The following is a 288,358-nucleotide window of genomic DNA, read 5'->3' on the forward strand; positions in this document are numbered from 1 at the left end:
TTCAAATAAAACAGGTGAGTTAAGAAAATACTTACTTTTTATATATAAACTTATTAACTGTGCAACTAACTATTCCTAAAAGGTATACTTAAAATCACATTGTAAAACAAAAAAGGATTACTCCAAATTATTTTGCTATCATAGCGTAACTATACATAATGAAAGATAAAAAAACTTCACGTAAATAGAAAAATTAAAAGGTGACAATTTATGATTTAACTTATAGCCTTTCTTATTCTCACTGCACCTTGATTTAACAAAATATTTAATTTGACATAAGAAATGTAAGAGAAGTTTAAATATTATGTAGATAACATGAAATTCTAAAATAATTTGTCAATTCTAAACATATACATCCAAATTATCACAACTTGTTTGGACATCTTGTAGTCCAATAACTGAATTGCAAAATAATTTTACTATTAATAGACAACATTAAATACAAGGCTTCTTACATAAAATATCAAATTTTATAGTAGAAAGTTATTACATAAAGGCTTAATACCTGTTTTTGTCCCTCTTTTTAAGGGAAATGTTCACTTTCGTCCCACCTTTTTCAAAAAGTTCAATGTGGTCCCACATTGTGAAAAAAGTGTCCAAGTTAATCCTTTTTGGTCACGGCGTTAAATATTTAACGATCCTGTTGCCAGCTAGGACTGATGTGTGTAAAGTGGCTTTTTACCTGCGTAACGTGGCAGTTGATGTGGCAGTGGCAGTTGATGTGTATTCCTTCCAAAATACTCTTGGGCCGGTTCTTTATTCCTGTATATTTGAACTCTGTACAGGTTTATAATCTTGGATTCTTGCCCTCTGTGTTGTGGCTATTATCTCTGAGAACACTGCAATCATTAAGAGAAATAAAAGGCATCCGAGAGCAATAATTTATTACAATAAGATGCTATGCTTATCTCTATAATTTGGTGTCAAAACATCTGCGAACTCTTAGACTGTGGTAATATTTGAAGCTCTCATTGGGGCACTGCATAAAAAGTTTTCTAATAAAAGTAATAGATTGTTCAATTGCTTGGGTCCATCCTTCGAGGTTTGGGTATAGTGGGTCCATTCAATTGCATTTTTTACTTATAGTTGGGTATAGTTGGATATTTTGGAGTGTGGTGAATTGGGTATTTTGAAATCGCGATTTGGGGATAAACATTTTGGAGTGCCTGCAAATCAAATTTGGGTGAACCAGAACAGAGAGGATGAGGATCTCCTGCAACGTCAAGCTCGAATAGAGAAAATGGGGAGAACAAAGAGAACCCGAAAACATATATGGGGAAGAATAAAGTTGCTCCCCTAGCAATCCTTTTGCGCGAGCTCCAAGACTCCCAAGCCGCCTTAAGTTGGGGTTTCCGCGAAGAAGAGGAAGGCAAACAAAATTGGGGAAAAAATTCTTCAGATTAGGGTATTGAGATGAATCAGCATTAACAGGAAGCTCCACACTACTCTATTCTACATTTAATTGTCAAGTTCTTGTAATTCTTACACCTAACAACAATATACCTGTTTTCAGTGTTTAAAAAGGAAAAACAGAGCCAGCAAAAAAAGGTCGTGGGAGGATTCTCCATTGATGCTTCTTCAACCAGGGGCTTCGACGGCAAAATTACACTCTCCGTTCTCATCACTTGCTCTTCAAACCCTAACTCAGAATTTTTTAATCACTGCCACTGCCACATCAACTGTCACGTTACGCAGGTAAAAAGCCACGTTGCACACATCAGTCCTAACTGGCAACACTGGCAACAGGATCGTTAAATATTTAACGCCGTGACCAAAAAGGATTAATTTGGACACTTTTTTCACAATGTGGGACCATATTGAACTTTTTGAAAAAGGTGGGATAAAAGTGAACATTTCCCTTAAAAAGAGGGACAAAAACAGGTATTAAGCCTTACATAAAATATCAAAATTTTATAAGATTTCGAGTTTTTGTACTTTTTTTTAGCTGCTATGTAAAATACCTATGAAAAATTCCCTATCAAACTATAATATCATTACGTTTTCAAATTATAACAATTTTTTAATTATTATAAATATATATTTTAATATATAACTTAACAATTATATTTATTATATTATGCTTTTCAAATTGATACTTTTTTTTATCATTCATCCAAACAGAGTTAAAACATGAAATTACTTTAAAATGGTTGATAATAGGCATGAACTTTGATTTTAGTTTTTATGAAAAATAGTTTTTTATTTTTCAAAAATTTAAATTACTATATTGATTTAAACATGATTTTTTTTTAACTCAATAACTAGTGTGATGTGATATTAAGAAAAACATAATAAATTTTAATTTTAGAGTAATTAAAAATATTTTTTTACGGAAACCAAAATAAAAAATATCAGTATTAAAAGTATATTTAAGCTTAATTTAAAATATATTTAGATAAAATTATAAGTACATAAAATTAAATACTATTTTATAAATGAAAATGGTCAATTGCTATTTACAAATATAAAAAATGCAGAAAGTGGTTCCACTGCACATCACCCTAAACTTGAGTAAATGTGTTTTCTCTGGTGTGCTGTGTGACTCCATTTCTTTTGTTTATCATTGAGAACTCTGAAGAATTGAGCAAGTTTTGATCTGGATTCCTAATGCTGTGGTCGTTTTGTTAAAAATTTCAGAATCTCAATGGAAAACTCAGACCACGACGAACCCGAGAAGAAGAGGCCTCATCTCACCTCTATTTCTTCTCGCACATCTAGAAACTCCATCAACTCTCCTACCACCAACAAAACTGTAAGCCCTTTTTCTCTCGCTATATGTTTTTGTTGTTCATCCATGTGTTCATATATATGTTGCTTTTTACCTCTTTCATTACACTATTGTGCTCTGTTGATGATCCGGTTCTGAATTTTTGTAGAGTTTGCTTTGAATTTGGTGTATAATTGCATTCTTTGAACTGCTTGGTATTGTGGACACAGAATGAATTGTTTCTTTTAATCTGGGTGGATGGAATTTTGGATAAAGTTTTGATTTTTATGACAAGGGGGTAACAGTGAGATTGTGGTTATTGTTAACTTAGTAAAGTCCATTAACGAACTTAGCTTCTTAAGATAATTATTGGTGATACTTTTTTACTAGTTATAGGAAAAGTACATGATGTATGCTGTAAACAAAAAAGAGAAAGGTAGTGAGAAAGAGAATCAAAATATCTGTAGTAAGTTTTAAACTAATCTCGTGACAGTTGAGAATTCTTATTTATGCATATATCATTCTAAAAGAGAATTACAAACGAACAAAATTGGTGTGGTTACTAAGGGGTTTAGCTCACTTCATTGAGCAGTGTGTGTGGGCTGCCAAGAGGGGAGTAATTAGCAAAGGTGACTTTGATGTCTTGTGATTGTTGATGTTTTCATGACACTGAGAGCCTTTCATGTAGAAGAGTCAGGCAAGGGTTTTTATGAGCATTGAGATGCTTAACTAGATTCAGGTAAAAAAAATGTTTGGTTTCTTTTTTATCATGCAATTACTCTTTCTGTGTGGCATCAAGATTCTTTTTCCATGTTAGTTGTTCAATAGTTTTACTTGTGTAACGTGGGATGGTATGCTCCCCCAGGCTGATGCAGGAGTCTTACAGTTTCAGAATCAGCAGCTTGTTCAACAGATTGACGTCCAGAAACATGCTTTGCATGGCCTTGAAGAAAAAATTAGAGAATTAAAAGGAAAGCAAAGTTCTTATGATGACTTGTTAATTGCTTTGAACCAACTCTGGACTCAGGTTATTCTTTATCATCATGCTCTGGTTTCTTTCACCCTCCGTTGAGTTTAGTGTCCTCCTCTCTTGAAAATAGCACTACCATATATAGAGTATGCCCGGGATGTCATTGGATGGCAGGCAATGCACTTTTTCTCATATTCCTGTAGGATAATATGCTATCTGGCTTAATTTTCTTATGTCTTTCTAGTTGGTTGACGATATGATTCTTCTTGGAATACAAGCTGGGAGAGGCAAAGGCAAAGACAAGTTGCGGTATTTGACTGACATTGAAAATCCTGAAGGTATATACACACCTACAAGTACTCTTTTCTTAGTGTAAAGTTAATTCAATAGACTGACTTGACTTACTCTCTAGGTTCACTTCCTTTGTGTCCTGCTGAGGATATATTTCTATGTAGATTAATCCAGAAAGATTCCATTAAAGGAATCAGTGATGATGAGATCACTGGTTATGTTGATGAGGCCCTTGGTTTGCGTCAATCATCTACAATGGAGTTGTTGAAACTCCTAAAAGATATTATTGATGATCAGATGGAAAGATCAGGCGGTATAGCTCAGCTTTTGGACGGAGATATATCACCAGAAGGTAAAAAATATGATATGCTATCCTGTTGTTGAAGCATATAGTTTTTTTTAAAAATATTTTTATATCATATATCAGTGTTGTAGAATAGTTAGAAAGTATTTATACAAATGACCTGTTGTTACTCATTCTGGTTTGCAGATGCTATAACCCTAATGACTAAGATTGATGATATGATGAAAGAGGAGGCAAATAATTTGCAAGAAGTGATTGATACTCTCCATGCAAAGCATAAAGAGTATACTGTTGGTATTCAAAATTTTATCAATGAGTGCTTACAAGAAAAATCTGATATTAAACATCTAGCAGGTCTGTAAAATGTTCTTTTTTTTCTTTTTCTTTTAAATTAGTTATTGTGAACTTTAGAAATAAAAAAATGTGAAATTTAATGAACTTGATTATCATATGCTATGGTTTAAATGGATTGCAACATGGTTTAATAGAAGAAGATTTCCTCGTATTTAATAGTCCTTTTTTTTTTCTGTTAAAGTGGTAATATTATATGTTGTATGAATAAATCTCCCATTTGATCCCCAAATATGTATCATTCATTTAGACTGAATTTATGTAATAATCCTTCTAGAAATGAATTGAATGTTTTGAAAAAATTTCAAGGACCAAATGGGGCCTTGCTCCAAAATTTTTGGAGCTTCTCTTACTGGAAAATTGTTTTTGAATGTCTTGCACACATTATTCTTCTCTTATTGCTTTGGTAATTGATTAGCTTTTTTGTTTGAAAATTATTTTCGTTTTGTAACTCTTTCTTTATAGATGAACGTGCTTAAAAGGTTAAGCTAAAGTTAAATTAGGAAATCTTTTATTCAGACTATATGATGCTATGTAAAAGAATGCATAGTACTTTGATTAGACCAGCAATCTGCCTAAGCGATAGTCATTAAAAGTTGAAAAGTCAATCAAGCTTCGTAGTTTGGAATGAGCTGATCTTGTTTTATCCAATTGAAAAATGGAAGAAAATTTGTTAGTGCGGAATGAAACATTTTTAAGAAATTAATATGATTTATAGTTGGATTATTTTATTGGAAAATTATAATATTGAAATTTCTTGTTTTGCAAAATTATAAAATAGGTATTGATTTGATTTTGAAATCCTATTGATTTTAGATTTGTATAAATCCTCCATCCAATTTGGTTGATTTGGGTGGATATGTTTTTATTTTAGTTTTAATTGTTGGATATACCAATTCATGTGCACGTTTTAAGGTTGGTGAATAGAAGAACAACTACTTAAAAAAGTTGACTTAGGTCATGACGCTCCCACCAATTGAGGCTTGGGGGGTTGATGTACTTAGCCCTTGCCCTACTAGTGGATAGGCTAGTTGGAGGGTTTGAACCTATGGCTGATCACAAGGCAGCAACCTTACCATTATGCCAAGGCTTGCTTGTAAGCTTTTCTGAAATTCAAATATAATTTAGAAATAACAACATCCTCAGAAGAGGACGATGGTTCTTTTGTCCTGTGCTTAGGAGGGAGAGAATTTTAGTTATGCAGTTGCATAATTCAATAATGTTGGAAAATTTTAAAGAGTTAAATTACAGTGTTTTAATGGGTCTGGTTAAAATTAATCAGGAATCGATATGACCAGAATTAATGTCCTTAGATTTATGCAGAGATTTTATGCTTACTTTTAGAAATCATAGAAGGAGAACTGTGATTGCTTTTATTTTTTGGCTGATTGCTTTTCATAATCATCACTAGAGTATTTTCTTGTCTTATGTAAAGGTGAGCTTGATGAGATTGTGGCTGAACTTGAAGAGAGTAGAAGAAAACTAGTCAATTTGGAAATGCAAAAGGATACGTCAATAGGGATGAATTCTCCCAATGCAGATGCAGTAAATGGAAATCTGTCTCCTGAAAACATTGCAGACAGGACCATGGGTTTGCGTGAGTTGAAGGATTCAATTGAAGAAGCAAAGGTTTTGCTCACGTGATTTTCTTTCCCTGAATCTGTAATTCCTTTGTCCTTGTTCTTTATCTAAAGAAGATATATGATTGCATAATGTCATAGATTGTGGATGCTGATCGTATCTCTGAGCTCCAAGAGGCACAGGAAGACAATCAGACCTTGACAAAGCAATTCCAAGATCTTCAGGTTTGTAAGTTTGGATTATCTAGTATGATCATATTTTCTCGAATTGTTGAGATCAGTTCGTTATAGAATCCCATGTAAAAGTTAGTTTCATCTATATTTATTTCCAGAATGAACTGAAAGATGATAAGTACATACGCAGTTCACGAATATACTCTTTAGCTAATGATCAACTTCAACATTGGACATCTGAATTGGCGCGGTATAAAACATTGGTAGAATCTCTGCAGGTTAACAGTGCTTTCCTTTTTTTTTTTTTTCCTTTAGTTGTATTACAGTTTGGTTTTAATTTCATATTTGCGGTTTCCTCTTTTACAATTTCTTTTAAATGTTATTTTAGGCTGGCAGTGTTCATATTGCAAAATGGGAGAATGAACTAAATTTGAAATTGGAGTCTGCTGATTCTGCAAGGCAGCTCCTTGACAATTCTGATCATAGGATTGATGACCTAGAGCACCAGTTGCAGAAGTGTATTATTGAAAAGAATGATCTTGAAATTAAAATGGAAGAAGCTAAACAGGATTCTGGTCAGCCTTTAACTTGTTTTGTGTTAGAATTGTGTTGGATGTGATTTGATCGCTCAGTTTCTTACAGTGTTATATATTTCAGGGAGAAAAGATATCAAATCTGAGTTTCGTGTCATGGCTTCAGCTTTATCTAAAGAAATGGGAATGATGGAAGCTCAATTAAAGCGATGGAAAGATGCAGCTCACGAGGCTGTATCATTACGGGAGAAAGCACATTCACTAAGAGAAGTATTGAACGTGAAGGTTGTTGCACAAACTCATTTGATATTAATATAATTTGCCATTTCATTTTCTTTCCCACCCACTTTGTGACAAGTCTTCCAAATAAATTTATCTACTTAGATTGAATATACAATGTTCTCTGCTTTGTCACGTACAAGGAATTTGGGTTTCGCAAGAGCATGTCTTTTAGCTGACTTAATTTTTGTTGTTAAATGTAAAGAAATGATTCAATCAAATGCTAACCTGGCCTGTTTTTGAAATATTACTCTAGCATACCGGAACAAGTAAAAGGACTTTTAATTCAGTATAAAGTGACATTATTGAATGCAATAAATATATCCTTCAAAATTGTTAATTGTTCCTATAGACATTGAATTCCAAGTGTCCATTTCTTTGTTTAATGAAGATGATGCAGTTCTGTATGCATGTTAAATTATAGCAAGTCAATGAAAGACTTCTAAATTGATGCAAGTTAACAAAAACAAAACACTTCCATTGCAATAAATCATGGTTACTGGATAAAACACTATGGTTAGTATATGATAGTTTGTGGTTATAAATAAAACTGGATTTTTTTTTTGTTGACTAACCACCTTGAATTTAATGACATAAAATTGTTAGTTGGAAAAATGAAGGAAGAGCCTATGGGTGGAAGGTTTTGCCACTTACCACTAGTAGTGTATAGAGTAGTTTACAGTTTTAATCAGTTTAGTACTTAACTAACTAACTAACTACAGTCAGTTAGGGCGAGCTGTAGTCTAGTCAAAATAGGCTGCACAAGAACTTATTTATTATATTTAAATACCTGAATTTTTAGTTTACCTAAACCTCTCTCTCCTTTGGCTTAGTTCTACTTTCTTCAAATACAAACAGTATCCACTGTAAATAACTAACTGCAGTCAGTTATGCTGAGCTGTCAGTTAGCTATGCTGAGATGAAGACTAGTCAGCATAGCCTCCATAGCAAGTTACTGGTTCTACATAGATACCTGTATTTTTAGTTTACATGAATCACTCTCTTTCAGCTTAGTTTTACTTTCTTCAACCACATACAAGATATACCTTATTAGCATTAAGGATGGCTAATTACTTTGTTGTGATGCAGACAAGTGAACTAAAGAGCCTTGCAAACAAATGTGCTGAGCAGGTTTTGGAAATCAGGTCTTTAAAAATGCTGGTAAGTCTGCCTTGGCCTTTAACTTTGTGTCACTCTTGATCTATAGGCATTTTCTTCTTTAATGGCTTTGCTGTATAGCAGTGACTCTTCTCAGTTTTCTTGTTGGGGTTTAAGTTGATTGATGCCACTTACATATTACTTTCTGAATCTAGAGTATGTCTGTGACTGAATCAGATATGATTGCAAATCTTTTCTGTTGTCTTTGATTTGTATCTTGCATGTGCACGGTCATCATTTCTTCCAAAGGTTACATAAAGATATTTTAGTTGTGATTTTAGGGGGATTCTTGATTCTCTAAACTTATTTTCAAATAAATTGATTGTGATATTTTGGTGCAGACTGAAAAGTTACAGAAAGAGAATCAGGAGTTAGAATTTGTTTTGGATATGTATGGCCAGGAGAATTATGATAAAAGGTATGCTGATTTGAATTATTAAAATGGTGGCGTGAGTTTCTTGAGGTTAATTTATGAGGTAGCATTTCTTATAAAGTATATGCTGAGTTTCTGATACATCACAAATGTAGCGATCTTTTTGCACATATTGTTTGCAAATAATATTTGTTAATGCACCTAAGAACCAGTATGTTCATGTATTGCTTAATAGAACACAATTAGTGTTCATGGGTATTAGTGTGTGATGGTTTGCACTCAATATTATCCCATTAACTAAGTCTCCAATTATATCATACCAAGTTATGTGCTGATTGAGCACAGAGACTACCAATGGACTCTTTTATGGTAGTTCCTTGAATCTCCTTGTAAGTTCAATATTTGTCTTACACTACATGTGATATTTGGAAGAAGGCTCTAAGTGTGTATTTTAATGATTTCCAACAACTGTATGATATTATTTTTTTGGTTTAGCACCCTCTAGAATCCAAACTATATTCCCATACTTCTGGCGTGGGACCCCATACCTTGTAATTGGATTTTAACATACTGGATCCCAAATAAGCTCAGAATCTTCTGTGTTTCTCTATCTCTATATTCATTATTCATGTATCCTTTGTACAGTTTAATCAACGGAGGAAATATCCCAAATAAGTCCGTAATTTTCCTTTGGTCCTAAGTGTTTCCATTCATAGTGTGCAACTTGTTAAGCTTTTACTGATACTTGAGATTGAAAAGAAATAATTCTTGAGGGCTTGATTGATCCCTCTCATAATCTTGTATTTATAAAAATAAATTGATACAAGAGTACATGATAATTAGGGTAACCTTAGACACAATATAATCATGATAGCGTAACCTAGACACAATATAATCATGATAAATAGGGTAACCTAGACACAATATAATCATGATAAATAGGGTAACCCTAGACATAATATAATCATGATAAATAGGGTAAATATTCTAACACTCCTCCTCAAGCTAGAGCATACAAATTGTATGTGCCAAGCTTGGAATAAATAAACTCAGTCCAACAAAATCAACTTGTCTAAAATGTTGAGGCAATAGACGTGGTAACTCTGACTTCGAATAAGATGTAGACCATCAAGAGAGAATGTCTATAAACCAAATTTGACTCACAAACCAGTGTAACCAAAGAGACTCCTCATAAGCTTATGGAGAATAATATTGGACAATCACGAAACTTCATGTAGGACCATGAACCTTCAAGTAGGATGACTTTGACAAAGTTGATTTCCATCAATAGTGAATGATGAGTGGTAGACAACGACAAACTGCAGAGATTGGATTTCCATCAAGTAAGGATGGGCCTGCATGGCTAAAAGCGACAAAAATGCAGTGACTGCTATCTCTGACTAGTTGGGGCCTACAGTGGCTGAAAGCGAAAAAAATGCAGGGACTGCTATCTCTGACTAGTTGGAGCCTGCAGCGGCTGAAAGCGACAAAACTGCAGGAAGTGTCATCTCTGACTAATTGGGGCCTGCAGTGGCTGAAAGTAGGGACTGTCATCTCTGACTAGTTGGGGCCTCTGACTAGTGGCTAGAAACATACTCCCCCTCATTGCAGGGACTAAATTGCCATAACTGACTAATGGGGCCTGCAGGGACTAAATTGCCCTCACTAACTGATGGAGCCTGTAGGAACTAAATTGTCATCACTGACTGATGGGGCCTGTAGTGGCTGGAAACATATTCCCCCTCACTGCAGGGACTAAATTGCACAGATGGGGCTTGCAGGGACTAAATTGCCATCACTGACTGAAAGAGCCTGCAGGGACTAAATTGCCATCACTGACTGAAAGAGCCTGCAGGGACTAAATTGTCATCACTGACTGATGGGGCCAGTAGTGGCTGGAAGCGACAAAACTACAAGCACTGCCATCACTGACTGACAAGGTGATGGGGGCCTGCAGTGGTTGAAAGGACAAAACTGCAGGGACTGTCATCATTGACTGATGGGGTATGCAGTGGCTGGAAACATATTGCAGTGGTTGGAAACATACTGCCCCTCACGACAAACGACGAAAATGACGATGCCGTCGATGACAAATCGTGAAGGTGGAAGATCATAATGGTCTCCTTTATTCATCAAAGCATCCAAAAACATATCTGACAAGGGACTGGTGAAATTGTTTGACTTAGATTCTGAATCTTGCTAGAAATAAACTCCCCTCATGCCATGAGGAACCTTCAACCTATGACTTTGGTGTTGAAATTCCTTGGTGTTAACCAACTAATAGCACTGACAGTTGCGGACAACAACTAAGGTTTGAAGACTAAACAGAAATCAGAACGGGACTACTCATTGAAGTATTTCAGAAAGGATGAAATTTTTAAGACCGTCGGTGGCCACAGAGTAGGAAGAGACTCAGACAACCTGCTCTGATACCAACTTGAGATTGAAAAGAAATAATTCTTGAGGGCTTGATTGATCCCTCTCATAATCTTCTATTTATAAAAATAAATTGATACAAGAGTACATGATAATTAGGGTAGCCTTAGACACAATATAATCATGATAGGGTAACCTAGACACAATATAATCATGATAAATAGGGTAACCTAGACACAATATAATCATGATAAATAGGGTAACCTAGACACAATATAATCATGATAAATAGGGTAACCCTATACATAATATAATCATGATAAATAGGATAAATATTCTAACACGGTTAAATTTAACTTGTAAGTATTTAGTTGTTCGTGGTAACTTGCTACAGAATTTATTTTGCATTGAAATCAAAATTATGTATACTGGGATGATTCGATCTTGATTTTCTGTAAAACTTGGCTATCAGTTATTCAGAGGTTAGAGAATCTGAAAGTAAGGCTCACTCTCAAGCTGAAATACTAAAAAATGCTTTGGATGAGCATAGCCTAGAGTTGAGAGTAAAAGCTGCTAATGAAGCTGAAGCTGCTTGTGAACAAAGGCTTTCTGCCGCTGAAGCTGAAATAGAGGACTTGAGGGCCAAGCTGGATACGTCTGAGAGGTTGGTCTTTCGGTGTACTTCTGTATTGAGTATGGCTTTGCTTAATCGACAAACTTGTCTATCGTTTTTACTTCCCTCACAAACCCATATTTGTGCCTGTTTATTTTGGGAGAGAAATTTGTTGTTATGAAGAGTGGTTCTGATACCTTGTCATTAACCAATTAACCTAAAAGCTCAGGCTGTTAAGATACAACATCCCTTTTATGCTTTATATCTTTGGCATGTACAGTTTTATTGAAATAAAAAATCTATTTTGAAATTTGTTTAACTCAAGAATGTCTTGACAGTTTATTTTTTATTGGTTTTTTTCAGTTGTTTGTTAGAATGTTCTTTATCAGATAGAAGTCCAATGTGTCCTCTTAGTATTTTCAATTTTTTATATTGACTGTTGTCATATGAATGGAATAAACATTTACAAACTAGCTTGTCTGTTAATATGCTGATACATACCATTTCCATGTTTTATCTGTCCATGTTCAGGGGTATTTTGGAGCTAACTGAGGCTATTAAAGTTAAAGAAGCTGAGGCAGAGGCATATATATCTGAAATTGAGGTTTGCTATCTGACTTTTTCTCCCCCTTCATACTAGATGAACAGAAATAAGTGGATTTGTTTACACTAACTCTCATTTCTTGTGATATAATTATTTGATTGCTATCATGAAGACTATTGGTCAAGCATATGAAGATATGCAGACACAGAACCAAAATCTGTTGGACCAGGTGATTGAGAGGGATGACTATAATATTAAGGTATATCTTATTTTCATCTTCAGTAAACACTATCTCATTATGATCTTCACCGTTTTTCCATGAACAACAGCAATGCATAGGTTATTTTCCTGGCTTTTGCTGTTCTGGTTGATGAAAAATATCTGGTTCGACTTTGTAGCTAATATATTAACTTCTGCTGTTTTGTGTAGAAATATATGTCAATATTTTGAAGAACTGATTATTCATGAATCCACATGTAAAAGTTAGCATCTGGTTAATTTATAGAAAAATCATTTTAAAAGGGTGGACTACTTAAGTGGATTTTATAGATCATGGATATAAGATGGAATCATTATTTGGAAGTTTTTTTTTTTGGAGAACGTGTGAGCAGCATATTCTAGAATCAGCTCTGGATCAACCTAGAAATTTGGGATAATCAATTTTGGAAAAAATCTTAGACAATAATCAATTTTCTCAAACATCGTGAAATTTTGCTGTATGAGAATTGATTTTGGCAGGGATAAAATCTCACTCAAACAAGAACTTTTTACCCAGAAAGTTGTGCAATTTGCTAAATCCTAGTGATATTTGCTCAAATAATTCGACTTTTGGTTAGTGAGATTATGTTTTTATAATATTCTGATTCTAATGCAGCTTGTATCAGATAGCGTGAAGACAAAACAGGCCTACAACACTCTATTGACCCAGAAACAGGCCTTAGCTAAACAACTTCAACAACTAAATACTTCAATAGAAAATTCAAAAGCGAGGATTGCACATAGTGAAGAACAGGTCCAACTTCCCCCGCTGCCAGACCCCTCCCCCCTCCACTGGTCCCTTTTTTTTTTCTAATATATTGGGAAATTATGCTGAACAAGTTTGCTACAGCAGCAGTTGCTTACTGTTTTGTTAAACAATATTTTGAATCCTGCAGATGAAAACCATTCTATCTGAAGCCATTAAGTGTAATCAAGAAGAAAAACACCTTGCGGTCACCCTGGAATTTGCAAGGTGGGAATTGGCAGATGCCGAGAAGGAATTAAAGCTGCTCAAGTCTTCTGTTTCCTCTTCAGAGAAAGAGTACGATCAAATTCAGAAAGACACGGAAGCTATTGAAATGGAATTGGAGAGTGAAAGGTATTTTTTCTTTTCAAGGAGGTTGGTCATACATCAAGTCCTGATCAGGGATAGATTTTCAAAGAAAGATTTTACATTGCCACAACTTGCAGATACAATTTCAATTCTAATAATGATCCTCTAGACTCAATAAATTGAGGGATTAGTAAGGTTGGTTAGGGGTTGAATAAACAATGAGTCGCAAAAGTAGTCTTGGAACTTAGGAATCTTGGGATATGTCGTGCAGGAGTTCAAGGAAGAAGCTAGAGGAAGAATTAAGGGAATTGAACAGCCAAATTGCTGAGCTGACTTCTGAAACTGGAGAAACCACAATACAAAAACTTGAAAAAGAAATAAGGATATGCAAGAACATGATCAAGTGTACTGTCTGCACTGATCGTCCTAAGGAGGTAACAACATGCCGACTTATCCAATTTCATTCACTTCTTGTTTTCATTGTATGTCTAAAAGAAGTGTAATGATTTTTATGAAATAGGGATAATAGCCCAAGTTGATTTGACATATTTTCTTGGACTTACAACTGCACATATGTAGTATCTAAGTTATAATTTACAACAGCAACAAGTAAAAGTTGATGTGTGTATTTGGCAGGTTGTGATTGTCAAATGCTATCATTTGTTCTGCAATCCATGCATTCAGAGAAATCTAGAGCTTCGACACCGCAAATGTCCTGCATGTGGAACAGCATTTGGACAGAGTGATGTCCGTTTTGTAAAGATATGAGACAGATGTTTAGATAACTTGTAGATAGGAGTTGATTTTATTGTTTTGGTTCCTTGGTTCCTACTGTTTGTCATTGTTACCTTCATTATATAGGTTCAAACAAGCATTCCTACCTCGAGCAATTAATATATGCATTAGAGAATTCACTTTTTGTTGCACTTTTTTGTGTCACATACTCCTTCCTTTCTCAAATTCCGACATTTTTTTACTGAATTTATACGATTCCAAACCCAGAATACGTTTGACAGAAAATTAGTTCATTGCAGTCTGACTGAAGAGTTGTTGACCAGCTTTATTTAACCACTTGAAGTATTTTTCTGAGCTACTTTTTACAGAACAAAGCCCTTTTTTCTTTGTTTATACAGGAAGAAGTGTTGACATGTTTTACTACAGTCTAACATATTTTTAATATGCTCTGGCTTAGGAATTAGAACTAGAATTGCTTTTATAATATGCATTGTTGCGTTTCGGAAATAATTACGATTTTTATTCAGAAATGTTTGTTTTGCCAACGTAAAAATTCAAAATTTCCAGGATGTTATATCCGGATACTTTTTTCTGTAAAACGTGTCTTGTCGAAAATAATTTGTTTAAAATACTTTTATAACGTGTAATCAGCGAGCTTTTTAATAAATTCTAGATTTGTATCTATTCACATAAGTATTTTGTATAATATCTAACAAAGTCAGTTTATAACAATTCTCTATTACAAAACACAACTTATTTGTTTTACCATAATAGAATATCTTAACAACTTAATTACATTTATTTTTGTTCATATTTATACAGGGATAGCTTCTTCCTATGTAATATATCATTTAATAGCATACAACTATTTACAATCAATATTTAAGAATAAATATATATATATATATATATATATATATATATATATATATATATATATATATATAAACGGTTTTATATAGTTAAGATAATGTTACATTGATCACAAATATAATAAATATTTAAAAAAAAACATACAAAATAAGATCACCTTAGATTTATACTACAAAACCATCATCATTTAGAATTGTATCCACCACTACGTCATCATCTGCTTACACTATTAAGGTAATCATTGTAAACAAAGAGGACACAAACAAAAACAACACAGAATAAAATGTTAAACTAATGTGCAAAAAAAACATTCATAAAATAGGTATAAAGATGTTACCATACATAACTCATTCATAACAACAATCATATCACATATAAAGACTCATACTAGACTCAATGATCTGGATACATGTTTTGATATCAGACTTATAGCGAATTATGCACTTGTGGTGACTTCTACTGCTTTGTAGAGCCATTGCTAATGGTTTCACCCTACCATATACAAGGATAGTATGTTAACATCTTTAGCCAAAATAAAGCTCCTAGATTAAGACTTTATGTTCCTCTCTCCAAATACCTTACCCTTTTCTATCCCATTCGCAAAATAGGACTTTCAACATCACCCTAATGCCGTTGAACGCTATACTAGATATCAAATCTATATTTTGTACTTTTTAAGAAAACTTATACATGTTCAATTGATTAAAGGAATACTTTTTTCTAAGTGAATTAGTTCAAAACAATTTTAAATATTGAAACTTGTACTACTTGACCAATTACTCAGATTATAACTCTTTTAAACACACAAAAATCAAATCCAAACTAATAGGTTCACAAACCAAACATTCCAACAAAAATTATCAATTCATCAAAGTTCACCATACAACATAGTCATACAATTTTTGAGCCTACCCACAAATCAACGAGACTCAACACACAATTCAATCAATTAACCATACAATTATACAATTTTATATTTCAAGGTATACATATCTTAAAATAAAGCAATTAGCTTCCCTTACATGAGAGACAAACCAAACTGTTCAACAACCCTTAAAACACTTTCAGATACATAAGAAGTCCAACTGCCCCTAAGAACAACACAAACATGTAATCAACAAACATGTAATCAACAGAGACTCTCATAGAAGACTAAAATACTACATGTGATCTAAGGTGAGTCACATACATAGAGAAAATATATAGACCAAAAAAAGTGGCAAAAGAATCAATTTACTCTATTGAAGAAATTGATCAGACAAAAGTGGAGAGTTTGTCTCAAGAATCAGTCTAACAATTTTCAATCTTAAATAACATGAAGAGAAATTAAGAAAACCTAGAGGAAATGGAGATAACTCATGATGAAAGGTTTTTAAAAATATGATGTTTTTAAATAATAAAACTCAATTATAAAAATTCTATTTATACTTTAAACATTTAATTTTTAAATAATTGAATATCACTATTTTAAATATATTATCAATTCTAAAACACCCATCTCCACAAATTTCTCCTTTATTTCCTTATATATAAAAAAATCTAGTTTTGTCCAATTTAAACATTGTAATTTGAAAGTAAAAAATATTTAGAAACTAGATGACTTTTAAATTGTGTAATTTGAAAGATAAACATGATTTGCAAATTATGTAATTCGAAAGTAAAAAATAAATAAAAAATAATTTTCAAATTACACAAGTTTTGAAAGTTATTTTATTTCTGAATTATATAATTTGAAAATTATTTTTAACTTTTGGATTGTTTAATTTAGAAATCATTTTGGAAGGAAAAAATTGGCTTCCAAATTGTAAAATCCAAAAATTTAGGTTACATAATTTATATAGGTGCACTAAGAAACTACCATATATAGGTAAAGGAAAGTTTATTAACATTTTGGGTCAAAGCCCAAAGGTGTAGATGAAGCGAATGAGAAAGGTGAATACTGGCTTGAGGAAGAAGTAGAAGAAAACGTTTTTCCCTGGCAGTTTGAGAAAGCGAGCACTGGTTTTCGTGATTTGGCGTGGGAAGAACGCTTCTTCTCATAGAATCGCACATGCAGCGATTAAGGAGTTCTGTGTTTTCGGCACCCAACCTTAAGAAAAAGTATCTCAATTCACGGGCTGCGATTCAAGACACTTTTTTTTCCACAAAGGTTTTCTCTTTCTTTCTCTATCTCCATTCCCTTTTCTCATCTCAACTCACATCTCTCTGTGTTTTAGGATACGTTTGAGAGACATCGCGTGGTCTTCACTGTTGGAACTTCCATTGCTTCCGTTGCCACTGCTTGGTTCGGTCTGTCTTCTCTCTTCTCTTCTACTCTTTGCCCATTAACCACAATCACTCACTCACTTTTTTTTTTTAATTTCATAGGTTACACCTTGCGCCATTTACATGACACCAAAGTGGATCAAAGGCTTCAATCCATTGAAAATGCTGTATACATATAAATCACTTTGCTTCTATTATTGCCTTTTCCTTTATCTTGTTTGAAATTTATATCATGTGCTCTGTTGTTGTCTCTGTCAGATGCAAAACAATTCCAATCTCCATCATACCGAAATCAAAGACATTGTCGCAGGTTCGGGAGGTTGTAGCATTCCTGCTTGTATTGCTACCGCGGGAACTTCCTTGGTTATCGGGTTAGTCTCTCCTCCCTCACAAACAACAACATGCTCCTTAACATTACTGCATCAATTTTGAAAAATTTGCGTGGTTAATTTACCAAACATAATTATTATAGCATGCTATGATGGTTGTTATTCATTACGAAATGACCGAAAATTGCCGACCTCATTCTATTGGAAAAGGGCTGTGGTCGCTGTATAATGGTAATGCTTTGATTATAAAAAGCAGAGATTAACAAGAAAATAATAATTACTTAATTATGTAGCTGTAATGTTCTGCTAGAAATTCCCAACCTTTCATGACTCTTGATCTGTTATTCAGAACCTTGTGAATCTTTTTGTTTCTCGCAGTTTGCATGGATTAAATTAGGTTACTTGATGCTGAAGGTTGAACAGTTCTTAATTTTCCTAATAATCCAGTGATGTGGTTCAGTTTTCCAACTAGTTTTACATCGACTGAGAAGGGACTAGTGGTGATACAACTCTCTTGTTTTAGCTGGGCCTGGGACCGGCTATTCTATAAGACTAGGCACAGTAAATTTCCCGACTAGCACCTGAGAAAAAAATTGCAAAAGGAAAAGAGAGATAGATGAAAAAGAATTTAAAAGGATAGTTGGAACCAATAAAATTATAATGCAAAACTCAACATGTTAGCAAACTAAATTTTAGATTTTTTAAGAGGATGAATTTACCATTCTGATTTTGGCATAGCATAGCACATATTAATTTATTGGCTCTAGCCCTATTATTGTTTGGGTTCCTCATTCACGCCTACAGTTAAATCTATCGCCCCAACATTCTGCAAGTTTACTTTACATACCGTGCTACTACCCTTGTCTAGGGATGGCAAATGAACCCATCTATGAGGATGTCTAAAGTCATCCTAATTTTAATGGGGAATCCCCGTATTGACTGGGCGTGGATATGAATAATACTTAAGTTTTTAAATTGGGTATGAGGATGGGATGATAACATGCATATGACCCCTTTATATCCATTCCCATGCCCATTCCTGTCCCCGTACTCATTCTCATTTTAAATTACTAAAATCCTTTAATTTATTAAGTAATCTCACAAACTTGAATTAACTTGTCTTTGTTTTTTAGTTTCCTAACTTATTTCTTAGGCACACATTGATCAATTTTATTTTTTTTAACTCTTACCCACACCTGCCCCACCTCTTTGCCATTAATTACAAACCTCATCAATTTATCTATTTTAGATATTTCTTGAATTTCTTTTTTATGTACTGGGGAAACATGGGACAGGATATTGATTTTTGCTTAGAGATAGCGACACTGTGATCAAGGTAAATACACTGCGAGGAGGAATGTGGATGACAATACTAAAATGTTACATGAATGATTTCGTGAATTACAATTTTAAACCCCACATACCAACATCTCTTTACACATAAATTTGATGCTTCTTAGCTTCAAGATCTCAAGCTTCTAAAATTTGGGGATGACAAAAAAATAATTAGGTGTTGTTTTGCAAATGGGAAGGACTTTGGGTGTGGGAGGAAAACAGGGAGGGGGGAGGTGTCATTCCATTTCTTATGTCTGGGTTTTGTTTTCTCAAACTCAAATCATTCTTCCAGTGGATCTGCTTTTGAATTTGGAATATTGTTCCAGTATGATGTCAAGTTTATTCGTTATATGGACAAGATGCCTCAGTTAAAATCACTTAAAAATGTATTAATCTGTGAAAGGAAATACTGCCATGCATTTGACCTGTTGATTGATTCTAGGTGTTGGCGTACATGTTTGACGTGAACATGTCTCCTCTGTTGATTTGTTGTTGCTTGTTTCATAAGCCATTCATATTGACTTTTATTTTCTTTGATACTTTGCTATAAGTGGATTTAAACATTCTGATTTTCATTTTGCTATGAGTTCTCACTTTAGCTGATATACAGGTATGCCTTAGGATGGAGGGGTGGAAGCTGGTATGCAACTAAGAAGTTCAGAAAGGAGCAAATGAAAATGCTAGGACAGATTACACCTAGAAGATGGCAATTGCTTGGGAAGATAAAACCTAAAGGGTTGCAATTCCAATTCCTTAGAAGGAACCTTACAAAACTCAAATTATCTGATAGTGCCATGAAAACATCTGAGTCAAGTATAAAGGATGCAGCTACTACACATGTTACTGGAAAATCCAATTAGTATACTACTATAAAATGGTTCTTTAAGCAACAATATTTATTCAGATGGCTGTAGATACCAGATTAGGCATTCAATTAGATAAAAATATTAGCAACTTGGTATAACCAATTATCATCAAATTTTGCACTGATAATTTATTTTGGCCTGCAGCTGCTCACCCTTAGCTTCATAATTCTTCATCCTTCATGATAAGTTCTTTAGAAACTTGTGTTGTATTTGATTGTTAAATTTATAATCGAGTAAATACACATACTTTGATTTTGGTGGGTGGCAAATAGAACTCTCTTTATTAGAGGAAATACACATTAGATTTGTGTTGTGTAGGGAATGAACAAGTTCTCAATGGTCTAATTTTACTAACAAAATTTTCGACCAAGATAATATAATTCAAGAATGACAGTCTAAGAAAAATGGAACAGAAAAGAGAGAATAACGACGAATGAATCTGTGTATAGCAGCTCTCAAATACTTTAATACCTATATAGATATCAAATCAAATAAGTAAACATATTACTATTATCACAATTGAATACATTTATTTTGAATTAATTTAAGATACATGTACGAACTCTATAACCATTTGTAATTAAAAATACTTAAATGTTTATAAAGATATAGAAAAGGTGAACTTATCTTATTTTTAATTCTGATAAGTAAATACATAAAATTCTTTATTATAACACTATTAGCTGTTTCTAGTTATAAGACAAATGGAATTAAAAACTTATAGAGGAGGTAGGAGATGTTTTAAAAATAGTTTTAGAAAAATAAATTATTTTTATAAAATAAAATTCAATTATCATTTTTTTATAAATTAACCTTTTAAGAATAAAATAATAGAATACTATTTTTTAAAAACTATTACTACTAATCTTTACTCATTTTCTAGCTGCTTAAATAAATAAATCTCAAAGATTTAATTAAAAATATTTTTATAAGATGTTGAAGTATATGAATGGATGAACTAAAAATATATTTAAATTATTGATTAGTTAGCAAAACCTCATTCTCGTATCTCTATAAATTTAAGGTTAATGAACAAAAATTAACAAATATTTAATAGAAAAAATATTAATATATTTTTGTTGCTTAGCATAACCTCCTTACTTAATGCATTGAATTTTATGTCTATATTATTTGTTGTGCACAATAAGTAAAGACTTATTTAGAAAAATATTAACTAAGTTGTTAGAAATTCTAAAATATCAATTGTACAAAAAAAATGTAATACATATAAAAGACATGGGAATTAGGTAGGATATGTATTATTATAACTTCAGCTGTTCAGTCTTCATTATTACTCAAAAGGAATGAGTAATAATGATTCAGTTCTCACCATCCCTTGTTATCTTATTACTAATTGTACATATGGGTGTGAAAGTAGATTATGTAAACAGAGCAGATCTGTCTTGTTTAATATGTCAAATTGATGAGTTAAAAACAGATAAGTTTATTTCTAATGCGTTAGTGCGTTTTGTTTTAATTTTTATATTTTTTTAATTTAAAAATTAAAATTAAATTAATTAAAAGATTAAATTATTCTATTATATTTTTTGTAAAAATATAAATGTGTAATATTATTATAATTTAAATCATTTACATTTATTAATTAAGTTTTAATTATTAATGTAATTGAATAATTGAATATATAAATGTAATAATTATTATTTAATTAAAAATATTAATTAATTAATTAAAATTTTTGAAAATATTCATATTACTAAATATGTTTTAAATATTTATTTATAAATATGTATACAAATAAATTAAAAAAATTTAAAGAAAAAGTGGCTGGCTAACTTTTCAGTCTGTCAGCTGTTATGTGGTAGAGCGAGTTGCAAGATCATTTGTTGGTGATTCAATTTGATCCGATTCATTTTGTCTGTTTTGTTTTGTCATTTTTAACTAAAAGTTTGTGTAACATATTTATTTGTTTATATTTCAATTAAAATTTTAAATATTTTTCTTCTAACTTGAAAAATATTGGATTCTTATTAATTAAGTTTAATATGTTGATTCAGGCCTAAGTATGAACGCATATGTTAATTCCATGGTAGTTTGGTAACTGGTTTTTGCTTTGTGGTACAAAACATTAGTAAGAATTACATAATATTTTGTTCTAAGCACATGTTTTGGCTTTTTGTATGCGACACATTGGTCTGGTCAGGAGTGGCCTCTGCAGTGAAAAACCATCCACAAATTTCTTGCATAGTAAAAGAAGCGTGGCAACAAAGTCCAAAAATTCATATAATTTAATAGTGGGTCCTTGGTAGACCCCACATATGCTTTTGTTTAAACCACTGTTGACAAAAAAGGTGGTTTAAAACCCTTCATGTGAATACCTTACAACTATTATTTTTTCCTGTTTTCTGCGTGTATAAATAATGTCTGGATTGGGAAGATTAATGTACCAGGAAACAGAACATGGCCAACACATCACTCTCACCAATCCTTGTGATTCTCTTCTGGGGTTTAACTCTTGCAACTGGAAGAAAACTCTCACCATTCACCACCACTACTGCAACATTGTCATCATCCCCCACTGATGGTATTTGCTCATCTATGGTGAAAACACAAGCCTACACTTGCGAAGAACACTTGGTATGTACTGTGCTTGCATCTGTTTCTGCTCAGAAATCAACAAGATTTAGAACACCTACTAGCTACTAACTCGCTTATTGTGTAATATTTTAGGTGACAACACAAGATGGTTATATTCTTAACATGCCAAGAATTAAAGTGGGAGAATTAAGGGGGCCACCTGTTCTTCTACAGCATGGGCTTTTCATGGTTATTAAGAGTTTTATAAGCAACTATATGTCATAGATTTTGTTGTTGATGTTGGCAATTAATGTGGTGCTTTGGTTGCAGGATGGCATAACATGGTTATTACTACCTTCAAAGCAGTCTCTTGCATTTCTTTTGGCGGATAATGGGTTTGATGTTTGGGTTGCTAACACTCGTGGAACCAAATATAGCCGGCAACATATAACTTTACCTACTAATAGCTCGGTTAGTTTTGTCTACTAAAATGTTGATGCATTTCTGTGGTCGGCAATTTGTTTGGTTCTATTGATCATATCAGTTTTATTCTTTAGGATTACTGGAATTGGTCATGGGATGAATTAGTTGCATATGATCTTCCAGCCACAGTCAAGTATGTGCATGATCTAACTGGACAAAAACTGCACTATGTTGGTCACTCACAGGTGAATTTCACATTCTACTCTTCAAAAACTGCACCGTTCTTGTCTTTGACCTCTTCATGTGATGCTGAGTGTAGAGTGTTGAATTCCTCTGTAGGGAACTTTGATTGCATTGGCTGCTTTTTCCCAAGACCAGTTACTGAACATATTGAGATCTGCTGCCTTGCTTAGCCCAATTGCTTATGTTGGTCAGATGACTTCACCCCTTGCTAAAAATGCAGCTGAAAACTTCATTGCAGAGGTATTAGTCATAAGAATTATTTTATTGTCTGTCAAAAGAAAAAATTCCTTTTACAATTCAAATAATTGACAATGAAAATCTGTGTTTTCCTCTTTACAGTCACTGTACAACTTTGGAGTCTTTGAATTTAATATGAGAGGGTATGCAATTCTTATTGTCTATTATTCATTATCATTCATTTCTTTGCACTGTAGTTATAAGAATAAGAAGGCTGCAATGTTGGTTCCTCATAGTTCTAACTTTAATGTTGTAAGAATGTAATATGCAGACATTTCTCAAATTCTTAGTGGGTAGAATAAGATCGGATCCAGAAGTCATCCTGATGTTAAACTGTGTTTTCCATTGAATGAAAAGTTTAACTATAATTTAAGAAACCACGAATTTGATCCTCCAAAGTTATATGCATCCTCACATTAGTCTTTCTGTCACCACTTTAGCCCTTCAAAGATTTTGACTCCGAAACATTCTTTCAAATGCTTAATATATCACCAAGTTTGACCATAAAGAGTGTTCTTTCACCACTTTGTTTATTCAAAAGGACCAATATGCTGATATTTTAAGTCTCTGATAGATTGATTTGGTGACAGATTAAATCTTTAGAGAATTAAATCTTTGCAGGACTAATTCAGCAATGTTTTAAATGGAGGAACTAATTTGTTACCAAAAATTTGGTAAGACATGGTAATGAATGTAACATTGGAGAATGAAATTGGGAAGTAAGCTAGTTTATGACTAATGTTATGACTCCAATCGTATGAAGGCTTATATCACTTCATTTTTCTCATGTCTGAATAGGGTCTCTGTTATAAAGTTTCTAAAGGACTTGTGCAATAACACAGGCATTGATTGCACCAACTTGTTGACCTCTTTCACAGGTGGCATTCATGTTCTTATTCAGCTATTATTCAACCTCCAAAACTAACACTTGTTTTCCTTAATTGACAACACTGATATGCTTTCAGGCCCAAATTGCTGCCTCAACCCTTCCATTGTAAATGTTTTTTTGGATCACGAGCCTCAGTCAACAGCAACAAAGAACATGATCCATCTATCTCAGAGTAAGTGGTTCGTTCTATTTTCCTGATTTAAATACCATTATATCCTATACTTCATGATAAAAAAGTAAGCTTTAGTTTTAGCAGAGATTTTGAAAATTTGACTGGAATCAGCTGTTAGTAAGAGTACTTTTTTCTTTCATGAGTGGTGATGAATCTTAATCATATATGAATATCAGTGATCAGAGAAGGAACCACTTCAATGTTTGATTACCAGAATCAAGATGAGAACATAAAACACTATGGACAACCCACTCCCCCTGCATACGACATGACAAGAATTCCAAATGAGCTTCCTCTCTTCCTGAGTTATGGAGGCGCTGATGCTCTTTCTGATGTTAAGGATGTGCAACGTCTGCTGGAAATTCTTAAAGATCATCATCCAGATAAGCTTGTAGTGCAGTACAGAAATGATTATGCACATGCAGATTATGTTATGGGTGAAAATGCTTATCGAGATGTCTATGAACCTCTTATATCTTTCTTTAGGCTCCAGTGATATCTAGTGAATAATACATCCTATAGAATTTTATCATTACCTGTCTCTACATCATAGAATTGAATAGCACAGAAATGTCACATGTAATTTTACAGAATATGGTATTATTAAAGGAAAGTCCTATAATATTACTTTAGTATGTTATAACAAAGGATGATTATATATGTATATTTACATAGTAAGCTCAGAAAAAGAAGATGGTGTGAGCTTGGGACACCTGGTTATTAGAGGTTGAGAATGTTGCAACCTGTTAACACTTTTTATATCAATTAAAAGTATTAATTTTTATATAACTTATATACTTAAATGTTGTGTAGTTCAATATACACATATCCATAGATCTACCCATGTGTATTTCATATTTTACCCGATGTGGAACTAACTTTGTTTGTATCCAACATCATCATTGGTAAGATATTCACCACTTTGGACTAAGCTCTTATAGTTTTTGCTTTTGATACCACTTCAAAAAGCCTCTTACTAAGGGATGTATATGTGTATATAAACCCATGTGTATTTCATATTTTATCATCCAACACTGAAAAATATTGAGTTAAAAAGGTTATACATATTTATTCAATATAAGTGTTTATTATTTAAATATGTATAAAAATATATTACATTGAGACATTATTTTTGGCATAATTCTCAAAGGATGAAGCTAAATTCATGGACGAAACTAAATTTATTAATTGTTTGTTATACAAATTTAAATACAACATAATACATTAAAATTAGTGTGGTTTTTAATATTAAATAGTCTTTTTAAATTTTTTATTGAATACTATTTATTTTTTTTGCTATTTTAAAAACTTATAGTCTTGAAGAAGTGCTTTTTAAGGATTTTTTCAATGACCAAAAATCTTGATGGAATAGCATCACATTGTTTTTTTTTTAATTTGTTAAAATATGTTAAAATTCAAATTGAATTCACTTCCTTTGAAGATTGTTTTATTTTATATTATAATTATATACCAATCTTCTGTCTAAAAGTAATTTACTTTTATCATAAAAAAGAGAATATTTCTGAACATTAATCAAATTCGTTATTTGGACTTTGAAACGAAGAAATAAAATTGATTTGCCAACACGAGTGTCTGACGTGTAAGTATATAATTGGCGGACACACGTAGCAATAGAAAGTACTCGAACAGACAAAACAAACTAAGAAGGGTTCTTTCTTCCTTGCGTAGATTCAGAGTGCAAAGAGTGAGAGAAAGACAGTACCAATGTCTCAATTTCGAACACCATTTTTCGTTTCATTTCCTCTTTTGCTAATCATCTTCAACCTTGCCCCTTCTTCCTACGCACTCTATGGAGCATCCTCGCCCGTGCTTCAACTCACACCCTCCAACTTCAAGTCCAAGGTGAATCATGTTTAAATCTCGAACTCTTTCCCAGTGCCCCATTTCGTGATCTCACCGTATTTGCCATTTTCCCAAATTGGTATTTTGTAGAAACGTTAAATTTTGTATCTTTGTTCTTGAAATCTATCTGGGCATGTACATGGATAATTGTGGCGTTGCGATGTGGTTGTAGTTTTGATGGCTGAAATCAAGGTTCATGGCAGGTTCTGAATTCAAATGGAGTTGTTCTCGTTGAATTCTTTGCTCCATGGTGTGGACACTGTCAGGCTCTGACTCCGATATGGGAGAAGGCAGCTACTGTGTTGAAGGGTGTGGTTACTGTGGCAGCACTTGATGCTGATGCTCACTCGTCTCTGGCTCAGGTTGTGTATTGTTCATTTGTTTATTAATGATGCTATTTTTAGATGTAATGAAATATTGAAATCTGTTAAATGAAGACTATGATGCATTTGTTCTTTGGTTCTTGCAATCAGCCTTTCTGAAATATGAAGGTGCTGTATTATATGCTTGACTTTTATGTTAATGTACACTGGAATTGCCTTTATGTGGATCAGGCAGGATGCGAAACAATGGGTTGTTATGCATACTTATTTGAGCTCTTGGAACTGTCTGTTTTGAACAATTGAATGTTATTAATTGAATTGGACCTAATCATTTGGACCATTTTAGATTACTTGTTTGTTTTGTGGAATATCAACATTCAAGAACTATTGTATATGTAAAGTTTTTCCTTGCTGTTGGATCTAGCACCAAACTCTTTTTTTTTGTGCAAAGCAACCAAAGAATATAGTACCTGTACAAGATAGAATATCTCCTTTTTTGATTCTTTCTTTGCCTCTTGCTTCATAACATCAGCTATCTACGCATGAGATTTTTACTCGTAGATTTTGAATTATGGTTTACACGTTTGCCTGTTTCTTAGTTTGTTGTTATAACTTTATGTTGGAACTTTATTTACATTTGCGCACGTGTGTGTGCATGGTTTTTTCTTGATTCCCCACAGGAATATGGAATCAGAGGATTTCCAACTATAAAAGTGTTTGCTCCAGGAAAGCCACCGGTTGATTACCAAGGAGCCAGAGATGTCAAACCAATTGCTGAATTTGCACTTCAACAGGTTCGTTGGAATTTGCATCGGTTATTTTCACCCCCCCCCAAAGGAACCAGTTAAAAGTTGAGCAAAGTTAACTAAAATTACGTGTACACACCACTTTTCTAGTGTAAAAAACCTAAGCAGAGAAAGGTTTGAATGTATTATTAGGTGAGCGTTATGTGACTACTTGTAAGTACAGGTCTATAAAAAAACAACTCATTCATTTTTGTTTTAATTCATGATTTGCATGATTTATTGACTGATGTTTGATAAATAAACAAAGTCATACTTCGCAGACTATCACAAGCAAACTCACTAATTAATTTTTGTACTAGTTACTTAATGCTAAATAATTTTGTCGTGTCCAAATATGCAGTATTTATTTTAGAAAAAGAAATCAGTAAATAGTATACCTTTACTCTGAAGTATTGCCTCCTTATTTTATATCTCATGTACAGGTAAAGGCTCTTTTGAAGGAGCGGTTAAGTGGAAAAGCAACAGGGGGTTCAAATGAAAAGACAGAAACCAGTTCTTCAGTAGAATTGAACTCTGGAAACTTTGATGAATTGGTCCTCAAGAGCAAAGAACTCTGGATTGTGGAATTTTTTGCACCTTGGTAACTGCTGTTTGTGTTCTGAAATCTAAAGTATTCCCATGTTGACATTTCAGACGTGTAGCTCTAATAACATTTATCCTCTTTTATTTCCCAAAGGTGTGGACATTGTAAAAAGTTGGCTCCTGAGTGGAAGAAAGCATCCAATAATTTGAAAGGAAAGGTTAAACTGGGCCATGTTGACTGTGATGCCGAAAAGGTACTGTTATACTTTTAAATAGATTGTAAGAACTTGTCAAAACTACTGTGCCTGTGATCAAGATGGTCATTGCATAGTTTTTTTATTTATTTTTTATTTTTTTATGTATTCTTGTTAAGGGTAAGACTCCAATCGCTGTCTTATTTTATAATGTTTTATTACGCACTTTAGTTTATATAGTTCTGACAGGAAATTTTTTTACCAGTCACTAATGAGCAGGTTCAAAGTCCAAGGATTCCCAACAATCTTGGTATTTGGTGCTGATAAAGATAGTCCTATTCCTTATGAAGGTGCAAGAACCGCCGCAGCTATTGAATCATTTGCATTAGAGCAGCTGGAAACAAATGTTGCTCCTCCAGAAGTGACAGAGATACACAGTCCAGTAAGCATTTTCTCTCCTGCCTAATTAGTGTGCATTGGTTTGAAAAAGAGGATAATAAGATAATCGATCTTGCTAAGGAAGAGTGCCCTAAGGGCACTGATTGTGGAACATTTAATTTAATGTGTGTGTGTGTATTCTGTTAAATGATTTCAATTATTCACAAAAGCATGTGTTAAATGATAATTAACATGAACCTTCTCTGTAGGATGTTTTGGAAGAGAAATGTGGTACTGCCGCAATCTGTTTTGTTGCCTTCCTTCCTGACATTTTGGATTCCAAGGCTGAGGGAAGGAACAGATATCTTCAGCAATTATTATCAGTTGCAGAAAAGTTTAAAAGAAGTCCATACAGGCAAGTTAAAAAAACATTTTGCTTTGCTTCCATCCTAAAATATCACTTTACGCGTTAATCTCTTCATTGTAAAATTGTTTGATTCTGTCTGTTGCAAATGCTTTATTTATGTGTATTTTTAATAAATCTTTGTTGGCGAATTCTTTTTAATTGAATTTTTGTGTCTTTGAGCACAGCTATGTCTGGGTAGCTGCAGGGAAGCAGCTGGATCTTGAGAAGCAAGTGGGTGTTGGTGGATATGGTTATCCAGCTTTAGTAGCCCTTAACCTTAAGAAAGCTGTTTATGCTCCTCTCAAGAGTGCTTTTGAACTTGACCAAATTATGTAAGTTTATTCCTTCTAACTTTATGCTAAATACTAAACAAACTATTGAGATGAACAAGCTCTTGAACATTAGTTATCTATTTTCTGCAGACAATTTGTGAAAGATGCTGGACGTGGAGGCAAAGGGAATTTGCCCCTGCAAAGCACTCCGACCATTGTAAAGACAGAACCATGGGATGGAAAAGATGGAGAAATAATTGAGGAGGATGAATTTTCACTTGAAGAATTAATGGGGGAAGATGCTTCAAACAAGGACGAGCTATGATCAATTGAGAAGGAAATTATGGCAAATTAAAATTTTCAACCACTGAATTTTACGTTACAGGCAATATGTTTCTCATGATGATTGTGATCACTGTTCTGTTTTACCATGTTACAAGTTAAAGACCAGTCTAGTGATGTGTGATCTTATGAGGATTTTGAAATGTTCAGTGGTACTGATATTTATCCAGGGAAAATGTCATCGATGTTTTTATTTTACCTATCAATAAGCATTGAGCTAACAGGTACAACGTTTATAACAAATGATCTTTGATGATTTATATACTACTCTGTTGGTTATGTTTAGAAAATGTATTCTAGAAGAAGAGATTTATTATAAGGAGAAGTTTAAACAATTTTTTTAAGACTCTCTCTCTTTATATATATAAAGAAAAAATGTAATAAAAAATAACATACAAAGGGTCTCTCTCTTTATATATATAAAGAAAAAATGTAATAAAAAATAACATACAAAGGCTCTCAATGTTAACTTCCGAAATACCTAATATATTTCTCTCAATTTAGGTAGTATTTTAAAAATTGAAACAAAAAAACTCTTAAAACTAACTAATTTAAATTAAAGTATAAATATTTAGACATAAACTCTAATCAAAATCATTAGCTATTGAAAGAGTGATGTCATTGAGATATATAAATCTTAGGTGTAGTGGATCATTGAGATATAATTACAAATCTTTAAAAACAGGTATCCAAATATATATCAATTAAATATAATAACAAATAAAACAAAAATGTAGAACAGTTACACGGGATTGAATCTCGTTGACAATTTGAGATATGTATAAAAATTACAATTAAATATTATGTTGAAAACATGTGTTACATACTGTTGAGAGTTTGTGTCTACTTAAGTTTTATTGATCAAGGTGCATGTGTTGTGACTGAGCAATATATAGTGTTGCTGTAAATTTCTTGACGTGTTGAATTTGTTTGAATAATATAAAAATTTAGAGTTTAAATGGATCTTTGACTATATTTGTATGTGGAAATTAGCGGTTAATGTACAGTTAGTACTAGTTAGAGCTGTTACTTTCACTCTTACCTCTATATCTCTATTTGACAGCAGTATTGTATAGTTAGGTTAGATTTCACTCTTACATCTTCAGATTTCAGTACTAAAATTTTCCTTAGTTTCATTTCTCTCTGATTTCCCTGAAACAGTCCCGGATACGATTTCCCCACTTGCATCCCCAGTGAAATCTATTAATATTTCACATAATTCAATGACTAGGTTTTAACTTATAATGAAAAGTTGTCTTCTCATTGACCAAATATTAAGCTCGACCAAAAGACTCTCTGAAAACCTCAATCATGTCTTATTTCCTAAATGGGAGAATGAGAAATAACGTATCAAGTATCAAAAGTATATTTTTTCTTCCTAAATCTCAACATGAGCATTGATATAAAAAAAAAACTAGCCCAATTCAACTTGCCAGTAATGCTTTGGATTGAATTTAAATATAAAATCAAATAATTTCTATTACATTTGAGGTCGATACAATCCAATAGTTGCATGACCGCCATGTAGGTAACTATTTATGACGTAATAATGCGAATCACAACACCTGAAAAATAATTCTATTTCCAACATCTGAGCGATAATCGTTTACTCTATGTGCATCTAAAAATGGTCTCACTGAATCTATCTTGAAGTAGTAGCATTACATGCAGGTATCTACCATTGGATTCATTCCAGTGATTCCTATTGATACCAATTAGGATTCTCTACAAGAGAAACGAGGCACAAGTCTGCACAACCCCCTCCCTACATTGCTTTAAACGAAAAAGGAATAAAAATGTAAAAAGAAAGACTATCACTCATACAGCGTACACTTTTGTCAACAAAATCTTTATCGGGAAGCCTCCTCATCAGAATTTATCAGCACGAATCTGCTTCAAATGCACTTTCTGCTACCCGTAGTATTTGGAGTGGCAGCTCAAACTCCAGCATGCCTTTGCCAAGGTGTTCGATCATTCATCTCTAAATCTCAAACTCCAGTGTGTTCTTCGTGATTTATAGATTCAGCACGAAGTTAGATGAATCCTAAAAGCTCGCATTTTGTATCCTCCATAAACATGCTTTTCTTAAAGGCGAGTCTGTAAATATAGCTTTTATGAAATCTTCCACCTACCAAAAAGGTCAACAATCAACATAAGAAACCTTCCAGGCTCTCATCAAATACGGTTATTATACATAGTTCCAAAATTTCAAAACATGAACAAGACAAAGGAAAAGATATCAGATCAGGCCATTTAACATAATTTTTTATGGAACAAAACATACAAGTCAGTCATATGAAACAACCCACTCAAACATGTTCTTATTTCCTGTAGTAGCAATATGATCCACAATTTTTTCTCTTTGAAAAAAAGTGTTTTTGATATGGATAGAGGAGGAACTAAAATTCAACCACAGGAAAATAAAGAAAAAATTGGTAAAATAACGAGACTCATCAAATTCATATACACAGTGATCTCTGGGTGACAAATGGGATAAAGCTTATAAAAAATGAGAATGTATTTAAAGTAAGCAAGGTTGCATTCGTCCATTAATTTTAGTAAGTCAACATCGTGATTCACTTTTAATTAGATGAATATTAGAATTTCAGAGGCGCTTCGTCCAATAAAAAGGAGGTTTGAAGTTTAATTTTTGGAACCAAAAACTTCTTTCAGCATCTACATTTTGATTGAAGCATTGACATAAAATCACAATCCAAGATCAGTTTTAAAATAATTAAAAGAAATGGAGGAAATAAAATATATTGTCCCAAGAAGACCAAAAAATAAAGACATCAATAATCAAATAATACCTCAGTTACTGTAAAGCCACAAGAGAGTAATTCTTTATTCTCCCAAGATGATGTAATGGATTTTAAAGGCATATCTAATAATTCTGAGGTAAAATGAAAGATGAGGAGATTAGCTGTTAACAGATAGTGAGTTGATGACAATTCAATTTGTGTTTTAAGGAAATAATTGAGAAGATTCTACATCATACCTGATAGTTTCCGGATTTTACGCAAGGATGGGATTAAATCTTCAGGAGACTGTGCAGGGAACTCTTGTAAAGTCTGCCCCCCAGGGGACAAAGACTCCAATAATGAGGATAGGTTTTCCAGCATTAGATGAACAAGTCTTTGAAGCTGAAAATATGAGTGAAATAATGCTTAAGACCAACTAATGAATTAGAATAGTGCTACTACAAGCATTAATTAGTTGACTTATGGTATAAATTCTACCTGTAAAGTCTCCTCTGCAGCTATGTCGTCTAACAGAAGTATATCTCTAGCAATTCTTGAGAAAACTGACTCTAAGACAGTACACATGCTTTTCCTGTAGGTTGAAGGCAGCAAAAGTGGCTCCCATATGATATGTATTTTTTCCAGAATGAAAACAACCTAATCAAGTACATGCAGTTTCATGTCATTTGTGAAACTAAAAAGACATCAACTAATACTAGAAATCCATGGTAACAAATCCACCACATGTTCTGGATACAGGGGAGGAAAAAGGGGAATAAAAGATATAAGGTATAACAAATTGTAAAGTGTTCTAGACAGACACATTATGAATACAAGGAAATTACCTGCTCTATACTAAATTTAGCTGACTCAAATTGTTGCATCTGGTGAGTATTTTGAAACCCATCAGCACCATCTATAGCCTATAAACAGGCAAATATGGGGAAGCACCAGGTCAGTAAGGCAAGTGTCAATTATATCACTGCATGCTTCAAGCATTTTAATTACAATAGTACCTCCTTCAAATTATAAATAACAAGGTGAACTTGTCTCTGCAGTATTTCTTCTGCCAACAGCTGAAATCTTGGAGCCAAATCAACAAACACAGCATGCTCCTTAATGGAACTAGGAAAGTCTGTCCGATACTGAGAAAAGCAAACAAATGCATGAGGTGCAAAGAAAAAACAATAAACGTATAAAATTGAGAAGGTTTACATGGTATGATTGTCTTGAATTTTTCATTTGAGGAGTCACAGTTACGTTTTAAGCAAATACTACAAACTAAAGTTAAAATAAAAGCTGATTTTTTGGTTAAACAATAGTAAATTACTTAAATCTTACGAATTTACTTCATCCTTAGCTATTAAAGGTGTTTACCTCAAATGCAAACCCAAGTATCTCCTGGGAGAGATAAAGACAGTCATTATGCAACAAAACAGCTACTTGATTAATGCAATTGAGCTGCCTCTCTAGCTTCACAAAATTAAAAACAGAAGTTATTACTGTAAGATGAAAGTATACACAGACAAGTAACACCCGGTGGTAACTTTGACAAGGACAACAACTGCATAAAGAAGATAAATTCTCCACATAAGTATAGGATGCCAATTATAGGTTATCTCAGCCAAAGATCAGGAAAGGTATACACATTAGTACAAAAGGGCGTTACTCTAGAATTAATAGTGCTATTGACAATAAACTGCCAATCATTCATTAGATTCACTCATAAGTTTACTCCATGAAAGAAATACTAAAATGTGCTGCGCTGCTATAAATGGACTAACCTTTACAGGGACAACTACTTCATAAAGGAGTATGGCATCTCTAGCTGTCTGATAAAATTCCAAAGCAACTCTTGTAGATGATAGACAAACATCCTGAACAATTTTTGTTGCAAAGATCAGCTTCACTACTAATATAAAAATTCTTGTAAGTAAATAAACTGAAAAAATTTAAGAGAATGTTAACTAAATTAAGGGTATTGGTTCAGTTCAATAATCAAACAATTGTCACCACATTATTAGTAACATGAAAGAAGAAGAAAAAAAATGCACTCCGATCACCATGTTCAAAACTAAAATCAATTTTAGCCAGGACAGAGTAACTTCAATGCTATAGACAACATCAACAATAGCTTTATCTCAAAAGGTGAGTTTGGCTTATAGATTAAACTGTGCCATTTGGGTTGGTTAAAAACTAAATTCTCAAAAATGTTATTCATCCATTGCATTTAATAACTTTTCCCAAAGTCTTTTTTGGTTTCCCCCTCCCTATTTCACAGGACTAAGATCCATGCTATCTATTCTCTTAATTGGTGCCTCCACTGCCCTTCTTTCCATGTGTCTAACTACTTTAACCATTTTTCTGCCATCTTTCAGTCGGAAGTCACCAATATCACGTTATATAATCATTTTGTCTCCTTTCCTTTTCTGTGATCAAATATTCATCTTGACATTCTTATTTTTGTTACTCCCACTTTTTGTAGTTTATCTCTTTAAAGCTAAACACTCAGAATATAGTTGGTCAGCAGTATAACAAAACTTCCCTTGAGCTTGATAGGTATTTCCACCAATAAACCCACCCTTGACGTCTTTCAGTCAGAACTCACACCATTATCTCCTTATATATAACCATTCTATATCCTATGTGATCATACATCCATCTTAAAATTTTAATATTTTTACACCCTAGTTCCCTTTAAAGCCAAACACTCATACAATATAGTTGTTCAGCAGTATGACGCAAACTTCCCTTTGAGCTTGATAGGTATTTTCACCAATAAAACCACCCATGACATGTTTCTTCATTTTAACCACTCAATTTGAATCTTGTATGTGACATCTCTTAGTAATTTTCCCATCATTTCATTATACATAATTAATCTCACAAACCTGTGGTATAACATCTTCAATTAATATATCCAAGTTATTTCCTCTCTATCGTCAAAAATTAAACACCCCCCTACCACCTAGCCATTATAGTGTGACATCTTCAGCGATATCTGCACCATTTTGTAATATTGCTCCCATATACTTCAATTTAGAAACTGCTAAACTATAGCAAAGAGAGGCATTGATCTATACCCATGTGCTTCTGGAACAACATGGAAGGTTTATTTATACTGAGAAAACTGAATCAATACAATAAGCAGAGTTTTGATATCCTCTAGTAATAAAGATAAGATACGGGAATAGACAAAAAAACGTTGCTTTTGCTATATAGGACCTCTAGTGATCGAAATGATATATATATATATAACAGAAGTCCAGAGTTTATATTTCAAACAAAATATGCTGCATAGAGTCATCGTTATACTTGAAGAACTTGAATGAAGTAAAACAGTATGTACTTCTTACACTGTTAAAATTTTACTACTGTCTTTATAGAGTACAAAGGAGCATACATACAAAAGGTCAAGGCACTGCCTTAAAGCCTAACCCTAAAGTTGGGTTCCCATACATAAATAATAATAAAAATGAAACATTACACTTCAACAATTAGATACTTCTATTTTTATGGATGGTATACCTGCAGTGTCTGATGAATTAGCCCCATCAATTCTTTGGCTGCTTTGGATACTAGACACCTCTCTGATAAGAAAAGTAAATTTACAACATGGCTGGATGACTGAACAGACGTTTCATCATTCTTCCAAATAGAACCATCCCTTGTATACTCCTGCAGCAACCTTCTTCATAAATAATTACAAATCAAAATAGAAAAAGAAGAATTTTCCCAGTCTGGAAACTCACTTGAGGAATTGAAAAGTCACATTCTAGAAGCAGATTTCTAGTTTTAGCCAAGATCTCTGTCTTTTTCTTAAATGCAAAGTGAACCTCAACATTTTCAGCAAAATTGCTCAGCCTGTTATCATTGTCAGATGAAATGTACATAAGCTCTTTCAAAGCTGCCTCAAATTCAGATGTACGGATGATAATCTTCTGAAAGTCAGGAAGTTTTGATGCATCAGTTGGGACAACCTGAAATCAGAGATCTCGAGTCACACTATCTGCAAATTATTAAAGACACACTTCCTCACCTGGCTTTCAGACACTACAACTAACCACCACGTAATCATTATAGATCAGAAGATAGACAGGGATAGGAATAACCTCATTTTTGTTCTTAGGGATGACATAGATCATGTGCACTAGCATATTACAAGGCAATAGCAGCATTCATTTCAATTTCATTTGAAATCAATAAAATGGTATTTATCACATCCTTAGACTCGTTTCAAAGCACACAATGCTTAGATAAGGTCTTCGGTTCTAACAGCATAGGGATGAAGGGCAAACCTTTGAGAGAAAACTAGATATTATTAGCTCTGATATCCTTGGCCATGTCAACCGTCCAAAACATTGCATCCAAGAACTCTTCTGGAGGCAAATACTTCTGTAAATAAATTTGATAAATAGCAGAATCCCCGAATAGAGAAACTCTCCATCTAAATATTCACACTGAAAAATGAAAATAAGATTAATATCAGTTAAATGAAAATGCTTCCTGATCTAATCAATATAAGTTCAACTTAAAAATTGTGAATGCTGTCCATGAATAAACCAATAACAAATGCAACTAAGTAACAATATTCCATGACCCTAGCACATCACACTCACCTTAATATCTGGTGATGCAACTATCTTCAGGACAGCTGATTCTTGATGCAATTCCTCTAAAAATGAAAGAGGTTGTCCATGATTTATAAATGGAGTAATAACATATTTGATCATCAAATCAGCAACTTTAGCAAGCCCATACTCTAGAATACTAACAACCTAAAAATGAAATAAATAAGAGGAAGAACAAATAGTACAATCGGAACACAATAGAAGATCGCAAATAGAGAGTTAAAATTATGACGAATTAACTTACTTCCATTGCCTCCAGTACTGTTTGAAACTGAATCCTGTTCACATTCTCAACTTCTAACTGATACTTGACCTCAACTTGATTCAACTCCGCATCAAATCGTACAGCTTTTTCCATATATTTCACAAGGACCTCTTGAATCTACAAACCCAAATCGAATTCCTCTAAAAACAATCACAAACTCAATAAAAATCACAAACGACCCAAACATCATTACTATGGCACAAATCACACAATTGATTCTATTGTGGAATATATCAATGAAAATAAAACTCAGCTATCATCTTCAAAGCAAATATGAGGTAGTCATCCAGGGAAAATGCATTAACCATTACCATCATTGTGTTTAGTTGAAGACTTCCGACTGAAATGTACTTGGCATAACTTATAACTTCTTACTGCATGTTGTTTCCATATAACTGAGTACTTAGCCTTTATTTGGGAGGCAATATGAAGAGCAAATAATGTATAAATCCAGGAATCTAGTTTTTGTTTATTGCACATTCCCCCCCGAGACCACCCTGATTTCCATTGTTTCCACACTAGATTGTCAATGCAACTCAAATCATCACTTACAAAAACCTCTTTCATTTTCCACATACTGAAAGGCTTCACCTCAATTGGCACACGAAAAATACACTCAAAGCACGACGTATTAACACATAACCATCAACCTAATGCACCAAATCAAGCCATAAAAAATTGCAAGGAAGCAGAGCAGTACCTCTTCAAAGCACTGAGACCACTCCTTCCTCAACAAACCATACACCAAAGGCTCCCTATCATCCTTCTCGTCAATCCTCAACGCCACTTTCAACTCCTTCAACCCTTGTGCTGCAAATTCGAACCTTCCACTCCTCAACGCTTCCTTCACACTTTCTAACCTCTTGTTCAACCCCACAACGGTTCCAACCAGCCCTAGGAGCTCCTTCTTCACCTTTAGCTCCTCTTTCTTCACCTTCATTTCCGACACAACCTCGCGCACCTCGGCATCGATCGGTCGGTCGGAGAGGAGTCGGATAATGGCGGCGACGTCGTCGGAGACCTCGCGAGTCTGCGAAACGGCATCGTTGCAGAGAGAGAAGAGGCGCGCGAAGTCTTCACGGTGTGAGACGAGGTAGGACTGGACCTGAGAGCGGATCTGGAGGGACTGCGACTCGAGGCGCTGGATCAGGAGGTGCAGATCGGGCGCTGATAGAGGGGAGGTTGGGTCCGAGAGGTCCTGCGCCGAGAGAAGGTCGCGGACGTTGATATTGTCGAAGAGAGACTCCATCGACGGCGCTAGCGCGGTGGCGAAGATGGCGGAGACTGCTAACGTGCGCTTGAAGTGTGTGTTTGTGTGGAGGGTGTTAGCGTGATGGGTGCATTTGGACTTGATGGACTTTTGGTTTCAGCTCTGCGTGACTCGCTGTGACCCAACCACGACCGGCCCAGTTCATGGAGCAAAAATTCTATACAAGCCCAAAGTTTGCATTTGTAGAACATCAGTTTAAATTCCTCGATTTTTTTCAAAATTAGATTAAAATATTTAAGAAAATGTTGACACTTTATATGTGTTGGGGAAGAAATTTTTTTAATATTTATTTAATATAAATAAATTTATATATTTTATTTAAATACAGTAACTAATTTTTGTACGTGCTAGATTTTTTTTTTTAAAATATTTAAAACTGCCTTTTATAAAATATGTATTAGTCAAAATTTAAATATTTAATAGTTTTAAAATCTATTTTTTATATTAATATCAGATAATAGAAAGAAGAGAGTAGAGAAAAACAGAAAGAAAGAACTAACAAAATGCTACAAGAGAGAGCATAAAGTGCGACTAGAGAAAAAAGATATACAGAATTATAAAAAAAAAAAAGCAGGGAAAAGATAGAGAAGAAACGACTGAAAAAATATATGAAAATTTTAAAATTTATTGTTTTTGGGAAATTTAAAATGCTTCTATTTTAAACAATTAAATCAATTTTTATAAATTTATGGAATTATACTATTTCCCTAAATTTCTTATCAAAATATTATATTTTTAACACAAAATAATTCAGATTCTTTGTAAAATACTCTCTTATAAGTTATTGTCCAGAAGTTAATGTTATGTTAAATAATTAATTATGAGTGTAAGTTTAACTTTTAATTGAAGAAATTTAAATAATTTTTGGGACGGAGAAAAAAATTGTAACAATTTTTACTATTGACTTGTTTCTATATCAAAAACATTTAAACATAATTCAGTTCACTTCAAAATTAATTTTAATCAAATTCAAGTCTATTTTAATTTAAAAATAATTTAATAAGCACTCATTGAAATATTTTAATTCACATTTATTTAGTCTGAAAGTCCAAAACAAGAAATATTGTAAGCAAAAGTAATAATAATAATAATTAAAATTATAGTCACAATCCATTGCTTCATGTTCTTCCCTCTTTAGTGTTTCAACTCATAACTTAGTTCTTTCAAATGATTTCCCTGCTGATTTCAAATGGCTTCTTTCCTTCCCACCGGGCCATGCCTCCAAAACCCCTTCCACGAAAAACCCCATTTTTCATTTCCCTCAAAGTTCGATGCTTTCGTGCTTCAGAGTCAAATCCAGTTCCCGATTTTCCTCCACCGAGTTCGGTTCTCTTGCCACGTTCCATCAAACGGGTCTCTCGCCTCTTGAGGACTGAACTTCAACGCGCTCTAATGGATTACCTGCATTTCACGCGCGGCTACACCTTCTCCGACGCGGAGTACATCAGCAAGAACTCGCCTCGTTTTGTTGAATCATTGGTGTCCATGATTGACGAGAAAGATGACGCTCCCCGATCGTTACGGAAGTTCTTCAGGTACAACCCCATCAACGAGTTTGAACCGTTTTTCGAGAGTTTGGGAATTGGCCTTTCCGAGTTGCATTTGTTTCTCCCCCATGACATGATTTTCTTGGCTGATGATCACGTGTTGCTTCATAATTTTCATGTTTTGTGTAACTACGGGGTGCCAAGGAATAGAATGGGGAGGTTCTATAAAGAGGCAAAAGAAATTTTTGGGTATGCCGGTGGGTTGTTGGAGTCAAAGTTGCAAGGCTATGAGAATTTGGGTTTGAGTAGATCAAATGTTGTGAAGCTTGTTGTTTGCTGTCCTTTGCTTTTGGTTGGTGATGCCAATTATGAATTAGTTGCTGTGCTTGAGTGGATGAAGAGAATAGGGATTGAAAGTGATTTGATGGTGAATTACTTGTCTTGTTCAAGGACATATAGTTGGAAAAGAATGCTTGATACATTGCAGTTTCTTCATAAAGTGGGTTATTCTGAGGAACGGATCCACAATTTGTTTAGGGGAAACCCGAAACTGTTTTTGGAAGGTATTGGGAAGAAGGTGTACTTATTTTTTGGTCGATTGGTTAAAATTGGTGTTGAGATAAATGTGATTTATTCTTATTTTGTGGAGTATCCCAATATCTTGTCATATAAGTGTGCGAAAAATATGTTGAAAGTGATTGGCTTTTTGTGTGCTATTGGAATGGGAAAAGATGACATTTCTCACATTTTCTCTAAGCACGTGCATCTCTTGAGTACATGTTCCTTGAAAGGTCATAAAACTGTCTGTCAGGAGTTAAAAGTTGGAAAAGCTGATTTGTATCAAATCATAAAGGATGATCCATTGAAGCTAATTAGCTTTTCATCAAAGCAGCAACAGAAGAGCGATGGAAAGGTAGATAGTCATGACCCACGAAACTATTTGGAAAAAAGAACTTTCTTGCTGAAATTGGGATATACTGAAAACTCTGAAGAGATGGCAAGAGCATTAAGAATGTTCAGAGGTAGAGGTGATCAATTACAAGAGAGGTTTGATTGCCTGGTAGAAGCTGGTTTGGACTATAATAGTGCGATCGAAATGATAAAACGAGCTCCTATGATTCTAAGCCAGAACAAAACTGTAATTAAAAGGAAAATTGATTTCTTAAAAGATGTTTTAGATTACCCACTAGAATGTCTCGTGGGATTTCCAACATACTTTTGCCATGATTTGGACAAAATTGTTGAAAGACTTTCAATGTATGCATGGCTGAAGGAGAGGAATGCCATAAATCCTACGTTAACCTTGAGTACCATAGTTGCATCCAATGATAAACGCTTTGAAAAGTACTTTGTGAACGTGCATCCTCAAGGTCCAGCCGTCTGGAAGGGTTTAAAAAGGTTATCTAAAAAAGATAAGAACTAATAGCTCCTTGCAATGTATCCAAGTTTTGTTTTGATAAGTTGTCTCTTGATTTTAATGCATGCTTTGCTTGCTATTTGTTCCTAAAATCCCTTGCATTTTTTTTTTAAATATAGAGGGCTGTCTATTTTCTGCGTGTTAAGATTTCTTTTGTTGATAATATTGCTATCTATCGTTATGTTGTCTTGATGCTATTTGGAAGCAATTGCTTATGTACATAACATTAACCGGGGGCATACACTTGCCATTTGTCTTTATCTTCTTTTTGCCTTCTTGTTCAATTTACTTCTTCTTGCACCATTTTCTACTCAAATCATCCCATGTTTTCCCACATTGTATTGTCCTATTTTGTTCTCATCCCTCTCTTTTTTATTGTTTCTTAACTTTAATCAATGGAATCTTTCAAGCAATGAACACTTTTACCGCTTGAAAGTGAGTTATCTTCTGCTAAAATTTGCATAATTGTATTCACTGTTTTGACCATGATTTCGTTCAAAACATTAGTATCTTGAAAAGAGTTGGCTTATGTGCTATCATGTTCTGTTCATATTGTTGAGTGAGATAGATACTACGTTTTATTTTACTTTTATTGCCAATTTGCCATGTTCTATGTTGTAATTTTGATTTTTTTTTATATAAATAGTTTACTTGTTCTTAAAAATTCTACTCTAAACTTAATTTAACCTTACAAAATCAGTTTGTAACTTAAGATTTTCTCTAACTTATATATTATAATTTAGTCATTTCTTTAGTTAATATAGGATCTTCAAAACACATTTTCTCATAATGAGGACTCAATATCTTAAATGAATAGATAGCATAACAAACCCTTCAAACATTGGTAGATAATCTTATAAAGTAAATTTTAAGTTTAACTCAACCTTACAAAATTGTAAGATGAAGTTTGTCTCTACTTATATATTATAATTTAACTATCTTTAGTGAATGTGGGATCTCCACCACTTATAATCTCTTACAATTATTTTGATTGTTTTATATAATATGCTATGCTTTAAGCCTCAGGGCCTTTCAAAATGTTATTTTTGCTATTTTATGGAATTTTCTTTTCATTTTTTTTCTAAACCAGATTGTAAAATATTACATATCATCTGTATGTGCAAGCATAACTCTACACTTTCATATATTCTAACTGGATTTCTAGCATGAGGATTCCCTTGAACTCAACTTTCATTCAACTGTTTTAAGGCTTGTTGATAATTTTGATGGCTTATTGGATCCAAAACACTAATATTTATGCTGGAAGACATAATTCCTTTTTTCTACGAGGAAGAAAACAAGAGTATATGAAGAGGGTTAGCAATTGCAATCCCAAGTGACCTTTTCGGAACTTGAACATAGTCTTTGCTTACTATATCTGACGGTGAAAACAGTTTGTATGACTCTCTAAACTAGTTTCTATCACCACCTTACGTGGAATCAGTTGTTGAATGTGATGAAACCTTTGCAGAATTTTGTCTGAGACATTGTGTTTATCTGAGAATTTTGCATACACACACCTCTTGTCCTTGATGATAAAAGGGCAGCTGAAGTTGTAATAATGCCGAAGAATCTAAATCTGAATGTACACTTGGAGATGATGCGAGTGTTACAGTTGCTTGTATTTCTGGAGTTGGAATTTTCAAGTCTGAGAACACGTTTCTGCTGGTCGAGGAAGCCTTGCCTGGCACCAAAGTTAAATCAAAATTGTTGAGAAAGTCTCTATCTGATGAAGAAAAGCATGATATGTTCAGGTAATAGTCACAGCAGCTGAATGAAATGGTTCAAAGGTATTATTAACAAGTGCTCAGGTAGCATGTCTCCCTCAAATTTGTCAAGGCTACTAGAAGCAGTTTTGAATATTACGAATGAAAACTGCCCAACAAGAGGTAAAACTGCTAATGCTCTCAGGTTTGAACCATCAAGAATATTCGAACAAAAACAGCCAATATCGACATTGAAGTTCAATGAACCATAAGAAGGATATCATAAATAAAATTATCTTTAGTAGTTGTGAAACTTAGGTTTTCCCTAATAGTTTTGGCAGTCTGCTCAAGCATGAGTGTGGCTCATATGTACATGGCTTTCTTGTTCGATGTCTAGTCACTTCTAAAACTAGCTTGGATGAAAAAAAAAAAATCAGAAAAATGGAATTAAAGTTGTATGGATGCTCAAAGACTGATCAATGAACAAGCAAGTACTTTCACCTCTTTGCAAATACAATTTCAGATTTTCAGCATTGGTAGTATAAGAATTGGGACGTCTCTGGCTCACATTCTGTATGAAGCTAATATTGTACTGACTAATTGGCAAAGGAAGGCTCGTGGAGATGATGATATGCTGGCGTTTTGGAGGCCGCAGCTTTTGTTTATATATAGTGTTATAAATTACACAAATTGTACTTTCACCTCCTGTATGAAATTATATCATATCAGTCTATCCTTTCTCAAGTCAAGGTATGCTAATGGACATGAAATACAATGTTATGTTATACAAATTAAAAGCTTGAGCAGCAGCCTCTTAAAATAAGGAAAAGCAAACTCCACTTTATTACAATTAAAAAAAAAACATCTTTTAAAATTGTAAAAGTAATTATAAAATATTCTACACTAAGTACTTAACAAGAAAACACACTAAAAAATTATTTGTTTTCGTCTATTTATCATTAATAATTATGGTAAGAATTTAAATAAGTCTAAGTCTTAAATTAAATAAGTCTTAAATTAAATAAAAATTAGAAAGTTGAACATATCTTAAATATTATGTGTCATGAATGTAATATCTATCAGCTAATTTTTGTTAAAAGAACTTATTAGTGATATCAAAATCACAAATTAATGGTAAGGTTTTGAATTAAAAATAGTATAATTTACTATACATTGATTCTCCTGCACTTCCTTTTTTCCTTTTGTATCTCCAAAATTACATATATAAACTTTAATTTTTTATTAAATTAATTTTCTTTTTACTTTTCTCTGGTTTAATTGTACTTCTTTTATTTCTTAATCGGGATTAAGATTCTAAATACAAAAGTCAGTTAAGTTTCAAACACTTTTCGTTTTTAACAAACTTTCGAAAATCAACAACCTCTTGAGTATCTTTCGAAAGTTGGTTTCTTGTAATACGTAAATACATTTATTTTTTAAACATATTTTGAAATATACTTTAAAATAACAAATAACCAAAAAAAATTAAAATGAAAAATAATAAATTTTAAAAATTCAAAAAAAAAATCAAAACAGAAAAAAAAATTAACAAATTTTTTTTAAAAAATAACAAAAATTTAACGTTTCATTTTTTGTTATTTTTATTTAAAATTTTGTTAATTTTGTTTTGTTTGTTTTATTTTGAATTTTCAAAATCTATTATTTATTATTTTAATTATTTTTGTTATTTTAAATTTAATACGTTTTTTCCTTAAACTCGAAATATGTTTAAGGAATAAACATAATTTGAATCACGGTTCATGTCTTTTTACCTTTCTTCCTTTCTTGAACCGCTTTCGAAAATCCGTTAAAAAAATGTATTTGGAACTTTTGAAGAAAAAAAAGAAGAAAAAAAGTAAAAAAATTAATTTAATAAAATTTAAAAATATATATATATATATATATATATATATATATATAATTTTGGAGGTGCAGAAAAGAAGAAAATGTGCAGGAATAATCACTTCAGAAACTAGTCATATTTATATTTAGATTTAATCATTTTATCTGTGAAAAGTGTGTTTTTTAAATGGAAAACCTAACATTATTATTTTCATAAAAAATATAATTTCAAAATTAAGAAAAATATATATTTTAGAGGACATTGTTGCCGTTAACACAGTGAATTTAATCACTAACATAAAGACTTCTTTTATTTGATTGTTCAATAATAAACATAAAACTAATGACAAATGATAATTATTAAAGATCGTATGAATGAACCTCTTAAAATATTTGCTAGAGGTAAAGTAAAATAAACTTTAACATCAACAAAAATAAGGTCATTTATATCGTTCTTCTTCGCCCATTTCAGTTGCATTGACCTTAGCCATAGCTGCCACTTTAACTGAAAATGTACCATGTTGCATTTTGATGCCTCAAACAAGCGCCCTTTGTAAATGCACGCATCCCTGTCGCGAAGGGTTATTTCTTCCCGATGATTTCCCACCACAATGGAAACCATCCCTTTCTTTTCTTCCATGGTTCATATAAAAAACCCCTAACAACACGAAACCCGTTTCCCCTTTCTCCCAAAGTTCCAAGCTTTCCTAGTTCTACGGCTACCCTTGTTCTTCAAGTCTCAAGGGTGCATTTCATTCACTCACACTTTTCTGTGAAACGATTATCTCGGCAGGTAAAGGGGAAAGTGCAGGATGTGCTGTTAGATTACTTGCATTCGAGCCGGGGATACAGCTTCTTGGATGCTGAGTTCATTAGCAAAAATTCACCATCTTTTGTTCAAGGTTTGGTGTCAGAGTTTCGTGGACAAGATGATGATGTTGCCACTTGTTTGAGGAAGTGGCTGTGGTACAACCCCATTAATGAGTTTGAACCATTCTTTGAGAGTTTGGGGATTAGCCCTCGTGAGTTGCCTTTGTTTCTCCCACGTGGTATGATGTATTTGTCTGATGATCATGTTATGCTTTCCAATTTCCACGTTTTTAGTAATTATGGAGTTCCAAGGAATAGGGTAGGGAAGATTTATCGAGAGGCAAAGGAGGTTTTCGGGTATTCTAATGGATTGCTGTTGTCGAAATTTCGAGGTTATGAAAAGTTAGGTTTGAGTAGATCCATGGTCATCAAGCTTGTTGTTTGTTGCCCTTCACTTTTGGTTGGTGAAACAAGTGTTGAATTGGCCATGGTTCTGGATTGGTTGAAGAAAATTGGTATTGGACATGATTGGATTGGGAATTACATGTCTTGTTTGAAAACATATGACCCAAGAAAAATGCTTGATGCTATACAATTTTTTCATAAAGTTGGTTATTCTGAAGAACAGATGCACAATTTCTTCAAGGAAAACCCCGCATTATTACTGGAAGGTCTTGAGAAGAAGGTGTATGTGTTTTTGGGTCTAGCATTTAAGTTAGATCTCAATAGGAATGCAATTTATTCTTGTTTTGTTGAATATCCTCATATCTTGACTAAGAAGTGTGGAAAAAATCTTTTGGGAGTGATTGGCTTTTTGCATTATGTTGGAATGGATATAGATGACATTTCGCGTATCTTGTCTAACCACATGCATCTCCTGAGCTCACATCCCTTGAAAGGCCCTAAAGCTGTTTGTTCGCAGTTAAAACTTAGAAAAGCTGATCTATGCCAAATCATAAAGGATGATCCACTGAAGCTAGTTAGTTTGGCTTCAAAACTGAAACAGAATTCTAATTTACAGTTATTACGTGACGACCCAAGTAAACATTTGGAGAAAACAACATTCTTGCTGAAGTTGGGATATGCTGAGAACTCTGAGGAGATGGCAAAAGCAATAAAAAGATTCCGAGGGAGAGGTGATCAATTACAGGAGAGGTTTGATTGCCTTGTTGAAGCTGGTTTGGACTATAACATTGCACTCAAAATGATAAAATGTGCTCCTATGATTCTAAACCAGAACAAAGTTGTGATTCAAAAGAAGATTGATTTCTTAAGAAACATTTTAGGTTACCCATTGGAGTGCGTCGTGGCATTTCCGGCATACTTGTGTTATGATTTAGAGAGAATCATGCTCAGATTTTCAATGTATGCTTGGGTGGCAGAAAGGAAAGCAGCAAAACCTATGATGGCCTTGAGCACTATCCTCGCATCCTCTGATGAAAAGTTTGTAAAATACATTGTGAATGCACATCCTGAAGGTCCAATCATCTGGGATGGTCTAAAGAAGTTATTGCAAGATAAGAGCCAGCTCTTCCCTTAAGTTTTGTGAAGTGTCTATTTATGTTAATATATGCATTACTAAATCATTTTAGCCAAAATAATTTTTTCTTTTGATATAGGAGATGTCTTTGCAAAGGAATAGGTTGTTTTTCTTTTATGCACGATAAAATTCTATTTCAATAAAGAAAAAGAATTATTTTTTTCTTTTTATTCTTTGATGTCTGGGTAGACTGAGGTTATATAAGTACTACGCAGGCGTGCCAGCTTAATTTTCCCCCCACTTGACTTGGTTTTAGCTATTTCCTTTATTTTGGACAATTAAGAAACATTAAATGAATGATAGTGAAGAAGGAAATTATTTATAGTAGATGTCTGATAAATCTGGTCAGGACAACAGAAACTGTTATATTAACTATAATATTTTCATGGTAATTGAGGTGATCTGCTTCAAATAAGGCTTCTTTGCCATTTCTTTATGTAGTGTTTCTACAGGGTGTTTTATCACAGCTGGGACTGTGGTTTACGAATAGAAGTTTCCCGTGTTTAGTAGAATAGAACAGAATTAACATATATTACTTTATGCGTATCAGTCAAAAGTACCAAATTTCAGGATAATCTATTAGTACTAATCAATGGAAAACAATCTTCATATATGATGATATCAATAACCAAAAGAAGAAACAAAATACATATAGTGAAAGAGGACAAGCTTTAACATCTCTTACGTGAGAATATGTTAGTACTAAGATGTTAATAGACGATTTCTTCTTATGATAATGCAACTTTCTTATTTATATATTGATCTATGATATTCAAAATTGAGTAATTAACAGAATCTTTTAATCATCAAAGTCTGTTTCTTGCACTGTATACAATATAGCATGGCATGATTTCTTCTTACATAAGCATTTCCTCTGGTCTACAGTGTGACTTAGCAAGTTAACTGCCAAAAATTGAATTGACTTATTATTAGTCATTATTCTCTTCATTGTCCTTTTAGTTTATTTGCTTGTTTTGTATTGTGCGCTCTGCCTTCTGCCTGTCGGTATGTCATTTTTGTGTTTTGTCCTCCTCTAGGCCTAATATTATGTTTGTTCCTTGTAATACTTGAAGTATTTTGGTGTAGTTTAGCAGGTGAAACTATAAATCGTAGGCATATATACTTTTGTTTCCTGCCATTGATAGACGAAGGTACTGAGACTATTCCCTTTGTATCAGTCATAGACTTCTGAATTATATAGAAACTTACAAGACATTGATACTGTTAACTGAGGCAATGAGAAATAGAAATCGTATGAAACATAACTTGGTTGGGTTAATGTACATATTAATACATATATGAAATACACTTGGATGTCTAATCATGACATTCTTTTTCTTTTGCATCAAAGAGAGAGAGAGAGAGAGGATGGTTAGCCCAGTCCAAGGGTTAAACACACCAAAATATTCCATGATTCAAATTATGAGCCAAATTTGTTAGTCATGGGGTGAGCAACTAGGTGAGTTTTTTCGTCATGTATATGATCCCTCACAATTTTAGCAACTTAACTTGATGCGGCATATTGACTCCTAGGACATCTTTGTACTTGCTTGCTGGCAGTTTCCTATTTAGTTTTGTTATTAAAGCCCCAAAATTGGTTTTATTAGTTGCATGATTTGGTATTGGTTGTACTAATGTACTTTCTTAAAAGTCAAAAGTTGTGTGATATCATGATAAATTTGACAATCACAAGTGACTGACTTTCAGGAAATGTTCATGCACCGTTCATAAGCGATACGATAGATGTCCTAGAAAGGATGTCAAATTAAGATGCTGATAATTAATAAAGAGTTGATATCATGTTGTCCACCAAGAGTTAATTTGATAAGCATGTGTGAAACCAAGTTTGGATGAATTTCTTTAGATTTAGAGGCTTTCTCAAAAGTGAATTTGGCAATGTGGTAAGTATTTGATTTTTCCTATAAATAATTCCAACTAAAGAAATAACAGGAAATTCTCTACTTGGGAGGATTAACGTTTTCCAAACCATGTATTGTAAATTGATATTACAAACTATAGACCCAATAACATAATAGGGCCAAGATATATATGTGAAGGAAAACATACATAGGGGACGCCAAAGTAAAGTACCTGAGAAGTATAAATACTATATATTGTCGAAAACAAAAGGACTTATTTCTAATTATCAGCACATTATATGGTGAATGTGCTGTGTTGACATACTTGTATATGTACACATCGACATGCAGTCACTCATAGAAAGGCCAAATGGAAGTTTATGGCGAATGTGCAAACATGAAGAGGTAGCAGTACTTAAATAAAACTCCAGTAGAAGTTATTTATTGTAAAAATTGATATAAAACACGCAGCACCATGTACTTTGCAACAATACTATTTGTCTTCTCAGTTGGATGGAAAGAGTCCCAAAACACATATTTGGAAGCATCTGTGCAGCTGAACATCTGTCCCCTGCTGCATGCGTAACCCATCTCGAACATTCCAGTGGCACAACATGCCACTGAGGTTGACTCAAATCCTGTAGAGAAAAAAATTGAATTATAATGATTGTGCATCATAGGTATTTTATATAACATATTGTGATAGGTATGACTTTTAAGATGCATGATTCTGGGGTGACAACATACCGTAAAGTTCAGGCTTTCTTATGATGTTCAACATAATGTAATACGGATTTGAAAACACCAATTTAATTCCAGGAAGCTCTTGGTTGAGCTTAACGGTCAAATTCTTCAGCCTATCGTTGAACTCCAATGCTATGTTATTGAATCTGGCAACACAATCATTCCCACCAGCAATATTTGTGGTTCTTTCCAGTGGCAAGCATCCCATGGGAGGTAACCCTCCTAGGGATATCTTCCTAGCACCAAGTTCATAGAGGCTCCTTATGAAGTTCTCAGCTATTCCAGCAAGAAAAATTTGGTACTGTTGGGGTGTGAATTGGGATGCTCTACCAGGCATGGTGTAGTAGTTCTCAAGAAAGTCATTTGTGCCAAGACTGGTAAGGTGTAATGCATCAGTTATGGTCTCTTTTGCCTTGCTTTCACCAAGATAGGCACTCAAATTCTTTTGGTATCCCTTGTAATACTCTAATTGCTTCCATAATGGTATCACAGACTGCAACCAATATTCATTTCTTTCATATCAAACTAAACATGCATATATGGATAAATTGATTATTCAAACATAATAGCTACCTAATAAAACGGAATTAAAGGACAGACATGATATAAAAAAAAAATACCAAAAACAACATAAAGGAAAATGGGGCGACCTAAAATCATTATAGAAAACTTCAGAAAACCAAAACGGCCTAGAAAGAAAGAAAAAGGAAAGAGTTTGTTGAAGAGTAAAGAAAGCATTTGCACTATAAATAGTTTGAAAGAGACATGAATTACCAGAACATCTGAAGTTGCATTATCATAACCAGTTGCTGCAGAAGCAAAAGTGACCCCATTTGCAAAATCTGAAATATTATACTTAGGATCCAAGTACGCTGGCACACAAGTTTTGAGGCCAAAAGCCTCAGAAATAAAATCCGTTGGTATTTTTCCGTTGGAAAACCTCCCAGTGGCTTTTCCACCTTCAAAGTCACGCCCATATGGTTGGAAATTGCTCCTTGCAATGGTGGGGATGAAGTTGTTGTTACCGGCGTCAACGGAAGAGTCGCCAAAGACTATCACCGCCGGCACCCTGGCAACAGTCTCTCCCACTAGGGAGAGTAAATGAAGGAGCACAATGTGGAAGCATAGTAGTGATGTTATTCTTCTTCCATGCCCTTCCATTATGTGTCTGTGTTGCGTAGGGTGACTTTGGAGAATGGTAGGAAGTGAACTTGTGATAAAATAAATATTGGTTAGGATTATTAATGGAAGTTTGATCTTTTGGTGTTTGGGTGAAGAAGTTGGTGGCAACCATTATTGCTTAGACAAGAACACAGTTCTCTGGATGGGACGAGCATTCATGGATTTCTAGAGGGGTAAATTATACACGCTCTTTAAATTTGAATTTCTTTTTTTGAAAAAAAAAATACGTAGTTAATGTGTTTATGTGAATAATTATAAAAAGAATCACTTCATTTTGCTTCCATAAAGAAAAATGTGAAAATAAAGTTTTGTTATTTTCATTTTTCATTAGTGAATTCCTACCAGAAAGATAAAGAAAAAGTAGGAAAGTAGGAAACGGATGAAAATCATTTTATTTTCCATAGTAAACATTAATAAAAGTATATTTTATGAAGAGAAGAGAAGTTAAAAGCATGAACATTATTAAGTAGACATTAAAATAAGTGTTGTTATTAATAAGTTAACATATTGATAATTTTTTTATTGTTGCTATTAATAAATTTTATCGTCTTTTGGACGAGACATTTTGTATGTTTTTTTTAACATACGACACTTTTATATGTTTCTTTGAACTCCCAAACATGAGCATTAGAAAATAATGTATTTCGAATTTGTTAAAAGGGTGAGAAGTTGAAGGGAAAAGACCAGTTCAATAAAAAATATTCAAAAATAAATTACTTGAATTTTTGTTTGAAGAGGAAAAGAAATAAATTATCCACTACAGTAAATAAAATATTTATTGGAAAGGAGGAGGAATGGCATTACTTTTAGAATAAAATATTGTAAAAATATTTATAAATTAAAAAATAAATGAAAGCTAATATTACTATATATATATATATATATATATATATATATATATAATCAAATACCTCAAATAAAAATAACTATATCAATATCAGAATAACATATATTATACATCACATTATATCTAGATTATATTTAAAAAAAAATAGCGACAACATCACATTATATCTAGATTATATTTAAAAAAAAAATAGCGACAACGTTCAATCTCCTGCCTCAATCCCCGTGCTGGGGTATGTTAAGTTGTTGGAAATCGTAATTGCTTAGACAACAGCATTCAACATATTCTGGTTGAGTCAACGCTGGTTTACATTTAAAAAAATTATTAATGTATATTTTTTTAATATTATAAATCCATTATTTATTTTAGAAATAAGTATGTTTTTAGTTTTTTAATTTTTAGTGAAAATTAAAGTTAGTTTTTTTTCAAAATTTTAGACTAATTTAATTTTTTTTAAATTGCGTGAATTTAATTTATTTAATTAAATTTTATTAAATTTATTTAATTTTTCAAATGCGTTTTTCATTTAATATTGAAGTAGAAATGTATCAAATTGTACAAATAATTATTATGAAACACATTTAAAACGTTAAATAAATCTAATAAAATTTAGTTAAAATGACTAAATTCACACATTTTAAAAGTTTTTAGACTAAATTAGACCAAAGTTTTGAAGATGAACTATTTCCAATCTTCACTCAAAGTTAAGAAACCAAAAACATATATAATCCTTTATTTTATTTGTATTTCAAGAATTTATATAAAAAATTCTAAAAGTTAAATTTGATTATATTGAATTAATAAATTAAAAAAAAAGCAAGTGGAAATAGATAGTGTTTTATAAACATTAAAAAAAATTCAAAAACTAACTTATTTCCACTCCTTTAAGACAACATCATTAAATTAATTATTACATTTTAAGTATTGTTTCTTTTGAAATTCAAATCAATCCTAATTTTGTTTTTAAAAAATGTTTCAGAGAAATTAAAAGAATTTATATTTAAGTTTTCTCCACGAGTTATAAGAAATTATTGAATATACTTTAACAAACTCCTCTAATTAAGATATAAGAAATAAGAGTATCCCTCTCTAGTAAAAAATTAAGTAAACAAGAACTTCAATTATGTTGTAGAACGAAGATTTGTGTTTAGAACATAATTTTTGTCTTCATATATAGTGTCTCATTGAAAAACTTTTATTAACTTAGTTATTATATGTCAATGGGTTTGGTATTAAAATATCACCAATCAATCTTAAACATGACACATGGGAATGATTCATATATAAAATAAACTTGTAAAATGTATATAATAAATTATATGTTTATATAAAAAATTTAACATAAGTGAAAAATTAAATACTAAATAAACCAAATTTAGACATATTTTAATATATTAAATCATATCATTTTCTCTTTTCTATTTAATTTATTTAGACATTATAGTAAGTATAGGTAAAGAGAAGATATGTAAAAGCCTATTGTTCACAAATTTCATAGGGAAAATATCCATGTGAAACAAAAAACTATTATCCTCCACAAGAATATTAGTACTATAAAACTAGGTATTGACCTTCTTACCATTGTTTTTTCTATCATTTTCCAAGATATCAAAAAGTGACATGAAGAATATAAATTAACTTTTTATCAAAGGTGGTGAAGAAGAAAGTAAAAACCATCGAATGAGGCAGGATAGGATAAAAGTGTTAAAGAATACTTGGATATGTGGCCAGCTCACCAGCTTGCCAAAATAGGATAAGTTGAGTTGGAATTTTTAACCTTCTGATCCATTTTGACTCGCCCCCACCTAGTTTAGTTACTGACTTGCTAATTTGTTTTGTTTTACCTTTTATTTTTAATTTAATTTTTTTAATAAAAATAATTAAAAAGATTAAACTTTTTATATTATATTTTTGTAAAATTATAAATGTGTAATATTATTATAATTTAAATCATTAACACTTACCAATTAAGTTATAATTATTAATATAATAGAATAATTTAACATATAAATATAATAATTATTTTAATTTATTCCATTAAAAATATTAATTAATAAAAAATAGATAATTAAATAATCTTTAAATATTTTTTTATGGGTATATATACAAACAAATTTTAAAAATAAAGTTTAAAAAAGATTATAAAAAAAAGTAACGGGTCAGTTTGCCAATCGTATAACTCGTTTATGATAAAACGAATTGAAATTTATGACCTATTTTTTGGTGGTAGGTCAACTTGATCCGAGTCGTGTTTAATAAATCAAAGGTAGGACAATCAAAATGGACTGAACTAACCCGTTTTTCCATTCTTAAAATAGGTTGTAGTATAAGGTTTAAAAACATAATTTTTTAGTCAAATATTTTTGAGAAAATAGGGATATTTGGCTTTAAAAATTTAATCATACATTTGTTGAAGAACTTGAAAAGAGTGTGAAGATTTAGAGCCTAATTTTAAAGTAGCTGACATAATCTTATGTTATGTTAGACTTCATCAAATTTCAGAACAAAATTAACAAAAGATTACGTAAACATGATAATAGAGGTTTACACGGAGAACAAATTTATTTAAGTAGAAACATAATTTACACGGAGAAACATAATCACTTACGTTGGGTTATACCGTTAATTATGTGATACTTATAGTTGTTCCTAAAGTAACTTGATGTGAAAAACTAATTTTTAAAAATATAACTTAAAATTAAAAGAAATTTCAAATTAAAATGAAATAAATAATTATAAAATCTTAGCAGAAATAAACAGTATAGCGCAGAACAACAAATAAAAATACTTTTTTTTTGTAAGGTACCAAACTTTAAATTAATTGATTTTATCTTGAATACTTAAATGATAAAATAAACTTAAATTCATGTAATTATAACATTTGATTTAATTACGTAAAAGTAATTTTCCATATAAGAATTTATGTATATTATAAATTAACATTTCCAAATAGGAATTACAATTATGCTGAGAAAAAAGTTTGTAGTACATTAGAGTTATTCAAGGACAAAAATGAAGATAGCAAACATAATTTAAATTAAAATTATTAAAATTCAAAATAAGAAAAAAGAGAGTCATATTTATTAAAATAAATTATTATAATTCATCAAAGTTTTGTTCAAACTCATTAATTTATTAGAAAACTCTTTCCAAACCTTCGCAGACATTTTAAATTTAAACTGCTTATTGAAAGTCACTCTAAATTTGATTACACATATCGTATTTGGGAAAGTTTATCTTGTAGTCTCATATCTCATTATCGTTCAGAAGATGTTCACGATGGTATTAATGATTTTGATTTATTCTAGGCATGTAGATAGATATTATTAACATTGTCGATACCAGTAGAAAATAAATTAATTATGTAACATGATATACGTTTGACTAATAATGAATCAAATGTTTAAAAAGTGATAATTTTGTAAAAAAGATAAACTTTTTATGTTTGACTCTTTATGTTAGATGTAAAATATAAGAATTTTAAGATTTTAACAACTTTTTTTAACAACTTTTTATTACTGTTTTATTAGTTCGTATATTTGAATCACAAGCTACTATATAAATGGTTATAAAAAGGTTGTCAAAAAAAAGTTATTAAAAGAGTATTTTCCTATAATTTATGTTAAATTCCATGTGATAGACATAAATTTATGTTGTGTGTAATTTTTCTTTTTCGTTTATTTTTAAAAAAAATCTAAGTGCACGACTTATCTTCTTCAATAACAATCTCAAGTGTGGTAGAGGTTTTATTGGTGAGTATAATAACTCTTTTCTTTATTGAAAGGAATAGTTATATTTGATTGTATTGATGTTTTGCATCAAGGTTAATTATTTAAATATCTACTTTGTTTATGTTGAAATTGTAATTATTTTTTATAACTCAGTATTATCTCCATTATTATTAGTGAGTGTTATGTGGTGAATATGGGTGTTTGATGACTATTACTCTAATTCTATTGCAGTTTTTGCTGTTTAAGTGCATGATTGAGTGCCTCCTCTATATTTTTGTAATTATTTTTAAAATATTAATTAATGAATAAATGTGTTCATTATGATTCCCTCTTTCTCTATTGTCATTTGTGCTCAATGTATGGGAACAAGTTATATGATTTTTTTTGTATTTTAGGTCTAATTTTTAAGTTAAAACTAATTTAAAAAAATGCAAAAAGTTTTTATCAGATATTGAAAGATGCCATGTAAATATATGTTAGATATTATAAGATACAGAATTTACTTTGAATATTATAAAGTTCGACATAAATTTATATTATTCACATATTAGATTATTAATAAATGTAAAAGTTAAAAGAGAAACTTTTTATATATATATAATATTGTCAGGTTTAAGTCATGATGCTCCAAAATGTTTGTAATGAGAATATCATAAGAGAATTCCATTAATATTATATTTTATCATATGTTGTATTATATGATGTGATTAAATAATCAGAATGTTACTATTATAACATAAAAATATCTTCCTAGAATAAGTAAGCATAGTTGCTACCTACATTGAAGATTGAATACAGAAGCATAGACATATTGCATACGTATATAATCAATAGTCAAGCTACCTACATTGTAGGCATTCTAATCCTGGAATTCTAGTTGAATCATAAAACTCAAAGTTCTATCCTTATTGTGGTTCAACTTCTCCAAAATGCCATAAGCTGAAGCTTTGCCCCTCATAATTTATATTATCCAAAACTAATCAATCTTAAAATTTGATTATGATATTCCTTAAGTCAAAGCACAGGTGATAAAAATCTAAGATATTCATAGTAAAACCATTTCGAGAAAAAAACTAATTATAAGTTTTCTCGTTCAAGATAATTTAATTTCTTTTTATAAAATAAAATAATATTATTAGAAAGTAATTTTTAAGTCTAATTTAATTATAAAATTAGATTGTATAATTAGATTTATATTCTATTTATATATTATAATTTCATCTTAAACGTAGACTTTAAAAAATATCCACATAGTAGGTGTATTTGTCATCTTAGACACTAATAATTGAGACATTCTCAGATACGTTCTCCATCCGTTTGATTCATTTGCTTTAAATCTGACTTTAATTTAAAAAAAATTCGATTTTAAGTTTCCCACTTCCATTGCATGAATTGGTGGATTATATTAAACCAAATTCGTACAACAATAAATAGCATTGGATGCAGATCCCAACAAAATCAGTTAAAGCACTTCCTTTCGTATATCTGAACAACGTATCTACCAGCTACCTCCACTAGATCCCGTTTTCACATTCTTCTAACTAAACTACTGTTCCTTGTTTACATCAAAATTTTCAGCTCACAAAACCTCTTTTCTTGTTAATTTAAAGGTCGATCCAAAAATTTCATCACTTTAAGTTGATGTGAAAAATAATTTATTTTTTTTTATTTTTCAAAACATCTTTTAAATGTAAAATTATATTAAGAAATTAAGTTTCAAAAGTAAATAATATTTTAAATATAAATATTTTTATACGTAACACTATGACGAGTCTATTTCGTTCAAAAAAATTCAACACTAATAAAATTTTGAGTTTAATTTATAAAAATTTGATACTATTTTTAATTTAAAAATTTTAAACATTAATCATAATATAATAATTCTTTTGATATTGATTTATTTGTATATAAACTTATATTTATTTTTTTGTAACTTATAGTTTGTTTAAGCTCGGTTATCATATTTGAATCATGAACTCTGATACTAATAGTAGGGAAGTTCAACACATATATATTTTTATAATAGTAAGATATTATTCATTTTAAGTCAAATCTTTACGAATTCATTTTTAATACTATCTTAAAATGTTTTTTATCTGTGAAGATATCTTATGTATATATAAATTTATGTTTACCTCTTTAGTTTTACCATTGTTATACCATAATTGAGACATACTATACTATCCATAAATTCTGATAAATCTTTAAAAAAAAACTTTAATGAAAAGACTCAAAACCTTCATATATTTTACTTATTTTTTTTAACATATTAGGAATGATAAGATTATATGTTTGACTGATTCCGGCAGGAACTAACTGCCACCGAAAGAGGTGGAATAGAAAAGAGAAGAGAGGACAGCATTAATTAGACAGTGGTGTGTTGTGGTTGCAACCGTCGAAGGAACAACTTAAGTTATATGTATTAATTAAATGCTACCCAACAATAAAGGAGGTGACACAATTTATGTATACATATCACTCATTAAATGCACCACATCTTGCTTTCTCTCTTTTCACACACTCCCAAATCACCAAGGACACCCTATTACACTTTTTCTTTAATATACTCAAATTCTAAATATTAAATAACATTCTTAATTATAAAGATAAACATTAATAATCAAATAAAGCATTAATTAGATATTTTTTTATTCAAATAAATATGATAAAATGGCTTAAAGATGAATTAGTATCTGATATATAATTTTTGTTCTTCCTATATAAATAAGACAAATACAAAAAATTAATTAAACTAAAATAACTGTAGGAATTAGGGTTGAATCAAGCAGCCTTAATTTTTTTTTGTATAATGAATAATTTTTTAAAAGGTTATTAAGATTTTAAAATGTGGAATTATAGTTTCACTTAAATGGGAAAATAGTACGAACCCTAGTTTTGTAGTAGATGGTGTTGTGTTTATTGTTGTCATAAATCTTGTCCATGCCTTTGTTTAAGCCTTTGGGGAGACAAAGAGGACGACGAATAAAAGGGATACTTCAGGAATTGTTGTTGACTTTTTGAGCAATTTGAATAAATTGTCCTTTTATTTTTAGTTTTTTTTAAACTAACACTCAAAATAACTTAATAAGAAAATTTTGCACCTACTCTAAATTATTTACTAAAATGGACCTGCTTTTTATAAGGTTATAGAGTTAAGCTTTGGAAGAGTCGAAAACATATGATGTTGAACGAATTCTAATATAATATTTTTAAAAATATTGATTTAAACAATATAAGCTAACAATAGCGAATTTAATATTATATTGAAACTATTATCTTAGTAAATTTATTGTTATTGATATTGAAATATCTTAATTTATGAATATTTTCCAGTAAAACCCGTTCTGAAAAAATGAATTCCATAACCAAATCATTTGCCTTTTACTTATAGGATCCGACCAAAACAAGATTAGTGGGGTTGAACCATCAACTTTTATTTAACTTTCAGGAATTGATTTGGACCTGGTTTTTCTTTCTTATTATTTTGACAAAAAGCCCGCTTCAAGAGTTTTTGTAATATTAATAGATAATTAATTAATAAAATGTTAACTTACTTATATTAGAATAACTATTACATTGAATAATTAAATATGAAAAATTATACTTTCAAATCTTTATTTATTTTAACTCTATCTTAAAAGTTTAGTTAATATAATATTTTTATTTCAATCATTTTTTCAAGTTGTTGAATGAATATGGTACATTTTTAATTTGTTTACAGTTTTTTAAAATGTGATATATATATATATATATATATTGTGTATGAACTCATTAATTACATTCATTAATTACATTAAGAGTATAAGCTGTTATGGTAAACACTTTCAATCTCTTCCTATAAGAGGATTTACAAATTTTTATATGATATCATCTCAATTTTTTTCACTAAATTCAATGGATACTTTCATTGACAAGATAAAAAAAATACATAATTTTGATCTTTTGAGACTTTAATGTCAAGAAAGTGCTTTAAAGACCGGAGATCCTTCCTTAAATCCTTTGTCAAGTATTTTTTTTTTTATAGTTTCAAATGGCTCAAGATCATCTTTCGTAATTATTACGTAATTAACATAAATAATAAAAATTATAATTTTTCTTTCTTTTTTCTTTGTAAATATATATGATCTTGGTTGCTTGGTTCATATCCAAAAGCAAGCATTGACTTGGTGAATCTACCAAATCATGTTCATGGGGATTGGTTTTAGTTTGTATAATGACTTCTTCAATTTGCATATCTTTTTGCTACGTGTACTTAAAATCCCACATCTTTATGGTAGTTCCATATAACATTTTTCACTACAAGTTAATATAAGGAACAATCAAGATTTACAACTAAAGATAACGATATTCAAACAAAGCTAATTTTGGTTATAAGAGAAAATGTTTCAACATAATATATTTCATAAGCTTGTGTGTATCCCATCTATATTAAATTTCACTGTACACCCACCGACATCCTACTATTTTCTTACCAACTAGACAATATACTATAATTTCCATGTTTCATTCATTTGGAGATCTCATCTCGTTCATAACATCCTTCCACATGGAGTTATCCTCCTCTTAGAAACCTTCAATATTTACATGCTAAAATTCTCTCATTATGTAGATGTTGATATCATATTGTTGCACACTTTATCTGTAAGGACCGTGTCCTTTACTTTTTATTATTTTATTATTATTTTAATAAAAGTGGAGGACAAGCTGCTGTAGTGTTTTTGGTTGCATTGAGAATTTAGGAAAAGTAGCATTCAGGTTTCAGGGAATTAATTTGTTGGTATTTGGAAGTGGGGAGCAGCGTCCAAAATTTTCTCGGAGCAGCGTCCGGATTTTTGGGGATGGAAGCAGCCAAGATTTTTGGCACCATTCAAACACGTAGGAGAATAAAACGGGGTAAGGGGTTCTGCTCTAGGAAGGTTTGCTGCTGTATTTTGGTGAAGAACGTGAAGTTTGAAGTTGCTGGAGAGGAAAGAAGCTTAGTTCTGCAAGTGTTGGATTCAAAGTTTTACAAAAGGAAGTCTACAAGAGGTAAGGGGAGCTAGTTATTTCGTTTTGATTATGAAAATTTACTATCTTAAAAGTAAATTTAGAATTTGTTTAAGCATGAAAAATCTGAGTTTAAGCGTTTCTGGAATGCGAAAAGAACCCGCCGCACTTCAAAGTGCACGTTTACTGTTTAGATTAGAGCACCGCACTTCCAAGTACGGTTGTTTAAATCTGATGAACGTTCCTCCGGAAATAGAACGTTCGTCCCTGTCATTTTGAACTCTCGTTTTTCCCTTAGCCGATGAGCGTTCGTTCACGTATTTTGGTTATGCGTTCGTCCAAACAAAGTTGAACGTTCGTCCTTTTTGGACGAATTGAACGTTCGTTCATGTTACTGAGCGAGCGTTCGCGAATGAGAAAATAGACGTTCGTCCTCACGGCTCAGCTAAGTTGAGCACTCGTTTTCTTCAAGCCTGACGAGTGTTCGCTCTTGCGTTCGAGCATTCGCTCCTGTGTTAATTAGAATTTCTATACGTTCGTTTTTGGTGCGTGAGAGCGTTCGTCCTTCAAACTCCAGAGAGCGTTCGTCCTTCAAACTCAAGAGAGCGTTCGTCCTTCAAACTCCAGAGAGCGTTCGTCCTTCAACTCCAGAGAGCGTTCGTCCTTCAACTCCAGAGAGCGTTCGTCCAGTGGAGTGTTCGGCAAGCGTTCGTCCGTCCGGAAAATGGACGTTCGTCCAAACTGTGAAAAGTGGACGTTCGTCCTAAACTTGAGCGTTCGTCCGTTTTTTTTAAAATAATGTTCGTCCAGATCCTTAATAGCGTTCGTCCAATTTGGTGGTGAATAGTGTTCGTCCAAGAGTGTGCAAAGGGTTCAATTGCTATTGTTTTGGATTGAATTAAATATGTAAAATGTTGAAAGTATGATACGATGTGATTTATTTGAAAATGTGAGCATGTATGAATTATGATAAATTACCGTGATTATATGATGAAAATGATGAATGTGAGTATGATTCGGAAATCTCAGGGAGAGATGAATGGAAGTAGTTATGTGAAATATTGTGGTTGTGTCTGTATAATTGTAGGGGCTTCGAAATGGTATGTCTATCCCTAGACTCAAAGCATTATTCACACTCAAGTAGAGAAGAATAATGTCAGTGGTGAGAGTAGAGGGAGATCCTCGTCTATAGTCTTTGAATTTAGACATAGGCAGCTTGGGGGATTTATATTGCTAGCGTTGGAGAAAGACCAGCAGAGCTAGCAAGTGTAGAGACGACCAATAGTTCGACAATTATACAAAAATCCGGATGAGTCGTGTGAGTATGTAGATTGTGGTTTAATAAGCATGCCTAAGTATTTCTATATTTAAATCTATGTATGATGACGTGAATTAACTGTACTAGGAGATAACATGCTTTTTATATCTAGCTCACCCTTGCATTGTTTGTGTTGTATGCCTATTCGGATTATGTTATTCGGCAATGATCATCCACTTGGATGGGAGCAGATATGGTCGAGGAGAATGCCGAGGAGAGTCCTCTGGAGCAAGAGCTTGGGAATAATGTGGCTGCGGAGTAGTGTGCTTAGGAAGTTTCATATCTGAACACGTGTAGTGTTCTAATATATGAACTTTTAAGTTTGAATTTCCGTTTTCTTTTATTTTCGGATGATTGTAATTTGTACTTAAATTACACGTCGTATTCTGACTGTTCTCTATATTTTAAATGATGACGTCTTTATTATGTAATAATTGTTATTATATAATCGGGATGTTACATTATCATCATCACATGTTATAACTTTGTTATTTCATTTCTTTAATTTGAACTCTATCATTTTCTTATAGAATAAAGGTTTGAATTTCATTATAATTCTTCCTTTGAATTTGAGACTTAGGAAAAAATATATTAAGATCTCGGGAAAAATTACACTTAAATATTTGTTTGATTTATGGATTGTCAACTAACACATACTTTTAAGTTCTAGGAGACAACTTATTTGATGTTTGTGTAAGTGAACATAAGTCACACAACCAAAACTTTATTCATTAATTCTACAATTTTAGAATTTACTATTGCATTTTTAAGTGATTAAAGATTTGTTTTATACTCAAGAAACCTAGAAAATGCTTAGTTGATAGATTATATTGCATATGTAAAAGCTTATCTCCAAAATACTATACTAGCATATGAGTTCCAATAAGTTCATCTTAGACCACCTCCAATAGATAACAATTTTTTCTTTTTGCCACTACATTATGTTGTGAAGATTTTGGACAAATTTTTGGTAAACAATGTTGAAGTTCTAATTGCATTTATTTTTCTCTTGTCACAATTAGGGGTGAGCAAAATTAACTAAACTGCACTAAATTGGTAAAACCTACAATGAACCAAAAAATAGTTTACTTGCACTAATTTTTGTTCTATCAAATTACACTACACTAAACTACAATGTGAATTGAATTATTATATACCTTAACCTATTTTTGATCTGCACTAATTTTGAACTGAACTACATTATTTTTTAATAGAATTGTACTAATTTTAAATCAAATTGTTCTAATTTTAAATCGAACTACAATATTCTTTATTTAAAAATTATTACTTTGTTATTTGTGTAATTTAAAAATAAAAAAATAGATCACAAAATCAATACGTTATATTTTACTTTCAGATTATATAATCTTAAATTATACATTTTAAAAGTAAAGGAATAAATTTTAAATTATATAATCTAAAAACAGAAATAATTCATTGTTGTTTGTGATTTGGTTGGAAGAGTGTAATCTAAAATAATTAGTGAATTAATTGATTGAGACGGGAAATAGGACAAAAAAAATTGGATTTCAAAATTCTATAATATATAAATTTCTTTTACTTTTCGATTATACAATTTAAAAGATATTTCAAATTTTAAAATTATATTCAAAATTTTTAAAATTAAATTATACAATTTTGTATTATACACAAACTTTTTTTATGTAGATAAAATAAAAGTGATAATATAGTGTAAAAGAGAAGGGAAAAATAAAAATAAAAAGAAAAGACAATTTAACTCAGTTAAGAGTTAATTTATACAAATTTAGTTTTTTAAATCTGAACTCTAAAAAAAGTATACTTATTATTATTCCAAATAATTAAGTTTTTTTAGTTTATTATAAGCTTAATAGCTTCCTTGGTCCGTTTTTTTAGTTTATTATAGGCTTAATAGTTTACTTGGTCCCTATGTTAAATGATTTTTTTTCAGTTTAGTACCCGATTTTAAAAGTGCATACAGTAGGTTCTAAAGTTGTCAAAATTGTATGAATCACGTCCTACCGTTAAATGGACAGAAACAGAGTTAACTCCTCATTGACGTGGCGAATGAATATGCACTTTTTCTTCTCTTTCCTCTTTCTGTATCTTTTTTATACTCTAATTAGTTTTTACTTAGTTGTCTTAAAGACTCCAGAAAAATAATTTTTACCAATTAAATAATTTTTCACAAAATCATTTTCAATAACCCACTAGTTACTATTTATCTTCATTGTTGTTGAGTACACAAAGGAGGAAGAAAACGAAATTTAGAATACTAGTAGAACATTTTGTTTTTTAGTTTTCTACTTTCACCCACGCAGTCTCGTAATTATGCTTCCTTCTTACGCCAATGGCCACCATAATTTCGCGAAGACTAAGGTCAACGTTAACCTCCTCGCTCATAAAACCCTTTCGTTTTTCTTCATCTTCTTCAATCACTTCATTTTCCTAAAACCCTAATTTCTCAATTTTCAAACCCTCCCAAAATCCATTCTCTCCTTTCATCCCCTTCACCTTTCTCTCATCAAACCAATTTTCCTCGTCTTCTTCATCTTCAGACTCCGATGAAGCTCGTAAGCCAACCCCAGATCAAGCCTAAAACCCGTACCCAAGCCAAAACCCAAACTTCAAGCACCAGGAGATCGAAGGCCTCATAGTGGAACGAGACCTCTCCCCACTCGTGACCGAGACACATGTGGTTCTGGAAACCGAACGCTTGCTGCATTGGGTCTGGTTCACCTCACTCTCGGAGCGTGGATCACGTACCTGACGAAATCGAACCCCTAAATGAAGGTGTCGGTGCAGATTCTTGCGACGTTCACGTTTCCATTCTCGTTTCATGTTGCGGCGCGCGCTGAAGTCGGTTGTCTTCTTCAGGAAGATGAAGGAAGACAATGTGAAGGCTTCCAAAGTGCATAAAGAAAGAGAAAAAGAAAAAGAGATGTCGTGCAATTATGAAAACAATTAATGTAAAAAGAGAAAAAGCTTAGTGTTGCAGGAAAAGAAGATGAGAGAGAAGAAAATGTGCAGATTCATTTGCCACGTCAATTGGGAGTTAACTCCGTTTCTGCTAATTTAACATAAAGGACTTGATTCATACAATTTTGACAACTTGTGGACCTAATGTATGCACTTTTAAAACTGGGTACTAAATTGAAAAAAATCACTTAACATAAGGACTAAGTAAGCTATTAAGTCTTTGTTATAATATAGTTCACTATAATTTAGTATAGTTAGGTTAATTTTACCCATAGTCACAACGTTATATGTGATCTTGTATTTTCTAATAAGTCTCAATATTTTTGTAAAATTTTTGAAATAGTATTCCAAGTTCACATTTAAAATTCATCAAATAGAATTCCAATATCACTTAAGGGGTTGATGACTTTTATGTTGAAGTCGTGAGGTGCTAATAATACTTCATTTTAATTGGAAGTTGTACAAAGGTAAAACGACTTCTAATTTCCGTAACTGTGGTCGTAATTGATTACAATATGTGTAATCGATTAATAGGATAATATTTTTTCAAAATGTGCAACTGTATTAAATTATAATGTCAATGTAATTGATTAACAAATTGTTTTGCTCCATATCATAGTGGAACCTATATTGTAATTGAAAAAGATTGTAAATTGATTAAATGATTACGTTATGTATATTTGATGGTAATTAAGTTATATTAGTTTATAATTAAGTATTAAGTGTTTGTAGATTGTTGGTCATATTGAATCATTTACTTTAATCGATAAATAACATTTAATTTGTACAAAAGGTAAATTTTTAAATCCAAATATATGGATAATAGTCAACATGGTCTAAATAAGCATGTACAAAAGGTAAATTTTTAAATCCAAATAAACATGTAGTAAAAGTAAATTTAAGATGGCCTAGACGGCCCAAAGTGATGGCGGAGGTGACCCATGCCTTCCTTAAGTTGAGTAACTCGAGCATTAAGATTGTCAATCTAGTACTTACAAAAAGAGTAGAAGAAGTATCTTGCGATCATGGAGACAGTGTGTAATCGTTAAGAATTGGCTAAGGATAATTACGTTTGTGAACCCACTGACCATCAATGTTCTTAACAAAATCAAAGGATGTCAAATCTAAAGAAGGAAGTTAACTTACCAAGAACATCGTCACAAAGGGTTGAAGACCTGTGACACTAAAGAAGTTTTCAAGGCAAGAGATGGTGGGGAGTTGATTGATGATCACCAATGCCAATACTTTTTCAAGTGTTATCATCGACAAGAGCCAAAAAGTTATCCTCTTAGGATCTTGAGTCTAGTAAAGTGAGAATTAAGGTTAATCGTCAGCATAAAAAAAGTATTGCCGACCAGTCTCTCTTATCCCAACTTTAAAATATTCAGTCTTGAACCCTTTGTACTAGGCAACATACAAAGAGAAAAGCTACTTCTCCTTTTAAGCTATTAGAGACACCCACCCTTTGTTAGCCTTCGAGTGGGTGCAAAAATTGTAAAAGAACAATGGAGGTGTGAGATTCAGATTTAGGGCTGAGCACAACATCGGAAGGCTTGAACGCATGCCTAGTTGTTCGGGTGTAGTTGGGTCAACGCTACATTTAGCTCTCATAGCATGCCCATTTGAAACTCATCAAACGGAACCTAAATGATTAAGTCGTTGAACAAGTAGGAGTACATGTATAAGAAGTCTATAGGGAAACCTTCACTCCCATGATAAACTTACTCGTTCCCTTTGCATATGTGTAGGTTGATTAGGTTGTCGCCCATGTCGTTGCCAATCACGTATGACAGCTCGATCCATTCACACAGATCCCGACCCCAACAAAAATGATTTATGTACTCACAAACTTTGAAGGACACCTAATCATAGCCTAGGACAACCAGTAGATTTAGCTTACCTCCTTATTCGAAATATCAACCTCTATTTCTACGGTTGAATCCTCCTCAACACCTTCAAAAGGATTATCCTTATTCTCCTCTATATGTACATCGATTACCACACTCCAGACCGAGTTTAGACTTTGCTCAGTTGATCCCTAGACATCAACAATAATACCAATCACGATGATGCATCATCCACATACCTCCTACAGTCCCTGCCAGAAGACTCCTGAAAAAAAGAAAGACGAACATTAGACATTATTACCTTGAATGAGAAAGCAATTGAGTTGATTGAGAACCTGATTAAGGAAAAGGTGAAAATGACAGGTCATGTCCACCTCTATTTATAGGAGCATGCATCTCAACCGTCTTCAATCCTTAGTCTTCATATCTACTCGCATTTGACGTCATAGAAAGATCCAACGTTTCAAATTCTGATAGGTGCAGAATCAAGACGTCACATCTCTTCCCCAACGATCATAATTTGGAACGAACAACCAACAAGGGTAGGTGGTATAACACTGATCAACCAAATATAAACCCTTTCACAAATTATTTAATGCACGAGCTTGGGGAATTTGTGTACGGTATACCTGTCTAGTCAACTATTAGCTTAATGGTCAACCATCATATTGAACTGTCTACACATTGTGGAGATCGATCAATCGAAAGAATATTAACTCAAAAATCATCCCACTTAAAGGTTAAATCATGATTACCCATATTTAAGTCACAATTAGATTGACCTTAATCAAAAACCGATTACAAAATTTATAAATAATTATTTGAGGTAAAAAGGTAAGTTAGATATTTATTACCAATATACACTTGGAATTGATATGACTTTAATATCAAAAGACCTTTGATAAATTGATGTTCAATAAATAAGACTTAGTAAACGATATCTATGCGTTAAAATAGAAAACTCAATTCCACACTCAAATAGCTAGAGTTGTCAAAACAGGTAATCCGGCTCGACCTGGCCCAGCTCACCACGAGTTGGTCACTTAGTGAGCCAACCCAACCCGACTCACTTATTAGCGAGCTGAAAAAATTCGAACCCGGCTCGACCCACTACAGGTTGGTGTGTTAAACAGGTCGGCTTACTGTCTCATTTAATTATAAGTTTTTTTTAAATAAAAAATTACAATTTTTTTAATTCAAATCTAAATAAAGGTCACACTAAAATAATGTTAAACTCCAAAGACAATTTAAAATAAAAAAAAAGTATCATACAATCCAAGCATAATCCAAAAACATGTTCAAAAGGCGAACAAATAAGTTTTTAATATTAATAATTTTTGTATCACTTGTCCATTTATAATATTAGAGTCTTGAATAGATAAATTTATAATATTTTTCTCTTTTGAAACATTTTATTCTTTATCACCATTTACAATGTAATAAAAAAATGCGAACTAATAATTTTGAAACAAAAAATAATAAATAATTAAATTAAATTAGGTAGGTTGGTGAGCCAACCCGACTCATTATAGGTTCAACCTAGTGAGACAGGTTATAAGTGAGTCAGGTTGAAAATTAACCCGCACAAAAAATTAACATTGCAGGTTACAACCTATTTTGACAACACTACAAATAGCTTTGTATTTTTAACCATACGTGAACACAAAACCATTAGAAATTAAAATTAATCAGGAAAATCTTAAGATTTAATTCAAAATTTTCAATAGCACAAACTTTTACACCGATTTACCTCATAAAAAAGGAAAATAAAAAAGATTGATATGGTGGAAAATGTCGAACAACTGTATATACTTGTCCATGGATTTGTAGTATCTAACATTTATATTTGCAGGAACCCATCACTATCCAATAATTCAGAGATAATATAATTATCAGAGTGTTTTTAATAAAACATTATTCTGGAGGGGAAACATAAATTGAATCAATGAACAAATAGGAAATGCATTGAAAACTGGGCCATGATACATAAACCAATTCCTCATTAAGTCCATAAATGTTATTAAATTGGTCTTTTATTGTCAATTTTTCTTTCAGATTTTGATTTTAGAAGTTCTTTTAAGGGAATTTAATTTTTAAATTTTACAAATTATTAAATTTTAAATAGGTTCTTAATCTTTCATGTTTTTATTTTAATGTTTTAAATAATAACTTCTTTTTAATAATATTATAAAATAAACCTTTTAGATTATAGTTTCATAATAACAAAATAATATATATATATATATATATATATATATATATATATATATATATATATATATATATATATATGTGTGTGTGTGTATGTCTGTAAAATTCATTAAAATAAGAGTTTTTTAAATATAGAGAATAAAAACATAAAATAATTAAAAGAATATTAAAATTGTAATGTAACCTAAGAATACTAGTTTTAGTTTTTAATTCTTTAATTAAAAAGATAAAATTAAAAACATTTATATTTTTAAAGCAGTTATTCTAACAGTGTGATATCTATTTAATTCAAATTAAGATGAATGAATCTCTTTCAAAATAGAAAATAATTTCAGTATTATTTATTTTATATTTCACATGTATTAAGATACTATTATAATTTATTTTATCAATTATTTTAACTTGGGATTAAAGCTGTTAAATGGTTCAGGTCTAGTTTAATGGAGCACTTAAAATTTAGTATTGAGACGGCTCAACAAGTTTAATAAACAATTTTAACACTTTTTAAAATATTTAGCACAAAATTAAAATGAAATAAATTTGAATAGAAAAATACATAGTATTTTTAAAATTTAAGTTTATTAATAATTTTTTTTCATTTTATATAAATAAATAAATATTATATTACATTATATGTTTTAAAAAATAATATTACTTATTTTTTAAAATATAATTATTCTTTTATAAAATAAATATTTTGTAAATTATACATCAGCGAGTTTGAAAAGCACACCATATTCAGTTTATATTATAAACTATTTTGCATGACCTAATTTGTTTGATGTAATTTTAATAAAGACATATCATACCAAAACATCTCGAAAGCTCTGTTTAAAATACTTGTTATTGAAACTAATTACTTAATCTCGACTTCACAAAGTGAATTAAAAATGTAAAATAACGCGATATAATAAAAAAAAATATATGTATGTATGAAAAGTGTAAAATTCTTATTTTAGAAACGGTGGTAGTCTAAAAATACTGAGATTCGATTATTTTAATATTAAACAATTTTATTATAAATAGTTTTGTTATAAACGAGTTTCATTATTTTAAAAAGTATCATTTATTTAGAAACTACTTTTCTAGAGTTCTCTACCTTCTCTCTAAGACTTCTTGATCTTAAGTCATCTATTTGACGATCAGGAGGTGCCTAGACGATCACGGCGTCAAGGTCTTCAAATCCAACCGATCAATTTGCTGTTTAGAGTAAGTTAGAAACTCCTTTCTTTGATATTTTAGGGTTCTTGATTCGGTAAAGCTTTTTTGTTTTTGCATGGATCAAGCACTCTTTTTCTTAAATTCTTGGTTTGTTTGTGATTCTAAAGTTGGTCTCCAATCACCAATCGATGGTTTGTAGGTTTTCTAGAAGTTCCTTGTGTCGCAAGAAATTTGTGGAGCGTTTAGAGGTTTTGGAGCTGTTGAGTCGAGGTAAGGGAAGCTAGACAATTACTTTCAATTGAAGTATGTGGTGTAAGTTTGATAGTATATGAGTATTAAGTTGTTTGAATGAAAATGTTGTTTGTTGTTAGTGATAATTGAGTTAATTGGGCAATATTGATGTTTTGTGTAATGATGTACAATTGTTTGAGTCTGTGTGTATGCGTGTTTGAGATGTGAAAATTGTGTTGAGGAAGTGTTTGATGTGGATTGTATGGTTGGATGAAAAAGGGTAATCTTGGTTGTAGGTTAATTGGTTCAAATTGGAGATTTTGATAAGGAAATAGTGAAAAATGGTTGGTGTATTGTTTTGCTGCAGTTGGTCTTAGTTAGGAACTGTTTTGGATCATAATTAAGTGTCAAAGTGGAAGGAAATCTGTTATAAGAGAGTATGAGGTTGTGTAGACATAGTTTACATTAGTCTAGGACTTATTGTAGGAAGTGGAGTAGTGAAAATAAGAATTAGGGGTTAGAGGTTCAAATGGTTAGTTGTAATAGCTTAGTGATAACGGTAATTCTTACCATTATCTGTGGTGCAATTTTCTTACCAAATCAACTCTCTTGAAGCTTGAAACCTGTTTAATCCTCTCCTTTATCTAACTTTGTGAATAAGATTAGTTTAGGTTACACTTAGGGGTGTTTATCACTAATTCCCTCAAGTTTTGTAGGCAAATTGTGTGCATTGGAAGAGCATGAAAATTATCAAGAGCTGGAATCCAGGAAAAGCTGCAAAAAGCAAGTGATTAGAAGGCACATGAAGACAATTTTCACGCCAGGCACCTTAGAAAGGGGGGGCTGAGCCCCATCTGTTTCGCAATTATCACGCCAGGCATCACAGGAAGGGGACTGGGCGTGGTTGGCTTCGTTTTTTATCATGCCAGGTGCCCCAGGAAGGGGGATGGGCATCATTCTCTGCGCAACCTGTGCATCAGGCGCCCCAGAGAAGGGGGGCGGGCGCAACACTTGCTGATGTGGCACCCTAGACCTATTTAAGGCTCTCATGCAACGAGTGATGATCTTCTTGGCGGTTGAAGCACAAAAACACCATCTTGGACCTTTGAGAGCTGGTTTTGGGCAGTGGAAACTCTCCATTCATCCTTCTTGGGTCTCCATCTCTTCCATTTACTTCCATTGTAAGCTCAAGCTCTCCATAACAATGGAGAGTTAGGTTCATTTTGTTGGGGAATGATGTAACTATGAAACTCTCTTGTAAATGCACTTGTTTTGAATGAATACAAGCTTCTTTCATTTATTGTGAGTGTTTATTTCCTTCTCTTAAAGCTTGTTGTGACTTGATCAATCATAGCATGATTCTTTGGTTTGCTTAATATTGGGAAATATTGGGAGAACCTTGAACTGTACTAAACACCTAATGGAAATTGTATCTAGGGATAGAGCTTGGACCTTTAGTTATCTTAAACCTCTTTTCTTAATGCAGGTGAACTTGTTAGGTTACCAAGGGATTGGAATTTAATTAGTAAATCTAGGCTCTCTCTACCAAGGGATTGGGTTTGAGTACTTAGTAGGTTGACAAGAGCATTTAAATGAAGAAGTAGTGATGTGCATTTGCATGAGAGTGTAATAGGTAAAATCATTCTCCAACATTTCCATTCCATATCATCTTTAATCATTCCACTTCCAAGTGTTTTAACCCCAAAAAGTTCAATTTATTACTTATGCATTATGTTTTTTTTATTGCACCGAAATCACATTAAATGGAATCATTCTTTAGTCTAAATTAGTTAGGTAATTATACGATTGTAAAGTGTCATACGAGTCTCTTGGGATACGATATCCGGTCTTACCGGTTTATTACTTAAAACGATTTGGAACACTTGCCAATGAGTTAATACTTAGTTAAGTCATTTGTGACTAGTGAGAACTACTCATTTGATAAAAAATGTGACAAAAGTGGTAGATTGGGATTTGAGTCTATAAGTTGGTGTTTTGGAGATTTTGAAGTGAAATAAGATTAGAAAACTCTTTAAATTGATGTTAGTAAGATTTAGGAACACTTGTTCAAGTCTAATTAGGTGTATAACACAATCTAGGAAGGTTAGAAGTTGGAAAAATTATATCAAATTGGTCTAGGGCAGTTTGGGGTGATAATTCTACAGTTTTCTTGCTGCAGAATTATGCAAACTCACTGAGTGAGTGGATTCGCTCAGCGAGAGGTCAAAAGTTTGTTTGCTGTTTAAGTACTTTCACTGAGCGAATGGTGTGCGTTGAGCGAATTTCAGAGGCCTGGGAGCACTGTCAATTTTATTCGTTGAGCGAATGGATTCGCTATTCGCTCAACGAGTGATGGTAGAGGTGGGTTGTCTGTTTAAGGACTTTAGCTTAGCGAATGGCATGCGCTGACTGAAAATATCAAATTTTCAACTAAGTTTTTATATGTTTTCTTAAAGTGTGTACAATGTATGTGAATGTTTGAATGATTGGTTTATACTACTTGTTGTGGAGTATGAATTGAATTGTAATATGAATTGAAATACATAATGTTTGATTCTTGAGGTTAACTATGTATTGAAAATATGGTTGATGGACGTAATTTCATGATCCTCACGGAGAGGTTGCATGGTGGTGCCTTGTGTTGTGATTTAAAGTGAAAGTATGTGGTTTCAAAGTAAGTTCCAAAGTGAATGCTCTCGGTGAGATTCAAGTGTTTAGAATGAATACAGGAAGCTTAGTATTGGGGGTTATCCTAACACTCTAATGATCTTTCATTCTCAAGTAAAGATGATTGATACATGTGGTGAGAGTAGTAGGAGGTCCTAGTGTAGGCGCTACTTGGAGGCCTATTGCGCGGTAACGGATTAACCTTGTGTGTGTGGTAGGGTGAAACTCATGTCAATGGCTTTGCAAAGCAGTAGAGGCCACCATAAGTGCATTACCCGCCATAGCTCGGTATTCATTCTAAGTCCGGACAGTCGATTTAGGTCTTTGCATGTTAAGATGTTTGGATTGGATTAAATTACATATGATTCTTATGTGAAATGCTTTAAACTTATGATGTATCGTTTTGTATCTAGCTTACCCTTACTTTTCTGTGGTCTGTCTTTCTTTATTGTTTCTCTTTTACAATAATCACCTAAATGGTATGAGCTTAAGGATACAATATTTCAGTGGACTCAGCAGGAGGTTGGAAGTGAAGCTTGCAGTGTAGGTTGTATTTTTGTGCTTCAGGTGATGAATTTTATTCTTCGCAAATTTGTAGTTCTTGTCATATCATTATTCATGTGATGTTCACTTTAGTAATTTTATATTGTTAAATTAGGATGTTAAAAAAGAGAACATTTTTATACTACAAACTAACTTTTTTATTGAGCGAAAACTAAATTTTTATTTTATTTTTTCATTAAAAACAATTGAACTTTATATTTTATTAAAATATATTCTTCTGCAAATTCATAACTGTTAATAGACTATATGTGAACATATAAAGAAAATGAATGAATAATCTATAACGAGAGTATAAATAACTTTTGGCTATTTTTTCCTATCTCTCCATAATTTCAACTTGTATTTTAATGAATTTTTGTATTTAAGAATATATAATCTATAATACTTATTTTTGTAGTTTAGATTGTACCTTCTTAAAGTAAAAAATAAATAATATGTTATATTGTGTAACAAAAAAAAAACTATTTTAGATTATATCAGTTACAATATACTTTTGTATTTCAAATTGTTCATTAATACAATTTATATTTTTTGAAATATAAAAAAGTGTATTTTAAACTATATATTATGAAATATAAAATATAAAATATATTTTAGATTATATCATCTGAAATTAAATAAAAATTATATTTTAAATTGTAGAATCTAAAATAAAAAATAAATGAAATTTATGGATGTACAAAAGGAATTTTTCGTAACTTTTAAATCACTCTTGTCTTTCTATGTTTTTTTTGAGGTTTTTGGACCATATAATCTTTCTGGGTTTTTTACTTTCCTAGTTGGGCTTCCAACACTAACCTGTATTGGACTTTGGGGCCTTCGTGATATCAAATTGGGTTTTATTCAGAGATGCATCTTTCGGCACCTTTATAATTTCAACCTGCATTTCTATTCATTTTTGTATTATAGAATATATAATTTACAATACAAAAAAATTATTTTAGATGATTATTTTGGAATATAAAATAAAAAATATTATGAATTGTATTTCATAATATTTCAATTATACTTGTATGTCCCTATAATTCTTTGCATATGTCAAACATAAAAATTATTATTCTTGAATCCAACTTAAATATATTGGCAATTTGTAAAAGAATGTTTTATTTCACAGGGGACCATTTAACATATTTCTTCAGTACACGTATGACATCAACATACTATAATAAGATAATTACACTATTTAAATGTAATATACTGTTTATTACATATTATCTTGTCCCTTATTTTATTACATTATAGAAATATATTTTCAAAAAGAATAAGTTATATTCAACAAGATACATTAAACAAAACCCTTTTCTTTCTCATTTCTTCATATATAAATATATACATTTAAATGATAATTATATACTATTACAAATTAATTTTTATGATTAAAATATTTTTGTAAAGAATTGTTTGTAATTATAATACTGATTTTAAAAAGTTTATACTTTATTTATAATTTTAAGAAAAAATAACTATATAAGAAAATAATTTTATACATTAATAATATTATCTTATAATATTTTATATCATTACTTTTATTTAAAATATTATCTTATTTGTATTTATATTTATAATTATTTTGAGCATAAATTTCAATAATATTATTTACTAAAAATTAAAATAATAATTAATTATTAAAATATTAAATAAAATGTTTCACAATATATAAAGTAGTTATATAAATAAAATATAATTTTTTATGATTTAGAAAATTGTACTTTTTCTTATAATTTTCATTATCTTTTTAAAAAATAAACTAAAAGTCATATTTTTAAAAAGTTATATGTAATTTTAAAGAAAAAAAAATTCTATTTAAATATAATTTATTATATATTTTTATCATTATTTAGTTTGTTATATATATCTTATGTTCATTGAAACTTTATATAATTAATATATCATATTTTCATTCACAATATCTTTATCTTATTAAGTTCTATAATTTGAACCTACCATATACGGTTCACAAAATGAGCTATAATTAATTATGTTCTTTGAAAGACAGAGTCACATGAGTTCTAAAAGGAGAAAAAAAAAGGAAGAACCTCTTATAAAATTAAACAATGAAACGATACTTTCTTTGTAAGTCTCTTTATAATTTTCTCACTCCTAGTTAAATTTTTATGATTAGACCTAAATGGAACAATGAATTTTGTTGGGATAAAATGAACTCATAAGATATTTTCTTGTAAGTATTCATGCTTTGAAGTTGAAGTTAGGATTATGAAGATGTAAACGTGTTCTTTTATACAGAAAAATTTGTGTAAAAGTTTTTAAGAGAGAAAGTAACATTTTTATAATAATTTTTTTGTTAGATATCAAATAAAATAAAATATGAACATGAGTTTATATACAGATAAGATACATCTATTGGTAAGAGACTTTGTGGAATGGTAACAAAAATAAATCCGTGAAAACATAATCCAAAACGGATAATATCTTACCAGTATAGAGATATATATGTCTGTTGAACCTCTCTACAATTTTATTACTTTAACATATATCAAATGAGTCCGCACATTACTTTTTAATTAATATCAAATTAATGTAAATGTATATCATATCAAAATTACTTTTTTAAATACTTTATTTCAAAGAAAATTCTCAGTACGGTGACAGTGAACATAAAAGGAATATTGTTTTAGTTGTAAGGTATTAACATATGAAGGGAGAGTACTTGGTGTCGGAATCAGATAGTTGTTCCATAAATGTTCTTTATTCTAGGCATGACCATTTTATGCTACTTTACCTAACTCAGCCACAACTTTTAATTCCTCATTTTCATGGTAGGACAACGTATGCAAAGTTGAACTCTTTTGAAATTTCTTTTCGTTTGTTTTGCTATACCTATACTTAGATTCTAATTAAGATCATGTTTGATTGGAAAATGTAAGCTTTAGAACATCTACCGTGTTCCCTATATATATAGTATTTTCTATTTTAGGTGCAAGGTAATCAAGGATCCTGGGAGATGGTTAGTTGAACAATGTTTAGTCTGGTTTACAAGTTAATCAAAGTTGGCAACACAAAATCACGTAAAATGAAAAAGCCAACAGGCACACATGAATGAATTAAAAAGCGAAAAAACCAAACACAACACGAGGTTCTAAGTGGTGCACATGACTACAATTCAGGTGTTAATTTATTTGCCATAGCAGAAGACATAAAATGTATACATGTCGAACATGTATGCATGGGAACCCAATATAAAACCTAGCTATCTGTATATTTTGATGCTGCTCTAGGCAAGACTGTGCAATCTTCTAAAGTAATGCGTGCTGATGATGATGATCATCGAAAGGTTGCTTTAAGCTTTGGAATCAAATAGTTTGAAACTATGCGATTTGTCTTTTCAGTAGGATGAAATGCATCCCAAAACACATACTTTTCCGCATCTGTGCATGTAAGTGGACTCTTGTCACTGCACAAGTAGCTCATCTCAAACGTTCCTGTCGAACAACACGCCTTTTCTACAACCTCGTATCCTGAAATCAATTTATGAGTTTCAATAATTTTCAACTTATAGAATTGATACATGAACTGAACTGAAAGAGTAACATAGTCTTGGAAATTCCACATCGACTAGAGATAAGACCAATTCATAATTTATAAGTGAGTGCAAATCTCACCTTATAAACCGATTTTGTGGGGTTGAATTAGGTTTAAAGTTCACTTCTAACATGGTATCAGTAGCGAATTCTAAGTGGACATTTTTGTTTTCACCCATTATCGGGCCGCTATTAGGCCAATTCATACTTTATAAGTGGTGCAAACCTCACCCTACTAGTTAACTTACAATAACTGCAAACTTTTTATTTGATAAGTTGATTTAATAAGAGTAACTTAAATTTAAAGTTTATTTGTATTAGAGCTACTTTAATTACAAATTTATTTTATAAAATTGAGTTAAATTTAAATTATAGTTTTTACCTATAATTAAAAAGGTTTATCAGTTAGAATATACACTTGTTCAATTTATATTCATTTCGTACTTCTTATTTATAGAAATTTGATAAACAAGTGCTTTAAATTGATTAAAAGACATTTAAACAACCACATTAGACATTTAAAAGTTGGTTAAAAATATGCAGAACTAACTTAGTTTTGTTGTATATGTGTGTAAATCACACACAGAAATATGTGTGTTGCGTGAAATTATTGGGTTCAAAATTAAACCTTTTATGAATTTGATTGTGGTTGTTGATAGTGTGACCTGGTGCCAATAAATTAGTATTAATGATAAGAAGTGAAAGCATACCTAAAAGCTGTGTAGGCAAGCACACAAGCTTTCAGTGACCATTAAAATTTAGAATTAAATGCTATGTTTTTCTTACATCTACTATTTCCTAATTAAATTCAAATGAACTACAAAAAAAAACCACACTATATCTGCTGGTTACTCTAGGAGATGCAACTGTTACTTAATATTTTTATAATTTTGTTTGACTGTGACAGAAGTATTCAAGAGAGGTTCGATCTCATTAATTTATTATAACATTTCTTACATGAAGTAGCTAATTAATGAATTTATATTCTATTGTTTTTTTTTTTCTTTTATTCTCAACAATGCTCAATGATTTTACCATTTTTATCTCCTTTAATTTTTTTTAATTTATTGTTTAATCTTTCTCCAAATTTTTTAACAATTCAAGATTAACTAAAAGCATAAAATTGTAATTACCCCTCTAGAAAATTAAAAATCATGCAGATATCATTTATATAATTTTATACCACCAAACTAGCATGCTTCACTAAATGTTTCCAATTTAATAGCTTTAAATTATATAAAATTTTGTTTTGTTTAAGCATAAAATTGCCAAAGTTATCACTATTGATATTAACTGGTATTATGCGTCATATTATTAGAAACTCGTCCATATTAATATTAATGCTTAATTTCCGTAAACTATGCTTAATTTCCGTCCATATTAGGAAATTTAACATTTTTTTAGAATATAGTATTTACAATGTGTTTATTGAATAAGAATATTAAAATTAGTAATAAGTACAGTTTTAAACATTTAAAAAAAAATCTACATAAATATATGTGAACCTTTAAATAAAAAATAAAAAATCGTTAAAATATATTTATTACATTAAAACTAAAAAAAATTGATAGAAACTTCTGAAATAGTTAAAATACCTAATAAAATATATTATTGATTATTAATAGGACACTTGAAAATCTAGTAAAACTGAATTTGAAGGAAACATCTATTACATCCCATTTAAAATTTAAGTAGGGAGAAGAACATTCTCATATTTATACTTTTCATAATATAAATATATTTTAACTTTTTTTGCACAATTTTATATAATTTTTTTGTTTTACATATGAATTTGAACATCTTAAAATATTCTTTATATATATATATATATATATATATATATTCATATATAATTTTCTGATAAAAAAAAGTATGACCAACTATTGGTGGGGTGGATTTTGATGATATGAATAATGTATTTCTTTGGTTATAACACGGCACTGCATTCTTTTGTATATTAATTGCATGCATTTACTATTTCCTATTTTATCTTTCTACTTTGTATAATTGAATTTATATAGTAGCCTTGCTTTCTTTTTATAAACTTGAAAATGATTATTTTCTATTTTATTTCGTTCAATACGAGGAAGAAAGAAAAAAAAGGAGCACAGAGCACAGAACACCATAATCATCGTCACCATCACCATGTTCATGCATACCAGATAAAAACAAAAACACGAGAAGTGAGAGTAGAAGAAGATAACACATACCATAAGCAGAAGGTCTTGTAATGATATCATTGACAATAGAGTATGCATTTGCCGACAAAGCTTTCAACTGTGGTAGTTCTCTATTAAGCTTTGCTATCACATTCTCCAGCTTGGCATTGAAGGTCAAAGCAACGTTGTTGTATTCCTCGTTGCAACCATGGTCCCCCAAAATGTTGGTGGCCCTCTCTAAGGGTAGACACCCTATGGGAATAAGACCAGTTATGGACAATTTGCGTGCTCCAAGTGCATACAATTCCCTCACAAAATTCTCAGCAATACTCAGTAGAAAATCTTGATACTGTGACACGGTGAAGTGGATCCTTCGGGTTGGGAACACATAATAGTTCTCAAGAAAATCGTTGGTTCCTAGACTCATCAAATACAAGGCTTCGCTTATGATCTCGTTGGCTTTTTCTACACCAACATGGCTTCTCAATCTGGTTTGGTATTCCTTGTAGAACTCTAGTTCCTTCCACAGTGGTATCACGTTCTGCAAGATTTAAGATGTAACAGAAAAAAAAAAAACACTGAACGTGTTATTAATTATACAAATTGAATGGTCTCCGTCCAGCGTACTGTATCACTGGCGCAAGAAGACAAGATATTAAAGTGAAAGATTCAATACAACATTGAAGTGATTGAATAAAAAACATTGAGAGGATGGAAATATATTAATGATGATGACAGAGTCAGATCCATAACAGTAATATTATATATACATTCAACATAGCACTCTTGAATTGAATTTTAATGGCATACTATTATTTGGTGAATCACTTTCTAACACCCTTTTAAATATATAAGATAACATATCAGTAAAGTTTGTTCCAAAATGTGTTTTATTAACACTTCTCTTTATATTTTAATTAATTCAAAACATTTTTTTTAAAATACCATTCATGCAACAGAATGTTATTAGGGGAGTTTGACTACATAATAGTTCAACACTATTTGATTTTATCAAAATTAAACTCTTGCAAAGAATCCCTTTAACTTGATGCTAAAGATGGTAAGATTTACCAGACATTCTAAAAATATGTTTGTGGGGTTTCTTCTTGATTTTGTGAGCTGATAAACCGGGTTACAACTTCTTTTAAATTATGAAAAGATAAAAAAATAGAAACTCTATTTCCTAAAAAGAAATCCGGCAACTGCAGAAGTAGGTAGGATTACTTTGTTTGATGATTGAAAAGAAAAAACCCGAAAAGACACTTACCAGAACAGCAGAAGTAGCATTATCATAACCAGTTCCAGCAGAGGCAAAGCAAACACCGGTGGCGAAATCCTGAATGGTATAAGCAGGATCTAAGTATGCAGGAATGGTTGATTTGACGCCAAAGGCCTCAGCAAGGAAATCTGGAGGGACACGACCGTTGCAGAAGCGTCCCGTAGGACGACCACCTTCGAAGTCACGACCATAGGGCTTGAAGTTGCTCTTGAGAACAGTGGCTATGGCGTTGTTGTTCCCAGAATCCACAGAGGAGTCTCCGAAAACTATGACAGCAGGGACATTGTTACTAGTCTCAGAATTTTTTACCACCACAATGTGGATTAAGAACAGTAATAGGCATGTGAGGGTCATGATGATAATTTGCTGGTGGGGAAGAAAAGTTAACGGAGAAGAAGGTTTTATAGTAGTGGTTCGAAATTAGATGTGTGTGATTAATTGGCTGAGAAAGTTTGGTTGCAGATTTTAATGAGGGTTTGCATGTGTTATCACGTTTCTGGGTTTATTCCCATTTTTTCCAACCTAATGTGTCACCTATCACTGACTAAATTACTTTGTGTGTATCATAATGATAGCAATAGTTTTTATATATTAATTAAAATGTATTAAAAACTTATAAATTATCATTCGATTTATCAATTTTTTTTTAAACTCTAAAATGTCTTTCATCAAAAGTAAAATAAAAAAAACATTAAGAACAAAATTTAATTAATTGAATGGTGTTTTTAGAATAATATAATTAATTTGGAACGAAATTAGCCACAAATTGTTTATATTTGTGTTAAAAGTTATCTTTTTCACTTATAATTGAGTCCGAATTTTTTTTTAAAAGGTTATGTTGACATATAACTTATTTCATTATTTTATAAATAACATCTAAAGTAAAATTTTAAAAATAGTATTTAAAATTACTTTTTATGCGTAATAAAAGTATTCTGTATTATTAGCCTACGATATGTTAGTATATATATATATATATATTAATTGTTTAATGCAGCTCATACTTGATATAAATTATATAATTGATTTAATGTGGAAATATGTTTGTTTGTATTGATTTGGGTAAAAGGAAACTTCAGAATGGAATATATGTATAAATAAGTTTTTTTTTTAATGATTTGATAACAGAAGCTATATGATGTTATTCAACTTTTATCCTGCATAGGTAGTCTTATTTGTATGATAAGTGCTTAAAAGGAAATATAATATTTAAAGGTTTCATATTTATATTTGCTATGTGTATATATATATATATATATATATATATATATATATATATATATATATATATATATATATATATATATATATATATATATATATATATATATATATATATATATATATGGGGTTTGCTAACGCGCGTACGCCTGTTTTTCAGTTTGTACGTTTTAGTACGCCTGTTTTTCAGTTTGTACGTTTTAGCAATGTGTACCGGGTTTTAGTAGACAAAAATATCCTTATATATCATGGATTCTAAGTTTTAAAGTTAAGGGTATTTAATAATTTTCATTCTCAAAACTAAAAAAAAAAAAAAAAGAAACCCCCAAACCCTTACTCACCTCTCTCATTCCTTTCAACCCTTTCTCTTTCATCTTTTTCACTCCAATCTTTTCTCTGTCATCCCTACTGTAGCCCCAATTGAAAAAATCAAAAATTTCTCTCAACCTTTTCTCTTTCATCTTTTTCACTCCAACCTTTTCTCTGTATTCGCTACTGTAGTTTCAATTGAAAAAATAAAAAACATTTGCCTTTAAACAATTTGCCTTTGTAAAGAGTTGAGTCATTGACATATTCACCTTCAGGCAAAGGTTCATTCAAGATCTCTTCAATTTCACCGTCTTCACTAACCTCTCTAATTTCATCATCTGCAGAATCATCATCTCTAAAAAACTCCTCCAGGCCAATTACCAATTCTTTTGTCATTATGCTTCTGAAAATTAGATAAAATTATATACGACAAAAATTATAAAATGAAAACTCATTATAAAGTCATTTTTTGTAAGAAATTGTTTAACAATGAGTGTTTCTGATTTTTTTCAAGGCCAATTACCAATTCCTTTGATGTCATTATGCTTGTGAAAATTAGATAAAATTAGATAAGACAAAAATCATAAAATAAAAACTCATTATAAAATCATTTTTTGTAAGAAATTGTTTAACAACGAGTATTTCTGATTTTTTCCAGGTCAATTTCCAATTCTTTTATGCTTGTGAAAATTGGATAAAATTATATAAGACAAAAATTATAAGATGAGTATTTTTTTGTAAGATGGTTTAACGGCAAGTGTTTTTGATTTTTGATTTTTTTCAATTGGGGCTAAAGTAGGGATGACAGAGAAAAGATTGGAGTGAAAAAGATGAAAGAGAAAGGTTGAGAGAAATTTTTGATTTTTTGAATTGCGGCTATAGTATGACAGAGAAAATATTGGAGTGAAAAAGATGAAAAAGAAAGGGTTGAGAGGAATGAGAGAGGTGAGTAAGGGTTTGGGGGTTTCTTTTTTTTTTTTTTTTAGTTTTGAGAATGAAAATTATTAAAATACCCTTAACCTTAAAACTTAGAATCCATGATATATAAGGATATTTTTGTCCACTAAAACCCGGTACACATTGCTAAAACGTACCAACTGAAAAACAGGCGTACGCGCGTTAGCAAACCCCTATATATATATATTATATGAATGGAGATATTCCTAATATTTTATTTTTTATTTATATATTAGTTATTGATAATAATAAAAAATTCACTGAAGATAATGGGACAAAACGTTATTTATGTAATATTGTTTCAAAAACCAAATTTAACTTTTGTATGGTAATTTAACTTATAAAAAAATATGGTTTATTTTTATTATATGAATATTTATTGAGAAATTTCCATAATGATAACAACGTGTTTCTATATTCTTAATTATTTGGCTGAGTGGAGAGTTTGTATTGACATTTGATAGATCTTGTTTGGCCATTTAGAGGGAGTTGACTAGCATTTAGCTAATAAAGAATCCCTCATTTATTTATTTAACTATTTTTTTTATTTGTTTTCAACATTTGTTGAAATATCATAATATATAAATTGAAAAATGACTTTTTTACACCTAAATGAATCATTTGACAACTTATTTTTAAGAATAAAATAATTATTTAAAAGGTGAATTTTTGTATTTGTGAAAAAAAAGATATTGAAAAGTAGTGTAAATGTGAGTAAAAAAATTGATTGTCAAAATGTCCATACAAATTTTGTTTCACTCTCTCTTGTGAGTTTCATGGCATGAATTGAAGTAAAATCTAAGTTTAATACTTCATAACACATTTGATGAAATGCCCACATAACCATGTAATGATTTGTTTTATTAAAATATAGTCAAACTTGATTTTGGTTAGTTGAATTTTATGATCATTAATTTCACAAACTATAACAACTCCTAATAAGGGTGGACACGAACCAAATTAGATAAGCTAGAAGTACAACACGAACCACATTAGATATATCGATTATGTTAGGTGAACAGATGGATATTGTGTTTAATTTCTATAACATGTTTAGTTTCATTGAATCTGGATCAAATTGGTTGAGTTTTGAAAATTGCTTTTCAACTTTTAATATTTTGTATTATTTAAATGTTTAGATATATAGAAAGCGTTAATGATATAAAAAAAGTTGTATATTTAAAAAAGCAATTAAGTTTTTAAGTTTAAAAGTGATATTTGACTCGATTAAGTTTATATATGAATAAAATATAATTAAATAATAATTTATTTAATTTTTAGATGTTCCAAATATTATATATATATATATATATATATATATTTATTATTTTTTTTTTAAAGCTTGTTAGTATGTTTTGTTTATATGGATTTAAGGAATTATGTTATATCTTTCTTTCTTATTGTGATATTATAAGTAATTTTTCTGCGTTCATTTCAATATTTTTTCTTCCATGGATGTAAACTCTAGCGTCTCATGATCCATCCCTCTTAGTGATATAATTATATCTACTTTATGTTAATAATTTTTCTAATAATTTGGATTTTTCTGCGGCTTCTATTAATTATTAAAGGTAAAATGTTTATCGATTCATGTGTGACAATACTTATTTCGTTCAATTCTTTGTCATGTTTTCAATTTTATAGATGTTACTAATAATTTTTTTGTGTTACCCAATCAATATGTTATTCTTGTAATAGCTGTTAACTATGTTCAACTTTCCCTTATAAGTTCTTTATAATGTTTTTTAATACTCTAATTTAATTTTAATTTGTTGTGTTAGTGTTTTATTGGCATAGTGATTTGTCATTTACCTTTTTTAAAGTTTTTTTCGAAGGTGTTTAATTTAAAGAAGATTGAAAATGGTAATATTATTGGAGATTGTATATGTTGCTTTCTTTCGATTTTTTCACCTAATAATTGTAATTTTTTTTAATATTAGTTCAAATATTACCAATTCTTATAGAAATGCTTATGTTTGACATTCAATGACTTTTGAGGGACAGATTCATTTAGTCTCAGAAAAAAATAACGTGACACCTCACCGTTAGCCAATTTAAGTTCTTTTTAACGTCGTTTGGTTTTTGAGGATAAAAAATTATGATTTTGTAAAAGAAAAAGACCAAAAAGTACCTTAATTTGAAAGAGGGACTAAAAATAAAATCGTTTGATAATTTAAAGACTAAAAACATATTTAACCCTTATAAGTTTAATAAAACAAAGGATTTTTTTTTAAAATTCACTTTGGTAAGAGAGTCATAATATTTTGTGGATCAGAGTTAAGCTTAAATCTATTCTCTAATAATAATAATAAAATATCAGTATTAAATATATATATATATATATATATATATATATATATATATATATATATATATATATATATTTAGGAATCATCGAACGTTGCAACTTGAAGAAATATTATAATAAAATATGATTATATAATGTAAATATTATAAATAATTAACTATTTAATTTCAAAATATTCTTAATGTTATATATAATTTCTTGTACTGTTCAACTTGTAGTGTGTTTTGCTATTACAGCTATTTTGTAAAGGATAGATGTTGATGTAATAAATTATTTTATTTCTTTCTCCTATAATCAACTGAACAAAAAGATTTTAATTCTTTTTTAACCATGTTATCTAAATTTAACAAAGAAAAAAAAATTATATTAACACTCCTTCACCCACACAATATTTGGTTAATTTTTTCAAATTAATATACATTTATTTAATCTTGTTTACTTTTTAATAAATCTAAGTTAAAGTTCGACCATAATACTACCTGTATACAACATTTTGTAATTTGATTCATTTTTTTTAATATATCTAAACTAAAGTTCGACCATCAATATTACTAACATCTAGTATTTCGTAATTATAAGAAAAGAAAAATGTAAATAAATATGAATATATGCAGTTAAAAACAGGACATTATAAATTTTCCCTTGTTCGGCAATGACATGAAGTTACGATATTAATAAATGAATAACATAGGTTATCCTATTTCAAAATAAAATTTATAAGTTTATTTTTTTCAATTAAGAGTGATTGTATTAATACTTTGCTCCTGTACCCACTTTTAAATTATTATCAAATGTAGAATGTTAAAACCCTTTTATGTATTTATTCTTCACTAGCCAATATCCATTTAGAAGAGTTTTTGGTGGAATAGACCTTTCATATAAGTTTATTTGTGCTTTCTATTAACTTGGTTAGGATTTGGTTTTCAGTCTAATTAACTTTCTACTTCTGAAATATCTTATGGTTCCGTTTAAAACATAAACTTACAACTATTTTTTTTTTGTTTAACTTTTTTTTCTTGGTTATTTGTTAATTGTTACTCTTCTCATTGTTGTTATTGTTCTTTGTATGTTTGCTTCTTACTTTTCATATAATAAATTTGTATTAAAAATAGTGTTTTTTGTCCCATGAGTATGTCTACTTTAGACAATATAAATATTTGATATAAAGTACTTAATGTAAAAAGAGATACACATTAAAAAAAAAATAATGATTAAGGGTAGATTAAAAGTGTCATGATGTATATAAATGAACAAGATGATCAATATTTAAGAAAAAATACCAACAAATCTATTATCTTAAATTTGATATTATATTGTCTCATACGATTAACTTATGATACATTTACAAGTTATTTAGGTTATAATAACATTTGCATAATATCAATTAATTTAACCCACGTAATTAAGATCCCAACACCCAAATATTATATGGAGTAAAAATATGAATTAAATATCAATAACTGATATTAATTTTTTTAAAAATACTAGTGGTCAATCTTTTGTAAACGTGATATAACACCAAAATATACTAATTGTCTTACTAAAGTTAAGTGAAGAAAATTAGTGTTTGCATTGGTTTTATCAACCTCGAAATTATCACCATTTTAATTTAATTCCACATTGTGACGTGCAATTATTCTACTCATGATACATGCCCCTTGTGGTTCTAAGAATTTCTTTTCATAATTCAGCATTCGAGATAGTTCGCAGGAAAATTAAAGTTTTTTTTTTGCCTTGACGTGATCAATGCATTATTTTGTTAATAGTAGATAAATAATTTGTTTGGCTGTAATTAAAAGGAGACATGGACATATAAAATTGCACACAAAATTAGAGATCAGAATTGGCCAATGTCTCACTCATTCTAAATTTAATGTCATTTTCTCATCATTATCATCATGTTGAAGTTAGATATATATTGCAATCGAAAATTCGTATCACATCATGCCTTGAAAAGGAGTAAGGAAACGGTAGTCTTTTTTCCATTATAAAAAGATGAAAAAAACAGAAACAAGATATATATTTTACACCAAACAAATCTTTTTGCTTTTCTCGATCGAATTGTTTCATTTGAAGGTAAAAATAACCCCGATTTCATTACCTAAGTTAAAGATACAACAGTAAATATCACTAAGAAAAAAAATATCGAATTCCAATCTATTTTGTATTTTTTATTCTGAGAAATTCAAAGATTTTATCTAAAGTATACACTAATTTTCCTTTCACCCGATTTAAGAACTTTTATAAAAAATATTTCAAAATATAAAAATTCAAATGTTCTCATTTTTAAAATCACAAGATTGAGGTTTTATTATGAATTTAACTTTTTGTATTGATATTTTTTTTACTTTGTATAATAGCTTAATTCAATTAATGTATTAGGATTTCTTGAGTCACTTTACAAATAATCATTCTTTAATAATAAACATGTGTGAATTGTATGTGTTGTTCTTTCAACTTTTTGATTGTTATTTGTTTGTTTTATTTTGGTTTGTATCTTTGAAGCAAGTGATGTTTGTCTCATACGAGTGTTGTATGAGTTTGAATTAGAGATATGTATATTAGGATTAGACTCTTTTGAGTGTTGTTTTTGGACTATGTTTAATGTGTTTTTTTGATTGGTTAGTTGAAGTAGATTCCTTTAGGCATGTAGCTCGAATGATTCTTAAGGTGTTGAGTTCAGAGGACAGGTGTTTCTAGATAGAGAGCTTTGAAACATGTGTTTGGACTTGCTTAATTGTGAAAGGTTTTTAGAGTGTTGAGTTCAGAATACCGGTGTTTCTTAATATAAACCTTTATGGACTGATGTTTGATGTTGGATTCTTAGAATATCGAGTTCAGAAGATGAGTATTTTTAAATCGAAAGCACTAAGGACTGATATCTATTTTGTTATTTTTTGTGACATAATACTATTAAATAAATATTGCATGAAATATGACATGTTGATTTGTTTTCACGTTAACTTATTTTTCGGTTGGTTTGTGTTTGTGTTTGATTATAATTATCATGATTTATCAGGAGAGTTTAGATGAAAATGCATAATTGTAAAGATTGAAAAAAATGGAATAGAATTTAACAATTTTTGTTTGGATTGATGTATTTTATTCTATTATAATAAATATGATGTAAATAGAGTGAGTTATGTTATATGTAAAGTTTGAATAAGTTTGATATAGGATGAGTTTTATTTTTTTTTATGAATTATGATTAAAAGTAAATTAGGATTTTATAGCATTAAAATTTGTGGAGTGTTACATATTCACACATTTAAATTTTTCATAGGCCAATAAATATTCATAATAACTCTCAAAACACGTTATTTCTTCAAACATCCTTTAATAATGTAGATAATGTCCATAATGACAAACATGATATCCTATCATCTTATAACTTTGTTTCTTGAATGCATAAAACATCTACCTTTTCATTATCTACTAACTTCGTAATCCCTTTTCCTTGGAATCAAATCACATAATTAGGGATAACAATAAAATATATAACCATAATATTCGTGTTAATATTTCATGATGCAATTTTTATTTAAATTGTTTTTATTTAAGTTTATATTTTAAAGAACAATTTCAATATTAAAAAAATACCTACATGTATTTATAAATGTCGAAACAGAACAAATTAACAGAGACCAAAGCCAAATCATTCATTCGAACAAGTAAAAAGTTATCAAAGATTATTTCTTTTCCTACTCTCTTACTAACATGGAAAGTATATATATATATATATATATATATATATATATATATATATATATATATATATATATATATATATATATATATATATATATATATATATATATAAAAGAATATTTAGCCTTGTGAGTGGGACATAGTGAACATATAAATTAAACTCTACTTTATGACAGTGATGAAAAGATGTATGAGAGATGAATTACGTGAGCAAATGTGTTAGAAAGGGTGTGAATTAATTATAAAAGCTGAGTACGTGCAGAGGCATGTTATAGAGGCTATTCTATTGAATTCGAACTGCAAAAATAAATGCAGAATAAATGCAATGCAACAAAATTTTGAGCTGCTTGTGTTGTGTGTGTGAAATATCAGATGTGAGCTACCTCCCACACTTCCTATGGGCCATGGATATCATAAATTCCTCCACTTCCCACCTACTCATCACCAAATATCAAATCCTTCTTCACTTATGCTAGCTAATGGAATCTTTCTATTTAATTACAATTTCTTACTTCACAATACTTTAATTCTATATTATTCATAGATTATTTCAATTTAATCAATGTTAAATCTGAACCTTAAGTATTTTGTTATGTCGTATACATACATGATACGCTAATGTAATTTATTTGAGAACAAATTAAAAGTAAAAATAAATGTTTTATTAAAAATTGGAAAGTATCAACCCATTTGAACTTTTTAAAAATAAAAACAACAATTATTTTATAAAGAAAAAGAATAGATCTAATTTGCGTGAAAAAAAGTTGTCCCACCTTGCTTTGGAAAGGTAAAAAAGTTGGTGAAATCAATTGGATATTAATTTATCATTATTTCAGTCCTTTTATTTTCTTAAGAAATGTTATAAGATTGATTATTTCATGTTCAAAAAATCATGTATAAATCATATTTGTAAAAATAACTAAAACTTGTTTAGTTTCATGTCTTTAATTAATTTCACAAATAGTAATAAAATGCTTGGAGCTTTTGTTTGATTTTCTCCCGTTTCTGCCATTTTTTAAACGCATATTAATTTTTTCCATCTCATCGCGAATAACTTCGAATTTAGTTAATTTGAAAAAAAAGGTAATTATTTGTAACAATATTTATAAAATTAAATGTTAATGTAATTTAGTGTTCATGAATATATTTCCTATTTATAAACAACTTTCTGAAACAAAACATAATATATTTTTCTTAAAAACTTTTTTTCCCCAACCATGTTGCTCTAATTTACAAGTGGCTCAACATGCGCACACTCTTCTTTTAGATGCAACTGATTCTTCAGAATGTTATTGCGGTTCTACGAACAACTTTTGCATGTTAACCATCACTTCACGTACCCTTTTACTCAAAAAAAGGCCAATCTTCAGCTTTGAACTGAACACCTATTACTACGCGAAAAAGGAAAACGACATGACATGTCGATTTTGAGTTTGAAACGGATCTACCTTAAGACCAGTTCCAACATTAAAAGACATTGTTATAAAAATAGTAAACACCAATGGTTTTAAATTCCCCCAGATTGTATTGTCCACCAAGCCTGCTCATTTAATCACTCTGAAAGACTGAAGTGAAGAGAGATATTGTGCACGCAATGGCCAAATATTCCAAAGCAATGCTCGTGTTTGGTCTTGGGGTGTTGGTGGTTAGCATGTGGTGCATAAAGGGCACTGAGGGTGGCCTTGAAGACGAAGCTGCTTCCATCATTCACACAGTCAAACGTGACGACCCTTCTCCTCGTCAAGGGTGTGGACCCAGCCACACCGAGGGAGGAGTGGAAGAGTGCTCGGACGAAGATGACCGCCTCGGATTGTACGCTGATGTTGATGACACTTTCAAGGCTGCCGCAAAAAAAATCACTTCTCAATTCCATTCTCATGATGACAACGACGACTCTCCTGATCTTGCACACAACAACGTCAATGTATTGGGACATTGATATACGATTATTGCATGTTTGGTTTCACGTTTCAGATGCGACTTTCATCTTTCAGAAAGCGCGGTTACAATCATATTTCAACCTTCTTAACGTGATTCCAAACACGCTAGGATAAGGGTTTATTTTGAGGCTGTTGCTAAGTTTAGAGTCCAGTTTTCGTTTCCTTTAATTCTTTTTTTGGCCTCTTAGTGGGATATGCATTATTTCTTTTGGTTGGTTTAGCTTAAGTATGTTTTTTGTTTTTTCTTTATTGTCATGGTTGAGTAAGTGTTCGTAGGATCCAGCAATAAAAAAATGCTTTTACGTTTTGAAAACAGTGTTTCTTCTTCGGTTGGCATGAATTTATGGGTGAACATTTATATCTATACCAATATATCAACAGCTATATGCTATTATAGGTCACTGCAGTGCAGGTCAAAAAGCTTGCCATTTGTTTCTAATTGCTGCAGCATTAATATTAAACGTGCACGAATGGAAATTCAATGATGAGAAATAATGATGTATTAATGGATTGGGATGTAAGAAATTAAAAGTATGAACACAATAAATGGTTGTAGCTGTTGGATGAATGTTAAGGGAAAATGTTTCTTTTAACAACTTTTTTTTTTTGACAACTTTTTAATAACATCTCAAATGTGTGTTTAAAATTCATTTATGAAAATATGTGTCGTGTGACCTTATTCGCCAGACAACTGTAATTTTCGACTGTACTGAATCCACCTCAGTGATTTTATACAAAAAACGCATCCTCAACAAGTTTAAAAGAAATTTGACACAGTAAAGTATTAATTTCTTGGGGATGAAACTGGCATGTACTATATAAAAGTGTTTAAGTAAGAGAAAAAATAACAACAGTAATAGAACCACCAAATTGTTGTTGGTTTAGTTTTGGGAAAAAATATTTCGATATGCATATCAAAAGATAAAAAAGCAAGAAAGATTGAAGTTCAAATTTAGTAATATTACCTATCTCGTGTCTTCTATTTCAATGTTCAAGTTCTTTTGGTAGGGTTAGGGGTACGGGTGTACATGGATTGTTGGATTTTTAAAGATCCAAGATTCAAATAATTGGCTCAAATTTTGCATTCAAATCTATTTTATAAAATAACTAGTTAGGATTTAAAAAAAAAATTCAGATCCAAATCTTTACATCAAGTTTTAAATCCAGATCCAATTATTTGGATCAATTTTAAATCCAAAATGCATTGTTTTTATAAAAGTAATTAAAATTTAATTTTATAAGACTTGTGTTATGACTCAACTCATCTCGATCTTTTACTTAGACTAATTAGTCTAGACTCTCAATTTCTATCAGTCCATCTCGATCTTCGATCCAAACCAGACTATATCACCCTTTGACATAAATCACTATCTTGTCCTTGGATCCAAGTTAGCCTTCTCAACCAAAATTCAATCAAGACAAACTAGGTTGAATTCGACCAAATGTTAGTTGAGTCGTCTTAGTCGAATTTTAGTCCGATCGAATTTGTTTGAACTTTAGCTTGACTCGACTCAACCAAATTTCGATTGGAACCGACTCAACCGAATACAACCAAATTTTGATCCGAACTAACTTAGTCGAATTTTACCAAATATTAGTCAAGGCTAACTTGATCGAATTCGTCCGAATTTTAGTGAGGGTTGTCTTTGTTGAATATGACCAGGGCAAACTTGGCTGAATAGGACCAGGACATACTCGGTTGAATATGACAAAACTTTGGCTAAGGCTGACTCGGTTGAATTCGATCAAATTTCGACTAGGACAAACTCGGTCGAATTACGCTGAATTTGGTCCAGTGTTGAATTAGTTGAATTCGACGAATTTCGATTAAAACAACTTTGTTGAATTCGACCGAATTTAGCCAAATTTTAATTATTCTCAACTTGATCAAATCCAGCTAAATTTTAATCCAGATCGACTCAATTGAATTAAGTTGAATTTTGGTTTATTTCATTGTTCAAATTCTTTTGGTAGGATTAGGGATGTACATGGATTGGATTTTTAAATATCTATTCCAAATCCCATCAAGATTGAAATAACTAGCTGAAATTTTGAATTCAAATATATTTTTGAAATGGATTTTTTTAAAAATCCGGATCCAAATGGATAAGTTTTTAATTCATATCCAAATATTTGATCAAGTTTTAAATTCAAAATGAAGTTTTTTATTTTTATATAAAGAAATTAAAATTCAATTTAGTAAAAAAGCCTAATTGGTTTCATATATAGAATGATAGCTTGTTTCCATGGGATTTATTTTGGATTAGGCTTATGAATCTCGAACATTAAACAAAAAAATTCATCATAATGAGATGGAAAGAAATTCTATAAAAAATAATAATAATAAAATATAGGAACAACATATATAAATCATATATCTATTAATGATCACTTCCAACATAAATGTTTGTTCACAGAAGTTGAAGAAACAATCTTATTTATTATAAAAATAGGAAATTGGAAGCATAATCGACCCTTTCTAACACCGCATTTCCTGCTGAAGCCTCTAGCTTAGAGAATTCTGAAAGAAGAAAAAAAGGAAAAGCAACATGAAGAAAAGCAAATGAATGTAAAACATTATCAAGTATATGTAAAAGAAGAAAAAGAAGTCTTACAAAGTGCAATCAAAGTCGTTGGAGATGGGATAATCAAGATTGAGTTTACAAGCTTTTGGAAGATGATTGATTCTGTCTTTGTCTAAGTTAGGAATATGAGAGGCTGCTTCCTTAAGACACGTACATGCAGAACTCTTTTCTTCAGGTGTCAATGATATTATTTGGTTCAATCCTTTGCAGCAAAGAGTTGAAGGCTCAACAGTTTTCTTCGTCACAAAATCTGAGCATGGCATCACTAAGGCTTTTTCTTGCTCACAAGTTAAGCCATTTGATGCCTCTGTAGCAATTACTGACACAAATAGTATGGTAAAAAATGACACAAACATCATCTTCATTTTCACACTCTTGTTTATCTTAATCATTCACTCTTGTGTTTTGATTTTGGATGGATGAAACAGTGAGGGAGATATTATTTTTATAGCCACATACAGTTCATTCTGAGCTTTCATCATGTCACATTATTTATGACTATTAATATTTTTTTTTCTTATTTTCCTTTTCTAAGAGTATATATGGTCCACAAAATAATATGATGAAGTGTGAGTTACATTTGTTATTTTTTATTATTATTATTGGTTTCAACCGTTTTAATATGTAATGATCTTATTACAAATATTTAATGTTTTTTTAATTATTGGAAGGTGGTCCAAATGCTTCCACATAACAAGATAAATACGAATGTATTTTGTTTTAGTTTTTCAACTTCTCACACTTATTGTTAATAAATTTGTAAACGTTATAATGAAGTTAAGTGAAATAATGACAATAAAAAATAAAAAATGTTAATATAAATATTAACTATTTTTATTCAATGGTTTTGATCTGTAATGATCTTGTTGGAAATATTTAATGATTTTATTTTTTATTTTATTTGAGGGTGGTTTAAATGCTCCCACAAAACAATATAAAGTATGAATTGTTTTGTTTGTATCTCATTTTTCTTTTTGATGTTAAAATTTATGGTTGTTTTAATTATTTAACTTCTCATACTTATTGTTTGGAAAATTTGCAAACGTTGAGCATGGGAAATTTTTGTTTTTATTTATAAAACAATGAATTGATGAGTGTTTTTAATATAAATTTTAATTAAGTTTTAAGTTTTTCATATAACTTAATACTAAGTACCTGTTAAATTTAATGGCACTAAATATTAAAAAGTGAATTTTACATCTAATTTAGTTTACAAATTTTACTTTTAAAATGATATTTGTATTCACTTGTATATACTTTTAAAATAAGGTTTCATTTTGTATTTTTTACTTTAAGTGTGAAACTAAAGATATAATACTTATTCGATAGCATATGACATAATCCAACAACTAAATTTTTCTACGTTTACTTCTTTTTAATGGAATAATATTACAACCGAATGGTGACTATTACGTTGTCTTTGCCACCTTAATAATGTTATAATTTTATAATTGTATATATTTATAATTTTATAATTAAAAAATACATGTTCGTGAATTCAAAATTAAAAAATTGTTCTAGATAGTGTAAACCGTAATTGATATTCTAGACTGTTGTATGACTTTTATCTAGGAAGAAGATATATTTTTAAGGTTTAATGTCTCGGTAAGTCCCTATTTTCGGCGTGAATCTCAAATAGGTCCATTTTCTTTTCGGCGTTTCAATTGGGTCCCCATTTTTGTAAAATTGTAACAATTAGGGGTCTGCCGTCAAATTGAACAAACGGCCGTTTAATTGTTTGTTACGTGGCATGAACAGTGTTTTCAGTAATCACACGTGGCATGATTCTCATCTCACACTGACTTTGTATCAAACACCTTCTCTTCAACCTTGCCATGTCAGCCCTATCATCTTCCACCCACTGAAACCCTAACCCTAGCCGCCACTGCCGTTCCGCTTCCGCCGCTCCCGCCAATGCCGCAAGTCGTCGCCACGGCCAGAACATCATCTCCTTCCTTTCTCGCCGGCGCATCAACGGACCACCACGGTGCCTCAACCAAGACCGCCGTCACCTTCCTTCTCCTTCGCGCAAGGGTTCGAAGCCACCACGACCGCCATCTGCGAGTTCGTCTTCGCATCACCAACATCTCGCCGCCGTCGCACAAAGTCACAGTCCTCTTCTCCACCACCATCAACCACGCCAGCCGCCGCGACACCACTCTTCTCACACGCAAATCATCAACACGCACCAGCCACCGCAACCTTCATCGCGCCTCTCCTCCATTGACGAAAGCTTGGCACAACCATCTTCATCTTCTCCATTCTCGGAACCCAATCGCACCTTCATCTCGGATCATCACCTCGCGATCTTCACCAACCATGCCGCGACCACCACTAACCTCCCTCACCTCGCGAGCTTCCTCGCCGTTGCCCAACCTCCATGGCAGCCATCACACGCCACCGCACCTTCCCGCTCTACAATCGAACCTGCATAAAAACCAGACCTGCAAAGAAGAACCCAACAATCACAAATCGCGCACTGTTAGGCGCAGGACCCATGGCTTCCTCAAGCGGAACATGTTCGGGTTCATCCTCTCTGCTTCAGAACTCGGGTTGTGTGTGAGAAGGAGAGGGGAAGATGAAGTGGGAATTACCACTGTGCCCTTTCTCTAAAGTTGATTTAACTTCATAGTTTTTAATACAAAACTCTTTTTTAATTCCACCTATGATTACTGAAAACACTGACCATGCCACGTAATAAACAATTAAACGGCCGTTTGTCCAATTTGACGGTAGGCCTTTAATTGTTACAATTTTACAAAAATGGAGACCCAATTGAGACGCCAAAAAGAAAAGGGACCTATTTGAGATTCACGCCGAAAATAGGGACCTACCGAGACATTAAACCTATTTTTAATAAGGTATTGAATTAAGATAATTAGTGCGATTATGTAAATATTCAACTATTATTCTTTTTACATTGAAATTACTTTGTAAGATCACGCGCTCAATCATATAAACATCGTTTACTTAAGCGTATAGATATAGTATAAAATTAATAAAACTATTTTAATTTTAAAAATTGATGTATATTAAAATAATAGACATTAAATATAAGATGACATATGAAATTACAAATATATCTAAACAATTCTTTAACATATAAAAATAATGTAAAATACTCAATTATACAAAAAGAAATTAATATCAAATAAAAAAAAATTGTACGTAAGACCATACTCCAATTTATTATATTAAAAAAAACTAATTAACATATTTCTTTTTTTTCTTTTGTAGAGAACATGCCGAGCATGAGGAACTCCACCCCAATTCGTTTCCATATATTTTTGTTTTCTTTTATGATTCTGAAACGGTTTGAAAATTTACCTTTGTTTTAAGTACTTATTAATAGTTTGATAATATAGTAAATAATATATATATATATATATATATATATATATATATATATTAAAAATTAAATGTTTCAAATTAACAGAGTCTTATTATTCTAAATATACTATCAATTCTAAAATATGATTTTTTAAACTCTTATATTCTCTTCAATATTAAAATTTTCAACCTTAAAAATTAGATTTACCAAGAAACAGATGTAGGGTATGATTCTCTCATATTCTCTTGTATATCCCATGTAGTATCACATATTCTTCCATCTTAGATAGCTTTGACTACCATCTTAGACAACTTTAACTAGACTAATGGTGTTTCTTCGAAACTGCTTTGCTTGACATTCCTCTATACCAACAAATTGCATCTTCACTGAGAGATCCTCTCTAACATGAACATCCTCCACTTCTAACACATGAGAAGGATTTAACCTTCACTAAACAGGTTGCATCTTCACTGAGAGATCTTCTACCAAATTTTGGTTGTTCTTAACTCGATTGAATTCAAGCAAATTTTGTTTAGGATCGACTCGATCAAAATTTGGTCGGGGCCTTCTTGGCAGAATTTGGCCACATTTCGACCAAGGCAAACTCAATCGACTTTCGACATGTGTCATCCCGGCTTGACCTTTGGCCTGTGTGACATTGAGTCTAGGTCAGGTTGGCTTAATCATTGGGCCGAACTAGCCTACCTCGACCTTCGACCTGGATTAATCAGGTCCGACCATCGGCCTATTTCGACCTTCAGCCCGAGCCAACCTAATTGGATCCTTTTCTTAGGTCAAATCATGTAATCTTGACCTTTAGTTTGGTTTGGTCTGTCTTGACCTTTGACCTAGGCCAACCTAGCTTAACCTTGCATTCGAGCAAGTCTGTCTCAACCTTTGACTCTGATCGACTGTCTCGACCCTTGTTGTAGGTCAGCCCATATCAACCTTGAGTCAAACCTAACTAAAAATTTAAATTAAAAATTTAGATTTTTCACATTTAAAAATTTGGATTCAAAGAATGGATCTCTAATAAAAAAAAGTTATAAAATGTAGATGAAATTGAAATCTAGATTGAATAAAATGAATTTTAAATGGAATAGATTTTTAATTAAATGGATTGAATTGAAGCAAAAGTGGTTTCAATTGAGAAAATTTGATTTTTTCCCACCAAGTAGGGTTAACATTTGAAAAAAAATGTTTACTAATTCTCACTTTTTTAAATATTTTTAAACATAGTAGTTTTTTCTATACTATTTATGTGCATTTATATGTTGTCTCCACTTCTTAGATATGTCAAAAAGAAAATCTTATTTAATGTAATAGTTTTTTAGCTTTATTAGGAGTCTATACTTCTATGTATATTAATTTTATGTGATAAGTTTTGCTTTGAAATATGTTTGGAGGGAAATTTTGAGAAGTTTTGGTTGTGGAAGATGATGTCGGTATTTTTATTACTTTTATAAATATGTGTAGTTCAAAATTTCTCATTTGTTTTAGAGAAATCATTTTTCTAATATTGATAAGTTATACCTATGATAACAGTTGATTTATGTGTTTATATGTTTATATTTTTTTGAATAAATCAACTCTTTGATAGCTTTTATCCTATTTTATCGTCAAGTCTAGTGTGTTTTCATACTTTCTTGTGTTTTAGTTAGTGTATGTTTGTTTATCTCTAATATCTATTTTGAGTGTGTAAAATAAGTCAATAGAAAATAATTATAGTGGAGAGAAATAAGCTGAAACTTAAGGAAACATGATTGGATTAAAAAAAAAGGTTTTTAGACAAATACTTACAGTAAGGGCTATAAAATCGCACTCAGGACTACAAGAAGAAAAGACTCACCTGTAGGGTTATACTGTCATGGACTATCCCTGAACAACAAAAAACCACCATTGAGCGTCAGGTTAAGTGGCTAGGTGAGTTGGCTTCTCATTAGGCGAAAATGATAACCCAAACTTGTACTATTCGAGTTGTTGGACAAAAATATGGCTCGCTCAACGAGTTACAAGTTATAGAGCATCAATTTTTAGGCATCCCTAGGCAATGATGAAGTTGTTAGGCGCGTTTGTCAACCTTGATACGCGAGAGTGAGTATTTAATCATGTTTTCATAAGGGTTTTCATTATTCCTTATTTTTACAAATTTGAATCACCTAGGGTGTTTGGGAGAGACTCTTGGAGGCTGTTTAAAGTGTTGGAAAGTTTTTCCTCTCCTTCTCAGGTTTCCTCCTTTATCCATGTTGATTTTCTCCTTTTTAGGGTTGAAGAGGAAGATGGCCTACGAAATTAAGGTGTTGATGTGAAAGTGGAGACACAATTGATGTAAGAAGTAGTTACCAAGAACCTTGAAAGAAGGATTGCACCTTCTCTTTAGTTTTCATTTCTTCCCTATTTGTTCAATTTGTAGAATCTTAAGTTCTCCAAAATGAAGACTAGTTTTCTTTGTTAAAATTATATGTAAAATATTAAATTCTTGTGTATTGTGTGATGTTAACAATATATGCTTTTCTAATTTATGTTAATATTCAGCTTTCATGCTTAATGTTTGTTGTTACTTGTGCTTCTTGATGTATTGCAAAATATGATCTGAACCTATAATTGAAATTGAACATCTAATAGAGGCTTGTATATAAGGATAAAACATGATTCATTAATAATCTTAAGACTCTTGAACCTTAATGCATGGTTGCTTGTTATTCAAGAAATTAAAACTTGATGAGTTATCATATGTTCAAGATCACTAGAGATAGGATTTGAGTATTTAATATAAGTTGAAATGATTATTAATGTATGAGAATGAAGTGGATGAACTCTAATTTTAACAATTGTAAATAATCTATGTTACATCTTCTTACACACTAATTATTTGATAAAAATATCAATAAGAATTATTGATATATTTACTTATTACTTACTATATGCAAACGATACTATTGCTTTTACAACCAATAACTTCCATATATTTATTTAGGCTTTTCACATTATTAAAGTTTAATTTCATCATAGATTTGATATGATCCCCATTCTTTGTATTCATTCACTTATTTATTTATTTAATATATATTTATTTAATAGATTTTCATATCATAACAAATAATTGATAAATTTTAGATTATAAGAATAATTGATGTGTTAAAGTTCATGATAATACCTACCATGAATTTATTTAAAAATTATTTTGATAAAACTATCATATATATAACCTTTTAATTATTATTATCATGGTCTTTTATATAAAGTTTGACTAAAATCTAAATTTAAATTCATTATTGATTAGGATTCTTTCCATCAACATTAACATAACTATAATTTGATGTATACTGGTTAGGATTTTTTGTTGATACAAATTGAACTTAATTTTTAACAAAAGTAAGTTAAATTTTTTTAGAAATGTTAGACATGAATTTTTTTATAATAATCATTATTGAAATTATTTATCCATTAATAGGTTAAACTATTTCTTACTTGATGTAGATTAAGTTATTTCTCAATTGAAGTTTATAATGATTATTTTTTGTCTACGCCTACAATATTAAAATATTAATCTTTATATTTGATAGTAATTAAAACTTTTTATTTAAAAAATTAAAATGTAACAAATTTAGATTATTTCATTTAAACAAAGCAGTAGAAAAATTAATCAAGTTAAATTTAATTTAACATTTTGACATTTCCTAAAAAGCAAAGAGTTCGTACTTAATTTTCATTTTCACAATTTTAGGAAAAGATTCCTATCCCGAGTTATATAATTTTTTTCTTAAGAAATTGAATTCTATAAGAACGTTAGAGCAAAACTGTTATGATATAACTAAACTTATTCTCGATATTACCACACACTGCGAAAAGTGAAAGAGAATAGTAAGCGAAGCCTTGGAAGAAAACAAATGCAGACAACCTTTTTCTTATAAACAGAAAGGGTTATTTCCAAGATTTCAAAATGATTCTCTGCATAATTTTAAGTGTTGTCCCTCTGTACAAAAATTTAGATTCTCTGCAAAAAATTGAGTACAAGACGAAAAATTTGAAACGTACGACTCAAATCACTAAATGACACCAAAAGTTTCAAATTTAATTTTTTGTAATTTGGGCTAAAAGGGCATGAACATGACATAAAAAGGACTTTTTCAAGCTTGAGACAGAGAGGACGAAAACCAGAGAACAATGACGATTGCCTCGTACTGTGAAAATGAATTGACAAGACTTATGTTGGTAGACATAAGTCATATACGAAGAAACACGACTTCAATGCACCAAATACTATTGAGCTGGGCCTGGTTAAGTATAATAAATGGAAAATGATAGAGTGAATAATAATGTTGATGCTGATGGTGAGGCATAAGTGGAGAAATGGACAAGGTTCCGCGTGAATTGCTCAGTAGAAAGATCGAAATATCACATTCAGTATCCAAATAATAAGCATCTCATGGTTAATTTAACATAATCAATAAAATAAGGGTGAAAATTTGATAATGAATTTCAAAAACTTGTCCATAAAAGTTTTGTATATTTCAGAACAGCGGTTCCCAACAGGCTTGTTTACTATTGTATGCTTTGTAGATAAGATTTTGCTTGTAATATTAAAAACTGGACATTGTTGCGCAGATCTACTGAGACCAGTAAAATATGCTGTAACTCAATACTACAACCAGGGATAACTATAAAAAGATTTTAAGAAAAAAACATGGGAAAAAAGAAGTTGGTATAGAATTGACAAGTCACTTATGATTATTGCACCTTGACTTGAAACATGGCAGCCTGGTACCGGTAAACTTTACCACAAGCCAAATTGTCAAGCAGGTTAATCACACATGTGGCTGGTGAGAATCAAGAGCCATCCATTTGTATATCAGTGCCATTTGGATTAGTTTGGTTGGCATTGAAGGGACTTCCAGCCACATTCTTCTGCATTGGTCCAGCGCCAAATGTAAACTCTGTAGGAGCAATGTCTAAGGTTGGTCTGGCGAATATTGAAGGAGTTCCAGCGGTGCTGAAGGAAGGAAGTTGAGCTGGATCGTTGATCTTTGGGAAACCAAAGCTAATTGAAGGAAGAACTGTTGGCGAGAAACTGGGAAGCAGAGAGCTGCCACTGTCGATTGGTCCATAGATCTTCTGCTCATACTCTTGTAGTTGCTGGTATACACCTACATTAAGAAAGGAAGCATGCATGTTAGAAAGGTGATAATTAGCCTTTTACAAAATGCAGCCAATCAGTGAGATGTAGAAAAAGCATATGGAGGAGGAGGTTCAGTCAGAAGATACAACATCAATGAGACCTGAATCCAACCACATAAGAATCTCTATCCAAAACTTTAAGATAATGAATTAATAGATTTTCAACCTTATATGATGCTCTATTTTCTCATTTTTATCCAATATGGAACTTAAACTCACACTTGGAATTCTAACATGAATGTATTAAAACCACCATACACTCCTTAAACAAAAATGTGATGCTACTTTTCGAGGGAGGGATGATGGGAGAGGGAGAATTGACAAGTTGAAAGCATATCCATGTTAATATTTTCATAGGGGTTATCCAAAGCAAGTCCTCGGAAATTTCTAAGCATCCTAAACACACATATCACAACAACTTATCCACACGATCTGTTAATGATTCATCATCACTAATCTAAGCTGAAAAAAAAGTCAATTTCGCTGTATGACCAATTTGGCCTTTCTTCCACTCTAAATTTTGATAACCACTATTGAGCACTAACTCAGTTGATTAACTTGATTAAGTTTCCATACATAATGATCTTAAGATAAAATGATTTCACCAGTTAAAAGTCCTCAATTAACCAACAATGAAATCTGATGGCTATATTGGAGACTGGAAGCAAAGCTGGATACAGTAAACATACATACCAGGAGTTAGTTCAACCGAATGTCTACGTTCCTTTACCCACTGATAACTCTGTGCAAGTCTCCATCCTTTGGACTTCATCAAGTATGCAATCACAATAGCTGGAGACCTGTTGTTAAATACGGCATGATTCAGAAAATTTAACATTTCTATATATTACATCCTCATCTGAAAGGCTGCAGTACAAAAACCTCTATCAATTCCATTTTTCATTTTGAGTCACCATCACTAAGTAATTCAAACTAACCAGCACCAAATGTCACTGACATGTTTATTAAATAGCATGTTCTAGGATTATCTTACCTACTCTTTCCTGACATGCAATGAACCAGAACACGCTCCTTTTCCTTCTCACATAACTCTGCAAAGGAAGCACACGGCATTTGCTTCATTATGAAGGGTAAAAGGAAGAAATATAAGAGAAAAGTATAATGTCAATTTAAGACAAAGAATCCATTAATTACCAGTTACTCAGTTAATTTTAATTAGACAAATCATACGTTATAACTCAAATCCGGAAATAACAGCATAGGAAGAGTTACTTATACTAAATATCCCATTAAGCAAAAAAGAACGTATAATGCAACTCCATCAATGTTATAACAAGTGACGACCATTTAAACTAAACCAAATGAGAAAGATTTACAGAGATAGCAAGTTAAAATAAAGCCTTAAACACTAGAGGACTCATTAAAGATTAATTATATAACAATGGAAAAGCATCTAATATTACAATACAAACCCACACACTTGTGCAAACATGCCCCCCTGACCACTATGATGGGGGCAGATTAGAAGACAAAAGGTAAAGGGCATGGTGAGGGACTTGCTGAAAAACCACAAAAAGTTACCAATCATAAAAGAATTTTGTTAAGGCCTAGACATTGAGTGACAATTTCTGATAGAGTAAAAAATGTCCCTAGGTACATAAGCTATCACATTGTTAATCAAAAGGCCTATTATTTTAATCATGTATCAGAACATATCACAAACCATAAATTCATGATCAACTAATAAAATAAATTAAAATATCCTTTTAACAAAAGAAATTTGTAAAATGGTGTATAAACAAATAATATCTTTATTTCCTTTACTGGAACATTATCGTGGTTCTTTGTAATTTTCTGTCTCCCATCATTAATCAGTATATATTTGCAACAAAAAACATTTTTTTCAGTCACCCCTTTGTTTTCTCACCATGGCAGCTAGTCATCTCAGATATATAGATCATGGGTGCTTTTCACATCCTATCAACCTTGAAAAGGTTACGAACGATGTTGGGCTATCCAAAAAGAGGATCATCAAAATCAGAGCATCATCAAACCCAGATCACCAGTCCACAGCTTTTTTCCATCTATGCAGCACATAACACACTTGAGCCCCTTTCCAAAAAACCATAATCATGCACGTCTCCACCAAAAAGATTCCATCCATTACTGCCTTAGTCTATCACACTAGTGGTTATTTTGACTCCCTGCCCCTCCAAGATATTTGTTGTAGGAAATCATGACAATAAAGATTCCTAAAATTCAAATGACTCAAAATGCATTTCTGAAGACAAGATCAAACTCTGCACAATCTGTATTCATGGAGCAAGGACTCAAATAACAGCTCATGAATCAAATTAACATGTATTTTATGTGGATGTTATCCCTTTTAACAACAATAAGAGCCTAAATAATGTTTCCTACAACACAGGATCTGTACATGATCAAAAGCAACACTTGTGTTCAACGATGAACCTACCCTTTGGAAGGTTAAGGCTCAATTAGAGTGTTGATTGGACTCCCTGTGTGCACCAGATCAAGTTTTCTTGTTAGTTCTTCCACTGTTCTTACAAGGTCAAACCCCCTTATACTAGATTTTTACCATCTCTTCATCAACAGGGGCTATTGTTTCCTTCTCTCTAATGCCTTCATTCATGATCTAGTTTTTGTATGTCCACTCACCCACCACAAACCTATCTTTGTCAAACAGAGTTTATGCTCCAATTCGTTCTTTATCAACCAAAATTCATTACCAATTATTAAAAGAACAAGTTCATTAAGAAAAAGATATAATTACAGAGAGCTCAGAATACACGAACTTCAATAATGCTTTTCTTTTGTCCAATTTTACCTATTATTTCATTAAACTTGCTGATATCAAACTAATTTGTCATAAAACTAACAGTTTATTGTTTGCACAAAAGAGTAAACTGTATTTAAACTTCATTCAAGAATTGTCTCTAGCAGAGTAGTCAATTCAGCACATTTACAGCTCTATAGCAGGAAGGTCCACTTCCTAGTTAAGTCATTGTTTTATGTCTTCTAGTCAAGGTCCTGCACCAATCACAGCAGAAATGGAGCCGTTACCAGCTGCCCCAGGTGTTACCAGCAAGAAGACAACCTCATCCCCTTTTTCCGTGTCGGTTTCATGCATTTTAATAAGGTAAAATTGGAAAAAAACAATAACTCTATCTTCCGAACCCCTTTCTACTTCGTTCGCGTTTTCTTCTTTGATGCCCAGTCAGCCCTAGCTTCTACACTTTCTCTTCAAAACCAAGCACAGCTTTAAATCCCTAAGGTTTCACATGTGCGGCGACAACAGCTCTTTCCCTTGCACTTGCATGGTATTCAAATCATTGTGAGTGATCAAGTCCTTTGCTTTGCTCAATTTTGACTCGTCAAGTTTTAAGGCAAAGATTGACCTCATCAGACATGATGAGATTTTCTCTTCAAATACATTCTATTTTCTCTCAGAACTTGCATACATTTCCAGATTCATGAATGTTAAATTTGTTTTCTTTAGTGTTTATACTAATTGCAATACATCATAAAAAGATGCAAGAATCTGTTTCATTTGTTGCCATGTTTCAAATTTAGGTATTTTATTTATTTTTCAGCATAAATAGATGTGTAATGTATACATGACTCAAAATGGCAGTCATCCCACAATTGCACTTTTGGGGGCATGGATCTAGACCACTATTCACTAATTACTACTATTGACCCTCATTGGCATTTATCTCAATAAAACAATTAGTATGGTGCTCACTGACAAGAAAATATATTCAAGCTTTTGATGTTACCAACCTGACTATGCACTGTTGGGAAAGTTTCAGACTCTGAAAGACCTTAAGTCATGGATTCAGATGCCCATAATGAGAAAATTACAAGAAACCACTGCAATAGAGTGATAGATGGTGGGGATTCTCTCAAATAATCAAATTGTTTAAGGAGCCTTCTTCAACATTGACTTTAAGCAGGCCCTCTAGCAGAAACAGAAACATAGGTAAAAGAGGATAGAAAGGGAAATTGCAATTTTAGGCAATGTTTGGATCGGAGGGGGGGACTAATGGAGTGGGCAATTAGTAGATAATAAAGTGTAGCAGATTTGTTCAAGATATAAACATTTCCCTTGAACCTATCAGAAAAGTACTAAGGAATATCTTTCAAGACCTTTATTGATCCTATTGCTAAGTAGGTGAACAACAAATATCTAATGTCTCTGATTCTATAATGGTCTTTTCTTTTGAATATATTGCTTATTTTTTATTTTTTAATAATTAACTAGATGATTCATAGAGAAAGTCCTTTAGAAAAAGAATCAAAATACTACCAAGTAGAAGTGCAAAAGAACATAATAGTAAAAGTCCATGTAGCAGATCATTTACTAGTATTATTGAGCATGAAGACACTGGCCAAAGTTCCATAGCAAGTACAAGTATTATATGTAGTAGTTATTTAAAAAAAAAAAGCAGCAAATCCGTGTTAAACAAGCACCTGGGCAAATGAAAAGTATAAGTTTTAAATGGACAAACAGAAAAATACCTAGAAACTGAATTGCTTCATCAAATGCCAAAGTTTTGTCATCTGGGAGGCAGTGATAGGTAAATGAGTTCTTGTAGAGATTTTGACAAGAAGGAACAGTCTGCAAAAGTAGAGAATTCAAAGGTATTATAAGAAAATAAACACATGAGAAAAATTTGGACAAGCAGGTTTAAGGTGTAAAACCTCTGAGAAAGATAAGAATGACATACACCATGAAAACAAATTGAATATCATTCAAAATCATTCTACTTTTAGTCACCTCTTGTCCATTTAGAACTAACTATTTTTCACTAGTACGGGAAACAACCTAATTCCACATCTTCATGATTTTCCACAATTAAAAAAAGTATCTGCACAATCAGCCCAAACAATGAAGTTGATCATTGAGCTTATGAACCATGAATTTGCATTTATTCAGTCATATTAGTCCCTAAACTTGAACTAATTCATAATGTCACCAACATGGAAACCTATTTGGTTGCCAAAATGAAATTCAAAATCTTTCAGAAATTTGACTATTAATCGTCTCTGAATCTAAAATCTATCAACTAAATGTTTAACTTGAAATCAAGGTCTTAAAAAGGGTCCACAACAAAGTTTTTTTTGTAGTTTTCATGACTGTAACACATCTTCCTGCAGTAGCCACAATTTAAAGCTCTGTTTGACATCGTCATTCCTATGCATTGACCACCTAGAACATTCATCACCTAGAAATTATAAGAACTGTTATAATGAAAATCCTAAGTAAATCCACTTCACCTACAATTCCTCAATTATTACTGAAATTCCAAACACATAATAATTCAAAATCTCAACCCCACAACACTCAACTGATCAACATGCATGCATTCATAGTTAATCATTGGAACATTGAAATAAAAAAGATGTCAGATTGAATCACAGATTATAAACAAATAACAAGACCCCTTACATTGAGGATACGAGTAATCCCCTGTGTCTTGAGAAGCTCGGAACGTGATGCGTTGTCATAGCTTCCTAGGTAAAGAAATTCGGGCAGAATCACAGAAGGAAAAGCACTAACTTGTATCGAAGTTTTCTCCGATCCAACTGGAATCCGGTGACCGCAAATGGAACACACTTCCCCTTCTTCATATTTGTGGTAGTGGCCACACACCCCACAGGGATTCTCTCTCTCCCTTTTCCTCATAATTAAACAACAACAACAACAATAAAAAAACAGAAGTTTCTTTCAGACCCAGATCGAAAAACAAGGGATTGGGAACAAAACAAGGCAAAAAATTAGATCTTTTTGGAGGTGGAGAGAGACCCAATCAGAAAAATGGTTCAAACCTGAAAAAACCAAACACCCAGATCGAGAAAAATAAAAGGAAAAGATGAGAACTTTGACAAAAGGAAAGAAAGGTGTGGTGTGGAAACAAGAGAAGAAAGAAGGAGAGGAAGGGAAACTATATAGAAGTTTCCTTATTATAAGTTTGATGTAATAATAGTGTTATCAACTTAGGACATGACTACAATCTATGTATCTATCTAAGTTAGAAACACTCATTGGTTTGCACTACTGGATTTTGATGGAGGCAAAGCATTAGCCATGGTTTGGTAGTAATTATAGAGAGGGATTTGGTTGGATTGGATGATAGTGATGGTGATGATGGTAGACACAGTGGTGAATTTTTTGGGTATATGTATTAGTTGATGGATTTTGGGGACTTCCAGATTTTTGGTTGGCACGTGAAGTGAACAATCCAGGTTTCTTATTCTCCTAGAAATGAGAATAGATCTGGTAAAAACACAACTTGTCTAACACTCAACCATCTCAGTTTCAGGTAAATAATCATCATTTCTTCCATCATAACTCTAAAGCATTTTCTCCTTCTCTCTTTCTCCCTTTTTAGACAAATGTGAACATGCATTCACACTGTAAAAAACATTCTAGTATGATTGGTGGACAATGATGTCTTTTAATTGGATGAAAACTTAATTTTTTCAGAGTTATTTTAATTTTTGAAATGTTATTTAAATGTATGTACCTTTTGTTTATAGTTATTTTTATTTTGAACATTATTTTTCTAAGTTGAATAAATAATCTTGTCCAAATTCTGTTTAAACAGTACAAGTCTAGATTGTATTCCCATCTACAAAAAAGGAGTATTTGGAAGATTTTTAAAATATTTTCAAATATAATAAATCTAAATTTTTAGTATTAAAATAAAATATTAAAAAGTATCTAATTATTTTCTTATTTGATGTGTTATCTTTCCTTGAACCTTTTAAGTATATATTTTTATAAGTTATTTTACTTTCATGTAAAAAGAGTAGTAAATAGAAAATAAATTTATAATAAATATGCTTTTCATTTTTACAAAAATTTTCAATGTTTTAATCTTTTTTTTTAAATTAATCTCTTGAAATATTTTTATTTTTATTTTTAAAATATATTTTTATGTGTTTGTAATCTATTTATAATATATATATATATATATATATATATATATATATATATATATATTATTGTGTTGTTGAATAGTTTTTCCTTTTATCTTAGTAGTATAATCAAATTTATTGACTTATAAAAAAACTCAATGCTAAAAGATTAGATTGTTAGAATGATGACAAAACAATCACTTAATATTAAAAAATAATACAACATAATTTTTTATGTATGTTTCTTTATAAATTTAATAACATTTTTTTCATTGTAATGATTTTTTTAGTATATGAACACTTATGTACATGACTATATTTTCATCAGTTAAATTATAATCACGTTTAAAACAAATAAAAGTTGTAGAAATATAGGACCAACTTCAAATAACACAGTCCTCCACTATGTATTAGAGTTATTTTTTATGGATTGTTTATACCTTTTTCTTAAAAATAAACTATTTCAGAATTTGAATTTTGGTTTCTATAAAATGCTAGTGTCACCTCTAGAATATTTAGTAGAGCTAAACTAATGCAGTACCTTTATCCTTCATTTATATTTATATAATGCTTAATCAAAAGTTAACTAGTCTTTTAACATATATAAAAATAGGAAAAGATAAATAATATTTTTTAATAATTCTATTAAAAACTTGTATTTTTTAAAACAAATATATCTACACAAGTCCACGATTGAGAGTAATTTGCTTTGAAGCAGGAGTAAGATAATTTTTGTTTCATTAATCAAACAAGTTACTTATTAGGTAGAGAAAGCCAAATAGTATTGCTGATAAGCTTTACCTATAACGTCGTCAATTAGAATTTTAAACACTAACATAGTTATTCTAAAGATCATGTTTCTAAACAAGCAAACTATAAGGTTGTAAAAATATAAAATTAACATGACATTAGTTAAATGAATTAAATGTAAGAATTATTTTTTCTGTCACAGTAAAATATTATGTGCATAGTTGGATAGAGATAAAATTTGAATTATTTGCGTAAAATATTGAATTATATATAAACCGACTTGTTGTGAAGAGGTTTATCCATTTGTTGATGTGTTATTTTGTTTGACATATCATAGTCAAATAAATACCAAGATGCTGTTCATTGATGAATAAGTTGGTTCCTTTGCCCCCACAAATATGAGTCTTTAGATACGATGTTGACACAACTCTGGCAGCCTTGTGTAGGAAAAATGTTCCCAAATTAACTTACTAACTATAATATCTATCATCTTTAACTACCTCAATTATAGTGGATGATTCTTGTTTGAATAATCTATTGTGTTTGAATTTTGTTCACGTACTTTCAAATTAATTTTACGTTAGTAAAAAATAAATAAAGTCTGGTTAAGATTTTGATTGAATTTATTTTAGTTAATATTTATGTATAAATTTATATTGATTTATCCACATTCAAATATTAGTTAATATGAATTTTGTATTTAGTTGTAGATTGAGGAATATTCTTTTATAGATGAAAATATATATTATTTTCTAAAATAAAGTATAAAATATCAGTTAAAACATTCAATATATTATTATTGAGTAAAATTTATTAAAAAGAATACATTTATGAGTTTTATTTAATATTTCGGAAGTTCCAAAATTTATATTTTCAATATTTTTAAACTAAAAGTGTATTATTCTCAGTTGATTAATAATTCTTATTATTACTTTTAAAATAATTATTATATTTAAATATAAATTAGGTTAAATAACTATTTTGATCTCATTTTGATAAATTTTTTCAATTTATTTATTTAAAAATAGTTAATGTAGTTTCTTATGTTAAATTGATATTAAATAATTTTAGATAATTATACTAGCATAACTCAGCTTATTTGAAAATAGTCAATTTCAGATAATTATACACAGTTTTGTTTTAAAAGCAGAGCATGTTTGAAAAACACTCTTCAAATATGCACGAAATTAATAATTCCAACCAAAAAATATATGTCTAGTTTCATGCTCTTTCTGTTAGATTGTGTGTTTGAGTACCCTTTCAGAGGGGACAAATGAGACACATGATTTTTAAGAAGGTACAATTCAAAAGAAAAGAAAGAAAAGAAGTAACGTACAAGCTATCTTTAGTGAGATAATGGTGTACTTTATCTATATGGAACAAGAACAGAATGACTGCTGGAATATATTCCGAGATAATTGGAAAGTAAAGAAGACATTATGACTCTACGTTTTTTTTTTTTCAAGGGAAGAGATTATGATTAATATAAGTTTTCCAATACTTCTATCAATATAGTTTCTGTAAAATAAATATTTTTCAATAAAACACTTTTTTTAAGATCATAGATACAAGAACTTTTTAATGTATTTTTTTTCATGTATTTAAAATTAACATTTTAAAGAATCATTTTGGACACTAATTCTGTCCAAAAAAAAAAACAGGTCACTAAGAATTCTCTAAGGACTAATGATAAGTGATTTTCTCTTCAAACAGAGACTATGTGAAAAAGGTGTTTGAAAATTATTAAAGGACTATTGTGTTCCATATTTATAATTTCAAAATACTATTTGGTAATTTTTCTCCTTTTGTTTAGGTGGGGTTACTGCCTCAAAAGAAGAATTTGATTACAAGCCACATAAGAGGAAGTGGTAGTTTTTCTCTTTTTCAGCAACCAAATTAGGTTAATTAACTTTTTTTTTCCTTAATCAAAAGGCAATTCAGATATCCAAATATATAAAGGAAACTACATAATTCATAAGAGACCAAAAGCAGGTCTAATTCTCTATCCTATCAATCAAAAAAGCATATGCATATGAAGCCAAGTTGGGGAAACAATAACTTTAACGCTGTGTAAATTACATAGGTATAAATTGAAAGCTTACAAGTTCAAAAATAAAATGTACCTCTCTAATTTACAAGAAATAAACTGTGAAATCTACACCTAGGAACACTTTTGTCCTCTATTTGATACACTGATAATGGTGAAGAGTGAATATACGTTGATTCCTAAGTGTACATAGATTTGAAGCCTTCCGTAAGAGGAACCACCTTTGCGGACAGCCTGGACTGCAATTTTGATGCAGCTTGTCGAATATCCTGAGAAATTACAAAAAATGCATATTTTATTCACTGGTTTTTTTCTTCATGGAAACAAAAACTTAGATATAATTCCTTAAGAGGCTTTGGTGCTGGTGTCTAATCAGAAATGGCATTGTATTCAAGTAATATTTACTAACCTTTCATACATGTACACATTGTTGAGATAAAACTTTAATTATGATTGAAGAACACCATATAAAATACTCTAGGAGTGCATCTAAGTTTTGTTTGTCATTAAATTCATATTTAATGTGATGCAAGAGGGTATGCCCCTCCATGATGAAGGTCATGAAAATTCACAAATATTAGAGATTTGCATCTAATATGCAAATACGAGCACTTGAGGAATGTAACTTGCAAGTTAAAAAACTAAAAGGAAAAATATAGCATTACCTCTAACGAATATCTTGGTGAAAAATGAGTCAACAGAACTGCTTTGTTGCGAATCCACTGTGCATTTGCAATGATCTACATAAAGTGTCATAAGTTTACTGTTCAGGAATTCAACAATATATTATGAAGTAGAGAGGAAATTCTGAAATCAGTCAACCACCAGAAAAAGGTGTGAATTTGTCTGAGCAGATAAAGAATCTAGTTTATTTTTAATATTTTCAAATGGTACAAGATTGACTTATGAATCCAACATGGTATACAATTTGGTGCCAGAAAAGCTATGTACTTATTTTAACTATTCTGTAACATTGGGCTAAAAAAAGCTGCTGACAATACAACGATTGTGATATATATGACTATAACTATAGCTATACTAACATGAACACCAACTCAATCATAAGTGACAGCAAAATAAAAGAGAAAGGGCAAGCATGATAGCTGCAAAAGTTGGCCTTCTTGCATCTATGATTTGTCGAGCTAAGTTCAGAGTAGCCATGAAAGAAAGAAACATGTTACATACCTCAAATAAATGAGTATGACCATGTTGCCGAGCATGATCTATGCTGAATGAATCATCTAGGAAAGTTGCCTATTAAAAGAGTTTCAATAAGCAAAGCAAACAAAACAAAAAGATCAATTAGGATAGCAAAAAAGAAGAGCACACTACAAAGGAAGGTAACACCAATTTTTGAAAAGTTTTACTCCTAGTTTTTCAAGTAAGCGTATACCCAATGTCCATAAGTACCGATGAAATGAACTTAGATGACTCTGATAATTCTAGTAACACAACATAACAAAGAGGACGACAAACCTTTGATAAACAATAAAAAAATGTTTACACTTTAATATTTTTAATTGATCTTGTCACAGTTAAGTGTCAGAAAGAACCGAGAAGAAACAATAAACGATAAAGGGGAAGAAAGAAAAGAACAAAGTTCAAAATGAGATTAAATAAAAAATTATGATTTATAACTGACAAACAGGATTTTTTTCTTGTAGCCTCTCACCATTCTCGTATTCTGTCTTCAGTTTTGTTGTATAGGCAAGCAAAAATTATATAAAAATGAAGAGATTTCAATGAGAGAGAAAAGGATGGCAAGCAGAAAATCCTTATCTCTGCCCCTCATTCTTCCTTTATCCTTTAGGATAAAACAATAAAGAAAGACTATAAGAATCTGCAGGAAAAAACATGTGGAGAAAGCCAACAGGAAAATCACAACCAAAACACCTGAAATAATAAAGGCCTGCAATCTTTCCGTATAGCCATCAAGGAGAAAACCCCCCTTAATCATCATTTACCAATAAACTGAAAACCATAGAAATTATAATATCAGCCTTTTTCACTATCTGTTTTCATTCCTTCCGATTTCAATCTAACCAGGCACAAAACAAAAAGTCAACAAAAAATTCCCATGACAATACATCAAGTTGTAAATATGATCATCTTAAAGAATTAGTTAAGGAACAGTTAAGTCATTTATGAAACTTGGAAGGTTGTTTTTATGCTAAAACTTATTACATACACATTTTACACATTGTCCCATACTTGATTCCTGCAATGCTGTCAAAATCCCGAGTAAACTCGCAAACTTGAATGATCCTGTGAATAAAGAAACTACCACGAACTGATGCAAATGGCAGATTGTGCCAAGACCATGATGTTGGCGGAATATCAGGATTGTGCATCACGTCAATCCTTTCCATCTTGTGAAGCTAGGTTTGCCAACCCATATGTTGGCTAATACACAACCCAACCCGACCCAAAATCAAAGCCTAACACTCGTGTGACCCTTTTGTTCAGCTAGGGTTCCCAGCCACTCGTATATCAGAAACGGAGACTCAAGATGGTGCACACACCTCTTACAAGTTGACTTACGATATTCGAGTTACAATATTTTATCCCTCTTCGGATCATCTTACAAACCCCAAAGATTACTGAACCCTTTTTTCTATTCTCCATTTCTAAGAATTTCAAATGATCATACTATCAATTCTCAAAGTCCAGTGAACTAGGACACAAAATAATTGTACCAAGTTCCATTAAAAGAATGTACTATACCTCAGTTATGAGAATTTTGGCTCTCAATGCATCAGAGTTACATGGTTCAAGCATAAAATCTGGTGTTGTATCACCGGTGAAGGCCACCTCAGGAGATAATATAGTGTCTGTAATCTAGAAAGGAGAGTTCATTAAAGGTAAGGATCAAAGAAGATTAGATCCAAATTGAGCTCCAGCTATCACAAACCTCGGCACCAGCCTTCTTCAATTTCTCAATTTGTTTCCCATTCAAGTGTGCATACTGTTTCCTCAATTTTTTCCTGATTGAGTAGAATACATAGCCCTGCATAAAACAAGTACGTGTTTTCAGCAGATAAAGGTGTTGTGATACAAGACCGCAAGTCTTCACACAATTTCAAACTGAAATATCAAGAAACAGAAGACAATACTGTAGACAAAAACAAAAATGTGCTAAGCCAAAATCCGTTAATTTTTGTGCCAAAGTCTTTGTTCAACAATTTTAGTACACAGAACGAGTTAACTTCCAGCACTGATATAACATGCCCTTCAGTTAAAAGAAAATGGCTACAGAATGGTTGGTTGAAAGATACCTGGCTAGGTATAACATGTTGTGTTCTGAATGGTCGGACAACAAGGTTATTCCGTATCTCATATGTCTCCCCTGAAATGAAACTTTGCATATCATTTCCTTGAAGTTATCTCCTCATCATTAACAACAGACAAATGACACATACCCACATCCAAGGCAACCACTTCAGCATTCAATTCAACCTGGCCCATTGTTCTGTGAATATCAAGCAGCTTCTCAACATCCTCTTTGATGCAAGGAGGCACAAAGATAGTGGGAGGTTTTAAATTGAACAAACCACGGCTAGCTACATACATTGGCAGCCCTCCCTAAATCATTCAACATTATAGCACACTTATCCCAAATGTACAGTTAACATCCAAAGTACACGATACATAGAACAAATAAAACTTACAAAGAAACTACTAGGATGCAATCGCACATTTACAAAGAAACTTACAAATCACAAGCAGGACCCACAGGGATCAGTGAAAACGAAGAAAAAAAAGGCAATCTTTGTGTAAGTTGTTTTTAGAATGTGTTTGGTTTAGAAAAATTCCATTTTCCAGTGCATGTTGAACCCAAACCTCCTCTCACATTAGATGCACATTCAATGTGACTGAGAACTTATTCAAACACAGCCTGTATATGCCATCAACATTAGTCCTTGCCATCAACACATATAGGCCTAAGTTCTAACAGAGAAGACTTTAATTAAAAAAAATATCAGTTTTTACTTTATTTTCAATTTTCAAAAGTTTATATAAGAAACTATAAAAATAAGTTTTTTTTATTCTCTGTTTTCACAATCTCCTATATAAACTTAAAACAGAATAAAACTCATATTTTTTCATAACAAACAACCTTCTGGCCACGCTAATAAAGTATGAATTGGCCTTTCCATACAATCTATTAAGCTAACAGAGAGCATATGAAATTTATCCTTTCTCCCATAGAAAGTTATTGGTGACAAAAGTGGAGAGAACCTTACAATGTGGTCAAGATGAGCATGAGTAATGAAAAGGAAATTTTGATTAATAGCTCTACTAGGGCACCTCCCAATATCAAAAGTGCTCTTGAATTCAGGGATAATGATACATGTCTCTTGGCCTCCAACTGAAATACCCTCAATGGAATAACCTTCCAATTCCAGAACTTTCCGGTTCACCTGCGACCGGGCTATACGGTACTGCTCTTCGTGATCAATTTTTTTGCTGATTTCAGACAAATACCCCGACCCTTTCAGCACATTGATATGGCTTTGCGTTGAAACTTGGTGGTGCAGTGGCTTTGGAGGGAGAATGGGGTGGTGCAGTGGAAAGTGTTGAGGGGTCTTGAAGGCTAAGTTGCTAAGAGAAATATGCATTGTTGCTTATGAATTTGAACGGTGATGGATAGAAAGAGGGACTGAAAAAAGAGGGTTTAATCTGGGTTTTACAGACGTTGGTGGGTGTCTATATAAATCAACCACAGGGACATTGGTGATGGAATTCGAAGATAAGGTTAACTTGCTAAACACTGCCGTTTCGACTTTCAGGTTTTATTGCTATTTCTTTATCCAAAATTTGACAAAATGGATTCTAATACTTCTGTGGGTTGATATCATATTATAATTTCCTTGGGGAAACATGAGTCTCCACTTTTATTTTACTCATGATAATAAAAAAAACAGAGTGAAAAACTAATTATTATAATAAAGATCAAACTAAAAATTTATTAAAAAATAAAATTATGAAAGATGTGTCTATAAAAAAAAAACATATGTAAAAATAAATCAATTTTATTAATTTTTATAATTTTATTATCATTGTTTAATAGTAAAGTTAGGCCTGTCATATTTTGACAGTTTTTTAATTCGATTCTATTTTTACTTTTTTAATTAAAAATAGATTTCAGTGAGAATTAAGTAAATATGATTTGTGTTTTAAGCTCAAATGTTTTTACTAAATAAAAGCTAATAAAGAAGCATAACACGTTAAGTTTTTTCTATCATTGGAATACAAAACTGTTAAAATTCTTGAATCTAATGTCACAAGATAAAGAGAGTTACGAAAATCCATTGCTTTCACATAATTTTAAGACTGTGTTGTATTGATCCGTGTGAATTTATTGCAATAAACCTATTTTCTACTTTCATTTCCTAGCAATTAACAAAACAAACAAGATTGCACAGGTAGAAGTATAATCTTGATTTCTGGTTTGACATATTTACAATCCGCGAATATTAACAACACACTCTTCCTCTACTGAATGAAATAGGAGAAACGTTTGTTTGATTCTGTAAATGCTACATCACTGCAAACTGCAAGTCTTGAAGTTGACAAGATAATCTCTGCATTTTGTAAGATGAAGCCATGAATGATGGGCAAAGGTAACCCTTTATTTAGACGTGTATTGGCATGCGGCAAGAAGACAGTTTCAATGAGCGTCCACACAACTGGCTGCAGTAGGAAATCACATCACACCCTTTATCAATGAGGCGTTATAAAATTCAATTTTCAGTCAGTCACTGTTATGCGTCATATACAACATAAAGGCACCTGAATGAGGTACATCCGCAGGTTGCCAATTTTGCTCCATTTCAATGACATTTGAAAGTCATTCAATCTGATATCACCAACGAGGTTGTTTCCACTGATTTTGAGCGCACCTGTAGCTTGAATTACCTGTGGAAACAGGATGTAATATAGCAATAATGGTCATCCATGTAACGAATCAATATATTTATAAAAACAAACAAGGACCTCAGCAGCTGTTAGTCACAGGATTTGGTCATGAAGGGTGGCCCTGCTTAAATGCCATTATTAATGATGGTTAGAGGGAAAAGGAGAGAAAGGATTCTGAATAATTGGCATGTGATGAAAATATGACTACCCATTTGTTTTTAATAATTCTATAACTAGTATATATGCTGAATGCAGCTCCAATGAGATCACTAATATCATAAGATTCCCAAACATTGAGATTTCTAATATTCCAACATAGTTTACTACTCAATCTTGGCTTTAATTATTTTTAAACTGACTATTCTTTAATTATGTGTCACCTGTCCACCAGTGGTTGAATAGATACATAGTATCTGGCTAAAATATATTCCGTGCACAGATACACAAAAACATAGTACCTTATTAGTACTAATAAAGCTATCTAATATAAGACTTTAGTAATTCATTGATTAACAATCAGTTCCAAAATCACTACCAAGTTAAGCTGGTTCAATAGTTGGTTCTTTAAACTCAGCCTTTCTTGATGCTAGCGAGGTATAGGAAACAAAAATGTATGTATTTCTTACCAAATAGTCGTTATATTTGTAGTTGAATCAATAAAAAATATTGTTGTAGTTAAAGCAATCATTGATAGAAATCCTTTAAACTAGAATATTCATTAGTCTGACATACAGGGCAAACACTAATAGCTGCAGCCAAAAACATCCCAGCACTGTTGACTGACAAACCAATCCATTGGGCAGGAAGATTGATTAGCAAGATTCAAAGATAAATGACAGCACTATAACAAGGTTGCTATGGATTAGCTTCCTTTTATAGAAAATAAAAATTATAAAAGAGAACTGCTAAAAGTTGTACGATTGAGCTTTTAGAATAGAAAAATGACTCATCTAATAGCTTTCATTGTATGCTGAACTGATTTTAATACATAGCAGCCCATAGAACTTATCATGAAATAATATTTAGTAGCATCCAAGTAATATAGAATGGTGACGAATAAAAATACACAGATAAAATATGGCGATAAAGGTATTTAATTTAATGCTAATGATCTTACCAATGATATGCATGCCACCGGTATTACTTTGTCTTCTTCCAAAACATCAATTGTCATGTCTACAATTGTGATGGCACCTGCTTTCTGATTTGATATCTCCACAACTGGAGGAGAAGATAAAGATATATTGAAGTTCATGTCATGATTTGGGTATTTCTTGTATAGCTGGGGAATAATAAATCTCCATCCTGCAGTGTTCAATAGAGATTGATCTGGTATTTGGTCTACGATCCAGTGCATAAATTTTGCCTGAAGAGTGTAAGCAATTTCTTTGATGCCAATCCAATGATAAAAAAAGAAGAATATTTTAAGAAAATATGATTTAATATCACAACCAAACATCTAAACTTACATCATAATATAAGGCTGATGCGGAGTTAAAAACAGCCTCATCTAAAGTGATTCCTACCATTTTTGATGAATTTGTGCATAGAATTGGAAGTTTCAAGTTATTGTGGTAGAGGTCAAGAATTGGTACGGAAGGATTTCTTTCTATAAATAACCCATTGGTTTCAAATCCAACAGATGAATCACTTAATAAAACATCATTCACAAAAGTTACATTCAGAGAAGTGTGGTCATCAACTGGGACTTCCTTTGGAAGACTTTCCAAATATGAGTCTAGTCTAGAAATCCCTTTTGTAAGTTTCTTGGTGATGGCATTTTCAACTGCTGAACCAATTTTCTCTTCAAAGGCATCAACTACCCTGTTAGATAGGAAGAAAAATTAAAAGTCAAAAAACCATAAAATAAATTTTTGCCAGATAAAGTTGACAACGGAATATGTGTGAATAGAGGATGAAACTAAATATGCTGGAAAACTTCAAAAAGCAATATTTCATAAAACATTAACTACAACAACATACTGTGTATATTCACCATATTATTCCATAGGCTAGCTGGAAAAATTTGGAAACTAAAAAAGGAGATGGAGATGGAGTGGGGAATGTTCAGTGGGAAGAAATCACAATTGTGAATTTTCTATGCACAGTATTATGGCATTTAATTAGAGCATTTCCAGGTAGTAGTATTAGTAGATTGTGGTGCTAAGCACAATTTCGTATTCACTAAGTTGGTAGAAGAATTGAAACTCCCCATAATAGAAAACCCTCTTATTTTGTAAAAGTAGGGAATGGGTGTAAGCCATGATGCAAGGATGTACGCTGTGAATCACACTAGGAAGTATGCAAATCCACCAAAACTTCTTTCTATTTAGACTTGGTGAAGGTGATGTTGTGTTGGGTCTGAACTCATTAGAAGGTTTGGGCAAAATAAGAGTCATTTTGAAAACTTGACAGCGAAGATGAAGGTTGTTGGATAGGATGAAGTACTCATAGGATAACCTCTATTGACTAGGTCAGTAGCATCACTTATGTCTATGTAAATGTTTTACAAGACTAGGGACATAATTTTGAGATTGGTTTCCATTCCATAACTGAGCCTGCTGGAGGTAAAGAGGAGATTTCTAACAGTTGTTGCAGAGGTTCTACACTAATTTGAGGATCTTTATGAAGCATCATTAGGTTTGCTTCCTACTAGAATAGAAGCATTAGCATGATACTCACCTCAAAGAAGGAACCACCATTCCAAATATTAAACCATTTAATTATCCCCCGTTATCAAAAGTCAGAAATTTACTAGTTAAGGAAATGTATGGAACAGGTTTAGTCGAACATAATATTAACTCTTATCCAACTCGACTATGTTAGTTAAGAAAAAGGATGAAGGACCAAGATTTTGTATGGACTACAAGGCTTTGAATAAACTCAATACTCAGCAAGTTTCCGATCCTTGTTTCCCACCATGTTTTTCTTTCCTTATTCTTTTTTATTTTTTAATAAAATCTTCATGTAATGGCAGCAATGTCTGGCATGAGCTTATTTGGAAGTTTCAAATCCTTGTCATAGAGGTTTTGGGAGAGATCAGGTGCTTTCCAAATTGGATCTAAAGCCAGGTTAACATCAAATTAGAAAGTGGAAAAAGGATATTGAGAAGACCACCTTTCATACACAACACCTTTTGGACTCAAAGAAACCCCTCTTCTTTTGGTTCTTCACGAATGAAATTATCAAACCATTGTTGAGGAACTATACACCTGTTGTCTTCGATGACATTTTGGTTTGCAGACACAACATGAAGATACATGTCATTCATTTGTGGCAGGTTCAGCAAATATTGCAACAACATACTTTAAAGGTGAACAAGAAAAATTAGAGTCTTGGACGGCTTCTTTTGGAGTATTTGGGATACATAAGCTCTGGAAACAGAATTGCTACTGATCTGAAGATGTTGGAGGTCAAGTGGTTAGAGAGACATCCAAGGATAGAGGGGTTCCTTGGCATGACAGGACACTACACAATTTGCAGAAATTATGGCAAAATCGCCAAACAATTGGATTAGCATACAAAGAAAGATAGATTCCATGGAAAAAAGGAAGCACAAGAAGTGTTCGAGCATCTTAAAAATGTTATCATGGTAACACTGCCTACTTAGCAGTCCCCAACTTCACCAAACCTAATTACTGAGACAGATGCTTCAGAAAAAAAGGTTTAGGACCTGTTTTATTACAAGAGGGAAAACAATGAGCTTTCTTGGAGTACCTCTTTATCTGATAGGGCTAGACATTTTACACGGTTAGGTCAAGCCTCACATTGATTCAATATGCCTAGAATATGGCATACCTACTTGAGCACCAAAAAGCTAAGTACAGTATAGTAGATACTATACAATGGGGTTGGCCATTTTACCATGAGGTTTACTCTATCCCTAGTGTTATCTTTGTCCAGTGAGACTGCTTGGTATTGGTGGTGCTGCATACTAGTAGAGGGTGTAACTGGTAAGTACTAAAATATAACCTTATAACAAAGTGGTTGGTTATGGCTTTTCTAGATAAACAAATAATGTATAAGTGCTGACACGGGAAAACTTGTATATACTGAAATTATGGAACCCAAACATTAATTTGGAAAAAGTAAGGGGCAGTTTTTTGAGTAAATGTTTTCTGTTTCCATTTCTTATTTTCGCTATAATTACAAAATGCACCACATTTTGATTTAGTTTTCTGTTTTCAAAAAGAAGATGAAAATAAAAAATAAATATTTTAAAAGTAAACATGCACCAAGGCATCTACGCTTAAAAGAGGAAGGATAAGCAGCTAGCAGCACAAGTTCTATAGTGCTACAAAAGATATGTTCCTTTGAGGTAGAATCTAAAATGGATATTTCCATACCCTTGATAAAGCCAAGATGCACCTCCATCCAATTTTATTGAAATATCTTTAACATTAGACCCGCAGTCCTTGAGTTTCAGCTTCAAAGACCCTTCCTGATTCTCCAAACCCAATGTAAGTCCAACTTCCATGCTTTTAACCTTTCCAGCAGTAGCACTAATCAAATTCCTTTCTGATTACAGCCGTGAAGAACAGATAGAAACAGAAATAACAGTAAAAAATATATATCATTTTAAGTCCATGCAAACAAGAATAACCATATACCAATATAAGAATATAAACTTCTCATAAAATAAGTAAAGCAAGGGTACCACAGAAATTCCATACTGCATGCCGTTGCACAGTTTATAATTAAACAGGTTAACATTGCTGGATACCGAAACACGCAACAGAAAATGACAAAGCATCCTTCAAATCACAAGGCACACAGAAAATTAGTTATCAAGAATCCCATTTCCAACAAAACCCCTTTAAATTCCAAATAACGAGCAACAAGTGAACCAAAGAACTCCCTTCCGCCCCCCTTAGAGAGACTATGTTTCAAATAAGAGCTAACAACACAATTTTGGCACTTCAAACAACATAATTGCACATATATATGCATTTAATTGTCAACTAATCAGAAACCATCATAGATATATAACTTTCAATATAATTGTTACGAAAGCCAACAAACTTAACAGCACAATCTATAACTTTACGACAGCATTAATAACATTTAAAGTGCATTACAATTAAATTATCGCTATATATAAAGTTACAAACAAAAACAAAGGATCAATTTCTTACCTGAACTTCTGCTCTACCTCTGTCAGAGATCTCAACAGGCACAAGCCATGTGCTGTAAGAATAATACCAATTCATGCTCAAATCACAAGTAACCCCAGAAGCTGTAATGGAAATTCCAGTCTCCCCTGGCTTGACACTTGAGGAAGGAACATATATATGATAAATTGTGATGTTGGAGAGCACCATGTAAACATTACCCACAACTGGGATTTTCGAAGTCTTTTCAATATTCGGCAACTGAAGTGGGATAAGTGAGGAAATTGCCTTATTTACCAGCAACTCCTTCATAAAGTCAAGGCCGTTTTGGGTAATCGACAGGGATATAAAAGCTTCGTTTTTGGGATGAAATTGAGCATACCCATGATTCAAGGAAGAGGCTAGTAGAAGCAGAACAAGGAAAGGTGTCATTGTGATTCGTTTTCGAAAATTGGATTTGATCATCTGTTGCAAAGACAAAGATAACATTGAGAAAGTCGTACACGGAGAAATCTTCCAAGGACTCAGAACACACTGTTCATGGACTGAAAAGTCCGATTTGCCCATTCTGATTTGGAGTTCACCAAATTGAAAATAAAAAAATGCCGACAAATTCTAAAAGATATTATTTGTTTATTTACATAAAAAAAAAGTGTGGTATAATTTTCTAACCAAAAAGCTAATTTCCAAGAAACTGATTATGTTCAAAATAGTTTAGAATTATTCTGAGCATTTAATACATATTATTATGTTTAAGAATTCAATTAAAAATTATTAATTAAACTAAAATAATTCTATGATAATCTGATTCTCACGGTTCAAAATTTATATATATGACCAACATACTTCTTTTTAAGTCAAACTTGAGTTGTGCTGAACTTGTCTATAACCATCACGTTAATGGTGTTTTCAATATAGTCTGATGCTATGATATCATCACTTTGAATTATGATTATTATTTTTTAAACATTGGTTAGTTTCCTTATAAAACTAATTTTATTTGGTTCTTGATTTGCAAGAAGTATCTTCCATGTTTGTGACATAAACATAAAGGATTTGAATGTGATTAGCCTTTAATGTTTACTCTTTTTTCACCAGTACATTTGCCCTGCTATACTTAGGAAGTATACTTCATGAAAGGCTCCAAGAATATACAAGTGATAATCACTTGTTTCCATGCTCAAATATATATAAAGAAACTATTGACAAATTGATTAGCTATTGCTAAAGGGGCTACATTATCTAAGATTCATGATTAATTTTCTTCTAGAGGGTCAACGTTAGGGATTATCTTAGGTCTGGTATTTATAATCGATGCTGTCATTTTTTGCTTTCTGAGATCATCCCAACCTAATTTCATACACGTCAATCACGTGCCGTTTACTTTTGCCACGTGTGGGAAATGATGGAGACATTTTTGGAGGCTTTTTTAACCTAATCATGTGCTTAAGATATTCAGAATCTTTCTATTAAACCAACACACATTGGTTTCTACGAAACATATATGGTTGAATCTTAATAATGAGTATTTTCATGTCTCAGTTATAATAAAATAACAACTACTGTTCCGCAACTAATTGTGACTGCATTGATTTCTTACAACTAAATAATGGATGAAATTCTGGAAAACAATATCAATCAAAGCAACCATCTCAATCCTGCACTTGTCATTATGTACAATGTACACATAAGATTATGGAATCAAGAATCTACAAGAGAGTCCAACCACTACATCTCAATATAGTACCAGAAACATAATATCAGAGTTTATTTTATTACAAGTTACACATTAGAAGCTTTCGAGGAGCTTAATGTAATCTCTGTCCTGCTTCCCGCTTGCTTTTGTTTTGGCTTAACATCCTTGCTAGCATTTCCCCAACCATCTCTCTTGCTTACCTGTGAAAGCATTAAAAATCTATATTTTTAGGAGATGGTAAAGATACACAAGCAACATTCTCATGCATTCATATCATATCTTTGGTGATCATGACATTGTATTTAGAAAGGTTAATGAATCATTATTTTGTTTCTTGAAGTTGAAAGTCTAAAGTGCTGCTATATTAAACAAAATTTCAGTTTATTCATCTATATTTGTCAACTTATTTGTTTAGTGTCATTTTTATCTTTGTAAGGAAGGAATACAAATGAAAATTTCAGTTTATGCTTGGCTTGGATGGCATGAGAAATAATGAAAATTTCTGACCTTTGGCTGCTGCTCTTCATGGAATTGATAACTTGGCACTGTTTTCCGTCTTGAAACGGTTCTCCTAGCCTTGAAGTTGGTCTTTGCTGTGTGGGGTTTGAAGCTAACTTTTTCTTCTTCTGAATTGATTGAATAGTTATCAAAATGAAGGGGCACCTCATTTGATCCGCAGCTCTCCTTTTCTTCCCCAGCAGCATCTAAAAATCTTGTCATGATTGTGAATTTGTGATTACAATTAGAAGGTTCATATTGCTTCATGGCATGGCTTTCAACTGATGAAGTCTCTGGAAGGCGTGTTGCCATCCATCTCTCAAGCCAGCTCCAACTCATATTTGACTCCAAGCTGTTGTGTTTTGTTAATTTTCTCTTTGAACAGATTCTTAGCTGCAACAACCAGGATCAGTATTTTGCTGTCAGCCATGTTTGTCCTTTATCCACATTTGATTGTGTGCATTGTCAATGTAATAAGAACTCACTGATTGTACGACTTTTAAGTTAATTGTTGTAAAGTCAAACAAACTTATAATACAAGGTTGCTTGTAATTGAATGATAATGTTAAATACACCAGTGCATGTGCTATTTAGTCTTTAGTGTTTACCTGTTGTGAGAAAGCATATGCCAGTGCTCTTTCTCTTCTGGTTGATGCCTCCATTCTACTCTGCATCCTCATTTTTGAAACATAACTACTTACAGTGCTGTCATCCCAGTCTTCCTGAAAATGCCTTGTGTTATTTTGCAGCATAACAGAATTTTTATTGGTTTCAAATTATGGCCAATTCAACGGGTCCCAAGTAAATTTAACACTCTTAGAAATGTTCCAACTATGTGTCATGTATGTAAAATGAACCAACCTTGCTTGCTTTAGCTGCAGCTCAAATTAACATAAAGGATGATTTATCATGTTAACATGTCATCTTCGTTATTCCCTTTTATCAAGTTTTTGTTTTTGTTTTCTTTTCTGTAGAAGAAAAAATAAAGGATATGATATTATATTAGCCTCTCTTTTTGTTAGTCATCTGCAGTTTATAATATGCGGGAAAGATGTCTTAAAATGCTAATTTTCTCTAATTTCTTTGTCCTTTTCTTCTGAATTCATTCTCATGAGCATCTTAGTTTTCATTTTCTCTTTTAACCAAAACCAGGGAGGCTAGTTGACAACGCATCATTAGCTTGTGTTATACCTTTTGCTTTATTACTTGAGTTCTGGTCCTGCGCTGAATTCGGTGGCAAAGGCCTTTTTCTTCTCCTTCAACCGAGAAAACTTCAATGGAGTTTGCAGTTTGGACTTCAACTGATGTGCCCAAGGACTTTCTATCAGGACTTTCTGTTACTAAATTGAACTCCTCTTTTCCTGTTTCTGATCTGATTTCTCCATTTTGACGCCTCAACTGCAATGCATCATACTACTGATGTCAACATTATATGCTATGATCAATGCATAAACAAAGGATTGATCATGTGAATTTCTTCACAAACAACTGCTAAGGATATTTCCTTCAGTACAATTTTTGCATAGACAAAGATATTCTCTGTGTGAATAAGAAGATTGATGTAAATAAACTTTGGTGAGTTTACCAGGAAGCCTCTAAATGCTGATTGAATAAGAATTGCTGCTTCTTCCTCAGTCAATGATTTGGAGTCTGAATTTGGCCTTTTCTGTGTTACATTCTCCACAGTTTCTTCACTATCGGTGTCTCCTTTATCATTCAAGTCTTCCAAAATGGACTGGGAAACCGTGACTTCAGTGCTCTTAACTGAAGCTGAATCATTCTCTGCAAGGACTGAATTGAACTCATCGCCACACAAGTACGACCTAACAGATAACCATCTTCTATTTTCAGCACTACTGCGTTTCACCTGCTGGCATGTCATAATTCAAAGCTGGTTAATGAAATAAACAGTGGACATTACTGTGACACCAAGACCAATGAATGATAACAACACTATTGGAATGTAAACTGAGCTAAAAGAATTGTGGTACCATGTTTTTTCTACTATGCATATAAAGTAAAATTAAAACAAGTAGTAAATAGAGAAGAAAGAAGCTAAAGAATGGAGCTTTGAGATACCCACTTTGGTTTCATGCGACCCATCAGAACGATTTTTGGAGAAGACACCTCTTACCAATTCCCCAGTGAACCCCATTTGAGTTTTCGAATTTCACAAGTGAAATGTGGTTCACTGATATTAATATGGCAATGCAGAAAGGTGGAGTAGGGTGCATTATTAGGATGGGATAAAGTATAATAAGGAAAGTGACACATTCTTACTTGATGAAGAATATTAAGCATTAAATATGAATAAAGTTGGGTTATTTTAAAGGTTACAGGAAACTGGTAGCTTTAATATGTAGGGAGAGATCACATGTTAACCAGAAATAGGTTGATGATGATGATCTGTGTGCAGAGATTGCAGAGCTGTAAGGGTACCTTATAAGTGAGAAAATAATAGAAGGTGGAAAAGTTAAAGAAGGATAAAAGGGTATGGAGTTGAGTGCATGTTTTTATTGCTTTTGTATATACTTTTGGCACATGGCTTGCAGATGGTAGGCTTTTATAAAGCTTACTTGTTACTGGGGTAATGTCTATTATTCCTTTCTGGTTACTACTTCTTCTGTCCTTAGCCTCCTATTTATATTTTTCTTTTTATTTTCCTTTTCTTACTTTAGTTTTATGCCAGTGCCTTTGGGAACAGGTTAGGAAGCCTAATGATTTTTTTTTCCATCGATTCTTCACTGTCAAATTTGTAGTGCTTTGGCACGTGTGCTATGTTTCTTTGTTTTGGATGGTTTAAAAATGTAAATCTCATTCTATGAATTAGTTTTATAAAAGTGAAATAAATTTAAAATTTATTTATGACGAAGGAGAAAACTGTAAAATGATAGTCACTCATATTTTATTTGGCTAATAACTGATATTTTGTTTAGTAATTTTTTTTTTCTTTTTAAGTTTATTGAGAAAGAAAATTTATTTAAAAGATACCACATTAGATTTGAATTCAGTCATATAAAAAATTGATATTATTTTTAATTCAAAATCATAAAACAGTTAATGAGTCTTTATCTTATATTATATGATCTTTACTTTTTTTTTTATTTTTATCTAATATGAAATTTATTGAATTTTCATATAAATCTTGAATATGATATTTTAATTAAAGATTTGAGATTCAGTAACATTCAAACCACCAACAAATGTTAGTGTAAGAGGTTATGCATGGCTGGAAGAAAAAAATGTTTAGTGAAAATCAAGGAAAGTAGTTAAAGAGTAGGCATCATATGTGCATGGTAATTAGAGAATCATGGATTGCTCAATAAAAAGGAAAAGGGTACTTAGAAAACCCTACTTTTCCTTCTCTTACTCTACCAAAAATAGATATAATTTCTTTGGTGGAGCTTTTTTGAAATTGTGAGAATTTAAATAATAAATATTTAAAAGATGATTAAATGTTTATGCCTTTTTATTATAATTATGAAATATTTTATTAATATTTATAGTTTTTATTATGATAATAAATAAATTTACTTTACTTTTTTTAGTTTATTTAAACAATATCTTTTTTTTTCCTTTTTTTACTTCCTACTTTTCATAATCTAATACAACTCAGGATTATTAGATTTGATTGTTTAAATAAATGAAGTGTTGCTTCCCCTGATGTGTTATCACTTTCTTTCGTGTGTTCTGTTGTCCAATATTTTACTTTTACTAGATAATAGTAAAACAATACAACAATATTTTTATAATGAAATATGTAAAGAATCGTTTAAAAAAAAAAAAAAAAAAAAAAAATAGAAGACAAGGGAGGAAGCAACGAGCGCTGCCACAAGGGACAGCAAACGTTGCTTCCCCTTAAAAACAAAAGAAAGAAAAACAAGAAAGGAAAGAGAAGAAGAAGGGGAGAGAAGGGGAGGCAACTGGGAGAATAAAGAGTAGGGTCGGGATTCAGTTTTGGGAAGGGGATTCCTTGCTGCAAAACTGAGAGAAAGGTGAGGTGAGCTGCTGTTGAAGCTGCAAGGAGACTTTGGTGGTGCATTTGGAAGAGTTGAAGAGTTGCTGGAAGTTCTGGGAGAGAAGAAGAGGAGAAATTTTGGGAGTTGGAAGTGATTCAAGGAGATCTTCAAGAGGTAAGGGGAGCTAGATCTTTTGTTTAATTGTTGTAATAGATTGTATTTGATGCAAATATGAGGATTTAGAGATGAAATTGGAGTTACTGGGTTTCTGGAAAACCAGATGTGATTCTGCAGAATTCTGCAGAAACACGTTCGTCCAAAAATGGGGTTCGACCATTTAGGGGTCGGCCAAATTATGAACGTTCGGTATTTTTCTGAACGTTCGCACCAAATTCAGAACGTTCGGTTTTTGTTCTGAACGTTCGTCCTCGTAGCTCGGTTTGCGCGTTCGTCCGAGTGTTCAGCGTTCGTCTTCGGCCTGTTGCTGAACGTTCGTCCAAAGAAGTGTTCGGCTTAAGCGTTCGTCCAAAGTGTTCCGTTTGAGCGTTCGGTTTGTAGGAGTTAGTTAGCGTTCGTCCTTGTTGAGTTTTAATGATATTAGGGTTCGGTCTTAGTAGATTTTGTTTCTGTATGTGTAAATAGTCAGCGTTCGGTCTTATTCTGTTGAGCATTCGGTTGTAGTTTAAATTCTCATTTTGAGCGTTCGGTCTTGGTTTCAATCTGATTGTGAGCGTTCGGTCTTAATTCGATTTCCAATCTTAAACGTTCGTCCATATGGTGTTCGGCCTTGATATTTAAGCGCTAGGTCAAATAGTGTTTAATTCAATAGGGTATTCAATGGTTTAGTGTTCGACCCTGTAGCGTTTAATCTCATAGCGTTCGGCCCAAGTACTAGATCTCAGCGTTCGGTCTAAGTTCTCTATTTCAGTGTTCGATCTTAAGTAGTATTCTTAAGATTTAATCTTGAACGTTCGGTTTTGATGTATTAGTGTGCGTTCGGTTTTAAATTCAGAATCCTTAATTTAGATCTGGAACGTTCGGTTGTAAATTGATATTCGTAAGGTTGGATCATGAACGTTCGGTCTTAGTGTACTAGAAATTGTAGCGTTCGTTCTTTTAGGATTCGGATTTAGCGTTCGTCCAATATGGTGTTCGATAAAATAGCGTTCGGCCTAAGTACTCGATCCCAGCGTTCGGCCTAAGTATCAATCTTAGCGTTCGTTCTTAAAGTGCTTTCGGTGAAATAGCGTTCGGCCTAAGTATCAATCTTAGCGTTCGTTCTTAAAGTGCTTTCGGTGAAATAGCGTTCGTCCTAAGTATCAATCTTAGCGTTCGTTCTTAAAGTGCTTTCGGTGAAATAGCGTTCGTCCTAAGTATCAATCTTAGCGTTCGTTCTTAAAGTGCTTTCGGTGAAATAGCGTTCGTCCTAAGTATCAATCCCAGCGTTCGACCTAATGGTGTGATCAGTGAAATAGCGTTCGGCCTGTTAGTAAATAGCGTTCGGCCTGATAGTATAGGGTTTGATATCGTCCGTCCAAATAGCGTTCGGCCTATTGATTGGTTATTAGCGTTCGTCCGATGTTTGGCAATTAGCGTTCGTCCGTGGTGTTCACTTAATAGCGTTCGTCCTGGGTGGTGAATAGTGCTCGTCCAAATAGTATTTTACAAATAAGTTGGATTCCAAGTTCCTTTGCTCTTGGGTTGAATTATGTGTACCAAAGGGTTGGAATATTGTCTGTGACGTGATTTATTTGAAAATATGTGAATGTATGAAATATGTTGGATTTGTTGTGATAATATGGTGGTATCTGAATATTCATAATTGTGGTTAAGTTTCAAAGTAACAATATGATTCATGGACGTAATTCCATGATCTTCAAGGAGAGGATACATGGTGGTGTTTTGGGGGGTTGTATAGAATGATTACATGGTAGCTCAGTTTTGGGGGTCATCCTGAAGCTCCAATGGTCTTTCTTCTCATATAGAGAGGATTGAACCATGTGGTGAGGAGTAGCAGGAGGTCCTAGTCTTGGGTGCTTCCACATGACCCAAGGTGAGTGATAACGGATTAACCTCGTGATTGTGGCCGGGCGGGAGTGCCCAAAGTTTCACCAGGCGGTAGTGCCAGAGCGGTAGTGCTCAAGTTCCATAAAACCACTACGAGTGCAAGACCCGCCATAGCTCGGTAATCATTCTAGTCCGGACGAGTCGGTCTATAAAGGAACAAGTCGGGTATAAAGTAACAAGTCTTGAGATGTCAGTTTAACATGTTTAGATGAATGTTTACATGTCATGGGAGTGTGTGAAATATAAATCTATGAATGATTGCATGAATTAACTGTGTTGTATGTATAACATGCTTTTATATCTAGCTCACCCTTGCATTGTTTTGTGTTGTGTGCTGTTTGGGTATGTTTCTTTGGCGATGATCATCCACTTGGATGGGAGCAGATGGTGGAGAGGAAACTTTGGGAGCAGCTCTTGAAGGAGACGGCAGTGCTGCAGCGTAGAGTTACTAGTTTTTATTTCGTGAACTCGATTAATTACATTTGGTGTAATTTAAGTTTTAAATTTTCCGTAATTTCCATGGGAGATTCCAATAATCGTATTGTCAATTCCGCACTATTTATTAAGGATGACTGTAATCCTTAATTACTCTTGACTGCTTTCCTGTATTATGCATGATGACGTCCTTATTATATATGCATGATGTATATATTTGGGACGTTACATTTATGGTATCAGAGCAGTTCGTCCTTAGGATGACCTTTGTGTTGTGGGTTTGCCGTGTCTTCTCTGTGAAGACTTAAGTGTAGATGGTATGATTTACCATTTCTTTCAAGTCTATATAGTAAAGTGTGTATCTAACTAGAAGTTTTAAGAACAGAAAACGTCTTAATAAGAGTAATGAGGGTGCACACTCATGACTTTTACCATAGATGGTTTTCCTTTCTTAAATCTGAAGGTTTGAGGTAAGAATGAGTTAGAGTTTTAGTGTTGTTTCCTGTAGAAATTCCTGTCTTGCTCTTGCTTTTGTGGTAGTGTATTATGCTCGATAGTAGTAGAGGAATGCATATTCAAGGGCAACTTGAGTCGTATACCTTTATTGGATTTGGTTTAAGCCTTTGAGACGAGTTCTTGTCTCGAAGATAGGAGTTAGAAGACTAAAAGTTAAGCTTCGGAGGACGAGTGAAGATATTGGAGTTTAGAAGTAATGTTATGGGTGAAGAAAATTTCAAGAAAACAAAGTCAGAAGATCTTATATCGTACGTTCGCAAGAAGTTCAGAGATTAGATTTAGAGAAGCTTTGGATAAGCATGGTTATAACAAGGTTTGAGAAATGAGTTGGGTTTAGTATATCAGTGACGTCAGCAGTCAGAAGAAAGGGAAGTGTGGGTGAGAAAGGAAGTCACGTTGTTTGACTCGGGAGCGACACATTCTTTTGTGTCTAAGGCTTGTGTGGAGAGGCTTGGTTTAGTTATCAGAGAGCTTCCGTGTGATCTGGTGGTGTCTGCACCAGCAGGTGGGTTAGTTAGAACATCTAATGTGTGCTCCAGATGTTCTATCAAGGTAGAGGGGCGCAGGTTCAGAGTGAACCTTATTTGCTTACCTCTATAGGGGCTAGAGGTAATTCTGGGAATGGATTGATTAGCAGCCAATCGTATTCTTTTAGATTGTTGTGGTAAGAAGCTCATATTTTCCAAAGAAGATGAAGACTTGTCGTTATCACTCGGCGCATCGAAGCAAGACATCTTCGAGGGTGCCAGTTGTTTCCTAATCATGTTCCATAAGGATGGGACTTCCAATGTAAACTTTTCAGCTCTTGTGAACCAGAGTGTAGACCTTCTGGTTGTGAATGACTTCATGGATGTTTTCCCTGAAGAAGTTCCTGGTTTACCTCCTCCGCGAGAAGTGGAGTTCTCTATTGATCTGGTCGCGGGAGCAGGACCAGTATCCATGGCTCCTTATCGGATGGCTCCAGCTGAGCTGGCTGAGTTGAAGAAGCAGATTGAAGAGTTGTTAGAGAAACAGTTTATCCGGCCAAGTGCTTCGCCGTGGGGTGCGCCAGTGTTGCTAGTAAAGAAGAAGGATGGTAGCTCAAGGTTGTGCGTTAACTATCGACAGCTGAATAAGTTGACGATCAAGAACCAGTATCCATTGCCGAGGATCGATGATCTGATGGATCAATTGCACGGAGCTACGGTATTCTCCAAGATTAATTTGAGGTCGGGTTACCATCAAATTTTAGTGAAAGCCGATGATGTGCAGAAGACGACATTCAGGTCCAGGTATGGCCACTATGAGTATGTAGTTATGCCTTTTGGTGTGACTAATGCTCCAGCCATCTTCATGGACTATATGAATCGAATTTTTAGACCCTTCTTGGACAAGTTTGTGGTGGTGTTTATAGATGACATACTTGTCTATTCTAAAACTCAAAAAGAACATGAAGATCACCTTAGGGCAGTACTTGAAGTGCTGAGAGAAAGAAGATTGTATGCCAAGTTGTCCAAGTGTGAGTGTTGGATGAAAGAAGTTCCTTTTCTTGGGCATGTGATTTCAGCTGGAGGAATTGCTGTTGATCCCACTAAGGTGCAAGCAGTACTTCGGTGGGAGAGACCTAAGACTGTTACAGAAGTCAGGAGCTTTGTGGGTCTAGCGGGCTACTATCGGCGTTTTATTGAAAGCTTTTCACGGATTTTGGCGCCGTTGACACAACTGACTAGGAAGGATCAATCTTTTGTTTGGACAGACCATTGTGAGACTAGCTTCCAAAGAGCTAAAGAAAATATTGACTAGTGCACCAGTTTTGGTTATCCCTAGCACGAGTAAACTTTTTGAGATTTTCTGTGATGCCTCTCATCAGGGATTAGGGTGTGTACTGATGCAGGAGAAGAAAGGTTTTAGAACAGATGATAAAGGGTGGTTGTAGTATAAGTTGCTAAAGAGAGTATCGAGAATGATCAGAGAAGTTTGGGTTGGTTGAGATGTTTAGAGTTATGAAGTTGCATGTTGTGATAAAGTTAAATTTTCTTTGGGTATGATTTTATGGTGATGTTTAGTGTTCGGCTGAGTTTGATCAAGAGAGAAGTGGATATTGAATGATGGAATGCAGAAGGCAGTAAGTTAGTAAGTTCAGATCAGGTCAAAGGATTGGTATTATTGATTAAGAGTATCTTGAGGTCTAGAGGATTAAAGATAGGGTTTGTATTTTGACGACTCCGAGTTGAAGAGGACAATCTTTGAAGAAGAAGGTTTTAAGTTAATTTGGACGGGATGAGTACAAGAAGAAGTATGAGTGATGTGGCGTTTGTGGAGTTAATCTAAGAGCTCAAGTTTGAAGTTTATATGGAGTGGTTCCTTGACAAGGAAGGAGAACGAAGGTGGTGCATCAAGTGTAGTTGAGCGAAAGATCGAAGCAAGTGTTATGAGAATTCAAGATGTCTGCAAATTGTAAATGAAGAAGAGATGATGTTGTTCTTTCGTAAGTTTGAGGTGTGATTCAAGGGAAGGGTTTTGATTGGTTTTCTGCAACAAGTATGGGATTTTAGGACTTGAAGAAGTGGAATTCACTTTGTAGTGGGGTCTTAGGCAACATCCGCGTCCGGAATTTTTGGGTAGTTCCTGTTGAAGTCGTGTAGTGTAAGAGGAAGATGGAGGTTGAGTTAGAGCAATGATATTTGGACTCAATATAATCATAAGGAGAACTACAAGGTTGAGGAATCGCAAAAGAGAAATAGAGGACATGTTGGCATAGTTTAGTATAAGTCTTGACAATCTGGAGTGATTTTAGGCATGGTCATTTTGTGGAGTAGAAAGCAGTGTTGAGGAAATGGAATGACAAGGCTATTATGCAAAGGGAGAGTTCTTAGAGTTTTTGGAAAGGCCATAAAAGTTCTGAGAAAGATTCTTCGAGGGTGATCTTTTGCTGGTTACAGTTGGCATGAAGGAAGTGTCATTTTAAGTAAATTTGTGAGTAAGGAAGTATGAGGAGCAGAGTAGCTCAGCAGATGATGCTGAGCATGTCATTGTCAGTAATAGGTATGCATGAAGAACTTTCAAAATTGTGGATTAGTAGTTTGTGAGGGACGAATTCTTTGAAACAATATTGGTGTTGTCATATGAGCATGAGTTAGGAGTGTTTTGTAATCTTCAGGAGTCAGAAGTGAGTTTAGGTGTGAAAGAAACATGTATCAGGCAAGGAAGATAAGTGAGCCTTCGGTTGCAAGCTGCATGATCAACTTTAAAGAGAAAAGTATTAATGGCTTTGGAATGGGAAGAGTGGGTCAATGGGCGAAGGAGACTATTTGAGCTGTGGTTTTGAGTTATAGTGGCAATCTAGAGGTAAGATTATGTTAACAGATGGTTTGAACAAAGAGAAAATTTTTCAACTTGTTTCAATAAGCCAAATTTTCGAGGACGAAAATTTTTGTTGTTGGGGAGAATGTAAAGAATCGTTTAAAAAAAAAAAAAAAAAAAAAATAGAAGACAAGGGAGGAAGCAACGAGCGCTGCCACAAGGGACAGCAAACGTTGCTTCCCCTTAAAAACAAAAGAAAGAAAAACAAGAAAGGAAAGAGAAGAAGAAGGGGAGAGAAGGGGAGGCAACTGGGAGAATAAAGAGTAGGGTCGGGATTCAGTTTTGGGAAGGGGATTCCTTGCTGAAAAACTGAGAGAAAGGTGAGGTGAGCTGCTGTTGAAGCTGCAAGGAGACTTTGGTGGTGCATTTGGAAGAGTTGAAGAGTTGCTGGAAGTTCTGGGAGAGAAGAAGAGGAGAAATTTTGGGAGTTGGAAGTGATTCAAGGAGATCTTCAAGAGGTAAGGGGAGCTAGATCTTTTGTTTAATTGTTGTAATAGATTGTATTTGATGCAAATATGAGGATTTAGAGATGAAATTGGAGTTACTGGGTTTCTGGAAAACCAGATGTGATTCTGCAGAATTCTGCAGAAACACGTTCGTCCAAAAATGGGGTTCGACCATTTAGGGGTCGGCCAAATTATGAACGTTCGGTATTTTTCTGAACGTTCGCACCAAATTCAGAACGTTCGGTTTTTGTTCTGAACGTTCGTCCTCGTAGCTCGGTTTGCGCGTTCGTCCGAGTGTTCAGCGTTCGTCTTCGGCCTGTTGCTGAACGTTCGTCCAAAGAAGTGTTCGGCTTAAGCGTTCGTCCAAAGTGTTCCGTTTGAGCGTTCGGTTTGTAGGAGTTAGTTAGCGTTCGTCCTTGTTGAGTTTTAATGATATTAGGGTTCGGTCTTAGTAGATTTTGTTTCTGTATGTGTAAATAGTCAGCGTTCGGTCTTATTCTGTTGAGCATTCGGTTGTAGTTTAAATTCTCATTTTGAGCGTTCGGTCTTGGTTTCAATCTGATTGTGAGCGTTCGGTCTTAATTCGATTTCCAATCTTAAACGTTCGTCCATATGGTGTTCGGCCTTGATATTTAAGCGCTAGGTCAAATAGTGTTTAATTCAATAGGGTATTCAATGGTTTAGTGTTCGACCCTGTAGCGTTTAATCTCATAGCGTTCGGCCCAAGTACTAGATCTCAGCGTTCGGTCTAAGTTCTCTATTTCAGTGTTCGATCTTAAGTAGTATTCTTAAGATTTAATCTTGAACGTTCGGTTTTGATGTATTAGTGTGCGTTCGGTTTTAAATTCAGAATCCTTAATTTAGATCTGGAACGTTCGGTTGTAAATTGATATTCGTAAGGTTGGATCATGAACGTTCGGTCTTAGTGTACTAGAAATTGTAGCGTTCGTTCTTTTAGGATTCGGATTTAGCGTTCGTCCAATATGGTGTTCGATAAAATAGCGTTCGGCCTAAGTACTCGATCCCAGCGTTCGGCCTAAGTATCAATCTTAGCGTTCGTTCTTAAAGTGCTTTCGGTGAAATAGCGTTCGGCCTAAGTATCAATCTTAGCGTTCGTTCTTAAAGTGCTTTCGGTGAAATAGCGTTCGTCCTAAGTATCAATCTTAGCGTTCGTTCTTAAAGTGCTTTCGGTGAAATAGCGTTCGTCCTAAGTATCAATCTTAGCGTTCGTTCTTAAAGTGCTTTCGGTGAAATAGCGTTCGTCCTAAGTATCAATCCCAGCGTTCGACCTAATGGTGTGATCAGTGAAATAGCGTTCGGCCTGATAGTATAGGGTTTGATATCGTCCGTCCAAATAGCGTTCGACCTATTGATTGGTTATTAGCGTTCGTCCGATGTTTGGCAATTAGCGTTCGTCCGTGGTGTTCACTTAATAGCGTTCGTCCTGGGTGGTGAATAGTGCTCGTCCAAATAGTATTTTACAAATAAGTTGGATTCCAAGTTCCTTTGCTCTTGGGTTGAATTATGTGTACCAAAGGGTTGGAATATTGTCTGTGACGTGATTTATTTGAAAATATGTGAATGTATGAAATATGTTGGATTTGTTGTGATAATATGGTGGTATCTGAATATTCATAATTGTGGTTAAGTTTCAAAGTAACAATATGATTCATGGACGTAATTCCATGATCTTCAAGGAGAGGATACATGGTGGTGTTTTGGGGGGTTGTATAGAATGATTACATGGTAGCTCAGTTTTGGGGGTCATCCTGAAGCTCCAATGGTCTTTCTTCTCATATAGAGAGGATTGAACCATGTGGTGAGGAGTAGCAGGAGGTCCTAGTCTTGGGTGCTTCCACATGACCCAAGGTGAGTGATAACGGATTAACCTCGTGATTGTGGCCGGGCGGGAGTGCCCAAAGTTTCACCAGGCGGTAGTGCCAGAGCGGTAGTGCTCAAGTTCCATAAAACCACTACGAGTGCAAGACCCGCCATAGCTCGGTAATCATTCTAGTCCGGACGAGTCGGTCTATAAAGGAACAAGTCGGGTATAAAGTAACAAGTCTTGAGATGTCAGTTTAACATGTTTAGATGAATGTTTACATGTCATGGGAGTGTGTGAAATATAAATCTATGAATGATTGCATGAATTAACTGTGTTGTATGTATAACATGCTTTTATATCTAGCTCACCCTTGCATTGTTTTGTGTTGTGTGCTGTTTGGGTATGTTTCTTTGGCGATGATCATCCACTTGGATGGGAGCAGATGGTGGAGAGGAAACTTTGGGAGCAGCTCTTGAAGGAGACGGCAGTGCTGCAGCGTAGAGTTACTAGTTTTTATTTCGTGAACTCGATTAATTACATTTGGTGTAATTTAAGTTTTAAATTTTCCGTAATTTCCATGGGAGATTCCAATAATCGTATTGTCAATTCCGCACTATTTATTAAGGATGACTGTAATCCTTAATTACTCTTGACTGCTTTCCTGTATTATGCATGATGACGTCCTTATTATATATGCATGATGTATATATTTGGGACGTTACATTTATGGTATCAGAGCAGTTCGTCCTTAGGATGACCTTTGTGTTGTGGGTTTGCCGTGTCTTCTCTGTGAAGACTTAAGTGTAGATGGTATGATTTACCATTTCTTTCAAGTCTATATAGTAAAGTGTGTATCTAACTAGAAGTTTTAAGAACAGAAAACGTCTTAATAAGAGTAATGAGGGTGCACACTCATGACTTTTACCATAGATGGTTTTCCTTTCTTAAATCTGAAGGTTTGAGGTAAGAATGAGTTAGAGTTTTAGTGTTGTTTCCTGTAGAAATTCCTGTCTTGCTCTTGCTTTTGTGGTAGTGTATTATGCTCGATAGTAGTAGAGGAATGCATATTCAAGGGCAACTTGAGTCGTATACCTTTATTGGATTTGGTTTAAGCCTTTGAGACGAGTTCTTGTCTCGAAGATAGGAGTTAGAAGACTAAAAGTTAAGCTTCGGAGGACGAGTGAAGATATTGGAGTTTAGAAGTAATGTTATGGGTGAAGAAAATTTCAAGAAAACAAAGTCAGAAGATCTTATATCGTACGTTCGCAAGAAGTTCAGAGATTAGATTTAGAGAAGCTTTGGATAAGCATGGTTATAACAAGGTTTGAGAAATGAGTTGGGTTTAGTATATCAGTGACGTCAGCAGTCAGAAGAAAGGGAAGTGTGGGTGAGAAAGGAAGTCACGTTGTTTGACTCGGGAGCGACACATTCTTTTGTGTCTAAGGCTTGTGTGGAGAGGCTTGGTTTAGTTATCAGAGAGCTTCCGTGTGATCTGGTGGTGTCTGCACCAGCAGGTGGGTTAGTTAGAACATCTAATGTGTGCTCCAGATGTTCTATCAAGGTAGAGGGGCGCAGGTTCAGAGTGAACCTTATTTGCTTACCTCTATAGGGGCTAGAGGTAATTCTGGGAATGGATTGATTAGCAGCCAATCGTATTCTTTTAGATTGTTGTGGTAAGAAGCTCATATTTTCCAAAGAAGATGAAGACTTGTCGTTATCACTCGGCGCATCGAAGCAAGACATCTTCGAGGGTGCCAGTTGTTTCCTAATCATGTTCCATAAGGATGGGACTTCCAATGTAAACTTTTCAGCTCTTGTGAACCAGAGTGTAGACCTTCTGGTTGTGAATGACTTCATGGATGTTTTCCCTGAAGAAGTTCCTGGTTTACCTCCTCCGCGAGAAGTGGAGTTCTCTATTGATCTGGTCGCGGGAGCAGGACCAGTATCCATGGCTCCTTATCGGATGGCTCCAGCTGAGCTGGCTGAGTTGAAGAAGCAGATTGAAGAGTTGTTAGAGAAACAGTTTATCCGGCCAAGTGCTTCGCCGTGGGGTGCGCCAGTGTTGCTAGTAAAGAAGAAGGATGGTAGCTCAAGGTTGTGCGTTAACTATCGACAGCTGAATAAGTTGACGATCAAGAACCAGTATCCATTGCCGAGGATCGATGATCTGATGGATCAATTGCACGGAGCTACGGTATTCTCCAAGATTAATTTGAGGTCGGGTTACCATCAAATTTTAGTGAAAGCCGATGATGTGCAGAAGACGACATTCAGGTCCAGGTATGGCCACTATGAGTATGTAGTTATGCCTTTTGGTGTGACTAATGCTCCAGCCATCTTCATGGACTATATGAATCGAATTTTTAGACCCTTCTTGGACAAGTTTGTGGTGGTGTTTATAGATGACATACTTGTCTATTCTAAAACTCAAAAAGAACATGAAGATCACCTTAGGGCAGTACTTGAAGTGCTGAGAGAAAGAAGATTGTATGCCAAGTTGTCCAAGTGTGAGTGTTGGATGAAAGAAGTTCCTTTTCTTGGGCATGTGATTTCAGCTGGAGGAATTGCTGTTGATCCCACTAAGGTGCAAGCAGTACTTCGGTGGGAGAGACCTAAGACTGTTACAGAAGTCAGGAGCTTTGTGGGTCTAGCGGGCTACTATCGGCGTTTTATTGAAAGCTTTTCACGGATTTTGGCGCCGTTGACACAACTGACTAGGAAGGATCAATCTTTTGTTTGGACAGACCATTGTGAGACTAGCTTCCAAAGAGCTAAAGAAAATATTGACTAGTGCACCAGTTTTGGTTATCCCTAGCACGAGTAAACTTTTTGAGATTTTCTGTGATGCCTCTCATCAGGGATTAGGGTGTGTACTGATGCAGGAGAAGAAAGGTTTTAGAACAGATGATAAAGGGTGGTTGTAGTATAAGTTGCTAAAGAGAGTATCGAGAATGATCAGAGAAGTTTGGGTTGGTTGAGATGTTTAGAGTTATGAAGTTGCATGTTGTGATAAAGTTAAATTTTCTTTGGGTATGATTTTATGGTGATGTTTAGTGTTCGGCTGAGTTTGATCAAGAGAGAAGTGGATATTGAATGATGGAATGCAGAAGGCAGTAAGTTAGTAAGTTCAGATCAGGTCAAAGGATTGGTATTATTGATTAAGAGTATCTTGAGGTCTAGAGGATTAAAGATAGGGTTTGTATTTTGACGACTCCGAGTTGAAGAGGACAATCTTTGAAGAAGAAGGTTTTAAGTTAATTTGGACGGGATGAGTACAAGAAGAAGTATGAGTGATGTGGCGTTTGTGGAGTTAATCTAAGAGCTCAAGTTTGAAGTTTATATGGAGTGGTTCCTTGACAAGGAAGGAGAACGAAGGTGGTGCATCAAGTGTAGTTGAGCGAAAGATCGAAGCAAGTGTTATGAGAATTCAAGATGTCTGCAAATTGTAAATGAAGAAGAGATGATGTTGTTCTTTCGTAAGTTTGAGGTGTGATTCAAGGGAAGGGTTTTGATTGGTTTTCTGCAACAAGTATGGGATTTTAGGACTTGAAGAAGTGGAATTCACTTTGTAGTGGGGTCTTAGGCAACATCCGCGTCCGGAATTTTTGGGTAGTTCCTGTTGAAGTCGTGTAGTGTAAGAGGAAGATGGAGGTTGAGTTAGAGCAATGATATTTGGACTCAATATAATCATAAGGAGAACTACAAGGTTGAGGAATCGCAAAAGAGAAATAGAGGACATGTTGGCATAGTTTAGTATAAGTCTTGACAATCTGGAGTGATTTTAGGCATGGTCATTTTGTGGAGTAGAAAGCAGTGTTGAGGAAATGGAATGACAAGGCTATTATGCAAAGGGAGAGTTCTTAGAGTTTTTGGAAAGGCCATAAAAGTTCTGAGAAAGATTCTTCGAGGGTGATCTTTTGCTGGTTACAGTTGGCATGAAGGAAGTGTCATTTTAAGTAAATTTGTGAGTAAGGAAGTATGAGGAGCAGAGTAGCTCAGCAGATGATGCTGAGCATGTCATTGTCAGTAATAGGTATGCATGAAGAACTTTCAAAATTGTGGATTAGTAGTTTGTGAGGGACGAATTCTTTGAAACAATATTGGTGTTGTCATATGAGCATGAGTTAGGAGTGTTTTGTAATCTTCAGGAGTCAGAAGTGAGTTTAGGTGTGAAAGAAACATGTATCAGGCAAGGAAGATAAGTGAGCCTTCGGTTGCAAGCTGCATGATCAACTTTAAAGAGAAAAGTATTAATGGCTTTGGAATGGGAAGAGTGGGTCAATGGGCGAAGGAGACTATTTGAGCTGTGGTTTTGAGTTATAGTGGCAATCTAGAGGTAAGATTATGTTAACAGATGGTTTGAACAAAGAGAAAATTTTTCAACTTGTTTCAATAAGCCAAATTTTCGAGGACGAAAATTTTTGTTGTTGGGGAGAATGTAAAGAAACCATCCCACAAGGCTAAGAGTACAAAGCACAAGCACGACACACACATACCCTACAGGATCCTCTAAGGACAGAAACTGCTCTGATACCATAAATGTAACGTCCCAAATATATACATCATGCATATATAATAAGGACGTCATCATGCATAATACAGGAAAGCAGTCAAGAGTAATTAAGGATTACAGTCATCCTTAATAAATAGTGCGGAATTGACAATACGATTATTGGAATCTCCCATGGAAATTACGGAAAATTTAAAACTTAAATTACACCAAATGTAATTAATCGAGTTCACGAAATAAAAACTAGTAACTCTACGCTGCAGCACTGCCGTCTCCTTCAAGAGCTGCTCCCAAAGTTTCCTCTCCACCATCTGCTCCCATCCAAGTGGATGATCATCGCCAAAGAAACATACCCAAACAGCACACAACACAAAACAATGCAAGGGTGAGCTAGATATAAAAGCATGTTATACATACAGCACAGTTAATTCATGCAATCATTTATATTTCACACACTCCCATGACATGTAAACATTCATCCAAACATGTTAAACTGACATCACAAGACTTGTTACTTGATACCCTGACTCGTTGCTTTATAGATCGACTCGTCCGGACTAGAATGATTACCGAGCTATGGCGGGTCTTGCACTCGCAGTGGTTTTATGGAACTTGAGCACTACCGCTCTGGCACTACCGCCTGGTGAAACTTTGGGCACTCCCGCCCGGCCACAATCACGAGGTTAATCCGTTATCACTCACCTTGGGTCATGTGGAAGCACCCAAGACTAGGACCTCCTGCTACTCCTCACCACATGGTTCAATCCTCTCTATATGAGAAGAAAGACCATTGGAGCTTCAGGATGACCCCCAAAACTGAGCTACCATGTAATCATTCTATACAACCCCCCAAAACACCACCATGTATCCTCTCCTTGAAGATCATGGAATTACGTCCATGAATCATATTGTTACTTTGAAACTTAACCACAATTATGAATATTCAGATACCACCATATTATCACAACAAATCCAACATATTTCATACATTCACATATTTTCAAATAAATCACGTCACAGACAATATTCCAACCATTGGTACACATAATTCAACCCAAGAGCAAAGGAACTTGGAATCCAACTTATTTGTAAAATACTATTTGGACGAGCACTATTCACCACCCAGGACGAACGCTATTAAGTGAACACCACGGACGAACGCTAATTGCCAAATGGACGAACGCTAATTGCCAAACATCGGACGAACGCTAATAACCAATCAATAGGCCGAACGCTATTTGGACGGACGATATCAAACCCTATACTATCAGGCCGAACGCTATTTACTAACAGGCCGAACGCTATTTCACTGATCACACCATTAGGTCGAACGCTGGGATTGATACTTAGGACGAACGCTATTTCACCGAAAGCACTTTAAGAACGAACGCTAAGATTGATACTTAGGACGAACGCTATTTCACCGAAAGCACTTTAAGAACGAACGCTAAGATTGATACTTAGGACGAACGCTATTTCACCGAAAGCACTTTAAGAACGAACGCTAAGATTGATACTTAGGCCGAACGCTGGGATCGAGTACTTAGGCCGAACGCTATTTTATCGAACACCATATTGGACGAACGCTAAATCCGAATCCTAAAAGAACGAACGCTACAATTTCTAGTACACTAAGACCGAACGTTCATGATCCAACCTTACGAATATCAATTTACAACCGAACGTTCCAGATCTAAATTAAGGATTCTGAATTTAAAACCGAACGCACACTAATACATCAAAACCGAACGTTCAAGATTAAATCTTAAGAATACTACTTAAGATCGAACACTGAAATAGAGAACTTAGACCGAACGCTGAGATCTAGTACTTGGGCCGAACGCTATGAGATTAAACGCTACAGGGTCGAACACCATATGGACGAACGTTTAAGATTGGAAATCGAATTAAGACCGAACGCTCACAATCAGATTGAAACCAAGACCGAACGCTCAAAATGAGAATTTAAACTACAACCGAATGCTCAACAGAACAAGACCGAACGCTGACTATTTACACATACAGAAACAAAATCTACTAAGACCGAACCCTAATATCATTAAAACTCAACAAGGACGAACGCTAACTAACTCCTACAAACCGAACGCTCAAACGGAACACTTTGGACGAACGCTTAAGCCGAACACTTCTTTGGACGAACGTTCAACAACAGGCCGAAGACGAACGCTGAACACTCGGACGAACGCGCAAACCGAGCTACGAGGACGAACGTTCAGAACAAAAACCGAACGTTCTGAATTTGGTGCGAACGTTCAGAAAAATACCGAACGTTCATAATTTGGCCGACCCCTAAATGGTCGAACCCCATTTTTGGACGAACGTGTTTCTGCAGAATTCTGCAGAATCACATCTGGTTTTCCAGAAACCCAGTAACTCCAATTTCATCTCTAAATCCTCATATTTGCATCAAATACAATCTATTACAACAATTAAACAAAAGATCTAGCTCCCCTTACCTCTTGAAGATCTCCTTGAATCACTTCCAACTCCCAAAATTTCTCCTCTTCTTCTCTTCCAGAACTTCCAGCAACTCTTCAACTCTTCCAAATGCACCACCAAAGTCTCCTTGCAGCTTCAACAGCAGCTCACCTCACCTTTCTCTCAGTTTTGCAGCAAGGAATCCCCTTCCCAAAACTGAATCCCGACCCTACTCTTTATTCTCCCAGTTGCCTCCCCTTCTCTCCCCTTCTTCTTCTCTTTCCTTTCTTGTTTTTCTTTCTTTTGTTTTTAAGGGGAAGCAACGTTTGCTGTCCCTTGTGGCAGCGCTCGCAAATCAATTGCCAAGAAGTGAGCACTCTTGGTTAATCGGTCCACTATTACCCATATTGCATCATGTTTCCGAATGGTGCGTGGCAAATGGGTAACGAAGTCCATCGCGATGCTATCCCATTTCCACTCTGGAATCTCCAACGGTTGCAACAAACCTCCAGGTCTTTGATGTTCCACTTTTGCCTTTTGACAAGTCAAGCAAGAAGCCACAAAATGTGCCATGTCTCTCTTCATACCTGACCACCAGAAGGACTCCTTGAGGTCTTGATACATTTTAGTCATGCCAGGATGCATGCTAAAACGACTTTTATGACCTTCTTCCATGATTAACTTCCTTAATCCTGAGCTGCTAGGGATACAGACCCTGCCTTTGAATCTCAAAATACCGTCGGTCCCCAACGCAAAATCTTTTCCTTGATCAGTTCCAATCAAACTGGATGACGTTTGGAGCTCAACATCCTTCGACTGCTCTTCCTTAATATGCTTCAACAAGTCATTGGACACCACCAAATTACTGCATCTGATGCTGTCAGCTTCAAAATCTACCTGCAACCTCAAATCTCTGAAGCTTTCTACCAACTCTAACTCTCTGACCATTAAGGCTGAAATATGCACTGACTTCCTGCTCAATGCATCTGCCACCACATTAGCCTTCCCAGGGTGATAAAGGAGATCAAAGTCAAAATCTTTAAGAAACTCCATCCATCGTCTCTGCCTCATATTAAGCTCCTTCTGATCAAAGAGGTATTTCAGGCTCTTATGATCGCTGAACACCTGAAATATTGCGCCATACAGGTAGTGTCTCCAAATCTTCAAAGCAAATACCACAGCTGCCAACTCCAAGTCATGAGTGGGATAATTCTTCTCATGAACCTTGAGTTGTCTTGATGCATATGCCACTACCTTCTTTTCCTGCATCAGTACACACCCTAATCCCTGATGAGAGGCATCACAAAAAACCTCAAAAGGTTTACCCGTGTCAGGGATAACCAAAACTGGTGCACTAGTCAACCTTTTCTTTAGCTCTTGGAAGCTAGTCTCACAACAGTCTGTCCAAACAAAAGGTTGATCCTTCCTAGTCAGTTGTGTCAGCGGCGCCACAATCCGGGAGAAATTCTCAATAAAACGGCGATAATAGCCCGCTAGACCCACAAAGCTCCTGATTTCTGTAACAGTCTTAGGTCTCTCCCACTGAAGTACTGCTTGCACCTTAGCGGGATCAACAGCAATTCCTCCAGCTGAAATCACATATCCAAGAAAAGGAACCTCTTCCATCCAAAACTCACACTTGGACAGCTTGGCATACAATCTTCTTTCTCTCAGCACTTCAAGCACTGCCCTAAGATGATCTTCATGTTCTTCTCGAGTCTTAGAATAGACAAGTATATCATCTATAAATACCACCACGAACTTGTCCAAGAAGGGTCTGAAAATTCGATTCATATAGTCCATGAAAATAGCTGGAGCATTAGTCACGCCAAAAGGCATAACCACATACTCATAGTGGCCATATCTGGACCTGAATGCCGTTTTCTGCACATCATCCGCTTTTACTAGAATCTGATGATAACCCGACCTCAGATCAATCTTAGAGAATACTGTAGCTCCGTGTAGTTGATCCATCAAATCATCTATTCTCGGCAACGGATACTTATTCTTGATCGTCAACTTATTCAGTTGTCGATAATCAACGCACAATCTCGAACTACCGTCTTTCTTCTTTACTAGTAACACTGGTGCTCCCCAAGGTGAGGCACTAGGTCGGATAAACTGTTTCTCCAATAGGTCTTCAATCTGCTTCTTCAACTCAGCCAACTCAGCTGGAGCCATCCGATAAGGGGCTATGGATACTGGTCCTGCTCCCGAGACCAGATCAATAGAGAACTCCACTTCTCGCTGAGGAGGTAAACTAGGAACTTCTTCAGGGAAAACATCCATGAATTCATTCACAACCAGAAGGTCTACACTCTGGTTCCCAAGCGATAGAGAGTTTAAATTAGAAGTCTCGTCCATATGAAACATGATTAGGAAGCAGCTGGCACCCTCGAAAATATCCTGCCTCAATACACCAAGCGATAATGACAAGTCTTTATCTTCTTTGGGAAATATCAACTTCTTACCACTGCAATCTAAAAGAATATGATTGGCTGCTAACCAATCCATTCCCAGAATTACCTCTAGCCCCTGCAGAGGTAAGCAAATAAGGTTCACTCTGAACCTGCGTCCCTCCACCTCAATAGGACATCTGGAGCACACATCAGATGTTCTAACTAACCCAGCTGCTGGTGTAGACACCACCAGATCACACGGAAGCTCTCTAACAACTAAACCAAGCCTCTCCACACAAGCCTTAGACACAAAAGAATGTGTCGCCCCCGAATCAAACAACGTTACACACGAAGCTCCAAATAACAAGCAACTACTGACAATTAAATTACCTGCACTGGTTGCCTCAGCCCCAGTCAATGCATAAACTCTCCCGGCTGCCTGGGGTCTGTGTCCACCCCTCTGAATAGGTCTGCCAGCCTGGCGTGGCTGTGGTCCTGACCTCCTAGTAGTAGGACAGTCTCTGGCATAGTGTCCCTCTTGTCTGCAGATATTACACCTCCTATACCCTTCTAACTGGGGGCAAGAACTCTGGAAGTGTGGTCCACCACACCTGAAGCATCTAACGGAACCGGCAGAACTGGATTGCCCCGATGACTGAGAGGAAGAACCCCTGGACCCGAAGTAAGAGGGTCTAGAGAAAGGGGTCTTTCTAGAACTGGAGCCTCCCCGGGATATCACAGGTCCACCAATCCTAAGTGGTTGGCTTTGTTGTCTCTGAGGTCCCTCTGGTTCTCCCTTAGTCTTTTCCATATCACGGGCCATCTCTACCAAGGCGGAGAATTCTCTGATGCGCAATCCCTTCACCAGTAACTTTATATCCTTCCTCAAGCCATTCTCAAACTTGCGACACTGCCATTCTTCATCTATTGACATGGTGGTGAAGCGAAGCAGGTGTTTAAAACGATTTGCATACTCCGACACTAATCTGTTGCCCTGAGTCAACTCGAGAAACTCTACCTCTTTAGCATACCTGACACTATCTGGGAAATATTCAGTGTAGAATTTAGTTCTGAACAACTCCCAAGTGATAGGAGTCTCATTCCTCTCCAATATAGCCTTCACACTGTTCCACCAATGTCCAGCTTCTCCTGTCAGCAAGTACTGGGTGTAGGCCAGCTTTTTCTCATCCGGACACCCTTTGGCTTCGTAGATTCGTTCCATATCCTGGAACCAATGATCGGCCTCATCAGAATTGCACTTGCCACTAAACTTGGCGGGATGATGTTGGAGAAAACTCTCCAAACTCCACTCCTGAACTGGAACTGTAACAGAGGAAGAAGCACCCGGAGAAGGTCTTCCATTAGCCATCATTTCCATGAGGAACTTCTGAGTGTCCTCAGCTGATACTCTTGCAGCTTCTAGGTTCTGAAGAGCGATGGTGTTTTGTCCCACCAATGCAGCATTCTGAAGTTGCATAGCCTCAAGTACAGCCTCAAGTCTTGTGGTGTTCTCATAGGGCTCCGGTTGATAAGGAGGAGGAGAAGGTGATCTAGATTCCATTTTCTGCTCGTACAGAGAAAATACCATTAGTCCAACCCAATGAAACAAGAACAACCATCCCACAAGGCTAAGAGTACAAAGCACAAGCACGGCACACACATACCCTACAGGATCCTCTAAGGACAGAAACTGCTCTGATACCATAAATGTAACGTCCCAAATATATACATCATGCATATATAATAAGGACGTCATCATGCATAATACAGGAAAGCAGTCAAGAGTAATTAAGGATTACAGTCATCCTTAATAAATAATGCGGAATTGACAATACGATTATTGGAATCTCCCATGGAAATTACGGAAAATTTAAAACTTAAATTACACCAAATGTAATTAATCGAGTTCACGAAATAAAAACTAGTAACTCTACGCTGCAGCACTGCCGTCTCCTTCAAGAGCTGCTCCCAAAGTTTCCTCTCCACCATCTGCTCCCATCCAAGTGGATGATCATCGCCAAAGAAACATACCCAAACAGCACACAACACAAAACAATGCAAGGGTGAGCTAGATATAAAAGCATGTTATACATACAGCACAGTTAATTCATGCAATCATTTATATTTCACACACTCCCATGACATGTAAACATTCATCCAAACATGTTAAACTGACATCACAAGACTTGTTACTTGATACCCTGACTCGTTGCTTTATAGATCGACTCGTCCGGACTAGAATGATTACCGAGCTATGGCGGGTCTTGCACTCGTAGTGGTTTTATGGAACTTGAGCACTACCGCTCTGGCACTACCGCCTGGTGAAACTTTGGGCACTCCCGCCCGGCCACAATCACGAGGTTAATCCGTTATCACTCACCTTGGGTCATGTGGAAGCACCCAAGACTAGGACCTCCTGCTACTCCTCACCACATGGTTCAATCCTCTCTATATGAGAAGAAAGACCATTGGAGCTTCAGGATGACCCCCAAAACTGAGCTACCATGTAATCATTCTATACAACCCCCCAAAACACCACCATGTATCCTCTCCTTGAAGATCATGGAATTACGTCCATGAATCATATTGTTACTTTGAAACTTAACCACAATTATGAATATTCAGATACCACCATATTATCACAACAAATCCAACATATTTCATACATTCACATATTTTCAAATAAATCACGTCACAGACAATATTCCAACCATTGGTACACATAATTCAACCCAAGAGCAAAGGAACTTGGAATCCAACTTATTTGTAAAATACTATTTGGACGAGCACTATTCACCACCCAGGACGAACGCTATTAAGTGAACACCACGGACGAACGCTAATTGCCAAATGGACGAACGCTAATTGCCAAACATCGGACGAACGCTAATAACCAATCAATAGGCCGAACGCTATTTGGACGGACGATATCAAACCCTATACTATCAGGCCGAACGCTACTTACTAACAGGTCGAACGCTATTTCACTGATCACACCATTAGGTCGAACGCTGGGATCTAGTACTTGGGCCGAACGCTATGAGATTAAACGCTACAGGGTCGAACACCATATGGACGAACGTTTAAGATTGGAAATCGAATTAAGACCGAACGCTCACAATCAGATTGAAACCAAGACCGAACGCTCAAAATGAGAATTTAAACTACAACCGAATGCTCAACAGAACAAGACCGAACGCTGACTATTTACACATACAGAAACAAAATCTACTAAGACCGAACCCTAATATCATTAAAACTCAACAAGGACGAACGCTAACTAACTCCTACAAACCGAACGCTCAAACGGAACACTTTGGACGAACGCTTAAGCCGAACACTTCTTTGGACGAACGTTCAGCAACAGGCCGAAGACGAACGCTGAACACTCGGACGAACGCGCAAATCGAGCTACGAGGACGAACGTTCAGAACAAAAACCGAACGTTCTGAATTTGGTGCGAACGTTCAGAAAAATACCGAACGTTCATAATTTGGCCGACCCCTAAATGGTCGAACCCCATTTTTGGACGAACGTGTTTCTGCAGAATTCTGCAGAATCACATCTGGTTTTCCAGAAACCCAGTAACTCCAATTTCATCTCTAAATCCTCATATTTGCATCAAATACAATCTATTACAACAATTAAACAAAAGATCTAGCTCCCCTTACCTCTTGAAGATCTCCTTGAATCACTTCCAACTCCCAAAATTTCTCCTCTTCTTCTCTTCCAGAACTTCCAGCAACTCTTCAACTCTTCCAAATGCACCACCAAAGTCTCCTTGCAGCTTCAACAGCAGCTCACCTCACCTTTCTCTCAGTTTTGCAGCAAGGAATCCCCTTCCCAAAACTGAATCCCGACCTTACTCTTTATTCTCCCAGTTGCCTCCCCTTCTCTCCCCTTCTTCTTCTCTTTCCTTTCTTGTTTTTCTTTCTTTTGTTTTTAAGGGGAAGCAACGTTTGCTGTCCCTTGTGGCAGCGCTCGTTGCTTCCTCCCTTGTCTTCTATTTTTTTTTTTTTTTTTTTTTTTTTAAACGATTCTTTACATTCTCCCCAACAACAAAATTTTCGTCCTCGAAAATTCGGCTTATCGAAACAAGTGGGGATAAATTTCTCTCATCTCGTCCTCTAACTCCCACGTAGAGTCGCCCATTCCACTGTTCCAGATAATTTGGACAAGTCTGATAGTTCTCCCTCTAAGTTGCTTGTTTTGACTCTCCTCAATCCTTATTGGTTGCACCTCAATTGACAAATCTTTTCTGACTTGCACATCGTCAACATCAAGCACATGAGAAGGATCAGACATGTATTTTCTCAGCTGAGATACATGGAATACCGGATGCAAGTTCGCTAACTGAGGTGGCATGGCTATCTCATAAGCTACCGGCCCTATACGTCGTAGGATCTGATAGGGGCCAAGATACTTAGGAGATAACTTCCTAGCCCGAATTGCTCTCCCCACACCGGTAGTCGGAGTCACTCGGAGAAACACATGGTCCCCAGCTATAAACTCTAACGGCCTTCGCCTCTGATCAGCATAGGACTTCTGCCTATTTTGAGATGCTCGCATCCTTGCCTGTATAAGCTTCACTCTCTCCGTAGTCTGTTGAACTATCTCTGGTCCCGTTAACACATGTTATCCTTCTTGAAACCAACACAAAGGTGTTCTACAGCGTCTTCCATACAGGGCTTCAAACGGAGCCATACCAATACTGGCATGATAACTGTTATTATAAGTGAACTCAACCAGTGGTAATATCTCGTCCCATACTCCTAGGTGGTCCAAGATACAAGTCCTTAATAAATCTTCAAGTGATTGGATCGTCCGCTCAGACTGCCCATCAGTTTGAGGATGATAAGCCGAGCTCATCTGTAGTCTGCTTCCCATCTCACTCTGAAGAGTCTGCCAAAACCTGGATGTAAACCTCGGGTCTCTATCTGATACAATACTCGAAGGTACTCCATGCAACCTCACTATCTCTTTAACATATAGTTGTGCCAACTTTGTCATAGACATTCGCAAATCAATTGCCAAGAAGTGAGCACTCTTGGTTAATCGGTCCACTATTACCCATATTGCATCATGTTTCCGAATGGTGCGTGGCAAATGGGTAACGAAGTCCATCGCGATGCTATCCCATTTCCACTCTGGAATCTCCAACGGTTGCAACAAACCTCCAGGTCTTTGATGTTCCACTTTTGCCTTTTGACAAGTCAAGCAAGAAGCCACAAAATGTGCCATGTCTCTCTTCATACCTGACCACCAGAAGGACTCCTTGAGGTCTTGATACATTTTAGTCATGCCAGGATGCATGCTAAAACGACTTTTATGACCTTCTTCCATGATTAACTTCCTTAATCCTGAGCTGCTAGGGATACAGACCCTGCCTTTGAATCTCAAAATACCGTCGGTCCCCAACGCAAAATCTTTTCCTTGATCAGTTCCAATCAAACTGGATGACGTTTGGAGCTCAACATCCTTCGACTGCTCTTCCTTAATATGCTTCAACAAGTCATTGGACACCACCAAATTACTGCATCTGATGCTGTCAGCTTCAAAATCTACCTGCAACCTCAAATCTCTGAAGCTTTCTACCAACTCTAACTCTCTGACCATTAAGGCTGAAATATGCACTGACTTCCTGCTCAATGCATCTGCCACCACATTAGCCTTCCCAGGGTGATAAAGGAGATCAAAGTCAAAATCTTTAAGAAACTCCATCCATCGTCTCTGCCTCATATTAAGCTCCTTCTGATCAAAGAGGTATTTCAGGCTCTTATGATCGCTGAACACCTGAAATATTGCGCCATACAGGTAGTGTCTCCAAATCTTCAAAGCAAATACCACAGCTGCCAACTCCAAGTCATGAGTGGGATAATTCTTCTCATGAACCTTGAGTTGTCTTGATGCATATGCCACTACCTTCTTTTCCTGCATCAGTACACACCCTAATCCCTGATGAGAGGCATCACAAAAAACCTCAAAAGGTTTACCCGTGTCAGGGATAACCAAAACTGGTGCACTAGTCAACCTTTTCTTTAGCTCTTGGAAGCTAGTCTCACAACAGTCTGTCCAAACAAAAGGTTGATCCTTCCTAGTCAGTTGTGTCAGCGGCGCCACAATCCGGGAGAAATTCTCAATAAAACGGCGATAATAGCCCGCTAGACCCACAAAGCTCCTGATTTCTGTAACAGTCTTAGGTCTCTCCCACTGAAGTACTGCTTGCACCTTAGCGGGATCAACAGCAATTCCTCCAGCTGAAATCACATATCCAAGAAAAGGAACCTCTTCCATCCAAAACTCACACTTGGACAGCTTGGCATACAATCTTCTTTCTCTCAGCACTTCAAGCACTGCCCTAAGATGATCTTCATGTTCTTCTCGAGTCTTAGAATAGACAAGTATATCATCTATAAATACCACCACGAACTTGTCCAAGAAGGGTCTGAAAATTCGATTCATATAGTCCATGAAAATAGCTGGAGCATTAGTCACGCCAAAAGGCATAACCACATACTCATAGTGGCCATATCTGGACCTGAATGCCGTTTTCTGCACATCATCCGCTTTTACTAGAATCTGATGATAACCCGACCTCAGATCAATCTTAGAGAATACTGTAGCTCCGTGTAGTTGATCCATCAAATCATCTATTCTCGGCAACGGATACTTATTCTTGATCGTCAACTTATTCAGTTGTCGATAATCAACGCACAATCTCGAACTACCGTCTTTCTTCTTTACTAGTAACACTGGTGCTCCCCAAGGTGAGGCACTAGGTCGGATAAACTGTTTCTCCAATAGGTCTTCAATCTGCTTCTTCAACTCAGCCAACTCAGCTGGAGCCATCCGATAAGGGGCTATGGATACTGGTCCTGCTCCCGAGACCAGATCAATAGAGAACTCCACTTCTCGCTGAGGAGGTAAACTAGGAACTTCTTCAGGGAAAACATCCATGAATTCATTCACAACCAGAAGGTCTACACTCTGGTTCCCAAGCGATAGAGAGTTTAAATTAGAAGTCCCGTCCATATGAAACATGATTAGGAAGCAGCTGGCACCCTCGAAAATATCCTGCCTCAATACACCAAGTAATAATGACAAGTCTTTATCTTCTTTGGGAAATATCAACTTCTTACCACTGCAATCTAAAAGAATATGATTGGCTGCTAACCAATCCATTCCCAGAATTACCTCTAGCCCCTGCAGAGGTAAGCAAATAAGGTTCACTCTGAACCTGCGTCCCTCCACCTCAATAGGACATCTGGAGCACACATCAGATGTTCTAACTAACCCAGCTGCTGGTGTAGACACCACCAGATCACACGGAAGCTCTCTAACAACTAAACCAAGCCTCTCCACACAAGCCTTAGACACAAAAGAATGTGTCGCCCCCGAATCAAACAACGTTACACACGAAGCTCCAAATAACAAGCAACTACTGACAATTAAATTACCTGCACTGGTTGCCTCAGCCCCAGTCAATGCATAAACTCTCCCGGCTGCCTGGGGTCTGTGTCCACCCCTCTGAATAGGTCTGCCAGCCTGGCGTGGCTGTGGTCCTGACCTCCTAGTAGTAGGACAGTCTCTGGCATAGTGTCCCTCTTGTCTGCAGATATTACACCTCCTATACCCTTCTAACTGGGGGCAAGAACTCTGGAAGTGTGGTCCACCACACCTGAAGCATCTAACGGAATCGGCAGAACTGGATTGCCCCGATGACTGAGAGGAAGAACCCCTGGACCCGAAGTAAGAGGGTCTAGAGAAAGGGGTCTTTCTAGAACTGGAGCCTCCCCGGGATATCACAGGTCCACCAATCCTAAGTGGTTGGCTTTGTTGTCTCTGAGGTCCCTCTGGTTCTCCCTTAGTCTTTTCCATATCACGGGCCATCTCTACCAAGGCGGAGAATTCTCTGATGCGCAATCCCTTCACCAGTAACTTTATATCCTTCCTCAAGCCATTCTCAAACTTGCGACACTACCATTCTTCATCTATTGACATGGTGGTGAAGCGAAGCAGGTGTTTAAAACGATTTGCATACTCCGACACTAATCTGTTGCCCTGAGTCAACTCGAGAAACTCTACCTCTTTAGCATACCTGACACTATCTGGGAAATATTCAGTGTAGAATTTAGTTCTGAACAACTCCCAAGTGATAGGAGTCTCATTCCTCTCCAATATAGCCTTCACACTGTTCCACCAATGTCCAGCTTCTCCTGTCAGCAAGTACTGGGTGTAGGCCAGCTTTTTCTCATCCGGACACCCTTTGGCTTCGTAGATTCGTTCCATATCCTGGAACCAATGATCGGCCTCATCAGAATTGCACTTGCCACTAAACTTGGCGGGATGATGTTGGAGAAAACTCTCCAAACTCCACTCCTGAACTGGAACTGTAACAGAGGAAGAAGCACCCGGAGAAGGTCTTCCATTAGCCATCATTTCCATGAGGAACTTCTGAGTGTCCTCAGCTGATACTCTTGCAGCTTCTAGGTTCTGAAGAGCGATGGTGTTTTGTCCCACCAATGCAGCATTCTGAAGTTGCATAGCCTCAAGTACAGCCTCAAGTCTTGTGGTGTTCTCATAGGGCTCCGGTTGATAAGGAGGAGGAGAAGGTGATCTAGATTCCATTTTCTGCTCGTACAGAGAAAATACCATTAGTCCAACCCAATGAAACAAGAACAACCATCCCACAAGGCTAAGAGTACAAAGCACAAGCACGACACACACATACCCTACAGGATCCTCTAAGGACAGAAACTGCTCTGATACCATAAATGTAACGTCCCAAATATATACATCATGCATATATAATAAGGACGTCATCATGCATAATACAGGAAAGCAGTCAAGAGTAATTAAGGATTACAGTCATCCTTAATAAATAGTGCGGAATTGACAATACGATTATTGGAATCTCCCATGGAAATTACGGAAAATTTAAAACTTAAATTACACCAAATGTAATTAATCGAGTTCACGAAATAAAAACTAGTAACTCTACGCTGCAGCACTGCCGTCTCCTTCAAGAGCTGCTCCCAAAGTTTCCTCTCCACCATCTGCTCCCATCCAAGTGGATGATCATCGCCAAAGAAACATACCCAAACAGCACACAACACAAAACAATGCAAGGGTGAGCTAGATATAAAAGCATGTTATACATACAGCACAGTTAATTCATGCAATCATTTATATTTCACACACTCCCATGACATGTAAACATTCATCCAAACATGTTAAACTGACATCACAAGACTTGTTACTTGATACCCTGACTCGTTGCTTTATAGATCGACTCGTCCGGACTAGAATGATTACCGAGCTATGGCGGGTCTTGCACTCGTAGTGGTTTTATGGAACTTGAGCACTACCGCTCTGGCACTACCGCCTGGTGAAACTTTGGGCACTCCCGCCCGGCCACAATCACGAGGTTAATCCGTTATCACTCACCTTGGGTCATGTGGAAGCACCCAAGACTAGGACCTCCTGCTACTCCTCACCACATGGTTCAATCCTCTCTATATGAGAAGAAAGACCATTGGAGCTTCAGGATGACCCCCAAAACTGAGCTACCATGTAATCATTCTATACAACCCCCCAAAACACCACCATGTATCCTCTCCTTGAAGATCATGGAATTACGTCCATGAATCATATTGTTACTTTGAAACTTAACCACAATTATGAATATTCAGATACCACCATATTATCACAACAAATCCAACATATTTCATACATTCACATATTTTCAAATAAATCACGTCACAGACAATATTCCAACCATTGGTACACATAATTCAACCCAAGAGCAAAGGAACTTGGAATCCAACTTATTTGTAAAATACTATTTGGACGAGCACTATTCACCACCCAGGACGAACGCTATTAAGTGAACACCACGGACGAACGCTAATTGCCAAACATCGGACGAACGCTAATAACCAATCAATAGGCCGAACGCTATTTGGACGGACGATATCAAACCCTATACTATCAGGCCGAACGCTATTTACTAACAGGCCGAACGCTATTTCACTGATCACACCATTAGGTCGAACGCTGGGATTGATACTTAGGACGAACGCTATTTCACCGAAAGCACTTTAAGAACGAACGCTAAGATTGATACTTAGGACGAACGCTATTTCACCGAAAGCACTTTAAGAACGAACGCTAAGATTGATACTTAGGACGAACGCTATTTCACCGAAAGCACTTTAAGAACGAACGCTAAGATTGATACTTAGGCCGAACGCTGGGATCGAGTACTTAGGCCGAACGCTATTTTATCGAACACCATATTGGACGAACGCTAAATCCGAATCCTAAAAGAACGAACGCTACAATTTCTAGTACACTAAGACCGAACGTTCATGATCCAACCTTACGAATATCAATTTACAACCGAACGTTCCAGATCTAAATTAAGGATTCTGAATTTAAAACCGAACGCACACTAATACATCAAAACCGAACGTTCAAGATTAAATCTTAAGAATACTACTTAAGATCGAACACTGAAATAGAGAACTTAGACCGAACGCTGAGATCTAGTACTTGGGCCGAACGCTATGAGATTAAACGCTACAGGGTCGAACACCATATGGACGAACGTTTAAGATTGGAAATCGAATTAAGACCGAACGCTCACAATCAGATTGAAACCAAGACCGAACGCTCAAAATGAGAATTTAAACTACAACCGAATGCTCAACAGAACAAGACCGAACGCTGACTATTTACACATATAGAAACAAAATCTACTAAGACCGAACCCTAATATCATTAAAACTCAACAAGGACGAACGCTAACTAACTCCTACAAACCGAACGCTCAAACGGAACACTTTGGACGAACGCTTAAGCCGAACACTTCTTTGGACGAACGTTCAGCAACAGGCCGAAGACGAACGCTGAACACTCGGACGAACGCGCAAACCGAGCTACGAGGACGAACGTTCAGAACAAAAACCGAACGTTCTGAATTTGGTGCGAACGTTCAGAAAAATACCGAACGTTCATAATTTGGCCGACCCCTAAATGGTCGAACCCCATTTTTGGACGAACGTGTTTCTGCAGAATTCTGCAGAATCACATCTGGTTTTCCAGAAACCCAGTAACTCCAATTTCATCTCTAAATCCTCATATTTGCATCAAATACAATCTATTACAACAATTAAACAAAAGATCTAGCTCCCCTTACCTCTTGAAGATCTCCTTGAATCACTTCCAACTCCCAAAATTTCTCCTCTTCTTCTCTTCCAGAACTTCCAGCAACTCTTCAACTCTTCCAAATGCACCACCAAAGTCTCCTTGCAGCTTCAACAGCAGCTCACCTCACCTTTCTCTCAGTTTTGCAGCAAGGAATCCCCTTCCCAAAACTGAATCCCGACCCTACTCTTTATTCTCCCAGTTGCCTCCCCTTCTCTCCCCTTCTTCTTCTCTTTCCTTTCTTGTTTTTCTTTCTTTTGTTTTTAAGGGGAAGCAACGTTTGCTGTCCCTTGTGGCAGCGCTCGTTGCTTCCTCCCTTGTCTTCTATTTTTTTTTTTTTTTTTTTAAACGATTCTTTACATCTAGTACATGGATTTAAGTAAATTACAAACTTATCCTTAATTTTACACTTAATGACATGAATGAATCAAGTTTGAGTTTTATAAATTAGCATTGGTGTATATAATAATAATAAAATAAAGATCGATTTAGTAAGTTGCAATTGTGATCAATGAATCGCTTTTATGCTTGAAATTCTTCTATTATGTTTTTTTTCTTCTTATTTTTAATTTAATTTTTTATATGGAAATATTTATTAAATTTCCCATTAATAAACTTAAACTAAATAAAAAGTTCAAGAATATATTTGCAGAACATTGTAAGTAATAAGAAGACATGAAGGATATAAATTATAGGCTAATCCAAGTAGTTTAGGGGAGATATAAATTATAGACTAATAAAAAATTCAAAATTATTTCCCTATAACTTGGAAGTGGTGAAGAAGACTCAATAAGAGGAGTAAACAAAACCCACACAGGACAAAATTTGGATTCAAACACAAATTCCTTGTAGAATTCAACCATTGCATTGGTTTGGTGTTGCAAGCACCCAAGACAAACTACAACTCAGTCTTCATTGATACCTCCATTTCCAAAGAAGACAAAGTTGAAGTAAAATGCAACTTAAAAGAAACAATATGCAACAAAACAAAAGCACCAATAAAGGATGAAGCTTTTGGATCTTTCAATTGAGAAGCATAGTTGTGAATTATATTTATTTATGAAAAAATTATAAAAATATTATTTATTGTAAATCTTATGTAGTATGTAATTATTTACAGATTTTTATCATTACTTATGAGTTTTTACTGTAAATAAATGTATTTTTTTATAAATCTTATGTAATACGTGTATCTACCCTTAAACAAACCATGTAGAACTTAGCTATGTGAAGGTGTATGTGCCTACCCTATAAGGTATTAAAAAATATCAATAAAAATACAATTTTTTGGGCAAATAATTCATAATTTATTGACACATATGTTCGTAATGATTACTTCTGAGCACATGCATGTGGGCAACACATTGGTGAACCCTTCAATATGTTGTGTCATTCCATTTTGAAGGGATGTGGTTGGAATTAATATTACTATATTTAGATATTTAATTGAGAAATATTAAAGTTGTGATGAACATGAACATGTGCACTCCACTAAAGAGCGTGGACTTTGTGCCTCTTTTTCCTTTCAGGATTGGATGCCCTAGCTAGTGCCAAGGACCAACATCACGTAACGTGATTAAGTGCTTTAAACAAGTTTATTTTTCTTATAAAGTTATTTCATTTTGCTTTTCTTATATTTTTTTTGTAAGTTTAAGAAAAATATTTGTCAACAAAATGTATGATATGTGGTAGCAAAAGTAGTTCACTAGAAAGAATGTAAGTTTCCTTGATTTATTAGAACTTTTTAACTTTCTTATGTTCTTTTTTTATCTTTAATCCTTTTTTAAATACAATCTATTTTGATGAGTGTTGACTTGCAAAAGATATTTTAACGCTCAAGTCAAATATATTTCATAAAAAGGTATATATTTTATTAGGATAGAAAAGGATGTCTGGACCTTAACCCTATATTTATAGGACTTATGGAAATCAAGCTCATTATACCATATTCTTGTGCAATATGATCTGTTAACCACTCATAAATAGCGTATATTTGCATTTAATATGGTCATTAAACGTATTAATTGGTCATTAATGATATTTACCTTTCATGATTAGTTTGTTTGACAACTGGTCGGTTGCCATGGTATAGTATATTAAGCCCCCTAAGTCCCGAGCAGTTGTTTGCAGGTGCGAAGGGGTTTAAATACGCCATACGAATTTAAAGTAGCGGGAAAGAGTGATTACCCTTTTGAATCACAGGGCAGTGTGTTGTGGCTCGAGACCGAATGGCCGAATACTTGTGACCGATCGATTTAGGACCAGGAGCTCTCGGAGAGCGTTCCCTGGGTTTTATGGACGAGTGTGAGAGTTCACGAACACTCTTCACCGCTCGGTTTAGGATCAGGAGCTCTCGAAGAGCGTTCCCTAGGTTTTGTGGATGAGAGTGAGAGTTCACGAACACTCTTCATCGCTCGGTTTAGGACCAGGAGCTCTTGGAGAGCGTTCCCTAGGTTTTGTGTCATCACCCCGCAACTTGTGATTGGATGGAAATTGTCTGGCTTTATTCATACCAAAAGTGTAGACATATAAGTCTTGTCAAGGTTGAACGTAGGACTGAACCTTCCTATGCAGGATATTTTTACTCACAAAAATGAGTTAAACAAATATATTATAATTTATAAATTATAATCAAAAGTGAAACTTGTCAAGGTTGAACGTAGGACTAAATTTTCTAGTGCAGGATATTTTTACTCACAAAAATATGAGTTAAATAAATATATTATAATTTATAAATTATAATGAAAAGCGGAACCTGCCAAGGTTTAAAGTACGTAGGACTGAACCTTCCAGAAAGTTCTCAAAACAAAAAGACATGCCTTTAGAAATTATTACGGAATATTTTACTCTTGTTGCAAAACCTGGTATTGATTCGAAGTAGCGATGTCGAGACCGAGCGCACGTCTGGTTCCTCGTGGAATCATGGGGATGCCGCTCGGCCCCACGGTGGGGGTCAAATGTTTTGGTTGAATTGGTTCGAGGGTCGGTTGTTCTTCCTTGCTCTATTATCTTTTGATCTTCAATCCTCTCCGAAAATGCAATCCACTTTGATGAATTGTTGACCTGCAAAAGACACTCTGACGCTCAAGTCAGATATGTTTCATAAAGAGGTCTATATTTTATTATGATAGAAAATGATGTCTTTACCTGGGCCTTAACCCTATATTTATAGGGCTTATGGCAATCAAGCTCATTAATTCATATTTGATATGACAATAAATCCAATAATATTTGCTAATATACCTGCTAATTGTCCATTAATACCATATTCTTATGCAATATGACCTGTCAATAACTCATAAATAGCGTATATTCGCATTTAATATGGCCATTAAACGTATTAATTGACCATTAATGATATTTATCTTTCCTGATTAGTTTGTCTGACAGTCGTTTAATTGTCAGGTATAGTACACATTTTATTTTCACTTTTATCACTTTAAAATATGCATTGGTGAAGGTAACAAGTGACATCCTTCAACAATGATGGTTACAACTCCCCTTAAAAGTAGTCTTGGTTTGGGGTTACTGATCTCTACCTGACTGGTTGATCTCATCTCTCATGATCAATTGTGATCATTATCATATCTTTTGTAATCTATCTCTCTTTCTTCAGGTCGTTTAGGTTCTCTTTGTCTAGTCTTGCTTTCGTGTGATATGAAACATCGTAGATGCCTTGTTTAGACAAGTTCTTCTATCTTGTCCTTGAGTGACACACTCCTCAATAGTATGACCATGGTTCTTGTGGTATCAACATTACCAAGTGGTGTCCACGTTTGGAGGTAAGTCATTATTTCTTGGGGGTGGTGATAAGATACGCATGCAATGCCTCTTTCAATACTTGAGATTTGCGGGCGCTCAATTGGGTGTATCTTATGAATTTTGGTGCTTTAGACAATAGAGTTCTAAGCATTAACTTGTGTGCATTTTCTTTCTTTGACCTTTTATCAAGCACATTACTCTTATCTCTAACTTTGCTTTTGAACTCCTTCAACTCCTCGATTTACATGTATTTAGTTGTTATTTTTCACCGCTCATCCATATCCATAGTTGATCTCTTACATAGAATGTCCACAAAAGGGTCGGACCTCAAAGTTGTCACCATGTGATGGAGAGAAAACTTCAGGCTAAGGTTGTAAATGCTAGGTGTTATCTTTCCAAATCGTTCCATGAATACTTGCAATGAGTCTCATTTTTCTTGTTATATGTTAACTAGGGCTATGCATGTCATGTGGTAGGGTATGCTTGTAGTGAATTGGGCCCCAAAAAGTGCCAAAGTAGTTTATCAAAAATGGGGTGTGTGTGTGTGGGTGGGGGGGGGGGGGGGGGGGGGGGGGGGCTTCATAAACCATGTGAGGATCATTCCCTTGAGGGAAGTGGGGAATAACTTGAATAGGACTACATCCTCAATGGCATACAAGCTAACCTGGGTAAGGTAGACGTGTATATAGTCGTTAAGGTCAATAATGTCATTGTATCCGTCCATGTGGAATGCATTCCATCTTGGGGCAAGGGTGTCTCCACAATACCATCTATGAAAGGATGCCTCCTCATGCCATGAAGCATTGTCGAGGTGCTAACTGTGCCAAATATGCATTGGTTTGTACCTTGTTCTACTGTTTCAATGTGAGTGAGGTTGACCTCCTTCCTCTTGTTCCTTATCTCCTAATCTTCTTATCAATGCTCTTATCACTTTAGTGTCTTCGTCATCGCGTTTTTACATATCAACCCATTCTTCTTACAGTTTAGTGATCATCACCACAAGGTTTTGACCCTCGCTCGTGTCATTGTTTCATCCATTGCTTACAATGTTCCTAGTAGACACCATGCTTGCATATTCAACTTAGTCTCATGGTGGCGTCAAATGTTCTTTCCAAGTGTTCTGGTGGGGTTTGGAGGTCCCTCGCTAAAACAGGTAGTACTGAAGACTGGATGGGCGTTGAAGACCGGACTGGCGTAACTCGCTCTCCCTCCTCTTTCTCCAAGCTGGGCAGACGTGCACCTGTCAAAGGCACTCCGACGCTCAAGTTAGTAAAATGACTGAACGGTTGGCACCACAAATAAGGCATATGGTGTGCATAATGAGTAGTCTGTCTAGAAATCATACCTGAGACTCTTATTTATACTGGTTGTAATGGACATTTACCTTTTGTCAGCCTAATGACGTCCCAATCACGCCTTAATCTTCATTAGGGGCTTTAATGAGCTATTATCGGCCGGGTGGATGGTTGGCCGGGTGGTTGGTCAGCTGATAATGCTAAATTTTACCATATTTTAAGCATCATTTTTGTAGCAAAATCAACTCCTTTCTAACTTATAACTTGCTTAATCTTCTTGTTTTGTCTTGTTTTCTATATATTTGTGTTTTTGGCTACTTTGATGTACTTTAATCAATAATCCCTTATTTTTTAGCTAAAAATGAGCTTGGAAGAGTCTCCAACAATGTATAGAGCAAACCAAAGCAAGCACATGCAAGAGGACGCTCGTCGCCAGAGAGAACGCTCGTCCTCGTCCATAAAAAGAGAAAATAGGACGCTCGTCCAGAGTGGAAGAGCGGACGCTCGTCCAAGGCAGAAGAACGGACGCTTGTCCAAGCCAGGCAGAAGAGGACGCTCGTCCAAGCCAGGCAGGACGCTCGTCCACCGGAGAGAGAATTGGACGTTCGTCCAGCTAGCAGAAGTGGACGTTCGTCCAGATAGCAGAGAGGACGCTCGTCCTGTGGACTTACAAGAGGACGCTCGTCCAGCGAGAGAAGAGGCGCTCGTCCATAGAGGCACTCGGTGAATGATAATGCTAAATTTTACCATTATTTAAGCATCATTTTAGTAGCAAAATCAACTCCTTTCTAACTTGTAACTTGTTTAATCCTCGTCTTTTGTCATGTTTTCTAAATATTTGTGTTTTTGGCTACTTTGATGTACTTTCGTCAATAATCCCTTATTTTGTAGCTAAAAATGAGCTTGGAAGACTCTCCAACAAACTATAGAACTGGACCAAGAAATTAGCACGAAGAAATGCCATCAGCAGTGCAAGGACGTTCGTCCAGGAAGGAGGACGCTCGTCCCGGGACAGTGGACGTTCGTCCAGGCAGGAGGACGCTCGTCCAGGAGGACGCTCGTCCGAGGACGCTCGTCTCAGAAGCGGGCGCTCGTCCAAGAGAGCGGACGTTCGTCCAGGAAGAGGACGCTCGTCCTAGGACGCTCGTCCAGCCAGACACGAGGGACGCTCGTCCAGAAGAGGACGTTCGTCCATGCAGAAGGAGGACGTTCGTCCAGGAGAGGTCATTCGTCCCAGGCAGAGAACGCTCGTCCAGCCAGGCAGAAGTGGACGCTCGTCCAGCCAGGCAGAGGACGCTCGTCCAGGACGCTCGTCCAGGAAAGAGGACGCTCGTCCAGGAAGGAGGACGCTCGTCCAAATGCGAGAGGCTCGCGCTCGGGCGCGAAAACAGAGGGGCGCCCGGGCGCGACTTTTCGCCAGATTTGAATTTTTGCGAGAGCTTCGCGCTCGGGCGCGACTGACAGAGGGCGCCCGGGCGCGACTTTTACTGATGTGGCAGACAGCTTATTTAACCCTAAAACGCGAAGGGGAAAGGGTCTTTGGTCATTTGGAGGCGCGATTTCACTGAGAGGAGAGCTTGGAGGGCTGCTAGGGTTCGTGGGAACACTCCCTTCTTCCTCTTGGGTTCTCCTTCTTCTTCCATCTTCCATGTTGTAAGCTTTAGGGTTCTCCATGGAAATGGAGAACCAAACCCATCTTGTTGGGATTAGTTGTAGCCTTTGAATTCTTGTGTAATTGTTGAATGATTTGATTATATATATGCCTTTTCTATCAATTGCTAGTATTCTTGTTTCCAATCTTAAAGCTTGCATGTAATGGGAACGTTCATGGCTTGATTTTGGGGTTTTATGGATTATGGGAACGTAAGATGAAATCTTGAACTGAAATAAGAGTCCTTGTGGGTCATTGATTCTAGGAATGGAAGATGATTCACATGTTGTCTTAGATCCCAGCTCTTTAATGCGGGTTTTGCTTGTTAGATTGCCAAGGAATTGGGGTTTGATAAGGAAAACCTAGGCTCTTTCACCTAAGGAATTAGGGCTAGAGTGTTTTAGTGGATTGACTTTAGTAAATTGATAGAGAGGAGATAAAATTGGTTATACACAAGAGTGCATTGGTGAAAACCAGCCTTAACAATGTCATTTCATACCATTTCTAGTCTTTTCCATTTCCAAGTGCCTTCAATACCAAAGTCCAACCTTGTAATTATGTATGAATTTATCTTTCTGCACTTGTTCTGTAAATTGATGTTATGTTCTTAAGTCTATGTGAGTGGTTAATCGCACAATTCTCTAGTATTACGAGTCTCTTGGGAAAACGATACCCGGTCTTACCGGTTTATTACTTGAACGATTCGGTGCACTTGCCGAAATCGAGCCCAACAAGTCTTTTTGAGCCATCAAGTTTTTGGCGTCGTTGCCGGGGATTTGGGGGCTGAACCCGAGTCCCAGCAACGGCTATCAAAGTTTTGGGTCATCAAGTTTTTGGCGCCGTTGCCGGGGACTCGTGTCAATACTAGACTTTTGTGAGGTTTCTAACTTATGTAGACTTGATTTTGTTTATATAACTAACTCTTTTGTTGTAAATAGATTTTTAGTTTTGTTTGGGCTAATTTGTGGCTTTAGCCTAGTTGTGTCTAAGTGTATGCAGGGAGATATTCATACATGGAGGACTGCAGCCTCAAAAGCATCATGAAGACCCTGACATTGAAGGAATTGTAGGACACAAGGAGACAACTAGCTTGAGCACTACAAGCTGCCCAAAATTCTCCCTTCATTGAAGATGCTCCAAGTGCTAAGTGAAAGATGAAGAAGTAAGGGAGAAGGAAAAGAGAAAGACTAGTCACCACCACCCTTGGATGAGAGACAAAGAACTCAAGCCTAGCAAGCCAAAGTTGATCAAGAGGATTGAGTATTTAAAGATGTCAAGGTAGTGGAAGGGCTAAAAAGAAGAATTCAAGCTATGAGAGTTGATTTGGTGGCTAGAAAGTTGTTCAAGAAGAGTTGGTGGAAGGAGCACACCAACAACAAAATCTGCACTTCATTGAGTAATCCGTCAAGCTAATGACGTTAAACAAGCGCTTTTGGGAGGCAACCCAATTTTCTTACCCTTTTTACTAGTGTTTGTGTGATTGTTGTGTTATTTGCATTAGTAGCTTATGTTTTGCATGTTTGTGTAGTTTTGAATTTTTGTGATTTTTGAGTTTTGATGTTGTTTTTGTGGTTTGTATAAGTGTATTAGATTAGTTTTAGCTTGTTTGGTGTGTGAGTGCATTGAATGAAGGTCTAGAACCAAAAATCACATGGTGAGTGACCAATTTCGCAGAAATCTGCATTATGCAGAAAACTGATATGGCGCCCAAGCGCCCCCTGCTGAGGGGCGCCCGAGCGCGCAATGCACCAGTGGCGCCCAAGCGCCCCCTGCTGAGGGGCGCCCGAGCGCGACCTGCACCACTAGCGTCCAGCACCAAAAATTCTGGTTCTGCACTTTTGTTTTTCTTGATTTATGATGAGTTTCCCATTCTTTTGCACTCTTTCACACACTCCTTTTGATGTGTTTTTATACCTTTTTGTGTTGTGGTACCTTTGGGAAGCTTAATTCTAAGACTTCCCTCTTTGTTCTTGTACTTTTGTCTTTGTTTGTTTTGGCTTTCATTGTTTTGTTTCTTTGCTTTCTTTTGCTTATTTCTTTTAGTTTGTTTTATGGATTCTTCTCTTCAGTTGTTGACTATGAGATACTAAGTTTGCTTTGAGCTTTCTTATTACAGGATAAGATCTTCCTTAGGAATTAAAGAGTTTAAAACCACCAGTGGCCAACCTTTGAGGCATGCGTGAGTTGAGCACCATATGAAATGAAGATTTTGCTGCTCGTGTAGCATGGCCTGGGGGCCAGGCCCCTACTGATGGGGGAAGTGGAGCAGTTGCGGAGTATAAGCTACTGTTGGAGGAAGATGTTTCAGATGGAAGTGAAGCTAGTGTCTTACACTGCTGGAGCTGTAAAGAGTCCATTTTAATTCGGTTTTTCAGTTTTAATTTCAAGTTTTATTTACTTTCAGTATTTGTGTTTTTGATTTCTTTTTTTGAATTGCCTTGTGGATAGTTCTTGTGCAATTGGTCTGGTGATTTGAGTGAATCATTTTCTATGCTTGAATTGAATACAAATCTGTTGTGCTTGCTCTTTATCCATGAGAATTGTTTTGAAAATCTAATTGGGATTATGTGGTTTAACCTAGTTGAACAGAGATTGTGGTTGCTTGTATATGTTTAGATAGATGCTTGGTTTTAATTGTGATCAATATTCTTGGCATGATGTTTATCAAATTTTGGAACCTTGAGTGAACCTGTGAGATGTTGTGCCTCAGAGTTTATTGCTGAATGTTATTACTTTGGAATCACAGTTGATTTTGCCTAAGTTTCTCTATTTGAACTGTTACTTGCATGTTACAAATGATCAAGGCCATCTTGTTCTTCCACCTCTTCTACATTTTGAGCCTAAAAGCCAATGTATAACCTTTGAACCGTAAAGAAAACTTTCTCATTCCCGAAACCTTAAGCCTATTGAAAAATCATTAACCTCCTTACCTTGAGTAGAGATGAACATATATGTTAGAGTGAGGAGAATGGTCTAAGTTTGGGGGAGTTCTTGTCAAAAGGAGAGCATTGAGAAAAACAATAAGTTGAGTAAAAAGAAAGAAAAAGAAAGGAGAAGAAGAAAAACAAGAAAAATGAAGTCAATGAAAAAAGAGTTGGGAAATAAGTTGAGAGTGGTTTATTCAATTTTGGAGAAAAAGAGATACTATGCTATATCATGAATTAAATTGTTTGTTCTCTTATCTCAAGGTGCTTTGTTGTCCAGAAAAACCAATTTTTCTTCTTAGCCCAGCCACAATACAAGCCAATCAAAGTCCTTGTGATGTAACTTGTTTGTTAATGTGTTTGAAATTGTTGAAATGAAAGGCAAAGTTGATTTGTGTAACATTGTGATATTTGAGAGTTAGACACACATCCTTATACACCATTGTGCTTGAGTGAAACACTTTCTTTGGTGAGGATTGGTTCCATGCACTCATTGAAAACAACTTGCCATGTTTGTTGATCTATCATTTGCATCTGTCATGTGATTTTGAACTGTTAGCACCATGATTGAAGTTTAGCTTGCTAAGACAATATTGTCTCTTGAATGTGATTTATAAGAGCAAGCATGATTGATTTTGTTTATTTGATTTAAATTGACTCTTGGATTGTTAGACCATTGTGATTGAATTGTTTGCTAGGAGAAGTACTTTTGCTTGAGGACAAGCAAAGTTGTAAGTTTGGGGGTATTTGATAATGCTAAATTTTACCATTATTTAAGCATCATTTTAGTAGCAAAATCAACTCCTTTCTAACTTGTAACTTGTTTAATCCTCGTCTTTTGTCATGTTTTCTAAATATTTGTGTTTTTGGCTATTTTGATGTACTTTCGTCAATAATCCCTTATTTTGTAGCTAAAAATGAGCTTGGAAGACTCTCCAACAAACTATAGAACTGGACCAAGAAATTAGCACGAAGAAATGCCATCAGCAGTGCAAGGACGTTCGTCCAGGAAGGAGGACGCTCGTCCCGGGACAGTGGACGTTCGTCCAGGCAGGAGGACGCTCGTCCAGGAGGACGCTCGTCCGAGGACGCTCGTCTCAGAAGCGGGCGCTCGTCCAAGAGAGCGGACGTTCGTCCAGGAAGAGGACGCTCGTCCTAGGACGCTCGTCCAGCCAGACACGAGGGACGCTCGTCCAGAAGAGGACGTTCGTCCATGCAGAAGGAGGACGTTCGTCCAGGAGAGGTCGTTCGTCCCAGGCAGAGAACGCTCGTCCAGCCAGGCAGAAGTGGACGCTCGTCCAGCCAGGCAGAGGACGCTCGTCCAGGACGCTCGTCCAGGAAAGAGGACGCTCGTCCAGGAAGGAGGACGCTCGTCCAAATGCGAGAGGCTCGCGCTCGGGCGCGAAAACAGAGGGGCGCCCGGGCGCGACTTTTCGCCAGATTTGAATTTTTGCGAGAGCTTCGCGCTCGGGCGCGACTGACAGAGGGCGCCCGGGCGCGACTTTTACTGATGTGGCAGACAGCTTATTTAACCCTAAAACGCGAAGGGGAAAGGGTCTTTGGTCATTTGGAGGCGCGATTTCACTAAGAGGAGAGCTTGGAGGGCTGCTAGGGTTCGTGGGAACACTCCCTTCTTCCTCTTGGGTTCTCCTTCTTCTTCCATCTTCCATGTTGTAAGCTTTAGGGTTCTCCATGGAAATGGAGAACCAAACCCATCTTGTTGGGATTAGTTGTAGCCTTTGAATTCTTGTGTAATTGTTGAATGATTTGATTATATATATGCCTTTTCTATCAATTGCTAGTATTCTTGTTTCCAATCTTAAAGCTTGCATGTAATGGGAACGTTCATGGCTTGATTTTGGGGTTTTATGGATTATGGGAACGTAAGATGAAATCTTGAACTGAAATAAGAGTTGTTTCGGATGTGTAGGGCTGTGCAGTTCCAAACCTCCACGTCCTCCTGTCAATTTGTCCTGGTAGCTGATCTTCTATGTTGACTCTCCGTTCCTTCTTTCAATCCTGAGGGGCGGAGACCTGCAAAAGATTCTCCGATGCCAAAGTCAGTTTCAGATCCATGGCTTCTCTCAGGGATAGTAATCGATGTGCATTTAATGTAACCTACTTACCACTCACCGTCAACCTGTATTTATAGTTTTCGCTATGGGCTTGGGATTAGTGGAAAGTTAATCACGGCCCAATCAGCCCAATAGCTCCTAATTTCTACTTACCTCTAAACCAGGTCAATTTTACCTGAGCCGCCGTAATTAGTGGTTTTGGTCGGTCAGTGTGGTACGGGCGTCCGCCCAAGTTATACGGGCGTTCGTCTTCCCTATGGACGGCTCAGGCATTACATTGGGCGGACGATCCTCTGCAATGTCGTCCGGTACTTAGTTGGGCGGGAGATCCTCTATGAGGTCGTCCGGCACTTAGTTGGGCGGACGATCCCCTATGTGGTCGTCCGGCACTTCGTTGGGCGGGCGATCCTCTATGCGATCGCCCGGCACTTCGTTGGTTGGGCGATCCTCTATGCGGTCGCCCAGCACTTCCTGATGCTAGACGTCTCTCAGCATTTTCTTGAAGGACAGTTTTTGTGAGCATGGAGAGTGCGGCGCTGTCTCGTGGTGATGGAATTCCTTGTGAGTTCTTCAAAGTTTCTCTTAGAGACAGAGGTTCTACCCAGTTGGTCGGCGTAGGCACCGAGATGGTCGGACGACCTCCTTAGTGGGCGTCCATACGTGTGACGCCGGGCATTCGCTGGTGTAGGAGTTTATACGGGTCTGGGTTCAATCCGTACCTACTTGGGCGGTACAGCATTTGTCTGTGGCGGGCGTGACACGGGCGTCCTTTGGGCGGCGCCCGTCACTTCATGGGCGCCCTTCGTACGGCGCCCGGCTCCCCCTGGTACACAAGCCCCCCAAGTCCTAGTGCACGTAGTGAACGTAGGATTTTGAATACGGCGCGCCTTGGCTCAGGAACCCGCAATTGGGCTTTATCCAGTGGGCTTTTTGAGTTTGAATCTTAGGCGGGAAAACACGTGGCGCGTTCCTATTGATTGAAGGTCTACCGTCGCCAAATCCGGAGCGTTGGTCGTGTTGAATCTGGACGACCAGGATACACCCAACGGTTACTGAATTTTTCCTATAAATAGCGGATTAGAGGATGTCATTTTCACTTATCTTCATTACTCCAGAGCTCAAGATTCTTTTTCCCTCAGGTAATAAATGGCATCTGTGTCCATCGAGTCAGGTTCGGGGTCGTCGGGCGGAGTCCGGGAGGGGTCGGCGCGGGGCGACAGCAGCGATTCTCTCAGCTCAGTTTCTTCTCATTTTTTGGAAGAGGCGATTGGGTCTTCTGGGGCGGACCACGAGTCACCGGTATCGGCGGATGAGCGGATCTTCCACGGCGTACCGTTATTCTTGCTCAAGGGCGGTATTCGTGTAATCGGGTCCCCCTTTGAACCAGAAGGTCAGGGGGTGGTGGCGTGTGACTTGGCTCCCCCTATTCCTAGCCGGTATGCATCCTGCTACGCTTTCCGCAAGGAGTTGGAGTGGCGGATCCGCCATACCCATATCGTCCGGGATGTGGAAGACTCAAAGTTAATTCTTGCCGGGGTGACTTTGTTAAATGAAAGGGTGTTCCACGATGGGCGGTCTAGCCCGTGTGATTTCTTCTTCATGTACGTGACCTTCTTTACCCATCTTTTCATCCGGGTTCCTTTTACTAGATTTCAAATGGCGATTCTTCGGGAGGTCAATGTGGCTCCCACGCAGCTGCATCCTAATTCGTGGGCGGCCGTGCAGGCGTTTCTGGCGATGTGTTTAGCAGTGGGCGTCACTCCCACCATCCCGGTATTCTTTTACTATTTCGAAGTCCGCCCTTCTCGTTCTGGCGGTTGGGTGTCTTTTACCTCGGTGCGGGGCAGGACCCTTTTCCGCCCCTTTTCTGATTCCTTCAAAAATTTTAAACAACATTACTTTAAAATAATCGTTGACAAAGCCGGCGTCCGCGAATTTTCTGATAGTGAAGGGAGGTTGTTGTTTCCATTCTATTGGACAAGAGATCCCCGACATATAAGGGCGACTCCCATAGGAGCCTTGACAGCACCGGACCTAGAAGCTGTGCGCACCATTAACGCCCTCCCCCGCCGGATCTTCGCCCGTCACTTGGTCGAATGCCTTAGTCTTGAGGATTGTGGACCAAAGGCGTTCGGTACGGTCTTGTCATATTGGGTGTGTTTTATTTTTCGCATACTGACGTTAAATTCTGAATTTTCTTGTTTTTTGCAGAACTAATGACGAATCCGGGCCCCCGCAAATCCAACTTTTTCGCCCTAAGGAAGAAGTCCGGGGCAAGCTCGTCGACCGCCCGGCCGACCACTGTTCCGAATGCGCCCCGCCCTCCTCCCTCTGGTGTCCGTCTGACGGCCGCTCGCGCTATTCCTAAGGCAGGAGTCCCCCCCATATTCAAAACCGGGGGTTCCAATGTCGAGGTGCCGCCTCCCAATCCCCCGCCAGAATTGAAGGCCGCCCAAGTGGGCCCGTTGTCTGAGGCAGCCACTATTTCTGCTGATCTGTCGAAGCGCAAGAGAGACGAACCCACTGCTGAAGGGCGTAGAGACAAAGAGGGGTCGTCGTCTCGCTCAGCCTCGAAGAAGGCCCGGAAGGGCAAAGACAAGGAGAAGGATCGGGGGAAAGCCCCGGCCGCTCCTCTTCCTGGCGGCATTTTTAGCCCGGCGTTCAGCATGAGCGACCGGGCCAAATTTCACATGAGCTCCTCCCAACGGGCGCTCATCGAACCTCTTTCCGAGTTGGAGCTTACGAACGCCATGCTGGAGATGTCTACCCGGACATCCGCCTTGGCTTGGTATCTGAGGGAGTTCGCCGACCGCCCCGGAGTGGCAGAGGTCCGGGCCGAGCTTGACAGAGAGAAGAAAAACGCGGCCTCCCTTCAGCTGACTTTGGAGGAGATGGTCCTCAACCAAGACGAATATGATAAGAGGATCGAGCAGCTGGAGGCCGACCTAGAAAAAGCCAAGAGGGAGTCCGCTGAAGGGTTGGCAGCCGCCCGGGCCGAGCAGGAGCGCTTGGCGGAAGAAAGCCGTCAGAAAATTGAGCTGCTGGAGGCGGAGGTAACCCGCACGAAGGAGGCCGAATCATGCCGCGCCAAGGCCAATGAGGAGCTCACTCTTGAGGTGGCCAAGGCCAAGGAGCAGATTGCTGAGTTGGAGTCCACCATCCTGTTTGAACATGAGGAGGGCTTCAACAAAGCCCTTCGTCAAGTGACCCTTCTGGCGGGCATCAAGGATCCCTTTGCTCTTGGCGTGGATATAGAGAAGGACGTCTTCAACGGCGTCCTCGTGGATTTGAATGCCGTCGAAGAGAATGAGCCAACTGTGGAGGCCGCCGGGGGCGGGAAGAGTTAAAATTTTTCTTTAAACTGTTGACCATCCGTCCAACGTCTAGAGTGTTTCAGATGTTGGCCGGGCGATCTTTTTTGTAAATCTCAGCGCCTTTGAGCGCAAATGATTAATACACAGCTATTTCTTTCAATTTTATGTTTGATGAGTTGTGCCTTCATTCTTTGGACGGGGATGTTCTCCTTATTTTAAATTTGGGATCTCATCCATGGTCCGGCTTTCGCTCCCACGGACGGCCACGTTTATTTTGCGAAACGAAGTAATTCTCGGAAGAATATTAAGTTACTTAAACGCTTGAGGACTTTCATTGTTGTTTTTTAGGAGCGGACGGTCCTCAGTAGGGAGTTGTTCCCGAAAGAACACTCTAAGTTATTCCCGGAGGAAAACTTTCGCCTGTTTTGTGGGGCGGACGGTCCCCAATAGAGAGTTGTTCCCGGAAGAACATTCTAAGTTATTCCCGGAGGAAAACTTTCGCCTGTTTTGTGGGGCGGACGGTCCCCAATAGAGAGTTGTTCCCGGAAGAACACTCTAAGTTATTCCCGGAGGAAAACTTTCGCCTGTTTTGTGGGGCGGACGGTCCCCAGTAGAGAGTTGTTCCCGGAAGAACACTCTAAGTTATTCCCGGAGGAAAACTTTCGCCTGTTTTGTGTGGCGGACGGTCCCCAATAGAGAGTTGTTCCTGACTGACTCTTTACCGAATGTAGTTGTTGGTGCGAGAATATCCTGTCATTCATTTATATGGGACAACTGTTCATGTCATTTACATCATACAAATTAGCTAAAATAGAACTTCAAGTGTGTGGCGTTCCAAGTATTAGGAATGGGACGTCCGCCCGTTTGCTCCAGTCTGTACGCCCCATTTCCTAGGGTCTCTGATATTCGATAAGGCCCCTCCCACTTAGCAGCAAGTTTTCCATGTGTCGGATTTCGGCGAGCATCCCCTGCTTTTCTCCATACTAGGTCTCCCTCTTGGAAGCTCCTTGGTCGCACTTTGGAGTTATATTTCCTCTCAACCACACGTTTGCATGCTTCGGCTCTTAACGCCGCTCGATCGCGCCGTTCGTCTAAGGAGTCTAATTCAATCCTCAGCTCCCGGTCATTGAGGTGTAAGTCCTCAACTTGTCGCCTCAGGGACGGCTCCCCCAACTCGACCGGCAACATGGCGTCTGTGCCGTAAGTTAGGTTGAAAGGAGTTTCGCCAGTGGTCCCGTGAGGCGTGCATCTATACGCCCAGAGGACTTCGGGTAACTCGTCTACCCAGGCTCCCTTTCTCTCGCCTAAACGACGCTTGAGTTCTGAGACGATGGTCTTGTTCATTGCTTCGGCTTGACCGTTCGTCTGGGGGTGTTCGACCGAGCTGGTGATGCGCTTTATCCCCAGTCCTTTGAAGAATTCGGCGAGTTTCTTGTCAATGAACTGTCGGCCATTATCCGTGATGATGGATCGAGGGAGGCCGAAGCGACATATCAGTTTCCAACAGAACTTCTGGACCTAGGCGGCCGTAATGGTTGCCAAGGGCTCGGCCTCTACCCACTTGGTGAAGTAATCAACTGCCACCAAAAGGAACTTCTTCTGTGCGCGCCCTACAGGGAACGGTCCAACAATATCCATTCCCCATTGGGCGAACGGCCATGGGGAAGATATTGAGTGTAAAGCGTGTGGCGGCAGGTGGGAATTGTTGGAGTGTTCTTGACACCGGATGCACTTTTGGACAAACACTCTGGTGTCTGCCTCCATGGTAGGCCAATAATACCCGGCTCTCAGCAGCCGGGCTTTCAACGTTCTCCAACCCGTATGGAGACCACAAACGCCGTTGTGAAGTTCGTCCATGACATAACGGGCCTCTTCGCTTCCTAAGCACTTGAGGAGGGGGGAGGAGAATCCTCTTCGGTACAAGTCATCCCCTATGACAAGGTAACGGGCGACTTTTTTGGCGTCATGAGGGGTAACCGTCCTTCCTTCGTCTTGGCGGGTCATGATTTCTCTGACTTCCATCCGCCAATCACTCCCTCCACCGGATACAGCCGAACATTCCACCGAGGGCTGGAGTAACACTTGTCTTACAATGGTAGTTAGTTGTCCCTTTTCTTTCCCGGAACTGAGTTTGGACAGTACGTCGGCCCTAGCGTTTTTCAGGCCGAATGGCATCACTTCATAGCAGAAGTTTGCTTTCTCCGTGATGAAGGCCGTCTTTTCAACGTCCGGCCCGTACATGGGTATTTGGTTATACCCGGAATAAGCATCTAAGAAACTTAACACTCGGTGTCCAGAAGCCCCGTCCACCAGGGCATCTATGCTAGGCAAGGGGTGGGAGTCTTTTGGACAAGCCTTGTTTAAGTCCGTGTAATCTGTACACATGCGCCACTTCCCACTTGCTTTTTTCACCATCACTACGTTAGCCAACCACGTAGTATATGTAACTTCTCGGACAAACCCAGCCTCCTTCAGCTTCCTCACCTCCTCCTGCACGGCCTGTCGTTTTTCGTCGCCAATCCTCCGCTTCTTCTGCGCGACCGGGCGGGCATCCCTAAAAAGCGAAAGCTTGTGGGTCATGACGGCAGGATGGATACCCGGCATATCGGCCGCCGTCCACGCGAATAGATCCCTATTGGTCCACAGGAGTGCTCTCAACTCCTTTTCTAGGTCGGGATCCATTTCTTTGGCGATGGCAGTCGTATGGGCGGGGTCCCTTCCTATTAAAACAGGCTGGGTGTCCCCCATTGGTTCCAGCCGGTCCTCAGTGTTCGTCCTGGGGTCAAGATTCGCCATTGCAACCTCCGAACCGATCGCTCTACGTTTTGACTGCCGGGTGTGCAACTTCAAACCCGCTGCGTAACACTCTCGGGCCGTCTTTTGGTCCGCCCGAACAGTACATATAGTCCCTTTTTCGGACGGATACTTCATTGTGAGGTGGGGCGTGGAAACGATTGCTCCAAACGCATTTAAACATGGTCGTCCGAGCAATACATTGTACGAGGTGTTAGCCTCGACTAGCAAGTATCGAATCCTCTTTTCCTCGCTATATCGGCCGGTTCCCAGCCTTGTCCTCAATTCCACATACCCCCTAGTATCGACCCTTTCTCCTGCAAATCCCACGATCTGGCCATCGTAGGGGACGACAAGGTCCTCTGAGATGTCCATTTGCTGAAAAGTTTTCCAATACAAGATGTTGACCGAGCTCCCCTGGTCGACCAGAACTTTGCTGACTCCGTACCTGGCTATCTCGGCCGTTACGACCATCGGATCATCCTGGTCAGGATCTGGGGCATGAAAATCTTCATCCGAGAATGTGATAGGCGGCATGGTCCGCCGCGGTTTGTCCACCGAATTCACCGATTGGAGGGCTCGTATGTGGCGCTTCCGAGCAGAGGAGGATGACCCTCCCCCTGCGAACCCTCCTGAGATCGTGTTGATGTGCCCCCGTAGAAGGCGTTCTCGACTTCGGCTTCGGCTTCGGCTTTGGCTTCGTCTCCTCTCTGATCGAGGTCGCTCGGTCCTTGTCGGTCTCGGCCTGTCCGAACGATATGCCGGTCGCTGAGTAGACCGGGTGGCCGTATGCGGAGGTCGCTCCTCGCGGACGTATTGCTTGAGCTTTCCCGCCTGGATAAGCTCCTCTATTTTATCCTTAAGGGCCGTGCATTCCTCCGTGGTGTGGCCCATGTTTCTGTGATAAGCGCAGTGCTTACTTCCATCCGCTCCCTTCGGAGTCTGGCATCCTTCCGGTTGGCGGATTAGGTCCGCGCTAAGCGCTTCCCTTAGAATCTTCTCCCTGGGTGCGTTCAAGGGAGTGTATTGCTGGAAACGAGGTCCTCTCTTTTGCTCTTTGTGTCTAAGGCCAGTCGGTCTTCCTGCCGAGGCACCATTCTTCCCTCCGTCTGCTCTATCGACCTTGGCCTCTTGGCTCTCCCTCCTATATGAGAGTTTCATCTCCTCCACCCTTATTTCGTCGGCTGCTCTTTCCCTTAATTCCTCCATCGTCTTGGGTGCTCGCCTGCAGACGCTATCCTTGAATGGTCCTGGCTTAAGAGCCGGCAGGACGTAGTGCAGGGCGAGCTCAGGTGTCAGGCTTTTTACACGCCGGACGGTCTTCTGGTACCTGTCCATGAATGTCCGCAGTGTCTCCTCTTTCCCCTGCTTGAGGGTCATTAACTCGAACACAGTCAGGTCTTGGGCGCTACTGGCCGCGAACTGTTTAATGAACAGCTGTTTTAAACCAGCGAAGTTCTCAATGGAGTTAGGAGGGAGGGTGTTGAACCATTCCAGCGCTTCATCCTCTAATGATAATGAGAATGCTCGGCACCAAATGGCGTCATTGCCCGTCCGGAACGCCATTGCGTTCGAGAACGTTTGGATGTGGGACGCAGGGTCAGTTGTCCCGTTGTACATTTTAAATTGCGGAGCCACAAATTGCTCCGAGATTTGGACGTTCATTATATTTTGGGTGAACGGCAGTAGCAAGGTGGATGAAGGTTCCGACTTCACTACCATCCGCCCATCCTCGGCGGCGCTCTCTGCATGCACCGATTTGGCCTTACTTTCTTCCGCTTCAGACCCAGTAGGTCTCCAAGTTCTATCGCACTCGGTCTCAGTGGGCGGGTGGTCCCCCGCTATCGCCTTCCCTTTGTCCTTCATTTGCTCACCTTCAGCTATCCGCCCGACCTCTCGGGCTATTCGGGCTTCACAGTCGGCCTTCACGGCGGCTAGTTCGTCCTCATGCCGCTGCTGCATCTCATCCATCTTTTGCTGCAATACGCGAATCATTTCAACTGGATCGTCCATGCCCATGTTTCTTGTGGTCACCATTGAGTTTTTGAAATCACACGGCCCCACGGTGGGCGCCAAATGTTTCGGATGTGTAGGGCTGTGCAGTTCCAAACCTCCACGTCCTCCTGTCAATTTGTCCTGGTAGCTGATCTTCTATGTTGACTCTCCGTTCCTTCTTTCAATCCTGAGGGGCGGAGACCTGCAAAAGATTCTCCGATGCCAAAGTCAGTTTCAGATCCATGGCTTCTCTCAGGGATAGTAATCGATGTGCATTTAATGTAACCTACTTACCACTCACCGTCAACCTGTATTTATAGTTTTCGCTATGGGCTTGGGATTAGTGGAAAGTTAATCACGGCCCAATCAGCCCAATAGCTCCTAATTTCTACTTACCTCTAAACCAGGTCAATTTTACCTGAGCCGCCGTAATTAGTGGTTTTGGTCGGTCAGTGTGGTACGGGCGTCCGCCCAAGTTATACGAGCGTTCGTCTTCCCTATGGACGGCTCAGGCATTACATTGGGCGGACGATCCTCTGCAATGTCGTCCGGTACTTAGTTGGGCGGGAGATCCTCTATGAGGTCGTCCGGCACTTAGTTGGGCGGACGATCCCCTATGTGGTCGTCCGGCACTTCGTTGGGCGGGCGATCCTCTATGCGATCGCCCGGCACTTCGTTGGTTGGGCGATCCTCTATGCGGTCGCCCAGCACTTCCTGATGCTAGACGTCTCTCAGCATTTTCTTGAAGGACAGTTTTTGTGAGCATGGAGAGTGCGGCGCTGTCTCGTGGTGATGGAATTCCTTGTGAGTTCTTCAAAGTTTCTCTTAGAGACAGAGGTTCTACCCAGTTGGTCGGCGTAGGCACCGAGATGGTCGGACGACCTCCTTAGTGGGCGTCCATACGTGTGACGCCGGGCATTCGCTGGTGTAGGAGTTTATACGGGTCTGGGTTCAATCCGTACCTACTTGGGCGGTACAGCATTTGTCTGTGGCGGGCGTGACACGGGCGTCCTTTGGGCGGCGCCCGTCACTTCATGGGCGCCCTTCGTACGGCGCCCGGCTCCCCCTGGTACAAGAGTCCTTGTGGGTCATTGATTCTAGGAATGGAAGATGATTCACATGTTGTCTTAGATCCCAGCTCTTTAATGCGGGTTTTGCTTGTTAGATTGCCAAGGAATTGGGGTTTGATAAGGAAAACCTAGGCTCTTTCACCTAAGGAATTAGGGCTAGAGTGTTTTAGTGGATTGACTTTAGTAAATTGATAGAGAGGAGATAAAATTGGTTATACACAAGAGTGCATTGGTGAAAACCAGCCTTAACAATGTCATTTCATACCATTTCTAGTCTTTTCCATTTCCAAGTGCCTTCAATACCAAAGTCCAACCTTGTAATTATGTATGAATTTATCTTTCTGCACTTGTTCTGTAAATTGATGTTATGTTCTTAAGTCTATGTGAGTGGTTAATCGCACAATTCTCTAGTATTACGAGTCTCTTGGGAAAACGATACCCGGTCTTACCGGTTTATTACTTGAACGATTCGGTGCACTTGCCGAAATCGAGCCCAACAAGTCTTTTTGAGCCATCAAGTTTTTGGCGTCGTTGCCGGGGATTTGGGGGCTGAACCCGAGTCCCAGCAACTGCTTATATATATATATATATATATTATTAAAAGAGCTGCTTGTACATTTATAGCTAGTTAATTAACGTAAACTGTAATACAGTTTATCTATATGTTACCTTAATTACATTATTTGATTATGTTAATATTATAATATATATATATATATATATATATATATATATTGTTATTTTATTTATTTTGTTTATTTTTAATTGTTATTATTTTTGTGGTATGTTAAATGTATTAATATTGGGTTTTGGGGTATTTAATATAATCGACAAATTGCGTTGTTTAGAAGTCCTTACTTGTAGTGTGATGATGCTGTGATTTTTTTATATAAAAAATTATAGTGTGAGTATTAATATTCATTGTTGAATCTCAAATAATTTTGCTGGATAATTTATAAAGACTAATAAATTTTTACTAATTCATGAGTGCGTATATTTTAATTTATAAATTAAAAAGAAATTAGTTTATAAATATTAGCGTTAACTGCCTAAGCTAATTATATATTTTTGAACTCATGTGCATTCTACATAATAATAGCTTATTTTTAAATAAAATTTTATATATTATTAATTTTTAGTATTTATTTCTTTTGAGCACTATTAGATTTAATTTAGATGACAAAATATATATTTGAGGTGCTGATTGGATAATTTTTCATAAAAAAACATAACATAAAAATCTCATATTATTGTCAAATTTATATGTAAAAAGGTTTTCTCTACTATAATATGTATCATTTTATATCTCTTTATTTGTGTCATATATTATTAACCGATGTAGAAAAATAGAAAGTCCTTAATCTTGCCACCTAGAACTTATAATTAGGTGAACTTTTTGAAACACTTATTTATACAACATATTATTTTTTTTTGGCACCATAGATATTAATTCCATTAGTATGTTACTAGTGTAAATAGGTTTTTTATAACTAATGTTTATACATGTTGAAATTTACATTCTTTAATACACCAGGTATAACATAATTAGGTATAAAAGTGAAATTCTTTTATACATACTTTTATACTTGGTTTCAAAATAGAAGGTATAAAAAATCAGACTTTTATACTTATTATAGGGAAAACTAGTGTAAAAGTTAAATTTTTTATGTGTAAATTTTTTATACTTGCTTCTATATCTATTCGAAAATCAATACAAAAAGTTTTTCTTAACGTGTAGAAAAAATATTTTTTATTCACAAATTTTTAAAGTTCTACGGGCTAGTCAACAATGATGGCTAAGTAAAATATTTTTCCCTTTTTTAAATAGAGACGCATTAACCTTAAAACCAATCTACAAAATATTGATTTTCATTTAAAAAAACAATAAAATAAAAGTCCTCTTATAAGTGTGCTTTTTATTTGATAGCTATTTCAATATTTTCATTTGTGTTATAAATATGAAAGAAACATTTTTTCCACCCAATCAGGTGTGTTGATATCGATAAGTTGAAAGAGAAATTTACAGGTTCGAGGCAATTTCTATGAAGCAACTACGAAGAAAGAACCCTAATAGCATGACCAAGGAGAATATTCTACAATAATTAGTAAATGAAACATTCACGAACCGTAGATGAAAAGCAGCAAGTTTTTATCTGCAAAAAGCTTTTAAAAATTTGTTAAAAAAGAAACCTTTAAGTATAATTTAATTTTATATATTAATTTGTATGGTAAGATTTGTGCTTACGATATATTTTAAATTAGTTTAATAATATAGAAATTTTTTTAACACATTTTTCGTCATTTATTTGAAAGTAAATGACGAAACCTTATTAATCTGCAAAAACCAGACAATGAGACACTGAACAGACCATTGAAGTAACAACCTTGTACAAAACCTAATAATCACACAGATGATATACTTCTGACAGATTTCCATCACAACATATTCCAGTATTGAGTGCTGCAGAGACACAGGACTTGATGGCAACTATTGTAGCAACAAAAACAGCTAAACCAGTGGTAGTGTGCGTAGTTTACCCAAATAAGTTCTATATTGCAACATAGATATATACAAGATATATCTAAAACACGAACTCTGTAGAAACAAACAACGTGCCTACAGTTACTGAATTTTCAAGCCGATAAAGAATGTATAGTGAAAAGTAGAAGAAACTTCTGTGGTGAAACCAGAAATCCAAATTTTATCAAAGTCTAACATGTCCCAACATTTGCAGACTAACCTTCAATTCTTTAATGTATTATGGGTTCCTTTTTATGGAAAGTCATCAAAAAAAGTTTTTTCTCCATGGAATGAATTTATCACAAGATGAAACCCCTCAGAGGTATAACTTTCTTAACTTTTTTTAGTAACAATTTTTTTCCATTACATATATTTTTTTAAAAATAAATTCAACCAGACCAATAGAAATAGAATAATAACACATGAAAAACATATCTATATCCAGCCATCTCCTACAGGTAAATTAAGTCAGACGATGGTGCAGCTATTGTGGTCGGAATCATAAACCACGTGACTATGCATGGGAGAAGGTGGAACAAAGCCGGTACATAATGGACAACCTTGAAGATAGGTTGTGCAAATTTGAAAAGGTGGTGGATGAGAGCGTGGTGAATTTTCCTTTGGCGCGGCTTCTTCTTCTTCCTCCTCCTCCTCCTCCTCTTCTTCATCTTCTTCTTCGTCTTCTTCCATATCTTCCACACTTATTAGCGTGGTATAGCGGAATTTCTTTCTGAGCTGATTGGTTAATTGAACAGCATCGACTCCATCTCCGGTAACCACCACTCGGTCTCTGCTTTCGCCTTCTAAGGATAGTGAAAGCACTCCTGCACGATTCACATGGCTATTACAAGCAAACACAATACACATAGAAACAAGCACTAGCTAGTTTTTAATTAATTACACCACTCACCAAGCATGAACTAATAGTTAATTAGCGGAATGAAAAGTGTTTAACCACTTATGAACCTACCTTGAGATTTGGCAGCGACTGTTAGGACTTTGCTTCTGCATTTTTCACTCTCCACTTCCACCTTTATAACTATTCTCTGCTGCAGCATATGGCAGTGTCCGAAGAACACACATATATAAAGTTATTTTCAAATAAATGCTAGCATACAGAGTAATCATTGCAAGTTATCTCACCTTCATATTTTAATTTGATGATATGAAAAAAACTTTAACTTTCTGATGTTGGAGCTAGATATTCGTAGGTGATATTGTTCAAGTTAACTTCTTTGTAATGTGCAGATTATATTATATATACAATAGGTTTAGTGCATGACAGACATTTGGATCCCATCTGCACGCCAGGTAAATGGTTTGATGAACAAATTAAAACTAATTAATCTTAAAATCAACCTTAGTTTGGTAACACGATATCTTGTATAAAACATTAACAAATCTCGTAAGGACTCGGAAAATAATGGACTGTTGAGCCGGTTTCGAAGTAAATACGATATTCTCGTTACCGAGTCTCGTGAAAAAGGGTCCCGCTAACGTAAAAAATAAGTTGAAGCTTTTGTAAGAGCTACTTCAATTTCAAAAGCTTTGATCACATTATTTAGCAAAGCTAGATTAGAGACAATCTTAATAAAGTAACTAATAATCATTTTTACATGTTTGAATGAACTTATTTAAAAAAATTAAAAAAGTAAAGCAAAGAAATTTAAAAACAAAAAACAGAAAAAAATAGATTTTTTTTCATAAAAATATCCTCACAAAAAACTTATAATAACAACTTACTTTTCAATAAGGTTACCTTCTTCATCTCGTAGTTATTAAGAAAATGTTTTTATAATTACTAGCAGAAACATAAGTATCGTCGCAACTGAGGTATCCACATATTTTTATCATTGTCTTATAATTATATATTATCTTTTATTTTATATGACTTTTTTATTTTATAAAAATAATAAAAATATTATCTATGCTATATTATATCAAAATCACGTTATAATGAAAAATTAATCATATAGAATAGAATAGTCGCTTTCTTTTCAATTTATATGGAGTTTTTTCGCATTAGTTTCTTTTTTGTTTTGTTCTTTGCTCCACTATATTTTTTATTTTTTTTATTGGTGTTTTTCATGGTAAATTGTGTACTGTAATTTTAAAATATTATTAGTGGTAAAATAAATACAAAGTTGTGTACAGTAAATTAAAAATATCAATTACACATTTTTATAGATAAATAAATAATTAAAATTTCTTAGATAAAAATAACTAAATTATATATATATATATATATATATATATATATATATATATATATATATATATATATATAGAGAGAGAGAGAGAGAGAGAGAGAGAGAGAGAGAGAGAGAGAGAGAGAGAGAGAGGAAGGATTCATCTCTTGTTCTCTACAATAATATATTGTCCCCTAAGTTTTCACGAATTTGTAATCAATAAATATATTTCGTGTGTATATACCTATATTTATTTTTTATTTTATTTTAAATAAAACTTTTATTTATATCTCAACAATAAATATATATATATATATATATAACAGTCATTTAAAAATAAATATATGGTTTTAAATACCGACACAATAAACTAATACAAACAAAGACAATAAAGAAAACTAGAAAAAAAATATACGTAAAATGAAAAATATAATGAAAATAAATTTTATATTTTACTCCAAGAAAATCTTCAATAATACTGAAACGCGTAATATAGTCAAGTCGTCGATTAGATATTTCCCGTCACAAATTTGGAAGTTTGGAGTAGTGTTACTTTATGATATTTGTATCAACCAATAAAAAAAGTTTCCTTATCAATATTGTCTGATCACAAAAATATTAGAAATAAAAATTTTATGGAAATTCATTTAAAACTTTTAATTACAATGCCGATGCAAGTGGTTGAAATATCTATTTTAACTTCCACTGTATTACAAACATGATTACTAAACATTATTTTGAAAATTTTAATTTTCTTAATTTTTAAATATTCTTTTAAATAAGATCAGGTTAGATATACTCCCAATTTGATACCTCACTTGACATTTTAAAATTCATTAATTATTTATTATTATATCAAAATTTATTATAAAATATAAAAAATATATGAAAAATATATTAAATTTATGATAAAATTATATTTTACTAGTATATTTGTAACATCCCAAATTCTCACATTAATATTCTCACATTAATATGTAACATCCCAACTTTTCACATTAATGTAACATCCCAAATTTTCACACTTGATAATTAACATTACATTTACGGTAACATTCCGTAATCTCACCCGTTAAAATTTCCTAGTTGATATAAGACTATACATGTAAAAAGATTCTAATTATAGTTCTTCTACTCCTCCCTTTCCTTGGTACTATGTGAGGCGACATTCCTTCATCTGCTCCCGTATAACGAATTATACGATCATCGCACATACCCAAACACAAAAACACAAACAAGTAGGGTGAGCTAACATGCAACAAATCATTTATAAGACATGCATAATTACTTCGATACAAACATCATATAATAATTATGTCAGACACCCTCATACCATCGTACCACAATTCCTATTAGACACTCGTCCCACAATACCCAATAAATACCATAACACTTAATAGACATTCATTCCATAATACCCAATAAACACTCATCCCACAATACCAATAAACACTCATTCCACAATACCCAATAGGCATTTATCCTCACGATATTCAATAGACACTTATCCCAACGATATATTGATGAGCGATACAACGGAAGGTTTTTCACTTGTGATGTCATTCTTAGTCCCCTCACTATGTCCAAAACCGGCACATAGACCAGGACATTCTGTCCTCCATACCATTCACAAGGTTAGTCCCCTCACTATGTCCTAAACTGGCACATAGACCAGGACCTCCTACCCCTCTCACCACATAATTCATCATTCTCTACTTGAGACTGAATGATTATTAGAGTATCAGGATAACCTCCAACTTCATGACCCTCAACATCAACATATACACACATACCATGTCATTACAGAATCTCTCCACGAAACTCATACCATGCTCACATTCCTTAACTCATATTATACCATTACGAAATCTACCCATAATCCTCATACACATACCATGACATTACAGAATCTCTCCGCGAGACTCATACCATACTCACATTCCTCGACTCATATTATACCCTTACGACATTTCCCCGTAATACTCATACATGTTCAGATGCATAAATTCAAATCAAATAAACTTCAATCATTTCAGAAATCATACAAACTGAATATATTCCAACAAGATATATTACATGATAATTTAACAGTACATAATCTGTACACAAGATTTAAGTTAAAAACCTGTCGAGTAGACTTCCAAGAAAGAGAGGTGCGTCACAATGGACAACTTAAGTACCAAGTCTTTCCTTAGCCAAAGTGTTCCTCAACTAGTTTTTAACAAATTTCTTATTAACAGATTCAAAACAACAGCATATAATATTTACACCGAATATCAATATAGATAAACATACAGTAAGCATTAACAATATTCATACATAATTTCAAGACATGAATAGTAATAAAACAGTACTAAATCATAATATAAAAGCTTAGATAAGTTAACTCCCCTACCTCTATTCCAGACTTAATCTCCTGCTCCGAATTTGTTTCCCCCGAAACCCTTCAGAACCTCTACTCTTCTTGCAACTAAAAATTTCTCCCTAACTCTTTCTTCTCTATTTCTCAAGCTCTCACTTGATTCCTCTTTTCTTGGTGCAAAATACCCTTCCCTCCTATGGCTATTTATAGGTAAAAAAAATTTACTATTCATTAATATTTTAATATTATTTATTATTTTAATATTATTTAAAAAATAATATTTTAATCGTTTACTTATTAAGAAATCCTAATTTCTTACATGCTAAGGAATCATAATTTCTTTCATGATAAGAATTTATTTTTACTATTCACTATTCACTTTTACTATTTACTATTCACTTTTTATTATTCAATTAAAAAAATACTAAATAAATTACCAAAAATTTGAACCTCTCCTTCTAAAATTACTATAATTTTATATCCAAAATTTACATTTTTCTATCCACTAAAATTATTATTACTAATAAAATGCTAAAATTTACTACTATAAATATTTTTCATGGATCTTACAATATTACTTTTTATGAATAAAAATTAAATTAGTTAACTTATTAAATTAATTATTTCTTTCATGAAAAATATGAGATACTTTAAATTATATTTGTTTACAAAAATGGATACACTGTCGTCTTCATCTAAGATTCTAAAAATAAGAAACCATAAAAAATTAAAATAAAATTATTATTTAACTAAAGTTTCTAAAAGTTATTTATCTAAATATGTTTCAAAACATAAATGGTTTTCCTAATTCAACATAGATAAAAGTTTACATCCTAAAGAACCTGCAAAATTTGAGTTACTTATCAATTTTCACATATATATTTTTAAAAATGAGTTACATACAAATTTTATATACGAATTTATATTACTGATTTTCTATATATAAAATCCATATATAAATTAGATGTGTTATGGCGAGAAAATGTGCGAAAAATAGAATCCATATATAATAATAATAATAGTTTATAGTTTGCGTATAATGTTACGTGGCTCTTTTCTTTTACCATGTCAGTTAGGTTTTAACTTTAACTAACTGGTTGTATTCATAATAAGGTTTTGAAAAAAAAAAAAAAACTCAACTAAGCTTCAATATCCCCAGCCTTAGAATATATACCACACAATATCAGTTTCTAGAATACAAATAAATTGAATTTAGTCCTATGACTATATCTTGCTATCACATTGTTTTCTAAAATTAAAACAAAAAAAACCCTTCAAAAGTATGTTTTTAAAATTTTATTCAAGTTCCTATTTTTTTTGGATCCCTAAACATAAGTTATTATTATCACTTAAGCCTTCGAATTACAAATTAAATAATAATTTCAATGACTTAAATATAATTCATTTTTCTTAAACTTATTTATATTTTTCTCATCTCAGAAAATAAAATAACAACGAAATATAATGTGTCATTTATTCCAATTAAGTTCCCAAACACTCCCCGTTTCAATTTCTCCTTTCTCAGTTTTTCGGTGGCCCACCATGATATGGATTATATTGGGCCTCTAGAAAGGAAACCAGCCCACTAGAAAAAAGAAAAATGATGAACTGAGAGATGATAGAATGTTGTTCCCTCCACCTAGACCAAAGTCTTCCTGCACCACTCCATATCCAATTTATCATTGTTATAAAACGGATGTCAATGTTTCAACTTCAACAGAGGTTGACATCCGTTTACATATTTTAACTTTTTTTTTATATTTTAATTTATTGTTTTTATTTTAGATTTTATTTTAATAATATTTTTTATTTACATAATATATAAAACAAAAAAGTTAAATAATTTATAAATTAATTTAAAATATAAAAAGAATTTAAATAATATTTATATATTAACTTAAAATATAATAAATTAATAAACTAAAAATAAACCTTAACAAATGTGGTCACATCCTTTTAAGTAATTATATAAAAAATATTTAAATAATTAATTAAATAATAATAGATAAATTAAATTAATAATTATTATTTTATTAAATAAAATAAAATTAATTTATATATAATTATGTAATAAATTTAAAAAAAATTAAATAATATTTATATATTAATTTAAAATATCATAAACTAATAAACTAAAAACAAACTTAACGGATGTAGCCACATCTATTTAAGTAATTATATAAAAAATATTTAAATAATTAATTAAATAGTAATACATAAATTAAATTAATAATAATTATTTTATGAAATAAAATTAATTTATATATAACTACGTAATAAATTAATTTATTTTATTTAATTAAATAATAATAATTATTTAATTAAATTATAAAAAAATTTAATTAATTATAATCAACGAATGTGTCACATTTGTTTAAGTTTTTTTTTTAATTTTTAGTTTATTTAATATTATATTTTAATTAATTTATAGATTATTATAACATATTACGTCAATTTATTTTATTTTATTTAAATAAATAATTATTATTAATACAATAAATTAATAAACTAAAAACTAGAAGAAAAACATAAAGCTTAAACAGATGTACACATTCGTTAACGGATGCGACATATTTGTTGAAGAATTTTTTTCTTCAACAAATGTCGACATCCGTTGGAAAAAAGAAGTGGGGGTGTAAGATTTTTTAAAATATAAATGTTAGTTTTAAAATTTTTAAAAAATGTGGTGGTGCAGAAAGTAATCTGGGACAGTGTAGGGAGTAACCCTCAAGATGTTATTCTCACCCTCTTCACTAAGTTAATGATTTTTCTTTACAAAGATTAGGAATTGACACACGATCAAATTTATTTTTCTCAAGATACACAAAAAGGATTTTTAACATAGTATATCTCATTTTAAGATTTATATTTTTGTTTTTTAATTTTGAAGCAAGTTTTTGGAAACGAGTCTTATATCTATAACTATATAACTATTATATATATATGGGGTTTGCTAATTCCGGTAAGGTCTTTTTTTAGTTGGTACATTTTAGCAAAGTGTACCAAGTTTTAATAGACAAAATAATCCTCATTCAAAGAAAAACATACTTTAAACCCAAGGGTATTTTAATAATTTTAATATTTAATTTAAAATAAAAAAAATAAAAGTTAGCTATTTACAATCCATGACTTAATAACTACCTTTTATTTTTTTATTTTAAAAAAACTAATAACTACTAATACACGTGGCAGCAATCATGGATGATAAATAATTACGTGGCAGCAATCATGGATGATAGGGTTTAGGATCTAGAGTTTAGGGTCTAGGGTTTAGGATCTAGGGTCTAGGATCTAGGGTCTAGGGTCTAGGGTCTAGGGTTTAGGTTTTAAGGTTTTTTTTTAAATAAAAAAATAAAAGGTAGTTATTAAGTCATGGATTGTAAAATAATTAACTTTTATTTTTTTTATTTTAAGTTAAATATTAAAATTATTAAAATACCCTTGGGGTTTTAAAGTATGTTTTCTTTAAAATGGGGATTTTTTTATCCATTAAAACTTGATACACTTTGCTAAAATGTACCAACTAAAAAAAGATCTTACCTAAATTAGCAATGTATACCGGGTTTTAGTAAATACTCTTATATATCATGGATTCTAAGTTTTAAGGTTAAGGATATTTTAATAATTTTAATTCTCAAAACTAAAAAGAAACACCCAAACCCTTAGTCACCTCATTCCTCTCAATCCTTTCTCTTTCATCTCTCTCACTCCAACCTTTTCTCTATCATCCTGTAGCCCCAATTGAAAAAATCAGAAACATTTGTCATTAAACAATTTGCCTTTGTAAAGAGTTGAGTTATTGACATATTCACCTTCAAGCAAATGTTCATTTAAGATCTCTTCAATTTCACCATCTTCACTAACCTCTCTAATTTCATCATTTGCATATGTTGAATCATCATCTCTAAAATAAACCCTCCAGGCCAATTACCAATTCATTCGGATGTCATTATGTTTGTGAAAATTAGATAAAATTATATACGACAAAAATTATAAAATGAAAATTCATTATAAAATCATTTTTTGTAAGAAATTGTTTAACAACGAGTGTTTCTGATTTTTTTCCAGGCCAATTACCAATTCCTTTGATGTCATTATACTTGTGAAAATTAAATCAAATTAGATAAGACAAAAATTATAAAATGAAAACTCATTATAAAATCATTTTTTGTAAGAAATTGTTTAAACACGAGTATTTTTGATTTTTTCCAGGTCAATTACCAATTTCTTTATGCTTGTGAAAATTGGATAAAATTAGATAAGACAAAAATTATAAAATGAAAACTCATTATAAAATCATTTTTTGTGGAATTGTTTAACAACCAGTGTTTTTGATTTTTTTTCAGTTGGGACTACCATAAGATAACAGAGAAAATGTTGGAGTGAGAGAGTTGAAAGAGAAAGGGTTAAGAGGAACAAGGGAGGTGAGCAAGAATTTGGGGTTTTTTTTTTTAATTTTGAGAATGAAAATTATTAAAATACCCTTAACCTTAAAACTTAGAATCCATGATATATATATATATATATATTAGGATACACATTTTATATTCGGTTTTATTTTTCGAAATTTACTCTCTTAACTACTATTTTTTAAATTTAAATCTCACTATAAAAAAATATTTACTTTTTTATTATTTTAGTAATCACTTTTTTAAATTTAAGTAATTATTCTTAATAAAAAAAATATTTAAACAATATTACTTGTAATGTTTTTTTATTTCAATAACTAAATTTTATTTTATCTATAGCTATTTCTATAATTATATACATATTTTAGTTTTTTAATTTTATCTTTTTAATTACTATTTTTAACATTTTAACAGTTTATAGATATTTAAAAATTTAAATTATACAAGCATGGTTTTCTTTACACTAGCTTTTTTTTATAAGATAGATTTACTTTCAAACAAAAAAAAAACTATTGTTTTTAACCTATACGTGAAATTAATCTTTTAATTTTAAACAAAATTAAGTACAAATAAAGTGTGTTTTGAAAGGATATAATAAATAAAAAAGTTATGAAAGTAAGATTTGTTAAACTAGTGTTGTTAGAAAAAAATTATGCGATTCAAACTCAAAGTTTGATCATGCTCAGTTGCTAATGAAAAGACATTTTTCAATCATTTTTATTAAGAATATGGCAGTCATTAACTTACAAAACTCTGAACAAAAACTGTATAGAAGAGAAAAACAGTGTTGTTCTCATTGATTTTCGGGTCTCATATGTTGCAACTCTATTCTGGTTCAACTGATCATGGATATTTTGGTTGCAACCTTTGATTGAAATTAGAGAATGGAGCAAGCATTGGGGTATGAATCATAATCCACTACATATAAATGACTGGGTGGAGGAAAATTTGAATAACAATAAGGTATTGGAAAGATTTTCTCTATAGTGATTTGATCTTTCTGTTCCCCTCCAGCATCACCATCCTCGTTTTCGTCTGTCACACTCATAAGAGTTGCATATTTGAACTTCTTTCTTAATTTATTAGTCAAGCAAACCGAATCAATTGCATCTCCAGTCACCACCACTTGATCTCTGTCTTCACCCTCTAATGCCACTGAATGCACACCTATATGCATGCATGCATCTTATTTACAGTTGAATCAAATCACAAACACTTATGAACAGTATTTGAAGTCACTAATATAAAGGGATTATGCAATTGAAAAGTGGCATGCATGCACCTTGAGACGCAGCAGCAATTTTCATTGCCTTGCTTCTGCATTTGTCATTCTCCATGCGCACTTGGATAACTATTTTCTGCATAATTGAATCAGTAAAGTGAAAAGCTTAATATATATATTGAACCCAATAGAAGACTGTGGAATGTAATTAATTACTAATCAATACAAGTAATCTCACCTTCATCTTTGATAACTGAAAACAGAGCACAGCTTTTAGCTTTCACTTCGGGAAGAAGAAGCTTACGGGTCACAGTATCGATCAGTCTATTTCGATCAGTCTATATATATATATATATATATATATATATATATATATATATATATATATATATATATATTATGCGATAGGAACGTATAATTAATAAAAAGAAAAAGATTGACTACAAAACCGACATCATCGCACAGGTTTCCTGTAGATTTTTTACTATAATAATTATAAAAAGTCTTAAAAAAGTATATGTTATGAGTAAAATTAAATTTGAATACACTGATAGTAACAAATATATTTTCAGTCAATTACGAATGTTATATAGTATAATCTTATTAATTTTTTTTTTAAAATATACTTATCTTAATTGGCATACTTAACATAATTTCCGATGAGCTAATAATATACAAATTTGTGTAATGAATAGAAATCAAACAATATTTTGTCTGTATTGTTGTTGTTGACTCAGAGTAAACGTATTAATTTTTTTGGTTCCATTTTAGACTCGGGTTGTTATGGAAATTAGGTGACCTTTAACGTTAAAATATTGTGTTTGGTTGGAAAGTGAGATGGGAAATGTGTAATACCGAAGAACTATGACTCTCTCTGGAAAGACTTGGTCCGTAATTGAACTCTTAATTCATCCAATTCTATTTTGATTGTTTATTAATGTTGCGTTGGTAGTTAAATGGAGAATTCTTAGATATAAAAAGGTTGTGTAGAAGATAATGATGTTTGTTATAAGTTATATTAAGGCCAAGTTTGATTCAACTTTTTTTAACCGTGCTTTCAAATGAGGGGTGTAAAAAACAGAAAAAAAAAATCCAAATTCAATCTATTATTACACGGATATAAATAGTTTTAAGTTTATTTTGATAAATTTGTTTTAAATCTGAATAAATGGATTTTGAATCCAATCCAATATTTTGGATATTAGATTTAGATTAATATGAAAGGGATTTTGGTTTTGGTTAGAAGGATCCAAAAATCAATAGTTAAAAGGCATTAATTGTTTACTGAGCATTTCTTTTTATTTAATTTGTAAACGTAAGTTTTTTTTTATCAATGGGCAAAATTTTATTAAAGTGAAATTTGTTTCTAACAACATAAAGATATATTGATTGGAGGAGATGAAGGAAAAAAAAAGGAGAGGAAGGAAAATATTTATCAATGAATATTTATTAATAATCAGAATTTATTAGTGATCATCGATAGATATTTATTAACTAAGGTTTATTGATATAACTTCAATCCTAAACATTTATCGATAAATTGTCTAATTTATAGATAAAATTTTCAACTGTCATTCTATTAACGAATTTTTTTATCATTAATAATCTGTTATTACATTTGAGTTATCAACAAAAAAAAATGTTATTATTGATGGATTGTGTATCTCAATGTGATTTTTTTATAGTAATACATGATACGTCTTAATTTAGATACTACTTTTTCAATTGGTAACCAAATTCTTGGTAAACATACCTGAGTATCATGTTAACTCGTTAATAAACATATCAAATCATGAAAATAGTAATTAATAAGATCAAATATATGTTTCTTAATAAACTCATACAATATCAAATATGTTTGATAATGTATAAATCATAATTAGTAAAAATAACTAAAATTTGTTTGGTTTCAACGCTATATAATACATTAACCATGCTACATGAGAATCAAATATACTGTTTCACAATTAACAATAAAAGGCTTGAAACTTTTGTTCCTGCAATTTTTTTTAAATGCATATCAATTTTTTCCATCTCAACGCGTATAACTTAATTTATTTAATTTGAAAAAAAAAAGGTCATTTTTTTTGTAACAGAAAACATTCTGAAACCAGACATTATATATTTTTCTTACAAACTCTTTTTTCGCAAACATGTTGCTCTAATATACAAGTGGTTCAACATGCACACACTCTTCTTTTGGATGCAACTGATTATTCAACATGTTATATATAGAGAGGTCTACGAACAACTGCATGGTAACCATCACTTCACGTACCTTTTACCCAAAAAAAGGCCAATCATCACATTTGAACCGAATACCTATTACTACGCAAAAAGAGAAAACAACATGACATGTCAATTTTGAGTTTGAAACGAATCTACCTTAAGACCAGTTCCAACATTAAAAGACATTGTTATAAAAATAGTAAACACCACTGCTTTTAAATTCCCAGAGATTGTATTCTCCACCAAGCCTGCTCCTTTCATCACTCTGAAAGACTGAAGTGAAGAGAAATCTTGTGCACGCAATGGCCAAATATTCTAAAGCAATGCTCGTGTTTGGTCTTGGGGTGTTGGTGGTTAGCATGTGGTGCATGAAGGGCACTGAGGGTGGCCTTGAAGATGAAGCTGCTTCCATCATTCACACAGTCAAACGTGACGACCCTTCTCATAAAGGGTGTGGTGGACCCAAACACACCGAGAGAGGAGTGGAAGAGTGCTCCGGCGAAGATGACAACCTGGGATTGTATCATGATGTTGATGACACTTTCAAGGGTGCCGCAAAAAGAGCCACTTCTAATGGTGAAAATGATGACTCTCCTAATCTTGGAAACAACAATGTCAATGTCTTGGGACATTGATACGATTATAGCATGTTTGGTTTCATGTTTCAGTTGCGACTTTTCACTTTCGTATATTTTTTTCTAGATAAATTTGCAAAATTTCTTGTAGAATTTTACGAAACAGTTTATAAAGCATAGTTTTCATGCATTGAGGTTACATATGGAATTCAATGTTCACTATTATTATTCAAGTAATAACACAGTACTATAGCTAAATCAATGAACATAAAGAATTACAATGCCTATATAGGATAATAAATTTGAAAAACTTCTATAGAATAAACTTTGAAAGAAATGTTTTTAGTCATTACAAGGGTTTAGTTTATGCATGATACCTGTTACTCTTAATCTGAATACTGCTCTGTCAGCTGGCAACCAATACCCTTGAAAACATATATCCGCTGGAATCACAATTAGAAATATATAATGGCTAGAATAGTGAGTTGGAAAAGTATGGTGACGAAAATAAAAAGCCTTTCATTCTTTTTATCATGTCTTAGAAATTAAGAACACCAAAACAATCTTCTGATAAGAAGAGTGGAATAGAGGAAAAGTAAACAGAGACCTAAACGAAAAAATTGAAATTGAAGATCAGACCTAACAACGAAAAAAATTTGAAATTGAAGATAACAACTAAGAACGAAATTAAAGAAACATAGAGGAAACAGTTGAGTGCAATAAATTTTATTTAGGCAAAATTGTAAATCCTCAAGTATAATTTTTCTTAACAAAGTTACAAAAATTCTTGTACTATTTTTACGAACCAAATGAGCGCATTTAAAATAAAGAAAATAGTTCAAAACATAGATATCAGGCAATGGTTACACGTATACTAATTGTAAAATGATGTACATTTATATTTATTTGACATATATTACAAAATAAAATAATCATTTTGTATTTTAAGAAGAAAAAAGTAAGTAAAAAATAAAAAAGAATAATATTAAATGTATGTCCAAAATTATGCGTCAAAGTATTATGTCATACATATAAAACTCAATACTAACTAGTCCTATATGCAAGTGGCAGCACAGTAAAATAACTATTTCTTCCTGCTCACTTTGAGAAAATGATAAAGTTTATTATATTTTTGTATATTTAAGTATAATATTAGATTTAACGGCGTTAAACTTAATCTTGTTTTTAAATATACGAAGACTAAGGAATTTGAACGAAAATCAACTTCTTGAAAAGGTTGTAGTAGTAGTGTAAAAATACCTTTTTATTTTTATGATATTGATTGAGGACTGTTAACAAATAACTGTAGTAAAAAAATACGCGGTTAAAAATTACAATTTTTATGAATTTTTAACAATTGATTAAATAACCATCATCAAAAGTAAAAACAATAACGATTATATATAAAATATTAACTTATTTATCAACCAAAAACCATGGTCGCAAAAGTGCATTTTTTTATGTCCATAAATTTCCATGTTCTACATAGATACTGATCGAAATTTAGGTTAAAAAATGAAACTAATTGAAATTTAGGTTACCAAATGAAACTAGCTTCACTCACATTACAAAATATCTTATTTTACATAAAGTCATCACAATATAGAAATTTCAACCCTAATTATTATTATTCAATCCAGCCTTTAGGCTTTTATTCATGAACGTGGTTTTGTCGTTCTTCATACAATCATGAGAGGTAATTAATAGCTCAGAGGATGGAGCAGTTATTAGGGTATTCATAAAATGTGAAAGCAGGTTGAATGATAGAGGTGCTACATATTGCACAAGACGGAGGATAAATTTTCTCTGGTATGGTTTCGTCTTCTTCTTCTTGGCCATCCTCCTCAACTCCTCCTTTTATATTTTCCACATGTATCAGGGTAGCATGGCGGAACTTCTTTTTCATCTGTTTCGTTAAGCAAAAAGGATCTACTTCATCTCCAGTTACCACAATTTCACTGCATTCTGTATCTATTTCTATTGATTCCACACCTGCATGTTTCATAGTACACATACATTTTGGTTATGAATCAAGATTTATATAGACACTATGGCTACACCTAGTTTTTATTCAACATGGCACATGCACCTTGACATTCAGCTGCAATTACCATAGCCTTCTTTCTGCATTTCTCACTCGCCACATGCATTTTTATAACTATTTTCTGCATCATGCATGAACGTATATATTAATACAGATAGAATTATTCACATATATATCATATACCTTGTGATTTAGACGTTTATTAATTATTGCAAGTATATCACCTTCATGTTTGATAATGAAGCCTAAGGTTGCAATAACTTTATGCTCTGTTGGAGAAGCACGAAAAAGCAGAAACTACAATAATGTCGATATAACAAGATAATGTGATATATATATAGAGAGAAATATGGATGTTAATTGGTGGTCCAAATATGTTGAACACGTCTCTTTTTTAATTAACTTTCAGCACTATTTTTATAGATAACGCCTCTTCACCTTTAGAATATAGATAGATACATGCATTATGTAAAAAAAAATCGAAATAAAGAAAAGAAAAACTGGTTTATTTATTTACCATATAAAACAGTTTTACATAGTCATTGAGATGAAAATCATCAAATATGATAAATTTGTTAATCTTTCCCAAGATTATTTTAAAAGTAATTATTAATGTTATTCATATTCAATAACAGGGTAAAGTACATAATCATTAACTTATACAAACAAAAGTTGAAATTTAATTTAAAAGAGAAAAATGAGAAGTAGAATTGCCTTGTAATTTGGGGCTAGACTTGGTAATTGAATGTGAGACTAATTTGTCACAATCATATATAAATGCATTATTGATGAGGTCTTCGTCAATATATCTTGCTTATTGAAGTTGGCACTTTCTGTAATGTTACTATCAATCAATTTGTTATCAGGAGTTTAAGTAGATCTTTTTTTCTTCTAATTTTCAATTCAACTCCCAGATTATCTTATTTTAGTACATATTGAGTTGTTTAAGATTAGTTAAAAAAATATTATATTTCTTTTAACTCTTTCAATCAATAGATTGCAAAATATTTATTTTTAAGTTTTGGAGATTGTTATAATCATATTACGCAAAAAATTAATTTTTAAAATATTTAAACTTTAAAAACATAATAATAAAATAGCAATTATAAATTTTCTTTATAAGTCAATGAATAAAACTAAAAAATTGAAACACAAATTTATACGAATTCACACTCTGAATAACATATAAGATAGGAAATATTAATTAATAGTACTATAACTTAAACAATTAATAATTTTATTATTTATTTATTATACTTGCATCACGAGTTTCCAAATTGGCGCTGCTTGAAGTCAATTTAGTATACGTTATTCAAATTGCTATAATGATTCCGTGTGGGGTTTTCTAAATTCTATTTATTTTCTTTTACCAATGTTCAAATGGAAATCTTTCATTTATATACTATTCTTAACTTTTTATATATTTATAATTAAAATCTCATAAATGATAAGATAGTTAGATTTAGTTATTTTTGTAACATCCCAAAAAATTCTCCCTTTAAAATTCAAAATTTAAAATATTGTAATAATACAATTATATTAACACCATGTAACCTCAAACTTAAATCTATACATAAGTTTAAGCTCATAGTTGACTGCAGAGATATCATTGAATCCCGCTAATCTGTTCTTCCAAATCTTCCTTCATCTACACCAGATCATGCGACAATCCTTCCTCTGCTCCCGTATAACAAATACGTTATACGATCATCGCAAAAATAGTTTTCCGGCACAAACAAACAAGTAAGGGTGAGCTAACATGCAACACCGCAATTATAAAACATGCATAAATGCTTTGATAAAAACATCATATAAAATTTATGTCAGACATTCTCATATACCATCATACCACAATTCCTACTAGACACTCATCCGGATGATACGTTGATGAGCGGTCACGAGAGGTTATGCACTTGTGATGACTTCTACTTTTCCTTACAAATACACTTCCAAAATACTTCATACCATTCACAAGGTTAGTCCCCTCACTATGTCCACATCGGAACATAGACCAGGACCTCCTGCTCCTCTCACCACATAATTCATCCTTCTCTACATGAGACTGGATGATTATTAGAGTGTCAGGATAACCTCCAACTACGGGACCCTCAACATCAACATACACACTAATACTATAATTTTATAGAATCTCTCCATGAGATTCATGCCATACTCATATTCCTCAACTCACATTACACCTCTATTTAACTCTCCCCGTAATAATCATTTCGTGATCAAATGCACAATTTCATATCAACATAATAAAATACATTTATCACAGTAATTTTATCACATCTCATGCATTCACATATTTTTGTTTCACATGAATTTACCTCAGAGTATATATATATATATATATATATATATATATATATATATATATATATATATATATATATATATATATATATATATATATATATATATATATATATATATATATATATATATATATATACAAAACACATTGCACACTTAAAATAAGAGCAAAAATAACCATGGAACCGAACCCTGTTTACCGAACCTTATTTGGACGAACACTATTTGGATGAATACTATTTGAATGAACACTATTTGGACGAACACTATTTGAACGAACACTATTTGGACGAACACTATTTGAACGAACACTATTTGGACGAACACTATTTGGACGAACACTATTTGAACGAACACTATTTGAACGAACACTATTTGGACGAACACTATTTGAACGAGCACTATTTGAACGGACACTATTTGAACGAACGCTATTTGAACGAACGCTATTTGAACGAGCACTATTTGAACGAGCACTATTTGAACGAGCACTATTTGAACCGGCACTATTTGAACGAACACTATTTGAACGAACGCTCACTATATCACTGTTTGGACGAACGCTCACTATATCATTGTTTGGACGAACGCTCACTATATCACTGTTTGAACGAACGCTCACTATATCACTATTTGGACGAACGCTCACTATATCACTGTTTGGACGAACGCTCACTATATCACTTTTTGAACGAACGCTCACTATATCACTATTTGGACGAACGCTTACTATATCACTATTTGGACGAACGCTCACAATACCAAGGACGAACGCTCACCAAACCAAGGACGAACGCTCACAAAACCAAGGACGAACGCTCACAAAACCAAGGACGAACGCTCAACGAAAACTAAGGACGAACGCTCAATCGAAAACACTTAAGGACGAACGCTCAACGAAACACTAAGGACGAACGCTCAACGAAACACTTAAGGATGAACGCTCAACGAAAAACTTAAGGATGAACGCTCAACGAAAAACTTAAGGATGAACGCTCAACGAAAACACTTAAGGACGAACGCTCAACGAAACACTTAAATACCGAACGCTCACTTACACCCAAAAACCGAACGCTCTCTTACACTTGAATGTCGAACGCTCACTAATAATCAAAAGCCGAACGCTCACTAATACTCATCAGCCGAACGCTCACTAACACTCAAAAGCCGAACGCTCACTAACACTCAAAAGCCGAACGCTCACTAACACTCAAAAGCCAAACGCTCACTAACACTCAAAAGCCGAACACTCAACAAATTGGACGAACGTCCGGTTTCACCAGAATTGTACGAACGTTAGGCCGACCACTATTTGGTCGAGCACTGTTGGGACGAACGTCCAATTTTGAATCACCAAAATTGGACGTACGCACATTCTGCAGAATTCTGCAGAATCGCGCAGATTCCAGAGAAGCCCAGAAAACCCCATTTTTCAACCCCAAAATTTCCAGATTTCCGTCCAACCCAAAGCATACAAGGTTTCATACATAAATTACTTCCCATTGATCAATTATAACAATTCAAACTCACCCAAGTCAATTCCAAATAGCATAACACAGTTTCAACACAACCAACCATGCATAATTCAATCCGTACACCTAACACATAAAGCATCTGAAGAAGGTAATCCAGCCCCCCCTTACCTGGTTTTCCCCAAGCACAATGTTTTGGAATAAAGAAGAGGACCTCCGAAAGTATCCAGCAGCAGCGTGAAGTAAGCTTCACGGACTTGACGAGAATTATAGTTTGGAAGCAAAGAAGAGAAGTATTACTATTTCTCTTATAAACAATCAAACTTTATTTTAAAGGGTATTACTGATAGTAGAGACTAAATTAATTTGATATCTCTTATAAACAATCAAACTTTATTTCATTTAATCCAAAGTACAATGCCAAACTTACAAACTTTAAACAATATAGTTTTCACCATTGAAATTTCAACTTATAAGTTTTACACAACATAATCTTCCCAATACAAATTTATTCTTTTTACAAAAATCCCTGAAAGTTTTTCCCCGCATCTCTCTCATCTCTAAGCTTGTTCAACCGCATCTGCAACATTATCTAATCACATATAACATGAGTTATATGATCATAGTACAAACAAATAAGGGTAAGCCAACCTTATCATAAAATCATTAAACTTGTAATAAAAATATTTTAATCACGTATTTCTGCAATTGATAAAATATCATTATTCCGATGTCATTAATTCGTCATTATCAAAGTCATCTTTCCCATTTCCATAAATCTTACAAGTGTACCATGCTTACTCATGAAGCCTTATGGTCAGACCGCTCTCTGCCTGCTTCCTTAAGCCTCACTTATATACTATGTCTTACTTGCTGAAGCCTTATGGTCAGACCCCTCTCTGCCTGCTTCTATATAACTTACGAATCATATGTTTATGTCAAAGCCTTATGGTCAGACTACTTTCTGCCTGCTTTCATAAACCTCAGGTGTTACTTTGCTCATACCAAACTCTCATGGTATAACTCAAACATACTACTCCCGGTAGTAAACATCATTTCATAAGTAATGATTTCTCATATCCACTCCAACATTTCATAAAACCAACAATTCATACCCTCTTATCCACCTAACTCAATCATGTTCATTCTTTAATCAAGAATTCATAATAACCCGTTTTGGTATCAATAAATTAAACATATTACCATATATTATGCTTCATATTGTAAACTCATTTTGCCCATAACGAGTATGACTCAACATATTTTCACCAAACAAAGATCATGGATCAACCAAAATATATCAACATATCGTAGGAACTACATATTAAAGTCTGGGCTCAATGTAATAATAAATAAAATATATATGAAATTTTTACCATGATAATATTATGCATCTACAATCAACTTGTTTTATTTTATTTTCATCCTAGTAGAAATTTTTCTTTACTCCAATTGGTCACCGAAGAGGACCCAGATGTCTGAACGCATCAAACTCACCTTCGACGTCAGCACATATGACTAGTCACAACTGACTGGACCAGGCCAGGGCTGCTCTATGATCAGGGATGTGCCAACTCAGGTTTTTAAGGTTCCTCTATCCTACCAACAAACGGAGGCCCTCAATAATTAATCAATTTATTTATTTAATTTATCTACCATGTTGTCTTATGCTCTAAATCTAAAATGCCTAATTTTAATATTTTTACTTCCTCTCACAACAACCTCAAACAGTATCTGCATATCTATTTAATACTCATATATAAGCAATTACAGAACCCTTACTCCAGACCTTCCAACAAGATCAATTTCAGCCAACAAACTCATTCAATAAATTCATCGCATCTCAACATGTACAATTTAACATTTTCAGTTATAACACCCAATATAATAAAAGTCATAAAACAGTTTCGCAAGAGAACACCAGTTCAACATTCGTATATTTATAAATTCATACAAAAATAATTAGTTGCCCTTACCATCAAAATAATATTAATATAAAAATTCAGGGGAAACAAGAAGTTGAATCTGGCAGAGCCGGTTAGACAACTTCTCATCCTTTCACAAAGATGCAATAAAAAAAATAGATAAGACAATAAAATTTCTGGGGAAACAAGAAGTTGAATCTGGCAGAGCCGGTTAGACAACTTCTAATCCATCCAAAAATACAATATAATTAAATAACACGAACATTAACATGTCTGGGGAAACAAGAAGTTGAATCTGGCAGAGCCGGTTAGACAACTTCTAATCCATCCAAAAATACAATATAATTAAATAACACGAACATTAACATGTCTGGGGAAACAAGAAGTTGAATATGGCAGAGCCGGTTAGACAACTTCTAATCCATCCAAAAATACAATATAATTAAATAATACGAACATTAACATGTCTGGGGAAACTAGAAGTTGAATCTGGCAGAGCCGGTTAGACAACTTCTAATCCATCCAAAAATACAATATAATTAAATAACACGAACATTAACATGTTTGGGGAAACAAGAAGTTGAATCTGGCAGAGCCGGTTAGACAACTTCTAATCCATCCAAAAATACAATATAATTAAATAACACGAACATTAACATGTTTGGGGAAACAAGAAGTTGAATCTGGCAGAGCCGGTTAGACAACTTCTAATTCATCCAAAAATACAATATAATTAAATAACACGAACATTAACATGTTTGGGGAAACAAGAAGTTGAATCTGGCAGAGCCGGTTAGACAACTTCTAATCCTTCCAAAAATGCAATAAAATAAATAAGTAAAGCAATAAATAGTTTGGGGAAACAAGAAGTTGAATCTGGCAGAGCCGGTTAGACAACTTCTAATCCTTCCAAAATACAATAAAAATAAATAAGGAAAGCAATAAAATGTTTGGGGAAACAAGAAATTGAATCTGGCAGAGCCGGTTAGACAATTTCTAATCCTTCCAAAATACAAAAATAAACAACTAATAACATACAAATGGCATAACATAATCAACATCACATTTTACAACTATCACACTTGGATGTCAACACAAAAGCATACTCTCATTTAAATTCAAGATCATACAGAAACAAAATACTCCATATTCAAGATTTAAGATCAGAAAAAAGCAAAATATAGCATATTCAAAACTCAAGATAATACAAAGGGAAATACTCAAAGTTAGCTCCCCTTACCTCTATTCCAGACTTAGTTTCCTCTTCTCAAACCGTTCTCCAGAAACTTCCAGAATTTCCCCTCTTCAACTAGAATTTACTCCAACTCTCTTCTCTCACAATTTCTCTAGAATTTTGGTGTAAATTTCCAGCCTCCCCCCCTTGGCTATTTATAGTAAAAAAAATTACTATTCATTTTTACTATTCATTTTTTTATTCATTTTACTATTGCAAAAATAATTTTTTATTTGCAAATTGGTGAATTCTGATCTCAAAGCTACGTGTAACACTTATCCTTTCCAAAAATAATTTTTTTTACTATTCACTTTTTACTATTCACTAATTTTTTTTTTCTAGTAACTAACAAATATTTTCAAGGATCTTACAAGAAACCCATATAAGAACATAACAGCTTGAGTTGGAAGAGGAAGCACACGGCCATGACAGCAGAGAGTAGATGCCCCCCTCAGACCACCCCCCTGTTTCTCCCCTTCCTATCATTGCACTCCAATCATGCGTTCCAATTATTGCATTCAATAATGCAAGTGGTGGGCGACCACCATGTCCCCACCATGCCCCCCCACCACAAAAAAAAAACGGTTCTTACATTCTCCCCAATAACAAAAATTTTCGTCCCCGAAAATTGTGCCTATTTAAAACTATTCAAGGTAGGTTTCTCCCATCTCATCCTCCAACTTCCAGGTAGAGTTTTGTGTTATACCATCCCAAATGACCTTGAATCGATCGATAGTTCGTCCTCAATCCTTACTACTCGCACTTGAACTGACAAATCCTTTCTGGCTTGTACACTCTTAACTCCAAACACGCGAGAAGGATTGAACGTGTATTTCTCAGTTAAGATATATAGAACACTGGATGCACTAGTCAACTAGGAGCTAGTCTCACAATGGTCTGTCCAAACCAAAAGTTGATCCTTCCTAGTCAGTTGTGTTAACGGCGCCACAACCAGGGAAAAACTCTCAACAACACGACTATAGTAGCCCGCTAAACTCACGAAGCTCCTAACCTCAGCAACAATCTTAGGTCTCTTCCCACTGAAGTACCGATTCCACTTTAGCGAGATCTATAGAAATTCCTTTAGCTGCACTTACGTGCCCAATAAAAGAAACTTCTTTCATCCAAAACTCCCACTTGGACAGCTTTGCATACAATCTTCTTTCTCTAAGTAATCCAAGCACTGTCCTGAGGTGATCTTCATGCTCACGTCTAATAAGTCATCCGCAATTGCTAGGTCTACATGCTGACTCTCCTGCATCGCATGATCTGAAACTTGAGTCGCTTCCATAGGTGACAACACTAAGAAGCAAGTATTATCTCCCAGGAGGTCTTGCCTCCAGACACCGATCGACAGAGACATACCTTTGTCTTCCCCGTTTGAAACCTTTCATCTTACCCTATGCTCAAACCTTTCTTCTGCGTGAACTACTAATCTTGAAACATCCAACTAAACTGACTCTGAATCATCCACTTGCTGATAAAACTTCATCATCTCCTTCAAATTTTTCACTTAATCCTAAGACCTTAACAATACATCATTCTTCTTCAAAGACCTCATATTCTGTCTTATTCGACTGCCGCTCAAAATCTTCCCCTTCTACTTCCTTTCTTGATACTTATTCCCCTTAGTCCACTATAGAATTTCCTATTCCTTTCTTAACTTAAACTTTAGGCCATCCACCATTTTCTTATTCGAATTCCAGCCATCACTGATACCCAGATTCATGTTACCAAACTCTCACAGCGTTACTCTATTTCTCACCAACACTTCCCTTTCCTCCGACTGCTGACGTTACTGATATACTAAACCCAACTCATTTCTCAAACCTTGTTACAACCATGCTTATCCAAAGCTTCCGTTAATCTAACCTCTGAACTTCTTGCTACGATATAAGATCTTCTGACTTTGTTTTCTTGAAATTTTCTTCACTCATAACATTACTCCTAAACTCCAATATCTTCACTCGCCCTCCGAAGCTTAACTTTTAGTCTTCTAACTCCTATCTTGCAAGAACTTGTCTCAACGGCTTAAATCAATTCCACTAAAGGTATACAACTCAAGTTGTCCTTGAATATGCATTCCTCTACTACTACTATAGAGCACATAACACTACCACCTACAGCAAGAACAAGACAACAATTACTATAGGAAACAACACTGAAGTTCTAACTCTTTCAAAACTCTAACCTTCCGAGTTAAGAAAGGAAAATCATCTATGGTAAAAGTCATGAGTGTGCACCCTCATTACTCTTATCAAGATATTTTCTGTTCTCAAAACTTCTAGTTAGATACACACCCTACAATATAGACTCGGAGGAAATGGTAAATCATACCATTTACACTCAATTCTTCACAGAGAAGACATGGCAAACCCACAACACAGAGGTCATCCTAAGGATGAACTGCTCTGATACCATTAATGTAACATCCCAAAAAATTCTCCCTTTAAAATTCAAAATTTAAAATATTGTAATAATACAATTACATTAACACCATGTAACCTCAAACTTAAATCTATACATAAGTTTAAGCTCATAGTTGACTGCAGAGATATCATTGAATCCCGCTAATCTGTTCTTCCAAATCTTCCTTCATCTACACCAGATCATGCGACAATCCTTCCTCTGCTCCCGTATAACAAATACGTTATACGATCATCGCAAAAATAGTTTTCCGGCACAAACAAACAAGTAAGGGTGAGCTAACATGCAACACCACAATTATAAAACATGCATAAATGCTTTGATAAAAACATCATATAAAATTTATGTCAGACATTCTCATATACCATCATACCACAATTCCTACTAGACACTCATCCGGATGATACGTTGATGAGCGGTCACGGGAGGTTATGCACTTGTGATGACTTCTACTTTTCCTTACAAATACACTTCCAAAATACTTCATACCATTCACAAGGTTAGTCCCCTCACTATGACCACATCGGAACATAGACCAGGACCTCCTGCTCCTTTCACCACATAATTCATCCTTCTCTACATGAGACTGGATGATTATTAGAGTGTCAGGATAACCTCCAACTACGGGACCCTCAACATCAACATACACACTAATACTATAATTTTATAGAATCTCTCCATGAGATTCATGCCATACTCATATTCCTCAACTCACATTACACCTCTATTTAACTCTCCCCGTAATAATCATTTCGTGATCAAATGCACAATTTCATATCAACATAATAAAATACATTTATCACAGTAATTTTATCACAACTCATGCATTCACATATTTTTGTTTCACATGAATTTACCTCAGAGTATATATATATATATATATATATATATATATATATATATATATATATATATATATATATATATATACAAAACACATTGCACACTTAAAATAAGAGCAAAAATAACCATGGAACCGAACCCTGTTTACCGAACCTTATTTGGACGAACACTATTTGGATGAATACTATTTGAACGAACACTATTTGGACGAACACTATTTGAACGAACACTATTTGGACGAACACTATTTGGACGAACACTATTTGAACGAACACTATTTGGACGAACACTATTTGAACGAGCACTATTTGAACGGACACTATTTGAACGAACGCTATTTGAACGAACGTTATTTGAACGAGCACTATTTGAACGAGCACTATTTGAACGAGCACTATTTGAACGGGCACTATTTGAACGAACACTATTTGAACGAACGCTCACTATATCACTGTTAGGACGAACGCTCACTATATAACTATTTGGACGAACGCTCACTATATCACTGTTTGGACGAACGCTCACTATATCACTATTTGGACGAACGCTCACTATATCACTATTTGAACGAACGCTCACTATATCACTATTTGGACGAACGCTCACTATATCACTATTTGGACGAACGCTCACAATACCAACGACGAACGCTCACCAAACCAAGGACGAACGCTCACAAAACCAAGGACGAACGCTCACAAAACCAAGGACGAACGCTCACAATACCAAGGACGAACGCTCACCAGACCAAGGACGAACGCTCACAAAACCAAGGACGAACGCTCAACGAAAACTAAGGACGAACGCTCAATCGAAAACACTTAAGGACGAACGCTCAATGAAACAGTAAGGACGAACGCTCAACGAAACACTTAAGGATGAACGCTCAACGAAAAACTTAAGGATGAACGCTCAACGAAAAACTTAAGGATGAACGCTCAACGAAAACACTTGAGGACGAACGCTCAACGAAACACTTAAATACCGAACGCTCACTTACACCCAAAAACCGAACGCTCTCTTACACTTGAATGCCGAACGCTCACTAATAATCAAAAGCCGAACGCTCACTAATACTCATCAGCCGAACGCTCACTAACACTCAAAAGCCGAACGCTCACTAACACTCAAAAGCCGAACGCTCACTAACACTCAAAAGCCGAACGCTCACTAACACTCAAAAGCCGAACACTCAACAAATTGGACGAACGTCCGGTTTCACCAGAATTGTACGAACGTTAGGCCGACCACTATTTGGTCGAGCACTGTTGGGACGAACGTCCAATTTTGAATCACCAAAATTGGACGTACGCGCATTCTGCAGAATTCTGCAGAATCGCGCAGATTCCAGAGAAGCCCAGAAAACCCCATTTTTCAACCCCAAAATTTTCAGAAAACTGTGTTAAATCAAAGTTTAGTCCTAACTCTATAAAATCATCAGATTGCACAGTTTCTCTTTCAAAATCAAAATTGACGCGACTTTGACCAATGGGTTCAATGGCTGACACTGAATTAAAAATTTTAGAATGGTTAATCAAATCTGTATCTGTATCAGTTACAAACCCTATATGATCAGTGTGCATCAAATCACAAGCATTTGAATGTGTATGCAAATCAGGTAAAATTGGAATATCAGGTTCAGAATAAACCTGTTTTTGCTCATTGAAAATTTCTTTACCAATCTCTAAGTCATCAACTGCGTCCTCAGGGCTATCAGTGTCAGAATCCAGAACAGGCTGCTCAGGTTCTTCATTTGTTACCTCAATTGGATTTTCACCAGCTAGCTTGCAGAGCAACTTCCTTGCTTCTTCTGGGGTTCTATCCATCAAACATCCACCAGCAGTTGTATCCACAAGTATCCTTTCACTGTCCAGGAGCCCTTCATAAAAATAAATCAAGAGCAAATGCTCTGAAATTTGGTGGTTTGGACAAGTTGTGCAGAGCCTGTTGAACCTTTCCCAATAATCTGCCAGGCTTTCTTCTTTAAACTGCTCAATGGCAGTTATCTTCCTCCTAATGCTGATCACCTTTTCTGCTGGGAAAAACTTGTCGAGGAATTTTTGTTGTGTTTCCTGCCAACTATTAAAAGGATACTGGTATATGAACCAGTCTTTTGCTTCATCTTGAAGTGACATTGGAAACATTCTCATATGTACTTCCTCCTCTGAAACACCAACCGGCCTCATGGATGAGCACATCGAATAAAACTCCTTGAAGTGCCTGTATGGATCCTCATGTGTCAATCCATGGAATTTGGGAAGCTTCTTGATCAGCTTATACGTCCAGTCTTGAGAATCCGTCATTTTCTCTATTCTAGTTCAAAATCTGTCTCAGACCTGGACTTCCACTTCATGCAAAGATTATACGAAAGCATAACATGAAGTAAAAATAAAAATTACAGTTTTTTTTTTTTTAATTATTTTTTTTTAAGAAACAACAACTAAATACAAAACACAACACATAATGGCACAACAAAAAACCAAAGACTGAACCGTTTGCTCCCCGGCAGCGGCGCCAAAATTTGGCACGCGGGTCGCACCGCGTACAAATTCGATGCAACAAAAATAATGCAGTATAGCTAGGATGTGACTCCTAGGTCGTCTCTCAAGGACCAATATTGTGGTTCAGTCTCAGATCACACACGAAGTGGGGGGGTTTGAAATGATTATTTTTGCGATGAAAATTAAATGTGACTGAATTTTAAAAACGTTGAAATAAATACGATGAAGTAAAACGCAGTACAGTAAAACAAAATTAAAACGGTAAAAACGAAATTACTACAGTAAAAACGAAATTTCAGTGAACAGTGAATACAGAAAATAGTGAAAACAGAAAAAAGATGAAATTACAGCAGTAAATAATAACAGTAAAAACAGTAAGTACAGAATTTTCAAAATCAGTAAAACAGTAACAGCAAAATACAGAAAACAAAAATACAGAAAACAGTAAATACAGAAAACAGTAAAAACAGAATAAAAAAAATAACTGCAGTAAAATACAGAAAATAAAATTACAGTAAATGATCAACATCCAAAAATAAAGAAAAGCAGAAATTAAATTGCATAAAACAACAACTGAAATTAAATTACAACATAAATAAAATTACAGCAGTAAAAAAAAACAGTAAAATCTGGAAATTTAAAAACAGAATTTGAAATGCTTCTAAAAATTACCTCATGTGCCGTGACAAATTTGCTTGGTTTCATTGAAAGGATAATTGCAAATGGACATCCAAAACCGTAAACATCCAACATCCATACCAATTCAATTTTACAAAGAAAACATTTACTTCAACTTCAATTACATTTCTAAATGAAAAGCAAATTAAATTGTATTCTCCACATCACCTACGTACACAACATTCCAGCCATGACACTTCTTCTCCAAAACAGCTCATGAAAAGACAAAAACATAATACAAGAAGAGGTCCACATGTTGGACTAAATGCTAATGAATTTTTAGAAGAAAATGATGATTTCTACAAGGAAAAGAGCTCTTTTACGTACACACCTACTCTACCTAATTTACTTCTTCAATTTCAATCAAATTGCTTACCATTCCAGCCATGACACCAAGACTTTCTTTCATCACTAATTAAATTAAAATCAAAGAGGTATTAAAAGAGAAAGAGCCTAGAACATCTATGCATAAACACTAAAAAGATTCAACAAAATTGCATAGAAAACAAAATGAAAGAAGGAGAATAACTCTTAAACAAGCCGAGACCTTGCACCATAAATCAAAAGAAGGAAAAACACTTCCCAAAATGAAATTACAAAGCTTCTAAAATTACAACATCAACTTGCACAAACAAAATACAAATTACAGTTTATAGAATACTAAGATGAATATAACAACAAATGAACAAAAACTTAAATGGAAAGATGTACAACACCAATTTAGAAGACAACAAGAATCCAAGCATCATCCTCCATCCCAGCAGTGATTTGTTTTCTTCATCCTCCCACCATGAGCTCACGGCCTCTCCTCTCCATCCCACCAACCAACCCCAAAATATGATCTCCTCTTCCTTATATCCGTGTCATTCTTCTTTAGTCTTCTCTTCGTGCAGTATTTTTTTTTCACTTAGATGATGATGATGTTGTCCCTTTGGTGGTTGAAGCACTTAAGATTAATGACCCACCTCCACTCCTGACTTAGCTGCTGGACCAAGGAGTGGTGTAGCTGGAACGTATGAAGTTGCTGCTGGATGAAGCTCTTTTTGCATGTGCTTCTTCCTTTGGCTTCCATGTCCATGTGAAGGTATGAATGGCTGAATATTTTTATGCTGCACCAAGGTCGTGAGTTTCCAATAAGTGGTGGCCCTTCCTTCTTCTCTACTTCTCGGCACAACAACCTTCTTCCACAACTCTTCTTCATATTAAATTTGATTGTTAAATGGAAGTGGATGTAAGTTGTGGCATGTGAAGCTTGTGAGTCTCGGTGATTCTCTTGTGAATGCATGCATGGTGGACCAATTTCAGCATTTGTGATTCCAAGTCATCATCCACCAAATGGATTCAAGACTCCATTTGCCGAGAGTGTGCACTCCCTTGGTGCTCCACTTCACTTAAGCCTTTCCATGAGCATGTGCCTTTTAAAATAATGGAAAACAAGATTCCCATTTGAGTTGGCTACCGAGAATGTGTGTGTGTTGGTTGTAGGAAAAATAATTAAGAATTGGATGGCTTGCTGAAATTCTGAATGGTGGGGAGCATGCTTCACGTGAAGATGTGTTCTTCCATGTGCTAACAAATTGTCAAAAGTGGTTGGACACAAGTTACCGAGAATGTGCATTTCCCAACATTTTCTTTTGCTTCCTTTGCCTTGGGTTTACTTGTCACATGCTCTCCTTGGCTGGATGCTTCATGTGACACACCAAAGATGTTCCAAAAATAATTCTTTATGTGCTTCATGTATGAATTGGAAGAGTGTGACAAATTCAGATAATTTGTGGCAGCACCTTCATGCTTAATTCCATCATCCATGTACATTGTTTGTGCAACAATATTCACGTAAAACTTTGTGTGCTTATGTGCTTGGTTTCCAATTCATTTCAACTGTGAGATGCATCTCTAAGCCAATACCTTGATATTCCAGCCACCACAAATACCAAACAACAAGCAATCAATGCAAATAAAGTAGAAGTTACTCAAACAGTAAGCATTGGACTGACACAGTGGAGTAAACAAATTACTGGGAACAGCACAGAACGAATTTGAACAAAGGAAAAACTATACGTGAAACTAGACATCCATACGAAACTATGAAAAAAAATTGCATGGAAAACGGATAAGAATTCAACTCGAACGAAGACAAACAAGTTGACAAAAAATTCATGCAGCACTGGACTGACATAGAAGAGTAAAACAATTACTGGGAACATTACAGAAATAATTCTATCAAAGTAAAAACTATACGTAAAAATAGACATCCATACGAAACTATGAAAAAAAATTGCATGCAAAACGGATAAGAATTGAACTCAAACGAAGACACACAAGTTGACACAACATTCACGCAGCACTGGTAATCGTTTACAGCACTCCTGTAAACGATTACCCGAGAGGAATTGCAAATTTGTACAGAAAGTCAAACACAGGTACTCAGTCAGGTGAACACAGGTCACCATTGGCAAAAAAACTGACTTTTAGGCACTTCTGCCCCTGTAAACGATTACCCGAGAGGAATTGGGAATTTGTACAGAAAGTCTAAATGTCCAAAAATATTTTCCAAAATTTTTCATGCACTCAATAATGTAAATCATTCGTTTCAGATAATTCAAATTAATTAAAATAAGAATTTCTGATCGGATTAGGCTCAATTCAGTAAAATGGGAAAATACTGGACAATTAAGCACAATTCCCTGATTAATTCTAGCACAATAAACTAAATGAAGTGAATAAAATAATGATTCATCAGTGGGCGACCACCATGTCCCCACCATGCCCCCCCACCACAAAAAAAAACGGTTCTTACAATTTTAATATTAAATGATTTTATTATAAATAGTTTTATTATAAACGAGTTTTACCATTAAAACGTATAATCTTTTTAGAAAATATTTTTCTAGAATTTTCTATCTTTTCTTTAAAGATTTTAGCTCCTGATCATCTGTTTGACGATTAGGAAACTCCTAAGAGATCACGGTGGAGTAATCTTCACATTTATCCGGTCAATTTCTATAATTGAGCAAGTAATTTTCGATTATTTTTCTCTTTCGTTCCTAATTTGAAATCACGTGAAATTTCACATGCGTCTTAGTATTTCTCTTTCTAATTCTCTGGTAATATAAAGTCTTAAAGACTCATTCTGTTTTCAATTCGACGTTCTGTAAGTATTTTTAGAGTTCCTTGAACTCTAAGACAGGGATCTTTTAGAGTTTTATTGATCGGTATAAGGTAAGGGAAATTAGATATCTATTTTTAATTGACGTTGGATAAATGAGTTTGATGCTTGTATGTTTTTTAAATTGATTGAGTTTAGAATTTCAAGAATTTTGTTATGCTAATTTAGGTAATTAAGTATGTTTAGTTAATTTGATGATTTGTTCTAACTGTGGTTAAATTTGTGATGTTGTTGCTCTTATGAATTACATGTTATAAATTTGTTTGGATGGTTTTATTTGACTGCCAAGTTGTTTAGGGTGGTGAATGATCAAATAATTGGGTTTTAAGAGTAAAAGGGAAGGGTTTTAATAGATGAAATTGTGAGATATGTACTGGTGTAAGGAAACATTTTTTCAAGGTCTGTTATGAGGTCAATTGAAATTTGTTAGCAGTATGTTTTGGGTGGAAACTTATCCAGAACCAAAAAAGGTGGTCAATGGTTAGTGTTTGAGTAGTTTTAAGTGTAAATTGGAGGTTTAGTTAGTCATATGTTGATGTAAGGGGTTGGAATTGAATTGGGGAGTTTAAGGTTTGTGTTTGAGTCATTTAAGACCTGTTTAAGCCTTTAGTTTGTTGAAATTAGTGTAGAATAAGGGATAGAACTGAGTTTAGGTAGTCTAAAATGGTTAATTTGGGTTTAGAGTGGTCAATTCAAGTTAGAGGTCTGTTTTTAGATGTTTCTTAGTGCCTAAGAGTGTTTAGGAATCATTTAAACTTGTGTAGATGGTCACCAAATTCATAATAGAAGAGTTTTAGAACCTAATGCAGTGCTGGGCACCCAAAAGCGCCCCTTGGGCACCCTTTTTCTGAGAAGATCACGCCCAGGCACTCTTGAGGGCCCTCTAGGCTCCCTTCTCGCGAGAGGAACTCGCTTGAGCGCCCCCTAAGCGCCACTGTACTAGTTTTGAGTTTTTTAGGTTTTGGAAATCTCAATTTTTTGGTTTCGAATATAAGTTTTTGACGTTCTTTAAGTCATTTTTGGGTTTTAGACCGTTCTAGAGTTGTTAGTGAATGTCTCCAAGCTGTTTTGCTTACCTAATGTGGATATCAAGCTGCTATGAAGAAACTTTGAATTATTATATAATTTTTAATGACTTGTGTGTTTCTAGTTCTTTAATGTATGAATATGTTTAAATGATGGATATGAGTGTTGTGATGAGAATGTCATGAATTAAATGAATGGTTGATGAACGCAATTCTATGACTTGTGGAGAGGTTACATGGTGGTTCCTATAGTATTATTTGTATGAATGATCGGAGTTAATCTGGAGGTTTATCCTGACGCTCTCAATAACCCCCATCTTAAGTAGAGATGGATCATTATGTCTTGGAGAGTAGTAGGAGGTCTTAGTCTATGGTCACTGGTTAGGGTCATAGGTGTTGACAAACTAACCTTGTGGATGATATAGGTTGGTATTGGTAATTGGTTTTGAATGGGTATTGTTGGAGACCACCACAAGTACATGAACCACCGTAACTCGACATTCATACTATATCTGGATGGTCAAGTCTAAGTCTGTGACATATTTAGGATGGATGTTTATTTGTGTGTGTAATATAATTGTATGATGGAGTTTTATTTGATTAAGATAAATTGTTTTACCACTAGTTTACCCTTGCTTTTGTTCTTGTATGTCTATGCGTTGTTTTCTCTTTTATGATGATCACCTTAATAGTGTAACATAGAGACAGTCTTTTCTGTTGTTTCAGTAAGAGGTAAGGATGAAGCATATGGGTAAATTAGATTTTTCTGTTAAGGTAGATCTCTTGTCTTTTATAGTTTTATTTTCATCTAATAGTTTGATTATCAAGTAACGTAATGTTTTAGTAGTTTTATACTTTTAAAATGTCTGACCTTCGTTTTTCTCCTTCTAAAATTTCAAAATACAAACAATTAAAAATATTTATATTCAAAATCAGGAAAATACATATTTTTATTCCATATATAAATATTATAAATAGAAAATAAAAATATACATGAACATTATACAAATTATTATTATTATTATAATTTATTTAAAATAATTTATATTATGATTCAATTTTATATGTGTGAGTTTCGATGAGAAATATGTGAATAACATTTTGAAGGAAAATTTTATAATACCAAGAGAAAAAAAAAAAAATATATATATATATATATATATATATATGAGTCTGTGCGGGGTGTTACAAATATAATTAAATTGTTTTCTTAACATTTATTTTTAAACAATAATATTTATATATCATCTAAGTAAAATTAAAAATTTGTATAGAAATTTAAATGATATAACAATTGATGAGAAAATGGATCTTATCACATAATGATACTCATGGTTTAGAAATAAAATACTTTATCAACTTTGGTTGGTGAGAACAAATTCAGTACTTTAACATTTAAGACAAGAAAGACAATGCCTTTACTGATTTTTCTGCAAAAAATTAAACAATAATTTTGTTTGTATTATAAGTGTGAGTGGGTGTGGAGGTCTTTGTCTATTTTTCTTCCATTTCATACTGTGTTATGATTGGAAATTAGGTTTGGAAATTGAAAATAGTATTTAAGCACGGGGAGATGGAACGAGTGATGAGCGTGACTGCGTGGGCTCACTTCGAAGTACGATAGATATGTGAAGCAAATTCTTAATAGATCAACGGAAGACTTGTTAGATTATAAATCAAATTAGCGAACCAAATCAATCTAAGAGCAATCAAATTTTCATACAATAAACTATTTTCAATTATAAGTACGTGGAAACCACCACTTATCAAGACTATTATCAAGGGTTCGGCGGTTCAAACAAAACATCATATGAAAAAGGTGTCGAGTATCAATTAAAGGAATTTGTAATTTTACGAGTTATCGGTTCAATTCGGATCGATTCACTATGGGTGGACTACTTAGTAAATCATTCCAATTCGATTTACTTATTAACGAGTAGAAAAAATTTGAGTTCGATTTAGCATATCACAGGTTGGTGAATTAAATAGGTTGTCTAACTAATTCACTTAATTATATATATTTTTTTTAATTAAAAAAATAACAAAAATTTTCTATTGAAATCTAAACAAAGGAGATTTTAGATTATATTTATGATCAATTAAATATAAGATTTCGTTCACATAAAGATATCACAAATTCACATAAAGATATCACAAAATCTTCTCAACAAAATTTTTAGTAGTTTCATAACAATTTAAATTTGTTTTACATAAAAATTGAGTTACTAAGTATAGATTAGTAAATATTTTATGTTGTTTACTTATTCCATACAAAAATAATCCCGCGAGCCTCCGTTTTAATATTTGTAAAATGACTAATTCAACAAAAAATACTTATTAAAGAAATTAGGTGGGTTGGTGAGTCAAACCGGCTCATCATGAGTTCAACCCGAATAAACCAAATTCTTAGTGAGTTGGGTTTAAAATTGACTTGTATCGATTTTTTTTTTTTACCTTAACTCGGTCTTAATATGGTGTAGACCGAGTTATCTCACGAGTTCTAATCCGTTTTCACAACACTTATTTTCATAAATTTACATTAAGTTATATTTATATAATAGATAATCGTAATTAATATATGCTATATAATGGATATATATTATAAATATAAATTTTTATAAAGTTAACAAAGTTATTAGATATAATAGTTTATATAAAATGATATTTTTTTTTACATTGATAGTCTAGTTTCTCATTGATTTAAAGTTTAATAATTATCTAATGCTAGTATTGTTTTCTTATATGAACCAACTATCATTTATATCACTTTTAAGGTAGTTATTGTAAGAATCAATAAAATTACCGTATCTGCTGCTAGCTTGTGATTGAATTGAAGAGTAAAACCTTTTTGTTTTCTCCATGAATATTCTATTATTTTCCTTACTTCAGAATTTAATAATTATGCATTTTCACTTTGGAGACTTTAAACTATCTAACAAATTCGAAGTCATCCTTATACAAGTGAACCAAAATTCGTTTACCTTGTCTTTGTTTAGATTTTAGTTATTATGTATTATTAATATAGACCACGACAACAAGACCAATAACAGATATTTAATACTAACAGTAATGATAATCATAAATCAGAATGAGCGTGCAAAATATTTAAGATGGATTTGAATTTGTGATTGATAATGAAAATAGAGAAAAAAAGGGTTTTTCTAAGTGAACGATGCCGTTTTGGCAGAAAAGTATGCAAATGACAAAATTTTAAAAAACTACAAGACATAGATAAGTCATGTGGAAAACAACACTATATGAAAAAGTCACGCACCCGTACGAGTTTGCTTATGTGTTACTGATGCTTTAATAAATAATTTTTACATTAATTTTATATTATTTCTTTTTACTTTTTATTATCTTTTTTAAATTACAAAAATTTACTTTTTATAATTATTTTATTACTGTAACAAATGAATATAAAAATAAATATTATTTTATTATTTTATTATTTTATTATCTTCTTTCTTAAAACAATAAAAAATTTATATTTTTTTTTATTATTTTATTTTTATAACATGTATTAAATGAATGTAAAAGTAATATTAATTTTTGTCTTCGAGGATATCGAAGAAACAAAAGTCAATAAATAGGTCCTCGAAACAAAAGTCAATAAATAGGAATTCGGGTAAGAGATCACAACATATAATGACGAGTTTGGTGTGTTGAAAATTGGAAATCGAGGAGGAGTGCAGGACTTGAATGTTGTGTGGGGCTTGCGTCTTCGACCAGTGCCATGGAATCAATGCATGTGCATCAACAGTGAAAGTCACAGATTCTCCCAAGCTTGAAAGTAACCTACATGGTGCCGAAATCCAATCAATTATCGAGTTAAATACAATCACTGCACATCGTGTGACCAAGAAACCAACACATTGAACACATTCCATGGAAGTAGTTTGGAGGTGCACGGGTAATGTTATGGAAATTTCAGATTCTCTTTTAAACTTTTAATTGACCAACAACCAGAACTTCTATGTAACCTGCAAATAACAGCTTAGGTTTTCTTAGGATTTGACTTTTCAGTGATGGCTTTAATTAAATTATATCTTGTCATAAATTATGAGAGAAACAGACTCAAATCTCATGTATTAAATTGTGTCACAGAGTAATCGTATTTGACAGAATGCTCAAAAAGAAAATTTATGATGATTATTGAAGAGAATAGAATGTATACAAAGCAGAGGCACAAATGGTTTATATTGAAATCGAAGGAAGATAATAACTATACTAGTGGTTACAATAAGAAAAACATGAAAAGAGATATGTTATCTTTGCATCACCCTCCTCAATGTGAACATGAATATTATATATGTTTAATTTGGATACAATAATATTAAACAAAAAAGAATATAGGAGTTTTGCAAGAACATCAACAACTTGATTGACAGAAGACACAGGAAGAAATTTGATAAGACCATCTTAAAACTTTTGTTTAGTAATGTTGTAGACTATGTCTATATATTTGGTTTTCTGATGAAATGTGAGATTTTTTACAATGTGCATAGCATAACTATTGTCACAATAGACTAGTAGGGACTAGAGTGTGATATATGGAAATCTTTTAAAAAGTAGTGCAACCATTGAAGTTCACGTTAGAGAATCTAAAGACCTATATTCGACTACAAAGGAGGATTTAGAAACAATGTTTGTTTCTTTGACTTCCAAAAAATGAGAGTAATTCCAAGAAAGATACATAAACTAGAGATAGATCCTCTAGTGGTAGCACAAGTGGCCCAATTAGAATTAGAGTAAGCATTAACTCTAAAGAAATTATCAGCAACATATAACAATCTAAAACCAGAAGCATTTTTTAAGTACCTAATAACTCTCATGGCTTATTGCATATGAGGTTGTCATGGAGAAGAGACAAATTGGCTAAGTTGTTGGACAACAAAAGTAATGTCGGGTCTCGTATTGATGAGATAGATTAACCTTCCAATTAAACTACGGTAAGAAAAAGGATATGTGAGGAGAGTTCCTTCATCAACATGCAGTTTTACAGAAGGACCAAAGGGTGTAATGGCTGGTTTACATACCAACATACCAGCTTCAAAAATCAATTCAAAATAATATTTTCTGTGATTTATACACAATCCAACTTTAAACATAGCAATTTCAAAACCTAGAAAATATTTGAGATCTCCAAGGTTTTTAATGTGGAACTTGTTGTGAAGATGATTCTTAATAGATGTAATTTTATAGAGGTTGTTTCCAAATACAAGGATATCACCAATGTATACTAGAATGATGGTGATAGTAGAGGAAGAATGTTTGATAAACAAAGAATGGTCAGCTGAACTTTGTGTATACCTGAGAGATAGTAACTCAGATGTTAGCTTGTGATTCTAATTCCTGCTAGCTTGTTTTAAACCATAAAGCGATTTCTGAAGCTTTTAAAAAAAATTAGGATTAGAAGGACAAAGACTAAGAGAAGGCTTCATGTAGATTTCTTTGGTTAAATCACCATGGAGGAAAGCATTGTCAATGTCTAACTGATGAAGAAACCATTGATTATAAGTGGAGTCCACCCACATGACAAATTGTTTGATGGGAAGAGACATAGAACGTGTCAATCATGGCATCACCATCTTGTTACATCTTTTCCATGTTTCATGAAGAACATAGTCAAGGGGAAGATAAGGAATGGTACCAAGAACAAATTTTTTGTTCATGGTTTCTAGGGCTACAAGCATATCATGCCACCATTATTGAAAATTTGTGCCCAAGAGAGGAGGGGTAACAAAATTTAGGATTGGATTTTCTCCAGGATAGAGAAATAAAGGGTGGACAGGGTTAGAAAGATGATCGAAGAAAGAAATTTGAGTGGCCATGAGAGAAACATAGATTTTCAATCTGATACCATGATAGTATTTGACAAAATGGTCAAAAGAGGATTTCTCATGATTATTGAAGAGAATATAATGTATACAAATCAGAAACACAAAAGGTTTATATACAAATAAAAAGAAAATAACAACTAACAACGGTTACAACAAGAAAAACAAAAGAAGAGATTTGTTATCTCTTTGTCACAAAGAAGCCACAACACACTCTCACCATTAATTTAGTGATCACTTTATTCAATATTTTCATGTTCTACTTTTGTTATAATGCATTTTTTGAATTTTGTAGGATCTTCTTTTCAATCCATGGTTGATAAACCTCTAATAAGATATATTATAAATGACATTGAGGGCATGATATATGAGGAACAAGATGTTGTTGAAGCATTGGTGCATTCTAGTGAAGCTTTTGAAATTGAACTTGTTGACTAATTTGTGTCTAAGTAGGCAAGAGTTCCAATTAAGCAATATCACATCAACAATGAATACAAAATTTATTATGGTTGAATCAAACTCTAATAAATAAGTCGAACTCGTTGTCTTCACGATAATAATGAGTATAAATAAAATTAAGAGTTATCTAAAACAAATTATAATGTTACTAAAAAGACTAAGACACTTCACACTTATTTCTCAACACTATTCTTTCAAGATCACACAAATCTTGACTCAATGCAAATAACTCATGTTAAATTAAATGAAGACCAACTCATCTATTTCCATAAAATAATTTGATTCTAAAGATAAAAAAAGATCGTTTCAACTATTATTGGTAAATAAATCAAATTCAAAGATAAGTAAAAAAAATTACTGTCGGAATGAAGATCATAATAAAACATATTCATTTCATCAATAAAATTTGTTGTATATTTCTATTACAAAATTTATTCCTTCTCTTTTAGTATCGTAACTTATTATTAATATATATTTACATTTCAAATCTTTGAATCTATTTCTTCTTGTAAAAACCATGGTTCCTAAGCAGATAAAATATACATAATAAATTAATTTTAATATATACTATATTACCTAATAAGATATATTACTAGTTTTAATACATATGTAACAAATTCTTTTATTTTCATACAATAATTTATATACTATAAAAAAACATAATTTTAGAAAAACAACCAATTTAAACTTGTTCCTTTAAAATATACAAATGTTTGTAATCAATTAACAGATAGAAACCAAAAATACCACTGAAACAACCATAGTAACAACAACAGGAGGACGAAATAAACTCAAATTGAAGTTATAATCAATTACCTAGTGTCTTTAATCGATTACCATGCAGACACTAAAATACCACTTAACATTAAAGTTGTGCACCTCCACACAATTTCCAAATTTCAACACACCAATTTGAAAATCGTCTACTCAAAACGACAAATCCTTATATCTCGTCAACCCCATACGACTTTTCTATTTAAAACTCAAAGTCTCCAATCCCTAACGACTTCTGTGTTGAAGTCTCAAGGCCTCAAAAAACTTTCAATAAGACAAAAATAAAAGCGATCACAGAAGCAAACTTGTGAAGATGCACGACTTCTTTATATAATTTATTAGACAATTTACCTACATCGCGTAATTTTTAAAATTTTGTTCATTTCTGTAATTTTCTGACAAAACTCCATACTTCACTTAAAGAAAAACAGAAAAAATAGAAAGCATGAATGAAAAAAAAAATGAGAAAGCGGATATAAATAGAGTGACAGATATTGATTTGGTTCTCTATGCAGAAATTTTTGGGGAGCACTCTCGTTGAACTGCCTTCATGAGAAGACTATCGTGTTCCAGAGCCATCTGAACAGGAACAGACCCAAGCCCATTGGCCATGGCAAGCATTATCTCCTTCGTTTCTTCCTTGAACTCTTCCATGTCAACCCTTCCATTCAGATCATGGTCGAATTGCAAGAACATAGACTCGTACACACGTGCCACTTCCTCAGGCTCATGCTTCACGTCCACGCCAAAATGAATCTCCAACACCCTCATCCTCTGCAACTCCTTCAGCATCTCCGCGTACGACAGAACACCATCCTTGTCCGTGTCCAGCTGCCAGAACAGCTCCCTCACACACTCTCCGAACGCTTCCTCGTCCTCCACGAAACGCACTATGGTCGTGCCGTCTAAAACCTCCACACTCATTCTCTTCTCACACTAAATTGCTGCCAACTTTATGTGTCTTTGGTTTCGGATGACAACCTTTGTTGGTTATTCAGGGTTTATATAGCAATGAGTATTATACAGTTGGTTAATATTATTATAACTGAAAAACATGTTTTAATTAGTTTCGCTTTTTGTGACCATTGTTTGCTTGATTTTGAACTGGAACGCTTGCGGTCTTTGCACAGTTGAATAATGGGTTCTTTTTCTTTGGCACACTTACCAATAGGAAAGTTTCATTGAAACCGTGGAGAGATTATTGTGGGCCATAAATCAGCTAAAAATAATCATGTAAGAAAATATAAAATATCCAGGTCAAACAAAAGAATAATTTGGAACAAAGTGATTCAAAGTAAGAAGAGACTTTGATTTTAAGTTTGGATATTTGACGTACCGTATGACTATTACCTGAAGGTTAATTATAGTTTGGTGATTAATTAATGTACAGTATAAATCATCAAGATTGACCAATATTGTCAAACAAGCTCGTCGTTCATGTATGAGTTTAGATAATTAATAACGAATTCAATTAGTAGAACAACCAACCCGAAAATTATTAAATAGATCGGTTGATTATAAATTATATTGAGTAAATTAATATTAAAACGAATGAACTTAAAAGTAAAATATAATTATTCATAATTAGGTTAATATTAATAAAAAGTTTAATATATGTAAATAAAAGGGTAAGAAAAAGAGAAAAATTATGTATATTTATTATTACGTTATTTATTAACTATCAAATATTAAATTACTTTTGATATGGAAGTAATATAAATATTTCGGAACTTTCTAACCACATTTTGCACTTACAACAATATAACTTAACCGTTCACATTTTAACTATGTGGAGATTTTGAATAAGTCAGTGGGTTTAATTAATAAAAAACGGTTGGCCAATGCATTGACTTGTTCCAAGTTTCGAGAAGGTTCCATTGGTGTTGGGAGAAAAGCATGGTGCAAGATCTACCGAAAGGAGCTAATTTGTGGAACTACGGGACACAGGTCCAAAACAGGGGAACCCACTGATTATTCCACTCATCTCTGTTTCACTGTTACAGTGTGTGCTTTCAACCACTTTCGGTGCTTCGATTAGAATGCTTTTAGTTTAAGAAAAGGGTATGCTTTCGTTGATTCCTAATTTGTTGCTTAGGGACACAAATTCATGTTTCATCGTCCAAGGCTAAAATATTCAACCGAATTCAGCATGTCTCTGCTTGCCGCAATCTACATTATTATTATTTTTTTGTCTCTGTTATTAATTTATGTCTTTACTTCTTACATATCAAATATAAAAATTTATGTGATAGGTTTATTTTTGGAGTTTCATTTAAGTTTACTTTTACTTTTATTTTATGGGCCGGGATTTTCTAATTTTTACTTTACAATTTTATATGAGTAATTTTATACAAAACACTAAACTAAAAATAAATGAAATCAATAACCTGAAATGATAATAAAATAAATTATTATATAACCTTACTTAAAAAAAAACATTTGGTTGGGTTTGATTAAAAAGGTAACTATAGGTATATACATTTTTTCAATTCTATGTATTTTTCCTATCTCTCGTTACATTTATTTATTACATCATTATTATTGTATCTATTACTTTTTTTTTACCCTTTTGTCTTTTTACAGGCTTCGTTGTATTCTTGTTCAGCCCACTTATATTTCACGCCTTCCATTGATTTTGGGCTTTTGTCTCTTTTCTACTGAACCTGGCGAGAGCCTAACAAGGCTGATCCAGTTTTAATTGTTTATTTTTGTTAGGCTTTTGCTTCTTGCTATGGCACAATTTTTTCATACAACATTCCTAAGTTTCAAAATAACCATTTTACCCTTCACAAAGGTGATTTTCTATTTATCGGTTTTAAAAAAATTTCGAAAAAACTTTTTTATAATTTCTACATATGATTTTGGGAATGAGAATACCAGGACACTTGAAATAGATTAGGAAAGAAATTTTCTATAACAGGACTTTTGGAACAAGTTTTTTATGCTTTTTGGAATAAGTTTTTTAGAAACACATAAATACATTAAAATACGTATTTTTTATGAAAGGGATATTTTAATGTTTTTTAGTAGTAGGTGCAATTATTAATTTTGAAGATGCAGGAAGAAACAGTTGTTTTTGTTCTTATGTAAGGATGAAATCCCAGTGTTAACCCGCAACCATAAATTGTTAATATGACTTTCCCTCTAAAGATCCAATTGCTAAATAATTATGACCAAATTATTAAATATGATTTTTCTCAATCGATTGGGCTTTAATTACTTTTTACTATTTATTTTAAATAGGACTTAATTAGTAATTTAATTCTGATTGAGCTTTAATTGCTTTTTATTATTTATTTTAAATATGATTTAATTAGCAATTTAATTCTTAGCTGTATGATTTATTTTAGTTTTTATAATTTTTTAACTCAATTTAATTATAATATATTTTAAATAAATTTAATATTATCTTTCATGTTAGTTGACTTTATCATTTGAGAATATCATATGTTAAAATTGATATTTTTTTTCTAGTGAGATCTCTCATATGTGAAAATTTTTAACGATTTTGATATATATATATATATATATATATATATATTTAAACATTATTAACTTCAATTTATTGGAATGAACTAAATTGACTTAATTTATAAAATAAAAAAATTAAAATGAATCATAAACTTAAATATATATTAGATATATATAATCAAATTAGTACTTAAATTTTAAATATTTAATCATTTTTATTAACCACTCTTATCCAATAAAAATAGTTATACATTCTAAAAAATTTCTTAAAATTGATAAATAATCGCAATATTTATTATTTCTAATAAATTTAAATAGATAACATAGATTATTCAAAATAATATATTAGAGAGGGATGAACTGAATAGAAAATAGGAAGAAGTTAGGGAATGAAAATAGAAGAATGATAGAAACTAAAGTGTGTTTGGTGAGAGAAATAAAAGAGTTACTAGTCCTCACCCTTTTATTTTAAAATAAATGAAAATTAATGTTAACAATAGAAATATACTTTTTTTAATATTTTTTTCACGATATGTTAAGAACATTTAAAAACTATTTAAAATGACATTAAGAGATTTTTTAATTATGTTCATATGAGTTTGAAAACTATAAAAAAAAAATTATAATCAATTTTCACATATAACAACAGTGAGTAGGTTAATAAATTGAGAATAATGAATTCTGTTTTTGTTTTACTTTTTTTTCTTCTTTCTCTTAATACAAAATACTCTTATTCTCCATTCATTTTTATTTACGTTATTTATCTCTTTCATGTTTTGTTTATTCAATGTATTTATTTTCATCCTATCATACACACAATTAATTAGAGAGTATAGTACTAGTATTTCTCGCACAATGAGATCAACCGATAATATTAACATTAAAATGAAAAGAGTTTATTTATCCAAAACATATAAAGAAGATTTAAAGAAAGTATTAGAAGATATAACATGTATTAGAATTCAAAGTTTCATATATTAGATACATCATACAAACAAAAATAGATAATAAAACAAGACATGTATATTCATTAAATTAATTAAAAGAATACTATATTGATACTTGGTTAAATCATTATATTTATATAATGTAATAAAATATTGATTTTTTATAAGCAATAATTGAAATATAAATAAAAAAAATATGGTATTGGAAATACCTAAATTTTTCTAACAAATATCAATTGATATATTGAGGATGTAAATATGAAATATTTAATACTAGATCCTTTTATAAAAAATAGGTCATACAAATAACCTTCAACCCCAATAGGACCAAATCAATATACGGTGATACACTGTGCTAAAAAACAATACAAAAAATCCTTATTTATACTCTTATAAAGATAACAATATTGGGTAAATCTAACATTCTATAAGCAATATATCATAATACATTAGTACCACAAAATTCTCGAGTCAAAATTACTCTCATAATTTTCCTTTTAGTAATATTTCTTCTGATAAATCCTAAAATGTAGTCACTTCCTTGGCAATAAGATTGTTTTAATTCACTTTTGAATTATTTTATGGTATATAATATTACAATTTTGTCCCAAAGATAATTTTGCATTTAAATTAATATACATTCTAGGATAATTTTGTCCCAAAGATAATTTTGCATTCCACCCATCATGTCAAAAATTAATTTTTGTTCGCTCTCCCAATTTCTATATTATCTTATTGTCAAGCCAATCTAAATATTTTTAGTTATAATTTTATTGTTTATCTTTCTTCAATTACAAAATATGGATTTGTTTTTTTAGTTATAATTTTATTTTTTATCTTTCTTCAATTACAAAATAGAAATGACAAATTTTTTTATTTATTATTTTTCCTTACAAGAGAATATTTAACTTTCAATTTAAGTATTCAATAGCATAAACTCTTAATTTATAATAAAAAAATTACTTCTTCATTATCTTATTATTCATTTTTGTTTTATTTAAAGAATTCTTTTTACTTTAGGAAAATAATTTTCATTATCTCTATAGTTTTGACTAATTTGATATCTGAAAAAAAAATTTAATCTCGAAATTATTTTTCATCTTATCATATTCTTAATTATACATTTGTTTTTTGTGTAATTTTATTCAATGATGTATCAAATTGTTTCTAAAAATTGATTATTTTTACTTATTTTTAATATTTTTATTTGTTGTTTATTTTTATCATATAAAATATTGTTTTGATATCATTTATTTAACTATTTTTATTTTTTAATTCATTATCATAAGTATAATTCTATCACTACAATTATATAAAAAAAATTATTTACTATAATATAATAATTTAATGTCATTATCATGAATCTTGTTTATCATTATATATTGAAGCTGAAAAGATGAAAGATTTATGCTAAATTTCAATTGCTATAATTAAATCTTTATTTTTTTTTGTGATTTTATTTAAGTGGTATATTATATATTTATTAGTGTAGAAAAAATATATTTCATTAGAATTTAAAGAATGAGAGTAGAATATTTTTAAATTTGAATGTGTTTCCTTCTTGTAATTTCTTAAAATATTTTTACATTTTATCAACTTTGTTTTATTAATTAATGTTTTCAAATTTAATAAATATTTTGGTTTTTGTAAAATTTAATTTGGTACTTTAATTTGAAATGTATATAATTATAATTTTTTTTTTAAAAATATTTTATATTAAATAAACAAAAATATGTTATTTTTATATTGAATATTTGATAATATTATGTTTTATTTGTAAATTTTTTTATTATTTTATACAAAATAATTAATTAATATTAAAATAATAAGAAAATAGGTGGTTGTATGAATGAGAATAAAACAAAAATTTTATACTCATTATATTGGAATATGGAATATGGGAATGTGAATAAATTTTTGGTTTGGAAATAAGTATCAAATTGTGAAACTTGTCCATGCTGATTATGATCAATAATATATTTTGTAAGACCCGTAAATTTTGGAATGGTGGGGACATGGTGGGGTCATGGTGGTCACCCACCTCTTTGTCTTTTAGGAAGCTATTATTGGAGGTGTTGGGGTCACGGGGGAAGCTTAGGAAGGGGGAGCTTTCATTTTGGATGGGAGAAAGAGGGAGAGAGGGAGAGAGCCGTGAGGGAGAGGCAGCAAAAAAAAGGGAAGGGAGCCTTCCTCCCTCCATTTTTCCAGCCGTTCAGCCGTACAAAGAGCACCGTGGAAGTTACACCAAATTCAGAAGGGCAGAGAGGAGGAGCTGGGATGTACATCTGGTGAGAGGGGAGTCCTTGCAGGGAGAAGAAATGATGAACTCTTAAAGATTGGAAGAAGATCAAGTTCTTGAAGAAAGTCTACAAGAGGTAAGGGGAGTTGAATTTTCTGGATGTTAATAGTGGTTGCATGATTAGGATGCTGGAAACTTGTGATTGTATGTATGGTTGGACTGAAATTGATGTGTTGATTCGTGTATGAAATCTTGTATGTTTTGGAATGGAAGGAAATTGGAATTTCATAGCTTTTTAGTCATTTGGAGAGAAAGTGAGGTAGTGATTTTGAGCATTTGGGGTCTAGAGTGTTATTGAGCCTTGAGAACAGCTTCACCCACTGTATTATGATTTGTTAGAACCATCAAATTGATCAGAATAGGTATAAAGTGGTAGAATTGGATTTTGGGTATCTAAGTTGTGAAAATTGGTGTTTTATGGTTGAATTTGAGTATGAATCCCTTAAGAATTGAATGTGGAACGTTTATAATCAATTAGATAAGTTCAATCTAGTATAAAACATGAATTAAGGGTGTTAGAAGTTAATTAAAAAGGGTTGAATATGGTAAGAGAGGTTCTGACCTCAAATCTGCAGAATTCTGCATTCTGCAGAATTCTGCATTCTGCATCAGGTCGCGCCCGGGCGCCCCACTGTCGCGCCCAGGCGCAAGTGGCTCTGGAAATGCCGCGCCCAGCATGTCGCGCTCGAGCGCGAGAGGCTGCGGAGCGCGTTCGTCCGAGCCAAATTGGACGTTCGTCCAATTTGCTCGACTAAGCGTTCGGCCTTAAATTTTTTTTTCAGTGAGAGAGCGTTCGTCCTTCCCTCGAGCGTTCGTCCCAGTTAACGTTTGTCCTGTGACCGTTCGTCCTTCCCTCGAGCGTTCGTCCCAGTGAGCGTTCGTCCAGAGAGCGTTCGTCCTTCACCGAGAGCGTTCGTCCTTCCCAGCGAACGTTCGTCCTGAGAGCGTTCGTCCAGAGAGCGTTCGTCCTTCACCGAGAGCGTTCGTCCTTCCCCGCGAACGTTCGTCCTGTGAGCGTTCGTCCTTCCAAGCGAGCGTTCGTTCCATTGAGCGTTCGTCCAAACACTGTTACATTCAGCGTTCGTCCAAACACTGTTACATTCAACGTTCGTCCAAACACTGTTACATTCAGCGTTCGTTCTTCCTCGCGAGCGTTCGTCCCAGTGAGCGTTCGTCCAGTGGAACGTTCGTCCAAATAATGGAGCGTTCGTCCCAGTGAGCGTTCGTCCAAATAGTTGAGCGTCCAAATTGTTGAGCGTTCGGTTAAATGTTGAACGTTCGTCCAAATAGTGAGCGTTCGTTCCTCCATTGACTGAGCGTTCGTCTTTGACAGCGTTCGTTCTTCCCCGCGAGCGTTCGTCCCAGTGAGCGTTCGTCCAAATAGTCGGCGTTCGTTCGAATAGTGAGCGTTCGTCCAAATAGTTGAACGTTGTCCAAATTGTTTAACGTTCGATCTGGTGAGTGTAACGTTCGGTTTTAATCTTTGAGCGCTCGTCCGGGATATGGAAGTGCAGCGTTCGTCCTTCAGTCTGAGTGAGCGTTCGTCCAATAGTGTCTAGTGAATAGTGATCGTCCAAACAGGGTTCGGTAAACAGGGTTCGGTTTCATGGTTATTTTGCTCTTATTTTAAGTGTGCAATGTGTTTTGTATATATAGATATATATATATATATATATATATATATATATATATATATATATATATATATTTTGGGGTAAATTCATGTAAAACAAAAATATGTGAATGCATGAGATGTGATAAATGTATTTTATATTAATATGAAATTGTGCATTTTATCATGAAATGATTATTACGGGGAGAGTTACATAGAAGTGTAATGTGAGTTGAGGAATATGAGCATGGCATGAATCTCATGGAGAGGTTCTATAAAATTATGTTATTAGTGTATATGTTGATGTTGAGGGTCCTGTAGTTGGAGGTTATCCTGATACTCTAATAATCATCCAGTCTCATGTAGAGAAGGATGAATTATGTAGTGAGAGGAGCAGGAGGTCCTGGTCTATGTTTCGGTTTAGACATAGTGAGGGGACTAACCTTGTGAATGGTATGAAGTATTTTGGAAGTGTAATTATAAGAAAAGTAGAAGTCATCACAAGTGCATAACCTCCCGTGACCGCTCATCAACGTATCATCCGGATGAGTGTCTAGTAGGAATTGTGGTATGATGGTATATGAGGATGTCTGTCGTAAATTTTATATGTTGCCTATATTAAAGCAATTTTGTATGTTTTATAAATTGTTTTGTTTCATATCAGCTCACCCTTACTTATTTGTGCATGTATCGGAAAAAATCTTATTTTTGCGATGATCGTATAACATTTTTGTTATACGGGAGCAGACGAAGGATTGTCTCGTGATCCGGTGCAAATGAAGAAAGAGACGGAAGACCAAATTAGAATGATTCAATGTTATGTTTGCAGTTAACTCTGAGCTTAAACTTATGTATAGATTTAAGTTTGAAGTTCAGGGTGTTAATGTGATTGTATGATTTCAATATTGTAAATTTTGATTTTTTATGGGAAATTTTTGGGATGTTACATATTTCTTTACACTTTTTTGTTTACCTCCATTTCTGTTTTGCTACGAGTGTCTTAAATAAATGCATGTATTTTATTTTTAAACCTCTTATATTGTTGAAAGTCATCTCGACTACAGATAAGGCCAAATTATAATATATAAGTGAGGTGCAAATCTCATCTTACAACCCGGTTTTGTGGGGTTGAGTTAGGCTTAAAACTCACCTTCTAATATGATATCAGAGTCATGGTTAGAGCCTATTCTAGCGAGTTCTAAGTGGGCATTCTATTCTTTTATTTCATCCGCTATCGGACCGTTATTGGACCACCCAATTTCTACTATCACGCATGAGATGTCTATACCACGGCATGAAGGGGGTGTGTTGGAAGTCCCACATCGACTAGAGATAAGGCTAAAATTATAATATATAAATTAGGTGCAAACCTCACCTTACAAACCGATTTTGTAGGGATGAGTTAGGCTTAAAAACTCACCTTCTAATATATATCCTTTAGTTTGCAAATATTTATCCATTTCTTTTATGCTAATTTTTTTATCTTTTCACTCTCACCCCATAAAAATTATCTTTGAATTTTGATATTTCTTCTATCACTAATTTGATGATTTGAATAAGGATAGAAAAAAAATGAGAGAGTGGTGATTATAGATTTAATTATAGGAACTCTTCCCTCAGAAGACAGCTGTCTACATTTTCAACTTTATTTAATCATATTAAATTTTGTTAAGCCACTTTGATTTCAATTTATTTATTAGATTATTATACTCTTAAAGTTTTATAACTAAGTTCGGTTGGATATTTTTTAGCAAACATCATACTTTTCTCCCCAGACCGTTTAAGGTTATTTCCCCGAACCTTCCTATTTAAGAGAAATTAGACGATGTATAAATGCATACGTAATATAGTTGTGACCATTTCTTCATTCTAATTCATTCGCATCGTATGCTTGAAGAGGATCCATTTGTGATAGCTGGTTGCATTCTGTTATTATTAATTCTCATTAATTTCCTCTGAAACATTTCACCTAGGAACATTTTGGGTGATTATCATGATGTTGATGGCTGTGTGTCGGTGGTTAGTGATATTGTGAATGACCAAACATTTGGTTAGAAATGGGTGATGCATATGCATCAGTACAATTTTGATTCTTAACTATTACTCAGTTATATTTTCTTTCATTGCTTTCTCATCAACTTCAAAAACATGATCAATACTCTAACAGTTGGAAATTTTGTCCATAAATGACACCTCAATTTTTCCTACCTTGTCTTACGTAGCTGAGATCCGTTTGGTGGAACTAACCTTAATTTTTGACTTCTACTAAATATGTGAATCATCACTCGTTCGTATACTGGATTTTATGTTGCAAATTATGAAACTATGTTAATATTAAAGGTGAATATATAAAAAATATGTAAAATAGTTTGGATCAAACCTAAGAAAATGTGCTCTCAATTAAATTAAATTACTTTTCCTCTACTTATATAACTCGTAACTCTTATAATGAATCTATCCATTTTTAAAATAATATATATAAATTTGAAAAAGAATAAAACTATATTATTATATTAAAATATATTATTTAATCTAAAAATTTAAATGATTTTTATTAATGTGATTTCAATTTTGGAAATATAAATATATTTTTTTAAGTATATCTAAATATTTTTAATTAAAATCTCGCAAATATAGTTCGTGCGTACGAGTACGAGTACGAGTGTGAATGAAAGATATGAGTTTGAAAAAATTTATGAACGCGAATAATTAAGTATTTATGAATATAAAATGGATGAAAATAAGATGAAATGTTTACGGAGAAATCAAGTTTTAAGGGAAAAGATAATATGAGAGTTTGGAAAAGAAAAGAAGAGATGTAAGTTAATAAAAAAACTTATCTACAAATAATTACCAATGCTAATTTAAGCACCTTGTTCATTATAAACTTAATGTTTGTTTTGAAATTAATTAAAAAGATTTAATTACGAAAACTTATTTAAAAATCTCATGGAATATATATGTATGCTAATTAATTAGTTGTTGATTAGATAAATTTTCGCATAAGTATTATACATAGAAGAAGAAAAAAATCTTCTTAGATAAACTAAACAAGGATGTGTGGACTAAAATGAAAAGTTTGGAATTTTTAAAAAGAGGAAGCTTTTATTTTTAAGGCACTTTTATCTACATTATATTTGATTTTGGCCCTTTTAGTTTTTTGAGACAATAAAGATTCTCTTTTTTAAAATAAACTAAACGTGGTCCTTGTTTTTTCAACATCAATCTCTTAATTCACATTTTTATGCAAATATTTGGGGGTACATGTGATGTATAACTAGATATAATAAAAAGTTAATATATAGAAAAGATTTTATAAATTGTGAGATTACAATTTGAATATGAAATTCACTAGTAAAAAAATAACAATGTCACGCGTTTAATCACTCAATAACCAAAATATTTACGTATGACGTCGAATTCTCTAGAATTAGACATCAAAAGGATATAAAGCAGGAGATTGAAAATTCATTCATTTTGTCTTAGCGCGCGATACCATCTTTTCTTCTCAAACTTTTTTGAAACGAAGTTTGATGACCATCACATGTAATATTTCTTTCATTTGTTACAAATGCATGTTAATTAACTACTTTATGTATGATTTTTGTTTGTTTTTACTAATTATTTTCGTGTTCTTGTTCTTCATAAGCGCATTCTTCTTTCTCTCTCACTGGTGGCAATACTTTATTTCGACGAACCCACGTTTGAAGATTATTTTTCATTTTCGTTTTAAAGAACTTATTTGTTGAACTTGTTTGTTTTTTTTAACTTCTTTGTTGTTTTTGTTTGGTTGAACATGTTTGTTCTTGTTTGATTGAATTTGTTTTTGTTTGGTTAAACCTGTTTTGTTATTGTTTGTTATTATTGTTTGTTGTTGATATTACACTACACGTTCATAGTTCATACTTTATAAAATATCATAAACTGAAATTTATTAACTTCGAATTGTTCTATGTTCGACGTCAATTTAACGTCGTCCGATATGATGTCGATCTCGAATTTGACATGAAAGACCGAAAAACAACAACATTATACGATGTTTTTGTACTAGTTATTAGTAAAAAAATGATGCTTAGATACTTAATTTATTTTTTTTATCTAGAAAAAAGAGAATTCAAAAGATAAATAAATGAAAATTGATGGAAAAAATAAAGTTTATTTAATTTAAAACATATGAATCTAATTAATTTAGAAAAAAAAATTATTTCGTGATTAACATTAACTCTTGCAGGAAAATCTTTTAGCCAGTATATTATAACATCTTTTGATGATTAAATTTCATTTGAAGTAATCAGGTATTTTTTGTTGGATCTCCTCTTTTAACCCGATAATATTACTCATATTCTTCCAAATTTTAAAAATATATTTTATTGATATCGAATATTCATTGAAAAATGAAAGTGAGATGGAAAGAAGTAAAAAGGATAAAAGTAAGAGTTTTACATGTACAATATTATTCTCAGTCCATGAAAAATCAATGTATCCACTTCATTTCTTGTGGATTAAAACCTAAACGTTTATCTTTCCCCCAAAAATGTTAAAATAAAGTGTAAAAATATCATCTATTTTATATTAGTATCAAGTTTCCAAAATATTAATTAAATCATAGATAATTCTACTTTTAACCTAGGTGGTTGGGGACCACTCCCACAAATACTTTTTAATTTGGTTGTTTAACACCATTATTTTATATGAAATTAATGTTCTTAAACGCCGACCTATTGGATGAAAAATAAATAAATATGCTGTCCTATTTTGAAAAATACACTAACTTGATTCGGTCTTATTTTCTAAAGATATATTATTTATATAATATTATATTTACTTTAATTTTATGTATTGCTACTGTAAAAATATTCAATCATGAAAAATTGTAATAGAAATTAATTTTAATATAATTATTATTAATACAAACAACCTTAATATATAACATATTTTGTAATTGGATAATAGTTTTAAAACTGTTATCAATGTTTATATATGCTGTACCGACAAATTTACGCACAGTTTTTTATTATAATTTTTATTGCAATAAAACTTTATCTCATTTTTTTTTATCCCTTTTTCTTTTCATTTGATTTTTTATTGTACAAATTGTTTTTCTTTCCTATTTAGGTCACTGTAGAGTTTCGGTTCCGACAGGGAAACTCTTTTATCTACAAAATAGTTCGAAGATTTTAATTGAATTCGTAAAAGGTGTGTCCCAATCCCCTAACAAGACTTCTTTAAAATTTTATAACTAATATAAATACTTCAATCTTAATATTATTTATGATAATCTAATATTTTTCATTCAAAAAAGTCAATGATATTCTCTATCCATTTATATTGAGAATCACCAACTTACACGTACTTATTCCAAGAAACACAGTGGTAAACCATACTATAAATATATTTTAATATAATTATAATTTATTAAAGTATTTTTTAAAATTCATAGAATTATAAAATACGTTTAGTATGATAAACACAAATTATGACAATAGACCATCAAATCACAGTTAAATGGCTGATATTAAATAAAAAAAATTTATTTGAATTTTTGAAGTAATTATGCATGTGTAACTAGTTAATTATTTATTCTTGATAGCCCATCTATGACTCACGTTTATAATCTTTATTTCTTACAATAATTCTTTTGAAACATTTTCAACACATATGTGCGTTTGGTAGAAGAATGGAAACAAAAAAGATTAGCTTTTAAATTTTATATTGATAATTTAGGGTAAAATATAATTTTGAACTTTTTTATTAGTTTGGTCCTCTATAATTTGTTAGACTAAAATGTTTATTTCATTATTTTTTTGGTCCAAGCAGTCTTAATTTTTGTTAAATTCAAAAACACTAATTATATGGCATGACATTTATTATAGTTTGTCACATGTTATAATGTTGAAAACTGATATGGTAAACTATCACAAGAAATAATATACTCTAACATAGGCTCTTAAAAAATCAAAGTGAATAAGTTCAAACTTAACATTCCGTTTGCTTCCTACGGAGGGAAATTTCAGGACGCGGACAATTATCGAAAAATACGCGTTTTTCTGCGTGCAGTTAATGAAAAATACAAATTAAAGCCACATAATAAATTATTCTCTAAATATACTTGTAAATATAATAATAATAATAATAATAATAATAATAATAATAATAATATTATCATTATTATTATGTAAATAATATATTTTAGTATACTTAATTGTCTTTGCATACTTTTTACAAGTCAACATTAAAAATAATTTAAATACACATATTTTCTTTAACTTTATAAAACGTTTTTAAGAATTGAAGAAATTTTAAAGTAAACAAATTTTTGGATAATAATTTAGAATCATATTTTAATAGATTTAAAGTTGGAACATTAATATTATTTGTAAAAAGGAAGAAGCAATTTCAAATATAAAGTCTCATTTGTTTTAACATCGGCTGTAAAACTTACTGCTATATCAAATATTATATTACTTGAGAATGGTTAGTAAATACAATTTAAATATATATTTATCTTTTTATTTTTTTAGATATCTTTTAAAAATAAAGAGAATTCTAAACTCTAAAATTAACAACGACAATGTTTAACAATTATATTTTAAATATATATTTTTCGGTTAACTCTTTGTGACATTTTTTAAAAGTGAATAGAATTCCAAACTTTAAAATTAATAACTCAACAATGATTATATTTTAATGGACTTGGGAATAAAAGATAATAAATATATTATGGTTTCTATTTTAACTTTTTACTTTCTCATTTTTCATCGTTTATACTAGATAAAAGCAAGATATCAAACTGAAACAAAAATCAAATGAGAGGCTAAATTTATATTACAGCCTTCAAATGGAGACACGTTGACATTTTTGTTAATAAATGTGATTTAATCTCTTCGTTGACATTGCTGTAAAACCCATGAAAAAATTTATAATAGTAAATTTTAGCATTTTATTAGTAATAATAATTTTAATGGATAGAAAAATATAAATTTTGGATATAAAATTATAGTAATTTTATAAGGAGAAGTTAAAATTTTTGATAACTTATTTAGTAAATTTTTAAAAAAATCGAATAGTAAAAATTGAATAGTGAATAGTAAAAAGTGAATAGTAAAAAGTGAATAGTAAAAGTGAATAGTAAATAGTAAAAATAAATTTTCAGCATTTGGATTCCTTAGCATGGAAGAAAGTAGTAGGTAGAAATTAGGATCAGATTTGGTGAGAAAGTGATTGAAATATTATTTTTAAATAATATTAAAATAATAAATAATATTAAAATATTAAGGAATAGTAAATTTTTTTTACTATAAATAGCCATGGGAGGGAAGGGTATTTGGCACCAAGAGAAGAGGAATCAAGTGAGAGCTTGAGAAATAGAGAAGAAAGAGTTAGGGAGAAATTTTTAGTTGCAAGAAGAGTAGAGGTTCTGAAGGGTTTCGGGGGAAACAAATTCGGAGCAGGAGATTAAGTCTGGAATAGAGGTAGGGGAGCTAATTTTTCTAAGCTTTTATATTATGATTTAGGACTGTTTTATTACTATTCATGTCTTGAAATTATGTATGAATATTGTTAATGCCTACTGTATGTTTATCTATATTGATATTTGGTGTAAATATTATATGTTGTTGTTTTGAATCTGTTAATAAGAAATTTGTTAAAAACTAGTTGAGGAACACTTTGGCTAAGGAAAGACTTGGTACTTAAGTTGTCCATTGTGACGCACCTCTCTTTCCTGGAAGTCTACTCGACAGGTTTTTAACTTAAATCTTGTGTACAGATTATGTACTGTTAAATTATCATGTAATATATCTAGTTGGAATATATTCAGTTTGTATGATTTCTGAAATGATTGAAGTTTATTTGATTTGAATTTATGCATCTGAACATGTATGAGTATTACGGGGAGATGTCGTAAGGGTATAATATGAGTCGAGGAATGTGAGTATGGTATGAGTCTCGCGGAGAGATTCTGTAATGTCATGGTAGGTGTATGAGGATTATGGGTAGATTTCGTAATGGTATAATATGAGTTAAGGAATGTGAGCATTGTATGAGTTTCGTGGAGAGGTTCTGTAATGACATGGTATGTGCGTATATGTTGATGTTGAGGGTCATGAAGTTGGAGGTTATCCTGATACTCTAATAATCAATCAGTCTCAAGTAGAGAATGATGAATTATGTGGTGAGAGGGGCAGGAGGTCCTGGTCTATGTGCCGGTTTAGGACATAGTGAGGGGACTAACCTTGTGAATGGTATGGAGGGCAGAATGTCCTGGTCTATGTGCCGGTTTAGGACATAGTGAGGGGACTAACATTATGAATGGTATGGAGGGCAGAATGTCCTGGTCTATGTGCCGGTTTTGGACATAGTGAGGGGACTAAGAATGACATCACAAGTGAAAAACCTTCCGTTGTATCGCTCATCAACATATCGTTGGGATAAGTGCCTATTGAATATCGTGGGGATAAGTGCCTATTGGGTATTGTGGAATGAGTGTTTATTTGAGTATTGTGGGATGAGTGTTTATTGGGTATTGTGGAATGAGTGTTTATTGGGTATGGTGGGATGAGTGTTTATTGGGTATTATGGAATGAATGTCTATTGAGTATTATGGTATTTATTGGGTATTGTGGGACGAGCGTCTAATAGGAATTGGGGTACGATGGTATGAGGGTGTCTGACATAATTATTATATGATGTTTGTATCGAAGTAATTATGCATGTCTTATAAATGATTTGTTGCATGTTAGCTCACCCTACTTGTTTGTGTTTTGTGTTTGGGTATGTGCGATGATCGTATAATTCGTTATACGGGAGCAGATGAAGGAATGTCGCCTCACATAGTACCAAGGAAAGAGGAGTCGAAGAACTATAATTAGAATCTTTTTACATGTATAGACTTATATCAACTAGGAAATTTTAAAGGGTGAGATTACGGAATGTTACCGTAAATGTAATGTTAATTATCAAGTGTGAAAATTTGGGATGTTACATTAATGTGAAAAGTTGGAATGTTACATTAATGTGAGAATTTGGGATGTTACATTAATGGTATCAGAGCAGTTCGTCCTTAGGATGACCTTTGTGTCATGGGTCTGTCGTGTCTTCTCTATGAAGAATTGAGTCTAAATGGTATACTTACCATTTTCTCCAAGTCTAGATAGTAGAGTATTGTGTCTAACTACTCATGACTTTTACGAGAGATGATTTTCCTTTCTTAATTCTCAAGGTTTATGAAAGATATTAGAATTAGTTAAAGCCTTCATAGGGAGATATAATACTAGAATTTGAGTTTCAAAGGATAAGTGAAGATGTTGGTGTTTAGAAGTTATGTTTTAAGATGTTTGCAGGACAAAATCAGGAGATTAGATATCTTACGTTTCACAAAAAGGAGTTAAGTTCAAAGGCTAGATTAAGAGAAGCTTTGGATAAGCATGAATGTAGCAAGGTTTAAGAAATTAGTTTGGTTTAGTATATCAGTAATGTTAGATGTCAGAAGAGAGGGAAGTGTTGGTGAGAAACAGAGTGGCATTGTGTGAGATTGGTAACATGGATCGATGTATCAGTGATGGTTGGAATCTGAAGAAAAAAAATGGTGGAAGATTTGAAGATAAAGTTTAAAATAAAAAGGGATAGGAATACTGAAGTAGATTAAGGATAAATCAAATATTAGACGAAGAAGAGTAGAAGAGAAATGGTATAAGGCATAAAGAGGATTGAGAGAAAGTTTAATAGGAGGAGAAATTTGTAAGTTAAGAGAACACGAGGTCTTTAGAGAAGAATGAAGTATTAAATGGATTCTAAGCTAAATGGATGATCAAAAAGAGATGGTTAGATTTTTCCAGTAAATGTATTAGAGATAAAATTTGAGAGTATGTGATTTTGGTATGATGAGTGGTAGAGAAAATCCAGGTACGAAAATTTTGGCTTTCAGCTTATGCAAAGTTTTGGTATTTTTATGAGAGGATTGAAGAGTCATGATTTATGGTTGAAAATCTTATTGATTTTGGAATATAGAAGTTAGTAGAGGCAGTGTAGGTTGAATTAATATTATGAACATGGCAAGACAAGGAAGAAGAAGAGTTTGGAAATAGATAAAAAGGAGAGTTGCAATACTAATGTGATTAGGGAATTTGGAATAATTAAGAAGTTGTAGGTTGTGATTGGAGCAATTTTCATCAGGTATAGTTATATGGTAGTACTCAAACCTCAATGGTGATGTAAAGGATGGGTAAAGATTTATATGTCGCACCTTGATCTCTGACCAATGATGTGTGTGAGTGAACTTATTTATATTTACTTTTAGTTCGCATAAGATAAAAATTTGAGATTTGGTTAACACTAAATATCCTGGGGATATGGTTTTGATCTAGGGAAGCACGTTATAATTGAGGTTGGTTGTGGTTGATTGCCTTGATAATCTCTCTAGATCATTTAACTTATGTGGCATAAGTGGTTTATTTAAACGAGTAGGTGCAGTACTGATAAAGAATATAGTTAAATTCGGCCTTATTGAGATTAAAATAAGTTGTTTCAGAATTTATAACATTGTTGATTGAGTGATCTGCTGAGTCTTATTAGAGATACACAATTGTTAGGTACTGGGTTAGAGACAACGTTAAGTTTGTGGATTCATGTTAGGTTAGGATGTGGGAAGGTATTTTGAGGACAAGGTTTATATTCCTAAGATTTAGAGTTTATAAGTTAATTCTTGGAGAATGTTTTAACTTAGGCTAGTAATGTTTGCTAGGAAAACAATTAGATGAAGGTTGAGGTAATTTGGAGTATAATCTTGAAAGAAGTTTGATTATTCTAGTTTTGTCAAGTATTTCAGAAGTGTTTATCAGGTAAAAAAAAAATAAAAATAGTGGTTCAACATTTAGTGTGGGTTAAATAAAGGATGAGGATCAGTATTTTAGGGATATCTGATCAATGCAAGTGAAGGATAGATATTGTAGTTTAGGGTATGATCGAAAGGATGGTTTGGTCATGTTCCAATATGTTTTTAGAAGTTTATGGTCTTCAAGAATTGTGAGTTGATTGTTGAACATTAAGTGTGGTTAAGGGTGAAGGCAGTATTACCGAGAGTCAGATAAGTTCATCAAGGACGAGTGAAGGAAATGATGCATGATCTTAAGTGTGGAAGGGTTTCTATGAATGTTATAAATCATACTAAATATAGGTATTATTTTTGGACAAGTTCTTGTTAAATGGGTATAGAAAAGAAAAACATAAAGGATGAATTGTTTAGTAATAGTATTTTGGACTCCGTGTAATCATCAGAGTAATTATAAATTTTACGGAGAATAGAAGTAGAGGGTAAGGTGGAACAATCTAGTATAATTTTGGTAAACATAAGTGGCTTTTAGAGGTGTACGATTTCTAGGAGTAGAAATTGTGTTGAGAAAATATAATGGAAGGTTGTTACGGAAAAAGAATAATTCCTAGAGTTTTACAGGGTCATGAAAGTCTTAAATAGGGATCTATAAGGAGAATCACTTTCTGGTTATAGTAGGAATAAAAAGTTTTCTGGAATTTTGTGATTAATAGTTTATGAGTAATGAGTTCTTTTAAAACATTAATGGATTATTTTGAGACTAGTGGGGTATGTGTAATGGTGGTTTTGACGAGGCTAGAAGTGACAAGTAAGAGTGTTCTGAAGGTTTATGATTTTAATTTTTTCGTGAGTACATTTCAATTTGAGATGCTAGAAATTTTATGCACAAAATGAGTAGAGTAAATGAGTTTACAAGGAAACTAGAAGATAAGGTGAAATAATCATAACTTTATTTTTTTATATCGAATTTTCGAATTTTCGAGGACGAAAATTTTTGTTGTTGGGGAGAATGTAAAACCCATGAAAAAATTTATAATAGTAAATTTTAGCATTTTATTAGTAATAATAATTTTAATGGATAGAAAAATATAAATTTTGGATATAAAATTATAGTAATTTTATAAGGAGAAGTTAAAATTTTTGATAACTTATTTAGTAAATTTTTAAAAAAATCGAATAGTAAAAATTGAATAGTGAATAGTAAAAAGTGAATAGTAAAAAGTGAATAGTAAAAGTGAATAGTAAATAGTAAAAATAAATTTTCAGCATTTGGATTCCTTAGCATGGAAGAAAGTAGTAGGTAGAAATTAGGATCAGATTTGGTGAGAAAGTGATTGAAATATTATTTTTAAATAATATTAAAATAATAAATAATATTAAAATATTAAGGAATAGTAAATTTTTTTTACTATAAATAGCCATGGGAGGGAAGGGTATTTGGCACCAAGAGAAGAGGAATCAAGTGAGAGCTTGAGAAATAGAGAAGAAAGAGTTAGGGAGAAATTTTTAGTTGCAAGAAGAGTAGAGGTTCTGAAGGGTTTCGGGGGAAACAAATTCGGAGCAGGAGATTAAGTCTGGAATAGAGGTAGGGGAGCTAATTTTTCTAAGCTTTTATATTATGATTTAGGACTGTTTTATTACTATTCATGTCTTGAAATTATGTATGAATATTGTTAATGCCTACTGTATGTTTATCTATATTGATATTTGGTGTAAATATTATATGTTGTTGTTTTGAATCTGTTAATAAGAAATTTGTTAAAAACTAGTTGAGGAACACTTTGGCTAAGGAAAGACTTGGTACTTAAGTTGTCCATTGTGACGCACCTCTCTTTCCTGGAAGTCTACTCGACAGGTTTTTAACTTAAATCTTGTGTACAGATTATGTACTGTTAAATTATCATGTAATATATCTAGTTGGAATATATTCAGTTTGTATGATTTCTGAAATGATTGAAGTTTATTTGATTTGAATTTATGCATCTGAACATGTATGAGTATTACGGGGAGATGTCGTAAGGGTATAATATGAGTCGAGGAATGTGAGTATGGTATGAGTCTCGCGGAGAGATTCTGTAATGTCATGGTAGGTGTATGAGGATTATGGGTAGATTTCGTAATGGTATAATATGAGTTAAGGAATGTGAGCATTGTATGAGTTTCGTGGAGAGGTTCTGTAATGACATGGTATGTGCGTATATGTTGATGTTGAGGGTCATGAAGTTGGAGGTTATCCTGATACTCTAATAATCAATCAGTCTCAAGTAGAGAATGATGAATTATGTGGTGAGAGGGGCAGGAGGTCCTGGTCTATGTGCCGGTTTAGGACATAGTGAGGGGACTAACCTTGTGAATGGTATGGAGGGCAGAATGTCCTGGTCTATGTGCCGGTTTAGGACATAGTGAGGGGACTAACATTATGAATGGTATGGAGGGCAGAATGTCCTGGTCTATGTGCCGGTTTTGGACATAGTGAGGGGACTAAGAATGACATCACAAGTGAAAAACCTTCCGTTGTATCGCTCATCAACATATCGTTGGGATAAGTGCCTATTGAATATCGTGGGGATAAGTGCCTATTGGGTATTGTGGAATGAGTGTTTATTTGAGTATTGTGGGATGAGTGTTTATTGGGTATTGTGGAATGAGTGTTTATTGGGTATGGTGGGATGAGTGTTTATTGGGTATTATGGAATGAATGTCTATTGAGTATTATGGTATTTATTGGGTATTGTGGGACGAGCGTCTAATAGGAATTGGGGTACGATGGTATGAGGGTGTCTGACATAATTATTATATGATGTTTGTATCGAAGTAATTATGCATGTCTTATAAATGATTTGTTGCATGTTAGCTCACCCTACTTGTTTGTGTTTTGTGTTTGGGTATGTGCGATGATCGTATAATTCGTTATACGGGAGCAGATGAAGGAATGTCGCCTCACATAGTACCAAGGAAAGAGGAGTCGAAGAACTATAATTAGAATCTTTTTACATGTATAGACTTATATCAACTAGGAAATTTTAAAGGGTGAGATTACGGAATGTTACCGTAAATGTAATGTTAATTATCAAGTGTGAAAATTTGGGATGTTACATTAATGTGAAAAGTTGGAATGTTACATTAATGTGAGAATTTGGGATGTTACAATTGCTAGCAAGTCTGACAAGCCATGTGCATGATTGAACTTGTGTAGTTGAGTTGTATTTAATTTGACCATAAAATAACAAGGCAATAACTATTACATTTAATGGTCAAATATATATTCAAAGTCTTTCGTGTGAACAGAATAAATGGGATACCAAAGAGTTGAAGTACTTTTTTGTTTTTCAACGAAATTCTTTATTTATATATCATTCATCAACCGACCCTATAACATTCATTATCATTCATCAATATAAACTACAAGAGAATTAGAAAAAAAAATATTAAAAATGAGTGAAATAAGTCAATTTCCAAAGCATAATAGAACATACAACCAAAGTAGAGAAAAGAAGTTGCAAAAATTGTTTACTTTTTTTTTAATTGTGTGGACTAAGGGAGGTTGGATAATATGTTGTTAGTTAAAATTTTGTTTTTTTTTTAAATATTGTATGATGTTTTATCTTTTCGAAGTTAAAAAGAGAAGTTGTTTTCTATTTTATATGTTATTTGATTGATAATAATGTTTAATTTATTTTTTATTTGTTCTTTCGCTGTTTTATTGTTATATAATTGTAGAAATGATCGAAAGAAATTTTTTCAAGATTTGTCATTTATGAAATTTTCTTATACTTTTTTGTTTTAAATGATTATAGTTATTGGGATAATATGAAGAATGTGAAATCATAATAGATTTCACGGTTTGATTATTTTTTTTCTGTTATTTTTTAAAGTAAAGAATTAATGAATATGACTAAAAATAAATTTAAAAAATATATGAGTAATACTATTTATATTTAATGTGTAAATTTTTTGAGGTGGTTACAACTAGGGATTGTTTTAGTTTTACTTCATTTTTATAAAAAAAGGATGATATCTGAGTAGTTTTTAAACTTTTTCAAGATTACAAATTTCTATTTATGTTGAGTTTAATGGGACAATTATGTGTTGAAGCATGGTTAGAAGGAGTGATTTCGAAGGTTTTAGTTAAATAGTAATTCTTCTTTGTCATATCAATTTTTTTGGATTAATGAGTGGTTTTTTAAGGAGATTTTAGAAAGAGATAGTATTGGTGCTTGCATTTTTTTTGTAAACATATATAATTTAAAGTTTGTTATGTTTTTGTGAAGGAAATCATTATATTTATATATTGACTAAATCCTTTAATTCATAGTGAACAATATAAATTATTTAATGTTTTATTTTTATATATTTATTTAGATTTTCTTTCTATGGAAGGTAAAGTTTATCATAAGTTTCACGTGGTTTCACATATTTTGTATTGTTTTATTTTATTTTTTTTAAAATAAATTTTTATGTAATGACAAATATTGATGAGTTTTAGATTTCAGTGTACTGTGATATCAAAATTTATAATGATGTTTAACATGATCTTGTTTTGAAAAGTAGAAAAAAAAAGATATTAATGTTTTTAGAAAGGTTAAAAAAATTCGGTTTTTTTTCTTATCCTATCGCATGCAAGAACATTCGTTATTTATGTTAAAATTTGTAAAATTATTGATACAAGTTTTCATTATTATCTCAAAATATAATAGCAGAAGAAAGCGAGGAAAAACTTTCTTCTATAGGTCTTGTTGGATAACATGTCCGCTGCCAGCTTAAAGTTGTATAACAAAACAAAAACACTACTGGTTCATTTTTTTCCGATAAGAAAACATACCCTTAATCAATAAAAAAGAGCTAAATTGTTAATAAATTTACCTTTATGATTATCTCATTTTAAAAATTTAATTGTTTTCATAAAATTATAAATTTAACTTTTTATTTAAATAATATATTTATTAATAAAAAATTTAAATTCTAAAATGAATTATTTTTTAATTTTTTTATTATAACGAACTATAAATTAATTTACTTTTAGGGTTTATGAAAAAAAAAAAAGAACACCCGTATAAAAGAGAGGTAAAGATCAAAACCGCGATGTCTTTAATAGACACAAGGGAAACTTGAGGATTGAAAAAAAAACACATTATCTGAGATTGAAATGTTAATTTGAGATATGTTTTCATAAACAAGGAAATAGACGCACGAGGTTATATAAACTTTCACTCGTTGTTCTCGTTGTTCTATTAAACACAAAGGTATTATCTGTAACATCCCGTCTATATAATAGCCAATATTATATAATAAAGACGTTAACATTTAAATATAGAAAACAGTCGGAGTATGACGTGTAATAAAATGTGAAATTACAATCATCCAGAAATAAAATAAACGGGAATTTAAACTTAACAGTTGAAAGGATTGAACACTTCCGCAACATCAGCAACCTCCAGCTCTTGCTCCAAAGGAATCTCCTCAACAACATCTGCTCCCATCGCAGTGGATGATCATCACCAACGAAAACATACCCAAACAGCACATAACGAAAACAATGCAAGGGTGAGCTAGGTACGAAAAACATGTTAGAAGTACAACACAGTTAATTCATGTCATCATATACAGGAACAATAAAAACATACTCATAAAACCACATCTCATACGACTCATTTTACACTCGCATAGTTCAGCTGGCACTCCCCAACACTATGCAAGGTAAATCCACACACCTGACTCATCCGGATTTGTATAACTGTCGAACTATCAGTCGTCTTTGCACTTGCATAGTTCAGCTGGTCTTTCTCCAACACTAGCAAGGTAAATCCCCCAATCTGTCTATGTCTAAATTCAAAGACTATAGACGAGGACCTCCCTCTACTCTCACCACTTACATTGTTCTCCTCTACTTGAGTATCAACAATGCTTTGAGTGTAGGGATAGACAGACCAAAATACAAAGTTCACTACAGTTATACAGAACAACAACAACGCCCCACATAACACTTTCGTCCATCTCTCCCCGAGATGTCCAAATCATACTCCAATTCATTGTTCACATTCACAATTATATTTTCACAGTAAATTAACATATCTCATACATTCACATACTTTCACGTAAATTTCATCAGCATATATTCCAAACATTATTACACATAATTCAATTTAAAAGCAAAGGAACTTAAAATTCAACATATTTGTAAAATACTATTTGGACGAGCACTATTCACTGGACACTATTGGACGAACGCTCACTCACTGTTTGGACGAACGTTCAACTATTCGGACGAACGCTCAACAATTCGGACGAACGCTCTGCTATTCGGACGAACGCTCAACTATTTGGATGAACGCTCAACTGTTTGGACGAACGCTCTGCTATTCGGACGAATGCTCAACTATTTGGACGAACGCTCAACTGTTTGGACGAACGCTCTGCTATTCGGACAAACGCTCAACTATTTGGACGAACGCTCAACTGTTTGGACGAACGCTCAACAATTCGGACGAACGCTCAACTATTTGGACGAACGCTCAACTGGAACTTAAGGACAAACGCTCACTGAGAAGGACGAACGCTCGACAAACACTGTTTGGACGAGCGTCCCATACTAAGACGAACGAACGCGGACGTTCATTCAGAACCGAACGCTTTAGGCCGACCACTATTTGGTCGAGCACTGTTAGGACGAACGTCCAATTTTTTGAATTGGACGTACGCGCATTCTGCAGAATTCTGCAGAATCGCGTAGATTCCAGAGAACCCAGAAAACCCCATTTTTCAACCCCAAAATTTCCAGATTTCTTTCCAACCCAAAGCATACAAGGTTTCATACATAAATCACTTCCCATTGATCAATTATAACAATTCAAACTCACCCAAGTCAATTCTAAACAGCACAACGCAGTTTCAAAACAACCAACCATGCATAATTCAATCCATACACCTAACACATAAAACATCTAAAGAAGGTAATCCAGCTCCCCTTACCTCTTGAAGACTTCCTTAGTGAATCTTGAATCCTAGAAATGGAGTGTTCTTGATCTCCTTCCAACTCCAAAAGCTTTCCGCTTCTCCTCTCCCAGATCTGCAGCAAGCCTTTTGCTCCTCCAGGTGCAGCACCGAACACCCCTCTCAGAGATATGGCAGCAAGAATTATACTCTTCCCGAAGTTCAGAACCAATCCCCATGAATCCATGGCTTCTTACCTTTAAGGAAAACAAATAAATTGGACCCTCCACTGCTGGAAGAACCACAACCGTTCCCTTCTACTCCTTGGTGCAGTGTCCACTAACGAAGGAGATGATGGTGTCTCCCTTGGTGGCTGAAGCACTCCAAAGTGGGAAGACCCACTACCCATTTTGATGCTACCGAATGAATGGAGCCCCCACCACTTACAGTTGCACCATCTGCTGTTAGGTAGCCGCCCCTCCCTCTTCCAGAAACGTGTAGCCACCCACATGAGGCCCACCTCCACTACAATTCTTTTCCAAAAAAAATATACTGTCCTTACATTTGTGACACCCGGGCACGGAGACGAGGGCGGGGAGTGACGCCGGTGCAAGAAGCATGGTGCAGGAGGCACAGACAAGGAGCGGCTCCTGGCAGCTTCGGGTGGAAGGGGTACATGGACGAATCGAGCATACACCGGAATGAGAGGGATTTGGAGACTGTATAGGTATGAGACTATATGGTTGAAGGATAGCTTAAAGGAATTGATTTGACTACTCATATCACCAAAATGCATTTGTTTTTCGGTAGCCTGACTCATAAGAACTTCATAGTTAAGCGTGCTTAGCTTGGAGTAATTCTGGGGAGACGATAAAATATATCATATTATATTTATTAAGTATCTTTAAATTTCTCTATAAAATCCTATATTCTATATTTATTACAAAAATTGATATTATCCCAAGAAAAATACATGTTATGTTATATTGTGATAGTTAAAACGCAATTTTAGCAAAAACTTGATTTTTCAGATCAAAACATATTAAGGTCTAATATTAGATATAAAATGCATTAGAGATAAAACAATCAGTAATAAAAATTCATACGAATAATAATGATTTAGATATGATGACAAAAAATTTATTTATAGAAATACTTATTATTTAGTAGGAGAAAGTCGGTTTGATATGTATTTTTCCTATTTTGTTTGGTTAATTATTTAATTTTTTTATTTTTATTCACTTTGTTGATGGAAAGAATAATTGATTTTGAAAATTTTAAGAAAATGTATGATTATATTTATTTTAAGAAAATTTATTTGTAACCTGACCTGAATCAACCTGGTCCGCCGCACGCTCAACATTCCATCAAAGCTTGCAGATCAAGTCGGACTAACTTTATTAAAAAATTGGTTACACTTTATAACATAGTTGGCCTTTATTAATACAATTTAGTTAAGATTTAGTATTGAAATAGTCTTTTCAGTCCAGAATCAGCTTGATAATTTGATATTAAACTCATTTTCATATAAAAAATAAAAATTTTCAATTTTCAATATACGAACATTACGATCTAACTCATTTTTAATTAATTAATATTAAATCAAAGTTAAACGATTGACCATTTAGCTATCCCTATGAATAATAAAACAAGATGCCATTCTAAAAATATTGTTTAAAAAAAGGTTTAATATCTTCATAAGTCCCTATTTTTGTCCAGAATTTTAAATAGGACCCTTTCTTTTTGTGTCTCAATTGAGTCCTTATTTTTGTAAAATTTGAGCAATTAAAGGTCTGCTGTTAAATTAAGCAAACGAGTGTTTAAGTGTTGATTACGTGGCATGGTCAAACTTCAAGTTAATGAAATGTGGCATTATAAATTAATTTTGTATTAAAAGTTATGAATGCATGATGGTGTAATAAGCTTTTTGAAAGGGCAAAGTGGGAAAAATAAAGACTTTCTACTTCTTCTTCTACTTCCACATTCTCGCTCCTACGTCCCAAATTTTCATGGCTGCGTTTTGGTTCTTTTGAATTGGGAATGCACGAACCTTGAAGGTGGTTTCCCTTGTAGGTTGCGATTGGGATTCTGGCTTAGAGGAGATGGATAGAGATTCACAGTGGTGCTCTGGATGCTTTTTGAGGGTTTCTGTTGTCGCCATATTTGGGGGTTTTTAGGTTTTTCTGGTTTGGCTTTGCTAGTCCGGTGAGCTGTTGACTCATTGAGTCTTCTTCTTCTAAGCTAAGGCAAAACCTAGGCAATCAAATATGCTTTCGGACATGAGCACCTTCCCAACAGGAATTGCTGCCGTGGCAGCCTTTCCACCTGGCCAGAGGTGTCGTCGGTGATGTCGGTGATGCCGATCATTGCCGAACCTCGTCGACCACTACACGCTCCCTCGTTGCCGATCAAATGTCGGTGATGCCTTTGGTCACACCGTTGTGTGTTTCACGGTCCGTCAGAGCCATTGGCACCATCATCCAAATCAGAAGCACCACCGTCATTCGCTGCGGTTCAGTCTTTTCGCATTTCCCTTTGTGTGTGATAGAGGAGTTCAGCCACCCCTTGCTCAAAACCAATAATCACTATATGATGAACAAACTCCCTGATCCCCTTGAAGTCTTCTTTGTTGTTCTCCTCCTATGATGTAAAATTTGGAAATTTTTATTTAGAATCTACTATAAAAATAGTGAGAGTAAAATTGATTTGTGGTGGAATGTTGAGAATGATGAATCTAGAAATATGGGGAAGGAAACATGATGATGAGAACGAATTGATGGTGGGAGAGGTGCGAGCTCTGTGATTTGTGTTTGTAATGGATTATAATTGAAGATGTTTGAGAAAGAAAGACCAGAGATGATGAAAATGGGTTCCAGTAATGGGCTGCCCTTAAACTTTTTTAATTTTCTCCCTTTTGCCCTTCTCTCAATTTGATTTCACCTGTCTCTCTATACAACTTTTTACTAAAAAAACTCAATTTTAATGCCACGTTTGATTACTTATCCAACTGACCATGTCACGTTACCAAAACTTAAACCGTCGTTTGTTGAATTAAATGGCAGACCTCTAATTGAATCAATTTTACAATAAAAGGGATCCAATTGACACGCCAAAAAGAAAAGAAACTTATTTAAGATTTCGGATCAAAAACTCAGGGACATATGAAGAAATTAAACTTTAAAAAAAACATTTTCCTATTATAAAACATGTTTCTGAAAACTATTACATACTATCAACTTATTGATCAACACGATTATTGTGCTGTTAAATTTTCAAACATGAAGAGGAGAAAACAAAAGGTGAGGTAGTATATATGATCTGATGAGTTAGCCAAGTGTTAGCAATGGATAGGATCTCATTGGATACTATACAGAGTACGACTACAAGTATAGTTGTACACTTGTACAGTACGGGTGACTTGAACAATCACCTTGCAGAAGCGTTTGGGAACTTAATGCATTAAAGGAGTTACTTAATTTGAAACGTTAGAAGAAGCACGTTTGCGTGTGGACTCAGAACTCTACTCACTTTAACTTTTTTCCATTATTCAGGCTTAAGAAAATAGTGTATAATTGTTCCTCATTTACTGTCTGAATTGTTCACCAGAGTTGTCTTTCGCACTAAATAACGTAACCTGCTTTGCTGCATGGGCGGCATGGCAAAATAAATGCACGTTCCTGTCACAGATCCATTATTTTGAACAGCTGTTTCTCTTCTTATGACATAGGTTTTTGGGTTAATGCAATGTAATCTTTTTAAGAAACTTTTTAGTCTCTAAATAATAAACGATCATAGGTTGTTAATGACAGGAGTCTAGGAAGAGAAATATTTTGTAACTTTGTTTCTAAAATCTTTACTTTTCTTTTCATTATGTCAAATTAGCTTTTAAAATATTTGTAAAATGTCAAACTAGTTGAAAAAAAAAATACTAGTAGAAGATTATGACATGATAAATCACTGAACTACAACATATAGAAAATGCCATTATTACTTGAAATATTTGAAACTGAGGTTATTCTTATGGAAAATTGTTATAGAAAATAAAAACGCTAAAATTTGGTTTAAGGTTAGAAGTAAAATTTACACAAAGTATAGGACAAAATGATATGTAACATTGTCTCTTATGAGTATATAAATTAAATTTTTTTTTTGGAAAAATAATTTGTTGCCCTAAAAGATGTAAAAGTCTTTTATTCTGCATGTTCATAAATTAAACTATTTAAATGCTGGATCAGATGAAAATTTAATAAAAAAATAATTCTTATATTATAAAGTTCATATATATAGGTAAGTGAACATATGTTTTAGATAAGGTCAAATTAAGAAAAAGGCAGCATAATAAAAAAATTAAAATGAGCTTTTGAATATGACATAATATATTATTATATTTTGAACTTACAATGTATAATGTAAAATCAGATATAAATTTTTTATTTTGATTTTTTTAAATTACCTTTAGTTTATACATATTTAACAAGATAAACTATTTATTTTCAAAAATAAAATACATACTGTTTTGTTAACTCGTTGTTATTTTATATATTTTAATTAACTCAATTAACACTTGTGTAATATAAATATTTATGTACTTTAGTTAGCAATTGTATTTTGTCACGTGTTGCAAGCCGATCAACCGTGCTGCATCACACTGCGTTAATACGATTTAATAAAATAAACTTATTTACGGTTTATGGTGAAAATTTATTTTTGGAAAGTCGAATTCGCAATATCAGTGTCCTTGGTGCTCAAAACGGCTTAGAATTTGATTTTTAAAAGCCAAATTACGCTCTCTCTTTTTTTTCTTACGAAATTTTTGGTCCTTTTTTCGTTGGAAAATAATTGGAAAATCTAAATTTCAACTTATTTTTCAATACTATGATGCTATTTTGAGAATTTTGGAAGTTGATTTTGTAGAATTATATTTGAAATTCATATGATATTAAAATTATTTAAAACATTTTAATATTATTTCTTTTTTTAACTTATTATTTCATTCACTAATTTTATTGAACCAATCATCAATATTTAAATATCATATAAGTAAAGATAAAAAAAATTGATCCATAAATTTATTATTTTAAAGGTAGATTCAAGTCTTACTATTATTACATTTCTTTATTGAATTCTCCCATAAAATACCATTAAAATGTATAATGACTATTAGTTAAATTTTAAAGTCTACTCCTTAATACTATTTCGCGTCTGTTATGCTATGTAAGTTCGCAAATGTACAAATTTTTTTGAAATAGTTTTGCTGTGGGAAAAGGAAAGTCTTATTTTGTACATTAGTATACCACAGTTAATTTTGAAAGGAAAAGGTAATGAAATTATGATAGCAAAGTAGCAGGGTGCAGCAGCAGGCATCTTTACATGACTAATTTTGAGTAGAGTATGCTGATATAAGCCTACAATAATTGTTGTGCTTCAATTACAGAGCCTATCTTCTTTTACCATTGAAAATGAGGAAAGAAATTGAGCTGGAGACGAAGAACAACTGACTTAGATGCTAAGACTAAATTAATACACGCTAATGCGAGAACTAACACTGAAGATAAACGTTCTATCTCTTCCTATAAATAGAGGATTTTTCCCACTAATTTTCTCATACTTCATTATCAAACTTATCTCATATCTCAATAGATCTGTTGTATTTGCTGCTGCAAGATGGCTTTGAAAATAGCAATACTGATCCTGGGCCTGTTGGCCATGTTCCTTTTAGTCTCCTCAGACGTGGTATCCACCAATGCAAAAGAGGGTAAGCTGTAATATTTATTAATATTTCTTCACATTTTAGTATGAAAACCTTTAAAATTAAAAATGTATAATACATTTATTCAACACATACTGATTTTGGATCATGTTTTAATTTCGTAATGGGTGTGCAAAAGTATCTTTTCTACGATAAATCATTCGCTAACTCCGTTTTGGTTGTTAAAGTGAAAAATTTAGTGCGTGATGCCAAATATCCCGGTGGAGGCTTTGGAGGAGGGTACCCTGGTTATGGCGGTGGCTATCCTGGTCAAGGTGGTGGATACCCTGGACGTGGTGGTGGGTATCCTGGTCGTGGTGGAGGCTATCCTGGTCGTGGTGGTGGCTACCCTGGCCGTGGTGGTGGCTACCCTGGTCGTGGTGGTGGTTACCCTGCTCGTTGTCGCTATGGATGTTGTGGTGGCCGGACATACAATGGAGGATGCAGAAGGTGCTGCTAGAGAAGCTATGCATGCACAGACTCATGGTTGAGACAATGCACTTACGTAGTACTTAGTATATTTGATGAATAAAATGTGGTGTTATTTCGCAACTATAATGTGCCTGTATTATTATTTAAGAACAAAATAATTTGGAGAGAATATATACAATCTCTTACACACAGCCCAGTTTGTTTATAGTTTTCTTTTTCTTATCAAGTATAAGAAATTAATATATTGTAAAGAATATTTAAAATGTTTCAACCTTTTTACATATTAATTAAGAAAATATATACATTACATTTACAACATAAGTTTGAATATGTATAAACTTCATACAAAATATTGCAACTAATAATATATATTAATTTTAATCACAATATTCTTCATCGAACTATATCAGACATCGATTCTATTTTAATATCCACTATAAACAATTAAAACAGACTTATTTTTTAGCGTTGTTATATATCATGTCTGTTGTTCTGTTTTTTTTTTTTATCAGCGTCTTTGTTCTTCAAAAGGATCCAAGACTAGAGAACTCAGCAATCTAAATCTTCATTGAACAACGGTCAACGTAATATTTAATTTATGCTGATTAGAAGATGGCTAATAAATCTTGAATCGTATCAAAAGGATCCAAGACTTTCAACTCTATCCTATAATTTAAGTTTCTACATCTGTAATATATAAAACAACCTTTTGATTTTGAAGGGTGATACACTATGTTATATATGTTATAAGATTAAAATGTAAGAGTTATTTGACTTGTGCTTTCTAACTTACAATTAAAAAAAAAGTGAATTTTAATTTATCTTATAAAACTAACTTTTTTAAAATAAGATTTATATTTACTTATATATTATAATTTTATTTTATTTTTAATTATTGAAACTTAACACATTTTTCAGATATCCAAACATATATATATATATTATTGAATATGAGATATAAAGATTATTCATTTGTAAGATGAGATTGATATTCACTTGTATACTATAAATTAATCTAATTATTAGTTAATATAACACTTTCAACACATTTTCATATCGAGATATATATACATATTAAATATAAGAATTAGACATTAATGAGTGGTTCAATAACAATGAAAACAATAAACTCATTATATAATAAACATATAGCTTGAACAAGCTTTAACTTATTATTCTAAAACTATAATAAGTTTTAAAAAAAAAAAAACTCATATCCCACTTTATTCATCAAGTCATTAATATAAAAATATTATAACTCAATCAATAAAATTGTCTATTAAATAATTTTCATAATATATATATATATGATGATAATTATACTAAAAAATGGTTTAAAAATATATTTATTAATGAATAATAAAATAAAAATGTAGTCATAATAATATCTCAATAAACTAGAATCCGGTTGTAGGTTGTAGTGATTAAAAACTAATAAAATGACTTGTTTTATACGTAGACTTGTATTCATTGTGCAATTTTTATATGTAGCTAGGAACAATTTTTACAAATTATTTCAAAGAAGCGCATTGAGAGAGTTGTATTGAAAAAAGAGAGAACTTATTTAATTTTTTAAAATTTCTTGGAAGTTAATTCTACTTTAAATACCTAACTATTTTTAGCCACTAGATTTTGGAGAGCACCAAGACCTTTTAGATTGCCCATGGGAAGATAATTTGATTAGTGCTTTGTTTAAATTAAAGGGTAATGAGAAAAAATATATTAAAATTGAGTAAAATTAAGATTGCTTGTATAGACTGAAATTAGGGAAAAGAAAGTATAAAAGTAAGAGAAAAAATTAGTTGACAAAAATTATTTTCATAAATTATAATTCTAAAGTTATGTTAAAGATTTTTATATAATTTTTGATTTTTTATTATTTTTTATTTTAAATTAAAAATTAAAAATATTAAAATACTTCTATATTTGAAATATGTCTTTTTTAATATATCAGAGTATTTTTGTCATTTGATATACTTTAAGAAGTTACAGTAAGTTAACAAACTCATATTTTAAAAATATAATTTAGAGTTAAAATACAAAATATTATATTGAATGGTTTTTCAAAATACAATAATTAAATCTCTATATTTAAAAGATCGCATACAGTTGATACCATTATTCATGTAACTCTCAATAATAAAATCCTTTTGCATTCTATTTTCATTATTAACTAGTGTATAGATTCGTTAAGAATTAATGATAATTGTGTTATACATTTTGAATTTTTATGAATAAAAATATATGATTAACTATTTATTATTTAAAATTTCTTTGTGAAACGTTTCTATCTCTTACTTTCTTATCTAATAACGGTTACATACTTCGAAGACACACTTCGATTGATATGAAATAAAATAAATAACAGATTATTCAGTCTCGAAATGTTCTACTATCTTAAATACAAATTTTACGTTACTAAATTGTATCTTTATTTTTACCATTAACAATTATGGAAATTATATGTCAATATTTTTAAAATATTTATATTATTATAAATTAATAATATATGTAAATTGATTAAAAATATATAAGTTAAACTAATAAGAGTAAGAAGTAGTTGAATATTAAAAAGTAGAAACTACAAATATAATAAATAAACAAAAAGAAGAAAAATAAGCCTAGTTTTATACAAAATATTTCAAAATAACTTTTATTTTTAAAAAATCAGTTAAGAATTATATATTTTTAAAGAAATTAGTTAATTATTATATTAGAAAGGGTAAAATAAAAATAAAAACTGTATAAAAAAAACATATTCTCTTTTATATATAAGTATAAATTTGGCATTCTCTCATATATTGGTTTTTAAAAAGTTTCAACTAATCAAATTAGTATTAGAATAAATTAAATATTGCTTTTGAAAATTACGTCTTTAAAGAAGAAAATGAGGTAACTTATTATTTTAATTTAAATTTTTGACACTAAATTATTTCTAAGTGTTTTTTTAAGCTATAACATTATAGTATTAAAAAATACCTTTTAAATAAAATATCTATTAAGCCGAAGCCCAAATGGTGTGCAGAGAGAAGAAGCCCAATGTTAGGCGGCCCACAACACAATTAAGACCGTGAGATTGAGACATCTCTGCAGACGTGTCAAAACACTTTCTATGCAAATGAAGAGAGAGAACGGAGCATTCCAGAGGCTTCTTCCAGAGGGCGAAGGAGATCAGTGGTGACGCGATGATCCGGCGACCTTGGGAGCTTCAAATGGTGGTGGCATAGAAGAGAAAAGTGAAGAGATCAAAGAAACAAGTAAGTAAAATGAAAGCTTTTCGTCATCTAATCTATTTCTTACTATTGTAATTGTTATATCTCTCTTGTCTGTAAAATACAAAACAGAACTCTATAAAACTGTAACAATAATGAAAGTAATAAAGACCCAAACAGAATCCATTGAACAAAGACCTAGAGAGGATTTCGATCCATTCTGTAGTAATGAAACTACATATTCTCAATAGCCTCCCCTCAAACTGGATGATGTATGGTTACCAATCCAAGTTTGGGAACAATAGATTTGTATTTGACGCGATGAGGAAACTTTGTGAAGATGTCAGGAAGCTGCTCGTCGGATCGTACGGAAAGGAGAATGAGGAGACCTTCCTGAAGCTTTTCACGAACAACATGGCAGTCAAGCTCAATGTGCTTGGTACGTTCGTGAAAGCTTTGATTGTGAGCTATGTGCCTCGCAGATCTATTGTCACAATATAAAGCAGGGGTCCCTGACTCCTTGATTTGAAAATCACGTAGCAGATAGCAGAGCCATTGTATTTCACATACAGTGGCTGCTAGTGCCCTGTACTCAGCTTCTGTGGATGATCGGGAAACGGTCTTCTGCTTTTTAGACTTCCACGAAATGAGAGATGATCCTAGGAAGATACAGAATCTCGTTGTGGATCTCCTAGTATTGGGGCAAGTAGCCCAGTCAGAGTCACTAAATGCCTTTAGCTGCATAAGAGAGTCAGCAGAGAAAAATAGCCCTTCAGAGGGCTTGGCTTTAATATACCTGAGTATGTGTTGAATGGCACGGTAGTGGTGATCAGTGGGTGATTGCATGAACTGGCTAAGTAAGTTAACTGAGAAACATAAATCAGGCCTAGTGTTTGTAAGGTAGAGTAACTTTCCTATTAGCCTTCTATATGGTCCTGGATCTTCCAGATAGCTGTCCTCCCTGTATAATGAAACTGTATCACTGAGGAAAGGAGTAGAGGAAGGCTTGCATCCTAACATCCCTGTCTCCTCCAGTATGTCCAAAGCATATTTCCTTTGGCATAAATGAATGCCTTTCTTTGACCTGGCAACTTCTAAACCTAGAAAATACTTGAGCTCACCAAGGTTCTTTATTCGAAACTCTTTGTGTAAGAGTTCTTTCATGCAATTGATTTCTGTCATAGAGTTCCCTGTCAAAACAATGTCATCTACATACACAAGAAGGGCAGTGAAACTGGTAGGTGTTGTTCTAATAAACAGAGAGTGGTGAGACTTAGATTGAACATAATTAATAGCTATTAAGAAAGATGATAGTTTCTCAAACCATTGTCTACTGGCCTGCTTTAAGCCATATAAAGATTTTCTCAGTCTGCAAACTTGTCCTTTACTGTGAACCATCAAACCTGGGGATGGCTCCATGTATACCTCTTCATTGAGGTCTCCATGTAGGAAAGCGTTGTCAACATCTAGTTGGTGTAAAAACCAATTGTTTGAAGCCGCTAGGGCAATGAGCAATCTGACAGTGGTTAGTTTGGCAACAGGAGAAAAAGTGTCAAGATAATCTATTCCCTCTTGTTGTGTGTAGCCTTTTGCTACTAGCCGAGCCTTGAATCTTTCATAGCTTCCATCAGCTTTGTACTTTGTCTTATACACCCACTTACATCCTATGGCAGCCTTCCCTGGAGGCAGCTGGGTCAGGGCCCATGTGTCATTATCTTGCAGGGCTTTAATTTCTCTCTGCATTGCCTTTACCCATTCATTCATGCCTTTTGCCTCACTGTAGGATTTAGGCTCCTTGCTACCAGTGACAGCCATGGTATATTTTAGGTGTCTCCCTGAAAGATTATCTCAGCATAATAGGTTGGATATCGGGTAAGGTGTTTTAAGATTATTTTTCAGAGATAGGGATTGATTGACCTGATGGACATAATCTTTAAGATAGTCAGGAGCTTTTCTGGGTCTATTTGACCTTCTTTGCAATTGGACATCTTGATTATCTCCCACACTGTCACTGTTGTCCTCACTAACAGTGAGCTGTTGTGCATTTTCCTGCCCAGAACCATCAGGCTCGTCGTGTATGTCAGTGTCCTTGTGATAGTGATCTCTTAGGAGATCGCTAAGAGAGTTGGTTGTATCCTTTCCAGTAGGTGAATTAGTATTGTTGTCTTGCAGATTCATATAAGGAAAAATGTTCTCATGGAAAACCACGTTTCTGCTTATAAAAAGCTCTTTGGAATTTATGTCAAGTACAAGGTATCCCTTGACACCAGGTCTATAGCCTAGAAAAACAGTCTTTCTAGCTCTTGGGTCAAGTTTGTTTCTGTTATGTTCACGAGTAGAGACAAAGCACAAGCATCCAAAAATTTTGAGATTTAAATAGGAAGGGGGCAAGTTATAAAGCAGTTCATAGGGAGTTTTGTTATTCAGAATAGGAGTGGGTAACCTATTTATAAGGTAGACCGCATGACTAACAGCATATGACCAGTAAGAATTAGGCACATTAGATAGAAAAAGGAGGCCACGAGTAACATTCAAAATGTGCTGGTGTTTCCTCTCAACAACAGAGTTTTGTTCAGGGGTTTCAACACAACTCCTTTGATGATTAATGCCATGCAACTTATAGAAATCTACACAGTTAAATTCTGGGCCGTTATCTGACCTAATGGTTTTAATTCCCTTGTTGAACTGATTTTTAATTTTGGTTACAAAATCCTGTAGCAGACCCCTAGTCTGGCCTTTATTATTCATTAAAAAAATCCATGTGTGCCTACTATAGTCATCAACTATGGTGAGAAAGTACCTATGACCGTGAATAGAAGCAGTACCAAAGGGGCCCATATATCACAGTGAACAATATCAAAACAGTTCGTAGTAGTAGTAGTACTTTGTAGAAAAGGCAACTTTCGCTGTTTTGCATAATGGCAAGTGTCACAAACAATATTAGCACCTAGTTTGACATAAGGAAAATCATCACATATTTGTTTTATAACTTTGTCCCCTAGGTGGCCCAATCTATAGTGCCACAGATTTACATTAGCACTTTTAAACGAAAAAGCAGTCTTGGCAGTGCATCTATGGTCGGGTTTAGAAAGGTCTTGCAGATAATAGAGCCCTCCCCAGCAACTAGCATATCCAATCATCTTCAATGTATGGTTCTCCTTTATCTGGCAAGTCTTGGATGAGAAAGTTAGATTACAATTCAAGTCTTTGATAAGACTTTGAACTGAGATCAAATTGAAATGAAATTCAGGAATATATAGAACATTGAAAATGACAAGATCCTTAGATAATTGTATAGTGCCAGCATGTTTAACAGTTAAGACAATATCATTAGGTAATCTAACAGATATAGGTTTTATTTGGTAGAATGTGATAAAATTCATTTTATCATGTGTCACATGGTCAGTGGCACCAGTATCAATAATCCAGGAGGAATTACCTTGTTTATCTGCACTGTCAGCCCTCTGAATTTGATTAATCTTGTGGGTTGAGTCATCATCTCTGTCTATCAATCTGAGCAGCTTCTGCATCTGTTCTGCAGTGAGAGAGTTGAAAATATTGTTGTTATTATTGGACTGTGCTTTCTGATTTCCATCTGGTTCAGTGGTGTTCTGGCAAGCATTGGCTGAACTCCACTCATTCTTTTTGTCTTGACTACCCTCTGCTTTCTTGTACCAAGGTGGGTATCCATGTTTAGAGTAGCACTCATCAACCGTGTGGTTCATCTTGTTGCAATAAGAGCACTGCTTGCCATGGTTAGGATTTCTGCCTCTTCCTCTTCCTTGACCACGCAATCCAGGTCCCCGTCCTTGGCCTTTCCACTGGCTGTTTCTGTCAGCAGTATTAACCATGACTTTAGCATCAGTTGACCCATGTTTGTCTTGTCTTTCCTGTTGCATGATAAGTGAGAAGACCCGATTGATGTTTGGAAGGGGATCCATTAGGAGGATTTGTGTTCTAACAGTGTTGTAAGAGTCATTCAATCCCTTTAGAAAACATATTACATGCTCCATTTCCCTATACTTCAAGAAAACCTTTGAAAGAGCACAACTGCATGGTATCTTGCATGTGCAGGTGGGTATGGGTCTCAAGGACTCTAATTCTTCCCACAGAATCTTCAAATCTGTAAAGAATTGGTTGACTCCCCTCTCCCCTTGTCTAATGGAGTGTATATCTTGGAGGAGGTCCGAAATCTTGAAATGATCACCTTTAGAAAATCTTTCTTTCAATTCATCCCATAATTCTTTTGCTTCTTCCACGTATATGACACTCTCGACAATTTGTGGAGAAAGGGTCTTGGTTATCCAAGACAATATCATCATGTTGCACCTTTCCCATGCATCATACAGAATGTCATTTTTCTGGGGTTTCTTTATGGTCCCATCAATAAATTTCACTTTGTTCTTGGAGAGCAAAGCTCTTCTCATGCTTCTACTCCAAGATGAGTAGTTGTTTTCGCTTAGAGTTTGTGTGATGAGAGTAAGTCCAGGATTCTCTCCTGGGTGTAGATAGTAAGGGCTGGATGGGTTGTTGAACTTAGCCTGTTCCATGAGGCCTAAAGCTGTGCAAACCAGTCCAAGAATTAATCAAGAAAGTCAGCAGGCAGAGCGGAAGCAGAGCAGGCACTAGACCTGCTCTGATACCATATTAAGCCGAAACCCAAATGGTGTGCAGAGAGAAGAAGCCCAATGTTAGGCGGCCCACAACACAATTAAGATCGTGAGATTGAGACATCTCTGCAGACGTGTCAAAACACTTTCTATGCAAATGAAGAGAGAGAACGGAGCATTCCAGAGGCTCTTCCAGAGGGCGAAGGAGATCAGTGGTGACGCGATGATCCGGCGACCTTGGGAGCTTCAAATGGTGGTGGCGTAGAAGAGAAAAGTGAAGAGATCAAAGAAACAAGTAAGTAAAATGAAAGCTTTTCGTCATCTGATTTATTTCTTACTGTTGTAATTGTTATATCTCTCTTGTCTGTAAAATACAAAACAAAACTCTATTTATAGAGTTCTGATTAACTGAAAACTGTAACAATAATGAAAGTAATAAAGACCCAAACATAATCCATTGAACAAAGACCTAGAGAGGATTTTGATCCATTCTGTAGTAATGAAACTACATATTCTCAATAATATCTATTAATAACGCTTAAAAAAATAAAAAGTTCAAATAATATAGTACTAATTAGAGTATTTTAGTTGAATTTAGTTCATTCAGATTATAATATAATTAATTAATCTAAAACAATTTCAACTCATTAAATAACTTTAATGTTTAATTTAGTTTAACAATATATAAGTTCAATTCACACATTCTATATAATTAAGTTTACACAGATGTATGTTTATATAATTTACGGACAAATATCCAGTCGATCATATTTATATTTTTTCATTTTATTTCAGTTGAACATACTCGAGATAATGGGTATGGGGTGTAAACATTATTATAATAATAATAATGCAATGCATGTTATTTATATAAAAAAATGCATTTCTTTTGATCGTAGCACTACCTCGTACCAGTCTATACCTATATGAGCATGTACCAAGTGATCCTTCCAAAAATTTATATATTTAGAGGATTATGAATATTTATTGAAAAAAAAATTGCTTCAAATTGGACTTACACAGTTTTTAATTATTCTAACTGTCTATTATTATTATTATTATTATTATTATTATTATTATTATTATTATTATTATTATTGTAAAGGTTATAAAACTAAAATTGTTATTCAACACAATTGTTTAATAAATAATTTTAATGACTCTATCTAACGGTACCTTCATGTCTTAAATGGTTGATTTTTCACGTAAACAAAATACGTTAACTTTTAGGTGTTTGTAATTATTACTTGTTCTATCATGCTCAGGCTGATCCAGCTTTCCTATCTCTTTTTATGATGTTAGGTTATCTAAGTTTTTATGAAGTAAAGTGATTTCTTTCTTAAAAATTTGAGAAGGGATCAATATCATAATAATATCTTTTGCTGGGTCATGTTAATCTGACTAAAAAAAGGTTAACTAATGATTTTTTAATACACTTAAAATTTTTACATTTGATATTATCTTTTTTTTTTGGAAAAAATATAAAAGTTTATATTTTAAGACTATTTTATGCTCATGTGTTAAATAAACGTAAAAATTGTCATAATACTATTATTAAAAAAAAGGTTAGAGATAGTGTAGAAAACTATGTCCTTGACCTTTTTTGAAAGTGTTGGTGGTAAGCACTTCTTGACGACTGAAGAATCTATCGCAACCTGCTATCCATAAAATATTCATATAAATATGAAGTATTCATATATGTATTCATATGAATACATGTGTACAATAAACTAGAAGAAGTATTCACATACATTAAATGAGAAATAATAAATTTATAGTTGATATGATCAGATAAGATAAGAGAGAGAGAGAAATATGTAATAAGTGCACATAAAATTAAAATGTATCAATATTATCGTTCAATAACCTAACATATCGAAGGAGTCCCATTTTAAACACGTTGATGTCTGTCAAGTTGATAAGGGTACAATTACTACTCTGCTTCAAGTTAGAAGCTACAATTTTCTACCGTTCAAAGTAGAGAAGGACATAAGTGAAGAACAAAACTCTTGGGCTGTTAAATCTGGATAAGATTGCATTAATAAACGCCACCTACCAAGTTAAGAGAACAAATCCTACTTCTTCTGTATCTTCACTCCTATATATACACCATGTTTTCCACTACTTTTTCTCATCCTTCTTTACCAAACATATATCCTTAATACTGAAAGATGGGTTTGAAGATGACAATACTGATCCTAGCCATGTTCGCCATGCTCCTTTTCGCCTCCTCAGAGGTGCCATCCACCAATGCAAAAGAGGGTAAGTTACGATATTCATCTTGTTTTTTAATACATTCTCAACTTCAATGTGTAGTTTTCTAACTATGTAATAAGTTTCTACTTAAAGATGTACAAAAATATTTGCTGTGGTTAATGGTTCACTAACCAGTTTGGGGTTGTTAAAGTGACAAATGGAGTTGGTGAAGCCAAATATCCTGGTGGAGGCTATGGCGGTGGCTATCCTGGTAATGGCGGTGGCTATCCTGGTAATGGCGGTGGCTATCCTGGTCATGGCGGTGGCTATCCAGGTCATGGTGGTGGCTATCCCGGTCATGGTGGTGGCCACGGTCATGGTGGTGGCTACCCTGGACGTGGTGGGGGCTGTCGCTACGGCTGTTGCGGTGGCCGGTCATACCACGGAGGTTGCAGAAGGTGCTGCTCTTACGCTGGTGAAGCTGTTGTTGCACAAACTCAGGATGAGACTCATAACTGAGATAACTCACGTCAACTACGAAGTATTTAAGATATTTCATGAATAAAACGTCGTGTCTATAGGCATGGAATGTTCCAGTGGCTTTTCTTATGGGTTTAAGAGCAAATTAAAGAGATGAATATTATCTATATTCTGCAAATTCTAATTTGTTCCAAATATCCTGAGTTTACTTCTGTCATTATTATATTATATCGTTAATTCGAATTCGAAGAAACACGTAGAACTCAACAACGTACCTGAATCTTAATTAGTTGGACAAGGGTCAATTTTCATTAACTTCCCTAATTAAATCTGCCTAATAAACTTTAATAATATCCTTTATAAAAAAGAAAAAACTTTGAACAATGTTATAAGTTATAAATAAATTTATAAGTTATTTATTTTCATGTAATATTTTCAATGTGTGTACAAAATTGATATATAATTATATATATGTCCAATGAAACTGATATATCTGATGTATATTTATAGGTATGAATATGTATGTTCTTTGTATATGAACAAGATGAACAGGTTTAAAGATATCTTCTAGTGGTTCATGATCACTTTTAACAGGGACAACCTTCTTATTATGAATAGTAAAATTGTTTCATAGATAATTCCTCTATTTTAAATATTTTTATATGGAGTGGTGATTCTTTGACATTACTGTTTATTCAAAGCTTCTACTTTTATTTTCTTACTAAAATAAGAATTTTTATATATTTATAGGATGAATGTAAAAAACAAGATGCAGTATCAAGAATCACTGCTCTGTTCACATTGTCCACACCATGGACTGCAAAACACTGTATTAATTGTACGTTGTGCAGTTGATAATGACAAGACATTTTATTTAAAATTCATGATGCAATGCTTTATGAGAAGAACTGCAGTTATTTTGAAGAGATAGTTTAACTTTCATCTTTATTTTTCTTATTATTTCATTTATTTATTTAAAGAAGTATTGAGACCAATCTATGAAATCGAGTCATGGATACGAAAAGCACTTCTCTTTCATCAATTTTGAAAAATATTAGTTCGTAATGTACATTTTGACAGAAAATAATAAAAATAATTATATTGTTTTTATGTATATATAAGAATTTTATATAACAATTAAAACACGTCAATGGAATAAAAATTAAAAAAAAATTGACTGAATTTAGAGTAAAACAATCACTTTATAATTTAATTAATTTTTTATATTTATTTATAGATGTCAAAAGTGATTTTACTTTTCACCAGCAACACATTTGGGTATTAAAAATTAGATTATATGTTAACAATTTTTTTTAATAATTTTTTATAATAAATTATGTATTATTATTTTATTAATTCATGTATTTAAAACGGATCATCTAAACTGTGGTAAAAATGTTATTAAAAAAAGTTGTTAAAAAAATATTTTTCTTAAAAAATTATTCAGAAGTTTAATAATAATACTATCGGAAACATAAAAGTTTAGGGTGCCGTGTGATTTTAAAATTAAACCAATATCTTTTAATAAAAGCTATTACCTTTATCTTTTACTGGTGGAAAGACATGTAGTGCTTGTTGGTCCATATTTTCCCATTATACTACAAAATAAAATTTATTAAAAATAACTAATTTGTATAATTTTTATTATTAAATAGTTTTTATTATATATAATTAATTAAATTTAGAAAAGTAGTTATTAAAATAATGAATAGTAATTTACAACATAATTAAATTTAGATTAACTAGTTATTTAAAGGGTAAAAATGAAAATGTTGTTATTTTAGTTTTAAATAATAGTTACTTAAAGAGTAATTTTAGAATAAAATGTGTATGTGAAAAAATTGAATTCCTTAATATAATTTTTTATTAACTATTTTTTTTAATATATATTTCAATGATGTTACTTCTATTAATATAAACTAGTGAAGACACATATGTGTGTTCATTTTTTTTATAATAATTAAAAATAAATTTTATTTTTATTGTAAATATAAATAATTTTTATAATTTTATTCTAAATAATTTTAATTTATTTTTTTGGTAGTTTATAATTAAAAAATGGTTAAATTTAAGAAAATGTCAAATGAGAAAAATAAAAATAAAATTAAAGAAAAAAAATTGAGTTGAACTTTGTATGGGATGAGTTAAATTAAATCCAACATGTTCGGTCGAGCTAAATCCAAGTCAATTAAATTGGTTCAATTAAAAAAGTTCGCTCCATCATAATTTTCTAATTAAGTTATAAATAATAAAAATCAATTAATAACCAATTTATAATTAATTTAAACATTTTGGATCAATTTGTAATTTAAAATATTATGAAAACTTATATAAATTTTAAAAAATATTTAAGAGTTAATTAAAATCTGATTATAAATTAAATCTATTTTGACTAACCTAAATTCATGCGCACTAATGACTTTTTGGACTTCAATGTTTCAACGCAAGCTCTATTTCTCTATAAAAAAAATAATATATAATAATTGAAATTATTATCACTTGTCACGACTTCGGTTCATGAAGTTGTCATGATTAAAGACAACTTTAATTTTATTGAAAATCACCATTACAATAACTCAACGATTTTAATTTAAAATATTTATAAAAGAAACCTTTTTCTAACTAAACTTATCTTAGGATTCAAAACGATTTTATTTTTTCAAATATAAAGTTGTCTTAATGGCTTTAATTTAAAAGTTATCAAGATGTTGTATTATGACTTTAATTTAGAAGTTATCAAGATTTTGTACGACTTATCTTTAAACTCTAAGTTTTAAGTCAATGATTATATTTTTGTAAATAAAGGAGAAACATACCCCCATTTGTTAAAAAACCTCATTTGTCTGCATATTTTTACCAGCCAGGCAGAGGAAAGAGGAGATCCACGGATTCAATTTCTCAAATTTAGCATGATATTGGTTGGATTATCCAAAAAAAATATTCTAATTATAATAATTACATGCTCTTTTTTGTTTTAAGTTGTTTCATAAATTATTTTGAGTTTATCTATTAGTAAAAAATTTAGTTTCATATTTTAACGGTAGTCTTGTGCTATTTGAATTATAATTGTCTAGTTTCGATAATTCGGTATGGAATGTATGATTGTATATCAAATATTTCACAATTTGATTAATAAGGTAAAAACATGCTTAGATGACATTGGATAGTGATTGAGTCAACTTTCATCAAAAGCTCATTTTGAAACCTATAAATACAAAGGTAAGATAAAGATGTAAGGTAAGGTAAAGAGGTAGGTGATTACATTTATTGAGCATTTAAGACTTAACTATGACAACCAATCGATATAACTAAAAAATTGACCTAAGTGTCAAAGTGTCTTTAATAGGTATAGACCCGCTCATACTTGGACTTTACAGGAGAAGATCGGACAAGATAGTGGAAGAAGAGAGATAAACGAAGATAAGTAACTGGTTAAAAGTGCGAAGGTATAGTTCTCGACCCTACATACCGAAACAACATACAATGCCCATATCCATTAAAAGGATCATCATTATTATTCACATGCATATTTATCCATAAATATATCAATCCTTCTTAGATAAGTATCATAAACCAATTATCATTTTATCATCACATAATCCTACATTAAGCACACCAGAAGAGTACATATATACAATAATAGTATCAGATTTTGTTAATTTTGCTCAAGCTGAACATCTACTCGCTTAACGAGTAGTGTGATAGGTGTAAACTTTACTTACTTTTGTTATTTAAAATGTTGTGTTTTTGAGTAAGTTTTAGTATTAATTCTCATGAAAAATATATAATTGTTGATGTAAGTATAGTTGTAATGTTTAAATGTGTTTTGATGCTTTTGTGTGTTTATTTTTGCAATAGAATAAGGATTGGATAATATCAAAGAGACCCTGTGTGCATCAGTGGCCCAGCCAGAGCGCACCAGTGGCCCAGCCAGAAGTGAACCAGTGGCCCAGCGACCAGGAACCAGTGGCCCAGCGAGCCAGTGGCCCAGCCAGATCGCACTAGTGGCCCAGCCAGAGCGCATTAGTGGCCCAGCGACCAGGAACCAGTGGCCCAGCGAGCCAGTCGCCCAGCGAGCGGGAACAACTCGCCCAGCGAGTGGATTCCTTTCGCCCAGCGAAAAGTCACTTAAGGTCCTTTCTTTAAAAACGCGATCCAGAGGCAGAAACCAGTGAGTTCTGGAGGGGAGAAGCCAGGGGAGACTCTGCAGCTCACGTTCATACTCGTTTTGGGTGCTCCGGAGTGGAATTTCAACACTTTCTACCATCCAATCCATCCTTTATCGCTTCTATGATGTATATGTGTAGCTAGAACTCCATTTCACTGGGGTTGAGAGTACATTTCTGAAACTCTTTGTAATTTCTATATTAATGCATGATCTTGTATGAATTTTGTGTTCTATCTTTATTATTCATGCCTATGATGAGAATCTGAGCTATTTGAACGGTTAAATCATTGAGAAATGTATGAGACCGCGGACCTAGGATAGAACTGCTAAAGGATTTCGAGTCCTAGACATAGGAGGAAATTTTTAGTCATCTGTGACATTGTGATTAAGGCAAATCTGATAACTGAATTATCTAAGAGATTAGGATTTAGTTTGAATGATTCTGAACGGTCATCTGAGAGATCAGGACTGCATGCGCCTAGGATGTTGATGCTTAATTTTGAGAAATTGTGTTAGTAGAAAAATTACTTGAGTGATGAACTTGAAAATCAACCCCAGTGAACTTTAATTCATCTGTTTTTACCACTTTAATTTCATCTGTATGCAAATCTTATTTGTGTTGTAAATTTAATCGCTAAATTAGTAAACTTTAATCAATCTGTGAATCAAAACAAATCTCTTGGGAAACGATATTCGGACTTACCGGTTTATTACTTGTACGATTCGGTACACTTGCCGAAATAATCGTCTAACAAGTTTTTGGCGCCGTTGCCGGGGATTTGTTTTTGTTTTCGTTGATTGTTTGTTGTTTATCTGGTTTAGTTGATTTTTGCTATCTTTTGTTTAAGTTTTTATTGTGATCGTATTTGAATTCTTGTGCATATTTGTTATCATCTGTAGAAATTGTGTATTTTTTGGATTGTTTCTTTTTAGTTTGTGTTTTGTATGAGAAGCAGAGAACAGGTTGAAAATTTACTTTTCGATCCGGAAATTGAAAGAACTGCTCGAAGGAACAACAGTAGAAGGAGGCGACAAAGTAGAGAATCTAGAGAATCATCTGCTATCTCTGAAGAAATTCTGGACTTTTCATCAGGGCAAGAAAAAGAAGAAATGGAAGATAATCGCAATGGAGAAGGTTCTGGGCAAGGAAGACGTACTCTTGCAGATTATAATACTTTCTCAGGACCTCTGCACTTCAACAGTATTGCAAGACCAGTGGTGAATGCTGCTAACATGGAGATGAAGCCAGCTCTTATTCATCTGGTGCAGAACAATCAATTTCATGGATTATCCCACGAGAATCTATACACTCACTTGGCTACTTTCATGGAGATTTGTAATACAGTGAGGATTCATCAGGTTCCAGATGAAGCAATTCGACTCAGCTTATTTCCATTCTCATTGGCTGGTAATGCAAAAATGTGGTTGAATTCCTTTCCAGAGAATAGTTTGACAGTCTGGGATGATGTAGTTGCAAAATTTCTGAATAAGTTCTTCCCTCAGTCCAAAATCAATAAGGGAAAGCAGGAGATCTCGTCTTTTCAACAGGATGCTGATGAAACTCTAGGTCAAGCATGGGATAGATTCAAAGGCCTATTGAGAAAAACCCCTACTCATGGATTTGATGAGCCTACAATGTTAAATTTGTTTCTTGGAGGGCTGAAATCCCAAACAAAGTTAATGTTAGATGCATCAGCTGGAGGTAGTATCAGATGGAAGACGCCTGAAGAAGCACATGATCTAATTGAAAACATGGCTGCAAATGATAATGAAGTTCAGAGTGAAAGAGCTCAATTTCAACAAAAAGGTGTTCTTCAGCTTCAATCTCAAGATGCTTTGCTAGCTCAGAACAAGATTATGACTCAGCAACTTGAGACATTAATGAAGAAGTTATCTCAGCTACCTAAAGAACTACAGAATGTTTCTCAAGCTCAACATCAGACGGGTCAAAGTTGTGAATTGTGCGGAGGAAATCATAATAATGGTCAATGTGCAGTGCAAGGCATGTCTCATGAAGAAGTAAATTATATGGGAAATCAAGGTCGTCAGACGAATTATAATCAAGGCCAAGGTTTTAATCAAGGATGGAGACCTCATCCGAGTATGGGACAAGCAGGTCCATCCAACAGACCACTTCCACAGAACTTTCAGCAACAACCTACTCTGACAGAAAGAACTTCAAAACTGGAAGAAACTCTTCAGCAGTTTATGCAGGTATCAATTTCCAACCATAAAAGCACAGAAGCCTCACTTAGGAATTTGGAGATTCAGGTGGGTCAATTAGCTAAGAAGTTGGAAGAAAAACCAGTGAAGGACTTTGGGGCAAACACTGAAGTAAATACAAAGGAAGACTGCAATGTTATTACCACAAGATCTGGAAGAATGCTGGAAGAAAGAGGGATTGAGAAAAAAGTGAGTGAAGAAAAAGATGAGATGAGTAAACAGGGAGATGAAGAAGAAGAGAAAGAGGATAGAGAAAGTGAAAAAGAGAGAGAGGGAGAGAAAAAGAAAGAACTAATGTACGAGAAACCTCTTCCATATCCAAGGGTTTTCTCTAGAAAGGAGAAGGAAAGACAGTTCAAGAGTTTCATTGATATTTTCAAGAAGTTGGAAATCAAGATGCCCTTCTCAGAAGCATTGAAACAAATACCTGCTTACTCGAAATTCATGAAAGATTTGCTCACAAAGAAGAGAAAGTATATTGAGGAAGAAACTATAGAAGTACAAGGCCAGTGCAGTGCTATCATTCAAAAGTTGCTCCCACCAAAGTTTAAAGATCCAGGTAGTTTTACAATTCCATGCACCATTGGTAAACTGGCTATTGGGAAAGCGTTAATTGATCTTGGAGCCAGCATCAATCTTATGCCTCTGTCTATGTTTAAAAAGATTGGAGAATTAGAGTTGAAGCCCACACACATGACTCTACAATTGGCAGACAGATCGATCAAATATCCGCATGGAGTAGTGGAAGATGTGTTGGTAAAGGTAGACAAATTCTTATTTCCAGTGGATTTTGTTGTCATGGAAATGGAAGAAGATACAGAAATTCCTTTGATTCTGGGAAGGCCATTCATGAAGACTGCTCGAGTGTTGATTGATGTTGATGATGGAAAGCTTAAAGTGAGAGTTGAGAATGAAGAAGTAAATTTCAATGTTTTTGAAGCAATGTCTCACCCAAATGATGAAGATACATGCTTTCAAACTGATGAACTTGAGGAAGTCTGCATGATTACACAAAAGACGATGTATATATCATCACCTCTTGAAAGAACTCTTATTGATGCTTGCGAATCCTTACATGCAGAGGAAGAGAAATTAATTGATGAATGTCTACAGAATCTAGATTCTTTGAAGGAGATTCCACTTGATGAAGTGGAGATTGGAGAATTAAAGACTGAAGAAGAGATAAAAGAAAAAAAGCTGGAATTGAAATTGTTACCTTCACATTTGAAGTATGTTTTTCTTGAAAAAGATGATAATAAACCTGTGATCATCAGCAATGCTTTATCCACTCTGGAGGAAGAGAAATTAATTGAAGTCTTAAAAGTGAACAAAGGAGCTGTAGGTTGGTCAATTTCTGATCTGAAAGGAATAAGTCCTTCTTATTGCATGCATAGAATATTTATGGAGAATGATTTCAAACCAGTAGCTCAACCACAGAGACGACTTAATCCAGTGATGAAAGAAGAGGTCAGAAAAGAAGTTCTAAAGCTTTTAGAAGCAGGTATCATCTACCCTATATCTGACAGCACTTGGGTGAGCCCAGTTCAAGTCGTGCCAAAGAAAGGTGGTATGACTGTGGTTTGTAATGAGAAAAATGAACTGATACCAACAAGGACAGTGACTGGGTGGAGAATGTGTATTGATTATAGAAAGCTCAACAAGGCAACCAGAAAGGATCATTTTCCACTTCCATTCATGGATCAAATGCTAGAAAGGCTATCAGGTCAGGCTTTTTATTGCTTTCTAGATGGATACTCTGGTTATAATCAGATTGCTGTAGATCCTATGGATCAAGAGAAAACTGCTTTTACCTGTCCTTTTGGAGTTTTTGCTTATAGAAAGATGCCTTTTGGACTCTGTAATGCACCTGCTACGTTTCAACGTTGCATGTTAGCCATATTTTCTGATCTGGTTGAAAAATGCATAGAAGTCTTCATGGATGATTTTTCAGTTTTTGGTAGATCATTTGAAGTATGTTTGTCAAATCTGGAGACTGTTTTGAAGAGGTGTGTTCAAACAAATCTTGTTCTTAATTGGGAGAAATGTCACTTCATGGTGACAGAAGGAATTGTTCTTGGGCATAAGATATCAGCCAAAGGTATTGAAGTGGATAAAGCTAAGGTAGAGGTTATTGAAAAGCTACCTCCGCCAATGAATGTGAAAGGTATCAGAAGTTTTCTTGGTCATGCAGGATTCTACAGAAGGTTTATAAAGGATTTTTCAAAAGTGGCTAAACCATTAAGCAATCTTCTTGTTAAAGATATTCCTTTTGTTATGAATGAAAATTGTTTGAAATCTTTCGATCTGTTAAAGAATAAGTTGATTTCTGCTCCTGTTATTGTAGCTCCAGATTGGGAGAAAAATTTTGAACTAATGTGTGATGCTAGTGACTATGCTATTGGTGTAGTTTTGGGCCAACGAAGAGAAAAAGTTTTTCATGCAATTTACTATGCTAGTAAAGTGCTGAATAATGCTCAGCAGAATTATGCTACCACAGAGAAAGAATTTCTAGCAATTGTTTATGCACTGGAGAAATTTAGATCCTATCTTGTTGGGTCTAAGGTGGTTATATATACTGATCATTCTGCGATCAAGTATTTGTTGAACAAACCAGATTCAAAACCACGGTTGATCAGGTGGGTATTATTGTTACAAGAGTTTGATTTAGAAATAAAAGACAAGAAGGGAAGTGAAAATGTGATTGCTGATCATCTTTCTCGTCTAGTTAATGAAGAAATCACAAGTAAGGAGAAAGAAATTTGTGATGAATTTGCAGATGAAACTCTTATGTTAATTCAGAAAAGACCATGGTTTGCTGACATGGCAAATTTCAAAGCAGGTGGAGTTATTTCAGATGATATCACATGGCATCAGAAGAAGAAATTTTTGCATGATGCTAAGCAATATGTATGGGATGATCCTTATTTGTTCAAAATATGTAGTGATAATCTCTTGAGAAGATGTGTTACTGCAGAGGAAGCTGAAAATATTTTGTGGCATTGCCATAATTCGCCATATGGTGGACATTTCAATGGAGAAAGAACAGCTGCCAAGGTTTTACAATCTGGATTCTTTTGGCCCACTATATTCAAAGATGCTTATTTTCATGCAAAAAGCTGTGACAAATGTCAAAGAGTAGGAACCATCTCCAGAAGACATGAGATGCCACTGCAGAATATCTTGGAAGTGGAGGTTTTCGACTGTTGGGGAATCGATTTTGTTGGTCCTCTCCCACCATCATTCAATAATGAATATATTCTGGTTGCTGTTGATTATGTCAGTAAATGGGTTGAGGCAACACCTTGTCAGAAAAATGATGCAAAAACAGTTATTAAATTTCTCAAGAAGCATATTTTCTCAAGATTTGGTGTTCCTAGAGTGTTAATTAGCGATGGTGGGTCTCATTTTTGCAATGCCCAATTAGAAAAGCTCTTGAAACATTATGAGGTAAGACACAAAGTTGCTTCTCCTTATCATCCGCAGACAAACAGTCAAGCCGAGGTTTCAAATCGGGAAATCAAGAGGATTTTGGAGAAATTTGTATCTAACTCGAGAAAGGATTGGTCAATAAAGCTAGATGACACCTTATGGGCTTACAGAACTTCATTAAAGACACCAATTGGATTAACTCCTTTTCAACTTGTTTATGGCAAAGCTTGTCATCTGCCAGTGGAAATGGAACATAAGGCATTTTGGGCTCTGAAGTTTTTGAATTTTGATCCTAATTTATCTGCAGAAAAGAGAAAATTGCAAATTCATGAATTGGAAGAACTGAGATTGACAGCTTATGAGAGTTCCAGGGTATACAAAGAGAAAGTCAAATTGTACCATGACAAGCATCTTCTACATAGAGAATTTCAACCAGGTCAGCAAGTACTACTCTTTAATTCGAGGTTAAAAATCTTTCATGGCAAGCTCAAATCAAAGTGGTCAGGACCATTTCTCATCAAAGCGGTAAAACCATATGGAGCCATCGAATTAAGTGATCCTTCCTCTGATGATCCAAATCAAAGTTGGGTAGTAAACGGTCAACGTTTAAAGCATTATCTGGGTGGTCAAATTCAGCGTCTCACTACTATCACCCACTTTTCTAATCCTTAATCATAACAGGTGTCAAGCTAAAGACGTTAAACAAGCGCTTACTGGGAGGCAACCCAGCTTTCTAACCCTATCTTAATTTATGTTTTCAGTTCTTTTGGTTGTGTGGTTTGAATTTGAATCTATTTGGTTGTGTGGATTGATTGATGTTTCTGCAATGATTTTATTGTGAATTGTTTGATTGAAGTTTGGATAAGTTTACGGAGCTTATTGTTTTATATAATTTGAAATTATTTGAGTGGTAGTTAGAATTGGTTCAAGAAATTGCAGGTATTTAAATTATGTTGTAGTTGATTGTAAATTTAGATTTTGTACTCTTTGATGTTGTAGATATGAAGAAAAATTCAAATTTATGTTTTTTTTAGAAGTTTTGTAAAAAAAAAATAATAAATAAAAAAATAAAAAAAAAATTTGACCACGTTTGACCTACTCGCCCAGCGAGTAGGATCGGGTCGCCCAGCGACTGAGCAAAAGTGGGCTGGATCAGCCACTTTTTCTGCGCGTCAACATGGGCCTGCCACTTGGCACTCGCCCAGCGAACCACGTGGACTCGCCCAGCGACTGGAATCGGCCCAAATTTTTGAAATTTTAGGGTTTTAACCCCTTTCTCCTTCACCCTTCATTCCAGCCGCCCCCCTCCCTCCCCTTTGCTGCCATTGACGCCGTGTGAAGCGTTTTCTTCTCCATCTATTTCAAAAATTTTCCTCCTCTTTTGCTTCTCATCTCAAGTCCAGTAAGTTGTCTTCAACTTACACTCTTCTTTATTGGGTTTTAACCATTCTTTTCGTTTTGGGGATTTAGAGTTTGGAATGATGTTGTGCTGTAGTTTTCGTTTTCTGTTTTCTGCATAATTCATATTTGTGAAACTCAAAACAATTGGTCGCTGTCATCCTCGCCAAGCGAGTTGGCTCGCGGCACTGTCACAGCTCGCCCAGCGACTGTGCCGGCCGGCGAGCTCGCGAGCCCCTTCTTTGGTGGCCGTGAGCCACTGCGTTCTTGGTACGAAAATGCACAGTTTTGGTTTCCATTTCTGCAACTATACTTTGCTGTGCTAATGCTTGAAATGTTGACTCAGTTGTATTATTACAGTGTGTTGGTTCTTGTTTGCATAAAATTTTCTCTTTGTTCCATTGGTCATGACACATTGTTGATCTTAAATTGATACATGCTATGGCAATGTTGAAATTATTGACGTCTTATATGTTGTAATTTCTACAATTATTTATGTATATATATATATATATATATATATATATATATATATATTATTTTATTTTATTTTATTTTATTTTATTTTATTTTATTTTTTTTATTTTTTTTGTATTATTATTATAAATGTTTGATAAAAATTAGAATTTTGTTATTGTATGTATTAGATGGCATCCCGGAGACTTCGTGTCAGAAGACGAGTTGAGACTAATGATACAGATGATGATTATGTCTTGAACTTTGATCAGACGCGATTCCCAAGTGAAATGGCTGCTAACAGGTTCAATATACTGAGAAATCGAAAGTTAATTGCTGAAAGGAAGGTTCACTTGAATGAAGGGGAATTTGCTAACTTCAACAATGAAATAATGAGAAGAAATTGGCATCTGTTCTTAGCTAATCCTCCAGATGAGATTGATGATACCCTGGTCAGAGAATTTTATGCAAATACGTATCAGGTTGATAGAGATGGTGACCGTCAGAGCATGGTTAGAGGAGAAATTATACACTATGATAAGCAAGCAATCAATACTCTTCTGGGAACTCCATCTACACCTCCAGGCGACATCACTAACTATGGAGCATTCCGGAGAGGTGCAAAAGACCATGATATGATTGCTTCTTTGCTTTGCACCCCTGGTCACACCTACATCTTAGGGGTTAATGGCACTCCAGTGCGCATCCTGAGGAAACATCTGACCTCTTTAGCACAGATGTGGAGTGCATTTTCCTACTCCAACTTAAGTCCTACCACACATACATCTGATATTAATTTGGAACGTTCTTATCTCATCTATGGGATCATCACAGGTATGGATATTGACATTGGAGCACACATCTCTTTAGAGTTATCAAATATTGCTGATGCTGCTAATGTTAGTCTGGGTTTCCCTGCTCTGATTACTGCCTTATGTAAGGCCAGAGGAGTCACTTCTGATACTCCTGTTCTTTTACCTTTGCAACCACCAATTGATGGCCGCTTCATTCGAAAAAACTGCTTCAACAGGTCACATGAGCAACCACCTCCAGAACCAACACCGACACAACATGCTGGACCTTCACGCCCACCTCGTGGTACTCCTAACCTTTATACAAATCCTTCTTTTCAGGACGCCATGATGTATATGTATGCACAGAATGATGCATTACGCAGAGGGCAAATGTGTTTGATGGATAACATGCATAGACTATCTCTTGGAATTCCTGATTTCCCTGATGACAGCGTTATGACTGCTACTCAATTTGAGGAACATGTACCTTGGCCTGAGGACAGGCCAACATTTGTGAGGGGAAGGGAAAATCAAGCACCACCACAACAACCAGATGAAGCAGAGGCTGACCAACAAGGACATGTTGAGGAACAACAAAGACAGCCCTCACCGTGGAGACTATGGCCACATCAACCATGAGTGGTTATGGTTACTTCTTTTAATTGCAGTTATTTAAATTTTAGTTTAGTTAAATGTTAGTTTTATTTTTAAAGTAAATGAGGATTATGATATATTGTGTCTAAAATAATGAGCTTTGAATTCTGTCCATGATAACTGGCATGATTGTGAGTTTGTTATTACAAAATCTGAATTTTAGAACTTCTGTTATAATTATTTATGATTCGTTCTTGAATCTGGTTGATTGTGACCCAGAAGTTGAATACCTGAGTGTACTGAGAAAGCTTTGAGAGCAAGTGAGAAGTTGTTATTGCTATGAATTCGGTTTTTGCATAATTCTCTTTAATACAGATGCATTCTGGTTTAGAAATGAGAAAGGCAGTTGTTTGTTCTTGAAATTAACTACTTGGCCAGATGACTACCCATATGTGAATATTCATCCTTTGTTATCCTGTTTGAGCCTTGTATATATTTTTGTGAACCCTGAGCTTATTACAGAATAATCTACCTTATCAAACACTCTAGAAGAAGAGAACAAGAAACATATTTGTCAAGATATAGGTAGAAATTAAGTTTGGGGGAAATCATAATGAGTTGAGTCTTAAACTGATGAAAAGCAAACTGAAAAAAAAAAAAATTTATATCAAAGTTAAAAAAAAAAAAATGTGTTATGTGATGAATGAAGAGGAAGTTGATAAATAAAGTTTCAATGTTGTTATGTTCTTGTTCTCCTCTTCTCTAGTGTTGTTTTGTTTCCCTGTAAAACCATGTTTCTTCTAGCCAAGCCAAGTTATAACCTGAGAAAGTCCTTTTGATTTAAATCAGAATGTTTGAAGTGTATATGAGATGACTTGCAAAAGTTGATGAAGTAGTTGATGACACTTTGAGCGTGAATTTGAGTGTAAACACTTGCAGGTTGAGGTAAACACTGATTGAGCACATTTGTACTATTCTTTTTCTGGTTGTCTTATCATTTTGGATTCAAGAACTTGTTAATATAGAAGTTATAACATTTGATCTGAATATTTGGAGGTGTAGGTACAATCCTTACTTTTGTGACAGAGATTATGTGATGGAATACTAACTGCTTTGTTGGGTTCGTTTTTCTGTTGATAATGTTTATTTTCATGAGGACATGAAAATATGTAAGTTTGGGGGAGTTTGATAGGTGTAAACTTTACTTACTTTTGTTATTTAAAATGTTGTGTTTTTGAGTAAGTTTTAGTATTAATTCTCATGAAAAATATATAATTGTTGATGTAAGTATAGTTGTAATGTTTAAATGTGTTTTGATGCTTTTGTGTGTTTATTTTTGCAATAGAATAAGGATTGGATAATATCAAAGAGACCCTGTGTGCATCAGTGGCCCAGCCAGAGCGCACCAGTGGCCTAGCCAGAAGTGAACCAGTGGCCCAGCGAGCCAGTCGCCCAGCGAGCGGGAACAACTCGCCCAGCGAGTGGATTCCTTTCGCCCAGCGAAAAGTCACTTAAGGTCCTTTCTTTAAAAACGCGATCCAGAGGCAGAAACCAGTGAGTTCTGGAGGGGAGAAGCCAGGGGAGACTCTGCAGCTCACGTTCATACTCGTTTTGGGTGCTCCGGAGTGGAATTTCAACACTTTCTACCATCCAATCCATCCTTTATCGCTTCTATGATGTATATGTGTAGCTAGAACTCCATTTCACTGGGGTTGAGAGTACATTTCTGAAACTCTTTGTAATTTCTATATTAATGCATGATCTTGTATGAATTTTGTGTTCTATCTTTATTATTCATGCCTATGATGAGAATCTGAGCTATTTGAACGGTTAAATCATTGAGAAATGTATGAGACCGCGGACCTAGGATAGAACTGCTAAAGGATTTCGAGTCCTAGACATAGGAGGAAATTTTTAGTCATCTGTGACATTGTGATTAAGGCAAATCTGATAACTGAATTATCTAAGAGATTAGGATTTAGTTTGAATGATTCTGAACGGTCATCTGAGAGATCAGGACTGCATGCGCCTAGGATGTTGATGCTTAATTTTGAGAAATTGTGTTAGTAGAAAATTACTTGAGTGATGAACTTGAAAATCAACCCCAGTGAACTTTAATTCATCTGTTTTTACCACTTTAATTTCATCTGTATGCAAATCTTATTTGTGTTGTAAATTTAATCGCTAAATTAGTAAACTTTAATCAATCTGTGAATCAAAACAAATCTCTTGGGAAACGATATTCGGACTTACCGGTTTATTACTTGTACGATTCGGTACACTTGCCGAAATAATCGTCTAACATAGTGCCTAAAGGTCCACCTGCCTAATGATCAAATAACTCTTCTAGCGAAATTATCACTAAAACTCACATACTTAAATCCCCCCCCAAAAGTCACCCAGCGGGAACAATCTTGCCTAACGACATCCATGTTAAAAGCTCACTGACTTTGTCTTCGCCTAACAATATATCCTTGCTCAGTGAAACCAAGTTGCAAGCTTTTTGACTTCCGCTTCGCCCAACAAGTATATCCTTGCTCAGTAACAAGTCTTCATAATTGTGCATAACATAAGTCTATAGATTTATTCCATTCAACCCTGCATAGTTTAACAACAATCACATATGTCAAAACATACCAAATTTCACATTACACAATCTTTCACATTACACAATCTTTCACATTACACAATCTTTCACTAACTTAAAAATTTCATTTGCAACACCAATCAAACAACAATTTTACATTTAAATATACAACCAATTCATGTTATTTAAGAACCTAACCACAATTCAACACATCACACTCATCACACAAATCAATCATTTAATCAATTCGTCATACAATCATAAAATTAGAAATTTCAAGATATATATAACTTCAAAGCAGTGCAATTGACTTTCCTTACCTAACCAATAGATGACAAGATCCTAACTAGCGAAACTTCTTCCAACATGCAAGATGCTCTATCTACACATAAAACATCACAAAAATGATCATGACATATTGTTATGATCACTATTAAGCAAATACTCATATAAATTACTAAAAAGATGCATGTAAGTAAAAGAAAACTCACATATAATAGATAATAGAAAAAGATAAAGAAAAAATGGTTGAAACTCAACTTATACAAATGAAGATCAATCATATGGTCTCGATTATTCAATCATACGAGCAAAGATAACAAACTATTGGAGAGAAGTCAAAGAACTATAGAAACGTGATTTCTAAAGAGGTGACATGTTTTAAAATATTGAATCTCGTTTATAAAAAAACTATTTATTTAAACATTTTAATATTAAAATAATTGAGTTTCACTATTTTTAAACAACTATCACTTCTAAAATATCATTTTCTATATCTTTACGCATGTTTCTACTTAAAAAGGAGTTTCTATAACAAAGTCTCTATCTTCAACCAAATAAAATATGTAACAAAAAATAGATAAAAAGTTGTTGTATATGAAAATAGGTGAAGTAGGTAAGTCTAAATAAAGGAAATGGAGAGATGTTAGTGGACCAAAGAGATGTATGTAGTTGAAGGAGACATGTATGGTTGAAGAAGATAAAAATGGATAAATAGATTTAGTGAGTGAAAAAAATTATTAACAATAAAAATTTGTCATATTTAATTCTAAATATTTAGATTAAAAATAATATACTTCCTTTGTTGTTATAATAAAGATGTACAAAGTTATAACATACAAATTAACATTGACTTAATCAACCGTAATTTAAATAAATATAAATATTAAAAATAAATCAAATTAATATTAATGAAAAGTAAGCGCTAACATTATTTATTTATAATATTTATTTTAATTAATAACAATAAAACTAACATTATCCTATTACACTAACATAGAAAAAAATTACTTAAGAAGAGTTAAAAATAAATAACATTCGAAACTATTTTAATACTAACATAAATAAAAAGGAAAATAAAAACTAATTTTTAGTACCGATGTTAATATTTAAACTAATTTAGTATTTTCTGAAAGATAATAATTGTTCATGAAAAAGGAAAAAGGTTAGATATAAAGAGATGGAGAGAATTAGAGAGAGGAATATAGAAAGCTTATTCCACACTTTTATGAAAAAAATAAAAAAAACAACATTAAAAGATTAGAGAATGGAGGAAAGAATGGGTCTTAGGACAGGTTGTCGCATTAAAGATAAGCTAATTAACATAGACTATTTAATTAGATTTCAACAAAACTTAACAAATTGACTCTAACGTGTGCATCAAGCTTTTCATTTTTCATTGTTTATTATAAAGCTTTCGAATTAGACTTTAAATCTAATTTAATCGATATAAAACATTTAATATATATTTCTCATATCAAAATATCTATTTCAAGTATGAAATTAGACACGATAAAATAACGAATATAATAATACGTTTAATAAATAATAAATATTTCAAAATAAACTTTATTTTTAAATTAATTTTATAAAATTAATTTATAAAATAATATTTATACCTACTTTTATATATATATATATATATATATATATATATATATATATATTCTAAATTAGTGATATTTTTAATTAATATAAAACTTCAAACATTTCTAAGAATAAGTATAAATAATATTATGATGTGAAAAATAGGAGTAGGTGTCCACTTGGATAACATTGCATGCAGTCATGCACAATAAAGGCTGGGTTGGAATTTCACGGCCTACATTTTTTACATTGAAAAATGAAGAAGTCGTTAGTAAAGAATGAATTGCTACGCTATACGGCGCCAATTAAGTGAAAGGTCCCAACCTTCCCTTCTCCACTCCTATATATATAGACTATACCTTCCACTATTTTTCACATTCTTCAATACCACGACAAATAATCTCATTCTCTTTTACGATGACTCCCAAGATAACAATACCACTTGTCTTATGTTTCCTGTTCATGTTCTTTTTTATGTCATCTGAGGTGGCAGCAAAGGATTTCAAAGAGGGTGAGTTACATCTATCATCATAAATGTTTTTACAAACACTAGTTAATTTTTTTTCAAAATATAATAAATTTTCCTAAGAATATGTATTTTTATAAACATGCTATCATTCTGTATTAGCTTAAATATATTTTTTTACTTCAATCTCATTGGCTAAGCTACGTATCATTAGACTCAGATCTTTTACGTAAAATTGTAAACTTAACTATTATGGGAAAATTTTTTTTGGGAGAAGAGTTTCCACATGACTAATAATTTTTCTCAGAGATTAATCACAAGAAAATTCGTGAATGATTAATAACATTTTAAATAAAAGAAATGCTTTTGTCTTTGTAATTTTTTTTTGGGAGAAGAGTTTCCACATGACTAAATAAGAGGCATAATTTCAGGAAAAAAAAAACACTGAAGCCTCTTCTATTTATTAATTCCTATTTAGCACCCTTAAAACATTTGTTATCCACAGCTTTAAGTATATAATCTATCGTGAGAAATATACAAGGTTTTTTTTTTTTTATAAAAAAAATCATATCCATATTAGTGGACAATAGTTTTCCAATTTGTTATTATTTAAACCTTTTAACAAATTATATTATACCTAATATGGGTGTGCAAATTTCACTTTTCTATTGTAAACAGTTCATGCGTTAAGAACTATAATGTGTTTGCAGATGAGGTTGCTAGAATGACAAATAGAGTGGGTGATGCCAACTTAGTTGGCGGCGACGGCAGTGGCTATGGGTTTGGTGGTGGTTACCGCGGTGGCTATGGCTTTGGTGGTTTACCTGGCGATTATGGCTACGGCGGTTTCCCTGAGTATGGCTACGGCGGTTTCCCACGTGGTGGGTTTCGCCCATGGTTCTGTCGTTTAGGTTGTTGTTATAGGAATCCGTACACAAGACAATGCTTGAGGTGTTGCCCATAATATTGTGAAGAATCCCAAAAATGAGACAGTGGAGTTCAACTTAATCAGTGTTGTATTTCATCAATAAAATGTTATGTTATGAGATGTATGGATGGATAAATCACAATCCTTCCATTCATATGTTATGTATCGTACAATGTATAACATCGTCATTTGTAAGTCAAGTGTTTTCTTATGTATAACTATAATTAATGTCATTACAAATTACCACCATTTCTATTTATTCACGAGTCAGATTCTATATTGAATTATGTTTTTGTTATCGTTTGTTATATTTTCAAAATACATTAGTGTTGTTATTTAAAAATCATTTTAATATATTTTAAAATATCAATGAAGAAACAGTAGAAAAATACAAAAAAAAAACTCAATAGAAAATTTAAATTCTTTTCACAAAGCAGAGAAATTAGAAATTACGATTATAACTTCTCTAATTAACGCGGCCAAATCAATAAACTATCAACAGTATTAACAAAATCCTAATATTTCCTATATGCAGTAGTCTTTTTTTTTCATAGCTTCTTTTTTATATATAACACAAGTGGCATAACTTCTACAATAATATAAAAATAAGACTTTCATAATAATGTCAGTGTTATAAGATTTTAACCGTAGATTTAATATAACGTTTAATAAGAATCAACTTCAAAAATAGTATATATAAAAAAACTTGTATACTTATTATTTTAAGATTTTGCATTAAAATTATTGTATTATTTATTTTATAAATTTATTCATATCTAGGTGGTGTCATTTTTTGTAAAAATGAAAATAAGAATAATTCTGAAAGACGTGGTATTATAGAAACATGTTTGAGTGGCTCTAATGCAAGTTTGGGAGGATACCATGTTAGTGTCTTATAATCAAGCTTATTACTTTTTTTTAAAATTAAATTAAATCTAAAATACATTTTTAATATAAAATGTGAATCAGGAAATAAAACTTATTTTAATAAAAATATATCTTTTTATTAAATTTATTGTTTCACCTGTCGTTAAACCATTAGTTAATATTTAATTTCACACTAAATATGAATATATATATATATATGTGTGTGTGTGTGTGTGTGTGTGTGTGTGTGTGTGTGTGTGTGTGTGTGTGTGTGTGTGTGTGTGTGTGTGTGTGTGTGTGTGTGTGTGTGTGTGTGTGTGTGTGTGTGTGTGTGTGTGTGTGTGTGTGTGTGTGTGTGTGTGTGTGTGTGTGTGTGTGTGTGTGTGTGTGTGTGTGTGTGTGTGTGTGTGTGTGTGTGTGTGTGTGTGTGTGTGTGTGTGTGTGTGTGTGTGAATGAATTAATCTTTGCTTGTTCGTTTTCTGCAGAGGAAGCTTCCTCCAACATGTCTTTTGTCTTCTTTTCATTCAAAATGAGAAAATTAGAAGGGAATTACTGCTTTGTTTTATACATATTTATAAAAATATATACAATAATGATAGAGGAGGAAAAAAAAGGATAAATAATTTAATTTTAAATGAATTTTGATCTCAACACTTTATTATTTTTATTCTGAAGTTAACTAGTAATTGTTTGCTTTCGTTTTAAATTATTTTATATATGTGTGTGTTACATCATTAAGTTTTAATTTTGGTTTTAGTAACAATATTCTTTTTTATTTTTTAAAAATTGATGTTTTGAACTTGTGAATGTCCATTTTTTAATAAAATAATTGGTTTTCATTTATTCAAAATCTAAAACATATTTTGGTATTTAATGTTCATTAAAAATAAATAAACAATATTTATTTTAAGGAGTGCATCATCATATCACCGTAGAATTAATTGAAGTCGAAATTTCTGATTTTGAGAATTATGGGTATATAACTGGAAATTTGTATATTTTTTAAAAAGCCCATGCTAATCTACTCATACAACATTTTTTTTGAGTAAAAAAATAGACAATTAATATTAAATTGAATTTTCCTCGAATGAAACTTGAAAATTCTTTAAGAAGATTTATCCATCGTGATTTAATGGATTTGACAACTAACTGGAGAATAGGTTGACAATGAGTATAATGACAAGTTGTTGGATAGAAACTAAATAACATTAACAATGAGTTGGCCATTCATCAATTTTAGAACACGAGATTAGGAAACAGTCATAATATGTATTTTATTTTGTTAGATATATTAAAATTTTAATTGGACATATGTGTATTTATCTTCATATATGTGTGTTATTATTATTATTTTATTTTTATTATTATTATTATTATTATTATTATTATTATTAGTATTATTATTATTTATTGGTTTTAAAAATATTCCCACTAACTCCTAATCTTAAAGTCACCACTAGATCGTTACCTAACATTCTATTAAATAATAATAAGCACTTATACATGCAAATTAAAAAAAAAAATTGTTTCACTTTAAGGATACAAAAAAAAGGAAGACAAATTATTTTTTAAAATCAAAACTAATTGCAACTTATTTTACAACGACAAAAAAGAGAACGGAACTCGTATTTACATTATAGCAAAACTTAAAAGCTTTTTTAATTGCTCCGTCAATAAGTTGTTGATGAAAGTAGAATTAAATTAGAATTCCTTTTATTTTAAAAAGATATTTGAAGTTGAAATCTTGTGGATGAAAAAGAGACACTTCAATGAAAGTAGTAAGTTAGAATCTTTTACTACCAACAGTATAGTTTGAAAAAAAAAGTCATTTGACCCTTTTTCATGTAGAATTAAAATTTAAGTTTTGCTAATCCACTCTTTAAAGACTTGTGTTGAAGGTTACTATATAAAATTGATTAAAAGAATTTTTAATTTGATTAGAAAATAAATCTGAAAAGGATTAAGAGAATGTATATCTAATTTTATTTTGTTTTACATGAGTGTATACTTTGGGTAATACGAGACACTATAGTAGTAGCAAAGTACAGTAGGTGTTTAGTTCTCCACTTGGCTGACATATATAGCAAGTTCATGCACGTAATCACCTACAATAACTAATTAATATACACGTAATCACCTACAGTAGTTAATTAATGTGCTTGAATTTCTTAGCCTACAAACTTTTTACCATTGAAAATGAGAAGGAAGATTAATTAGGTGGTGATGAAGAACAAATCGGTTCTTAAGTTGAGCATAAAGTCTGAACGAGTATGCTACGGCGCCATTAAAGAACAAGGTCCCAACTTCTCCCTCTTCCTTCCTATATATACACTGCACATTCTCACCGTTTCTCTCATCCTTCCACACTAAACCTATTTCGTTTCAGTTAATCTCTTTCTGCAAGATGCCTTCCAAGAGGAACATGTCATCACTCATCCTATGCCTGTTCGCCATTTTCCTTTTCGTCTTCTCAGCGGTCGCATCAAGGGAACTCAAAGATCGTGAGCTATTTCTCCTTTTACCTTCTTTTTTCATTGCCACTTTAACGTAATAGACAAAGTATAAAATTTTTCAACACCAAAAGTGACCATTTTAAAAAGATTACAGGAACAAGCCAAATGTAATTAGGTTGATTAACATATATTTATGCCTTTCTGAATGATTTTTTTATTTAATATCATTAAAACATTCAATAACCGAGCTTTTCAGTGTACAGCATGTTTACAATATAAAGGGTTTCTGAATCTTTTTCATTCGGTCACAATGAACTCTCCTTCTAGAACTTTTTATGTTTTCCTAATATATTCATGGTGGTGGCTTCCCAGTTTCTAATCGTGATCGTCGTGCCTTCAATGGTGATTCTCGCCTCTTCTGGGGAGGAGGTCCTAACTACTTCGGTGGTTACGGCGGTGGTTACTTTGGTCCCTACGATCCCCGTTTCGGTAGGTATCCTTTCTATGGTGGAGGTGGGTTAAACAATCCTTATGGAGGGTTCAACAATCCTAATATTGGATTTGGTGGGTTGAATCCTTTTGGTGGGTTCGGCAATCCTAATATTGGGTTCGGCAATCCTAATATTGGAGGTGGGCTCGGCAATCCTATTGGTGGTGGGTTCAATGTTGGTGCAAGAGTGCCGTGATAGGTATTACTAAGATGGGGATGTAGTGAGAGGATATGTAAGAACCGTTCAGACAGTGCAATTCTATACGTACTTAATAATATAAATTTCATCAATAAAATTTCTTGTTATCAGAGGCAGGGATGAATAGACAGCAAAGATGCATGCATGCATGTTTTCTTGCTTCTCTTTTCTCCTCACCTTTCTTACGACAAGAGATAGGGTTGAGCAAGTTTTAAGGTTGTGTCTGTGATGTGTGATTAGTTTGAGATGTCTGATGTACACATAAGTTGTCATAAATCATGATTTTTTTTCTTCTTCTGCTGTAACCGTGTATCACCTCTTTGCTGTTAATTTTTGTCCTTAATTCTCTGTGTTTTTCGTGTCTTTAAACTTTACAACCATGTGTATTGATTCTGAAAGCAGAAAAATTAAAGAGCAGAAGCTTAATTTAACAGGGTCAATGCTGCAATATTTAATTCTCCCCTAATAAATATGCCTGATAACTTAAATGGATAACGACTGCAAGATGTTAATTTCATGACTATATAAATGTCAAAAATAAATTCTTATGAATTAAAATTATCCTCAATGAGAAAAAAAAATTACAGGTAAATCTTAATCCTTAATTACCTTTAGTCAATACACGTGTTAAGAAGAAGAGAAAAGGAAATTTAAATAGCCTTGAACTGACTTGTCATAAAAGTTGAAAAATAAAAGCTGTGGAATGAATATCACATAAAAGATTTAAATCATGTTTCGCGGTTTTTGTGGACATTTTTCTTTCAGTTCTAAAACATTTTTTTTAATAAAACCTGTTTGAAGAATTATTTTAATTTGATTAAAACTAATTGCCTCGTTGAATGAAAAAATATTTCGACAACTATAAACAAAAGTATGTAAATTGATTTGTATAAACGCAACTAAGTTATATATTGTATTATTAGTTAAGCATATCTAATAATTAATTACAACTAAGTTGATTAAAATAGATTTAGTTTTATCCAAAACAAACTCATCAAACATGACTTTTTTTATAAAAAAACTACGTTTTAATAAAAAAAGAATTTTATCTCCTGAATAAATATACTTAGCTGTCAACCCCATACAATTTTAATTAAAATTGTTTTTTATTAATTTAAATAGTTTATATTTAATATTTTTATTAATTTAAATAGTTTATAATGAAAAAGATTGTTATTAATTAATTATAATTTGTAAAAAAAAATAATATAATAATAAAAATTCAAAAAAATAAATTATAATGAAATATAATTTTTTTGAATTTTTAATTAAATAATTACAATAATTATAGTTATAAATTATTTAATTGAAATTATTTTATAAGAAATTTAATTTAATTACAAAAATAATTAAAATCATGAAATTTATTTATTTAATAATATTAAAAAAAATAATTATTAAT

At 33.5% G+C, this 288,358-nt stretch overlaps 22 protein-coding genes, 1 non-coding gene and 1 pseudogene across 34 annotated transcripts; 10 read left to right on the top strand and 14 right to left on the bottom strand.

Moving 5' to 3' along the window:
- The first annotated feature begins 2,473 nt into the window (after positions 1 to 2,473).
- Positions 2,474 to 14,491, top strand: LOC108338359 (E3 ubiquitin-protein ligase BRE1-like 2). 4 transcript variants are annotated; one of them, XM_017575186.2, is made up of 20 exons: positions 2,474 to 2,529; positions 2,638 to 2,752; positions 3,573 to 3,734; positions 3,922 to 4,015; positions 4,090 to 4,320; positions 4,459 to 4,626; positions 6,059 to 6,252; positions 6,345 to 6,428; positions 6,536 to 6,655; positions 6,766 to 6,952; positions 7,035 to 7,195; positions 8,279 to 8,350; positions 8,689 to 8,765; positions 11,569 to 11,760; positions 12,241 to 12,313; positions 12,426 to 12,512; positions 13,128 to 13,265; positions 13,408 to 13,610; positions 13,837 to 13,999; positions 14,202 to 14,491. In XM_017575186.2, exons 2-20 carry the CDS (start codon positions 2,645 to 2,647, stop codon positions 14,331 to 14,333), a joined length of 2,646 nt encoding a protein of 881 aa, XP_017430675.1. In that variant the 5' UTR covers positions 2,474 to 2,529; positions 2,638 to 2,644; the 3' UTR covers positions 14,334 to 14,491. The 4 variants fall into 4 exon arrangements, with proteins under 4 accessions (XP_017430675.1, XP_017430676.1, XP_017430678.1 ...); XM_052880816.1 differs by adding an exon at positions 3,300 to 3,446 and having other exon boundaries at positions 2,485 to 2,752; XM_017575187.2 differs by having other exon boundaries at positions 2,483 to 2,752; positions 6,536 to 6,640.
- A 2,569-nt stretch (positions 14,492 to 17,060) lies between these two features.
- On the top strand, positions 17,061 to 25,095 carry LOC108336230 (triacylglycerol lipase 2). 2 transcript variants are annotated; one of them, XM_052880985.1, is made up of 13 exons: positions 17,061 to 17,322; positions 17,390 to 17,462; positions 17,541 to 17,605; positions 17,697 to 17,809; positions 19,713 to 19,822; positions 22,655 to 22,752; positions 22,834 to 22,974; positions 23,061 to 23,171; positions 23,266 to 23,409; positions 23,509 to 23,549; positions 24,205 to 24,284; positions 24,372 to 24,467; positions 24,644 to 25,095. In XM_052880985.1, exons 1-13 carry the CDS (start codon positions 17,224 to 17,226, stop codon positions 24,961 to 24,963), a joined length of 1,491 nt encoding a protein of 496 aa, XP_052736945.1. In that variant the 5' UTR covers positions 17,061 to 17,223; the 3' UTR covers positions 24,964 to 25,095. The 2 variants fall into 2 exon arrangements, with proteins under 2 accessions (XP_052736945.1, XP_017428082.1); XM_017572593.2 differs by lacking the exons at positions 17,061 to 17,322; positions 17,390 to 17,462; positions 17,541 to 17,605; positions 17,697 to 17,809; positions 19,713 to 19,822 and adding an exon at positions 22,328 to 22,563 and having other exon boundaries at positions 22,657 to 22,752.
- A 1,023-nt stretch (positions 25,096 to 26,118) lies between these two features.
- Positions 26,119 to 29,773, top strand: LOC108336183 (protein disulfide isomerase-like 2-3). Its single transcript, XM_017572523.2, has 9 exons — positions 26,119 to 26,330; positions 26,534 to 26,692; positions 27,334 to 27,447; positions 27,882 to 28,039; positions 28,136 to 28,235; positions 28,441 to 28,617; positions 28,823 to 28,968; positions 29,145 to 29,291; positions 29,382 to 29,773. Exons 1-9 carry the CDS (start codon positions 26,193 to 26,195, stop codon positions 29,554 to 29,556), a joined length of 1,314 nt encoding a protein of 437 aa, XP_017428012.1. The 5' UTR covers positions 26,119 to 26,192; the 3' UTR covers positions 29,557 to 29,773.
- A 1,361-nt stretch (positions 29,774 to 31,134) lies between these two features.
- LOC108338472 (centromere/kinetochore protein zw10 homolog) lies at positions 31,135 to 39,044 on the bottom strand. 3 transcript variants are annotated; one of them, XM_017575372.2, is made up of 14 exons: positions 37,911 to 39,044; positions 37,190 to 37,327; positions 36,934 to 37,092; positions 36,613 to 36,774; positions 36,067 to 36,294; positions 35,843 to 35,992; positions 34,099 to 34,191; positions 33,692 to 33,787; positions 33,331 to 33,459; positions 33,160 to 33,237; positions 32,813 to 32,971; positions 32,572 to 32,716; positions 32,384 to 32,466; positions 31,135 to 31,701 (listed from the first exon to the last, which is right to left on the bottom strand). In XM_017575372.2, exons 1-14 carry the CDS (start codon positions 38,457 to 38,459, stop codon positions 31,618 to 31,620), a joined length of 2,253 nt encoding a protein of 750 aa, XP_017430861.1. In that variant the 5' UTR covers positions 38,460 to 39,044; the 3' UTR covers positions 31,135 to 31,617. The 3 variants fall into 3 exon arrangements, with proteins under 3 accessions (XP_017430861.1, XP_052736947.1, XP_052736946.1); XM_052880987.1 differs by lacking the exon at positions 36,934 to 37,092; XM_052880986.1 differs by lacking the exon at positions 32,384 to 32,466.
- Positions 39,045 to 39,602: 558 nt separating this feature from the next.
- LOC108338220 (transcription termination factor MTEF18, mitochondrial) lies at positions 39,603 to 43,834 on the top strand. The gene has a single exon (XM_017574977.2). The coding sequence runs from the start codon at positions 39,648 to 39,650 to the stop codon at positions 41,388 to 41,390; it is 1,743 nt and encodes a 580-aa protein (XP_017430466.1). The 5' UTR covers positions 39,603 to 39,647; the 3' UTR covers positions 41,391 to 43,834.
- A 1,693-nt stretch (positions 43,835 to 45,527) lies between these two features.
- LOC108338219 (transcription termination factor MTEF18, mitochondrial) lies at positions 45,528 to 47,282 on the top strand. Its single transcript, XM_017574976.2, has one exon. The coding sequence runs from the start codon at positions 45,528 to 45,530 to the stop codon at positions 47,280 to 47,282; it is 1,755 nt and encodes a 584-aa protein (XP_017430465.1).
- Positions 47,283 to 49,244: 1,962 nt separating this feature from the next.
- Positions 49,245 to 51,096, bottom strand: LOC108338221 (GDSL esterase/lipase At2g04570). The gene is made up of 3 exons (XM_017574979.2): positions 50,660 to 51,096; positions 49,889 to 50,378; positions 49,245 to 49,779 (listed from the first exon to the last, which is right to left on the bottom strand). The coding sequence occupies exons 1-3, from the start codon at positions 51,044 to 51,046 to the stop codon at positions 49,583 to 49,585; spliced, it is 1,074 nt and encodes a 357-aa protein (XP_017430468.1). The 5' UTR covers positions 51,047 to 51,096; the 3' UTR covers positions 49,245 to 49,582.
- Positions 51,097 to 64,278: 13,182 nt separating this feature from the next.
- Positions 64,279 to 64,896, top strand: LOC128197863 (uncharacterized; annotated as a pseudogene).
- An 11,719-nt stretch (positions 64,897 to 76,615) lies between these two features.
- On the bottom strand, positions 76,616 to 80,956 carry LOC108337299 (GDSL esterase/lipase At4g26790). The gene is made up of 3 exons (XM_017573794.2): positions 80,554 to 80,956; positions 79,338 to 79,827; positions 76,616 to 77,064 (listed from the first exon to the last, which is right to left on the bottom strand). Exons 1-3 carry the CDS (start codon positions 80,917 to 80,919, stop codon positions 76,871 to 76,873), a joined length of 1,050 nt encoding a protein of 349 aa, XP_017429283.1. The 5' UTR covers positions 80,920 to 80,956; the 3' UTR covers positions 76,616 to 76,870.
- A 20,524-nt stretch (positions 80,957 to 101,480) lies between these two features.
- LOC108338448 (protein-tyrosine-phosphatase IBR5) lies at positions 101,481 to 108,400 on the bottom strand. The gene is made up of 5 exons (XM_017575340.2): positions 107,537 to 108,400; positions 106,606 to 106,705; positions 103,097 to 103,154; positions 102,796 to 102,902; positions 101,481 to 102,071 (listed from the first exon to the last, which is right to left on the bottom strand). Exons 1-5 carry the CDS (start codon positions 107,771 to 107,773, stop codon positions 101,755 to 101,757), a joined length of 819 nt encoding a protein of 272 aa, XP_017430829.1. The 5' UTR covers positions 107,774 to 108,400; the 3' UTR covers positions 101,481 to 101,754.
- A 3,391-nt stretch (positions 108,401 to 111,791) lies between these two features.
- On the bottom strand, positions 111,792 to 116,572 carry LOC108336332 (tRNase Z TRZ2, chloroplastic). The gene is made up of 8 exons (XM_017572746.2): positions 116,050 to 116,572; positions 115,225 to 115,387; positions 115,081 to 115,151; positions 114,717 to 114,812; positions 114,530 to 114,643; positions 112,991 to 113,059; positions 112,471 to 112,545; positions 111,792 to 112,074 (listed from the first exon to the last, which is right to left on the bottom strand). The coding sequence occupies exons 1-8, from the start codon at positions 116,422 to 116,424 to the stop codon at positions 111,985 to 111,987; spliced, it is 1,053 nt and encodes a 350-aa protein (XP_017428235.1). The 5' UTR covers positions 116,425 to 116,572; the 3' UTR covers positions 111,792 to 111,984.
- Positions 116,573 to 117,223: 651 nt separating this feature from the next.
- Positions 117,224 to 123,408, bottom strand: LOC108336228 (putative BPI/LBP family protein At1g04970). 3 transcript variants are annotated; one of them, XM_052880989.1, is made up of 6 exons: positions 122,860 to 123,408; positions 122,071 to 122,210; positions 119,404 to 119,548; positions 118,842 to 119,090; positions 117,599 to 117,724; positions 117,224 to 117,499 (listed from the first exon to the last, which is right to left on the bottom strand). In XM_052880989.1, the coding sequence occupies exons 1-6, from the start codon at positions 123,400 to 123,402 to the stop codon at positions 117,302 to 117,304; spliced, it is 1,401 nt and encodes a 466-aa protein (XP_052736949.1). In that variant the 5' UTR covers positions 123,403 to 123,408; the 3' UTR covers positions 117,224 to 117,301. The 3 variants fall into 3 exon arrangements, with proteins under 3 accessions (XP_052736949.1, XP_017428079.2, XP_052736950.1); XM_017572590.2 differs by having other exon boundaries at positions 119,194 to 119,548; XM_052880990.1 differs by lacking the exons at positions 117,224 to 117,499; positions 117,599 to 117,724 and adding an exon at positions 117,754 to 117,845 and having other exon boundaries at positions 119,194 to 119,548.
- A 1,061-nt stretch (positions 123,409 to 124,469) lies between these two features.
- On the bottom strand, positions 124,470 to 127,341 carry LOC108337500 (protein IQ-DOMAIN 33). Of its 2 annotated transcripts, none has more exons than XM_017574038.2 (6): positions 127,113 to 127,341; positions 126,615 to 126,899; positions 126,221 to 126,427; positions 125,638 to 125,751; positions 125,039 to 125,422; positions 124,470 to 124,731 (listed from the first exon to the last, which is right to left on the bottom strand). In XM_017574038.2, exons 1-6 carry the CDS (start codon positions 127,182 to 127,184, stop codon positions 124,618 to 124,620), a joined length of 1,176 nt encoding a protein of 391 aa, XP_017429527.1. In that variant the 5' UTR covers positions 127,185 to 127,341; the 3' UTR covers positions 124,470 to 124,617. The 2 variants fall into 2 exon arrangements, with proteins under 2 accessions (XP_017429527.1, XP_017429528.1); XM_017574039.2 differs by having other exon boundaries at positions 126,615 to 126,896; positions 127,113 to 127,340.
- A 17,536-nt stretch (positions 127,342 to 144,877) lies between these two features.
- On the bottom strand, positions 144,878 to 148,672 carry LOC128197864 (uncharacterized). The gene is made up of 2 exons (XM_052880697.1): positions 145,234 to 148,672; positions 144,878 to 145,155 (listed from the first exon to the last, which is right to left on the bottom strand). The coding sequence occupies exons 1-2, from the start codon at positions 148,670 to 148,672 to the stop codon at positions 144,878 to 144,880; spliced, it is 3,717 nt and encodes a 1,238-aa protein (XP_052736657.1).
- Positions 148,673 to 174,714: 26,042 nt separating this feature from the next.
- LOC128197865 (uncharacterized) lies at positions 174,715 to 178,008 on the bottom strand. The gene has a single exon (XM_052880698.1). The coding sequence runs from the start codon at positions 178,006 to 178,008 to the stop codon at positions 174,715 to 174,717; it is 3,294 nt and encodes a 1,097-aa protein (XP_052736658.1).
- A 3,885-nt stretch (positions 178,009 to 181,893) lies between these two features.
- Positions 181,894 to 182,997, bottom strand: LOC108336559 (heavy metal-associated isoprenylated plant protein 47). 2 transcript variants are annotated; one of them, XM_052880992.1, is made up of 3 exons: positions 182,719 to 182,997; positions 182,546 to 182,624; positions 181,894 to 182,399 (listed from the first exon to the last, which is right to left on the bottom strand). In XM_052880992.1, the coding sequence occupies exons 1-3, from the start codon at positions 182,722 to 182,724 to the stop codon at positions 182,044 to 182,046; spliced, it is 441 nt and encodes a 146-aa protein (XP_052736952.1). In that variant the 5' UTR covers positions 182,725 to 182,997; the 3' UTR covers positions 181,894 to 182,043. The 2 variants fall into 2 exon arrangements, with proteins under 2 accessions (XP_052736952.1, XP_052736951.1); XM_052880991.1 differs by having other exon boundaries at positions 182,546 to 182,997.
- An 8,415-nt stretch (positions 182,998 to 191,412) lies between these two features.
- LOC128197966 (heavy metal-associated isoprenylated plant protein 47-like) lies at positions 191,413 to 191,899 on the bottom strand. The gene is made up of 2 exons (XM_052880993.1): positions 191,818 to 191,899; positions 191,413 to 191,702 (listed from the first exon to the last, which is right to left on the bottom strand). Exons 1-2 carry the CDS (start codon positions 191,897 to 191,899, stop codon positions 191,413 to 191,415), a joined length of 372 nt encoding a protein of 123 aa, XP_052736953.1.
- A 4,273-nt stretch (positions 191,900 to 196,172) lies between these two features.
- LOC108336560 (disease resistance protein RGA5) lies at positions 196,173 to 196,788 on the bottom strand. Its single transcript, XM_017573035.2, has 2 exons — positions 196,651 to 196,788; positions 196,173 to 196,553 (listed from the first exon to the last, which is right to left on the bottom strand). The coding sequence occupies exons 1-2, from the start codon at positions 196,733 to 196,735 to the stop codon at positions 196,270 to 196,272; spliced, it is 369 nt and encodes a 122-aa protein (XP_017428524.2). The 5' UTR covers positions 196,736 to 196,788; the 3' UTR covers positions 196,173 to 196,269.
- Positions 196,789 to 221,635: 24,847 nt separating this feature from the next.
- LOC108337909 (uncharacterized) lies at positions 221,636 to 222,337 on the bottom strand. Its single transcript, XM_017574498.2, has one exon. It carries the CDS (start codon positions 222,193 to 222,195, stop codon positions 221,779 to 221,781), a length of 417 nt encoding a protein of 138 aa, XP_017429987.1. The 5' UTR covers positions 222,196 to 222,337; the 3' UTR covers positions 221,636 to 221,778.
- A 30,638-nt stretch (positions 222,338 to 252,975) lies between these two features.
- LOC108337525 (glycine-rich RNA-binding protein 2-like) lies at positions 252,976 to 253,726 on the top strand. 2 transcript variants are annotated; one of them, XM_017574074.2, is made up of 2 exons: positions 252,976 to 253,113; positions 253,296 to 253,726. In XM_017574074.2, exons 1-2 carry the CDS (start codon positions 253,023 to 253,025, stop codon positions 253,565 to 253,567), a joined length of 363 nt encoding a protein of 120 aa, XP_017429563.1. In that variant the 5' UTR covers positions 252,976 to 253,022; the 3' UTR covers positions 253,568 to 253,726. The 2 variants fall into 2 exon arrangements, with proteins under 2 accessions (XP_017429563.1, XP_052736955.1); XM_052880995.1 differs by having other exon boundaries at positions 252,982 to 253,113; positions 253,308 to 253,726.
- Positions 253,727 to 263,308: 9,582 nt separating this feature from the next.
- LOC108337524 (glycine-rich cell wall structural protein) lies at positions 263,309 to 264,232 on the top strand. The gene is made up of 2 exons (XM_017574073.2): positions 263,309 to 263,623; positions 263,769 to 264,232. The coding sequence occupies exons 1-2, from the start codon at positions 263,533 to 263,535 to the stop codon at positions 264,074 to 264,076; spliced, it is 399 nt and encodes a 132-aa protein (XP_017429562.1). The 5' UTR covers positions 263,309 to 263,532; the 3' UTR covers positions 264,077 to 264,232.
- Positions 264,233 to 269,724: 5,492 nt separating this feature from the next.
- Positions 269,725 to 269,827, bottom strand: LOC128193409 (small nucleolar RNA R71). The gene has a single exon (XR_008244630.1). It is a non-coding gene; the product is annotated as a small nucleolar RNA R71 (small nucleolar RNA).
- A 12,110-nt stretch (positions 269,828 to 281,937) lies between these two features.
- Positions 281,938 to 283,205, top strand: LOC108337869 (nodulin-16). The gene is made up of 2 exons (XM_017574469.2): positions 281,938 to 282,063; positions 282,729 to 283,205. The coding sequence occupies exons 1-2, from the start codon at positions 281,970 to 281,972 to the stop codon at positions 282,980 to 282,982; spliced, it is 348 nt and encodes a 115-aa protein (XP_017429958.1). The 5' UTR covers positions 281,938 to 281,969; the 3' UTR covers positions 282,983 to 283,205.
- Positions 283,206 to 286,156: 2,951 nt separating this feature from the next.
- Positions 286,157 to 287,261, top strand: LOC108337691 (dormancy-associated protein 2). Its single transcript, XM_017574265.2, has 2 exons — positions 286,157 to 286,315; positions 286,640 to 287,261. Exons 1-2 carry the CDS (start codon positions 286,219 to 286,221, stop codon positions 286,951 to 286,953), a joined length of 411 nt encoding a protein of 136 aa, XP_017429754.1. The 5' UTR covers positions 286,157 to 286,218; the 3' UTR covers positions 286,954 to 287,261.
- The last annotated feature ends 1,097 nt before the right edge of the window (positions 287,262 to 288,358 follow it).

The sequence above is a fragment of the Vigna angularis genome, chromosome 7 (genome assembly GCF_016808095.1).
Source record: "Vigna angularis cultivar LongXiaoDou No.4 chromosome 7, ASM1680809v1, whole genome shotgun sequence".
Taxonomy (NCBI): domain Eukaryota; kingdom Viridiplantae; phylum Streptophyta; class Magnoliopsida; order Fabales; family Fabaceae; genus Vigna; species Vigna angularis.

What these genes read in the sequence shown, in the direction of transcription:
- LOC108338359 (XM_017575186.2), top strand. Translation starts at nt 2,645, where the DNA reads ATGGAAAACTCAGACCACGACGAACCCGAGAAGAAGAGGCCTCATCTC. An exon ending in AGCAATTCCAAGATCTTCAG is followed by an intron (nt 6,429 to 6,535) that starts GTTTGTAAGTTT and finishes ATTTATTTCCAG; the next exon opens with AATGAACTGAAAGATGATAA. An exon ending in GCACTGATCGTCCTAAGGAG is followed by an intron (nt 14,000 to 14,201) that starts GTAACAACATGC and finishes TGTATTTGGCAG; the next exon opens with GTTGTGATTGTCAAATGCTA.
- LOC108336230 (XM_052880985.1), top strand. Translation starts at nt 17,224, where the DNA reads ATGCAGCGATTAAGGAGTTCTGTGTTTTCGGCACCCAACCTTAAGAAA. An exon ending in ACACTTTTTTTTCCACAAAG is followed by an intron (nt 17,323 to 17,389) that starts GTTTTCTCTTTC and finishes TCTGTGTTTTAG; the next exon opens with GATACGTTTGAGAGACATCG. An exon ending in ACTATGTTGGTCACTCACAG is followed by an intron (nt 23,172 to 23,265) that starts GTGAATTTCACA and finishes ATTCCTCTGTAG; the next exon opens with GGAACTTTGATTGCATTGGC.
- LOC108336183 (XM_017572523.2), top strand. Translation starts at nt 26,193, where the DNA reads ATGTCTCAATTTCGAACACCATTTTTCGTTTCATTTCCTCTTTTGCTA. An exon ending in TTGACTGTGATGCCGAAAAG is followed by an intron (nt 28,236 to 28,440) that starts GTACTGTTATAC and finishes TTTTTTTACCAG; the next exon opens with TCACTAATGAGCAGGTTCAA. An exon ending in TTTGAACTTGACCAAATTAT is followed by an intron (nt 29,292 to 29,381) that starts GTAAGTTTATTC and finishes TATTTTCTGCAG; the next exon opens with ACAATTTGTGAAAGATGCTG.
- LOC108338472 (XM_017575372.2), bottom strand. Translation starts at nt 38,459, where the DNA reads ATGGAGTCTCTCTTCGACAATATCAACGTCCGCGACCTTCTCTCGGCG. An exon ending in AAGTAGTTGTCCCTGTAAAG is followed by an intron (nt 33,788 to 34,098) that starts GTTAGTCCATTT and finishes AATTTTGTGAAG; the next exon opens with CTAGAGAGGCAGCTCAATTG. An exon ending in TACTTGGGTTTGCATTTGAG is followed by an intron (nt 33,460 to 33,691) that starts GTAAACACCTTT and finishes TGCTTTTCTCAG; the next exon opens with TATCGGACAGACTTTCCTAG.
- LOC108338220 (XM_017574977.2), top strand. Translation starts at nt 39,648, where the DNA reads ATGATTTCCCTGCTGATTTCAAATGGCTTCTTTCCTTCCCACCGGGCC.
- LOC108338219 (XM_017574976.2), top strand. Translation starts at nt 45,528, where the DNA reads ATGATTTCCCACCACAATGGAAACCATCCCTTTCTTTTCTTCCATGGT.
- LOC108338221 (XM_017574979.2), bottom strand. Translation starts at nt 51,046, where the DNA reads ATGGAAGGGCATGGAAGAAGAATAACATCACTACTATGCTTCCACATT. An exon ending in ATGCAACTTCAGATGTTCTG is followed by an intron (nt 50,379 to 50,659) that starts GTAATTCATGTC and finishes TATTGGTTGCAG; the next exon opens with TCTGTGATACCATTATGGAA. An exon ending in AAGAAAGCCTGAACTTTACG is followed by an intron (nt 49,780 to 49,888) that starts GTATGTTGTCAC and finishes TTTTCTCTACAG; the next exon opens with GATTTGAGTCAACCTCAGTG.
- LOC108337299 (XM_017573794.2), bottom strand. Translation starts at nt 80,919, where the DNA reads ATGACCCTCACATGCCTATTACTGTTCTTAATCCACATTGTGGTGGTA. An exon ending in ATGCTACTTCTGCTGTTCTG is followed by an intron (nt 79,828 to 80,553) that starts GTAAGTGTCTTT and finishes TAAATCTTGCAG; the next exon opens with AACGTGATACCACTGTGGAA. An exon ending in TACAAGACCTTCTGCTTATG is followed by an intron (nt 77,065 to 79,337) that starts GTATGTGTTATC and finishes AATTGATTTCAG; the next exon opens with GATACGAGGTTGTAGAAAAG.
- LOC108338448 (XM_017575340.2), bottom strand. Translation starts at nt 107,773, where the DNA reads ATGAGGAAAAGGGAGAGAGAGAATCCCTGTGGGGTGTGTGGCCACTAC. An exon ending in TGAAGCAATTCAGTTTCTAG is followed by an intron (nt 103,155 to 106,605) that starts GTATTTTTCTGT and finishes CTTCCTTTGCAG; the next exon opens with AGTTATGTGAGAAGGAAAAG. An exon ending in TTCGGTTGAACTAACTCCTG is followed by an intron (nt 102,072 to 102,795) that starts GTATGTATGTTT and finishes TTCTTAATGTAG; the next exon opens with GTGTATACCAGCAACTACAA.
- LOC108336332 (XM_017572746.2), bottom strand. Translation starts at nt 116,424, where the DNA reads ATGCATATTTCTCTTAGCAACTTAGCCTTCAAGACCCCTCAACACTTT. An exon ending in ATGCTCATCTTGACCACATT is followed by an intron (nt 115,388 to 116,049) that starts GTAAGGTTCTCT and finishes TGAATGATTTAG; the next exon opens with GGAGGGCTGCCAATGTATGT. An exon ending in AGTGGTTGCCTTGGATGTGG is followed by an intron (nt 115,152 to 115,224) that starts GTATGTGTCATT and finishes GTTTCATTTCAG; the next exon opens with GGGAGACATATGAGATACGG.
- LOC108336228 (XM_017572590.2), bottom strand. Translation starts at nt 123,402, where the DNA reads ATGGGCAAATCGGACTTTTCAGTCCATGAACAGTGTGTTCTGAGTCCT. An exon ending in CATCAGCCTTATATTATGAT is followed by an intron (nt 119,091 to 119,193) that starts GTAAGTTTAGAT and finishes TACACTCTTCAG; the next exon opens with GCAAAATTTATGCACTGGAT. An exon ending in CGGTGGCATGCATATCATTG is followed by an intron (nt 117,725 to 118,841) that starts GTAAGATCATTA and finishes CTGTTTCCACAG; the next exon opens with GTAATTCAAGCTACAGGTGC.
- LOC108337500 (XM_017574038.2), bottom strand. Translation starts at nt 127,184, where the DNA reads ATGGGGTTCACTGGGGAATTGGTAAGAGGTGTCTTCTCCAAAAATCGT. An exon ending in ATGGGTCGCATGAAACCAAA is followed by an intron (nt 126,900 to 127,112) that starts GTGGGTATCTCA and finishes ATGACATGCCAG; the next exon opens with CAGGTGAAACGCAGTAGTGC. An exon ending in CAGCATTTAGAGGCTTCCTG is followed by an intron (nt 126,428 to 126,614) that starts GTAAACTCACCA and finishes GATGCATTGCAG; the next exon opens with TTGAGGCGTCAAAATGGAGA.
- LOC128197864 (XM_052880697.1), bottom strand. Translation starts at nt 148,672, where the DNA reads ATGGTATCAGAGCAGTTTCTGTCCTTAGAGGATCCTGTAGGGTATGTG. An exon ending in GAAGTTAATCATGGAAGAAG is followed by an intron (nt 145,156 to 145,233) that starts GTCATAAAAGTC and finishes TCTGGTGGTCAG; the next exon opens with GTATGAAGAGAGACATGGCA.
- LOC128197865 (XM_052880698.1), bottom strand. Translation starts at nt 178,008, where the DNA reads ATGGGCATGGACGATCCAGTTGAAATGATTCGCGTATTGCAGCAAAAG.
- LOC108336559 (XM_052880991.1), bottom strand. Translation starts at nt 182,633, where the DNA reads ATGCTGCAGCAGAGAATAGTTATAAAGGTGGAAGTGGAGAGTGAAAAA. An exon ending in AGTCGCTGCCAAATCTCAAG is followed by an intron (nt 182,400 to 182,545) that starts GTAGGTTCATAA and finishes TGAATCGTGCAG; the next exon opens with GAGTGCTTTCACTATCCTTA.
- LOC128197966 (XM_052880993.1), bottom strand. Translation starts at nt 191,899, where the DNA reads ATGCAGAAAATAGTTATCCAAGTGCGCATGGAGAATGACAAATGCAGA. An exon ending in AATTGCTGCTGCGTCTCAAG is followed by an intron (nt 191,703 to 191,817) that starts GTGCATGCATGC and finishes GCATGCATATAG; the next exon opens with GTGTGCATTCAGTGGCATTA.
- LOC108336560 (XM_017573035.2), bottom strand. Translation starts at nt 196,735, where the DNA reads ATGATGCAGAAAATAGTTATAAAAATGCATGTGGCGAGTGAGAAATGC. An exon ending in AATTGCAGCTGAATGTCAAG is followed by an intron (nt 196,554 to 196,650) that starts GTGCATGTGCCA and finishes TGAAACATGCAG; the next exon opens with GTGTGGAATCAATAGAAATA.
- LOC108337909 (XM_017574498.2), bottom strand. Translation starts at nt 222,195, where the DNA reads ATGAGTGTGGAGGTTTTAGACGGCACGACCATAGTGCGTTTCGTGGAG.
- LOC108337525 (XM_017574074.2), top strand. Translation starts at nt 253,023, where the DNA reads ATGGCTTTGAAAATAGCAATACTGATCCTGGGCCTGTTGGCCATGTTC. An exon ending in ATCCACCAATGCAAAAGAGG is followed by an intron (nt 253,114 to 253,295) that starts GTAAGCTGTAAT and finishes TGGTTGTTAAAG; the next exon opens with TGAAAAATTTAGTGCGTGAT.
- LOC108337524 (XM_017574073.2), top strand. Translation starts at nt 263,533, where the DNA reads ATGGGTTTGAAGATGACAATACTGATCCTAGCCATGTTCGCCATGCTC. An exon ending in ATCCACCAATGCAAAAGAGG is followed by an intron (nt 263,624 to 263,768) that starts GTAAGTTACGAT and finishes GGGTTGTTAAAG; the next exon opens with TGACAAATGGAGTTGGTGAA.
- LOC108337869 (XM_017574469.2), top strand. Translation starts at nt 281,970, where the DNA reads ATGACTCCCAAGATAACAATACCACTTGTCTTATGTTTCCTGTTCATG. An exon ending in AGCAAAGGATTTCAAAGAGG is followed by an intron (nt 282,064 to 282,728) that starts GTGAGTTACATC and finishes ATGTGTTTGCAG; the next exon opens with ATGAGGTTGCTAGAATGACA.
- LOC108337691 (XM_017574265.2), top strand. Translation starts at nt 286,219, where the DNA reads ATGCCTTCCAAGAGGAACATGTCATCACTCATCCTATGCCTGTTCGCC. An exon ending in ATCAAGGGAACTCAAAGATC is followed by an intron (nt 286,316 to 286,639) that starts GTGAGCTATTTC and finishes GTGGCTTCCCAG; the next exon opens with TTTCTAATCGTGATCGTCGT.